Genomic DNA, 288,358 nt, shown 5'->3' on the forward strand with positions numbered 1-288,358 from the left:
ATTTATTAAAGCTTTCTTAACTCTTTTAGTTTTTGGCTCTTTTAAAATATCAAATCAAATCAAACTCCTTTATTGCCAGAATGTAGTACATAATCATGGTCTTATAATAAATAATGAAAGTTCCAGTACATTCTTGCCATTACAATGGCGTGCAATTCATTATATAAAATTAATTAAAATTATAAAATTACATAACTAAGTAATAAATAGAATATATTATAAAATCACTGTTAAAATTGATATAAAATGAAATGCTGTACACCAATAATATTTTATTTTTCAAATCAAACTATCTATCTATCTATCTATATATTTTTTTATAAATATAGATACTAAAAAAAATTGATTTTCTTTATTCCGTCGCGTCGGCGGGATTCGAACCCGCGACTCCCGGCTTGAGCTACCAATGCGCTCATCCATCTGTTTTTCCGACATTATGTATTTCTATTGCCGCTATAATACTAAATACTAAAAACAAAATAAATTAAATATTTAAGGCGGGCTATATGTAGCTTCACTCTGCATCCTCTATCAGTTGTATCACGGGGAGTGCTCTGAGAAATTGTTCGGAATCATACCTCCTGCAACTTTTAGCCATCGCCCCACGCGAAAAATATACTTACCATCCTCATCACCTTGATAAGTGGCAGACTTCCACCGTGCATTTTTCGCGTAACTTTCTGCCGCACCCTGTAAAGCTCTGGAACGAACTGTCACCATCAGTATTTCCGGACCTATACGACCTGCAAATCTTCAAGAAGAGAGCGTATTCCCTCTTAAAAGGCCGGCAACGCACCTGCACCTCTTCTGATGTTGCGAGTGTCCATGGGCGACGATTCATTGTATGATTCAACTAAGCGACCATTTTAGCCCTGCAGAAATTGCTAAAAAAATTACTGGATATGTAGAAAAATTACTGGTGGTAGATCTACCAATTTTTGGTTTTAACATCTACCTAATTCTACCAATTTTTGGCATGACGTCTACTGATTTTCTAAAATGTTTCCTTAAAGGGCCCATTCACGGCAGGACTGCACGGCAGTCCTGCATTGAATGGGACTCACTGATTGGTTCACACTCGGTGTTGCCGGCCGGAAACATGTGTGCCGTGCAGTCCTGCCGTGATGGGCCCTTTTATTCATTGGGCAGCACATAGACGGGTCTCAAATGTCAATTGAAATATTTTGTCGTTTGTCTTTGTCATCCTCTGTCACTCAATTTCCAACAGTAGGTAGCGCGGAATTGTACCTACTCAGGAAAAGAATAAAATCCTTCTTAATTCATTGTAAATTAAAACATTTATTGAATTCAGTGCAGTAATTTGTATTCTGTGATACAGTGTATCCTTGTCATGATGAAGTGAAAATTTAAATTGTAGCGTTATTGTGAAAAATCTGTGATAGTAACTTGACGTTCAATCCACGTGGTGTACGTCACATTGGGTATACGTGTAAAAGAATAACAAATTAAAGTTCTTTTTATAAATTTGTAATATATTTTTGCAATATGGAAACCATAAATATGTCCAGACTAAATTTATCAAGTATCAGAACCAATTTACCAAATGAAAATGCTCAAAAACCACTCGCTGACGTAAAATTCGACACAATTGTGAGTAACTACATATTATTGTTTAATGTTTTTACTTTTATACTTTATACAATTCGTTTTACATTACGTACTACTTCTATAGCGTTTCCATCACCCAAATTCCCTCCGGCGCACACTGGTCCCAAAGTAAAATAAGAATTTTTGGATCGAAGGTCAATGGATCAGGCTGATTTTTTTTTTGTAGACAGCTGATGCAATTACAAGTCACTTTTATAGATGTCGTTTTTTTCAAATATGCCGTATCTACAGAGATAAAAAATAATTAATGAAAGAAAATGACATAATTATGATTTTGTCTATACAAAAATAATTCATATTTTTTTTCTCTGTAGATAAGGCATATTTAAAAAAATCAACATCTATAAAAGTTGCTTGTAATGGCATCAGATGCTACAAAAAAAAATCAGCTTCATCTGCTGACAAAAAAAAATAAAGTGCCTGTAGCTCTAAAAGGCGCAAAAATCGCAGTTGAGTGTCTATGACAAAAATGTTCGACAAAAGTGCCTCTAAAACCTGTGCAATGATTTATTTTGAATATGTTTGAATCTTGGAAGAAAATGACAAAATTATGATTGTCTATACAAAAATAATTCATATTTTTTTTCTCTGTAGATAAAGCATATTTGAAAAACTCAACATCTATAAAAGTTGCTCGTAATTGCATCAGATGCTAAAAAAAAAATCAGCTTCATCCGCTGACCAAAAAAAAAATAAAGTGCCTGTAGCTCTTAAAGGCGCAAAAATCGCAGTTGAGTGTCTATGACAAAAATGTATGACAAGAGTCCCTCTATAACCAGTGCTATGATTTATTTTGAATACGTTTGAATCTTGGAATAAAATGACAAAATTATGATTTCGTCCATACAAAAAATAATTAATTATTTTTTATCTCTGTAGATACGGCATATTTGAAAAAAACGACATCTATAAAAGTGACTTGTAATTGCATCAGCTGTCTACAAAAAAAAATCAGCCTGATCCGTTGACCTTCGATCCAAAAATTCTTAATGTCCCATTTATTTTACTTTGGGACCAGTGTGCGCCGGTCAGGCACGACAAAATTCCCGGACATTTGCCCGAAATGTGGTTATTTCCCCGGACAACTCTTAAACAGTATTTACGATAACGTCTTGCCAATTTTTGCTTTTCCAACAAGAATTTGTAAAAATCCAACTCAAGTCCGTGCAAAAAGCCGCGTGTATGCTTAGCGAGTTTTTATCTTTCGTTTATTGCTGCATGATTTAAAAGTCAAATTTCTCTCATCAAAAGTGTCTGGATTTCAACTGGACACTTTTCAAAAACCCGGCCGGACCCACCCCGGACGCCCATCAAACTAGGACAAATCCGGGGAAATCCGGACGGATGGCAACCTTATACTTCTACGATTGTTGCTTTCGCATGTTGTAAATTATATAATATCAATAGCTTTTGTTTGAAGTCACTATTTTAAATGAATGTTCAATATTGCATGATGTTGCACCGTGTGTTATGTGTACTACGCCAACCTAAAAGAAGCCAAATAATATAATCTTGTTTCGCAATGTAATGTAATTATTTTGACAGTTTTTTTAATGAGTCACTATGTCTTTACTTATTAAGACTAAGTATATTAAATTTTATTTCAAATTTTATGCTGTACAGACCTCACTACAAACTGTTTTGGCTCTTTTAATTCCTGTATCTTTCTGCAGAAGAGATAATAATTACTAATAATACTATTACAGGCATTAATGGATCCGGATGATGATTACCACTGCGAGTACTGGGAAGACATCTGGGATAACCTGCTGAAGCAAGAGACTGAAAAACCCGTCATACACTTCCAGTCACCTCAAGTAAGATGAATATTAGTTTTAGAGACTTGTAGACCAATAAAGAGGTATAGACAGAGCTTTATTGTACAAACATTGAGTTTGTTTGTATGCATACATTGTGTAGCTAATACTATAATATACATAATAATAACTATAAATGACATCCTGCAACAACTTGTCTCACCAAGTGAGGCATAAACTCTCACTAATTAAAAAAAAATAGAAATAAGCTATATTATATTGTCTGTTACTGTCTCAAGCTACTTTTTCAATGCATCAGATAAGGTTAAGTCATTGTATGGCAAATCCAAGAATCTTATATTATCACTAAGATTCTTGGGCAAATCCAATGTGTTAATATTTTTATTATCAGTATATTTTATTTAGTGGTGCACAGACATTTTTTTCATATCGTCCCTTAGCTAACAACACCGCTCAAGTCGAAAATTGGCGGTTTTTACATTTTAATGCCATTCGATAGAGCTGCGCATTGCGCGTCGAACTATTGATATAGATTTCGGCCAATTAGAAGCCGTAATTCAAAAAATAGTAACAGCGCTCAAGTCGGTTGGCCTCGCAACACCGCACAAGTCGTTAATCTGTCATACATTTCGCGCGAAAATACTTCGTGATCCGTGTTTATTCAATTTTTATGTGAATTTTATCGTTGAAAGGACTATGCAAGAAGTTTTAATAGAAGATTAAGAGGTAAGCTATAGAATAAAGTAATGTTTATTGATTTACGCGTATTATAATATAGAAATAATTGATAATAGAATATCTTCACTTACTTATGCGGTGTTTACTGACTATTTTTTCTTTACTTAGGCGGTGTTTCAAAATGTATTTTATTTCTTTTAGGAAATTAAATAATTGAAATACACTATGTATTCTATTATCTTCGAGAAGACGGAGGTTATACCTTTTTTGAGGATCGGGTGCATCAAGGCTGTCTTCCAAGAAGCCGGGAAAACGATGCGTTAAGAGCGGAGCCAACACTATAGCACACTTTTTCAATATTCCGTCAGGCCCACTCGATTTTTGGATATCATGGGAACGGAGGGCTATATCCGACATGATGCTCGTGCATCGCGGTATGGTCGGTGATTTCTGTCATCTAGGGTCGTCTTTGTCTTTTGTGTCTTGGGCCAACAATCCTTTTCCTACTTGTAGGGATGGTAGGGTTGACTTGCATAAACTCCCTTCAATAGCTTTGGCCAGAGACCAGACTCCTGCTTCCAGCGAGAAGCTTTTTTGGAGGATGATCCAAACCAGGGACGAAATCTGCCGCTAGTCGGAACTACAGAGGACGGCCCCTATCCCTTGCATCGCCACATTGGCTACAGAGTCAGGAAATAGCAGTGTTGTCGGGATCATCCGCCGATCGCATCCCATCCTAGTCTGCTAACTTGCAGTGCCACACACGACGGTATTTGACAGCACGCTTCCGCAATACCGTCGTAAGTGGCAAAGAACTCCTAATAAGGCAATGATCCGATCAGGATTTGAAGTCAGCAGAAGGTCCAACAGGGAAGTATTCTGACCTCTCTGACATCTGGGGTTCACGTAGGCGCAGCTGTGTTAAGCCGTTCGCTAGGGCAATGTCACAGACAGATCTCCCCGCATGATCAGTTTTACTGGAATTGAGCCATTCAGCGTGGTGGGCGTTAAAGTCGCCAAGTATTATGATCTCTGCGGATGGGATCTGTTGCTGCACTAAATCTGAAGCAGCTTGGAGGTGTTCAAAGAGTCGATCCGTCTCGGAGTCACCACTATGGGATGCACGCATAGACGCGAGGGTGGTCGTCGCAATTAAATCGGAGCCACAACATTGAGAGGTCCCTGACTTCAAGATTGCTGAGGCGGCGAGAACTGATATCATCTCTGATATACACACACACTCCAGCTTTGGGCAGAAAGGAGTGCTCGAGATAATACCCTGGGTGGGAAAGGTATGATTTGTCACTTAGAGATGATATCTGCGTCTCGGTTAAAAAGAGCAAAGCCGGCTTTGCCGACTCAAGGTGGTAATGAACGTTAAGGTTGGAGTGTAATCCCCTGATGTTACAGATTAATATCGAGGGGGGGGAGTACCTTTGTGTGTTTGATCTTGCCCCGAGCAGATTGGAGCGCAGTTTTGCCCTCCCCAGAATACAACTATTGACAGTCGGCAAAACACAGCGCAAGCGCTGTTTTAAGCCCGTTTTCTGTGAGCCCGTGGTATTTCTCCGGTCGAGCCGGCCTATTTGTGCCAAAGGAAATGTTAATTATCTTGAAATTTAATAAAAGCTTTTCTTTGCAAATCTTCTTTAAATACCTTCATCCCTAACATTTCCGCAAACAACACCGCCTAAATCTAATAAAGTATCAGTCAACACAGCTCAAGTCACAAAATAAAAGTTTAAATAAAGTAAATCGACAAAATAAGTATAATTAATTATTTCTTAACCGCTAACTAGAGTATTTATTAAGTAATGACAAAAAAAAACACAGATTTTTTTAAATAGACAGTTTTTTTCTTTCCTGTAAAGTTGGTAAAAATGACTTAGGCGGCGTTGTAAGCTAAGGGACGATATTCATCTAAACAAATATTGCATTATGGCAATATATTTTATTGCTTCAATGCAAATTGGTAAGTACCTACATGTACTCATTTCACATAATCCAATGGTGGCTTGTCAGGAGCAAGTTAAACTGATCAACAGTAAGACCATAGAACAACAGTTAAATATATAATATGTTAACTTTGGCTAGTTTATGAATGAAAAAAATGTGAACAAGATCACATTCTAATTCTATTGAATACTGTAAACTATCCACAACATTATGCAATCTGATGCAAGATCAAATTACAAATATACTTTTGTAATAGTGTAGTGTATATTCAAGGTCATTTAGTTAGTAAATATGAAAGATTTTATAAATTAATTAGTCACGACAATAGAAGATGGTCAATAGATATAATATTAAAATATAATATTACTAGCTGTGGCCCGCGACTTGTACACGTGGACTTCAGTTTATAGCGCGCGATGTCAACAAAATTGGTGTCAAAAGCTTTTATAAAAAAAAACCCTGGTACCCTTTAAATCAAAACAGCTGTGCAGTGTGCACATATTTTTTTTTTAAATTAAACTTTATATTTTATGCCAAATTTTAAAGCTCATTTAGCCCCCCAATTACACAACTTTACCCATAAACTATTATCATGGATAGGTTTAAGGTTACGACACTGCATAGATAAAGTACTGAGTTATTTAATAACGTAAAATAGAAATAACAATCGAAACTCAAATGTAAGATGATACTTATAGAAAGACATTTGAGCAAGCGTCAGCGCGATGTAGGAGTATCTATTATGAATTTTTGGAACTACCTTAATTTGAACAAATTTACGCATTTTCACCCCTTTTTTTCCAGTAAAAATGTAGCCTATGTCCTTTCTCAGGCTTTAGACTATCTGTATACAAAATTTCATTACAATCGGTTCGGTAGTTTAGTTAGACAGAGATACTTTCGCATTTATAACATTAGTATAGATGACTTATGAGTTATGAGTGTATTTCGCAAAATAAATAGGCATTGGATGGGACACATTAAAAAATTTAAAATACCAAATGGCATTGCAAGTTAGGTTTTGATGAACAGATTCTTAATTACCAGACTCCATACATGTAAAAATATTCTCTTTTATTTTCAATATATTGAAAACAAAAGAGAATGTTTTTAAATGTATGGAGTCTGGTCCAAATTTCCACCACTAACGAGACCTATATATATAGTAAAAATGTCTACTGAATACTGAGTCATTATAACCAGACCGCAATCGAAAATACCCTGTCAGTGAAAAGTTATGGCTGAATGAAAAGTCGTGTTTTTACCATTTTGTATGAAAAATAATATAGATGTTATAAAAACGTATTGAGTTTGGAGCAAATGTCCACAACCAATAACACTTACGTAATGGTCTGCTAAATACGGAATCATTATTATTGAACCGCAACCAAAAATATCCTAAGTATAGAAAAAGTTTTCTAACATTTTATTACATAAAATAGTATTTATATGATCCATTGCACTTTTAACTACTCAATCCATGTTATGTGATGTCGCTTGGCATTTCCTATTAGGTTGTTACTGAAATAGATGAATATCAATATCAATATTTTCACTCAAAAAATAAATTTTCATATGGTCATAACTTTTTACTGACAGCTTATTTTAATTTGTCTCATAATGAAAGTTACTCTATATTTAATGGACAATAAGTCAATATGGGTCTCGTTGGTGGTGGAAATTTGGACCACTTTAATCATTCTCCTTTGCCTATCAGGAACTAGAATTAATTTATTTTGTAAAAAAAAAATACACCAGGGTGTGTACTGTGTAGGCTTTATTATACTTAAAGATAATGATTTTTGTTAACAGGAAATAAAAATAAATAATTAAATATATTCAATTTCATTAAACAAATGCATATTTCTAGTAGAACTTGGCCTAGGAAACCGTATTTCACCCTTATCATCAAATAAAAGCTTATGATTGATAAATAAAGTCGATTTAAAAATATGATTTTATATTTTTTAATTTGTACTGACGAAAACTCTTCTGCGGTACTTCCGATTTGGATGTGACGTCATCACACTCGTAATTTAGTATATATTACAAATAATTTTTAATAAGGCATTAATGACAAAGTTTTTTAAATAGAAAAGGTTGTTATTTCCAGTTGAAATTCCGCGGTGCTCTGGTTCAGCAGCTGCGGGAAGTGACGAGGAAGCTGGGGCTGACGCTGGGCACCCTGCACACCGCCGTCGCGCTGCTCGACCTATTCATGGACTGCCATATACTGCGAGACGATAGACTGACACACGTGGCGCTGGCCTGCTTGAGTCTAGCAGGTACTGTGTCTCTGTAATGATTGCTATATTTTTTTTAAGTATATCTTTTTGGTTCTTGGCCCAAACAAGTTTCTTTGCGGGCCCCATATGAGCAATTTTATGGCGCAATATCACGTATTGCGGAATATTTTGACATTCTAGGGTTGACGTTGAACATCGCGTGCCTTCAATCTAATTTTCAAATAATCTGTTCAATAAAGTTTAAGTGTGATATTGCACAATAATTAATTGTCTAGGGGCCGGCTCTCGATGGCTCTTGTCGCCGGCCTTCGAATCTTTTCTTGTAGTATGTATATAATACCAATGTTTTCTTATAGTATGTATATAATATGTATTTTGTAATAAAAAAATATAAATTCCAGCCAAAAGTGAAGAGAACCTGAGCAAGGCGCCGACTCTCAAGACATTGGCCAAAGTCAGCGGGGTGCAGCTGTGCGGGAAGACGTTCAGGCAGCTGGAGTGGATGGTCGGTCAGCACGTGCGGTGGAGGCTCCTGGCCCCGACCCCCGTCACCTTCGCAGCCCTTCTCGCTCAGTATGTGGTGACAGACTCCGATCTGGTCACTCGACATCCCAAGTTCGTGAGACGCTTCAAGAAGGATGGAGCTAAGCTGCTCGAGGCTTATCTGGATTTGACGTTGTCGAGTGAGTGGTATTTATATAGCTGTCTGTCATAAGCTAAGCAAAATTTAATTTTTTTTCCCGTGGTGCTTCCCCCTTTGTTCTGACATTACATTGACATTTGCCTGTATAAAAGACAGGAGTTGCAGTGGTGGTAATATATCGGAGGCCATTTGCCTGTTACAAAAAAAAACACAATTGACGTCCCACAAGCAATGCACCTTTGTGGTGAGAGTACCGACGCATCTTCTGTCGACTTTCGAGGCGCCGGAGTTCTGGCCGATGGATGTAGTCTATCGGAGGTTCCGGGGGAGACTCCGGAACGAAGCGAGTCACGTCGCCGGCAAAACGTGACAGTGTTAGTTTTTAAGAATATATATAAAATATGTATGTTAGTTTTAAGGTACCTATTTATTATATAATTGATATGTATGTTAGATTGAAGGTATTTGTTATATGGGTCTCTGATGCCCGAAATAAATGATTTCATTTGAATGCAATGTGTATACAGCACTTAAATTTTATCTGTTAACATAAGAATCATATCGTTTTCAAGACGTGCGTCTGAAGAGCTCAGCGGCGTGCGCGGTGGGGTGCGCGTGCGTGGCGGCGGCGCGCGCGGCGCTCGGCCTGCACGCCTGGCCGCGCTGGCTGGCCGAGCGCGCCCGGGCCGACGTGGACACCGTTGCCCCAGTAGCGCATCTGCTGCAGCGGTTAGTACATTTTTTTTCATACTGACAGGAAATATTCGTCGGAATATACACTTTGTTAATATTACGATAACAATCAGCGCCGTCTTTTTCTCGGAAAATGTCGGATCTCTCGGCTGTGCGATCAAAATGATGATAAAAAGGCCGAAAAGAGTGAGTCGATGTCCCGATACGGTCGATATCCTCCTATGTTTATGACAACGAAGCGAAATTACTGATCATAATTATATATCCTACGAGAACCGGTCCAATAAAACGTTCAATTAGCTAACATTGACATTGAATTTAATGTTTTTAGAATGATGAAGGTGCTCAAGTCTCGGGAGACGGAGGTGGAGGACCAGGGCTACGGCAGCGCGAGGACTTCCCCCAACATCACGCCTAGCGCCTCGCCCAAGTACACTTCAACACCCGGCTCCACTTGCCCCAACACCAGCGACAGGCGCGCGGGGACCACGCACCCGTACCTTGAGCTCGACGATTCCAAGATCGGCGTCTCTAACGTCGAGTACTACCTGCCCCAGGTGGAGGTTAAGTGTCACAAGGTGACCACGCAAGACGACTACAGGTTCTGCCGCAACGCCAGGCTCATAGAAGCCAGCTACGGCGTCGAACCCAACATGGCTGTGAAGCGCGGTTTGGATAGCGTAGACATAGATAGGAAGAGGTACAGGCTAACCGCGCAGATGTCACAGGTGGTCCTATGATCGATCGGTATCCAGATGTTTCGTGTGTCAGGTGGGGTAAGAGGATAAATTGTTCTCGCGACGGGCGAAGAATGATTGTGCATAGTATTATACATGTGAATGCTCTCTCTGGCATAAATGTCTCGCTGGGGCGAGAGACTGGTGTGGCCGGACTCTCCTTCCCCAGTTAACTATCTTACCCCATCTACATAGTCAAGATGACTGCATTTCTGATAGACATGTCATTATTATAGACTGCTAGCGAACAGTGACATGTTCATTTATGTAGCATATCGTGTGGACGTAAGCTGAGAGAATGTAAATTCAATATAATAATCTCGTATAATATTGTAAAAGTTATATATGCAGGAGAACGTAAGAGTGATGTAATGTATTATAAAAAAAACTAATATAACCTTTACTTATAAATTATTAATTTTAGTCATGATACATGGCTAGACTAGCAGTAGCACCTGCAAATGGTAATAAGACTGCAAATTACATCACTCTTTTCCATAATATCCTGAAAATAAAATTTATCGTAGCATATATTTTTATCGTTGAATAAGTTGCGTAGCAACCGATTTCTCGAAAACTTAAAGTTTATGGCTTAAAAAGCCATAATATTTGAGACTTTCATGATAATTTTGTATTTACAATAATTCTAATCATGCATAGGACTATGCAATATGCATATACTGGATGCATTAGGGGTATGCATGCAAATGAAATTGTTGAATTTGTTTTTGGATGCAAAATAATAAGTTCCTAAAAGTGCTCAGAAAGGTCTCTTGCAATACATATTATAAGATAATACAGAAAATTTCGTTACTCATTTTGTCAGTACTTTTTTTAACCGACTTTTTATTTTTAGTCGAATATCATATCATGGTTATGCATTTTTCCATGTTGTATGCATATTCCCTGTTGCAGACGGACAGACGAACGAAACATCCACACTGTGACATCGCACGGAGCCTTATGTACACAAAAGACTCGGTATATTGTTAACCTCTCATAATATATAATGTAGTATTAGTTAGTAACAAATTAGGGCAAATTCACAACCTTTACTGATTATAGACTTTATGGAGATGGCTCGGACTGCAATAGTGTTCAAATATATATTTAGAAATAGAATATTAATAACCATCTTACTAACAAAATTTTAGTGCAAAAGATGAATTGATTTCTGAATGCTGATTGCTGCAATTATTCAAGGTGCGATGTCTCTGTCTGCCATGTTTATTCCGATATGCCAGACAAAGAAATAAAAAAAAGCCATTTTTATAATTTTTTTAGTTGAAAATAGTTTTATTAATAGCAATGTGTTAAAGCCATCTTTTGTACTTAATGAGGGTTTAGTGAGTGTGAAGATGTGATGCATTTAAACTGGCGAGTTCGAGCCAGGCTCGTCGAATTTAGCGAAATGTGATAAAAAGGTTTTGGATTTGATCCGCCCGGTCGAGGCGGGGAGCGGACATTTATATTGTTGTACCATCGAAAAAATTAATTCATAGGCGTTCGACGGACCCACGTCATTTGGACGGATTATGTCAACGTAAGAAGACATAACTGCGAACATAATGTCCTTTTTATTATGAGTTTTGTCGCAGATATTTGCGGTGCGATTTCGCAGTTTTGTGTGGGAGCCCTAATGTAAGAATCGTCATTTGTCGGCTGTGTTTGACACAATGCGATCAAATTAAGTAGGTCTATCTGGCTACGAATCAACTTCGCTGATAGTACGTCGCCCGGCCTCGCCCAGTTTATACACCTGGCTATCTAGTTGGCTGTCTGTGATTCCAATATTCAGTACCCCTACTTCACAAAAAGGGATTCAATATTCGGCCCAAAGTTTAATCTAACCTTATAATATGTATGATGAATAGTATTACCAAGTGAAATGACTAGTGATTGGACAGAGCACAAAAACACTAAATTTATTAAGGATGCTTAAAAACTTTATTTTTTCTCTTTAAAATCAGGCGTTCTATTACTTTAAAAACAGGCAGTTTTTAAAGCAAACTTAATTTAATATTGTGTTTTTGTGCTTTTTCCAATTACTGGTACTGTCCAATCACTAGTCATTTACCCTACATGGTTTCGAATGTAAGCAAAACCGTACATTTTGCCACATTTAAACTCTCGTCCTCTGCCAGGACCTGAAGCATCGGAATCACATTAGACAGCATCTCGGATGGTAAGGTGTGTAAACGAAATTGCCAAAGCAATGCAAATTATAGAATATGTTTTAGTTGATTTTTATGTGAATATCATAGGTATATAACAAATTGCTGTAAGTATACAGGGTTGATTTAAAAATTATACTGATGTTTAAAACTGTCTTTTTGAAATATTAAAGTTAAAAATAAAACAATATATAGCTAGTATTAACCCTATATACTTAGCTGTGCTGGCGAGCACGAGGCATGCTTCTTGCATGCTTGTAGCCTGACAAATATAAAAAACTCGCCAACTTGCAAAAAATTCGCGCCAACTTGCAAAAAATTCGCGCCGACTTGCAAAAAAAAACTCGCCAACTTACAAAAAGAAATGGGCCATTGTAATACAGATTAAATTAATGTCATCACAGGTTCACAGGATTGATAAGTTTTGCTATAGTCAATAAACGTAGGTTTTTTATATTACTGGTCAGGTTTTATTATCTACTATATATATATATATATATATATATATATATATATATATATATATATATATATATAACTACATCATATGCCCGATACCATATAACAGTAAAATATATTTATAGACGGAGATTAACCACGGATTAAAATAAAACAGCCACAAAGTAACCTCAAACTGATTTCATTTGTACATGCAATGTACCATATTATTATACATGCTTAGATTTTGTAAAAAGTTGATAGCGATTTGATGTAGCTGGGTCCCCATTGATATATTTTACTGTGGCATAACTGTTTTGATGAACAATAGTTACCATATCTCGAAAACTTTGTTCCAAATACATTACTCAATTAAAAAAAAATACTTAATTAAAAAGCTCGAACAATCAGTGAAATAATAGTACTTAATATCTTTTTGGTATTTGTTGGTTATTTAAGAGTCGAGACAGCTTTTTTCTCTCTTACTATTAAAGAACTCGGCATGTAACTACTCAGGGTCTGTCGATGTCTGTCGGACGAATTACATATGTGTCAGACTGAGACAACTGGGCCTACATGGCCGCTGGTGTGTAAATATTTTTTTATTAGTAGGGGTTCTGTGAATTCATATCACGTACAGTAAGCTTAAAGGCAATAATATCCTTTATATTAACCACCAGGTTGTTTTTTTCACCAGCAGGCGTAGCATGGTAACTATAGAAACAGTTTCTTTCTACAGAAGAATAGAGAAAGGCACAGTTAGACAATGGAAATCCGCTATTTGTCGATAAAATCTGTCAGTATGGCTATTCTTTCCCATTTCAACTGTTGTCATGCTAGGTCAGCTGGTGCTAAGTAGATAAATTATTTCAGTAAAACCATGCAGCTTATATCCATGTTTTGTCTCTGTTACTCAATATGAAGTTGGTAGCAGCAAAACTTTGCAATAAGCTATTTGAAGCCATTTATAGATCGTCAAATATCCCTAAATTTCCGAAAACTGCTTGTTAATATTTGCCAGAAATATTATATTATGCTTAAAGCGACATGAATGTTGTATTAAAACATTCGCTTTAATAATTTTTAATTAGCCTAATTTTCTTGAACTTAAAATTAACTTTTGGATAAAGTCAAGGGAGAACCTAATATCGTGTCATCCTTTTAATGTTTTTAAAAAGATGGATGATATTTTGACAAACGATTGGCGATGACCAAATCTAGCGAAGCGGGCCTTCTGTTTCCATTAATTATCAATGAAGAAAATGATTAAGTATATCAAAAATGTATCTTGAACAGACAAAATATTTTATCAGTAACTGTTACCGTTATGTCGCACTCTACTCTATTTCAATTGCCCCCTTGCTAATACTTACACAGCGGTCAGCGAGTAGCTCCACGAGGTCTGTTTGTAATTGTCTGACACGTCAAACCGCATGACTCATGAACTCATGACAGATGAGGACAGCGGACATTGAGTTGTTTTATAAATGCTGTATAAATTTTATTTGTAAAAAGTTTAATTATTATTGTCTTCCGACTTGATCTCTGTCGAAGAAATGTAACTCTGCCTTATTATGTTCAATCTTTATTAGCACAATTTTCTTTGTTAATTTAATAGTTTAAATGTGATGTTGATATTAGTAAGGCCACTGCCCACTAAATCAAAGCAGGTTTGGGTTATGAGGGCTCCGACTTTTACTAATGATTATATTGTTTTGTTAATAGTGGACTGTATGGTTTTAAATTTTCCTATTGTAATTTTTAATTACAATACGAAAATCGCGTGAAAATTTTGTCAGAAATTATTCACCAATGTGGAATACTGTCAGAAATGTTTTTGTCAGATTAGGAAATTAAATGGGGTAAGAGGAGCTGTCTCGCTTCGGACAAAAATAATGCAAGTAATTGAATTTAGAATGTGTGAGCTTACAGCTTACTAAATAAAAAAATTAAAACTTACAAAAAAAAAGTATTTTTTTTCACCGAAGTCGTCTATCACTTTTGACATGTCGTCTTCTTCTCCTCCTGATCCTCTTACCCCATCGGCAAAATTATTTATTGTATCGGAAAAGTAATAATTTAAGTTTTGTTTAATCGTCAGCGAAGATTTTATTTTTCTGGTCAGATATTATAAGTTTATCGACGAATGTTGCGTTTTAAGTTATTTTGGAGTGGACGGAAGCTACCGTAATGTATTCCCTAAATCCCGTACTAGCTAAAATAACGATTCTAATGAAAATATTTCGAGGGACTCGGTGCGGTGGCTTCCAAAAGTGCCTTTACATACTCGAACGAGAAATTGATCCGAATCCGAAATGCCGGCCTTTGTGATTCAGTCGGGTCGTCTCAGCGATAGGACCGCGATGTGTGGCGGCTCGGCTACTGGCTAGACGTAATCTGACTAAATTATGTAGGGCCGCCATGTGAATCAAATATCAATTTCTCGAGTAGTATATTATCGATTAAATGGGTGTTCGTGGGATTGCTATGTCATATTATTTTAAGTTAAAGATTTTTCAATAAGGTTCAGAAGTGATGATCAAATCTACCGTCGACTACACCATTTGATCCGATAGGGAACGTGCACAACTAACACTTAAAATTAACTTGTCATGTGCTCCATCTGTAGTTCCTGCACTCTTAGTGTCTAAATACACCATGCCGAAGTTCCGCGGCGGAAGTGCTGCACGTTGCCTATGGCAAAATGTAAAGGCACCAGTGAGAATTATTGTTTGTTGGACCAGAGCCGGTCTGTGGACGGTTGTGATACATTATGTTTTGTATTTATTTTTTTATGAGAATAAAAAGTTTTATATATATTTATGCGTTTTTGTGAAACCTTTTTCAGTATCTCACAATCTGAGCATTTTTGTAGTACACTTTACGGAAAAACTATCACGCCTATTGATTTGTGCTTTAACATTGATTTTTATGATGATGATGAGATGTGCTATCATCATTCATCGGTCAATCCAGGTTTGGTTACTATAAAAATATTTAAAAAAAAACTGAATTAAGGGATGACTTGGGAAAGTCCGGCATACTTTATTTGATTTTTGGGCATACTTTATTTGGGCTTTGAGCTGCCCCTATTACTTTTGTAATGACTAGACGGTATTCACAGTCATAGTATATTATAAGTTTATGTTCACAGTAGATGACAAAGTAATTGTTTATAAACCTAATACAGACGTTAGATGTCCCCACGTATTAATTGTGTGGCAAATGTTGTTGATACTCTGATTGTGATGATTTTCAAAGAAACATCTTGTAACAAAATAGGGTAATGCAGACCCACAAATGTAGGTCACAGTAGCGTCGTGACCGTGACCTTGATTGTGTGTCAGTAGTTCAGTATTCACTAGCAGGGCTTAATATGCAAGTGAATACTCAACTCACACTGGGGCGCTGCTTAATTTGATTAAGGGTTAATCCGTCACTGTAGATGATGCCCGCAATTTCGTTTCGCCAAAATTCCGTACCGTACATTTTTCAGGAATAATTAAGTAATAGTAATCTATGGTCTTTAGCAGGAAAGTAACTCCATACCGAATTTCAGCAAAACCGGTTCAGCGGTTTGGACGTGAAGAGGTAACAGACACACATACAGATAAATACACTTTCGCATCTATACAGTGCTCCCAAAGTGATAATGCGCATTAGAAGTTTTGGGAATTTGGGGGGGGGGGGGAGTTCATGTTGACGTCCCTACTAAGTATATTATCTAGTACTTTCATCTTTAATAATTAAAAATAATAAAACGAATTTTTGCCATTTCTTTGCAATACAATATTTTTACAACTAAAAATTATTAATTTTTTATTCTTTATAAAACACCTAGCTTATAAAAAATCTGATTTGCCCTCCCCTGGCCCAGAACCTGGATACGGCCATTGGTTGAAGAGTTTGTTTGCTTCATGCTTTTTTGTTTGAACGCGCTAATCTCAGAAAATACTCTTTCGTCACTGTCCTAACTAAACTACGAAGTCAAGAAATGAAACAACAATTACTATTACATATTTATAACACATCTTTACTTCCTAGATCATAATAAAACCCTCGACTTCCGGGTCGCTACAAGAACCCAGGAGTAAATCTTTTATCTTAGACGGTAAAATTCTGTATCACCTTTGTAATTCACCAAGTCTGGGGAAACAGCGTATTCGACAGAGCACTGAATAATCCAATGCCACTCAAAGTAAGAGCACTTGGTCACAAACGACGGCCCCGGTGATTCAATCGGGGTCACACCGCGACGCCCGCCGCAGCGGGGGCCTACCTAGCTACTACAGTTCAATTTGGATCATACCCCTCGTCTCGGAGGCGCCGCTAGGATTCACACGAGCACTCATCGTCCTCCGAGGGGTTCACGGTCGCGTATCCGCCGCGGTCTCGGGGGTCGGCACTGCGCTACGCCAGGCGGTAGACCGCGGAGTCGTCGAGCACGGGCGCGGGCAGGCGCGGCGGGCGGCGCGGCGGGCGGCGGCGGCGCGGCCGGCACTCGCAGTGCAGCGCGCACAGCCCGATGCCCGCGCACCCCGAGATGAAAAGCGGGATCGCCAGAGTGCGCGTGACCGTCGCCACCTGCTCCCCGCGCGACCAGCTCGGCACCACCACGCCGCGCTCAGCCCGCGACCAGTAGCACGGGTAGCGCGCACCCACCGACCCGAAGTTGAGCGTGAAGTTGGCGCAGTCGACCGCCGGCGGGTAGCCGCACCCCTTGATGTTGACGAATAGCACCGCCGGCCGCCACTCGCCACCCGCCGGCCGGTACTTGACGTGCAGCTGCGTGCAGCGGTACGCGTCGCTCGTGCAGCCCTCGCGGCACGACGCCCACGTACAGTTGTCGAGGCCGAGGCGGTCGTCGCGGCGCTCGGTGACGCAGTCGGCGGGCGCGGGGTCGAAGTCGGCGGCGAGCGCGCTGAGCGCGGGGTCGGCGTACAACGGCACCAGGAACAGCAGCGCGGACCCGCCGCCCCCGAGCAGCGCCGCCAGCAGGACCGTGATGTAGCGAGTGAGACGCGCGCGCGCCTCCCCGCGCCGCCGCCCGCCGCGTCCCCCGCTTCGCCCCGCCCGCACTACCAGCCGCTCCGAGCTTCCGCCGCGCATCTCGCTGGTCCGTCCCGCTGCGAGGGTCCCGACCCGACTGGCCGCGGCCCGCGGACCGCGCATGCGCGCCTCGCCCGCATGCGCGCTGCGATATTATGCATGGATTTTATTTCGTCGACTAATATGTACCTACTATGTAGGCTGTTTAATTAGGTCTTCGTTACATCTTTTTAACATTATTTATTTTCATATAACAGCTCTTAGGAGTGACGATTCCTGTTTCGCTTATTTGTTCAAGTACGAATTACGGTGTCGGCACGTAGGTAGTAATCTATACCTTTATCTACCCTGCCTATATAGGTACTTACCTACGCTGTCAAATGTGGCTTAACTTCTGAAAGTCGCCAACAGGGCTGACATTGAAAATGTTCTAGAAGTAGCGAGTAAAGTGATCGATCTTGATGCATTGTCACTCGAGTTCCGAGTAGGTACCCCGTAGTCCGTACCAGCTACGGCACGGCGAGTGCTCTTGATCTAGATTCTACTAGGTATAACAAAAACTTATTGACCTTTTGATGACTATCTTGCGATGTTGAATGCGGAATCTCGATACCTACCAATCTTTAAGTTTAAACTTAGCAAAAAGGCTATGTAATATTTGGCTTATATCGCTTTCGACCATATTAAAGTCATGTAGCGGCGATTTACAACACAATATAAGAAATAGCGGCATATTACATACCCAACTATATATTTTCATTAAAATGTGCGTAAAATTGCGCTGTAGACGGTTATACATCGTTTTTACACAGCTGTCATACGAAAGCTCCCAATACAGCAATTTCTAGACGAGTTAATTCCATCTATACAGCTTTTCGTCGATTAGAAGCTATTTATACAGCCACTAATTTGCTGACCGCCATTTAAAAGCTAATTACATCACTTCATGAGTTCACATAGCGAATTACATCGCTATCAGCCTCGAATTAGCTTCCTACATAGTAATCGGCAATTTTTAACACTTTTTTGCACATGGATACTTAACAAATTCACTAAAAACAAGATACAACACAAAGAGCCATGGAACGAAGTACACTAAAAATAAAACTTAAACATAGAAGAACAAATAAAGTTATAGACGCTCTACAGCTGTGCAAAAGAATGAAATGGAAATGGCATAGTAAAAGGAGGGGAAGTAAGTTATCCTCATACAAAGGCACTGCGCGCGGCTTGTATGTGTGCGCCATAGTATCAATGCGTCGCCACGCACGGTACACAACAAAATCTCGGCGAGTTTTAGAGGCTGGTACCGCTGAGATTTTATTGTGTGCCGTACGTGGCGGTGCCTTTGTATGAAGATAACTTACTTCCGCTCCTTTTACTATGGAAATGGGCAGGCCATGATTCTCGTATGAGTGATGATAGATGGACAAAAAAGGTTACCACCTGGAAGGGCCCGCTGGGTAAACGGAGCAGAGGTAGACCAATGGAAAGATGGAACTGGAAAAAAAGGCGACAGATAGAGATATGTGGAGATCAATGGAGGAGGCCTTTTCTCTGTGGAGAGGTTATTAATTATTATTAATATAAATCTTTACGAATTGCATGCATTATTAATTAAAAAAAAATGTATTAAAATTTAAATATAATAAAATTATACTTTGATAATCTTATAACTTAACAAGCATCATTATTATTAGAGTGTTAAGATATAAGATATAAGTAAATATTAAATGTAAAATTAATTGTAAAAAATATTATCAATTATAAATTAAGTTTCCAAAAATTATAATTTTATATTATCAAATAAGAAGTTAAATGAAATTTATTTTATTTTATTGTAAAAATTTGCATGCATTTGAGTTTTATAACAAACTGGTTTATGGAAATTTGAATTTAAACATGTGAATTGTTATGATGTATAATCTATACATACATACATATAAATAAAATTGGAGTGTCTGTTTGTAATATTGAAAGAACCGTTTTTTTACTAAATGCATATTTTGCAATTTTTGTCTGTATGTCTGTCTGTCTGTCTGTTAGTTGCACGGAATATATAACACTATTTTACTTTTTTTATAAAGGAACCTTAAAAAGGGGATTTTTTTTCTTTTTTATTATCTTTGTTTTCACATTTTGCTGACTCGGACGAAGTCGCGGGCAACAGCTAGTATTAAGTATATAATTTAATACTAAATAGTATTTATTCAATTTATTTTAAATTGTTTCTTAAAAAATTATAATTGTTCAACTATTAAATAAAAAGTTTAATATTGATAATAATTATATTATGTATGCAGTATGTATTAACCCGGCGAGAATGTGGCGGGGTATTTTACACCCTGCCCATCACTTAAACGCGCGTAGTTTTTTTTATTTCGCGCTAAGTAACAACGGGTCTTTCAGTAGCTGCAGACAAGAGAGTGCGGAGGGTATTAGTGGCGATATCCTAGTGTTGCGCGTACCTGCTCGGGAGTTATAGGCTTCCTCACAGATTACTAGTATATATTTGGGCTTCCTAATCTACTTCGGGTAAATTTTACCCTGCCACATAGCTAGTGTATGCATTTTTAATTTTATTTTGTGTAATATATATGGCTTTAAAGTATTAATTTCACTTTGTTTTTTTTTTTTAATAAGTGACAAACGTATTGAATTTATGAGCAAATAAGTTTTAAACGTTTTTTTCGACGAGTCTGACTCTAAAGTTGGGTCTGAACCTTTGGGGGGTGACATGCACAATTAAACGAATCCGACGTTAATAGATTTGTTTATTGTCCACACATGTAGCACAAGTCCAATATATTAATCAATAGAAACTTTAACAAGTTTACAAATTACATTACAGGAACAGTTTTTAGTGAAGTAAATATGGCGTCTGAATTAAAAGTATTTGCGGAAGTGTATTTTGACAATGTTGCCAGTATTGACATTACAATTTCCTTAATAATTAATTAATAATGTTGCCTTGTAACAGAAAAATATTATGTAAAATAAAGACTAAATATAAATTATATTATTTGTGGTTCGCCACAAACCCTCAACTTCAGCATCAAGAAATATTCCTGGAAGAACTGTCAGATGTCGTAAAGTCGACACTGACGATTGACTCTGTTTCCTTATTCATTGACACTGCTCGGCTATATAACCAATGGCCATGGTTATATAGCCGAAGTACCATAACAAGAAAAAAAAGAAAGATAAGTAATAAGTCAACTGTCGGAGTTTTTGGGAGAATGTGAAAGAGTGATGTTGTGTTTTTATATTATTTTCCTAAAATTGTGTTATCTGGGTTTTTAATGTGTAATATTGGTAGGATATTAACCATTAAATATTCGTTATCGTGCACAAGTGTGGGAAAGTGATGAAGTAACCAGAAACGTGCTCTTTTGTGTTCCCTCCAAAACTCCATCAAAAGTTACAGTAAAGCGTCCTACCACTTTACTGAATCGACCGACTTGACTTCTTAACTGTATTGACTTTATACTTAGACTTTGACTAGACTTTGGACCTGACTGACCTGACGATAATATATAAAAAATTGTATTAAAGAATATTGTTTTCCCGCCATAATATTATACTCGACACTGGCCATGGTTATAGCCGAAGTGCCTGCTATGAATGCGGCGCTGCGGAGGACACGGCCCAGCATACCCTCGAGGTGTGCGATCGTTGGGCCGTGCAGCGCCACGATCTCGTGGCAGTGCTAGGCGGGGACCTCTCGCTCCCGAGCATGGTGCGCTGCATGCTCGAGAGCGATGAGGCCTGGCAGGCGGCGGTCTCTTTCTGCGAGTATGTCATCTCGCAGAAAGAGACCGCGGAGCGGGACAGAGAGGACGATCCCACCTCTCTGCCGCTCCGCCGGCGTAGGACGGGAGTGCGGAGGCGTCGCTATGCGAACCTCCAATAACTCTCGTCCCACGGGGCTCCGGGTCAGGATGGGTACCTGCCCGGCTAAGCTAGTCCCGGCGCCGAGGGGAACGCTTTAGTTTGCCTAAGCGTTCCCTTATTTTTGGTGGAAGTCCGGTCCCTTTTGAGGTAGACCGGCCGGTCGTGGAGGGAGTCCTGTGTTTGGTAGATCCGGGACATCCCTCCTTTATACGGCTGAAGGCGAACCGCAGGTGGTTTTAGTGAGTAGGAGTCTCACATACCCCCGGGGTGCTTCAGCTTAACTGAGGCACATACCCGACCCGGGGGACCCATGATGGGTTTCCCCTGCGCATCAAAAAAAAAAAAAAATGGTTATAGCCGAAGTGCCATTATATGAAAAAAAAAAAGTCAACTGTCAATCATCAATGTCATTTGAAAAAAGCCGCGCCATCAGCAATGGCATTACATAGTAATTGTGAATTATTGTGATTTTATTTATAGTTGTAAAAATATTTATTGTTCATAGTGAATATTTGAATTAGGTATGTCAGTTCGATTATTTAATATTCTTATCAAGTCGGTGCGGATTGTGTGTCTATCAAGACATATAAACTTACGAGCAGGTATACCCACGTGTTGTTTTGCCCTACTCAGTTGTTACTTGTTGTTTATTATAGCTTTTGAAAATGGGTCTAATTCAGTCTAATTTTATAGAATAACTATTATTAATTATCATTATCTTTAATATAAATTGGAAATTGTACAAACGGTCGGCTAACAATAACAAGATTAATAAAAAATTGCTGACTTATTCGTGTCCAAGTTTGTCCAAATCTTCCTTACTATTATTAATATTATAAATGCGAAAGTGTGTCTGTTTGTTACCTCTCCATGCCCAAACCGCTGAACCGAAATTTGGTATGGGGATACTTATTATTCCGGAAATATTTACCTACCGCTCCCGCGCTAAAAACGAACTTAGCCAAACGAGTTTAATTATCTTAATTTTTTTGATTAATGTACGGAAAATGATAACTATTTAACCAAACTTTTTTTATTCAGATTTAAGGCAGTTTTCCACAATGGCGGATGTTGCTTCGGAAAAAATTGCAAATATCACAGAAACTGACAAAGATGTGGAAAACAAAATTGAAGAAATAGTCGGTGACAAGAGCAGAACTAGGTACAACAGACGAAAGCAGAAGCGGAAATGGGAGGACCCTGATCCTAACAAAATTGATGGAGAAAGTGACGAGAAAAAATTGTGTGATAAACCATTCGAGAGAATCAAAAAGAAAAAGATGGCAATGTTGCTTGGCTACTGCGGAGTCAACTATTACGGCATGCAAAGGTTTGTACATTTCTTTAAAACAGTGTCAGAGTAAGCAGAACTTACGAGTAGGCCCACTCAGAAGAGATCTCGTGCATTTGACATAGTATGCCATATCGGCCGGCGCGCGCCGTATTAATGTGTTACTCAGCATAGTGAAACATGTTGAAAGTGACAGTCCCGCCCAACTCGCGTATATTCACCCGTTTGTTTGAAGTAGAGTTACTTTTTAGTTCTGACTTCTGTCTCCTTTGCCAGTGTGTATGGCATATTTAATTGATAAATTTGCAGTGTCCGACCGAAGCTTCGGCTTCAGCCACCTTCGGCCAAAAAACCCATCTTCCGCGAAACCGTTTTTAACAAAAAATAATAATAAAAAGGTTTTGCCGAAGGTCCAAGCAACCGTTGAAATTGAACGAACTATTACGAAAGACCGAGTGAGTCGATAGAGAGTGACGGACCGGTCGTATATGCAGAGGCCGCTGGGAATCACTGTCAAATACAATAAACAAACACTAACTTCTTAATAAATCATTCAATTATTTATTAAGAAGTTATATGGTGACACATAATTCTTGGTCATTTTTACCAGGCTGGCAGTTTTACAGGGGTATAATTACGTAAAGGCAAAAAGGAAAATGATGGTCATAGCGCTCGCGTGCCCAAACGCGTGGGCGTTAATCGAATATGTCGGATAAATTATTATTTTTACAAAAAATTAAATCGACTTCCAAGGTAAAAACAATAATAACATCCTTATAATATGAACTAAAAAGTATTAAATAATTTTTCTTATCTAATAGTGCCTTTTTCCGAATTCGGCTAAACGTCAACTATTTCTGTACTCAATCTTCATCATTTTGAAGTCGGTACTCGGTACCAGCTGAATCTTCAGTTCTCTGACAGAATATTTGAAATTTTTGAAACTGGCACCGACTTCAAAATTATGAAGATTAAGTACGGAAATAGTTGAGGTTAAGCCGAATTCGGAAAAAGGCACTATTAGGAAAATAAGTAGGTGGTAGCGTAATGCCATACTTCTCGGCTGTGGCTTACAGCCCGCCATCCGACGCGAGTACATTAATTTTAATAAAGAAATTGAACCATTTATACCAGGCTCATTTTTGCATAGCTGTAATTTTGAATGGTGTAATTTTTTTTTTCGCCAAACGATTTGTACAGACTTTGTACCAGTATTGCATTTGAATTTTTGGAAAGTATTTGACAAAATGTGACGGTTATTATTTTTCCCATACTTCTAGTAGGGGGAAAAGTGCTGCCATACTTGAAATACGCGAGAGATTAAGATTATAAACCTTGGTCTTCGGCCGAAGGTTGTGGTGATTGCCAATAGGGGAGTTGACAACTTTTTATAAATAGTTTTAAGTGCTTCATTTGTTTACAATAATACCTGTACAGTATGTACAATGTCTGGGCGAGTGAATGAAACACAGAAATAACGTATAACTGGACACTCGTACTCTGGTGACGGCTGGTGTAGAAGTGATCATCAGACCGAAGTCGAGCGACCACTCCAAGCACGCTTACTCCTTAAGTAGGCGTGTCCATCTTTAATATCAAAACACTACAATACCTGTAAATTAATATTTTATTCACTATTATGCCCTAGAATGAGTTAAAAATTATTGTAAATAAGTACTGAATTCAAAATATTATGTCACAAAAACGCGGCATTATGGTTCACGTCACACGTGATCATGTGTAAGTTGTGACGTCATTGTTCATGAAACGAAACATGCGACAGACAGAGCAAAAGTGAGTATCAAAGAGAATATAATCACTACGTTTTAAGAGACCGCACTACCATAGAAACAGTTGAGCTCACGCACACATCGACAGTTAGACTGCAAACTAGTACCAACCTAGAGATTTCTGATCAGTGATCACCGACAAACAGTACTGCCAACCTTCAGACAGATCATAATTTGACAGTTCTAGTGATGTGGACTAGTAATTATGATTTATTATCGAATATTGTACGAGCTAGCACGTACATTGCTGATCCTACATAATTTTCCCGTAGTCCCGGCAAGTGCATACTCTCGGGCAGTTCGCTACTAGCCGTCATCAATCGCGCACTCATTTACTAGCATTAGCATTCAATCAATATATTATCATTTTATATCAATGACTTTTAATTAAACAATCATATTCTATCATAGCACAAAAAGGGTGTAGTCGAGTAAGCAGCTCCTACATCCCTTTTTTGGTCCTTCGAGCTTTGTGACCTTCCGCGTTTTGGTCAAAGCAGGATCATACGCGTGTGAGGACTTTTATCAGTGACTATCAGAACTATCAGTGCCTATCATCAGTGAACATCAGCAGCCAGCAACAGCAGTCAGCACAGCAGCACAGCAGTGTAGCATCTAGCAGTAATCAAGCATTTCAAGTAAGATCTTTCTAATTTTACACCACATTTCTCGATTCAAACCATGTCGAGTGTGGAGGAACTATTGGCGAACCAGCAGCAGCTGGTGACGCGTGTAGAGCAATCATACACTAATTTCAAGAAGGATGGCGCCGACCGAAAGACGCCGGACTACATTCAGGCGAAATTAGACGCCTTAGATCAATACTGGGCAGAAATCGAAATTAACCATAAAAAATTGAGTACGTATGAGTATGCCCAGTCGTTTACTTATTTTAAGAACAATCAATTCGAGACGGCAAAAGAGAGATTTCAGCAGATTCGATCTGCCATAGCAAATTATCAGCCGCTGGCTCCGGCGAGGGCTGGGCCGTCCACCCCGCTAATTAGGCCTGCGACACCTCTGGCAGACGCAGCAGCGTCCCGCCAGCCATCACCGTTGCCCGGCACTCAGTCTCACGGTACCAACAGCAAAACAGACGAATTATTAAGACGTCAGAACAGTAATTTTAAGGCTTTTCGACACACTATAGCAAACATCGTTCTTGATTTAATCTCCGAAAAATGGGAATTTGATCATTTACTCCGGAATATTGAGTCTCGCTGGACAGCAATAGACACTCTACACTGGGAGTTAGACGGTGAGCTAGGGGGTAGGAATTCGGAATATGAGCAAACATATTATCAGACAGAAACAGAGTACAATGACGTAGTCAAGGCTATCAACCGGAAGTTATGGTCAACTTCTCATAGGGAGCAGGTTACCCCTCAAATAGAAATACCAGTTTTCAATGGCACTTATAATCAGTGGACTTCTTTTAAAGATTTATTTACAGAGACGATACATAGTAACCCGTCATTGTCTAGTGCGCAAAAAATGCAGTTCTTAAAAACTAAAGTTAGGGGGGAGGCAGCGAGCCTCATCCAGCATCTTAATATTTCCTCAGATAATTACACTACGTGTTGGAATATTTTAAATCAAAGGTACAATAACAAAAGAATGATTTTTAACTCTCACGTTGATATTTTACTTAATATGCCAGTAGCTCATCATTTATCAATAAATCATGTTAAACGTATTCACGATACCGCTTTAGAAACTTTAAACGCTATCAAAAACATAGAAATTGATATCGCATCCTGGGATCCTTTATTAGTATATCTTTTGTCGCAAAAATTAGATTCAGAGTTGCATAGCGAATATTTGACGTCGGTAAAAAATCCGCGTGAATTACCAAAACTTGAAGATTTTTTAAAATTTTTAGAGAGTAAGTTTACTACTTTAGAGTCCTCTAAACGTAAATATGATAATAGTCCATCAAAATCGTTTAATCGTTTTGTGACACCTACTAACAAGAATACATTTGTACATAATTCTAAATATAACATGCATAAAAACTTCAACATAAAACAATCTTTCCCAACGCAAAACAAGGTATCGCAATCTTTTTCCCAGGATAAAAGTGCTTCAACGGTGAAATTGTATAAATGTCCAGTATGTAACACGAGCGATCACGCTCTTTTTAGTTGCCAGCGCTTTATCGATATGCCACATTACCTAAAGCGCAAAATCGTCAAACAGCATGACATATGTCAAAACTGCCTTTATTCTCATAACAATAAGGCTTGCTTTTCTACTAAACGTTGCAGACAATGCAATGAAAAGCATAACACTCTTTTGCACGAAGCTTATGCGCAAGCGCAACCGACGGTTTCGAAATACGAGCCAGCGCAAGTAAACTCTCACAACTCTCACGTATCTTTACAGCGTGGGATTCCAGAAATCCTTTTGGCCACAGCCATCATCAACGTGCAAAAATTAGACGGTACATACGTTCAATTGCGTGCTCTAATAGATCAAGGTTCCCAAATATCTCTAATTACTGAGCATGCAGCTCAACTGCTGAACTTGCCTCGAAAGAGATGCAAGGGTGTTGTATCTGGTGTCGGAGCCAAGGAAAGCAGCTGTAAGGGTGTTATTTCTCTTAATTGTGCAGCAATAAATAACGATTTTAAATTTGAAACGGACGTGCTGATTATGCGGAGTCTGGTTAACAATTTACCTAGTTTTTCATTCGATAAGCCAACATGGCCATTTTTACAGAACATTTCGTTAGCCGATCCTAAATTTAACGTAAGCAGCCCAGTGGATCTGTTGCTAGGAGCCGACATATACGCTCTTATTTTATTAGACGGTATGCTTAAGGTAGATAATCTTACGCCTATTGCCCAAAACACATCATTAGGTTGGATTCTCACAGGGAACGTAAAAACTATTCAATGCAATGTAGTTTTAACCGATTTAAGTCAAATAGAAAAGTTTTGGGAAATTGAAGATATTTCCGAAACTTCAAAGTTATCAGTTAGCGATCAAAAATGTTTAGATTATTATAATGAGACTACGACGCGCCAAAAAGACGGTCGTTATGTCGTTAGGTTGCCCTTCGAGGACGATTTTGAAAACAAGCTAGGGTTGTCAAAACCCAAAGCCGTGGCTCAGTTTTTATCTTTGGAGAAAAAATTTAAGAAAAACTGTAACATGCATCAGGAATATAAAAAATTTATGGAGGAATATCGAGAATTAGGTCATATGGTACCGTCAACAGATAATTCTATTTCATCATATTTTAACACTCATCACGGTATTCAGCGTGACGACTCTACGAGCACACGCTTTAGGGTAGTTTTCAATGCATCGTGTAAAACTACTTCAGGCTTAAGTATTAATGATTTAATGCTGTCCGGGCCCAATCTACAGCAGGATCTCCAGTCTCTTATCATTAAATGGAGACAATTTCAATTCGGATTTACTGCTGACATCGAGAAAATGTTTAGAATGATACGGGTCCATGATGATGATCAAAAGTATCAAAAAATCGTGTGGAGAGACGCTCCACACGAACCTATCAAAGAGTATCAGTTACAAACGGTGACGTACGGTACCAAGGCCGCACCGTTCCTCGCGATGATGACGTTAAAAAGGCTAGCGTCAGACGAAAAATCAAACTACTTAAACAGCGCGACTCTGTCTGTTCTTATGGATTCCTTTTATATGGACGATTTAGTGCACGGTCATCATAATTTATCAGTAGCGAGGCAGCTGCAGCTGGACCTTATCAAATTGTTACAATCGGGAGGATTCCACCTTCGCAAATGGAAGTCAAATGTACCCGAATTATTAGTAGATGTCGATACAGAAACCACTCCTGGTTTCTTTTTTAAGCAAGAGCAGAGCAAAATTTTAGGGTTAGGTTGGAACCCAAATCATGATAATTTTTCTTTTCAATCAAAGATCGACTCTAACATTTCTAGAAAAACAACAAAACGGTTATTACTTTCAGAAGTTTCCAAATTATTTGACCCTCTAGGATGGCTCTCACCCGTATCGACAAAACTAAAAATCATTTTCCAAAAAACATGGCTAGCAGGCCTCAAATGGGATGACGAGCTACCTGCCGATATTTATGCGGAGTGGGTTAAAATCAAGGTCGATTTATGTAACATAAATAAAATAAATATACCGCGGTGGATAGGTACAACAGAAAACGAATGCATCGAGTTACACGGTTTCTGTGATGCGTCAACAAAGGCGTACGCAGGTGTAGTATATTGTCGTATCAACCGGGCCGAAGGGTCCCGTATAGCATTATTAGTAGGCAAGACGAGGCTCGTGCCGAGTAGCAAAACAGTATCATTACCTCGATTAGAGTTGTGCGGGGCACTTTTACTATCAAAATTAATAAATAAGGTTAAAAATTGTCTTAGAAGTTACGACATAAAAACATACGGTTGGGTCGACTCCATGATAGTTTTAGGCTGGTTAAATGGAAACCCTACTCGTTGGAATGTTTTCGTGGCTAATAGAGTTCACGAAATCACATCAATCATGCCACCGGAATGTTGGCGATATGTTAAGTCCGAAGAAAATCCAGCCGACTCAGCAAGTCGTGGCCTGAATGTGTCTCAGTTAATTGACCACCCTGTCTGGTGGCGGGGTCCAAACTGGCTTCCTAATTTTAAACATGATCATACAGATCAAACATATTTTACCGATCAAGAGCTTAAAGTTTCCGCATTAGTAAACTTGGTCACACAGGAATATCGTGACAATTGCATCATATTACAATTACTTATAAAACATAGTTCTCTAGCTAAGGTTGTTAGAATAGTAGCATATATGTTAAGATTTACATCAAGCAAAAAACAACAAACAAAAGCAAACCACCTATCATTATCAGAGCTAAGCAAAGCAAAAAACATTATCATAAGAAATATACAATATTTAAGTTTTAACAAAGAAATTGATAATTTAAGAAAGAAGTATTGGGTCATAGGTGGCAATAGGGCTACCAAAAAACGCCTTAGGCTATGTATCACGTGTAGGAGACACAGCCCTAGCAAGCATCAGCAATTAATGGGTGACTTGCCCGCAGCTAGAGTTAACCCTTGTAGACCTTTTCAATCGGTAGGGGTGGATTACACCGGACATATCATGATAAAGAGTAGCAAAGGCCGTGGAATTAAAAGCAGTAAAGGTTACGTTGCAGTCTTTGTATGTATGGCAACTAAGGCCGTACATCTCGAGGTCGTATCAGACCTTACCACCTCGACATTTTTAGCCGCTTTACGCCGAATGTCCGCTCGCAGAGGGACACCTAGCAAAATCTTTAGCGATAACGGTACAAATTTCTTAGGTGCCAGCAAGGTACTTCAGCAGGAATACGCGGAGTTGCAGAAAATATTTAATGATACATTTTATAGTGAAATTGCCGAAATGGGTATAAGCTGGCATTTCAATGCCCCATCATGGCCACAGGCCAGCGGTCTCTGCGAAGCGGCGGTCAAGAGCTTTAAGCACCACCTAAAACGAGTGATAGGTGACCAAAGGTTGACGTACGAGGAGTATTATACTCTCTGTACCCAGCTGGAGGCGTGTCTCAACTCCCGGCCTCTGTGTCCTATGACCGAGGACCCGGATGACCTAAATTATTTAACTCCGTCTCATTTTCTTTCATCCGGTCCGATCTTAACAATTTACGAAACTGAACAGGATTTAAGAACTCGGTGGTACTTTACACAAAAGATTTTTCACGACGTGTGGAAAAGGTGGCAGCACGAATATTTAGTTAATTTATCAGCGCGCAGTAAATGGCAGCAGTCCTTGCAAAATATTAAAATTGATGATGTGGTTATCATCCACGACAACAACCTGCCAGCAGGCAAATGGGCGTTAGGTAGAGTCGTGGAACTGCACCCAGGTAGCGACGGGTACGTTCGAGTCGTTACCTTAAAAACAAAGAACGGTTACATGAAACGTCCTGTAATAAAATTATCAATTCTACCTGTTAGAGAATCTCAAAGTGATCAATTGAATTCTATCAATCCATCAGAGCAACGAGCTCAAAAAATAGAGGAGAGACCAAAAAGGAGCACCAGAAAACGCTATAATTTGCCTACTATCATATCAGCTGTTTTGTTATTTTTTATGACCCTTATTGCTTCTTCCCAAGGCTCATTTTTTAATGATACTCCTTTAAACACTAAAGGTCTCTACTTTGATAAAATAAGTAACATGCATGTAATTAGAGACGATTGGCGCCTGGTCGTCTACTACGACATGAAGCCGTTCTGGGAAGGCATCGCGGCGTGCAAAAAGCATATTGTTTATCTCGAGAAAGCGTGCGCGGAGATAAGCTCTGTATCATATTGCGCCAGTATCTTGTTACAATTAAATCACTCCTTTAATGAGCTGCAGTACTATAATAGCTTATTAATTAATCAACATTTTGTAGCGCGCACCAGACAACGACGGGGACTTATTAACGGCGTAGGATACATCGCGAACAGTTTATTTGGCATTTTAGATCAAAATTTTGCGGATAAATACGAGCATGATATAAATATAATACATCAGAATCAAAATCATTTAGCTTCCTTATGGAAGAATCAGACCTCTTTAGTGGAGGCAGAATTTAATTATATCAAAAGAAGTGAGTCTGTAATGGAAAATCAACACAAGTCTATTTTTAAGAAAATAGGTGCCATCGATAGCTTTGTAAGCGTTTTAAAAGATAATATACAAAATGTGTCCTATATAACTGATTTCATCCTATCATCTATAACGACTAGTAACTTGATACATCATTTAACTTACATACAAAACAATTTACTGGATACAATCACTAATGTGTACGATGGAAAATTTAATATTCACATATTAACACCAGATCAGCTTAAATTAGAATTACAGAAAATATCATCCTTACTATCTAAAGATCTAGCTATTCCTTTTTATACCGATTTAACTCAATTATATCACTTGCTTAAAGTTAGAACGCGTATAAGCATTAATTATATGTTATTTGAAATAACTATCCCGTTGATAGCCAGCGACTCGTACGAGTTGTACGAACTGTATCCTATCCCCCGTAAAGCAAATAACGCGATGAAAAGCATCACTCCCATTGGGAAATATTTAGCAATTAATTTGAAGAAGGACACTTTCATTACCATGACAGAAACGGAGTTGCTCCTTTGTTTCAATCAACACTCAGAAAATATGTTATGTCGCGTCGGTAAAGCGGAATATCAACTTAAAGGTAACGAGAGTTTATGCAGAAGAAACAAAGTGACTAAAAGTTGTCTATACAGCATCGATGGGTGTGATAACATGTGGATCGACACTCACAGGATCAATACATATTTCTATTTCTGTTGTGACTACTGCTCCTTAAACATACTTTGCGACGATGAAATAAGCTCTGCACAATTATCACAGTCAGGATTGTTTAACGTCAAACAAGGATGCTTGATTAAGTCAAAGGACTTTTCTGTTCACTCGCATAAAGAAGACGCACAAAGTATGTTACACGTAAACCCTCAGGTTTCCTTCGGGGATATCGCTCCGATCAATCATCTTTTTAACATGTCGTTCTCTGAATCATCACCAGAAGTTAATTATAACGAGTCAGCTGAACAGAGAGAACAGTTACATGCCTTACAGAAGCAACTAGACGATTTAAAGCAGAACAATCCAACACTGGAAAGCTTTTCGTATCATGACATTCATCATTATACCGCTATTTATGTCATTGCAGCGTTAATATTGATTATTGGATCATTGTTACTATGGAAATGCAAAGCGTTTGTTGTAAGAGCACCACCTCCAATGCAAAGGAAGGCTGAAGGAATAGAGATGACTTCTCGCGGAAATATTATAGTGATGCCTCAGCAATCAAAAAGTGATCAGTGTCTTGAGAAAGTGCAAACTATTAGTGATAACAAAGTGTGTGGCCCTAGCAGGCAAAGTCGGGGCACTTCGCCCGTACTTCACTCTTTTGTGTCAATCGACGACAAATAATGTATTAGCATTAAGTTAGTTTAAGGACCTATTGTCTATCACCTTGTATCACCATCATCATCTTGTGGCCCGGGAGCATGTACGAGCTAGCACGTACATTGCTGATCCTACATAATTTTCCCGTAGTCCCGGCAAGTGCATACTCTCGGGCAGTTCGCTACTAGCCGTCATCAATCGCGCACTCATTTACTAGCATTAGCATTCAATCAATATATTATCATTTTATATCAAGGACTTTTAATTAAACAATCATATTCTATCATAGCACAAAAAGGGTGTAGTCGAGTAAGCAGCTCCTACAAATATCGATACTAGTGTTGGGCCTTTCTATTGATAATATCCTAAGGGTAGGTAGGGCCTCGGGGTTTTGTTTCTGGGTAAAAGTGAATGTTACACAGAAAGAAAATACTTAAACATGGATAATCAAACAAAAAAAATCAAAAATCCATGTTTAAATATTTAATATAATATACCCGTGTAACATATTTAAAAAATACACAAGATACAAATTTAGTGGTCTTTATTTTGTTGTTGAGCTCTTTTAATTTTGTCCGCGACATCAATTTCGGATTTTGAGAACTCAGTATTAAATATTTTACAAGATTTTCTTATAAATAATTTGCTCAAAAATGTCAATAAATATTCATGAACAGAGTTAAAGTGAACACTGCACTTAAACCATTCCATATTGCAGTGGACACTTAATTGCAAGGTACAATATTGGGCAATATAAAGCTGATGTAGCTCAGGCAAAATTGTACTTTCATAAACATTTTTTGCTTCACTCACTAAAATACAAAGTTCTTTTTTTGGATAAGTAAGAGAAATTTTATCTTGCCACCATTCTTTTAATGATATAAATTTGTATAATGGCTCATTTAGATCTGGATTTTCTTCTTTAAGGAAATATTTGCAACTTTCACAATCAAATTTTTTAAGAACTCTTGCAGCTAAGTATCCACTAACATATACAATTGGTTGTTCCTCAAAATTGCAAAAAGAAATTTCGACATGTTCAATCTCGGGTTCTTCGGGCAGCGACAGCATAGGATAACAAACATCTGCCTCTTCTTTATCAGAATTCTCATTCAGACACGTAGCTTCAAGCATTAATTCAGACTCAGATTTTTTAGTTAATTCTGCATGAGATATAAACAGTTTGTTATAGTCAATTTCACAATTTGAGCCACGACTATGCGGCCCTGTTAATCCAGAAATCACACTGGATTTTAAAGCAGCATTAAAATGACTGCATGTTGGATTTCTGTTTGTTATGCTGTGCTGTCTAATATTCCCAAACAAATTTTCCAAGGAATCTTGGTTAAGTTGGCGTAAATTTAAATACTTGAAACTAGCTTTTCTGTGTAAAAAATTCCAAATATCTTTTAATGACTTTAAAGAAGTTTCTAAACCCTGGATGCAACGCACATTTCTCAAACGTATTTGAGAGTCTGACTTTAGAAATTTAATGTGTTTTGTTTTTTTTTAAACATTTTCCCTGATCCCTTTTTTTACATCTTCTGGCGATTTTGGTCCATTTGTGCAATCAAAAAGTTTGTCCATTTCTTCAACAATGTAGGCAGTATCGTTGATCTCTTCTGAACGTGGGTCGCTCCATGCCATCATCTTCAAAACCGCGGCCATCGTGTTGCTTAATGCTTGAGCTGCAAATTTAACACGCATTTTAGTTTTATATGTAGGGTTCACAACTGTTGATGTAATTTTCTTGAAATTCAAAAAATTCCTATTCCTCTCTTCTGCTTCTTGCAAATGGCACCATTTCGCCCTTTTCCCTTTGTACTCCATAATACCAGCTTGGAAAAAATTGTTCCTTATCGATTTAAATAGATGTGGAATATCAAAAATTATGAATACTTTTTGTTCATCAATAAGAAAATAGTTGGCTTCAGTACTCAGGCCATTAAATTTTCTTAATAAATTAATAGCACCAATATTAGTGGGGCCTTGGTCACAAACAGTCGAAAGAACATTGAATCCAGCCTCTTGTATGGCTCTCACAATATTTTTTATCAATACTGCTAACTTTTCACTTTCTATTGTTCCTTCAACAAAATAATGCGCTACCGGTTGTTTCTGTTTCAGGCCTTGTATCATGAATACCAAGGCATGTCCTGCAATTTTGTTGTTTCTGCCCATACTTTCACCATTTCCCAGGTCAACAAATCCTTCAACCTTATCTAGTGATTCATTATAGATCAGTCGTTTCTTCAAGGCAATCTCATCAAACAATAAAACACAGTATTTTTCGTCATCTTCCATTTCTACAGATTTTTCTTTTAATATCTGTATAATCTTAGAATGAATGCCAGGTTCCATAGGGATTTCTTTTAAAAGCCTTTGAAGTGATCGTGTGCTTGGGAGTGGTAACATTTTTTGCAAATACCGGTATGCTTTAGGAGAACGCTTAAAAATAGACAGAGCGTAGGTTTTGTTTTGCGGTTGCCATCGTTTTCCGTGTGGGGCTTTTTTGTAATTTTTGACTGCATTTTCCACAATCGATTTAAGGATATCAGAGTCTAATTTATCCAAATTTAATAAGGACTTTGCCATTCTCCTTATCGTGATTTTTGATTCTTGTAGACGTTTTAATATTCTCCTTTCTCTTTTTGTTAAAGTTATTTCATCTGTAACAAAAAATACACATTCACAGATCAAGTACATGAAACTGTAGATGACGCCCGTTGCGCTCTCCGTTGCGCCAAAATTAGATTATCGCGCGGGAACCGTACATTTTTCCGGGATAAAAACTATAATATGTCCTTTCTCGGGACTCTAGAGTATATTCATGCCAAAAAGCAAAATCGGTTCAGCGGTTTGAGCGTGAAGAGGTAACAGACAGACAGACACACTTTCACATTTACAATATTAGTATGGATGGACAATGCATTTTCCTTTCCCCTAGATTTTCTAATGAAAAAGAGGTTTGTCCTGTGAGTAATAAGAATGTTAATTTTAATTTGATACATACCATTTGTTCGACTTGTCCTTGATGTTTTATAGCCTTGCACCAGAATTTCTTCACCCCCCCATCTGCATTGTGGTTCCTGGAATATATATGAATTTTCAAACAAAATCATTATAGTTATAATTTTTATAATAACAGTTATATGTTTTTTTAACAAAAGATTCAAAACTTACCAGTCTTGCATTTTTTTGGTGATACAATGTTCTGAACCGAAATTTCATCGTTCGCCGTAGGATACATTTCTACTGAAATTATAGGTTAAAGGTTAATATAGGAATATGTTTGTTAATTCTTCTATAAATCATTTTTCTGTTCCACAAAATAGAATTCTTCCAACAACTTTTGTTAGAAGAACTACTCTCTTTTTTTTTGGTGGCAACACCGAGTGATTTACATTACTTCTGCAACAAGTTGAGAATTAAAATTATTCTAAGTTGACAAATAAAGATTTACATATATAAAAATATAAAACAAAGTGAATAACTACTAATAAAACATAAATACCAAAGTTTTTACTCGTTCAACACATAATAAGTGACAAGAACCGGCAACGACTTCTTGCTTGGCGGCGTGACTCCCCGGCGCCATTTTTTTGGACCTGTATTTCAACTGCATTTTAAATAATTATTGTATGTATAACATTCAATATAACAATAAAGTTGCACCAAAGCACCAAGTAGGTATTTCAAGGGCGGCTGTGAACACCGATAGCGCACAATAAACAACATCAAGAATGGCCATGTCGTTACAACGGACTCCGCCACAACATTATCTGTCGGATTCTGACTTGGGAAGGGATCCTGATAGCGACTACATCCCCACAAGAAAACGCAAACATCAGCTAGACTACGACGATGTGCTTAGCGCACTAGAAAACAAGCTGGAACAACATCTTAGCACAATAAACGAAAAAATCACTATGAACATTAACAAGTGCGTGTCAACGGCGGTAAGTGCGACCCTAGCACAAGAGCTATCAAAATTAACTGAAACTATTGAGAAACTCAATGTAACTACACAAAATCTTTCAATGGACAATGTCAAAATAAACAAATCATTGGCAGAGGTGAATGAGCGGCTTCTTGAAACGGAGAAATCCCTACAATTTGCTCATGAGACAGATAAGGACATGGAGACACGACTTAAATCAATAGAAGAAAAAACTTTCCACCATAATGAGTCCCAAAGATGTTTGATCGAACTCGAGAACAAGATTTATGCAATGGAACAGCAGGCCAGGCAGTGCAATATTGAGGTTTCAAACCTCCCGGAACGTCGCAGTGAGGACCTACTTCACCTCTTCGAGTGCATATGTAAGGAGATCAAGTATCCAGTTAATCTATCTGATGTAGTGTCTATACACCGTGTCCCGCATGCTGACCAAAAGAATCCTCGCCCGAAGAATGTTATTGTCAAGCTTACAACAAGAGTTATCAGAGATAACATTATCAGTGCTTTTCGTGCCAACAGGGGCTTGAACTCAAACCAATTATCAATTGCTGGTACTCCTCATATTATCTATTTAAATGAACATTTAACTTTAAAAAATAAGCAGCTCTTTCGTCAATGCAGAGATGCATCAAAAAAACTTAATTACAAGTATGTGTGGATTAAGCACGGGGTCATACTGGCTCGTAAAAATGAGACCTCCCCTGCTATTGCTATTCGAACCCCGCATGAAATTTCTAAAATTAAGTGAGCCTTTGTTACTCATCTCTATTATGTGTTTGCAAATGAATACAGTCATAAGGTATTATTGTTATTACACTGGTCATCTTAAGATTCTTAATTATATAATTTATATAACTTCTGTATCAAAAATATTAGTTATGTGTGTAAAGATATCTCTTGCCCCTCAGGCTGTTTATCATTATTATATTATAACGGGTATAGTGTATTATTATGATACCTGCAGTGCAAAACTCATACAATCTTTATGTCATGTAAAATTGTTTAACAAAATTTCTCAGTTGACAATAAATTATTTAAAAAAGAGTAGTGGAAAGCATTTCAAAAATGAAGCAGGGATCTATTTAAATGTATGTTTTGTTTTTCTTTTTATTTTTTTTATTTTTGTTTTTGTTTTTTCTTTTTTTAGTGTCTGTTACTTTTCGGTTTTTATGCATTCTTATACTCATAGGATAGTTACCTCTAAATGGTCTTCTTGTCTACTTGGAAAGTTATACATACCTTTAACTTATATGTTTCAATAGGGGATAGCATTGACTATAATATAGTGCACACTATTACAATATTAATATTTCTTTACCAGGGAAGTGTTCTAAATAAGGGGCACCATATGCATTTTTATGTTACTAATATAATGTTCTTTATAAATACTTATTTAACTGTAATGTTAATACACTGTCTACTCAAAAAACCTGTTCTCTTAAAATATTTTCATAATGAAAACTATTCTGATAACAACTACGGTTACAAATATTTAGTAAATTGCTGTGCTATGCAATTTGTCAAACTTAGTTGTAACCAGCCAGATTATAATATACTTAACATTACTTGTGAAAAGATAAAAATGAAACTGAGTACACTCAGTCCTCATATTATTCTGTTCTTAGTCCTAACACACTCTAATGAGTTTATTGTCATTTGCAATCACAGGAAGTATTTTTGTGGAGGGATCTCAAATAGTAATAGCTCAAAACCAAATCATTGTAACTTCAGATTTTCTATGTATGCTAAACATGTAAAAGGTAACCTTCTTATTTTTATTAACTACCAAGGAAGTCTTACTGTGGGCTCTTTAAGAAATAATATAGCATGTCCTGAAATAAACTGTGTACAAACAAAGAAATTAACATGTGGGCAGTCAACTAGTTTATGTTGTGTAATACTGTTGCATGGTGTAATGTACTTTTCTGCTAACTATAAAAATTGGTATTTGTGCATAATCAATAACAAATTACACAAGTTAGCACAGCCTCCCAGTGTGAGTATCTCGTGTTGTAGACAATATAGCACCGGAAACATACGAGTAGTGGAAATCTCATACTTTCTCATAAGCTTTAAACTTTTTTTAATCATAAACAATTACAATTTTGGTAGTAACTGTCTTATGCACTTTACGTACATCACATGGCCATGGGCCATTCTAATACAATATAATAACCTAAAGCATTGTAAATACTTAGATTATAAATTTACAAAATTGAGCGTTTGCCTACTTTATCATGATATAGCATCATTTCTAAGAGTACATATTATAAAGAAAATTATAGCTCAGGCACTAATAAAATCTCCTGATTTACTTTGGTCCTGGTTTCCAGGAAGTAACAATATAGTAAAAGCACAGGTTGTAAAATACCAGGACAAAACTAATATACATTTCAGATTCTTGGTATGTTTTGGGTATGTTTATTGTGACTACTTAATTTCAGTTAGCCGCTACTGTCCTGTTGGTTGTTTAGGAATTATAGTAGTAGTATCTCCGGAGAGTCTAGCTCATGGCCCAGCTAGCCTGTTTTCTTTATTTTCTCTGTTCAATATAATGAATACACATTACGCAAATGAAAAGGATAGGACCTTGTACATAGCAAACCGCCACTTAAACTCAGCTGAGGCTTCCAGTGAGATTATTTTTTCTTGTAGACGATGCAACCTCAGGGACATGATCTGTAAATATCTCGACTCTCTTATAGCCAAATTCTTTTTGAGTAAAATGAATACATTTGTCATTTATTAATAAAAAAAAAAATAAACATATGAGTCATAACAATTCAAATAAAGTTCTATCCTTGTACTATCAAAACTGCCGCGGCCTAAGAACCAAATTAAATACCATTTTTGTTAACATTTTATCACATAATTATGATATAATTATTTTGACCGAAACATGGCTGCATAATGACGTAGCCGACAGCGAATTCGTAGACTCTCGTTATTGTGTTTTTAGATGCGACCGTGACCGTGTTGCCACAGGACGCCGGGACGGAGGGGGTGTACTTGTTGCGGTACTGCGCACATTATGCGCTACGCAATGCATGCCAGAGCCCCCTGTAGCCTCACTTGATATTCCTCCTATTTTAGATTACTTGCTAATAGAGTTACGTCTTGGTAAAACAATATACTTGCTAGGCGCCGTTTATATTCCACCAGCCGTTAACAATGACATATACTTTACACTTTTTAATGAATTAGTAAAAATTATACAAATAAAGTGTTATGAAAATATTTGCTTGTTGGGAGATTTTAACCTGCCTCACATAGATTGGTGCATAAACGGGAATCTCAATAACATGATACCTGTAAATAATCTATACACGCCACCAAACTCACATCTTTTTACTTTCATTGGGGCGACAAAATGTGTACAGGTAAACTCTCATAAGAATAGCATAAATAGATTGCTCGACTTATGTTTAACAAATATTCAAGAATGTAGAACATACTCCGCGCCAATCACTCTCGTCCCGCCAGATGCGTATCACCCCCCTTTCTATGCCTTAATACCTGTTGACGATCACTGCCTCAAACCTATAACTACGCCTTTAACTACAAGATTATGTTTTAAAAGTGCAAATTACGAACAAATAAATAAGGATATCCTAGAAATCAATTGGCGTGAACAATTCAAAAACAAATCTTCTGAAAATTGTGCTAGCGTTTTTTATGAAAACATATATAATATTATTCGAAAAAGAGTACCATCTAAACGTGTTTCCAACAATAATTTTCCTGCGTGGTTCACACCAGCCTTAATACACATTTATAAAGATAAGAATAAGGCATGGAATAGATGGAAGCTACATAGAAACATATCAGACTATTCAACTTTCTCTTTGCTTCGAAAAAGATTCAAGAAAGAATCTCAGATCTGTTACACTAAATATATGACCTCCGTAGAAGATAACATTCCCAAAAATCCGAAATACTTCTGGAATTACATAAATAACCGTAAAAACCAGTCAGTAATTCCTACTAACGTACATTACAATAATATAAAGGCCAAAACCCTCGAGGAAACTTGTAACCTATTCGCCACTTTTTTCAGTCGGTGTTCCAACCCTCTGAACTGACAGACTCTTTTAATGTAGATAATATAACGGGAGATGAGGGCGGACCCACTAACGGCACTATTATCAGTGACATAAAACTAGAAGAAGGTAACGTCCTTAAGGAACTTAAAGCTCTAGATAGCACAAAAGCAGCAGGTCTCGATAATGTACCTCCAATTTTCCTTAAATATACTGCAGAAGCTATACATGAGCCGTTGACAAATCTTTATAATAAATGCTTGGCAGAAGGCGTGTGCCCAACGGCATGGAAATCTGCCAGAATCACCCCAATTCATAAGGGAGGCTCCAAATCAGATATAACTAATTACCGACCAATCTCGATACTTCCAACATTGTCTAAATTACTCGAAAGGCTAGTACATAACTACATATACCCACTATTACACAGAAATATCCTTCAACAACAGCATGGTTTCGTCCGTAATCGCTCTACTGTAACAAACCTTATGGTTTATACCAATCAACTTTTTACAAATCTGGATTGTAATAAACAAACAGATAGTATATACACAGATTTTAGAAAGGCTTTCGATCGCGTCGACCATAAACTATTACTTGAAAAAATCGCTTTTAACGGTATCCGTGGTAATCTATGGAGATGGTTTAAATCTTATGTCACAAATAGGACGCAGAAAGTTGTCATTAATGGGTATGAATCTAACTTTGATACTAATTTTATAACGTCAGGAGTGCCTCAGGGGTCTATCCTTGGCCCCCTGCTGTTCATCATCTACATAAACGATATTCACAAATGTTTTAAAAATTGTAAATTTCTACTATATGCAGACGACTTAAAGATTTATCGCACCGTTGACAATGCTGATGACCAGAGGAGGCTTCAGGAGGATCTTAATAGATTTGCAAACTATTGTGATGCCAATAAATTACAGCTAAGTTTAAATAAATGTAAAACGATCTCTTTTACTAGAAAACGTCGACCCATAATACATAACTACTCCATAGATGGCCATAATTTAGAAAAAGTCTTCACTATTCGTGACCTTGGGGTTATATTGGATGCCAAGTTGACGCTGGACACTCATGTAGATACTATTTGCAGTAAAGCTTTTAAGATGTACGGTTTTGTATTAAGAGCTAGTAACGATTTCAAACGACCTAGTACATATCTATATTTATACAAAACCTTAATTCGCTCACAACTAGAATATGCTTCATGTATATGGGATCCGATGTACGCAGAATACTCACACTACCTAGAAAAAGTGCAGAAAAGTTTTTTACGTTGTGTGCAATATAAGTGTCGGTTATACTACCTATCGTACCCTAAGTTACTAGAAAAGTATAAATTACTAAGCTTAAAATGTAGAAGAATGCAACTTCAGATGATGTTATTGTATGACATTTGCCACAATAAATATGACTGTATCGATATTGTAAATGACCTTAGTTACAGAGTGCCTCTCAGAACACACAAAAGAGCTTGTCGTGCTGCTTCTGAAGTATTTGCGACAAGATTATCACGTACTAATGCAGGTCTCCGTGCACCAACTAATCATATGCTTGCCTTATACAACAGACACTTTAACCATATAGATATTAATGCCAATAAAGCCACTGCTTTTAAAAAACTGCTCTCAGAGGAACTCTCTAAAATAAATATCACTAGTGTCACTTAATGATAAAACTGTATTGTTAAGATATTTCGCGAAATGTTCGTGCGTAGTGTGTTAAACATATACAGAAACAGGATACGGCACCCTAGTGGTCATCGTCACCGATCCCAAGATCTCAATAATATGTCGTAGGGCTAGGGTGCCACACACTCAAAATACGATGATAAACACAATTAGCACACATATAAACTCAAACAAACTCTCACATGTCTTACCGCAGGTATTGTGCACTTACACGTGTTATCAATTTGTGCCTACATATTGTATATTTTTTAAAATTTATATAAAAATAACACATGTTAACTTATAGCCTTAGTTACTGATCCCATGACCTCGTGTCGCAGGGCTAGGGTGCCACACACTCATAAATGGCAAACCAAGGTACACATAACACAGACAAACGCATAGCTTTGATTGTTAACTCCTAGTAATTAGGTATTACTTTAAACTGTTAGATCCTGTAAATCTTTTCGTTTTATTTGATACTAGAATTTGTTTAGTTGTTTGGCTTTGATCTTGTAATAAGCTTGTAATAATCAAAAGCAGCCTTATACGTTATTACTTAAAGTAATTTTAATTAACTACATGATACTAAATAGGTACTGTTTGTAAACTAGATTGATCTCGCATACGGCACCCTAGTGGTACTTGTCACTGATCCCAAGACCTAATGTCGTAGGGCTAGGGTGCCGCCTGCTAATCAATCAAGGTTAAAATCTCAACTACTTATAATTAAACTTAAATACATTTTACATTTTATATATGTGGTAAATGATGTGGATATCACAATTACTTATATGTATAGAGTAAGACTGTGTGTAAACGTATATTATATTGTGATATTGTTTTTTTACCCTAAAAAAAAAAAAAAAAAAAAAAAAAAAAAAAAAAACTAATATTGTTGTGGTATTTCTGTTACTTTTTATTAATTAGGTACATAATTGCTTATTGTTTAAGCATTATGAGTCACACCCAGTAGGTAAGAATATAATTTAATTTTTCTGTTTGTGCATCTTTTTCTTTTTGGTTCCCTGGGTCCGGCTCATGACTGTTGCAGGCGTCGCCAGCATTATATTATAATGTCATTCGGTGTTTTATTATTTTACACCTCGTCGAGGTCAAATCCATAAGGATAGCGGATAAGGATAGGGATTAAAAATTCCCTTGCTGTACCTAGCAAAACAGACAGACCATTCCACAGGTACTTTTCTCACACATTTTCTTATATTATTAAAGTGTGGGGCAACAAAAAACAGAATTTTACCTTGAGTGGGTGTTAACCCATTCACCGCCAAGTGCTGCACATCTGAACAATACTAAGGTGCCACATACTTTCTTTTTTAAATTTTAATGTTACATTGCAAGGAAACACAAAAACAAACCAGCAGCAGCAAAGAAGCATTCGAAAAAAACGACAATGTTTTATCATTGACGGTGAACGGGCTGCAATGAAGTATAAATAGTAGTATTTCTTACCTCCTTTTTTTCTTTTATATGTCAAGTGTGTAGGAGTTTTCGAGGTTGAAGGTATTGGTACAAAATTATCAGTACCATATGTTTTATGGACATTAGTAAGCACTGGTCCACCTAAAAATTAAAATCATTTTTACTTAACTTTATGATAATTTCCACAGCTACTCCATAAAACAGAAAAATAAATTTAGCCAAGTGCGAGTCGGACTCGCGCACGAAGGGTTCCGTACCGTCGCGTCATAGATCAAAAATAGGCCAAAAATTGTTTTTTTTTGTATGGAAGTCCCCCTTAAATATTTATTTTATTTTTACTGTATTATTAATTGTTAAAGAACACATATAATTGAAGATTTTGTGAAAATTTCAAGTGTCTACATGTTACCATTACTGATATCGAGCAAGAAAGGCAAAAAAAAAACACGTTTGTTGTATGGGCGCCCCCGTTAAATATTTATTTTATTTTATATTTTTTAGTATTTGTTGTTATAGCGGCAATTAAAGAAAAACTTATCTGTGAAAATTTCAGAAGTTTAGCTAAAGCGGTTATTGAGATACAGCCTGGAGAGACAGACAGACATCGAAGTCTCAGTAGTAATAGGGTCACGTTTTTACCCTTTGGGTGCGGAACACTAAAAAAAGAAATGTCTACCTTGATAAATATGTGCCTCTGTCTCATTTATTTCAGTGCTTGCTTCAATTGCCATATTCATGTTTATCTTTTCGGTAGTAGACATAAGTTTATCTGGAAAAAATGCATAAGGTTTAAGATGTTTACTATCCTACTAGAAATTAGAAAAAATCAAAAGTAGAAAAGTTTTTCTAACATCTGCCTAGGTTGACTGACTTCATACATAATAATCCATCAAGTGCGAGTTGAGCTCACGCACCAAGGGTTCCGTACTGTTATAGAGCAAAATAGGCCAAATATTTAGTTTTTTTTATGGGAGCCTCCCTTAAATGTATATTTTATTTTAATGTTATTATTAATTAACGTACACATATAATTCAGGCCTTAGTAAAAATTTCAGGTGCCTAACTGTTGCCATTACTTATATAGAGCAAAATAGCCAAAAAATCATGTCTGTTGTATGGGAGCTCCTCTTACATATTTTTTTTTATGAAATAAGGGGGCAAACGAGCAAACGGGTCACCTGATGGAAATCAACTTCCATCGCCCATGGACACTCGCAGCATCAGAAAAGCTGCAGGTGCGTTCCCGGCCTTTTAAGAGGGAATAGGGTTAACATAGTAGTTGTTTCAATATTTCACTTAAAAGACTCTGAAATGAAAGAAATATAGACTTTCAAACTTAAAAATCAGTTTTTCTCTTCTGCTAAGTACTCACATACGGTCAATAGTTTTACTCCGAATCAAAGGAAATGACATATTTGACATATTTAAATCCATCGAGCCGGCTCGAAGCGAGCATTCGAGCTGTCAGTTTTGTGGTCCACACGGTGGTTATTGCTGGATTTGGAGTAAAACTATCGAGCAAAACCATATCGCTTGTTTGCGACTAGGTAGTCATTACTAAAAAAAGACGAATTTGCAGAAAATCCATTTAAAAGTTTCAGATGTACGTAACTTGGTTGCTATCAGCTATTGAAGAACATTAGTTTGCAAGAAATGTTGCCTCATTCGTAAATAAATGTTATTATCTAAGTTTTTTTAGCTACTATATACCTATAATAACTTATTGACAAGTAAATGTGACGAGGAATCACTTATGACGTTGTTGCTGTTAGAATTTAATATATTTTGGTACTATTCTGACTTATGTCGTTGTATGAGCAATTTTTTTCATAGTTTGAATAAATAAAACCAGAAATGTCATTACTGAAACAAAACTTTTATTAAAATAAAATAATATTCCTGTGTAAATATTCTGTAAAACAGAATTTAATTGCCAAAAGGATTTTGCTTTTGTTTGCTTTCAACATATTCTTTGTGTATGTCTGCGATGGTTTGCTCCCATCTATATAAACTTTGCTAGTATTAGCACGAGTGTAATGGGATTCTATCTTGGGAATAGATTCTATGTGCTCCCTTATTCCTTTTTTTATGGCTTCATCGACGTGTGCGTGGTTGTCATGTTTGCCGCGCTTATCCTCAGCTAACAAACAATTGGCAAGTTTATCTTGTTTCTCCAAAACAGTTCGAATTGGACGGTCATTGATGCATAGGGTGTTTTTAAAGAACATTTTGCACACCCTTATTGTTTGTTGGGTAATTTCAGATGGAATGCACTATTTTTTTGTCGAGGTTTTCTCGTTCCACCTTCACGGACGTATCGGTATTTTGGAGTAATAACAGTCATGCTCCTTGAAATATATTCCCATTGTTTTTTATTGTCATCCAATGCCCAAAAGTTTTCAATGTTTTTCTTTCTTCTTCCGTGAATTTAGACCCACATTTCAGTCTACATTTTTCTCCACAAGGTTCTTTAATTTTCTCTCCTCTCTGATCTTCTTTTTTGTAGTCTGATAAGCTTTTCCTGTGTTTCGTAATCTTTTGGCAATATTTTTCTTCCATTGTGCTTCATCACGCTTGCGTTTTCTTCCTCTCTTTTTTTCAGGACTCACAGCAGGGCTCGTTAGGATTCTCCCTTCTCTGGAAGTAGACGGCCTTGCAGAAGTATTAGTCGTATTTGGAGCCGAGGTCGAGGGCAAATTTTGTATAGAGCTATCAAAGACAGACAACATTTCGTTTTCTTCGTCGGCAGGTAACTCATCATAGTTGTTTTGACTTGGGTTTTCGGGCGGTATATACATTGGATCCTTATATAGATAGAGTCCTTTCAGATAGAGTCGTAGCTATCTGAAAAAAAAATTGGCATTTACCTAAGTTACATTACATTTAATTATTCAACAGGTAGGTAATAGGTAAATAAAGCTTACCTTCACAAAAGGATTCCGAATCAGATGATGATGAGTCTGAAGAATCAGTTGATGAGTTGCTAGAACTGCTACTGACATGAGTTTGAGTAGAATTACCATAGCCTGCAATAATAAAATTATAAATTAAGTTAAATCAACAAACAAGGTTAGCAAAACATTAATAATGGCACTGATATTATACCGGTTTCATTCAATGAAGGTCTTGTTACATCTATTTCTTCGCTGTTTTCTTTGGGTGTCTGGGTAACTCCTTTCGAACCTGAAAGATAAGACATAAAATTAAAACAACAATATTAAGCATCAGTAGTTAGGTATTCGCCGGTTCTGGCTCACTGCCTCAATGTAGGGAAAAATGGGTTTTTCGATGGCCATTCGCCTAAAAGAAAAAAAAAAAAGTTTGGTATCAAAATATAGGTTTTCGACCATGCCCGATCGATATATGCAATCCGTTTTTACGTATTTGCACTAGTTCCAAAGTTAGCTTTTGTGTTTACCCCTCGTTATCTACAATCTCTACGCTCCATTGTTCCGTATCGCTACTTATCACAATGTAAACCTCGCCCCCGGTGTCCCATTGTGACTACCTGCTTATTGTGACTACCTGCTTATCGCGTCTTACGTCACCTCACTTTCTTTATGAGATTTATACTTGTGTCTCGTGGTTCGACTTGCGGTGTGTTTCGCGACTCGCGTCGAAGCGCGAGTGTAAACACAAAACTCACGTTTCCCTCGAGCTCCTTTGAAAACCACCCCCGACGCGAACCGCGCCGCGAGACGGGTCGCGAGCTCGAGTTTACACTTTCGGCTCGTGGCACGTCTCGCGGCTCGACTCGTGGCTCACGCGCAAGTGTAAATCATGTATTACAAGATTTTAAATAAATAAAACTTGATAAATTTTTCATTACATGTATTTTATTTCATTAAAACATGTATTACGCGCGCGCGAGTGTAAATCATGTATTACAAGATTTTAAATAAATAAAACTTGATAAATTTTTCATTACATATATTTTATTTAATTAAAACATGTATTGAACATAGTGTACAATATTATATCATTACACAAAGTGTTGTTACTAAATAACTTTTGAAACTCTACTAAACTTTCCCCATTGAACTTAAAATACAAATACATTAAACTATACTCTCCACAAACTGATGTGAAATCATTTTGTAATCTCCACGTGTTAAAATCCCATCTTCTGCAGTTTCGTCTCATAAAAGCCTTGTGATATAACATTGGGGCGCACCCAAACGAATCAAAGTATTGACCTATGCCATTTTCATTTATGTGTATGGCTATCCAGTGGGATCCAGGTTTATTATCAGGGTCCAAGTTGCTAATAATGTATGTAGGGGTTTGAACATATATAGGTAGACGATTCGCAGCGTATACATTATCTTCTAAACCTTTACAAATTCTTCCCAAATAATTACGGATCTCTATTGTGTTCATACTGTATTATAACAGAACCGATCTGGTTTATGGATCTTGTATTTATGTAACATATCCGTATTATGCATGCTTTATGTATTTACTAAGAGAGGTATTACATATGAAAATAATGAACGAATAAATAAAAGAAACATAACTTTGGTACAATAATTTTATTTCTTAATATATATCCACATACTAATAATTATAGACACACACACACACACACACACACACACACACACACACACACGTTACACATTATTAATAACTCATTTGAGGTCATACATAATATTGTTACTTTTCTTAGCTACTATAGTCTACAGTTACATTACGGTTTTTATCTATTTCTATAACATTATCAAACTCTGCATATACAATACAGTTAATCGTTTGAGAGAGACTAGAATCAAATCGAACCTCTAACCTTACACTACCATGTCTTATTAGATTCCAATGACTGCTCGTGTTTGATGATAAATCAGGGGTTAAATCAAATGCTAATAGACAATAACCATTTGCATATTTTTCTCTTGATATCCCATTTCCTTCATTAAGGAAATGTATACCTGTACCGGAAAATAATGTATGATAGGCTGAAGTGAACATATTACCATCGAAGGATGGTTGTAGGGTTTTTGAAGGTACTTGTTGCCCGTCTATGTATAAACAAAATGAATTCATACCATAATTTTCAAAATTGAAAGGATTCTTACTAATGCTACCATTGAATGCTGCGTTATTTACAAATCCTATGATACATCTTTTGGGTACTTGCCCCAGGAATATATTATCAAGTGTTTTACCCTGTACCCCTGATGGTATTGTTAACACTTTAACTTCAGCTCTAGTGATCGGATATTTGGCTGTAGTAGAAGCCAACACTTTTTGATGTGCGAGTAACACTGAAGGATTAATTTTCGCTCTACGAACAATTAAAGTAGCGTCTGTAATGCATACTTTAAATTTTAAATCTGTAGAGCCTATCAAATTAAAAGATTCTCTAGAACGGACTAATTTAACAAACATCTCAACACCATTGATTAGAAATTTTTCTTGATTAAATATGTCACCATGTAAATGACCAATCATTTCTATTTCTTTACTCTCACTCGCTATTTCTCGACGCTTAATGAACCCCTCATTTTTCTCATCAGTGGAATTCATTTCCCCAGCAGTATCTTCGTACCAAAGCCCACACGTAAGATGAGACTTTTTAGCCGCTGAGGCGTAGTTCAACAGGTTTTCCACATATGCACGATAGGCATATGTATTATTCGGCGGTGACACTAATTTTTGATTTAAATAAACATCAAGCTGGTTGAACAGTGAATGCAGCCAATTATTAATCGGTGCCACTACTGTAGAAGTACTCAATTTTGCTGAATCTTCACCTAGTATTTTAGCTTTTACATGTATCAATGTATGTGATAGGTCTATGTAGTCATCACCTGTTCCTGACACTTGAAACTCAATGGGTCCATCATCAGCAAGGGATGAGATTGCTTTATAATGAATCCACATTCCATTTTCTATGCTTGTTTGTGTTGATGGTAAAGCAAATAAATCTAACTCCGACTTAATACACTCACAGGAATGACTATGTAGAAAAGACATTATATGTTTATGAAAAAATGTCTTTTATTTTATTCAGAGTGATTTTAGATTTTTTTAGTGTTCTCACTTTTGAAGTAACAGTTGGACTGAGTGTTGATTGAAGTTTGCGTTTTTTTATATATCCTGATCCAGACATATTAATTTTATCGATTTTAGAATCAGCTTTTCTTTTCAAGTTCGCACTTGCTTCTTTGAGACGGGTTTTGATGGAGTCCTCTAGGGGTCGTGAACTAACCATGTCCGATAGAAGACCGACACCTGCACTCAATGCTTCTTTACCAATAGTTCGAGCACCACTAGAGAGTTGCGGTAAGACTGATCTAAATAACCCACCCAAAAAGCTACCGATACCATGTCCACGTTGATATGGCACACCTTTATATATAACACCAATTCCTGATCCGCCCTGATGGGAATAATAATGTTCATAAGGACAAATCATTTTATGACTATTATGAGAGTTGATTATAATTTTTGGAAGTGAAGTTTAATACACACGGTACCAAACTGGAATGGTATTTTTTGCCCGGTGCTTGATCTTATATCTATCTCAATAGTATCAAACTCCCTACGCATTACAGGTAAGTAGTGAGGTGGTGAGAATGTGTGCATTCTATTAGCACCATAAATGTATTTAGACGGATCGAGTGGAATAATTCTTAATAATGATGTCATAACATCGCCAACTATCTGTGGTTCAACAATATCACAATAAACAAATAACTGAGATGGCAACCCCATGTGTAAGTTTGCAGGACATTTACCGATACCCTTTTCCACTAAATTTCTATTTGGTTCGAAACCCAGTTGAAGACATAACCTGGTTGATAATCTCACTGATATAATTGATTTGTCCAACACTGTAACTGTCACGAACTTTGATATTTCATCATAACGAAACTTTATATTTTCTCTAACACTATTCAGTGCTGTTAAGATTTGATTGATATCATCATAGCTTGTTGCTGGTATATATGTTTTATAATAAACCAAAGAAGGTTTCTCTTCGTTTGGCATTAATATATGTTTTGTAATGTAAATAACATTTTCATGTTCTTGTACTGTGAACATTGTACAAGGATACTGAAATTCAACCACCCCCACAGACCATTCTCCTTCCAGTTTGATTGATTTCGGTAACTTTGTTGAAAATAATGTTGTTAAATTATCAGGAAAATATTCAATGGAACTATTACTTAGTAATGTTAAATAAAAACTTTCTTTAGTCATATTTTTTTTAAATCAGAAAATAAAACCCAACTATTGAATTTATCTGGATAACCTTTCCACTTCACTAACACTTGCTTTCTGTTACCTGAATATCGAGTACCAATTATTTTATCTATCTTATGACTAGAAGAGGGATTATAAATTACTTTTTGCAACTCTTTTTCATAGAAAGTACCAGTTATATCTTCATTTTGTAAGTCTTTCAATGTATACACAACCCAGGGTGATCGATCTATAATTGAAGATATAACAAATATTTCATCACTCCAGTTCGATTCATAGCCTTTTTGAAATATGTGTTTGTATTTAGTTATTCTAACGTAATCACCCACATGAAATTTAGGTATTTGACAATTTGGTGATGATGTGACTTTATCACTACCATATAGGTTATTCCAAACAGTCATAATATTGTTGGAATTCACATCACATGGAGCCATCTTGATACTTGAGTGTTTACTATGGTTATAAGAGAAAATCAAATCTTGTAAAATATCTATATATCTGTAGCAATTGTTATGAGTAAAATAACGCCACATTTTCATTTTAAGTGTTCTCTGAAACCTTTCAACAATACTTGCTTTGATATCAGGGTTATTGGTTGTATAATAGTTAATATTTTTGCTTTTGAAAAACCGCTGCACATCTTTTGAGATGAACTCGGTTCCTTTGTCAGATTGTATATGTGTTGGGGTAACTTTAGCTTCACGAAATACACTTTCAAAACATAGTTTAGTGGTTTCAGAATTTTTAAGTTTCATGGGTCTTGCATATGCATATTTAGAAAAAACATCAATAACACACAATATATAATTAAAACCATCGTTATATTTAGAATAAGTTCTCATATCACTTAAATCTACCTGCCACAACTCATTGAAGTTTGATAGAATATACATATTTCTAGAAAACCTTCTTTGAACGGGTCTATGTAATGTATATGTTTCTTGTGACTGTAACCACTTTTTTACATCTTTTTTTTTAATTTTACCCTTCATTGCATTTGCAAGGCCATCAATGCCGCTATAACCAGCAGGATGTGATGGGTCATAATAAATGTTATGCATTTCTAATAAGGGGTCCATTTTTCCCAGTCTATCTTTTTTTTAACTTTCCTGATATACTTTTCCCCACCAGTTGTTGCTGGATAAACTTCTTCAGTTGATGCACACTCTCCGATATCTTTTATATGAAGGTTATTTATGTATTCACTTCTTTTTGGGTTTCCAATGTAAGTAAGAGGTATTTTAATTTATTTTAGTGCCTTTGCAAATGTTTCCCATCCTATAGGATCATTTCTTTTTAAAGGTCTCAGAGAATCGTTTATCAAGTCAATAATGTTACTCCCGGGGATTTGTTTATTATCTATAGTTACTGTACCGGAATCATTCCAATTAATTTTATTTTGACTCATGGAAATTAAGTTTAACAATAACTCACCTTTTTTTGAATATGACTTAGGGATTAAACTTAATATTTGCCTCGGTGTGTATAACGGATTATTATGAACGGTTAAATCTTGTTCACTTACACTAACTTAACTTAACTTTTCAATAAGACTTGGTTCAATTAATAACATTTTTTTAGCATTTTCCATCTTAAACAAGGTAAGTTATCAATCCACTCAAAATAGAACCAAGAATTATAGGTAGAAATGCGCCTCCCTTTTGAATTATATTTTTTTTTCTTAATTTGCTTGTCCCTTTTCTCACTAGTTTTCGGAGAATATCTCTATATTTGTTTAATTTTTTTTTCACCTTTTCTTCGAGTGGTACTTTACCTTGTAGAACGTTATGAATACACTCACAAATGCAATTTATTTCTTCATCATCACAAGATTTCAAAAGAGCTTTAATATATTTTGGTTTTAATGTATGTAGTGCACGTAGCAAATCCTTGTGCGTCTTTAAGCTTTGATACATTATTTATAAATGATTGGAATATGTTTATTCCTAGCATATTTATATTCTTTAGTTGGTACATAAACAACGCAATGACTATCTAGATGAAAAATTTTTGTTTTCATTCGACACATGTCATTGGTATCTTGTTTTAAATCTACCATAAGATATCCATGGGTTTCATTTGTTGCATCTCTGTAAGCATCTTCAATGAATTTTGGATTTTCAGGTGATACTTGTCGGGCTAAATACCGTATTTGAGTTTTATCCCGAGGATTTTTAAAATAGATTATATAACCCGTATTCAATGATATATCTCTTTGTCCTTTGCCTTGATGAAACAAATTTTGAGAAATATAAAACACACTCAGGTTTCTGTGGTGACTTCCTTTGGTGAATATATCAACAACACGTCCATCAGACTCTCTCATTAAATCATCAAGTATAAGGAGTTGTGGTTCTTTTCCATCAAACATACTAAGATCTGGTATACCTTGATAATAATTCACATTTGGCAAATTATATAATGGCTGCATTTCATCGAAACACCATGTTATTTGTGCAAAGTTTACACTACAAATTGATTTAATATGTTTTATAAAGTTTGTTACAAAAACGGATTTCCCACAACCACTTGGACCAGCAACAATGGCAGTAAAAGGATGAATAAAATGAAACATCTTCACGTGTATATCCGAAAAGGTTTTTGAAAATAATGAAACAAGCTTAAATAAATTTTAAATATACACACACTGGCAAAATTAGCGGAACCTAGGTAAAAAGGGCCAAAACTTGAACTCAAGTGGGTCGGGCTGTCTGAAAGCCTTTTTTATAGCTTCTAAGCTCATTCAAGAAATAAAATATTGAACAAAACTGGCAAGTTGACAGGTTTTTATAGCAATTATGCCCTAATAAGTGTTTTTCGATTATTGACGTTGTAAGTGTTCCTGATAAGAATGACGTTTTAGCGGGGTGCAAGGTATGCTCAGCTCATTTGATTGTTTGGTTTTTGGAAGAACACATTGCTTAGATACAAAATTAGTGATTTCCCAGCATCTGCGACAGCTAGAGCTGTAACCACGATAGAGAAAGGTCACACCTACCGTTCGATCAGTCAGGCCTTAGGTGTGTCGGCTTCCGTGGTTCATCGTAACTTTCAACGCTTCAGAGAGACTGGATCTTACGTTCGGAGACGAGAACAAGGCAGATATCGGGTGACAATGGTTCAGGATGACCATTTTGTAAGGAAACAAAACTTAAGAAATCGACCTCAAACTGCTATGCAGACACGAAACCTGTCGGAACAGGTCCAAGATGAACGTGTAAGTGATTGTACAGTAAGAAGAAGATTCAAAGAAGTTAAATTAAACTCAAAAGTGCCAGCAAGGGCACCAAAACTTGAGACAGGACACCGAAGAGCCAGGCTAAGATTTGCGCGTGAACATCAAAATTAGACAAGTGAGTGAAATCTTGTGATGTATAGTGATGGGAGCAAATTCTGTGTACATTGTATTGACAGGCGATAAAGAATGTGGATAAATCATAAGGAAAGCTACAGGCCATCAAACTTACCGGAAACAGTGGCCTATGATGCAGGCTTCGTAATGGTTTGGAGTTGCATATGATTTGGAGCCCGCATGGAGCTGATGATTATAGATGATGGTACTTTGACAGTACAGGGCTATAGCACCGACATCCTGGAACTGCATGGTGTGCCTTTTACACAGTTTTAGGTAGTAATTTCAATTTTATGTGCATCTATAGAGTAAGAAAATCGGGCATTATTACCTAAACGATGCTGGCGTAGCCCAGGTGGAGAGGCCAGCGTTGTCTACGGATGTGGATCCGATTGAAGACGTGTGGCACATCAATGGGTGAACGGTACGAGTTAAAACTCCAGCTCCAAAATGTGTCCAGGAGCTCGAGTTGGCGCTAGTGGAGGAGTCTCCTAATATCCCACAGGAAATGATTGACAATTAAAATGCAAGCATGGAATGGCGTATCCAGGCCCTCTTGAGATCCATAGAAGGCATTTCACGCTTTAACATGGCATTTCTTTAATAAAAATGGAGAATTTATCTTAAAAACTTACTACTGAAATTTCAAAGATTTTCTTAATTTTTTGATTTTTGCTGATTTTTTCTATTTTTCACGTTTTTATGCCCTAAATTTATATACAATTTATTTTTTAATAATCAATTAGTAAATAAATAAATAAATATATAAAAATCTGTGAACAATTTAAAAAAAAATGAAAATGTTGTTATGTTCCTCTAATTTTGCCGGTGTGTTTATATATTAAAATTTCGATTGAATATAACCAACATATTTAAAACTTGATGTTTTTAAGAAAAACTTGATTAATATGTTATATTTTACAATGTTATAATACAATGAAACTTTAAAAATTAAACATTTAGTACATTATTTTAGTACAATATTATACATAAAAGTATATAAAAGTATAGCTACTCGAAACAAAGTATTACAAACTAGTTTACAAAAGAAAAAAATGTTCATTAATATAAAATTACCACATACCAAAGTAAATCTTACAGTTAATAACAAGAAAACAAATTAATCTTATTGACTAAGTTAAAAAAATACAGTTTCACATTACAAAATGACATCACATACGAACATAATAATTTTAAGAAGGTTTTATTTCACATAACTTTTCTCAATTTATAATGACCCCAAGCTAAAGTATCTACATCATTAGACAAAATAAACCTTTTAGTATCACTGTATGATAAACATGTTTTATTTATTTTTTGAGTGAAAATTCTGTGTTTGATTGATTTGAATCTTAACATTGAACGTAATTGAATATTTTTATCAAACAAACACGATTTATAATTTTCTAAATTCATTGTTTTTGTGACACATTTATTAACTCCTTTTGCCTTGGCAGTTAAATGATTGTCTACATCAAACGCATACATTTTTGATCTCAACCCTACAAATTCTTTCATTATTTTTCCATTGTTTTCATCTTTGAAAAAACCTAATTTTTTCTTATTTATTTGAGGATACCCATACCTGTTATCAGAAGGATAATCAGATGTATCAAAATATTTATAAAGATCCTGCTTAATATCATAATAGAAATTGTGTGTGTATATTTGATATATTAAGCTATCAGTATCTGTATACAACAATTTTATATTATTTTTAAATTTATTCATCATATAATTGTAGTGGAAATCATACATTAAAGTTTTTGAAATATCTAAAATACAAAATCCTAAATAAATTGGTTTGTTGTGAAATATTTTGGTTTTATGTAACTGGACAGCCACTAAATTTTCAGAAAAAATTGATAAACTATGAAATTCCGGTTTTGCTATTAAATCTTGTGCACCTAGAACTTTACCATGATTATCCCAATGTGTTAATAATTTAACATTAACTCTTTTTTCAATATTTTCCATTGTTTTGCCAAACACTGAATTATTCATAAGTTTATAAAAATCTTTTTTGAAATCTGATTTGGCAATCGTTCTTAATTTAGTATTTAAATCTATATACTTTTGCAACCACGGTAGCTGTTTAAACTTTAATATTCTATGAACTTTAGTTAATTTCAACCCCATTTTTATGCATTGTTTAAGATTCCTGTAATGAATTTTGTATTTAGTTTTATTATTAAGATTTGTAACCAATTTATTCTCTTTAGTATTACCTAAGCATATATTTTCAGGGCATAACGGAAAGTCTGAATGTGAATCATGCAGTTCATCTGGATATTGTAAATCTACTTCTAAAATAAAACCGAATTCGTTATTATCTGGTACATCAAAGTTAGTTTCCGGATCTACCCACTTAAAATCACCTACAGGAAGATACTGCGACATGGCCCAACCATAAAGATTATTTGCATCAAAGTATGTTAAATAGGACTCGGGTAAATTTTTATTATATTCTTCCATGAATCTGTTATTTGCCTTTGCATAGCGGTTACTACATTGAGATATACCTCCCCTTACACCCGCTCTGATAAATGCAATCATGTCAATGTCCGTCAGTAATTCCAATTCGATTTTAGTATATTTCAACATGGCGTCCCAACTTAAACCGGGGGCGGTATAGTAATGTGCTGGATCTAAATCATATGTTTCAATACACAGATTTCTAAAGTTTTCAAATATATCAGTTAATAGTAAAACATCTGTTTTTAAATACAGGTTCGAGTAATCCGACATATTGTAACATTTAAATGACGCCAAACATCTTCGGCGTGAGTGTAATCTTCAGTGGAAACATTTGAATCGGTTAATGAACTATAAAATTGATCTTTACTAGGGAGCGATGTCAACTTTAAGCTATCGTAGGATGTCATATACTCATATGGATAAATACCCTTTCGCCTAAGTCGTTTAAAATCTTGATCACAAGGAAAGTTTCTTTTTAATGTATTAAATTGATCGTCATGTAAATTTTTTGCTAATTGATTAAGACTACATGGTAAAAATTTTAAAGAGTCCACAAAACGTAGACTTATTTGTTGATTATTTACAGATATATTTTTCGAAAATGAAATGTATCTCTCCTTATTCTGTGGAATAATTTCAATGGTCCCTTCAATAAAATTTAATGCGTGGACAATGAAATGTGCATCATAATGACTAAGATTATGTAAAAATATTGGTATATAACGTGGTGCACGAAATTTTTTCATGCAATTTTCATGAGCAACACCCCTGAAACTGCCGGTATGCCAATCGAAATCATGACTGCATACACCATTTAAGTCATTTTCACATATATGACAAGTTTTAGCATTTATTATTTTATTTTCATCGTCAAGTGAAAGAGGCAAAGGGGATCTTTGAAAGCAATTTTTTTTACAAATAATTTTTATATCTTCGTATAAACATTTCATAAATTGTTCAGCACAGTCAGGTCCACTGTAAGTAACATATTTGGACAATCTATCATCATAAGAACATTTTACATAATAACCGAAACTGTACACATCATGTTTATGTGTATTATTTGTATGAGATTTATCTGGATTATTTGAACAAGTATGGATCGGATTTAAAAATGCTTCAAAATCAGCATAAACCACAAACGGTACTTTTAATTTTTTTATGAACTTATCAAACTGAAGTTTATTGTTTGGTACTAACTGCCCCAACCAATTTCTTAATGTTGCATCCCCCGTCGGTAATTCCGTACTTATATGTGAACAATCATGTTTTTGGTGGTTATGTAATCTTTCTTTTGTTGAAAAGTGCAACAAACATCCATCACAAAACAGATCTTTCGTGATTTGAAAGTTGTTTACTTACTAACCGCGACATGTTTTTAATATAACAATAATGATTATTTGTTCCGTTTGAGTTCAATAATAAATTTACTTGAATAGGTTTACGGCATTTTGTTATGAACAATGGACCTATAACATCATGCAACTTTTTATTTGTGTTATATTCCAACCCAAACACATTTATGCTAATGTTGTTTAATTTTTCTATTTTATGTATATCAGTTAACTTTACGGGGAAAGTTAGATTATCAAATTTTAGTTTGTTTGAATGTTGACTGTAAGAACTAACACGATCGGAATTTTTGTTGGTTGGATACAAAGCAGAAAGTAATGACCATTTAAAACATAAATTATCTGCATTTTTCACATTGATTATAGCTTTTTTTGCTCTTATATCTTGTGGTAAATCGATATATGAAGTACCACGTAGGGGGTTAAATTTATTAATGTTCATATCTAAACATTTAATATTTTTAAGACTCCAACCACTATCTTTTTTTTCAAATGTGCTAATTTTGTTTGTTAATGTATCACAAAGCAATGAAAAGAAAATGTTCAAATCATCTGATCTGTTAATTATGTAATTGCAAGTTTGAAAATCAAAAGAATTAAAAATTTGTTTCGTTTGCTGAACAAAGTCAGCCTGCAAAACAAAATTTACTTTAAACACATTATGTTGTTTTATGGAATTTTCAATCAAAAATAAAAAATTACTTTTTATCGAATTAAAAAAAAGATCCGGTGTTTGAAATACTCCATCACAATTTGTACCATTAATTTTATAACTAATTATTCTCTGTCCGAACGCTGACTCAACAATTGACACGTTTTTTAAAGAACTATGTAATTTCAAATGGTTATTCTTATGTCTATTACTTTTTAAATGATTAGAGAAATACCGCTTTTTCATGAGAACTTGACATGTACTGCAATTAATCTGATCACCATCATTGTCTTCTGTTACTTGATCTACCTCCACAGTTCTTGATGTAGATGCAACAGAGTCTGTGTATTTTCTCCTCTTTGCAGGTTGGTCTTTGCCCTTGTTGACTCGCTTTAGAGCTCCTCCATATTGTTGTGCTGATTGACTGCGAAACAAAAGTCACATTAAGTTCACATTTTTCTTTCTTAACTTGTTTTAAAGTTTCTCCATAATATTATAGTTTTTCGATTATCTGTGAGACAAAAATGAAAATAAGTTGAGTAAAATCTATAATGTACATAGTCAAACAGTATAAAATTACCTATAATTTACATACAATATGATAAAAATAGACATATTTATTTCAGTGAACTTACTTGATTGATGTTTCGACCGCAGCACAAATACTGATGAGCTCCTCATCGTAGATCGGATCAAAATATAGTTCATATTTTTCAACTTCTTCACACAAGTTGTCCAACTCCACATCCATGTTATCGTTGAAGAAAGTGCTGACACATATTTCGTTGGAGTTCTCCATAATGTTTGTGGTATGAATTTGGAAATTCAATTGGTGGATTTGCTCAATGTCTTTGAACTATTTATACATAAACTATTCAGTAAAATTAAAATTAAAACATATCTAATTCATCTAATTTTCATAATTTATAATTTATTATTAATTATTATATTGATATTTCCTGCAAGAACTTTTTCCAGCAATTTCCTTTGTTATTTTATAAATTGACTCTTTAGCTAATTTATAGATATTATTATTTTCGTTTGTATAGTACTTTGTCCTAGAGTAAACATGTTTCCAATGTTCCGATTGAGGAATCTTTTCTAATTTTTTGAGATCATATATCTCGATTTTTATCAAATGGGATGCTGTCTTTCCATCATCCGTATTAGTAGATATGTAAGACATTCCACCATCCTCATTGGCTCTTGCAACATTTGATGATTGTTTCTTTTGTTGTTTTTTTGGTGTAGTGTCAAAAAATTCATCAAGACTTTCACCTCGTTTTCTTTTAGAGGTATGTTTTTCGTTAAGTACACAGTCATTACTTTCCACATCAGTCGGGGATTGTGGATAGTAATAGTGCTTAAAAGTATTTTCATCCTGGTCAATTAAATTGAATGAATTCTGCAACAATGGAAAACTAATCTATTATAACTGTTCATGGAAACTATCAGTTAAAATATTATATGAACACAAAATTAAACCAAACAAAGAAATAAAATAAAACTTAATATAAGTTATTAATATAAGTTATTACTTACATCCATTGAAATGTACTTAGAAATTACACACGAGTTTAACTAATTCAATCACAGCACTGACTTCACCCACTTGCCTACTCGCACAGTAATGATATCTACAGTGAGAAGATAGAGGGTTTATATAGTAAAATTTTGAATAGTTAGGAATGTCCCATCAATTAAGATACCCTGTTCTTTTAACGATTCACATAATCCATTAGTAAAGAATGTGAATGTGTATCTATTGTATGCTTTACCATAAAATGGATGTTAAGAGCATACCCAATCCAAAATCCAAGGTCAGGAGAAATGAAAAAACAAGAAAACATAGGGACATTGTATTAGCAACCATAGATATTCAGGGAAAAAATTATAACTCCACCAGCATTATCCAGGGAGGAAACAGGCGACAACGTTTGTATGTAAAAATGGTTCTAGTGTATCCTCTTAAGGATTACTCAATAATTGTGAACAATGCCTGTGATATTACAACATTCCACTGATAAGAAAAAAAAAAGCTTACCTGGCGGTTTGGGTATTTGCACCTGCAGGTACCTAAAATATACCTGACGCAGGTAAGGTTAGAGGTTCGATTTGATTCTAGTCTCTCTCAAACGATTAACTGTATTGTATATGCAGAGTTTGATAATGTTATAGAAATAGATAAAAACCGTAATGTAACTGTAGACTATAGTAGCTAAGAAAAGTAACAATATTATGTATGACCTCAAATGAGTTATTAATAATGTGTAACGTGTGTGTGTGTGTGTGTGTGTGTGTGTGTGTGTGTGTGTGTGCGTGCGTGCGTGCGTGCGTGCGTGCGTGCGTGCGTGCGTGTGTGTGTGTGTGTGTGTCTATAATTATTAGTATGTGGATATATATTAAGAAATAAAATTATTGTACCAAAGTTATGTTTCTTTTATTTATTCGTTCATTATTTTCATATGTAATACCTCTCTTAGTAAATACATAAAGCATGCATAATACGGATATGTTACATAAATACAAGATCCATAAACCAGATCGGTTCTGTTATAATACAGTATGAACACAATAGAGATCCGTAATTATTTGGAAAGAATTTGTAAAGGTTTAGAAGATAATGTATACGCTGCGAATCGTCTACCTATATATGTTCAAACCCCTACATACATTATTAGCAACTTGGACCCTGATAATAAACCTGGATCCCACTGGATAGCCATACACATAAATGAAAATGGCATAGGTCAATACTTTGATTCGTTTGGGTGCGACCCAATGTTATATCACAAGGCTTTTATAAGACGAAACTGCAGAAGATGGGATTTTAACACGTGGAGATTACAAAATGATTTCACATCAGTTTGTGGAGAGTATAGTTTAATGTATTTGTATTTTAAGTTCAATGGGGAAAGTTTAGTAGAGTTTCAAAAGTTATTTAGTAACAACACTTTGTGTAATGATATAATATTGTACACTATGTTCAATACATGTTTTAATTAAATAAAATATATGTAATGAAAAATTTATCAAGTTTTATTTATTTAAAATCTTGTAATACATGATTTACACTCGCGCGCGCGTAATACATGTTTTAATGAAATAAAATACATGTAATGAAAAATTTATCAAGTTTTATTTATTTAAAATCTTGTAATACATGATTTACACTTGCGCGTGAGCCACGAGTCGAGCCGCGAGACGTGCCACGAGCCGAAAGTGTAAACTCGAGCTCGCGACCCGTCTCGCGGCGCGGTTCGCGTCGGGGGTGGAAAAACCCATTTTTCCCTACATTGAGGCAGTGAGCCAGAACCGGCGAATACCTAACTACTAGCATCTTACACAAAAGGTAGGTAGGTCAGTACTACTAATACGTACTGCTATCAGCCGAAGTACATTGTTCCTCGCTGGTGCCCACAGTATCATTTTTATTCCGTTCTAATAAGGCTAGCATCTTCCTACCCCTGGACTCCATCATAACATGACCTGAAAATATAACAAATTAGTTAGTTGATTTTTATCATACATAACGTTCTAAAACAACTTGTTGAAAAATAAAGTAAATAATTATTGTCATTGTTTACTTTTAAAATGGCATAAGCAAAAATAAAATTTTAGGCAATCAAAGTTTGACACTTAGCTTAACATCAATATCGTCTTTATTCAAAGTTTGACTTCAATAAGATCAGCTTTTTTCTACGATATAGTAATAACTCGAAATATTTACATAGCTTAACTTCAACATTTTTTAAGCAACATCGTCACATTTTGCAATAAGACATTACCAGAAAAAAGTAAGAATGAAAATTCAACTTACCTTTATCATCAACAACGTTTCAATTCGAAATATTTCGGTCTTGACGAAAACACGCACAACCACCCACTGACACTGCCGCGGCGCAACTGAGTAGTGACGATGTCGTAGCAAAGGACCAAAACGAGCGAGATAGCGATATATCGTCACAACTTATGTCTCACTCTTACATGAACGATCGCGAGAAATGTCGTTTTTGAAGCAAATTATACTCTTTTCGCAGATTTTATCTGTATTATTAACTAAAAATTTCGGTTTTTTGAGTTATGACTACGTTGTCGCAAACAAGCGATTTGTGAGTAGTGAGTACTTAGCATTAATTGTACTTTTTTGACATTCCTTGTTTTTCCTGTGTGGTCTTCAAGTACAATACAAATAAAATGTAAAATTTTCGGACAGTAGAATTTATCACTTAATAGATGCAAAGCCAAAGACAGGCTATGAAAAAACATTGTCTGGCTTTTCTAGAGTCATGGCCCCTTTATAATCATTGTATATCTGAATAGTTCAGTTGATCTTATGGATCACTGATATAAAAATATGTAAAATAAGATTATGGTACAAGACAAAAACTCATTGTAAAGATTCAAAGGTGGTTATTTATGATATTAAGGATATTATATCTTTTAAAATATGTCAGTTTACTTACGTGTTTTACCGCATGTAGGCACACAGCAAGATCGATCTGAACCACCCATATTCCAGGTCAAAAAGTACCAAATTGTAAAGCAACTCTAAATCCAGGTAAACGAGCACAAGTTCAACGTATAGGCAATCTTCGGAGTCCAGGGAGCGTCCACAGGTTAAACGTTTAAGCAATCTTCAGAGTCCGGGGGGCAAGCGTAAGTCAGCGTATGGGCAATCTTCGAAGTCCGGGATGTAAGCAGTTGTTGAAAAAATAAAAATATCACCAGAAGAGCACATTCACAAACCACAACAGGAGATGGAATAACAACAAGATGGCGGATGGAATTTTAGAAAATAAACAATTTTGACATATTTCAGTTTGACATCTCGATTTGGCATCTGACAGATGAACGTAAAAACACCATCTACTGCTATGAGGAGGAAGCTTTTCGTCGCTTTAAATTCCCATACAAAAAATATTGTTCGAAGATTTACGCCCCTGCATAATTTCTAACAAAATATTATGGTTAATATTGTTTTTGTAAACTATGTCAGCAGTGTGGCGGTACCCACAATTCGCCTAACATTCCTGCATCGCGCTATCGAAGTTTCGGAGAACGGCAAGATATATAGAACGTCTGAAATGACGTCAGTGGGCTTCGGCCTGACCGAGTATGCTATCTCGCTCGGTCGGAAGATCTTCCTTTTCGGCCGCCACTAACAACGTTAAATTGGAGACCACCGACAAGAACACGCATCCTTCTGGACATCAATCATCATCAACACTCCCCGCCCCTCCGCACCACGTCAGCAGACATCAAGCATAACCGGGTCGCCTCGACCATAAGCCGCGTTAGGCTTCCGCGCCGGTCGAACCCGTGTCTGGCTTGAACGGGGCAGCCATAGGCTACAACGACCGGTCAACAAGCAGAGCACGGAGTTCCTCTCCTGGTCATTGCACGCGTAGCTTCGGCCCACACCTGACAACACAAGCGCATTGAAGAATACCACGAGTCTTCGGGGGGGAGTGATGTGGCGGTACCCACAATTCGCCTAACATTCCTGCATCGCGCTATCGAAGTTTCGGACAACGACAAGATATATAGAACGTCTGAAATGACGTCAGTGGGCTTCGGCCTGACTGAGTATGCTATCTCGCTCGGTCGGAAGATCTTCCTTTTCGACCGCCACTAACAACGTTAAAGCAGTAACCGCAAAAGATACCGAATTATATACTCCGACCTCTATCACATTTTTCCCATAACTTCCAGGGTCGCAAACTTCCACAGCTGATTTTTTTTAATTTTTCATTTATAAATAGTTAGGCTATCAAATAACACATAAAGTTGCGCGTGGGGAGACGTGGGTAAATGTGAAAAAGTGTGTATGTCAATTTTTAAGTACTTACTTAAAAATAAAAAGCATATTAAAAAAAGGTAATAGCTCATTATTAAGAACATAAAATATCCTTTTTAAAAATGTATAAAATCGCACACATGTGCTAAATACTTTTTCACAATATTCATTTGAATTGTGGTTATGCAAACATTTGAATTTTGAATGAGCCATCCGCTACTTCAACTTGCTTCAACCTATGAAAAAATATATTTATGCAGTTTTAGCACAAAAAAATGTCCGATTTGGATTATTTGGTTATTAGAGTATCGAATGCAATAAATATTTCATTCAAATTGTAATATTTTTAAAAACCATTTATGATATGCTCTAGTTCTACCATTTTCCATAGTGTGACACGGTGTGACGTGACGTCCATAGATATTATTATTATTATTAATCAGAATTAATTCATCGGACCACACCCGTTTCCACTGTCCCGTGGAGCTCAGTTGTCAGTGTTGTAAATCAAATATTTACAATCAATGCAATTTCATTATACAGACTTAAAATAAACATATATCTTTCATCGTAGACATTTCGCTACTTTGTTTCTACGCGGTACAGCGACATCTATGAGAAAAATATTCAACTAGATACTTAACGTAAATTCCTAGTTGTAATTTTTAAATAAACCTATAAAAGCTATTAGCCTAGGACTTTTATAAATTTTAAAATTATCATTTAAAAATATACAAAAGAAACAATTATAGGTCATGAAATCGAAATAAAAACATTAGATTTTGACGCGGCGCTCTTTACCACTACAACAGAATACATATTAGTACAAGCCACTACACCACCAAGCGCTTGCAAGATTCAACGAAATAAGGGAACAGGCCTATGATGTTAATAACGTATCCCTACTTTAGTGAACTTTTTCTTTTATTGATTTCGTTAGCAAGGTCTAAAAAGACGTACATTAGTTTTAATATAATCAAATAATGCACCCATGGTGGACACATACGAAATACATCAGAGTGTATTGACATATTATGGCTCTGATTTACTATGTTATTAGTCATATTAATGTGATCCACTGGAATCTTGAAAAATTCAAGTATTATAAACTAATATAGGGAAGATGAATAACGCTCTAATTTATTCATTTTATTCTATTTGATCCAAATCAAGCATCAGATCATTTAAAAAGGCAGCGGGTTCCTCTGTTGCTTCTTGATGTCTGGCCCAAGATAGATAATAAACTACGCTGGTGATATGGGCGCAGCTTCCGACAGTGCGGCGGTCCTACATGAGCAGTAGTATTCTTCTATTCTTTGTCTTCCGTGTTGTGTTGGGTTTGACAAAATAATATGTATATGTATAGTACTGTTTCATTCGAATGTGACGTGACTGGATTCGCACTCTGATCAATATCTTATTATTTTAATTGTTTCGTAGATAACATTTTAAACTTTCGCGTTGCATTATAATTAAACTTTTTAATCGGGACTTAACGCGACTTATTTAAGTAGTAAAGTGTTGCAGCGGCCGTGGTCACGAGCCTGGCACGAACTGGCACGAACCACGAACGTGGCACGAGTCACGAGAGGACTCAGTCCCCTCGTGACCACGGCCGTTGCAACACGGCCGAAACGTCGAGAAAAAGTATGTACTCGTAGTAGCATTACTACTTAAATAAGTCACGTTAAGTCCCGATTAAAAAATGTTTCGTAGATGTTGTCAGCTTCCATTTGGCTGTGACCGGGTTAAAAATATTATTGATAATTTATTGGTATATCGAAAGCTCCCACACAATACAACAACAATGATTAAATGTACATATTTCTACATTGGCTTGCACAAGTATCGGACATGAATGTGACTGGTTTACCGTCCGCTTTATTTTTTAAATATTTTAATAAACATGTACCAATTTCAATAGCTCCTTTTTTGCCAACACCCTCGTGCCAGCAGTAACAAAAAATATTCGTTTGTAAAATATCAGTTTAGATGAAGAAGATGGAAAACTGCAAGTGGCTTCGAAATCATATTTAACAAAATGTATTTCACCTGACCCTGCTAATGATTTTGCTTCATCACGGTGTTTTTGCAAAGCAATTAGCAACTTTTCTTTTCTCACTACTTTCGCTACTGTTCGAAACTTTTCTCCTGACAGACTTTTCTTTAATTTGTTTCTTTTCCTTATCTTTCTTCTCTGCAACTTTCTTTTCTTTTGCTATTGTAGGGATGAAGATGCAGATGTGTGTGAAGATGAGATGAATGATAGTCCAATGTACGAGATGACACACAGTTTATTTGCACGATCACACAATACAAGTTCTCAATCACAATTCACACATTTGTCGTTTTCGTTCTTTTTCCTCGAACTTCTTCTTTAATGGTGTTGATGTGAGAACAATAGATTGCAGTTTTTTTAACACGTCTCAGTATTTTTATTTTCATTTGTGGGCTCAAATAATCTAATACGTCGTGAAGTGCTCGGCTCAGAGATATCTTTTCTAATATCTTTACTTAATGCAGCGGAAGGCGTGTTTTAATTTCAATTGCTGTTAAATGGTAAGCCTGATGCTATTTCTACAGCAAACAACAGGATTCTGGTCGGTTTGTTTCTGGGGAGTAATGAAATCCAATTTCGTTGGACCGGTCTAAAATTGATAATGACGAAATGGTAGGAATGTCAGGTTCACAGTGAATGATTGAATCGTGTGATTTTAAAGCAACACATGTCCTTTCATAACAACTTTTCAGGAAGGGAAAAAAACAAATTTTTATTAGAATTATAATTTGTACAACAGTAAAATATTAGCAATGATTGTTGTTTTTGTATGAGTTAACAGGCTGCAAATTAGTTTTTCTGATTTAATTAATAGGTAGGTGTAAATGATGCAATAGAAAAAATTGGCCAAGTGCGAGCCGGACTCGCGCACGAAGGTTTTCGTACCGTTACCTATAGAGCAAAAATAGGCCAAAAATTGTGTTTTTTGTATTGAAGCCCCCCTTAAAATTTTATTTTATATTAATATTATAACGAAATATTAAAGTACACGTAGGACAAAGGACTTTGTGAAAAATTCAAGTGCCTACCTGTTTCCATTATTGACATAGAGCAAAAAAGGCCGAAAAAATCACGTTTGTTGTATGGGAGCCCCCCTTAAATTTATTTTGTTTTTAGTATTTGTTGTTATAGCAGCAACAGATATACATAATCTGTGAAAATTTTAACTCTCTAGCTATTACCGTTCTCGAGTTAGAGCCTGGAGACAGACGGACACACATCAGTAATAGGGTTCCGTTTTTACCCTTTGGGTACGGAACCCTAAAAATAGACTAGTGTGGTTTCAAAAACACACGTGACTTGTGTTGTTTTAAAACACTATAAGTAATAGTTAGGGAGGCGAGGTAGCTAAATGGCGTAATTCAACGGCGCCGTCGAGACCTATCAAAATCGAAAGATAAAATAATTTCGAAACAAAAACTCGTAAGTATGGTAAAAACCATTTTAGCGGTGGGTTTGACGTGTACGGTTTTTCAAAAATGTTAAAAATAACAGTTACTTGGGCATTCTCGAGCGCGTCAGATATTCATACTACGTATGCCCCAAGTGCCTCTGATAACATCGGTATACTAATCTGCCAGTTTGCGTGGTGGGGGTAGTAGGTGCATATCAAGTAGTCAAAAATGCAAAAAAAAAAAGTTTTTTTGAAATACTCGAGCGCGTCAGATTTTCATAGGGGAGGTTTATCTCGGTATCCTGAAAGCATATTTTCTTAATCTGACAAAAATGTTGGTGGGTTCTCTTAATCTGACCGGAAAGGTGAAATGTTATCCTTATCTTTCTTCATATTTGACGTGGTGTTTTTTTTACCACACTATTTAATGCTACATTGAATCATTTTGATATTTTTTCACAAAAAACCAAGCATAGAGAAATATACGAAACTGTACATGTTAATAATACTTTTGTATACAGATACGCGTAACTTTTTCCGAGTCCACGAAAATTATCGAGAAGCTTTAAAAAAAATTTTTTTTGGAGATATAACTAAAGTCACATAATTTAATCATCGTTATTTCATATAATTTTTTTTAACACCCTCAGTTTTCGAGATATATGTATACTCAAAAAACCGGGAGTTTGAGTTTTTATGATGCTTCAAGTCAAAAAGTTATAACTTTGGACAAAAATGTAAAGAGACCTTTTTCTGGGAACTCGTAGTGCAGCCAAAAGATTGAGACGTCGTCACGGTCGGCCAGTTGCATCGCATGCAGCCATACACACAGTTCTAAGGCGGAACAGAATGCGTCCCTACAAAGTCCACCGAGTGCAAGCGCTACTTCAGGTGGACCGTGTCCGACGCACGGATTATTGCAGATGGCTACTCCAACGGGAGGAAGCGTTCCCCGGGTTCATCCAAAATTTCCTTTGGACGGATGAGTCCACGTTCACGAGGAACGGAATGTGGAACAGGAGAAATGCTCACATTTGATGTGTCGAAAACCCTCGGGCATGCCAAGAAACTGGCCACCAAACACGTTGGTCAGTTAACGTATGGGGTGACATCTTTAAAAATTTGATATTGGGGCCAGTATTTTTGCCTGCACGGATGACTGGTGCGTCATATTTAGATTTTTTAAACTGCCAGTTAACTGACGAACTGGATGAGCACATTGCCGTCACTGACCTTCGGCGAATGTGGTTCCAGCACGATAGCGCACCTCCACACGTAACGCGGCCTGTCCGTCAATGGCTGAGGGAAAATTTTGGAGATCGTTGGAATGGACGTTTGGGTCCCCAAGCCTGGCCACCGAGATCCCCGGACTTAACTCCATTGGACTTTTTTTTCTGTGGTTACGTAAAGGAGCGAGTTTACAACCGGGCGTGCGACAGTGCCGAGGAAATGAAGCGGCGAATTAGGGAAGTGTTTAGTGACCTTAGGGAACTTTGTAGTGCCGACAGAACATTCAGTTTTCGTTTGCACGAAGACACGAAGAGGCGTGCAGAACTGTGTCTCGAGATGCAAGGGGCGCAGTTTGAACCGCATCTCGTAAGACCGCGAGTGCAAAGTAACTGATAAGGTCAGTGACAAACTTTCTATTCTACAAAATTGACGTACTAGATGTAAGTTTCTCATCACTGAATGCTACAAAAATTACTTGACTACGGTAGAAGACTCGTTAGAGAATAACCCGAAAATGTTTTGGCGTTATGTCAATGGTCGTAAGGGTAGTGTATCGATCCCGCACACAATGACATTCGGTGATAGAACTTCTTCTGACGGTCAAGGAATTTGCGAACTATTTTCAGAGTATTTTAGCTCCGTCTACGACACTCCCTCGACGTCACACGCTGATCTAAGTAATAATATGCCAGAGCTCCTGCCGTGCACTTTAAATAATATTAGAATTACTCGCGAAGACGTACTACGTAAGCTGAAGTTGCTGGACATACGTAAAGGAGCTGGCCCTGATGATATACCATCAAAATTCCTCAAGGAATGTGCTGAAGAGCTGTCGCAACCTCTCACAATTTTGTTTAATAAATCTATTTCTAGTGGTATGTTTCCTTCTTCTTGGAAGGTAGCTCACATAATTCCTATATTTAAATCAGGTCTTAGATCACAATGTTCGAACTATCGCCCTATAAGTATATTGTCCGGTATTGCAAAACTTTTTGAATCGGTGGTCTATGTTCATATGTATAATCACTTTCGTAATTACATCTCAACTAAGCAACATGGCTTTGTAAAAAATAGATCCACTCTCACTAACTTAATCGAGTACAAGAATTATCTCTGTCAGGTGTTTGCCTCCGGTGGACAGGGTCATAAAATGTTAGGGTTTGTCATACGCTCCACAAAAGACTTCAGAAAACCAAATAGTGTGCTTGCATTATTTTTCAGCTTAGTTAGAAGCGTAGTGGAATACTGCTGTCCAGTTTGGTCCCCCTTTTACAAAACACACATCGAGAGCATTGAGAGGGTACAGAAGATGTGTTTGAGATACCTGGCACGAAAACTTAATCTTGGTCGTATGGTAAAAGACTATGCCATTCAACTGTGCAAATTCAGCGTGTTACCATTAAGTGCTCGTCGTGAGAGGTACGATCTTCTTTACCTACATAAAATACTCCATTCTTCTATTGATGCTCCTAATCTTCTATCACAAATATCTATTAATACCCGCTATAGAACGCGTAAACCGAAAATGTTCTCTATACAAGTATTCAAAAACAATACGTCCTATTACAATCCACTAGTTAGAATGTGTCGTACTTATAATGACTTAGTAGTGGGTAGTTGGAGCGTAGACATTTTTCGTCAATTTTCACATTATAAGAAAATGATCAACAATATTATGAAAGCCAAGTATTTGCCATCTCTTGTTTCCACCTACAATGTTGATAACTCAGACAATAATGATTTTACACATCCTTTTCTTTTTTCTTAACCTAAGTTCATATTGTTTATTTAGCTTTTATTTTAACCTTATTTAATAATATAATAAGTTTAGCTAAATATTTAAAGTCAGTTAGTGTATACTGTATACTCAATTGTTTCGTAGTGGGTTTAAGGTATCAGTTTTCTTGTTAATATTAGTTTAATTTTAGTAGCAACCTTATGATAACTATGTTATGTATACTATTTTTGGGTTGCTGTCTAGCCTAGAACTTAGGATTATGTTTGTATTACCATGTAATGACTGTAACCTGTCTGTATACTAAATATAAATAAATAAATAAAAAATTATCATTTTGCTGTTTAGTTTAACTGTTATGTCTAGGTACATTTGAAAAAAGTGATATTGTAATTTTTTTAGTCGGGATAAAACATTAAACGTTGTTAACTGTATGAATTCAACAAATGTTAGTAGAAGTTCATAAAATGTAACTTTGTAATAGTCACACGGAAGGTGCGTACAGCCATTGATTTATAAGTACGTACGTATGTATAATGAATTGCGTACAGTTGAATCAATTCATTCATAAATGGCGCAGGCGAGGGGCGCGGAGCTCACCTGCCTGCCGAGTGCCGATGAATGTGCCACGAAATGTGTATGAACTTTTCATACGTTTACGACATTAAGAAAAGGGTGAAACAGTGCAGTAGAAAAAGTGTTAGAAGAATAGGAATGTCTGCCGTAATTATTTTTGTTTTCTGTGGGCATGAATAACTCTGCATCGAGTTAGATGGAGCTCAGTTCGATCTGCATTTCAAAAAACAGACAGCTGACAGGTCAGTGAACTGACAGTACAGTTTATCAAGTATTTTTTCCATAGGTCGGTGTAATTACTGTGTATGAATAATTTGTAAATTTCTACCAAATTGTAAAAAAAATACCACGATGCTGACAACCCTAATATTTGTTTTGATTATATTTATTTATTTAAAACTACCGACGTTAAGTACACCTGATGATGATTTTTATTGAAACCGGTCGTGTTTAAGTTAAATTTGTAGTAATTAATGAATATAGTGGAAAAAGTGTAAGTATAATCCCCGCAAGTTGCTAATGCGCTGGAACCTTGTCTAATTAACACCCACGTGACGTCACCCGCAACAAGTACAGCTAACAAAAAATTCTAATATGTAGTTAATTTTATATAAATAATATTTTTTTAATTATTTATGATCTTCAATAAGATCGGGTTAAATAAAGGCTGTCTCAGTAAGAATGCACTTTTAAATTTGGATATATTTTTTTGGTAACTTGGTGGCAGCTCTTATTCTGAATATTAAAAATGGAACGCTTTTCAAAAGAAAAATGCGTTATGATTGTGAAAACTCATTACAAAACTAGGGAAAGTTACGCTGAAACCGCTCGGAAACTTCGCCAAATGATCAGACCGACCGGTACCTACGTTAAAAAGTGCACTCTTACTGAGACACCCTATAATTATATAATAATTGTATGGAACTTTTAAAAATAAAACCAAATGTTTCAATAATTTTCAACGTTTATTGGCACATTTTTAAAATCTAACCTAACCTAACTCTTCAACTCCACTCATATAATCTAAATCAGATTCAGAATCGGTTTGTGAGTCTGTTGTCTCTGATTCACTATCATCTCCAGTGTTGATGATGAATAATTCGTCTACTAATCTATCTTTACGCCAGTATTCTTCTTCAAGCCTCTTCACATGATTTAACTCCTTTTTGATACACTCAGACGTATAAATTTTGAGGCATTTTTTAATCAATGTTCCTAATGTAGTTGCTACTGATGGTTCTTCGAACTTTCCTATGTCCGGGTTGTAGCTTGCACATGATTTTATACTTTCCCGTATAATACCGTGATAATACCGTGTCAAAATATTTCGGTTGAAAAACTGAAGATAGATCTGCAATATCTTTCTCTCGTTCCCTTATAGCAGTTAAAAAGCAGCCCAATACTCTAAGATTACTTCTTATCATGTCATGTTGGTGGTCCAAAGTGTACTTGTCACACAATTTATTACCGAAGAGAATTATCAATTCATCATATTTTATAAGTCTTGTTATTGGGTCATCCCGTAACACTGGAAATACTTTCCGCCGAAGAGTTATATTAGCTCAAGGATGTATGTAACCTGTCAGTTTTCTGCCCATAACCATCATGTTTTGTTTAAAACCTTTTGTGTATTCTTGTTACAAGCAATTGCTGGAATGTAGCCTTATCGTTCTTTTTGAAAAGAAACCTTTACAGTTTTTACAGCAGCAGTCTTCTGCAGAATTTTGAGTATTCCTTTGCTGTCTGCATGTAATGAGTATTCCTGTGTTATATTCAGGTTGAGTATTGGGAATGTAATTTCCGTTTTACGTATCGTTTCTTTGATTTTTATTCTTTCTGAATTTCCTTTCGGCGATTTTAGAAACTTGAATTTCTGCTTCGGAGGAGTGAATAAGTTCGAGATGTCTTGCGAATTTGTTTTGAAATTTTTTGCAAAATGGGCAAAAATATTTCTTTGTTATTCTTTTACCTGACTTCTTCGACGGTGAAACCGGAATTAATCTGACGTCTATAGGCGGACAATCGTTATTAATTTCAGATTTTTGGCCTGTTTGTGAAACCGTTTCTATGATTTTTATTTTTTCTGAATTCCCTTTCGGCAATTTTATAAACTTTTGAATTTCTGTGTTTTAGAAATCCCCAAAATCGGACATGACTAAGGTAATGCAATGAGTGATGGATGATGGATTAAAATTTTTAAGGCGCGAATAAAAATTAAAAAATCGTAAATCTCTGGTGTGAGACGCGATTCACAGAAAATAAGAATATTGTAGTGTAAAGACTATACCAAAGTATTTTTCAGTTTGGACAGAAGGTGCGGAAATCTTATAGGAAAGCAGAAAAAAATAAAGTCTAAATATTTAAAAACATTAAAATCTCAGGAACTACTTGAATTGTAGGAATGAAATAATGTACAAAATTTGTGTCTCTTAATGATCAATCTAATCAACTGGGTAGTAAGTTTACAAACCCTCGTAATTTAAATAAAATAATTTCGTTTTCAGAGGTCAAAAAAAGACTAATTTAAAAATTGATTTTCTCAAAAACGAAGTAAAATACGCACACGAGAGTTCTACTCTTGCATTTGAAATTTAAGACGCCATCGACTCATTGCATTAACTTAGTCATGTCCGATTTTGGGGATTTCTAAAACACTGTGGAGTGAATAAGTTCGAGATGTCTTGCGAATTTGTTTTGAAGTTTTTTGCAAAATGGGCAAAAATATTTCTTTGTTATTCTTTTACCTGACTTCTTCGACGGTGGAACCGGAATTAATCTGACGTCTACAGGCGGACAATCGTTATTAATTACAGATTTTTGGCCTGTTTGTGAAACATCATTAATATAAATTATTGTAGACTGATCTGGTACGTAAGTCGAATCATTTGCATTTGTTGATGTTGCGCTTGCATTTTCATCAGTTGAGTACTTAGTTACATTACATATTTCAAATTACATTTCAGAGTCAACGGGAGGCGCACTATCACCATAAGTATGTATCTTAGCTTCCATTTCAGGGACAACAGAAGGCACGCCATCGCCGCGAACACACATTTCAGCCCGTACATGTTTGAGGTTAAAATTCAAATTATTTTTTTCAATTAACTGAGCTATAGGCAAATCCTCAACATCATGAATCGGCTCACAGTCTGCAGGCAGTAGACCGGTGTTGAAATGTTCTTCGTTTTTCTTTTCCGAAAGGAGGCTCCCATACAACTAACGTGATTTTTTTGTTAATTTTTGCTCGATATTGATACTGGCAACCGTTAGACGCTTGAAATATTCATACAAGGTATTAATTGGTAGTAACCAGAGCCGAAATCCACGTATTCCATGCATCATACTGAACATGTTTTAAGAGCGGGCGACAAAAACTACAAAATACACAAGTAGTCAGTTGTGGTCGCAACAACTGACTAAGCTTATAGTCTATTTCATTTAACAAAAGACAGAAGGTGAAATAAAGGGAAAAAGGTATTTTACTGTGCACACTTCCGTGTCGTAAAATTACACAAACAAAACAAAATACAGAAAGTTAAATATAAAGCAAAAAAATTTTCACTGTGCATTCTTCCATAATTCTGTTGTAAAATTGTTATCCATTAATTTCTTTATCACTTATACATATTGAGATCGTCGGCCATAGTCAATCCTTTGAATAATGGAACAAAATGTCTTATTAAAATTCCATAACCACAAAATATTCACCTAATTCCCATGACATTAATGAAAAAAATCGTCCAAAGATTTTAATTTCCCGCTCTTTCCCTTTTATTTAACTCTATTACAAAACTCTCTAAACTTAGTCCCCTCTCATCAATTCCTTTTAAAAATTCGGCCCAGTTAGTCTCCTTTCTTTCAAGCAGAGTCTTCAAAACATTCTTTGAGGGAATTGGATGATTGGGGTGTTTTTTGACATGATTAATTACTGCTGACCTGTCCATAGAATGACTTTTGTGAGAATATATTATTGAAGGATCAATCATGTCGGGCACATCAAAACACTTCTTTTAAAGGGAAGAAGGTGCCATTTGTCTCCAAATCTTCAATTTGTTTAGGCGTTGGCCATGTGTTGTCCCTGATATGATCGAATAAAGGATGTTCTGAATCCATCTCTTCTTTATGAACATACCATTGTTTTGTATCATTAAATCTATCCTTCAATACAATGTATGCTAGATCACTTGCTAAGGCATCCGCATATTCTAAATCATTTTCCTTTTCTAAATTAAATTGAGTCTCTAAATTATTATTCAAACCTGTAAGATAATCTAAATAAGGATGTCCCCAATGTCTGTAGGACCCGAAAGCAGTTAATGCCACTTCTGGTGACTCTATATTTTGTATCAATCCGAAAAAATGTCTAATCCTAAAGGCACTTGACGCTCCGTATATTCTGACAAATAATTTAAGGTTATTGTTTAAAAGGTTGGTCGGAATGCAATTGTCGAGATCGCAACGAGAGGAGTCAACAATAGTATAGATATCCACAGACTCTATAATTTGGTTTACGGTATTTCGAGCTCGACGTAAGTTCCGGAAGTAGTGAATAAAAGAAAAATCTACACACTGATATTTTATCTCCCATCTCATTGTTAAGATAGTATGAAATGGATTTGGTCCCACTTTTCTTTTCTGTTCCGCTAAAGTCCTTTATTTTTTGTGGTTTTGAAGAAGATGTGTTAGCAATGATAAATATTTTCTGTTCCCTCCATGACATTAACCAATACATTACAGTGGCCAGGAAAGTGACGTCCAAAAAAAGCATGATAATAAATAATAATAATATCTATGGAGTATGGACACTTCACACCGAGTCAGTCTGGCCCCGTGCTAAGTACCTGAAGGACTTGTGTTACAGGTACCAGACAAAGGAAATATATTTAATACTATTTTACTTATACATGTATTTAAGATTTTTATTATATTCATACACATTTAATACACATCCAGACCCGGGAACGTTGAAAACTTTGTTCCGTCGGCGGGATCCGAACCCGCGACCCCCGGCTTGAGCTGCTACACACTCAACCAATTGAGCCACAGAGATCTTCGAATTATATTTTATATTTTGTGGACTGTACCAATTTGAACAAAATATGATAATTGTTTGTTTTAATTTTTTTTCGTTCTTTGTAGAAATCCAGGAGTGCCGACGATTGAGGAGGATTTGCTTAAAGCGTTACTGGACGCCAAATACATCACAGAAGAAGATTTTGCCAACCAACAGAACGCGCAGTTTCAGAGAAGCTCGCGGACGGATAAAGGTGTCTCAGCGGCGAGGCAGGTCGTCTCGCTCAAACTACGTGAGTATCTGTGTTTGTAATAGGGTAAGCATTAGCAGTTCATAAGTTTGTGTTTTTAACGTCACCTAAAGGTAATAAGCCTCGAAATAACCTTTTACATTTTTGTGGTACACTTTACGAAAAGTATCACGCCTCACATACTACCCCAGTCAAGTTAGGTTTAGTTTTCTTGCAAAGATCTTGTTGACTTTAGTATTCTTGAAACAGAAAGGCAAGAACTCTAGGCACATCTAGGCATTTCAAGTTTTCAGGCAATCTTTGCTGCAGTTGTGAAATTAACTTAATGACAAAATTAACACATTTTTCTTTAATACCATTCTTAACATCATTAGATTTAGGAGATCAGCTTCTTGTAGTTTAGTCTTAAAAATGTAACCTAGGTATATATAGATTCGGTAAAAGGTGTCTTGAGACAAAAAGGGAATTAAAATTAAGACAAGCCTGTGATATTATAACCTTGAGACATAGTTTCTTTATAAGATTTTGCAGGGTATTAAATGGTAATGTAGAGTCTGTCGATTTCTGTTCAAATATTTTAAGTGCTGACTCATGAGGTTCATCTAGAACACATCTCAAAAGTTGAAGGCAGAGTTCATTTTGCGAAGCTTTAAACATTTGATACAGCATCTCAGCTTTGTAAGAAATATTAAATAAACGAGCTTTTTGAAATGTAATGTTAATTTTCTCCATTGACTTAATATTCGAGTAATCGCAGGTTCAATAGAAAGGAATCGTGTGTCGCAAGTTTTTAATTTTTTTATGGTTTTTAATTTTGCCCCTGAGTTCAGAGATTCATACCCGATTGCCTTTTCGATGATATTTTGAACCAGTACCATAACTATGGGTTTCTCGAATCCAAAACTCAACTAAGACGTGGTATATTATCTACAGAAGCATGTGATACGGCGAGCTGTATGGATACACACATCTTACTAATATAAAATGCTTTAAATCATCTTTTTCCTTTAAAATTTTGTACACACTTGTATTGATCCCGGTCATCACAAAAGCGTTAGATCAGTGCCTATACCAATTAATTTTTTTATTTGCAATCCAGAATCTTTTATTAATACAACCAAATATGTAACGATTCTTTCAGCGTCAGAATTTTCTAATTCACTGAGTCCTAGAATTGTAGAAATAACGTCATTTTGAGTGCGACTGAAGTATTTTATCACCTCTCCCAATTTTTTTTTTTCACTGAAGTGTCTGAAGCTGTAGGGCTTATCTCCTATATCGTTAATCAACTCTGTTTTAAAGTGAGTTTCCTATACCATTTGGATGACAGCTGTACATATAGTACGATGAATTTTAAGATTTTAAGCCGCTTCAGAATTCAGATCCTTGAAATGCATTCGCATATAAACATCCTAAATGGTCTACAGTGGAGGTTGAACAATGTACTGCAATAAAAAGAGACAAAGATACCTCATTTTCACTCGTTTGGTTTACTCGCTGCTAAATTAATTTTGCTGAGATGTGTCCAACGATGGGTTTACCTTTTTTGATGAGATGCTGTTGATATCACTGATTTTAGCCGAAAACTCCCGTTTACAATAAGTACATTGAGCTATTGTTGAGTCACCAGGCACAGGTTTTAACCAATTTTTATATTATTAATAGTTATTTAAGTGGTTAAACCAATGTTTAAAATCAAAGTTACCAAAAAATAAACATAGAATCACAAAATTATCTTTTAACTTCACTAAAACACATTTTAAGTGTCCCTATCAATTAAATAATAATTATATTTCTAAAAAAATACCTAGTCTTATTACAATGATTCGTAAAATGGCATGCAGTATCTAGGAATGAGATTTTTAGTAACAAAATCCATGACTCATGAGGTCACCTTTTTTTCTTCTTTTGGTCCTTGAAAATTTGAGTCATTAATGCTAGTTTTCACCAACAACATCCAAAATTTAGGTGTCCTTTAAGCCAATAATTATAAGGGGAACTTAACGCAAGTTTTGTTTTCACCAACGTTTAAGTTATCCCCTATTCCCTTCCCTTCCCATCACTACCCTCCTCTATTACCCTATTCCTTCTTCAAAGGCCGGCAACGCACCTGCAGCTCTTCTGATGCTGCGAGTGTCCATGGGCGACGGAAGTTGCTTTCCATCAGGTGACCCGTTTGCTCGTTTGCCCCCTTATTTCATAAAAAAAAAAGGTTCGTAGACAAAAATAGCACGGATAAAAAAAAAACAAAACTAAGTATCTCTAATTTTGACGACAGACGCGAGAAAAAAAAAGTCATGTTAGGGTCAATAGAGATGAAGAGAAAAGCCATCAAACGTCGAGAAAACGTGTAGAGTGAGATATCACGTTGGCGTATGCTAGCTCGACAGAACAGTGAAATAGGATAAAAATGGATATTTATCACGATTTATCGGCCTCATATTTACACGAAACGATACGTCTTCCCTACAGTGCCGTCTTGTATGCCCAAATCAATGGCGACGAGAGCACTGTACTAGCGGACTACCTCTACCTTCCTCTCCTCTCCCTTAAAGCCCTCAAGGATGGTTGCGTTTTGATTGTAACAAGCGGTAATGAAGTCCTCTATGTCGTACTTCATTACATTCCTGACGGCTTCTTTAAACTTTACATCAACCTCCTCACATAAATCACATCTGTCTCTTTTAGGTTTTTGTAAGCTTATCTGGAAGCTTCTTCAATCCATACAGAGAATAAATTTTTTGATGGTCGAAAAGCGTTCTAAATACTCTCTAGAAGAGTCTTTCCTGCAATAATGTGATGGATCCCGGGGAAATTAATTATGAATTCCTTAACAAGCCTTCTTTCTTTTTGTATGTTCCCCTTGGTTACTGGGTACAGGAGTATTTGAGATATTATTCTTTGTTTTCTGAATATTATATATCGGTTTCTGGCTAATCACCAAAGTATCACAGAAAAAATTCTTACATACTTTTTATCTTCAGTTCAAAGTGAAAAAAAAAACTTATAGCTGATGATTCTTTGAATTTTCATCATTCTTTCCTTTGCGTTTTCTGTCAGGTTGTAAACAATTTGTATTATTCAACAAAACAAATAGTTAATCATAATTAGTAAAAATTGATAACCTTTCATCATCAGTAATGTTTTGGCTACATTTAAACACATATTTATGTAGACAATCCTTGTTTTTTATTATCTTCTTTGCCGGCATCAGCTTCTTGCGACTAGACACTTATTCTAAACCCTTATTTCTTGCATCTTTTCGTTCATTAACCTCCCATTCTTGCTAATTTCTCCGTCGCTTACGTGACCGTTTTTTAGGTTGTGCTTCACATACAACATTTCCTTCATCAGCGTTGAAAATTATCAATTGATTTTTTTTATCTGTTTGGTATGAAATTGAAATGAACTTATTTCCTATCTTCCTCAGAATCTGCGGAACTCATAGAACTTGAACAAGAAGTGTCACTGTGTCATCACTCGAACAGTCCATAATTGTACCCTGCGCTCATCAAGTTTACACAAAATTAAAAGGATAACCGTTAGAATGACACAATAAACCCGTCACATTAACCGTGAAATTGAGATGACTTTGACATTGACATCTGACACAGAACTTTGGTCATAGATACGTTGGTGTTTTTTCTCTAAGCAAAGTCCTATGTGTAATACAGAACTGTGTTTTCGTAAAAAATTATAATGTTACGTGCTAGGGCTTAGGGATTCGGAGAGAAAGACCTGCTGACTTTCTTGAAGACTAACAAACACTAAATCACACAAAGCACTAAGTCCAGAAACACTAAGCACTATCACTGTCCTAGGTCGTAGCCGAGTCGTAGGTTCACTGGTTCACTCACTATTGATCACTTGTTTTCACTTCGAAGTCGCCTCGAAGATCGCTTAGACGTATCTGAATTACCGACCTGTCTGCCTGCGACTATTTATATGGGCCGGATCGAATCTCAGAATATTCGAGAACATTCCTTTCCTGAATGATTAGCGTAAACAAGTGTTGGACTTTTCTAGAAAGTACGCGCAGGTACTGCGCACATACACCTAACGCCATCTAGTATTGAGTAGGGGATTTATGTTGTCTGTGTTCCCTCGATCAGTTTCGCTGGTTTGACGCTAGATGGCACTATATGTCATATAGGTCCGTGACAATAAAATCATAATTGGATGGTTCTATGTTTAACTTGGAACTTCGTTATTTCTTTGCGTACTAAAAATACAACATAGGACTATGGAAAATTGATATTTTGTAGTGTGGCTAGTGACACATAGAACCTTGAAGCACTCTTATCTCAATAAGTACTAAAATTGTTACAGAGAACCTTGTAATAGTGAGGCAACGAATTGCTTGCACTTTTAGTATTTCCGCTGCAGGTTCTAATTTATGCTCATTTTGGGTGCTAATGATTTTATCGAGTGTCTGTTCTTGTCCAACACTCATGTGCACCCTCGCCCAAGTATAGCACAAATATGTTCCAGTACAGGTCAATTTTTTAAATTAGTGGGCCACCCCTGTTTGAGTTGTATTGTTTTTTATTGAGCATAATATTTTTAGTAGAGATGTGCCAACTAGTCGGTAAAGCCGACTATCCGCCCACTTTCGTAGTCGGCGACTAGTCGGCAAAAAGCGCCTACTATCCGATTTTATATTATTTTACTATTATTGATATTACATTTAAGGAAAACCGTAACTATTTTCAAAATAAGTGAATTGTTTCTGAAATAACTTACTTGTAAAGAAATATCTATGACATTTATTAAATCTTAACTGCCGCGGTTAAGCTATACCTTTTTTTTTACGCCAAGTTACAGGACCAAAATAGAGCGCCGCGAGAAAGGACGTGAGAATGTGAGCCGCGCGATACAGATCACAAAGTAGCATTCCAAGAGAAGCCTTTTGCTATATCCCTCGCCATGCAAATGGAGAATACGGTATCACAGGAGATGATTTGTCTTAGATTGTCAGCAAAAGATTTTTCATTTATCAGTTTAAGAGCGGTTGGCTCAGGAGTTATGTCATGGAGTTGAGCTCTCATTACAGATCTTTCATAAGGATACACGTCAAACCATCTAGTGGCTGCAAGTCGCCTAATGTATTCAAGATTCAAAGTAGAATGCAAATTGAAATCTAAAACTGCTGAAACGTCAGCTATTATGCGTATTATATGACAGTCACTAGGTCCGTTGAATCTTAATCTTCGCTATCTAACCATTCATTCACTAGATGGCTGCGTGTTGCCATTAAATAATCATATATGGTTGAATTTCTATGCATGAGTGATAATGTAATGGAGAAGCGCATTTGATCATTTAATAATTTTACGTATGCTAGATATAATAGACATCTGATCTTAGGTCGAAACAACTGTATTTACACCTCTGAATCAAGAGCGATGGACATAGAACGAATGAATATTTCACGTCTTAATATCTCATCAAGACGTTAATTGACTACACATATATTCCACAGTGACCGTTGGACATGACTTTGGGCGAGGAGCCATAGTGCACTGTTGTCGTCTTCAATGTTTCATATATCTGAATTAACAAAGAGAGATTTGATTTTCTCTTCTTGAGATAATGTCGATGAGATTCCTGTTTTTCTCGAATCGTCACGGCTCACATAAAGCCGTGTGGTGACATCAATGCGTGCTCTATGTAAGAAAGTTTATATTTCACTTCCTCTTTTGCGCGTTTTTATACAGGTCAACAACTTCCTTTCATAAACTGGTACAAGCTAATTCAATTTCTCAATTCATTTTGTAAGCGCATTTGACTCCCAAAATCAATTCATCAACACTATGCCATACTATGCTATTCTTATCTTCTATATTCGAAGAAACAGTGCTGAATCTATTTAAATTTTGATATATAGGTTTACCAGCCTGAATAAGTGGATCGTCTTCTCTCCAATGACAGTGGTTTACAAAGGTTGGAGAGGCACTCTTAAAGTTCGCGATAATTTTTCTATACATCATGAATGGGCTCGCATGCCCGGAGGCGAGGCGACTGCAAGCACAATCCTAAGTACATGAAATATTCTTGGAAATTTGGGAAATACGCATCCATCATCAAGACACGTTGCGTATCGTATCTTGTTATAATCAGATATTTTGTTTATGCGTAGTATATTTTTCTCGCAAGTTTTAATCGAATATGTCTCAGAGGTGAAGTACTCATTGGTGTAAAGTTTCCAACTCATCCTTGGAACTATGAAATATAAAGCCTCAAGTTAGGCTTGAATAAAGCTTCTAGAATCGACTACAAAATAATGATCACTAGCTAAAACATAATCTTCAGGAAATTCATGCTCTTCTGGCGTTAATGTTCGATGAGTGAAGAAACTTCATATCAATTGAATGGAATTCTCGTGATTTCTATTTAGGTATTCAATTACCGCTCCGGGTGCATTCCAGTTGATACAGAAGAGAGCAATATCTAATTTTGCGCTATATAATGAATCTTTATGCAGAGAATTTTATTTGGTGAGACGAATTCCTAAACAATTGGTAGCCAAATCTAAATCATTATATACTTAATCCACTATTATATTAAAATTACCCTTGGTGCGAAAACCTATAAAAAAGATAGCAAAAAAAGGATATGGGCGAAAAGCCCATAGACAGCCACAAACTGGATTTAAAAAAAAAGCTATAGCTTTACCGCTTTATATGATAGCCAAAAAACGATCCGACACGTTCGCAGGTGGCGTATGCGACTTACCCGCGAATCAGCAGTAAACAAAGCGTTACGAAAACATCTGAAAAGATGATCGTTCGGCCGACTAGTCGGCCGATTAGTCGGCTTCTTTGCAACCGGCTAGTCGGCTAGCCGGCCAAAGTCATGATTGGAACATCTCTAATTTTTAGCTGTCACTTTAACTTCTCCCACATTTTCATCAATGATTCCTTGTTTCTAAGAGAAACAGAAATTTAAACATTTCAGTTTTATTATTTATATGGATTTTTAGGTTAGAATGGTAATTATATTATATTGAGTTAACTTCTATCAAATAATAGATTATTTTTTGATAGAAGTTAACTCAATATAATTTTTTTTATATTTTTTTATAATTTGAGATTTTAATTATAACTCATACCTGTATGTGTTTGAATTTGAATTAAAGAATTTTTTAATGCTTATCCATGCACTATTTGTGCTACTTCGCTTCATTTGTGGCCCCATCTGTTTTTTTATTCAGTATGGTTTCTTTATGTTGTAGTAATAATTTAATTAACGTGTCTTTGTCTTCCAGTGAAAAAATTTGAGTGTGTGAAAACTCGGTGTTCTCGTTCCATTTTACCTTCCTTACCTCTTAACGATAATAATAAATGGATATTATTGGTAACGTTGCCAAATTGGCGTGAAATTGATATTTTTTCCGATTCACTTAATTTTAAAAAGTTTATCAAGAAAGTTATCTTTAAATGTTTAAAAATTAGATGAGTTAATAGCCATTATACAGGATGTCCCATAAATCGACGTCAAGCCGTAAACCCGTGATAGGCCAAGTTACAATAGTTATCAGTAAAATTTAAAAAAACCCAAGTAATGTATCTCAAATCATGTATCTCAAAAATACAAAGCTTTTAAAAAAAGTAAAAAAAATCCACATCTTGTTATGTTATTTTAGTTCCCGGCACTACAAATTTCTACTTTTTTTTGTATGTTTTCCTGAATAATGCTTTAGTAAACTGATGCCTAAAATTTAAATCAAACGACACCGACTTGAAAGGAAATGAGGCTTGTTGCCCAAAACAATGATTCGAATTTAATAGTTAGCTCGACTTTAACTGACTGTACCGGAAAAAAATGTACTACGCTTGTTTGGCAGGTAATTTTAAAAGCTGGCGCAGCTATTCCAAAATGGATATTGATTTTTGTAAAGGAAGTCAGTTTTCGACAATTGAAGAGGTAAGCGGACAATGCTGCTATCTAGCAAATAGTTTAAAAGGACTAATGAGCGTTTGAAAATAATAAAGAATCAAATGAACTCAGCAATTTAAGCTTATACTTTTTAAAAGCTTTTATTTAACTTGCTCTGTATGTATGTAAGTATGTATGTTCGGGTGAAATCTTGGAACTCAATTTTGAAGTAGATATATTTAACCGATCGAGCTGAAATTTTGCAGGCACGTTTAGTTTGGATGACAATACATGATATCGTATGTGACATCACTCTAAATCCAATATGGACGACCATCCAAGATGACGAAATAGTTATTTTCTATGCAGTTTTACAATATGGATATTAAATGAAAGGGCTTTTTGAGAGTAAGTCGAAAACGAATGTCATGTCATACTACATCCAATATGGCGGCTCATCCAAGATAGAGGTATAGTTATTTTTAATGCACTTCTGCAATATGGGTATCAAATGAAAGGGCTCATTGAGAGTAACTTGGAAACGAGTGTTATGTCATTCTACATCCAATGTGGCGTCTCATTCGAGGTACTCGTAGGAGGATATAGTTAATTTTAATACACTTCTGCAATATGGGTATCAAACAAAAAGGCTTATTGAGAGTAAATTGAAAAGTTATGTCGTGTCCTGTCGTGCCGTGTCGTGTCGTGTCATGTCGTGTCGTATCGTGTCGTGTCGTATCGTAACATGACGTGACGTGACGTGTCGTGTCGTGTCGTGACGAGTCGTGTCGCGTCGCGTCGTGTCTTGTTATGTCAAGTCAAAACCACTTAATTTTCGTTAAGTGATATTTAATTTTTTAGTCGTAAAATTATGTACGATTTTTGAAAGACCTAAATTAAGTTAATCAGATTTTAACAAAGTCTTGAAACAAAACAAAGTACAATTAAGCAGACTAAGAAATCTAGTCAGAGATTTAACTAAAAAAAAACAAAAAATAAATTATAAGCAAAAAACTTTTTGAAAAAAAGCTTTTATTTGCTTTTACTTACTTTAAAAAGAAGAAAATAAATTTCCCCTTAAATATTCTAACTATTAAGTTATAACCTCAATATATTATACAATTTGCATTATTATAAAAGCTTGTCGCGAGACTTAACAATCTGTCAACATTTAATTACCTACTTTAATAAAATAAAAAATATAATAACAGTTTACTCAGTTAAGTTGGCACTCACTAGTTTATTATTAACAAATCACGCGACAAGCTTTTATTATCATGCAAATTTTATAATATATTGAGGTTATAACTTAATAGTTAGAATGTTTAAGGGGAAATTTATTTTCTTCTTTTTAAAGTAAGTAAAAGCAAATAAAAGCTTTTTTTCAAAAAGTTTTTTGCTTATAATTTATTGAACAAAGTATTAGTACTAATACTTAGATAAGATTTATTACTTCATAAATAATGTTAAAAATTTGGTTAATCTATGTAAATTTATTGAAAACCAATGAAAACGTCAACATAACACCTTTATTTATTATAAACCATAATCAGTTTAGTTATGAAGACTTACAAAGGCTCTAAGTGGTAAACAAATCAAAAGGCATGATTTTTATGAAATAGTTTTATTAATAAAACATTTGTATGCCACACAAATTGTACTTAACATACTATTGATTAATTATTGAGAATTATTATATTTATGTAAAACCTCTGAGACGCCTGATCAATATACTCAAGTTGTGCTTATATATCACCAATTTTTTATTTTGAAACTTTACCCTTGTGATTCATGTTCCGTCTAATGGACGCTGTTGGGATAACATCAAGTTTGTTTACGAGAGAGACTTCGAGAAATGGTGTGTCATTGTTTGTCTTATAAAAATGTCTGCCAAAGTCTTCAATGTGAATCCACTTGACATTAGTTTTAAGAAAGAAAATTAAATATACAGGGTGCAATTAAACCTTCCTGTCAAATTTTGATATATTGATCCTTGTTAAAACTAAAAATATACGTATTTTTTCTTTTATAATCACTAAGTACTAAAATGTGGAGAAATACTTTCCGAAAGTTATCCTAAAAAACACCACAATTAATGGACACGACGCGACGCATCGCCCGCGCGTGACGTCGCCCCGCCCTGCCCTGCCCCCGCGTCACTCCTGCTTATTCCCCCGCGCCGCGAGGGACCGTTCTGCTACAATTTTAAATGGGATAAAAGTCATTAAAAAATAATAACCCAAATTATTTTGGTTAACTGGACTCTCCTTATGATACCTAAGCCCTGGTAAAAAATTGGCAGGAAGGTTTAATTGCACCCTGTACTTATCACCCATAGTATAAGACGTCCTACAAGAACTTACCACCAGGCCAGATAACAATATTGTAAAGCATTCATAGATATTATAAAAGCAGGCAGTACATACCATTTGCAGTCTTGCATAATCAGAATCAGAATCATTTATTTCAGGAAATTGGTACATAAGGTGTTATTATTTATAGACATATTGATGTTGCTGTCAACATCGTGAAGAAGACTTCGTGCATGGCAAGCAATGCCTTGTATTAAGAGGCATATTTTTTGCCACAAAGTACTTAAATTAAATTCTTTTATCATCTCGTCTTGTTCTACGATTCCCGTTTTATCACAGAAATATGTTTTACATTTCACGTGGTTACCAAAGGCATGATTATGGGCTTGCGAAATATCATCAAACAAATTTTCTTCTTGCGGACAGGGATGGGATTTGTTGTTTTTAATCGATTTTATAATTGTTGATCTCATCATCATTATCCGTTTTGCTGTCAAAAGTTTTCTGTGCTTTACTAGATGTTTTGCGTCAGTCTGTAATAATCAGTGATCGGAGTAGGTAGATTTTTGCTACTTGCATCATAAATGATCATAGAAAGGATAACGTGGATAAGCCATTATTCCGGAAAGTCATTCCGGTATTTCCGGACTCAATCAAAGATGGTTTATATTGGTAATTTACCATAATCTGAATAAATAATGGATGAAATCAACTTAATTAAAATAGATTTTCGTTATGCTGTAAATAAAATACAATAAATAGAATTATATATTAATTTTTTTGTGTTCAATCGAAAGTTAGGTAGATAAGTAAATTTTTTTGCTTACTATAATATTTAATTTGTAACTTTTCAATACTGCCGTACATTAAAATCCGAAGCTCAGATAGATCTAGTTTTAGCTGGATTAAAATAGATGCAGCCTGTCACAGGTAGTCTGATAGTCTTAAGTCTTTGTAGCGTTAAAAGTAGTTATCACCGCTACTAGTCGTAATATATACAGGTTTTTATATTATTCCTTGACAGTAAGGGTAAATTAAAAACAATATAGATTAAAATCAACGACGTTTATTTTGAATATACAATACAGTTTTTATATTTACATTTTAATCATCTTCCGTCACTGTTTCAACGTCCTCATAATTTTCTACAGAATTAAAGTAAATCACCATTAGCTTTTCTATATTTTCTATTTTCATTCTATTCCTTTTTACATCTAACAACCATTTATATGTTGAAAATGATCGTTCCACATCAGAAGACGTCAAGGGAGCAAATTTAAAAAAAGATATTAAGTTACTAGCCTCATTTTTCTCAATGCTTTCGCTATATTCTATTATTGTATGTAAATCTGGGTTTCGTTCCATGACAGACTCTATTTTATTTTTAATTATTTGGGAATCGCACTCATTTATAGCAGCTCTAACCTGGTCAAAGGCTAAAAGACAATCGGCCAAAGATAAATTATGTTTTTGTAATTCTTTCAAAGAACATTGTATTATTGTGTAAGTATCTTTTATATACTTTAAATCATGTCTTAAATTTTCCTTTTCTAAAATATTTTTTGAATTTCTAATGGACACAGCATCAGAACTGCTTAAACAGGATATAACAACTTTAATTTTGTCAAAGTGCTGAGCAAAGTAAGCCGCCGCCTCCAACCAAGTGCCCCATCTTGTAATTATTGGTTGGGGAGGTAACGGCAAATCGGGATATTTTTCTTTTAAAATTTTAACTCTTGCTGGGGCTTTTAAAAATACTTTTTTGACATTAGCAATTAAAATATCCACATCATTATATTCTAACCTAATTTGCTCAGATACACGATGCAGAGAATGCGCCAAACATGTCACATGTTTCATGTTAGGTAAAAAATTTTTTAGATTTCGCCCTGCAGACAGCATGTATGCTACGCTATCAGTACAAAGCATAAGAACATTGTCCATTTTGATTTCAAATGAATCTTCCCAAAAATTTTCTAAGCACTCTAGCACAAATTGCGTAATTGTTTGCCCATTAATTCATCAAGCCCCATACGGTCACCGATGACCGAGACACAATAGAAATTCTATTGTGTCTCGTTTTTCCACGCTAATAAATTTTACAGGCTATTAAATAAGGCTTGCTCACATTGCTAGGATGCAATGGTTTTATTAAAAAATTTACTATATATCGACCTAAAAAGTCGGTCGTTTCATCTAGTGATATCCACAGCTTTTCGTTTTTATTACTTTGTTGAATAGTTGTGATTTTTTCCTTAAACAACTTGTCCAAATAAACTTTACGTAACTGTGATTCATCGGGCAGTTTACGATTAGTACAAGCACAACAACAGGTACCGCACATATATTTCCTGAAGAATTCTTGAAAGGAAGAATTTTTCATCTGTGACCAAGGAATATTGCACAAAATCAAAAATTTTATAATGTCAAAATAAAACTCCTCTTGCGGCCTTTTAAGCCTTCCTTGGTGTACTGCGTCTTCGATATGTCTTCTAACGTTGCCTTTGTTTATAGTTTTTAAATGACTCTCACACTTTGTACAATATATTGTACCACTAGCATGGTCGTAAAGTAGTTCAGGATGACCAGCTATCCATTTTTCTACAGTTTCAGCCTTGACGTTTGCCATGTCTACGCTGTTGAAAAGTTGAAGCCTCGTATCTCACCTAAAAGAAAAAAAAATGATGACATTAATTTTACAAGACTGCTAAATACTTAGTGTTTCTATTGTTTTATGTATTGTGATTTGATTGAAAAAGAGGTACCTATTGGTTTGCTTACGACGGTTCAGAATACTTAATAGTACTACGTACTTAACGGCCACTTCGCACCTAAACAAGCTACTTCACTCCCGCAGATGACTTAGATTTGTTTAAAAAAAATACAATTTTAGTTTGTTACAAGTTACATATATTTACGGTAATACTGTACTATAATGGGTATTTATAGTGCATTGTATGGTTATTTACACAAAAAAGGAAAAAATATAATAAGCTTGTAATGTTTTTTCATTCATTATCGGATCAATGCAATCAAATTTGTAATGTTTTCAAATTCTATTGTGTATTTACTATAGGATACCTATTTTTTTTGCTAGGTATGTGTCCACTTTCGAGTAATAAAACTAATTTAACATAGGATTGATTATTTTTTTAATGAAAGAAATCTTAAACAAATCATGCATTTTAAATTAAAAACGACATATTTCTTACTATGGTCGTTTCGTGCTTGAATGTTAACAATAAATCTAAACATTGAAATTTAACTAATATATCGTGTGCGTTCAAGCGCACGATATTTTAGTACAAATATAATACAATACATGGCTGTACAAATCAATGCCATCTATTGAAACTTTGCAAAAACACATTGTACACAATTCTCGTTATCAGCGGTAAGCTACACAGGCAGCCCTATTTCATTTATGCGTGTGCGTTGTATACTATGCGTAGATAAGATTTATGTATGTATTTGTTAAACATGTGTAAACTTGAGAATGTTGTACGCTCAACACAAGAACACAAGCGAGGTATGGTTACGATTAAATTAGTTAAATCTGATATCTCCATATTCTTGTATGGCTGAACATATTGTATAGTAAATGTTTTTTTACTTTAATTTGATTAAGTGATCCAAATTGTAGTACCAAAACACAAGTTTCAATAAAATATTGGGAGAAAATTAATCAAAACTAACAGTAAAATAATTAGTTTCCAAGAAAAAATCCACATAGTTTTCATACTCCACTAAAGATTTTTGAATTTAAGAACTTATGGTATAAAGCATTCTACTAATCATTCTATTCTAGTGCTTATGCTGTTGCATAAGCACTCGAATAGAATGCTTAAAATATTTGCATCCAAAAATAAGAAAAAATTGTGCTTACCAGCAGTGGTGATATAAAATTCCAATCCAAGAGTGATGTAAGTATCCAAGTCCATATATCAAAGCCAAGTCGTCGTTTAAGCAGATTCCATAAGTCCAGTATACAAGCCCGAGTCAAAAAACGATTTCACAACACAGTAACAAAGATGCGCACTCTACGAACCGAAGTAAACGAGTGTCGAGTGTTGCAATATCTCGCTCGCACACGGCGGCGGCGCAGGACACACGGCAAATCAGTGGAGAGCGGAGCGGGAGGGGGAGCGGGCCATAATTCCATTATTTAGAACAAAAGATAATTTCCTAGAATAGATAATAGGATGCCGGCGGCAGGTCTGCGCGGTGGCCTTTGAATTATTGTTAAATAACAAATACGAAATTACGGCAGGTCTGCGCGGTGGCCTTTGAATTATTGTTAAATATCAAACACGAAATTAGCATACCTATGTAAATAACTACCTAGTTATTTATTTACTACTTATTTTTTTAAATTATACAGCTACTAATTTAAATTTCGGTTTAAAACATTAACAAAGTCCGTGATTTCGGGGGAATGTCCATATTATTATGTACGTTTCAGATCGTTGACCTCATTTCAATCTACCTACTCCGATCACTGGTAATAATTGCATTTTGTTGCAAAAATTCCGAAGTAAATGGTTTTTACATTCAATCTTCTCTACTGTTACATCTTTGTAAGGCCTTGCTTGTAGAATTTTAGAATAGGTGCTCGAGTCACCGTCGGAGATCATTCTTCCATATATAAGCCCATGTGTGGATAAAGATTGTCTGAAACCTTCTACTATTATCTCACTTTCCATTCCTGTAGAAGGACCGGTATTATTTTTGCAACAAAAATGTTTAGGGATTGTTGATTTTCTTTTTTCAGCACGATCGCAGTGGTAGCAATATTTGTTGCGAACACCCATGTATAAAATTTTTCCTTTTTTTCTTCCTATGATTGCAGCAGCACCAGATAAAGCCGAATAGTTTTTTTTATACGATTTTTTGCTATAAACGCCATCTACTAATACATCGATGACTGGTGTACCATCCTTAGTCACGTTTCCTTCCGCTGTTGCAATATTTCTTTCTTCTTCAGCTGCTTGGTTCATGGATTGCTGCGCAAGTTGTTCCCAGTTTTCAGAAAGCAATTTGTGACTGTCTCTGTAAGTTTTTTGAGAAATGATGGGTAAATTTACTGCTGAAGAAAATTGCTGTAGTTGCGAATGGCCGCATCCAATAGAAATTGTAGCAGCCACAGCACATGCATTTACTGAGAGACAACCATCTTCATCATCAGTTTCGAGTACAAATCGAAGCTTACACATTTTACATGAAAAGGTAAGCTTGGACGACAGTCCATGAAGTTTTTCGCCAACTAGTTGTAGACAAGAAAAACCGCAGTCCAAGGGTCCGTGATTAGAAATATGGTATAATTTCTCCAAAAATTTCGATACGTTTATTATTCGTCGTCCTACTTTTATTACATTGTCAGTCGCATTTTCCATCTAAAAAATTAAAGAAACAACATAATTAATTTTTGATTTTATGTAGTGTCAACACAAACTTATAAGATACATATTGACGAAAACCTAAATTTACCTCAATATCATAACCAGTGTCTTCTTTCTCTAAAGATGCTTGTACAGTTTCATTTTCAGGAACAATTTCCACCTAAAAAAAACAAGATATTTAAAATTAAAAATAAAATTTCTCTCTTAAAAAAATACTCACAAACATTAGCTTGATAGTAATAAAAAAAAATGTTCTAGGGCTCCCGTACTATTAGTGGAAACTTTAAAATTTTACCTTAATAGTGTGTTTACTAGTTTCATCGTTTTTATTTGTGCTTGTATTTTCTCCTCTAATTCCAAGGGATTCTACAGTTGTCAACCTAAAAAATGCATGTAATACAAATTAATAAAATTAAAAAAACTTGAGAGGTGTCAAGGGACACCCGGGTGAAACGAAGTTATTTGTTATGTACAAAAAACCTGTAAATACTCAACAAAAAAATAAAGAAAAAAAAATAAAAAAAACAAAAGACGCAGAGAGAGAGAGAAAAAGAGACAAAAAGAACACACACGCGGCCTAAAACTATAGCAAAAAGCACATACATAGATCAATATGTTTGTCTGTGGTGTGTGTTTTTTCCGTCCAGCCTCACGAAGTTCCTAATATCGCGCACTGTGAAAGGAGTTTCGCAACGCGCGCTAAGGAACTTCGTTCCAAAAATACAGCCTGTATAGTATCATTAACCTCACACACATAACATATTTTTGTCAACATCTTTATAAGATTTGCAACTTGCGAAAAAAATTAAGATATATTTTTAATTTTGGACAAGTCTATAATATAATAGGTCTATGGTTCATAATTGATCCTCGAATTGATAAATTGCATGTTTCGAACTTTCGACTCACCTGTATTATGAACATATTATGGCGCTTTGCAGACGACGGGGCGGGGCGGACCGGTCAATTTCGCCGCGAACGATAGCACAAAGGGAATCCTATTCCTATAATATTATGATTTATTACCAACGCACACGGCGGGCCGGGCGGCACGGCATGTCCGCGGCTGACCAGCCCGCCCCACCCCGTCGTGTTGCAGAAAATAACTAATATTTATATATATTACCAATATTATAATAAGTATTTTTCGTTTATTTTAGGATAATATTATGATAGTATGGGTAGGTAATTATAACCAACTTACTCGTGATAGTCATCTTTTGATGAATTTATTTCTGTAGGGGCGAGGACCCCTACACTACAACGATGGGCAGAAAGGAAACTGGGGTTACCTGGTGGCTGAGACAGCTGGGCAGATGGGCTGATAGGGCTGATGTGCTGATGCTCGTAGTCACACGACACTGTCACCTTCTATTTCACTGAGCTGAGGATCTATGGCGAATCACGGGAACGGCTAGCCGATATTTTTCGTATGTAACGATCGCGCGCCGGTAATGGACTGTGTCGAACTTGCGTCAAACGTATGACAGCTGACAGCGCAGACTCATGCGCAGTGTTGCCAACTGCCACATTCGTCGCGCTAAAGTTTGGCGCGAACATCCTGGGGGGGCCCGGCAATGGGCGTGAGCTGATCCCCATCTTGAGCTGAATCCAGTGGGAGCCGGGCAATCTTGCCGACAGGTCTCCGCAGCTGGCCTTGTGAGGTGGCCAAGTCCACAACTCTGATGACTCCATCCTTCCCAGGTAGTAGGCGTGTGATTCTTCCCATCTTCCATTGGAGCGGAGGCAGATTGTCTTCTTTGAGCAGAACCAGTTCCCCAATTTTGGGTGGAGAGGAAGAGGAAAGCCATTTGGAGCGGATTTGAAGGGTATGGAGGTAGGACTTGGTCCAGAGAGCCCAAAAACGCTGAGAGAGAGATTGAATGAGCTGAAAGCACTTAAGCACTCTGTCATCTATTGTGTGCTCGGGAAGAGCTGTGAGCGGACGGCCTATGAGGAAATGGCCGGCTGTGAGGGGCTGATAGTCCGAAGGATCGGACGATAGTGGGCTGATAGGCCGAGAATTTAATACGGCCTCAATTCTAGCGAGCAGAGTTGAGAATTCCTCAAATGTGAGGCGTTGTTCACCGATTACACGGTAGAGGAGTTGCTTTGTTGATTTGACATTAATCTCGTGGATGCCTCCCATCCACGGGGCCTTGGGCGGATTAAGTAACCAAGTTATATTTTGAGCTGAGAGTTTATGGGAAATGGCGTCATTATTGTCATTGAGAAATTGTTGAACTTCTAGGAGCTGATTCCTAGCACCTACATAGTTTGTGCCGCAATCGGAACGTATTAAAACGGGAACACCGCGACGTGAGCAAAATCTTTGTAACGTGGCAATAAATGCATCTGTAGAAAGTGTGGATACGGGTTCCAAGTGAACCGCCTTTGTAGTGAGACAAACGAATATACAAAAGTAACCTTTTATTAACTTAGCATTTCGTAGTTGACTCGATTTAAGTAAAAATGGACCGGCGAAGTCTGTAGACACGTGACTAAATACGGGCTGAGGTATAACTCTGTCGGCTGGAAGGTCAGCCATGACAGGCATTTCGGGCTGAGCGCGGCAACGGAAACATCTTATACATTTATACGTTTTATGTCGAATGATGCGGCGTGCTGATAATATCCAGAATTGTTGACGTAATATAGCGTGTAATGTATCGGTGCCAGGGTGACAATGAATACGATGATAGTGATCGATGATAAGGTCTGTGAGCGGACTAGAACTAGGCAGTATGAATGGATGCTGTGCATCGTATGTGAGTTCCGAGCGAGTGAGTCTACCACCTACTCGAAGGAGACCGTCCTGCATAAAAGGTGATAATCGTTGTAACCTAACTGTGCAGAGTTTGTTAATTTGCAGGCGGTGAATGTCTTCTGCGAATGAGTTCTGTTGAACAGAGCGGATCCAGAAGAGCAGAGCTTGTCTACGTTCATTTACAGTTAGCGAACCTAGTTCTCGCGAGTGTGTAGGTAATTTACAGTTAGAAATAAATCGTCGCATGTACGCTGTGACGCCGATAAGTTTATCTAATGAGCTGAATCGTGTAAGAAGATCACTATCTATACCGGGGATTGTGAAATGACATGGAACTTGTTTAGGTTTGAGTCCAGGTAATTCCTGTCGAGTGTGAGCTGAAGGCATCTTGGGCCAGGTATCCTCTGGCAGTTTGAGCCAAGGAGGAGACCACCATAAGCTATGCGAAAGAAGAGAATGTGCTGAGATTCCTCTGCTGGCACAATCAGCAGAGTTTAAGTGTGTAGGTACATGACGCCAGATGAGTGAGAGAGAGTTATTAGTAATTTTGGTTACTCTGTTAGCTTCAAATGTTTGTAAACGATGAGTAGGAGTTTTAATCCACGCGAGTACAATGGTGCTGTCTGACCAACAGACGTGTTGAGATATTGTTAGATGAGCGGAGAGATGTTGAGAGACACGAGACATGAGTTGAGATAAAAGTGTAGCCGCGGATAATTCTAATTTTGGAATTGTGAGTTTATTTTTAATAGGGGCTACCTTAGATTTAGCAATTATGAGTTGAACGTTAGCCGATCCGTCGTGATTTAATTCGTGTAAATATACGACTGCAGCAAAACCATTTTCTGAGGCGTCTGCGAAGCCATGAAGTGAGTAGGTAGAAGTTAATTTGTGCGGAGCTACGTGTCTGGGAAAATGTATGTTTGAGATGTGCGGAAGATCATGAGAAATGCGCTGCCAGTCTTGTGTAATGTTATCTGGAGTGGGGTCGTCCCAATCCAATTTGAGCAACCACAATTTTTGTAGAAGTAACTTCGCGCGGAATATGACAGGAGTGATCCAACCGTTTGGATCATAAAGAGAAGCTACAGTGCTGAGTATGGATCGCTTTGTTATGTGAGTAATTGGCGGTAGTGAAATGTGATATGTAAATTCATCAGACTGCGGAATCCATCTAATACCTAAAACCTTAACAGATGGAGAGTCTGAGCTGATGTCAAAGTCCTTAGGCATTTCGCATTGATCATCTGGGAAACGTTGTAAGAGTCGAGGAGTGTTAGATTTCCATTTACTGAGCTGAAAACCACCAAGCGATAATAAATTAATGAGTTGAGTTTGAAGAGTTGAAGCTTCTTCTATGGAGTCATGACCACAGAGAATATCATCTACGAATATGGAGTTACGTAATACATGAGCAGCTTGGGGATAGCGATGACCTTCATCATCAGCTAGTTGTAATAATGTGCGGATAGCATGATAAGGACTTGAACGTAATCCGTATGTAACAGTATTGAGCGCATATGTGAGTAAAGGTCGATCAGGAGACGATCTCCAGAGTATGAGCTGAAAATGACGTTGATCTGGATTAATAATAATATTTCTAAACATCATTTTTATATCTGTGGTAAAGACTACACGATGTGTCCTGAATGTCAGAATTATATCGACAATATCACGCTGAAGGGCGGGGCCTGTATGTAGGCAATCATTAAGGCTGACACCATTGGATGACTTACAACTGCCATCGAATACTGTGCGGAGTTTATCAGTACCTGATTTAAATATACCATGATGAGGAATATAATAATGAGGTTTATGTGTAAAAGTAGAAGGATGACAAGGTGTCATGTGGCCTAAGTTTATGTATTCGTTCATAAATTCTATGTATTTTGAGCGGAATGAATGGTCGGATTGTAATCGCTTTTCTAAGTTGAGAAATCTACGGAGAGCAATAGCATGTGTACTACCTAATTGCGGAGCATTCGATAAAAATGGAAGAGTTACGATATAACGTCCCGATTGGTTACGAGTAGTAGTTGAGCGGAATAAGTCTTCACATTGTTCATGTAATGGGTTTGAGTGAGTTGGACGCGGCTGGGGTTCTTCTGACTCCCAGAATCGTTCTAGACTTTTATTTATATCTTGATGAGAATGAGAATGAGCAGAATGAGCGGATTGGGCGGAATGAGTCAAATGAGCGATATGAGCGGAGTTAACTTGAACTACTGAATTATCATATAATTGTTTAATGGGACCTATGAGTGCAAAATCAAAAATCGTGCCGAAGGCTATGGGCTTCCCCGGGCCCAAAGTCACCTTAGTACCATCTAACACATGGCCTAAAACATCTGAGCCTAAAATGAGATCGATGGGCGCAGGAGTATGATAATTGTGATCCGCTAAAGGAATAAGCTGACTTTCCGAGTCATGTACTACATCGGGAATTTTTTGCATAGGTAGGTAACCTGTGACATCCTTCAAAATATGAGCGGAAGTTGTGATAGAAGGCGTGTCACTACGTGAGGGCCGAAAAGTAATCGAAACATGACCTTTAGAATTTTGTATGTGCTGATCTCCAACGCCTGTAATTTTTAATGAGCAATGTTTCGGTTGTAAATTAAGTGTTTTTACTAAGCGTTGAGTAATTAAAGTTATCATACTACCACAATCAAGTAATGCGCGTGCTTTATGATAGTTACCATATTTATCTGAAATTTTCAAAACAACTGTAGGTAATAATATGGGAGTTTGTAATGAGTTATTATTATGCTGAGTAGTATTAACTTGAGCGGAATCATTATGAGCTGAATTATGAACGGATTTATGATGAGAAAAATTATTATTTAAATTATTGGGCTGATTTTCTAACTCTGAATGCTCCGTGATGGTAGGTAGTCATTGTTTGTTATTATTATTATTATGAGGCGAAGATGAATGCGACTGATGAGATGTAGATGGTTGATGATGAACGATCGTATGGTTAGTATTAGATGTGTAGGTATGAGCATTATTTTTATTATCACGACGACGGGGCTGCGCGCGCAGGTGAGCAGGAAGTAAATGAGCTGATGATGTTGGCGAGCGTGGTGCATCATGACGATGAAGAGAAGTGTGATGATTAGGACTACCACAATCCTTACAGACACCAGTCGACCTACATTCGTTTTCGTAGTGCGGACCTAAACATTTACGACATCTACCTTTTGACTCGATAAAGTCCCAACGTCCTTGAATGGGCTGATGGTTATACTTGGGACAAGCTATTAATTTGTGCTCTGTGGACCTACAATATGGGCAGTAAAACTTAGATTTAAAACTGGCTTGAGCTGAGTATACGTGCTGAACTTGTCGGGGGGGAGAGGGGGGTGCATAGTGTTGGCGAGAATGAGATGGAGCTGGGCTGACATGCGGGGTATGCATGGTATGTGCTGAAGGCGAGCGCTGATACGCGGGGCTGATGGGTCTAAAGCGGAGACTGCGCGGAGAGCGGGGGGAGGGGGGTTGTTGACGGCAAGGTCCCGCTTGACCTTGAGACTCAGTGCGCGCTGGCGTCGGACATTCTGTCTCGATGCAGCGCGCGTGCTCTTCTAAAAAAGAGATTAAATTATCTAATGTGGGCAGAACATCAGAGGCGCCGTATCTCCTCTCGAATAATGTGCGGAGCTCCCCCTGTAGTTTACGGACTACAATCGAGACAAAAACATAATTGCTGTCCATAGGCAAGTTTAAATTTTTTAATGCGCTTTGAGCCGAGATGAGCGGAGTGAGAAAAGTAGCTCGGATACTCGAGCGTATATGAATGTTGGGCAGACCGAGTATAATATCGACAAACCTGTCGATCAACACGCGACGGTTTTCATATCGACGTGTTAATATGTCGAGCGCAACACTATAATTCTCGTTAGTGATTTTTAGATGAGAAACCATGGATAATGCCTCCCCCGACAGGCATGAGAGCAGGTAATGTAATTTTACCGCGTCCGACAACGTTGCCATGTCGTCCATCAGACTACGGAAAATCGTAATAAAAGAAGGCCATTCTTCAACTAACGAATTAAACTTCGGAAGCTCAATTTTAGGCAAAACGGAAGAAGTGAGCTGAGGAGACTCCGAAGTACTTTGTGTGTTTTCGGCCGCTGTTAAAATAAAATAATAATCAGAAATCGCACTGTCGTAATTCGATGTGTAAAGTTTTTCGTTATCTTGGGATAAGTTTGGGTCGTCTAGAATCTCATGATAAATATTCTCGAGTCTTGTTTTTTGATAGGAAACTTCCTTGAATCGCGCATTAAATTCCTTTCTTAATGTTTGAGAAGACTCCTTGGAGTCGCCACTAGAAAGTGCTGTCGCAATTTCTTTGAGCCGACTGAAAGCTTTGACGGCCTCTCTGAAAACGGCAGCTTGCGATTTAGTAGGCATGCTAGTGTAAAGGAACCTTAACGAGCTGATAAAAATGTATATAAGTAGTTAAATAGTAAAGTGTTATAGTAATGTGCTGAGTTAGTATATCTGAATTCTAACGCAAGTATAACTCGGTAACAGCAATATTATGTAATGAGCGGAGACATAAAACGTTTAAATGCGATACCTAAGACGCTTGTTATTGTAATAGTTATTAAAAACAATTAACAGATGTTTCTTATCGGAGCGGAGGTGCTGAGGTATGCGCGCGCGGCGAAAGATCGATCGCGGTAAGGCGAGTAATTAAGTCGAAGTACCTAAGTGCTAAGTTAACAAAAACAACTGTAAATATTTCAATGAGCTGAACAATAATAACACTTAATGTAATGGGCACAAACTATGTGATGTATGAAAGTTTCTTTGTTCTTATAACCCGACGGAATTATGTTGAAGTTATTTTTATATTGGTATTTGGGCTGAAATATATTCGGGAATTTAATTTAAATGCAATATAGACGCAATATATGGGCTGAAAATAATGCGATTACAATTACACAATAAGATGATAGGGGATTAAATTACCTATGCAAATTATTACTTAATATGGCGGACGAACAAAATCGTATTTGGCAAACTTGCAAAAATATTGCCGTAAGGGGGTAAAAAATGGGCGGAGGTTACTTAATTCGATAGAATATTAATAATAAAATGGGATTCTAATAAGATAAGGCAGAAATATGAGCAGAATGAACTGTAGTTTTAATTTTCGCCGGGCGGGGCATTAAAGCGGGTGGGTGAAAAAAAAATATTCCTAGGCTCGCTATGGACCAGGGAGTGTGCTGGAAGGCTCGAAATGACCAGAAAGGTCACTGGACGGTTCGAAGGACCAGAAAATGTAGGGGCGAGGACCCCTACACTACAACGATGGGCAGAAAGGAAACTGGGGTTACCTGGTGGCTGAGACAGCTGGGCAGATGGGCTGATAGGGCTGATGTGCTGATGCTCGTAGTCACACGACACTGTCACCTTCTATTTCACTGAGCTGAGGATCTATGGCGAATCACGGGAACGGCTAGCCGATATTTTTCGTATGTAACGATCGCGCGCCGGTAATGGACTGTGTCGAACTTGCGTCAAACGTATGACAGCTGACAGCGCAGACTCATGCGCAGTGTTGCCAACTGCCACATTCGTCGCGCTAAAGTTTGGCGCGAACAATTTCATTTTTATCACCAAGTCTTGGTCGTTTTCTGAAAAATGTAATTGTGATAATAATAAATTGTATTACAAAATAAATAGGTATATAAACAATAAGTGACGTGCTTCAGGTTTTGTTTTGTGATACTTACACAATATGGGAAACTTCCGACTCATTAGAATTTTGAAGCTTCTTTTTCCTGTAAGATTTCTTGTGAATATTAGGTAAATGATAGGTACAGAAATTTAAAAAAGTTTGCCTTAGCGACTCAGCTCAGCTCGAGTGGAAATAGAGTAAGTAAACAAATATTTTTGTAACAAATTATATTTGTGTGAGTACATTTACAAAAAAATAAATTAAAATCGTTCAAAAACAGTAAAACGAGAAATTATGTGACACATAAAATTAATATCTCTACTAGGATTTGACCATGGCCTTTGTGAGCCGCGGACCATCGCTTACACCACTGGGCTATAACTGATAGTAACAAGTTGGCGAATTACAAGTACTCAACTATTTTTATTTATTGTCAGCCTCACATGAAAATATCAATCTAATATCCAAAACAATAAAATTGTGAATGCTAATTTGTTAGTGAAATTATCAATAGAAACTTACCGTATTACATCATTCATAAGCTTGGCATTTTCTTTATATGAATGTGATTTGGTTTTTCGCGAGAGTTTCTTTTTATTTCCCATTTTATCTAAAATAAACGAACAAATGCGTAAAAACATAAACGAACACAATAAAAATTCGTAATCATTGGAACATACTTACATTATTCTTATGTACAAAATATTATTTAGTATTTACAAATAAACACTCGATTGACTCGATTGGCTAGATTTATTGGTCGACGGAGCGCAAATACATCCTCCCCTCACGAGCTCGCCGGCGGCACTGTCGCTACAGGGCTCTCACGCACACACGCGTACGCGCGTCTAGTCTGGTAGTGAAAAATATTGAAAATACTTGATTACTTCAAATTATGGATATAATTTGAAAAAATAAAACACTATGGAAGTAGTACACTGGTAGCCAAATATTGTCCATAAATTAAATAATTATTGAGTGCAATTTACTACACATACCGATGATTTTAAGATTTTATTAGAGGTATGTTTGCGATTTTTTTCTATCGAGAAAAGTAAGTTGAATCGTGTTTTGAAAACACTATGGATATAGCATATATTCTGAATAATGTTATATATTTTTCTCAATACAACAACCGCATTCTATCATATAGATATTCTGTTTAGAAATCTCGCATTTAGGTGTTCTAAGCGCCTTAATACATAAACGAATCTTTCCAGTTTAAGGCATACATTATCTATGTGTTGCTTCCATGTGCAATGGCGATCTACAGTTATTCCCAAGAACCTAGTTGAGTAGACCTCTTCAATATTATTATTATCTATAGAAATATTTAGATCTTTGTGTTTATTGTTGTAAGGTTGAAACTAAATTATTTTAGTTTTCGAGGTGTTTACCATTAAGTTTTTAGTCTTTAGCCAGTTTATTATCTTTGTGAGAGTTTGGATTATTTCAGCTCTGTGGTTATCTTTATTGTCAATTATTATAGTACTGTCATCCGTGAAAAGAATCGACTTATATAATATTATGTAAGGGAAGTCATTGATATATAATAAAAATAGTAGTGGTCCCAGAATTGAGCCTTGGGGTACACCATAACCATTTAACATATACGTGGACTTACAAGTTCTTTTATGTTTATCTTTTATTTCACTCAACTCAACACATTGATATCTGTTTGTGAGGTAACTTCATAGACTTCCATTGTTGGATTTTCTATAATGGACATTCCAAATGAGCATCCAGCAGAACAAGTTAAACAACCATTCGCCCAACAGGACTCTGCTGCTGAGCAAGAAAAAGCTTTCAGTTTGCCATGAAAGAAAGGAAAAATATTGTTCCTAACATTTGAATCTTTAATGAAGTTTGGGTAGGCAGATTCTGGCCCATCAGGGCATTAATCCCTTTTGTTACAGTTATCTTGACTCATGGCTTTTGATCTTCCCATGAAAGTATGATACCTAGAAGCCTTTTCACATTTCAGTTTTATTTCTTTAACATCGATTTTGAAAGATCCAACTAACATGTCTCTTTCATTCTTCATGAGTAGGCATACTGTTTGGGCTTCCCCTGGAATTGATATATCTATAGTCTGCCTAATTTTACATGTGGTTTTCATCCCAGAGTCAACACAATTTTCATTCAGTATGTTGATCATGCTATGAGATGAACATGACTCAACAAAGTTGCTATTTTGAAGCAAGTTCAAACAAATACACAAAGTTAAGTTAAACATATAAAGATGAGATGGTATGTATGTTTTCCTCACAGCATGTGCTCTATGAGGTATTTCATTTGCTGAATCAACACTAGAGGTAACAGTTGGTATTAGATCATCATAAGGATGTCTCAAACCATGCTCTTTCTTCTTATTGGACTCTGGGTCTCTACTTAAAGAAAACTCTTCCTTTAGAATTCTATGATGCTTATTTACTTTTGTCTTAACTTTCCCTATCTTGTTCGAAACCATCTTAATACTTTTCAAGAGTAGTAGTATAACGAAATGGGCAGGACAAAGTAGATACCATATTATTCTGATGACTCTTTTCACATGATTCCTGCAGCTAGGAATCTTCCTGAGTATAACAGAACCACAATAAAACCAATAGAGTAAAGGGCAATATAGTGCTTATAACAATCCAGGTCTTGACAGACCAACATTGGGACGATAGGAGATACTCTTCACAATAAATACAAAAAATTTTGCTACAAACTTGGAAACTCTCACAATGGGAGTATGATTGTGATAATTTCATTGTAGGGTCCACAATTCCACATACATGCTGACGACATTGTATTCATTTTTAGATCTTATCAAATCCCTTGGAATTACCAATTCAATGGTATTAGAGCCAGCTCCTGTTTATCACACTCCACTCATGTGAAGGTACAGTGCTCTTCTTCACCATCACACTTCTTATTTTCAAAACAATCAGAACAATTCTTTAGGTTTACAGAAAAAGGAAACCTTTAAGTGACTAGATTTATGAGGATTTAAAGAAAATCTGTTGAGTTCTCCTATTATCTGACTTCCATTCATTAACATGTAATAAATTAGTTCGGAGACAACCACTCTTTTTATATTGACGATATGTCTTTAACTCTTTACACTGATCAGATTGGTTAGGTATTGATGAGGATAATGGAATTGAATTAGTAGAGCAGATTACATCTCATTTTAACATGGGAGTAGATAAGACATCCATCCCATTGTCCCAAATGTTGACATTAGAGTCCATTAGTCCCAAGTCTTCAATTTCAAAATTCATAGACACACTAGAATAAGAGCACTTGGATTTCTCACATCCAGATTGAGCAGTGCTGCCAACTCTAAAAATTATTTTCTGCCAAATCTACATTAAAAAAATGCTAAAAACATGCTAAAAGTTTCGAAAAATGCTAAAATAAAATGCTAATGCAGAAAGAAAAATATTTACTAAATAAATCTTAACAATCAAGCCAAGGAAACACCGAAAGGGCTAATTTTGTGACACAAATAAAAAATTAAGACCCTCCTCTGTATCCTCTTCAATAGATGCAGCCGGAGCGGAAGATGAAGATGCATAGGCCTCATTTGTCCCTATTTTTCGCAACACTGGGTCAGGGACCTCGTAAGAGTGACAACATTTGTTAACCCTTTTTAATCCGAATCTTACGTACAAAATTGCGTTTAGGGTTGAAGTTGATAAACTGTTCCTGAGTTTTGTTTTAACTAAGTTAACTTGGCTAAATACACGCTCTACGTCTGCATTTGAATGAGGTAATGTTAACAACATTATTGCAAATACAGCCAGTTCTTTGAAGGGATTATTTTCAGCAGCGTCCTTGTAGTCCAAAACTTCACACCAAAATTTAATAGTAGAGGAAGTACACTGCCATTGTATAAAAACAATGTTTCGCCATTGTAATATAAGTTTATCAATTTCTGTAGCATTTACATTGAATTCTTGCGCTATTTCAATGATAGATGGTTTGACAACTTTTAGCGTCTCCTGCACTGAAAACATTGAAATTTTCTGTAGAACTGCAAAGTTCGTGGGCAATCTCGATTGTAATTCTGTCACAAGTTTAAGAGTAAAATTTATGCATCTCTGTTTAAGATTTTGCGTCACTTCTTGTGCTAAATCATACTCCCTTAACTTTGTTTCGAAAACGTATCCCATATACACGGACGGATCTATATAACTGGCAATATTTTGTGTCAGTACGTCAACTCTGGCTGTAGGATTAAAAAAGTGGCGACTTATAGATTCCGTTAAGCCAATAAGGTCATTGTAAAGTTTTGTTATCTCAACATCATTACTTTCAAAAAGTTTATTTACCGTTTGGACTTCTCGAACGATTGGCTTAATATAAATTAAATATAAATGGTTTACCGGATCATTGTACATATTGTACAACATTTCTGCCATATAACATTGTTCGCTGCTTCTGGCAACTTGAAACAACAGTTTCAACTCGTCCCATTGTTCCAAAATACGAACCACAGCTGGCTCAATGGATATCCATCTAGTCAGAACTTTTCCAGTCAAGCACGGGTGTATCATGTAGTCGCGTGACTATCGAGTGTTGACTGATCACATCGATGGCTCGTCTGGCGATGTGATTACCTCAATTTTTCGGATATTTTTTTCAATATTCCGGAAAACTCGATCAGGAGGCATAAAAGAAAGGCCTGTGACGGGAAACACCAGTTCCATTTTTTTAATTAGACGTTTTTCCAAAATCCAACTCATATACACACATTGAATACGAGTACATACATACATTGAAATCATTATTAAATTTTTATTTTGGCCAGCACATCCGTCTGCCACTAAACGGACGTGGGTGACATCAGTCAGGTCAGTTTTGTTGAGCCTATCATATACTGCGAAAGCAATTTGGTTTGAACCATTAGCATATTCATTTTCCGTCCAGACATACGCAAATGTAGTGTTCTAATTTAAAAGATCTTTCGATGAACCTTTGACTGTTGTAAAATTATACAAATACAGCTGCCTGCTGTATTTGTATAATTTTACAACAGTATTTTTTTAATAACAGCTCTGATCGGGCACTTTTGGAAGTACTAGATTCTTTTGGCAGTCGAATGAGAACGTAATCATTTCTCCCTTTTTTTCTTTGAGTAGTTTAAAAAATGCTTGTGCTCTTAATTTTTGTATCCTTTTCTCTGTCATCAGTTGAATTTTCCTCGATGGATCATTTTCGTTCTTCAGCTTTTCTTGAAGTTCAATGGATTTCGAGCACACAACCGTCCTTGGACTCCCAAAACCAAGATTAAAATCCTGATTAAAGATAGATCTAAAGTAAGATGATTTGACTGGGCTGTCTGGGTGTGCTTGTTTAAAAGTTTAAATAGTTTTTTAATATTGAGCTCACTAGGTAGTTATTTGCGTTGTTGTGATGATCCTCTGCAATAATGTGCTTCTACGCAATTCAAGGACTTTAAAAACCTATGAGCTGATTGTCTTAGTGCTGCATACTTCTGTTTCTTATGGTCACCGACTCTTCTCTCTGTAGGAACCCGACCAGATTCAAAAAAGTTTTGCATGACGAACTGAACTTACATCTTACGTTACTTCGTTATCCCAAGTGTATTTAGAAACACTTTCTGGCAAACTGGAATTGCTTTCTTAAGTGATTTAGCGTAAATTGCATATTTAATTGAAAAATCTCTGCTTTTTCGTGTGTTTTTTACAGGCCGCTTTCTGGCTGTTTTCTTTACCGAACAGCACTTCAATAATCAATATTAACGCATCATGATGTTGTTTGATGGGTTTCGAGTAAAACGATCTGTGAAAATGCACAAGAGCTAGTATTTTCAATTGTTTAGATGCAAATGATATAATAAAAGACTATGAAAAGTACCAATAATAGGGTCAAAACGGGACGATACATGGTTCTTTAATGGTTTATGGTAGTGATGATGATGAATGTAATTTGCATGTTAGCATATGCTTTCCGTTCTTAAAACAACGTCGAAACTCACAAACTTGTATCTATAAAGAGTGTTCTCTCAGCACCTTCCGAACTATGGTGTACCTTGGTGCAAAATCTTACTTGTTGGAAGCATATGCTTATATTACTGCTCACGAAACCGAAGTCACCACATGTTTCCATATAAATTTTGATGAGTTCCCTCGATTTCTTATGGATCCCTTTATCAGGTCACCACTTTTATGAATATGGTACCAAATTAGGATGACAACCTATACACTAAAAGGATTTTTTTAAAATTGATTCACAAACGGCAGAGTAATCGTTGAACACAAAGAAACGAACACATCACCTCCTCCATTTTAAAAGTCGGTTAAAGTTGTATCCTATGTGTTATTCTGATGTATAAGCTGTATTATTGTTAAGTTTCATTAAAATCCGTTCAGTAGTTTTTGCGTGAAACGTTTACATACATACATCCAAACTTTCGCCTTTATAATATTAGTAGGATTGTTCATTAAACCTAGATCTGGCTGATAGACTTTTCTCCCATCGATTTTTAAAAATTGTATTTTATATTAAAGATTCTATCGAACTACATCGGATTAAGTACATCACTAGTCTTAGCTCACTTCTCAATTTTTGCTTTCTTCGCCTTCCAATTCTCCGGCTGTCTTTTGCGCTTTCTTCCATTCCCTGAAACTGCTTCTACTACAGACACTTCCATTGCACTTTTTTAGTCGTTTAACACGTTTTTAGTAAAAAACTGCAAAATCCTATTTATTATCGATGAAAATCACACTCACGAAAACACGGTTTAGTATGAAATCCGCCATCTTGTCCTTACAAAAATGAAGACCTGTGATTGGCCAAGAGCAATTTTAGCTGTGTTTGTTTCCAAACTGTGTGGATTTAGCTGACTTAGGTTCTTAATCAATCTTTTAAAATAGAATTTGGTAGGGATTTAGCTGTTTTAGGTACCAAACAATTTTGTAAACTTATAAAGAATCGTATGAAGAACAAAATGGCATTCACAGATTCATAACGGTTTGTTTTGGATATAGAACAAACCGTGGAAGGTGAGACTGGAAACGTCACCTGTCGTAGCTCGGATTTTCAACTGTATTTTGAAAATAAAAAAATTACCAATGACCCAGAAGTTGCGACGGCCTTTGAAAAATTATTTGCTGACATTCCGGTCTCAACTACGAAAAACTTAAACTCCTCACCTGCAGCCGCCGAAAAACTACTCAAAGATAATGTAAAGGAATGTAATGTCAATTTTAAGTTTAGAGAGATTGACCCCAAAGACATCATTGATACTTTTAAATTATTAAACATTAAGAATACCAACGATCTTTGGGGCTTGTCTACAAAACTTATTAAATAAATAATTGACATCATAGCTCCTCATCTAGCAATGACTTTTAATAACTGTAGAGAATGGTGTTTTTCCTGACTTAATGAAGCACAGCAAGGTTATACCTTTATTTAAAGCGGGAATTAAGTCTGATCCGACAAATTATAGACCTATATTGATTTTACCGACTCTTAGCAAAATATTTGAAAAAATAATTTTAAAACAGCTATTGGTACACTTTAATTCAAATAATTTATTACACGAAAATCAATACGGTTTTACTAAGGGTCGTTCCACAACGGATGCTGGTATAGGTCTTCTATGTAGTATATTTGAAGCTTGGGAGGGATCGCAGGATGCCTTAGGTGTCTTCTGTGACCTCTCTAAGGCCTTCGACTGTGTCGAGCATGCTACATTGATTAGGAAATTACACCACTATGGCATAAGGGACTCAGCACTCAACCTTTTGACATCTTACCTCAAAAATAGGACTCTAAGGGTTGAAATCAATAATTAGAGATCCAATGGAACCAAAATAGAATTAGGTGTCCCACAGGGATCTATTTTAGGCCCATTTCTTATTCTCGTCTACATAAATGACCTACCTTATCTAGTTAAGGATAATGATAATGAAATAGTACTTTTTGCTGATGACACTTCATTTATTTTTAAAGTGAAGAGACAACAGTCTAATTACGACGAGGTAAACAGTACTCTTTCAAAAATAGTACATTGGTTTAATGTTAATAATTTACTTTTGAATTCTACGAAAACTAAATGTTTAAAGTTTACTTTGCCCAATGTACGGCAAGTTCAAACCAATGTACTATTGAATGACGAGAAAATGAATTTGGTGGACACTACTGTCTTTTTAGGTATCACACTAGATAGTAAATTACAGTGGGGTCCTCATATTGCTAAACTCGCAGATAGACTCAGTTCTGCAGCATATGCAGTCAGAAAGATTAGGGAAATTTCTGACGAAGACACAGCACGATTAGTATACTTTAGCTATTTTCACAGTAGAATGTCATATGGTATCCTTTTATGGGGAAACGCTGCCGATATTAATACTATCTTTGTGCTGCAGAAGCGAGCTATACGTTCGATTTACAAAATGTCTACATTTGAATCTTTGAGAGAAAAGTTTAAAGAAATTAGTATTCTGACAGTAGCTTCTCAATACATTTTGGATAATGTAATACATGTTAGAAAAAATATATATAAATTTAAAGCTAAAGGTGACATTCATTGTAGAAACACCAGAAATAAGTACAAGCTAGATTTGCCAGTGATCAGACTTAGTAAAGTCAGTAAATCTTTTAAAGGTCAATGTATACGCCTTTTCAATAAAATCCCAGAAAACGTTCAAAATCTTTCCATTAATAAATTTAAGAAAGTAGTCAAAGAGCGTTTGTGTACCAAAGCCAATTATAAGGTCAATGATTTCATAAACGATGGCACATCTTGGGAGTAGGATGGCTGCTTACAAGGCTACTTCTACATTATTGTACATGACTTAGTATGTTTGTATGTTGACATTGTATAATTTTAAGTTACAGCATTGTTAATTTTATTTTAAAAGATTATTTTTTTTTACCTCACTTTTTTTTGGTAAAAAAAGTGGGCCCCGTGCGAGTTTAAATTCCTTTAATTTATTCATTTTTATTTTTTTTAAGTATCTCGAATAGTTGTTTGATGCATACAAAATAAATTTTTGTCAAATAGTAGTGTATTTTTTAAGAAAAAAATATTTTTGTGTTGCGTTTTAGCTCTCCCAAAATTTCGAACAAAATTTTGACAATCTGCCGTGAAAAAAAAATGTACTAAAGTAAACTGGAAAATTATTTTAAAAATTACTCAATTTATTGCAGATTTAGAAATGGTATAACACTTACATAAGAATTTTACAGAAACTTAGAAATTGCCATTTTTATCATTAAAGTCTGATTCAAGCCAGACTCTTATGTAGTAAAGAAGATGAAAAAGTACCAGGAATGTTCATCGCAATCTTATTATCTATCGACCTTTATTATCTTTTGTATCTGTAGACTTGTAAAACTGAATGTACTATTGCAACCCTAATTTGTTATTTCGTTCTTTCCTTCGCTGTTATGGGGCACTGTGATAATAAATAAAATTAGAAAAAAAACTTTAGAACTTAGATTTATTACAGTAAATGCTCGAACTGTCGACCTCCAACACGAATGCACAATCGACATCTTCTGATAAAATTATTCTTTAATCTTCTCAAACTTATCTGAGATATTTCTTGAGCCGCTGCGGTGACTCTGTCGCGTAGTTCCCTTTCGTTGCGTATTGGTTTACCATAAACTTTGTCTTTAAGACATCCCCAATAAAAAAAATCCAGGGGATTAAGATCCCCTGGATTTTTTTTATTGGGGTTTATAAGGGGTTTATAAGGGGATCGTGGTGGCCATAAGATTGGCCCCAGTCGCCCAATCCACCTTCTCGGGAACCTGCGGTCCAGGTGTGCTCGAACGTCTCGAGCGTAATGTGCTGGGCAGCCGTCGTCGTTTTGAAACCACATCGTTCGTAATGATTCCAGTGGCACATCCCCGAGGAGCGTTGGCAATTGGTTTTCTAAAAATTCCAAATAGGTGTGACCATTTAATATTGGAGGCAGCTCCACTGGTCCTACTATTGTACCGTTGTAGATTCCGGTCCATAAATTTATTTTAAACATGTGTTGCGACCGATCTTCTCTATTCTCGTGTGGGTTTTCTAGCTGCCAGCTATGAATATTATGAAGGTTTAAATAACCATCTCTTCTACATTGCGACTCGTCACTCCACAGTACTTTATGAAAAAAGTCGGGATCTTCCCTATTTTTTTCCAACATTCGTTGACAAAATTGTACCCGTCTGGCATAGTCACTCGTAAGGAGAGTTTGCACTCTTTGTATGTGGTACGGATGATACCTGTTCCTTTTTAAAACGCGATGAGCAGATGATTTCGGTATTCCAGTCCGACTTTGAATCAAACGAACCGATGTTGACGGATCTTCGGTAACTTGCTGTAACACGACATCTTCGTCGGTTGTTTGCGGTCTCCCTTCACCACCTCGAGTTCCTGGGACTCTACCCTCTCTCTCTCTAGGCAGAATCCAATCGTTCAATCACATGATACGATGGCGGTGTACGGTTTGGATAACGTTCCGCGTACAATCTTGCAGCTAATCGTAAGCTTAAAGTTACTACGCCTCGATTAGAAACACGCCTGGTTTCCCCATAAATTAAGTACATGTCGGCGTACTCACGATGAGTAAATTGAGTAGCAGCACCTCGTGGATTTTCCATTCTTAGCACAGTAAAACCAGCCAGCTGTCTGTAAGAGCGCAAACCGTCGTTGTTGTCACCAAATCAGTTCAACAATAGTCCAAATCGAAAGCAAATCAGAGTCCAAAAATAACGCCTAGTAATAAAAAAAATGAGAGAAACGAGAGCAGTACAAAATAGCACGTGTATCGCACAAAACGGAAGAGAACGTACTAAAGTCCACGAGATCGTTCGTGGAACACGGTGTTGTAAAATGTGGGAAGAGAGTAGCGCATATTGCGCGCTCCCTTGCACTTATTAGGCCTTTAACAAACATTACCGTTGATCATTGACAGCTATCTCACTCAGTTTTTAACCTAAGAACAGGATCACAAACGCCGAACACAAAGGACAACATGTGGCCTTTTCATTGTGTTTGAATATTGAATATTCACTTCATAGTTGAGCCCGGCTTGAATTAGACTTTAATGATAAAAATGGCAATTTCTAAGTTTCTGTAAAATTCTTATGTAAGTGTTATACCATTTCTAAATCTGCAATAAATTGAGTAATTTTTAAAATTATTTTCCAGTTTACTTTAGTACATTTTTTTTTCACGGCAGATTGTCAAAATTTTGTTCGAAATTTTGGGAGAGCTAAAACGCAACACAAAAATATTTTTTTCTTAAAAAATACACTACTATTTAACAAAAATTTATTTTGTATGCATCAAACAACTATTCGAGATACTTAAAAAAAATAAAAATGAATAAATTAAAGGAATTTCTACTAATGCGGAAATAAAAACTAACTAAAAATGGAGATTTTGAATAAAACCAAAAAAATCCAAATATCTCGAAAACTAAGCAACTTTTACTAAGGTCATTTTTATTTTATCCAAAAGATATAAGGCTAATCTATCTCCCATGTCACTATGAGACGGTATTTTTGGGACACCCAGTATATTCACAGATGTACGATTTTCACAGGAAATTGATTCCTAGGCAGTTGATGGGCCTAGTCACTTTTTCAGCTTATGTCATTCAATGTTAGCTGTGATCGGTCTGATAGGTTTGACATAATGCGACCAAATTACTTAGGTCCGCAATCTGCCTTTGAATCAACTTCTCTGATAGTACCTAATTGTAATAATTGGATATTTCTTTTAACATAAACTTTACTTACATCTGATGGGACAGGTGTCCTAAGAAGTTTTGTTTTAGAGGCATCAGTAAAATCCTCATCCTTGAAATGTTTTTAGCGCAACATTCTGTGTTCTATGTGTAACTTTGTTTGCAATTCTGTAGAACTATAGTCTTTTTCATGGAATATATGTAATACGTTTTTATTACAATTTGTTTTTGAAATTAGAATAAACGTTGTGTTGTTCTGAAATAAGAAGTTTTATTATTATTCTCTATTATACTACAACATAATACTATAATTCTATAACATAACATAATTTGACCATACCTGAAATAAGAAAAACGACAATTAAAGTTTATTCTAAACTATTTTTTACTATTAATCTTAAAATATGAAAACTCTTGAAAAATATGAAAACTTGCTCGGTAATGCTTGTCAGTTGTCACAGATAAAACTCCTTCGGCTTCTCCTCTTGATGTTTGTCAAATTGTGGCACAATTAATTTTTGCCACTATGAATGGGCGCCAATTTTAAATAAGGAAATATTATTTCCTTTATATCTCCCCCCCTCAGAAAAAAAAATCATAAAGATTTTTCAGCCAAATCCACTAGGCACTGCAGCTGTCGAATGTTTTCTCCAATTCAGGAACGGGGATCAGCTTTGTGATGTGAAAAATATTAGATTCTGTCTTTTTATGTCCAGTATCTACTCTAAATATAGTGCTAGATAGTTTTTCTATAATTTTATATGGTCCAATTCTTAGTTCGTCTAATTTCTTTCTGTTTAGCTTATTCCCATTTTCTATGTATACATATTCACCTACTTTATATTCATGAAATTTCCTGTTTTTGTCAAATATTTTCTTATTATAATCATGTGATTTAATAGTATTTTCCAATGCTCTATTTTTGTCTCGAATCCAATCATTTTCAGATATTTTATTTTGCTTCAACTCTTTCGGTAAAATAGCAACGTCTCTTCCAAATAATAGGTAGCTCGGTGTATAGCCAGTGACTGTATGTGGGGTATCATTGTATAGCTTGACACATTCTTGGGCTATGGTTGTCCAGGCTCTTGTATTTCCCTGTTCGTTAATTTTACATCTAATTTTATTCACTAGGGTTTGATTTAGCCTCTCATTTAAGCCATTGGAAAATGGAGCATTAACTGCTGTGAATACTAGAGGTATTTGTTTTTCATCTAAATATTTCTTGAAATCTTTTGAATTTATCCCTGGGTATTGGTCCGATAGTATCATACCAATATTGAAAGTTTCAGGTATTTTTGATACTAAACTGATGAAATCATTAGCACTCTGTGTTTTGGAGGTGAGAATAAATGCATGTCTTGTGAAATGGTCGACTAACAAATGAAGATATCTTTTTGTAGATCTCGAACCTCCAAAGCCTCCAATAGTGTCTATGGAGACAATGTCGAAAGGTTTCTTTGCTGGGCCCAATTGTGACATCATACCATATTTATATTGACCTCTTGATTTATTTTTTACACATGTATCACAGTTTTTGCAAATTTTCTTAATATTTTCAAATAAATTCTTTGTTATATAATATGGACTTACAGTATTTTGCATCTGTTTCATTCCAATATGACCCAGGTTATTGTGCAATTTCTTTAAAAACTTCATGCTAAATTCTTCTGATATAATAACTTTTTCCTTTTCTCTACTTTTCTTAAAGTAAATATTGCACTTTTCAATCAATTTACTTTTGTTATTTTGAATATGAACATTTTTATTTTGATCTAATATAATATCTTCCAATGTAATTAAGTTAACAGTTTTTAGTTTTTCTTCTATATTATTATCTGGTTCTAATACCGGATTCCTGCTTAGACAGTCAGCTTCTATGTTTTGTTTTCCAGGTGCATATTTTATTTTGAAATCGTACTGTGACAGATAGTAAGTTAAATCACCTAAGTCTTCATCTGGTCGAGCTTTTAAATTTAAGTTTTCTAGTGGCTTATGATCAGTGTAGACAGTGAATGATCTTCCTATCAGCCAAAATTGCCAATACCTAACTGCTTCTTTGATGGCTAGACATTCAAGGTATATTGCTTTTTTCTTCTTCTGTGCATTATTAAGTTTCTTTGAGAAATAGGCCACTGGCTTTTCTTCGCCATTTGGTTGTACCTGTTTCAAAATGGCACCAATGCCTTCCAATGAGGCATCTGTATATATATTTATGGGTAAATTCCTATCATAAATTTCTAGTATAGGTTTTGAACACAGTAACTTTTTTATAGTATTAAATGCTTCTTGACATTTTTCAGACCAAATGAATTTTTCATTTTTCCGAAGCAAATTATGCAAAGGGTCCAATATTTTAGCACTGTTTGGTATAAATCCATGGTAAAAATTTATTTTCCCTAAAAACTGTCGTACGTTTTTTTGAGTTTTAGGGACTGGAAATTCCATTATTGAAATTAAGTTATCATTGATTGGCCGAATAGAATTGTCTTGGATTATATGTCCCAAATATTTTACCGAGTCAGATGCGAATATGCATTTGGTAAATTTTAATCTGAAACCTTCCCTTGTAATTGCTTCCAGTAATTGTGTTAGATGGCTAATGTGTTCTTCAAATGTTTTTGAATATATCAATATATCATCGATATAATTAACAGCAAAGCCGTTTAGATGATATTTTCTTAAAATTGTACTCAATATCCTTTGGAAAATAGCTGGTGACGTTTTGAGTCCAAATGGCAAACACGTCCACTGGTAGTGCCCTTCTTGGGTAACAAAAGCTGTTTTCTTTCTGTCTTCGATACGTAGCGGGATTGCCCAAAACGCAGAATTTATATCTAGGGTTGAAAAAAATCGACAGTTTCTCGTTTTTATCATCAGATCTTCAATAAGAGGAAATGGTTGGGCCTGTGGTACCACTAATTTATTAAATTCCCTGAAATCTATACAGAGTCTTGACTTTTTGTTGTCTTCTTTTTTAAACGCTAGGGTAACGGGTGCAGCAAATGGGCTGTACGACTCTTCAATAAGTTTATTTTCCAGTAACTTAGCTACTTGTGCCTCTATTTCTTTCTTGTCCTCTACTGTGCATTTATATGGTCTCTTACTACAATATTTATCCATTATCAAATCTATCCTTGATTCATACCCATTAACTGTACCAATATCGTATTTGTCCTTTGCAAAAACATTTTTATATTTAGAAATTAATTTAATTATTTCATGCTGTTGTTCTTCCTTTAAATGCTTTATCTTTATATCAAAATCTTCTTTTATAATATGTTCATTAAAATTAATCATGTTCTGTATTTGTCTCTTATCATTTGTTGTTATTTTCTGGGATCTTTCACATGTAGGTATAGATTTATGGATGTTCAGATTTTGTGAAACTGTTAAATTTTCATTTTGAATCAGTTTATACTCTTTTATCAGGTCCAATCCAATTAAGAAATCATGATGCATTTTTTCCTCATCCATAACATAAATATCAACATTTTTTTCTAATGCAAACATTTTCATTTTCAATTTCACCAAGCCACTTGTTTCCGTAACACCACTAATTGTTTTTAAATTTGTTTCATTCTTGCCAATACCTTTTCCTTTTAATTTAAGGAATCTTGAATTTATTAATGAAACATTTGAACCAGAGTCATACACTCCATATAGTTCAAGTTTATCATCCAATTGTAGCTTGACGTATATTAATGGTGTTACAACTCGTTTTTTTGGTCAGTTATCAATTCAGCTTCAATCACAGAGTTGTTAACATGTTTATAGTCCCTTTTTTTAACTTGTCCATTTTCATTTGACCGAAACCAGCAAGTAGCTTCCGGATGGTAACGGGTACCTTTATTTAACTTGTCACATATTTTACATGGACTTTTCTCTTCATTTTTACTCACATACTTCTGGTTTTCATATTTCCTTGGAGTTATCCTACTTCTTCTGTTCATCAGGTGTTCATATTTACCGAGTTCGTTAAATAAATCTACTGTGTCTTTTAAGGATTCCCTGTCAATCTTGTTTAATATGAATTCTGGTAAATCAGCCGCAATGATATCAATTAAAGTATCTGTATCTATTGATTTTCTCATCTCCAATAATAGTTTCTCCTTTCTCATTGCATAATCCACTAGTAAACCCTCTTTATATTTAAAAGATAATGCATATATCACTGGATTCCAACCTTTATTGATAAATGAATGACAAAACTTATCTTTCCATTGCGACCAATCTGAATTCATTGATAATTTTATAATCATTGAATTGTACCAGTCTAAACAACTTTTGTCCAAAAATAATCGGAGTACTTCAATTTTACTTTCATCGGTTGTGACATCACATCGAATGCACTCTTTCTCAAACATCTCAATCCATTGACTTGCATTTGGATTTCTTGTTGTAAATTTTTCTATCACAAATTTTTCTGCTATATTTTTCAAATTCTGTTGCTTATTGCTGCTAGTTTGAGTATTTTCCAGGAACCTCACAAATATTTTTTCTAATCTTTCTGTTTCCGTTGGCAATGTATTACCAGTAAGGGATTTCTCTATACTTATTTCCTCCAAATACTGGTCATTAAATTGAATATTATTATCTGCATCTAGATAGGTTTCGGACAGTTCTTTTGACAAGGTTATCCATATTCTTCTTTTTTGGTATCGTTTCTTTAAGCTATTTTTTACTTTAGTAAAGGATGTAGTAGAACATAAGGTCTTATGATGACTAACTCCTTGTAATTCTTCTGGTATAGCATATACTTTGCTGTCCGGTGTGCCAATTGAGGTTATACATAAAATATTAGATTTTCCATCACTACTAGGCAACAAAGTAAATTCGAATTGAAGTTTTTCCATTGTTTTTTATAAACAAATTGTCGTTTTGTAATACGTTTTTATTACAATTTGTTTTTGAAATTAGAATAAACGTTGTGTTGTTCTGAAATAAGAAGTTTTATTATTATTCTCTATTATACTACAACATAATACTATAATTCTATAACATAACATAATTTGACCATACCTGAAATAAGAAAAACGACAATTAAAGTTTATTCTAAACTATTTTTTACTATTAATCTTAAAATATGAAAACTCTTGAAAAATATGAAAACTTGCTCGGTAATGCTTGTCAGTTGTCACAGATAAAACTCCTTCGGCTTCTCCTCTTGATGTTTGTCAAATTGTGGCACAATTAATTTTTGCCACTATGAATGGGCGCCAATTTTAAATAAGGAAATATTATTTCCTTTATATATATAAAAAAGCCAATCACACGGCTATACGACGTTTAGCCGACTTGTTGACTGCAACGATCAACACTACAGCTAGATGACGCTTAGCCAACTGGTTAAATGGTAAATTAACTAAGGAGACCATTTGTTTAGTGCTATTATTACACAAGCGTAATGAGAGCAAGCAGATTAATTGTATTCTAACTTATTTTGAAGACAATTGCAATAAATACCTTGGTGATGCATTTCATAATCCCGTAATTTCTCCTCGAATATTAGTTAAAATTTTGATTCGCTCGTATGTGCCCCCATAATTTCTGTCTCTTTAATAATATTTGTAACGTATATCTACGAAAAAAATCTTAGTACAACCACCGGTTGGTTGACGCCTTATTTGACAGATTCTCCATACTTGATCTGTCGAGTTAAGTGGTGAATAGCCTATTCGGCACTTATCAGAAAGTGGTGAAACAGGCCCTAAATCTCTTATGCTTTAACTCCTCCTCCTTCCTCTTCCGTCTTGACTCTCGAAGCGAACGGACGTGTTTCTGTGCCTGCCGATTTTGATATTGCGGTGCTGTTGATTTTTTGTTGGAGCCCTATCGGATTCGCGTCTTCCTGAGGACTTCGCCCCCTGAGCAGTGGTCTCCGAGGGCTTGGCGTGGAGCAAGTAAGTTGAAGTGGCGAAATTTTTACAAGTCGGGGTTCCGACAGGATACGAACCTAGTGTCGTTGTTGTTGCGCCTGCTTACTGCGCCACTCGACCACGAAAGCGTGAGCCGCCGACTCTAATTTATCATACGCTATCGTACTACCGACGCCGACACACCCGCCATCTACAGAGAGTTTTGTAAACTAATTTGCTGCTAGCAGAATGCCTCTTAAAAGAACTCCGACTAAAAACAAGAAGATCGACAAGCTATTTTCAAGTATAACATCGAGTGAACAAAAGCAACCGTCTTGTAGATTCGACTTACAATTGCATATTGACAATGTGTTAAATAAATCAGCTTCGGAATCGGACCTCGCTAGAACAAGTACTTTTGAAATAACTACTCCACCAGACTACAATTCCATGCGAAAAAAGCGATGTAGAGACAAAATGGAGGACTCAATTACAACACAACTCAACGACTTCAAAAATGAAATTAAATCTCTGTTAACATCTTTTACGACTCCGCAATCCAATGAACTAAAAAATCTAACTGCTCAATTAAAAGAAATACAACAAACTAACCAAAGTATAGAAGCGTCAGTTGCTTATCTTACATCACCAAACGATGAGTTCACAACGGATTACGGAGTGGAGACTCAGGCAAAGAAATACCATAATTACATTGTTCTCTTAGAAAATAAAATAGAAGAATTGCAATTAAATAGTCGTAAAACCTGCTTTGAAATAGAAATGTACCAAAGTTGTCCGCTGAAAACAAAAAAGATCTGATCAACATGGCTGTCAATCTCTCAAAATCGATTGAATGCGTTATTGAAAATTCGGACATTAAGGATACTTACAGACTGACACGAAAAATTGGGCAATCCAGTAATACTCCGATAATTGTAGAGCTACACTCAGCTATATTGAAAAACTAAATACTAAGAACAGCGAAAACTTTTAACGCTAAAAACAGAAACAGCAAACTAAGTACTAAGCACATTGGACTACACCTATATACAGGACACCCCCATATATATCTATGTGATCATTTAACCCCAAAAGCTGCCCGTCTTTACTTCTTAGCCCGAGATCTAGCGAAAACAAGAAATTTTTTTATTCTGTTGGACAGCCTATGGAAAGGTGTATGTAAGAGAGAATGAACAATCAAATGTAATACAGTTGCACAATGAAAACCAGGTCCACGAACTTTTATCAACCTCTACACAGGGCAAACAAAGTAAATGACTAGATAAGACTTATATTTATATGTATTATTATTGTTTTGGCAATGTCTTGCTTGTACTAGTATATAATTTTTTAGTTCGTTACATTCACGAAAACTTTAAGTCTTTACTCCTATCTTTACTAATATTACAACGAACTCTACAACAAAATCAAACATATTTCACATTCAATTCACTTTTTCAATCCAATATATCAATATATCAACTTTAATGATTCCTATATTAGCCTCGAAACAATTATTTTTAGTATTATATTAATTATGATCTTATTTACGGCCAACGTTGAACTACAGGACACATTACGTAATATTTTTAACATGCACAACATAAGATTATTACATTTTGTTACGCTTTTCTTTATATTACTTATCTCAATGCAATGCAACATTAAAAGTATAAATACTCTTATGAACTATACTATATTTGAAAAACTAAGTATAACGCTAAATAATAACATAAAATCTTCACATATAATTCATTTCTTTAAATAAATTTATATCTTAAAAAATAAACTGAATTATGGTAGATAAACTAAATACGCTGAATGATAGAGACAATCTTAATATTGCACGAACAATAGAATGCAGTTGTACTCCTAACGAGCTATCTCGTCACTTGACTGTTAATAAAAACGATTTGACAGTAATTTCTCAAAATATAAGGTCCATTTATCGTAATCTCGATGACTTTCTCATAACCATATCATCTCTATCTTTTGTTCCCGATATTTTGGTACTAACTGAATGTAGATTAAGCCCCAATAAACCGACACCGAATATAGACAACTACGATGCTTTCTCTACTATGTGTTACCTTGACCAAAATGATGGCGTGGTCGTTTACATAAAAAGTCCTTGTCAGCCGTAGTAAAGGAAATTAAATTGAAACAAGCATCCTGCTTACAGATTGATCTGCTTGACAACATAAGATTATGCATTTATCGGTCTCCATCACTTTAATACAGATAATTTTGTAGATGCATTATGTTCTCATTTGGAAACAATAAATAGTAGTAAGAATATTATAACAACGGGGGACATTAATATAAACATTGCACAGAAAATAACCGAATCGAACCAGAACTATAATAATAAAACCCACTACGTTAATTCTCTCTCAGCGTTTGGTATACTAGCGGGCCACACTCTGCCAACGAGGGAGAAGAGTTGTTTGGATCATGTGATGCTAAAAATTAGGAAAACATTTACAGCCTTAATTGCTATATTACAAACTACAGTGACAGACCACTATGCTACTTTTCTAGCCCTCTCAAAATCCACTTACACTTTTACTAGAACGAAAACTAAAGTAAATTTCGCGAAGGCTTTAAATGATTTGCGCCAAAAAAATTAACGATTTTCTTATGAAGTATTGGCACAGAATAGATAATAGTACAAGTAGTATTGGTCAGATTAGTATCATGAAGCCAGGGAATGTTCTTTTTTCAAAAGTTAAAGAAAAAAAAATTTGATAGCCAATTTGTCACTAGAATATGCCTGGATACATCATGACATTAAAGGTTCGGACACCTTTTTTTTATCTAAGTTATCTACTTTTTCTGGAATTTTATCGAAGAGTTCAATTTCAGCTCTGGAAGTAGACGTAGAGGAGATAAACGCGAGATTACCGCCGTGCATTAAGGTGTTCAGCGTGAAGCGAGCGACCAACAAGTTCAACTCCAAGTCGAAGTGTAACGCGCGCACGTACAGCTACACCCTGCCCACGTACGTGTTCGAGCCCGCCATCACGAGGGTGGAAGACAGGAAGGCGTACCGGATTACGGCCGAGAAACATTCCAAAGTGAACGAAGTACTGGCGGCCTACAAGGGAACTAAAAACTACCACAACTTCACTGAAAAAAAGTAAGTGCCGTTTTATTTACGTCTCTGTCTCGCAGACGCCGAAATTACACAACATTTAATGTCATGTAACTGTTATTACTGACGCTGACATAACACATACGTTTAATGTAATATTATATAGTTTGTGCGTTTTATTACCATCTCTATATCAACTTCTATATGAGACAGTCAAATTAAAGGTAAACCTTTCAACATTGAAATTTTGAAATAATTTTAATATTAATAATAATTGTAGCATGTAGTCAATATTGAACAAAATTAATTACCGAGAGTCAAGAGATTAAGATTATAAAACGTGCGTCACCCCCCCGTGCCCGCGAATATGTCCCGAAACGTGGTATTTTCCACTTAAATAAGAAACCGTACTCGATACGTATGTATGAACGAAATAAACCCTGACAAATTTACTACAAGCCTCTCATATAAACAAAAGCGATATCACTTATAATTTCAGCGCAATCAGTCACCAAAAACGAGTGTTTTTAATAATTTATTAATTTTTTGCTAATCGTTTAGTTTTTTACTTTAAGGTGTGTACGTGTTCCTCGTAGAGAGTTCACTGTGAAAGTAGCTGCGCTGAAAGACCAAAATTTTTTTTCACTTTTGTATGGGGAAACTCGTGACGCTCGGGCCCTTGCCCATACAAAAGTGAAAAAAAATTTTCGTCTTTCAGAGCTGCTACTTTCACAGTGAACTCTCTACAAGGAACACGTACACACCCTAAAGTATTATCACTTATTTTGGTTACACAATGTATAATATACATCTTGAATAATTTTATGGTTGACATATTAATTAATAATTTTAATATGGTTGACATTGGTTGTACACAAAAAATAGTAACCAACATAATCACTCATAGGAGGGGTCAGGACTTTTAGTATGTTTATCTCCTAACTAGTCGTAACAAAGTTCCGTAGTCATAATTTCTGCATTCGACTTTTTCAACCACACCCCCATTTTGAGCATTCGTTTATTAGGCTATAAGACAGAAAATCTTCCAGAACGAAAAGAGCCATAAAATTTCATGTGAATTTGTGGGGAACCATAGGCTTTAGCAGGCTTTAGCCTGAAATGCAGCTAAAGAAATTTTCTAAGCATATAGGTTCGTTTTGGTTTGTTCGTATCTCATCGGTCATTACTAAATAGGCATCTGCCTGACTCTGTATTAACCTTTTGGCTGTTTCTTATATTATATCAGGTGATATTCCTTCAGTTAAATGATTTCCTTGATTTCATGAAGTGACTTTTCTCATTATAATGTAACATTTCGCAGAAATATGTTTCTGTAATTCCTTTTTTAGATAATTCATATTTCTTTGTAATATTCTGTACTAAAAACAATAAGCTTGAAATTTCAACCTGAAGGCTGCATACATTGGCCTCATTTTTCAAATTCATTAGAACACTTCAGCAATTGATTGCTCAAAAACATTTTATCCTTAGTTGTCTGAGACTGTATGTTTGGTTAAACACTTATCAAAGGAAACATCTTATTTCACACATTATTGTAAAAATCTTACCTGAAAACAAAGAAACGACATTCAATGTTTATATTTCCACTAATTATTATAATCTCTAAACACAAAATGTATTCCCAACAAAAGTTTTAATTTGGGGATTTTTTCTGAACACCCCATAATGCCAGTCATCTTTACTTCTAAAATACTTGCTTCTTCTTCACTAAGCCGACTCAGTGAGTTGCCAATGAACCTCTTTATAAAAAAGAAGGACTAAAACTTTGACAGTTGCCATAACCGCGCGCGGACCGCGATAAACGAAAAAACTAACATCAAAGAAAACCTTTTATCTTTACATTATATATTTTTTCTACTTTTCACTTATTTTTTCATTTTTCTCTTATTGACTACTGTCCATGATACACACTGGTAGTGTATCATCTGCAGTTTAATTAATGGCGCTAAAATGTATTAAGTGCAAGTCACCTCTTACTTCTAAGGTGCCGGTTAGCAGCAATATGAAGCGCCGGCAGAGGACATATCGTCGGCCGTCGGCACACTACTGGTTGCTATGTATTTCTATGAAAAGTGTCGCTAGCTGCGGAGGGTATTTCATAGAAACACATAGAAACCAGTACTAGTAGACACGTCGTCTGCTGCCGCTTCATGTATCCGGCTTCCAACTTGTACCTTAAAGCAAAAGCCAGCCTCAATATAATATTAATATTATAATGATAAGTAACAAGTTACAGTGGGTAAATTAGCAAAGTGATACGAAAGAGATTAGAAAATAAAACTAAGATCATACAAATATGTAGGTATGTAAAGACGAATTATAAAAGTACCAGACAGTTTATAGACAACTAGAGGACGCGCGCAACGGAGCGCCAAAACTCGTTTATCGCGCGGGAACCGTACATTTTCGGGGATAAAAAGTATCCTATATACTTTCCCGGGACTCGAAAGTATCTCCATACCAAATTTTAGCAAAATCGGTTCAGCGGTTTGGGCGTGAAGAGTTAACAGACAGACAGACACACTTTCGCATTTATAATATTAGTATGGAAGTATGGATTTTTTCATTCGTGTTAGTGTTTAGACTTTTTTATTATTAACACCATTAATACGTTTACACATATTATATAATAGCGTTAGTTGTTAATTACTATAATAACCTGTATAATGTATATCACTGCACAATAAATGAATTAATTATACAGGGTTACATGGAAAGTCGTGCTGATTATTAAAGGACGTTATTACTCGGGTCATTTCTGATTGATTTGGTCATATAATTAGGTATCGGAAACTTAACTGTTATGGAGATATTGAATTTAGATTTTTTAAATTCTTAATTTTTTGGCTTTTGTGCCTATTTTTTTGGGACTACAGCACCTGAAGTCCATTTTTTAAATTAATCTAGTTAGAAAATAAGTAAATTAATAATAGCGACCAATAAAAACTAAACCTACTACTAACAGTTTAAAACAACTGCCCGAATATAGTTAGAATTGAAAAACGAACATTTAGGTGTTGTTAACTTTGAAGCACTTAAAAAAAAGTATTGAACTTTTTCTGCATATCATTTAAAAAAACTTTTACGTCTCTTTAGCTATTCAAAAAGGTATAACACTTATTATTTAAAAGGCGAAACATCGACCTACTAGAGTTAAGGTGTATGCAAAACAAATAATCTGTATTATTCAATTATGTAATTCGTTTTCAATAGCCGCCCCTATTTCTTATACACATTCTCATTATTTTTCTTAAATTGCTCTTTAAGACAAAAGTTCGCAGGTTCCTCCTCATTTCGTCAGCCGCATGAATATTTTTTTTTCAGAATATCGATATTTGCGGTGTCATTTTGTCGAATTACAAGGCTTTTCATGTGGCCCCATACATAAAAATCCATCGGCGTTAAGTCAGGGCTCCTCGCCGGCCATGCGGTTGGTCCGCCTCTTCGAATCTATCGATTTGGATAATTGTCGTCTAACCGTGCTCGCATACTTCTTTGGTAGTGCGCTGGGCAGCCATCATGTTGAAAGAACATGTTTCTTCTTAATGAAAGTAGCAAGTCCATCATCAAGAGGGGTAACTCCTCTCTGTGAAAATTTTCATAAGTTTCGCCATTCAAATGATCAGACAGGAAGTATGGCCATACCAAGTGATTTGATATTATACTCATCCATTTCTTGGTCTTCGTCTTCTATTCTGTTTTGTCTATAAGAATATTCTTGATCTGCGGTAGGCAAATTAACGTCACTGTCTTTGTCTCTGTCATTGTTTCCATCTTTGATTTCATTACTTATGTCTGGTTGTGAACATTCTGAAGTTATGTAAGGCTCCCGAATTTTCATGTTTCTGGAAATGTAACAAATTCTACATAGATTGCTTGCTCCCCGAGATTCTAGATCCACGATCAAGAATCTCGGGGAACAAGCAATCTATGTAGAATTTAATAAGTTCATCTTTCATTTGTTTATTCCAGAATTCATCGTCGCGCTGTATTACTTCGGTTTTCAGATTTTCTGTTTACCCATACAGTAAATAAGCAAATTTTTCTTTGTGTGATGTGTAACTAACTGCCCTTGGATTTAATTAAACCATGGATGTTTCTTATTAACGGTTTCACCGGATTTTGTTATTATCCAGAAGGTTAATTTTTTGTGTCGTATCTCTGCGTTTAAGCCTAATTTATTTACTGTCAAAGGAGATTTTATTTCGTTAACTTGTCGTCCCCAGTCAGACCATCTGGTGAAGCCCCCAAGAAACCAAAACTTTATCAATGAATAAACCACAAGGCTTAATAAATTTTTTCTTGGGCAGTCAGTTCTCAGGGTCGCGATACTAGTTCGTGGGTCTTGATCAACTTTGCTTTTAGCCATTTATTAATTTTATGAAATTTTTAACCTTTAAGTTAGACTGACTAATTTCAAATGAATATATTTACAAACAACACAACGAGTCCCTGTGCTTGATTAGTCATACATCTTTACAGTTGCGGCTCGGAGTGAAACCTCCTCATAACAGTCCGATCGTCCACTGGACAGATCCTATTCAGGAATCATGGTATTTTGTTTTGCGGACAGGAATCAATCTGACACTCTTTGGTTGATTAGAAAACAACTGTTACTCCAATTCTCTCTCTCCTGCTCTAGCATATGTCTACAAAAACTAATTAACGACGGGGCCAAAATCATGATAATCAGCCCAGAATCCGCGGATATGATGACATGCCTCATCCAATCACTTCACCAGGGGGTTGTTACATTAAGATCAGGATTAATAGGTGGTGGTAGAGATCTGTGATGCTACATTTGTGTGTGTACCTGAGAGATATTGTGCGACCTTCCTGGGGAGGTCAGGAGGTATCAGGGATATCCACTTTGTAAACATAGACTCACAAATTAGTAAATTACCTTCTGAAGCGATCCTAAATTCCTTTTCATCTGATCTACCACAAATCTTTGTTCATATCTCAATTGGGCGTAGCTTGTTGAAATTCTGATATCAGAAGCAAACTCCTAAAACTCCGTGCCTCTTTTGATCCTATGGTTAGGGTTATTCAAGAACATCTTTAACCTTCTTATTGTTTACTGACTAGTTCTATAGAGCTCCGTGATCTTTGTTGTGGTCCTCCAGATGCCCTCAATAAGTTGCTCCATTTGCTAAAGCCACTGTCAATTGAGAGTAAATACCCTCCCTTCTTTCTATCTCATATTTGGCAAATAGGAAATTGTAGGTAAAAGGTTTGGCCTCTGAGTCCAGTGAAAATTGTAAGTTGACAGAGGGAATCCTCATCAAGGTTATTTCGTTCATCTGATGATATTGCCCTTGCGGTGACACTATGAATTTTTAATGGACACGTGGCCGACTCCTCCAATTGAGCAAGGAATATCTGGATCCATCAAAATAGACATTGGGTTGGAGTTGATTGTACCGTCTGGATATCTTGCTACCTGAATATGAGACCCAAATGTCATTCTGTGTTCTCCAGGATATTCTTTCCCGCACCAATAGCAGTAATATCTAAGTTCAAATGGAACCTCATCCATCTCTTTAGATGTTCCTATCGGCCAGCTCTCAATACCGTCTCTGGTAAAAGTGGGAATGTCAATGAATTTATCCAGCATTCTGTTACAGCACAGCTGAAGAGAGTCTGTCATAAACAGATGCGTCCGAAAACGCTTTGGTCATGTCTTCCAAGGACACTGTATTCCTCGACATGATCGTAGTTAACGAGATCATGCCGATCTAATTTAGTGGACCAACCTGACGAGGTCCGGCACAACAGGATTAAAAACCCTCAGAATCGATTATTAAAAACTTCGAACAAAAATATGGATACGTGTAATGCCGAAAATATTTCGACTCTAAGGCTGCCTTCACAATACGTCGCAAGCACTGCGGCTGCAGCGCTGCTGCCGCACTGCTTGCGACGTAATGTTAACAGTAATATCTGAGTTCAAATGGAAAGAGATGGATATCTCTTTAAATGTTCCTACCGGCCAGCTAAATACCGTCTCTGTTAATTTTGGGGTGGGAATGTCAATTAATTTATCTAGCACTCTGTTATCTTCCGAGGATTTTTTCTCTCCAAAGAACCCAAATGAGCATCTTGTGAATACTCTTATCTGATATTGATGCCCGACAGAGAATTTTGAGGGTGATACTACTTGAGAGCAATCAGGAGCCAAAGGAAAACTATGAAATGTTGTACTGGTGTTCCCTCTAAATCTTCATTTTGATAATAGATAAACTTTAGTTTGTATGGCGGTGTTGTTAGTCCTAAACACAGTTTGGATTCCATTAGCATCTATTCTAATATTAAATGGGGCCTCTAACGGACGCCTGACAGTAAAGTTTAAAGTTGTAATTATATTAAGTACTAAGAATAATTATTATATATAGTACTAAGAATAATTTCCGACAGTGGAGTTTTTTGCTTAAAATTTTGTGCGCGTCTGTAGTTGCATATTAATATTATTAATGTATACAACATCATCAACACGAAGGAAATGCATATTCTCAGGATCTTCTATACAGGTGCAATTACACCTTCCTGCCAAATTTTGATATATTAAACCTTGTTAAAAATAAAAATACACGTAATTTTTCTTTTATGGTCACTCAGTACTATAATGTTGAGAAATATCTTCCGAAAGTTATCCTAAAAAACACTACAATTAATGGACACGATGCGTCGGCCGCGCGTGACGTGTCTCCGCGCGCGCACTCTCTCTCATTCCCCCGCGCTGCGAGTGACCGTTCTGCAACGATTTTAAATGGGATAAAATATGTCATTGAAAAAAAAATAACACCCAATTTTTTTGGTTAAATGGACTCTCCTAATGATTCTTAAGCCCTGGAAAAAATTTGGCAGGAAGGTTTAATTGCACCCTGTATATTTTGATGACTCGTCTTCTTCAACAATTGGTTCCGAAGTGACTAGCTGGTTGAGAGTCTTATTAATATTATTATAGTTATTAGTACTTCATAAACAATGTCTATTTTGGACAATTTGCTACCAGTACCATTATCCGTTTATGTTTTAGTATTTTAGGGGCAACAGATTTAAACAAAATGAAAATATCTTAATTCAGCTGTTGCGGTTCTTCAGATACAGCCTGGAGACAGGCACACAGACGGACAGTTATCGAAGTCTTTTTTTTATGAAATAAGGGGGCAAACGAGCAAACGGGTCGCCTGATGGAAAGCAACTACCGTCGCCCATGGACACTCGCAACATCAGAAGAGCTGCAGATGCGTTGCCGGTCTTTTAAGAGGGAATACGCTCTTTTCTTGAAGGTTTGCAGGTCGTATAGGTCCGAAAATACTGCTGGTGACAGTTTGTTCCAGAGTTTTACAGTGCGCGGCAGAAAGTTACGCGAGAAACGCACGGTGGAAGACTGCCACCCATCAAGGTGATGAGGATGGTATATTTTTTTGGGACGATGGCGAAAAGCTGCAGGTGGTATGATTCCGAACAATTCCTCAGAGCACTCCCCGTGATATAATATTTATGGAAGTTAATAATCGAAGTTTTACCCTTTGGGTACGAAACCTTAAAAATGAATATTGCCAAATTGGGCAATTTATCTGTATTCAAATACGACAGTTTTGCACAGAAATAAAATCGGCCCCGAAAAATATTCCTGGATCAAATCCTCTATCTGTTTGTATAGAAAGTTTCTTCATATAATAATAATAATAAGTCTTTTTTCACTGACCACTTAAATTTTACAGGATATAAGTTTAACATTAAAAATACAGTTGTTACTTGTTATGTAGTGTGCGTATTAATTAAAAAATGCACAATTTTTTTTCTTAAACTTTGGTTTTTTTATGTTTGATTCCACGAAATTTATAACATATTGCCTGTGTAAGCGTAGTCCACAAGTTTAGCTATCAAATGAGACCTTTTTTATCTTCATAGGATATTTACATGAGAAGTACTGGTCAGATTAGTGTGAAAGCCCAAGAAAAACTAAAATGGCTGCCATTTTACAACCGTGAGAGAGAGAAAAATTTTGAGAGCCAATTTGTCGATAAAATATGCCATAGATCATGACATTAAAGGATCGGACACCGGTGTCGGGACACATTGTATATAAAACTCAAAGGTGACTGACTGACATGGTGATCTATCAACGCACAGCCCTAACCACTGGACGGATCGGGCTGAAATTTTGCATGCAGGTAGATGTTATGACGGAGGCATCCGCTAAGAAAGGATTTTGATAAATTCCAACCCCAAGAAGTTAAAATAGGGGATGAAAGTTTTTATATAATAATACTTCTTAACGCGAGCGAAGCCGCGGGCAAAAGCTCGTTGTTAATATAAAATCAATCTCGTTTTTATCTTTACGATTAGGCGACATCCATGTCCATTTCCTAGATTATTTTTTCCTAAAAATGCTGTTAAATATTATAAAATTATTTGTATAAGAAAAATCTACGAATCTGCTTCCGTTGTCATTTCTCTCACCATTACTGTAATCTCCTATAATGAATTCATCAGTATACCGATCTTGGCATTGAAGTCTCCGATAATTAATATACATAATTTGTTTATTTGTATTTTGCACCAACTCATTTAGTTCTTTATAAAACTTATCTTTTGTTGCTTTGGTATCTTGTTCAGTTGGGGCATGTACTTGTATAATTGTGACCGGATATTTAAAATCAAGCTTCTTCAGTATGGCGATTCTGTCGGACTTGGCTTGAAAACTAATAATTATATCTTTTGATGAAATAAGGGAGCAAACGAGCAAACGGGTCACTTGATGGAAAGCAACTTCCGTCGCCCATGGACACTCGCAGCATCAGAAGAGCTGCAGGTGCGTTGCCAGCCTTTTAAGAGGGAATAGGGTAATAGGGGAGGGTAGAGATGGGAATGGAAGGGAATAGGGGAGAGTAGGGTAGGGGATTGGGCCCTCGGTAAACTCACTCACTCGGCGAAACACAGCGCAAGCGCTGTTTCACGCCGGTTTTCTGTGAGAACGTGGTATTTCTCCGATCGAGCCGGCCCATTCGTGCCGAAGCATGGCTCTCCCACGTATAAATCTTAAATATCTTTTTATTAAAAAGCCTACTCCGTAAATGCCTTGCTTTTCGCCATAAAAATAGAAAATGTATTTATCATTTCAAGGTGATGTTTACAGTTTGACAACCATAGACAGAAAAAGTCATATATTTATTATTGAATTAATTTTAAAAACTTCATATTCTTATTATTAAATAAATTTTGTAATCTTTTGTTTCAGGTATTTTCAAGATCCATCCGCTTTAAGATATATGATGAGTTTCACTTTGGAAAGAGTTTTCATGGAATCTGAAATGGAATTTGCAGAGTTGCTAGTAAAGGTATAACTGGTATATTATATAATACTAGCTGTTGCCCGCGACTTCGTCCGCGTGGACTTTAGTTTATAGTTTTTCCCGTACATCGATTGAGTCGTTTACGCGCAAATCAGAAAAGTGTATTGTGTGGGAACCATACATTTTTCCGGGACAAAAACATTCCTTGTCCCAGATTCAAATTAGTATCTCCAATCTCCATGCCAAATTTCATCAAAATAGATTAAATAGTTTAGGCGAAAATCATAAAAGTTATTGTGCGGGAACCGTACATTTTCCGGGACAAAATGTATTATATTTTTTTTTTCGGGACTCAAAGTATCTTTATACAGCAAAATGGATCCAGGCCGTTTAGGCGTGATGTCATGACCACGCGAAATATAACGTTCCGCGCAGTTTCACCCGCGTAAATTAGATATTTCACAGAAAAATTAGTCCACAAAAAATAGCCTATGATCCTTCACGTGGCCTACTTCTTATCTGTGCCAAATAATATAAAAATTGCTCCAGTAGTTCGTGAGATAAGCCCTTTCATATAATTTCCCCCTTTTTTCCACATTTTCCTCTATTTCTTCGCTCCTATCAGTCTTAGCGTAATAAAATATAGCTTATAGCTTTTCTCGATAAATGGGCTATCGAATACCGAAATAATTTTTCAAATCGGACCAGTAGTTCCTGAGATAAGCGCGTTCAAATAAGCCATTTCAAATAATTTCTCCCGTTCTTTCCACATTTTCCTCTATTTCTTCGCTCCTATTAGTCTTAGCGCGACAAAATATAGCTTGTAGCCTTTCTCGATAAATAGGCTATCTAACACTGAAATATTTTTTTCAATCGGACCAGTAGTTCCTGAGATTAGCGCGTTCAAATAAGCCCTCTCAAATAATTTCCCCCCGTTTTTTCCACACTTTCCTCTATTTCTTCGCTCGTATTAGTATTAGCGTGATAAAATATAGCCTATAGCCTTCCTCGATAAATGAGCTATCTAACACTGAAAGAATTTTTCAAATCGGACCAATAGTTTCTGAGATTAGCGCGTTCAAACAAACAAACTAACAAACTCTTCCGCTTTATAATATTAGTATAGACTAGCTGTCCCGGCAAATGTTGTTTTGCCCATATTATTTCATTGAAGTGACTAATATACAAGTTTGCCGTCATGGTCGTCCGACCTGGCTCTCTTAGGCATTTTCAAATATTTAGGAAAATGTTAATAGCGTATAATATTCTAGCTCTCAAAAGAACTAATTGATCTAAACTCTCGCACGCGCACCCCCTCCTTGATGACGCCCACTTTGCAACGGGCCGTCCAGTAAAAATCGTAATACATATTTTAATTTTGCCATAACTTCAAAACCAAACGTCCAATTTTAGTCATTCAAAGACCAAATATTATCTACATAAACTGTAACTTAGTGATTACATAATTTATTTTGATAAGGATTAGTAGCATGAGTAAAATAAACGCGTTTAAATGTAGTCCAAAAACATTCAAGATTTTTTAAATAAAAAAATTGTTGTTGTGCCTCACTCGACATAGATAAGTATAGTGTGTCGCGGACTTTTTTGTAGATATTTATAAGATCTACAATTAATTAAAATAAAATTTAGCCTATGTTACTCGTGGATAATAATGTAGCTTTCGAATGGCGAAAGAATTTTTAAAATCGGTCCAGTAGTTTTTGAGCCTATTCATTACAATTATACAAACAAAGTTTTCCTCTTTATAATATTAGTGTAGATGAATACACTTCTTTTGATTTTACACTGCAATGATTAAAGCAAGTTCTATCGCATCGATTAATTTGTGTTATTTTGCAGGGTCAGAGTTTTATGTTGCATCAAATTCGAAAAATGGTTGGGCTCATGATCGCAATTGTTAGAAACCACACCGATATTTCGATATTAGACAAAGTGTTTAGTAAAGAAAAGGTTATGATCCCTACTGCTCCAGGCTTAGGGCTGGTCCTAGATAAGGTAAAAATAATATTATTATGTAGCTTCGATCCTCATATTTTAAGAGAGCATAATTATTAATAAAATGTATATGCTCTGTTTTTTAGGTACATTACGAACGTTACGGCGCGCGTTATAAAGAGAGCCACGACACTCTGGATTGGGATGACCAGGACGAAGCAGTGCAGAGGTTTAAACATGAACAGATCTTTCCTAATATAATCAAAGGTGAAATCGAAGACAACTCAATGGGTTTGTGGCTCGAGAAAATGAAAGGACATTCTTATGAGCCGAGTGATGAAAGTGAAAAGAACGATGTAAGTGATACTAAAAATATAAATTCGTTTGATGACGATCGGGACGATGATATAGCGCAAAAAGATTCCGTGCAAGTTTGTGATGGTGTCGTGTCACTCGATGGCGATACACTTATTGAAAAACAGGAGTAGTATAAGGTAAATATAGTGCGGTCTGTCAGAAAGTAGAGAATAACTAGAAGCTGATGTACAATATTTTTAGTCCTTATAATGATGTTGTAATAAAGACTAATACATGTATTTTTTGTTTGTGTTTTAACCTGACTATGGCGGAGCCCAAGTTTCTTTTGTTAAATTGAAATTATATAAATTTAAGGCACAGTATCAAATTTCTTGGCATATTTTATCGACGAATTGGCTGTTAAATTTTCTCTATCTCTCTCTGTTGTAAAATGGCATCCATTTTATGTTTTTGGTATCAAAGACCCGGGCTTTCGTAGTAATTTTACTTCTTATGTAAATGTCCTATTAACAAGAAAAAGATCTCATTTCTCACACAGATTATGTTTTAATATTCGTAGAACAAATCTTAGAAAACAAAGGTAAAATGTTTTATTAATTATTGGTAAATGTTTTTAATTATTGGTTGTAAGTGAAAAACCTAGCCCATTAGACTGATTATTTTTTATATATTTTAAATATAGAGGAGGTAATTAGCTAACATTAATTCCTATTTCCTAACGGCCGTTCCCAATATTTGATCTATCTCTGGTTTTGCCCTACTAGAGATAGGAATAGCTCAGATTAGACATTACAGACATATATTTTATGTCAATTGTGAGCTATTCCTATCTCTAGTAGGGCAAAACCAGAGATAGATCAAATATTGGGAACGGCCGTAAATGTCTTTGCTCTAAGTCAGATATCTTAGGAATTATGACGATTTGAATACGACCTTTTTCCTTGCATATCAACCGGGGTAGTAGGGAAAAAATGCGTTATTCAGTTTTAAAGTTATTTAATAACTTAATAATAATAAAAGGAAACGATTGCCTATAGCCATTGCTCAAAAGTATCTCCTTAATTTTGAAGGCATGCTATATAGCTCTTATTGAGACATTATATTTTGTCAGTGGTCGGATCATTTGTTTCTTTTCTCTCGATTCATTTCCAACTGGCATAATTTTCTATTAATTATTCTTCTCGAGTATTCAGCATTGATGTACAATTTAATGTGCCCCACAAGAAAAAATCTAGTGGGGTAATCCGGTGACCGAGGTGGCCTGACCAAGCGTGCCCAATCACCAAGCGCCACGGAATATTAAGATAGCTCCGCACATTTACTGCAAAGTGCACAGGAGCACCGTCCAGGTGCAGTATCATACCCCTCCAATAACTTAACGGCAACTCCAGGAGTGCGTCTAAAAAATTTTTCTGCAAAAACTGCAAAAATTTTGAGCCATTCATTGTAGAAGGCAAAATTATTGGCCGAATTAGGATATCATTGATCATTCCTGATTCCTGCCCTAAATATTCACTGCAAACTGATGCTGGCTGCAAACTTTCTCTTATTGTGAATAATCAGGGCACAACAGATGTTCATTTCAGTGGTTAATGTAACGATCCAGTAAAAGTGGCTTCGTCAGTCCAATTTTACAAAAAAAAATTATCTAGTTGCAATCTTCTGTTTAACCACACCAAAACTGGTCAGTTTTCTCTTGCACTTTTCAAAAATGATAGGGATGTAATCCTTCCCTTTTCAGAACTCTCCACACAGACGATTTTGGCAAATGTAGTTGAATTGCGATTCGCCTGAGACTGGTATCTTCTGTTATTAAATTCAGTATTTCTTCTTCATCATGCGGCGACAAAAGACGAAAATTCATTAGCGGGTGTTCTTATCCCATTTTTGGCTAAGCGCAAATGAATTCTTGTGAATATCATAGCAGTCGGTGTAGGTCTGTTGGGTAATCTTCTCCCATACTCTCTAACTGCTTAAGAGGCATTTACGTTGCTGAGTCCATAGACGAAATGGATGTCGACATGCTTGGTCGAATAGATTTTCATTTTAATTAGCTATTATGCGTACATTGCAGAAAGTTATAACAACGATTGATTAGTAAACAAAATCTTTTATTGTTTAAAAAAAGGCTTATGTTTTTTTTGTAGTCTATGAGTTTGCCTATCAAATGCGACCTTTTTATCTTCGTATGATACTTAGATGAGAAGCATCGGTCAAGTGAAAATAACGGTCCAAGAAATAATTAAAATGGCTGCCATTTTAAAACCAGGGGAGAGAGGAAGTTTATGCATCTTTGCTCACTCTTGTTGCTGAATGATGTTTCACAGCTTTATACGGCGGTAATCAAAACATCTCACTGGACGGCTTGCTATACAAAAGATTTGCTAAGACCGTGACTAAAAATTCATTTAATTTATCTGTGAAACTGTGAAAACGAGCAGCACCTTGTTTTGGAGGCAGCGTTGATAAATTAAATGAAGTTTTAGTCACCGTCTTGGCAAATATTTAGTACCGCGCTATTCCTCACTCAGAAATAGCGCGGTACCACTAGTATCACCACCACCACTACTAGGATGTTTCTCCATAATTATTGATAATTTTATAAATTTTAATTTCCCCTTAACCCATAACCGCCAAAATGAAACCAGCAGTGATATTATTACAAAACTTATATTTCTCTGTACTTTATAAACTAAATAAAGTAAAAACAAAAGAAAAAAATTAGAAAAATCAAAATCCTCCCCTCCAGGTACGCCCCGTACTTGATTGGGTACAACGGCGTGTTATGGGTGCATTAGGTGTGGTAAAGTAATTATATTTCGCAGCAGTTCGACTTCCAAAAAAAACCAAAATTTCTTAAAATATTTTATTAATTAAATCTTACAATAATTAAACTATAATTAAATTGACTCGACTATTCGACGATCGAATAATAAGTGACGCGAAATAACTATTGCAAAAATGCTGTAAACTGAGGAATGCTGACTCCGCGCCTCGTGCCGCTGCCGCGTGACTGTGGTCGGGTGCTGCGTCGGCGTTCTTCATAGGGATCCGCAGCGTAACACCTCCCCCCGAAGATCAGCAACTATTTTCTTAAAATTGTTGCTGGGATGCTTGATGGATCAACCCTCACTTCTCCAGGATTCTGAGTCTCTTTGTGCTCCATTGATGGCTGCAACTTGCTAAAACGCTGATACAGGAACATAGTCATGCAGATAATGATAGCAATTATTAATATCAGATATACAGGAATAGTAGTGTGATAGATAGATAAATCTTGAGAGCTTCTTAAATCAATTTTCGGTTGCGCCATGATTTCTGAATTTATTTTATGAAGTTTTTCTAAGTTGATAGATTTCAAATTTAAAATATGTTCAGAGGGTTGATTTTCTTTTACAGGAACGATATCTGAGATTCTTAAGGGTTGTCCTTTAATAATATCATTTGAATTTGAAATAGTGAATTCTGGAGTCTGGATGGAACAGCCTTGAGGTATAATAGCGAGATAGCTTCCATTTAGAGTTTTATACTGCAATTTTCCACAGGATGTTTGAATTTTAGTTGATTTCGGAAAACTAAGAATGTAGTGCTTCTGGTCTAATTGCTCGAATGCTTCAGATTCTTGGGATATAGAGGTAAGTTTACAGGATGGCAAGAGCTGCTGCTTCGTAATAAGAGTGTGGATGCATTCATCATGATTATTGAAGGTATGAGCAGGATTCTCCTCGCAGATATAATATGCCGAATTAGCTTTTAAGCATTCTGTTTCTATGTACCTAGAATCTCTTTCCTGAATTGCTATATAAGGAGACATGGGAATAAGAATTTGATGATTTCGGTTAGGAACTGCAGAGAGTTTGAAAAGGTCAAAAGGTTTAGGAAGGACAATCGGCACTTTAAAAACTAAAACTATTTTATTATCTAGATAGTAATATCCATAACTCATAACTCTAAAATATTCTCTCAAATCTATATCTAAGGTAAATTCGCTTGAATATAAAACTTTAATTTTCGAAATCATACTTCTTAACATAGCTACACTAATAATTGAATGTGCTGTGCTCGATGCAAAGCTCAAGTTCAACATATTTCCTAAATTAACTAATTCAATCGTTAAACTATCTATATTATCACCTAAAATGAAAAGATATTGAGATAAATGAGCGTATTTAATTAATTCAGTTTCTCTCTTAAAATCTTTTTCCATTATATAATTTAAAGTCTTATTAATTTTATCTTGATTTTCTACAATAGTATTTAATATTTTAGTATGATGCTGTAACCATTCTCTAGTTAAACTAATATGATTATTATATTCAGATTCTAATTTAAATTGATTTTCTTTTAAAACTTTTAAAGCATTTTCATATTTAATTGCATCAGTATAATCAAGATTACCTGATATACTTTTTATAATAGATCCTAGTCCATTGATCAAACCTCTTTTAACACGCGAAACTTTAAACGTTTGCAATATTTCTGTAATTTTATATAATTTGCCTGAGAGATATTCTAAATGTGGTTCATATAAGGATAGGGTTTTATTGTTAAGTAAAGGACGAAAATCTTGAATTTGGGAATACACTAAATTAATTTTAGATTCTATGTCTTCTAGGTTAACATGCTGTAAAAAGGTGTGATATTGGTGAATGATCCTGGTCTGTCCAAGTTTGAAAGGTAAGAGTCCTGGTCCGTCGTCAAGTGTCTCAAGTTGAATTTCTTGCGTTCTGCTTAGATGTAGAGTCGTCAGTATTGTCAGTATTGTCCTGTAACAATTGAGCGCTTTTAGGCACTCTTTTCAGCCGGGATTTTGCTATGGGTAACTTTTTCTTTTTAGTATAAATATGAATTGGGAGATTTGCCATAACTTTATCGTGAGTATATCTAGAAGCTAATTTTTGTCTGGATGCTGAAGGATTTTTTATAAAAACTTGTTGTTCAGGTAAGTATTCTTTTTCAGGTTCTCTATTCTTATTTCTATTGTCCATTATATTATTACGAGTTTCAGTAGTCATGTCATTTATTAAGGAGTAAGCTAATTTCAAACGTTCTTTATGATCTACCATATACTGCTGTAACAGATGCGACGTAAGGTCTACATTAAAAGGATCTCTTGGATCAAAATGTCCTGTAATTAAATCTATTGGTTTGCATTTTGTAAAACTATGAATAGAGCTATTATAACCTAAAATTGCATAAGGCATTAAAAGTACTACGGAATCATGTTTCTTTTCTAATCTAAGTATACGTAAATGCTCTAATAGAGTTGAATGAAATCTTTCTACTAAACCATTTTCATTCGGTGTATTCGGTGCAACTTTATGATGTTGAATCTTATGTAACCTAATAAATTCGCTAAATAATTGGTTGGAAAATTCGGGACCATTATCTGTAATAATTGTTATGGGTAATCCATGGTGGGTACTAAATTGAAGTAAAGCTTGAACTACACTAATGGCTGTACCATCTTTTAAATAATAAGCTTGAGCATACTTTGAAAATGAATCGACTATTGTAAGGAACTTTTCACTTCGAGCTGTAAATAAATCTAAATGAACTAATTCAAAGGGCTTACTGGCTGGGGGAACTACTTTAAATTGCTGCTTTATAGGGTTTCTATCGTATTTGGCTTGTCCGCAAATTATACATTCATTAATAAATTTCGTAATTTCTTCTCTCATATGGGGCCAATAGTATCTACTAGAAAGGGCAAGATAACACTCATTAATACCACGATGATTTGTTTTACCATCATGATACTTATTAATTATTTCCTGTTGCTTTAAATATTCCTTTATATTCTCTAATTCTTTCTTTGTACAAACTAAATTCATAGCTGAACTTTTAAACATTCTTTGTAAAATAGGAATAACTGTATACATTGCCAAAGGGGGATTAAAAGGTAAAGCTGTTTTAATATTGGGATGCACATATTCTTTAACTGCATTAACTACGTCTTCTTCTAGATTTGACTCGGATAACTGTATTGAAATTCTAGTATGAGTGTCAAAGGGTTTTGTTAAAATGGGTTTTCTTTTAATATCGCCTACTATACTAAAAACTATCTGTCTCTTGAATTTATTCAAGGGTTCATCAGTAATTGGGATTTCTAAAATTGGATTTTCGTCGGAAGTGTGAACGGTAAGTGTTCTGGAGTCATCTAATAATTCTGCTATTTCAGGTGCTGTAACTGTACGACTATCGTGAGACATATTAGCTATAATAGATTCTAAACCTGGATCTTCATGAATATTTATTTCTATACGTGATAAGACTATTGTAAAATTATATTCACTAAGTTTAAAGCGCCACCTCGTTAAGCGAGAATTGGGCTCTTTCAAATTCATCATCCATTGGAGTGGTTTGTGATCGGTTATTATTTTAAATTTACGTCCGAAAAGATACGGTCTGAAATATTTCGTCGCCCACACTATTGCTAATAACTCTTTTTCTATTGTACTGTAGTTGGTTTCACTTGAATTCAAAGTCCTGGAAGCATATGCAATGGGTTTGTCTGAACCTATAACACCTTGTGATAACACTGCGCCTATTGCAACATTCGAAGCATCTGTTGTTAAAATGAATTCCTTGGTAAAATCTGGGTATTGAAGTACTGGGTCATTTAATAGTAAAGTTTTACAATGATTGAAGCATTTGATATAATTTTCATCTAAAGTTATTTTATTGTCTTTCTTTAAACATTGGGTCATGGGTTTAGTAATTCTGGCAAAGTCTGGAATAAATTTTCTATAGTAACCTAAAAATCCGAGAAAACGCTTAATTTCTGTAGGGGTTTTCGGTAAGGGATAATTTTCAATGGCTTTAATTTTATTTGGATTGGGTTTAACTCCTTCGTTACTAATTACGTGTCCTAAAAACTCTGTCTCTAATTTTAAGAATTCTGATTTATCCATCTGTATTTTAAAGTTCGATTCTCTAAGTCTCTGGAATACTTTTTCAAGGTTTACCATATGTTCCTGAAGGGAAGTACTGAAAACAACGATATCATCCAAATAAACTAAACAGATTTGATTTTGGAGTCCTCTTAAAACATTGTCCATAACTCTTTGAAAAGTAGCTGGAGAGTTCTTAAGTCCCATAGGCATTCTCAAAAATTCATAATGACCATTTTCTACGTTAAATGCTGTTTTTTGAATATCTGCTTCATCCATTTCTACCTGATAAAATCCGCTTGCTAAATCTAATGTGCTAAAATATTGACATCGGCCTAATTTATCTAGTACATCGGTAATGTTGGGGATGGGATACTTGTCATCGATAGTTTTTTCATTTAGTTTCCTAAAATCTACTACGAGACGCCATTTAGTTTTTCCAGACGCATCAGCCTTCTTTGGTACTATCCATATAGGAGAGCTCCATGCAGAGTCTGAAGGTCTTATTATATTCTGATCTAACATCTTATTAATTTGGTTCCTAACTTCTTCTCTATGGACATATGGATAACGGTAATTTTTAGCATGTACAGGGGATTCATCAGTAGTTCTAATTTTGTGTTTAATTTTATTTGTAAATGTAAGTGTTTCTCCATCTAGATAAAATACATCTGCATAACGGGCACATAAATTTTCTATATTTTTAGTTTCTTCGGGATTAAGATGAGAAGTACGAAGTTTAGATAAAACTGCTTTTGCTCTATCACTAACAATATTATAATTATGGCATTCTATATTATAAGATTCTGCACTAATTGGTTGGTTTAAAGAAAATATTACATCATTTGGACTTTCATTAATTACCTGTATATAAGCTCTATTATTTTTAACTTTAGTAATGCAATCTCTTATTTTACAGTGACATACAATATGCTCGTTAACTATTGCTTCTCCGTCATGAACATTTATAGGAACTCTAACTATTTTAGAACTTTGAGCGGGAATTATATCTTCATATAAATTACAACTTTTTGAATCGTACATTAAAATTGGATTACTGGCTAATGTAGTAATTAAATTTCTATTCTTTAAATCAATTTTAGCTTCCCATTTGTCAAGTAAGTCAAGTCCAATTAGTCCGTCAAAATAGTCATGGAAATTATAAATGAATAAAGTTATATTATTTCTATCGTTAAATTCTGAAAAACAAGGTATTGTAATAGAATAATCGTTACGGGTTGTAGCATGTACATTGGTCACTTCAAATGGTTCATAATTACAAGGAAAATTAGGAAAATATCTACTAACTGCATTAGGGCTTATAAAAGATTGATTGGCTCCTGTATCTATTAATAATTTAAGTGGAGGATTTTTAATTTGAATATACGGTAACTGTCTTTGAGTCTGTAAATTAATTTCTATCGTGGTTTGTCTGATTTCGGGGTTTTCTGAAAATTTTGATTTTGGCTTTCAGTGTCCTGAGAGTCAGAATTTTCATAGCTAATATTATTTTCAGTCATAGGTAAAGAAGGTTGGTCATAGTAATAGTCATAAGGATATTCAATGGGTTCTGTATAATATTCATTAGGGTCATAGTACATGTAAGGGTCACAGTAAGTCTGGTCATAGCACTCATTTAAATTTAACTGTCGGGATTTAAAATAATTTGATGGGGGCGGATTTCCCTGTTTAGTCCAGTCATGTCCTCTTAAGGGTAACGGCTTAGGGGTAAAATGACTAACACCACTCATAGGAACAGGTCTATTAGATTGATTACTATTATTAAAATTATTATTATTCTGATTATTCTGTCCAAAATTATTCTGTGCAAAATTATTCGATGAAAAATTATTTCTATTGGGGATTCTAAAGACATTACTCTGAGGGTTAAAATTTGGGGGTAAAGCACGGAAAATTTGTTGAGTACGAGAAGGTCCTTGATTTTGATTGAACATAGGCCTAGGTTGCCACATATTATTTTGAGGTCGTTGCTGCCAAAATTGAGGTGGTGGTTGTGGAGGGTTAAATGAACGAGATGTACCGGGCATATTAAAATTATTATTAATTTTATGATGATTACGTCGGTCAGTATGTGAGTCATTTCTGTCCTGCATATATATTATATTCATTTCGTCATGAACATATTCAAGGGCTTTTTCAATAGTTTCAGGGCGCATACAGCGTATCCTGGAACCTAGAGGATCTTTTAAACCACGTAGGAAGGCTTGCAGGGTTAACTTCTTATATAAATTACGTTTTGCCTCAATAGTAGTGGAAATCGTCTCATGCAAACTAATATAAGTTATTAAGGTACTAAAAATGTTCTGGCATTTTTCATAATATTCCTGAGGAGTTGAAGACCCCTGTGTCAAAAGTGCAAGATCATTATATAAAGAGGTTTCATCACGTTGGTCCGAAAAATTATTCACTAAAGCTGTCCTAATACCTTGCCAAGTATCGGGTATGCCATTCGAATTTATTAACCTGGCGGCAGGTCCAGTTACTTTATTTAATATACCGTTAATTAAAGCTAAATTAATTAAATCATTCCCTGGAACTACAAATTTTTCTACGAGCTGATCACATAATTTAATAAATCTAGTAAGGACATTCGAGTTTCCATCAAAATCTGGTACTAATCTTAATGCTTTAAAAATATCATCCATAGTTGCCATATTTAAATTTGAATTTTCTTCACTAATTTCTCTAATCGTATCTAAAAATTTAAATCTACTACTAATTCTAGAAGTCCTCGATTGTCGCGGATGGAAAATCTTGGAAATAAAATTAAGTACTTAAAGGATAAGAAAGGAGCAAATTCAGAGTGATTCTAAAAGTACTCACATAAGCTGCATTTCGGCTCTTTCTGGGCGTATCGATGGCTGGATACAGTCTTCTGCTGCGCGAAGGTTCTTCTTTCTTCGGTAAAGACTTTTGGAAGTCAAGTAGCGATCGCACGCGCACGATTGCGATATCCTTTACGAGGGCTACTTCCGAATCCTACCGACTGCGCCAATTATATTTCGCAGCAGTTCGACTTCCAAAAAAAACCAAAATTTCTTAAAATATTTTATTAATTAAATCTTACAATCATTAAACTATAATTAAATTGACTCGACTATTCGACGATCGAATAATAAGTGACGCGAAATAACTATTGCAAAAATGCTGTAAACTGAGGAATGCTGACTCCGCGCCTCGTGCCGCTGCCGCGTGACTGTGGTCGGGTGCTGCGTCGGCGTTCTTCATAGGGATCCGCAGCGTAACAAAGTTCAAAACAAACTTTGTCGACACACAGTGTTTTCTTACATTTTTTGCACTGCCAACGAACTCTTGTATGGCATTTTACATATCTCAATGTTTTTACTAATTTTTCAGGGTAGTGGCCTATACCATCTTGAGGTAACCCAGGAACTGATGAATAGGACGGCCTTGTTTTATTTTGTAGATTCTGGCGTAAATAAACTTGCTATGGATCTTCGAAACATGATTTGAGCCATGCTATCATCATGAGTCATAACATGCAAACGCCAAACATTCGCAATAGCCATATCAATCATATATGTGAACAGGACCCACCACCATTTTTTACCCCGTATAGCAACCCGATATAGTGATATGGATTGATCTAACTCATCTACTCCTCCCATATTTTTATTAAATGTTTGAAATAATTTCGGGATACTGACGTTGGTGTTTTGACGTTGTTCTGGAGACCATTGTTTCACAAGTCCTAAAGGTTTTTATTATTTTTTTATTATTTTTTATTATTTAGCGATTTTGCTAACGTCACTAAGTTCTTCCGTGACTACCAAGAAGGGTATGCGGGCGTATTTATCGCTGTACAGAAACGTGACGAGGTCAGTGGTGGCTGATGAATTGAGATCACACTTTGATATGTCCACAGCAACTTTGATGTCGTTCCTGAAATGTGTGAGGTACGACAGAGAAAGTATTTCTAACAAAGATCCATGGGGTAAACGGGTCCCGACAGACGAGGCCACATCCTTGAGTCTGATGAAGTGTGCTTTGGGTTTGTACCCGTCCAACAGTTCCCGCAACATATTTATGCGTGGGTAAAGAAAAGAGTAAGGGTCAACAGTCTTGATTAGATCCAGAATACTAGTCCCGGGTATTATCTTTAGAGTGTATGGATTCACATCAAATTTTTGAGACGCCACGTTGGTGTGGAGGTAATACCTAACGTTTCTGTAATAGTCAGCAGATGTGTTGTACACAGTTGAGGCGGCTAGATCATATTCGTAGACGGTGCGTGGGTGTGTTATTATGTTGGATACGGCCGTAGTATACTCCGGGGTTGGGGCGAATATTATGGGCCCGTATTCGCCGCGGGGAAGGCCAGATGCCCTTCTGGGTCTCTCTCTTTTAAAACGGGTGTCGTCGGTGTTGTCGTTCACTTCGGCCATATAGACCATAGGGCTAAATCGTGGTGCTATGTCGTTTAGATAAGCCGCCTTACTGCCCTCGAGAAAGGCGGGCATCCCAGAATAATAAAATACACCATTGATGATGGCACTAGCAGAAAAGATCATGGCCAGCGATCTGGTAAGGAGTGAAGATGACATCTCAAACACTGGCAACCGGAACATGGGTGAACAGGCATGAAGGACGGCGCCCGGCCGACGATTCTCAATGTCAAAAACTATATCTATAGCCAGGTATTTTTTACCGGACACCTCAACCATCTTGCGACTTAAACTTTTGTCTGCTTCGAGCAAGAGGTGGCGTAATGTGGAGTTCGTAAAACAACTGTTCAATATTATAGACAAAGATGCTGTGTAAAACCTTTCCAAGTTGGTTAGACGTGTTATTGGGTAAAAGGCCTTGACCTTGAGGTCCACTGTCTTGAGGTTGGCCACACCATGAGCGGCAACAATCACGCCAGACATGCCCGTTGGCCATATCCAAGAAGGTATCCCCCTGATGACGCGCACGGTTGCGGTAAACCAACCCCTCCGAACGCGCTTGTGGACACTTCTCTGCCACTTGGCCACGGGGATGGAATCATTTAGTTGTGTCAAATTGCGGTATCCGAAAATCCTGATGGTATTTCTAGCCGAGGTAGTTGGTGCCTGGGCGGTCGTGCTGTCCGGGGTTTTGGTCGTCTGAGGGTCTTTAATACTCCTGCCGAAGCGTAGTTTGGAGGCCCAAGAGGCCACCCGAGACAACCACAGGAAGCGGGTGGACTGTGCGGCAACCTGAGCGCCGCGTATTGACTCCATCGATACGGTTGCGCTTACGGCCCCGGCTGAGAGTGCCTCGATGGGTGTTGCCAAGTTGGGGGCAGAGCTCCAAGCTCTAAGGGCTCCCACCACAGATGTTCCTCTCTGGGCACTTTGAGTGATTATGCCGGTTGTGCCAGTCACAGAATGGGCAGCTAGGGGAGCAAGTTCAAAAATTGCCGAGTTTATACTGCTAGTGGAGGCGTGTACGGCAACAGCCGCGGCAGGTACAGAGTTAATAGTGGATAGAAGCCCGCCTATGTCTTGCCCCACAGTCAATGTTCCACGATATATGCGCCACATGTTGCGCATCCAGTTGAAGGCCACAGGTATACCATAGTGTAGTCCGTATGTTATCACTACATCTCTGACGCTGAGCCCCACGAATCTTTCCCAGTTCGGCTCCAGATTATAGGTTGATAGTATCAAAATATGTCGCCATAGTGCACACGCTGCTATCCTTCCACCTCACTAAAATAAGCTGGCTTTTATCAAATCTGTGATCATACGAAGCTCGATTTTCTTTTTTCATTTCCTTGGTACTTCTAAGAGTACTAGTAGCTCTGTAACCTTCGTTTTTAAGGTCAACTAAATGGTTGTAGTTGGTAAAAAAGTTGTCAAAATATACACAATTATTTTTGGGGTCGGTTTCCAATTTACGAAGTAGTGATTTGACTACTCTCGAGTCTAAGGGTTCAGTAGAATGTTCCAACGATTTTCCACAGTAAAAATCAAAAGTATAACAGTATCCTTTTGAACTTGCAGCGACCCAGTTTTTGTAACCAAATCGCACGGGCTTCCCACGGATAAATTGCTTAGCGGGATGATGACCAAAATATTTCACCATTGATTCATCAATGGAAATATTTTCGTGCATAACACCCCACTGCAAAAAAAATCCACCAAAATATCGCACAGAGGACGAACTTTGAACATCCTATCTCTACTGGTACTTGCTTCGTAGTTATTGACGAGATGGAGGTTCGTTTTTATATCTCTAAATCTTTGTCTTGACAAAAAGTTTGATACAATAGATACACCTACATCTTCATCATAAGACCAATATAAATCCTCCCTAGGTAAATAATGATATCCTAATGTTATCAAAACGCTTATAAACTTTTTCAAATCGATGGAGTCTAAGTGACATGTGTGCCTATTATTTTGATTGGCATACAAACTTTGCAATTCCCGGTACTCAGGAGTGTTACTGAATTCCCGGCAGCCAATACCGGGAAAACCGGGAAATTCGGGAATTTCGGTACCCAAAATGAAAGGTTATTAAAAAAAGAAAAACATTACCTTATTTGTGCACAGTTTTAATAAAAATGTGAATAGGTTAACAAAAAATAAACTTTTTCTCTTTATTTCAATTGTTCTTTCTTATTAATAAATCAACCAAAACAATAACAACACGACAAAACAAAAAATGTGAATAGGTTAACAAAAAATAAACGTTTTCTCTTTATTTCAACTGTTCTTTCTTAATAATAAATCAACCAAAACAATAACAACTCGACAAAATAAGTTATGAATTCGACTTACAAAAGATTGTGTAATAAAAAGTTGAATCGTAATAAAATTAAACAATAGCGGCCCATCCACTAACGTTCATTTCTTCCGACTTATCCCGTCGTGCAAACTGTACAGAAAAGCGACGGGATAAAATAAAACCGTTGAAGCCACTAATTGACCTCAATCCTACGGTCTTTCCCCTGACTTTATCACCACACGCCACCGCATGCGGAAAAACAATCCTTTAGTGACCATACACACGTTTTTCCTTCATTCCGGTCAGTTTGCATCTTGTCAGTCATACCGAGGGATTGCGTCTCTGTGGATGGTTATAATCCTAACATTTTATGAAGATTGTTGTAATTTAAAAGGAATGCGCGTCATTTTGAATTATATTTATGGATTTAATCATTTTGCAACAACATGTGTACCCGTAAGCAACAGATTGCTATTGCTTTGAGTTTTATTGCGAGTGAATATCTATTTAAACCTAAAAGAAGACATAGAATGTGGGTAAAAAAGTGGTTACTAGAAAAGGAGAAATATAGTGATATAAGACTTTTAAAAGATCTGGCATGCGATGAACCTGATGATTTTAGGAACTATTTAAGAATGGATGTCTCGACTTTTAACGAACTGCTCAAGATGGTAACACCGTATTTGCAGAAACAAAACACCAGAATGAGAAATTGTATAACAGCCGAGGAGCGCCTTACAGTAACATTGCGGTTTTTAGCTACGGGTAGAAGTTATGAGTGTCTTAAATTTAGCTATGGTATATCTCCGCAAAGCCTGGGTCGTATCATCCCAGAAACATGTGCAGTAATTTTTAACGTATTAAAGAATAACTTCTTCAAAGTAAGTACATTTTTGTATTTTTTTTTTTTTTAAATCTTTATTTATTAAGAGGTTTTTATACATAAGTACATGACAACCCCATCTTATCTTATACAATTGTAGATACATTAACTTAATACTAATTCTTAACTATTAATATTAATTGATAAGCTGATAGATGCAAATCTCACCAAAACCTTAAGTTCCTTTGAGTTATTAACTTGCGACAATAAATTATGAAACATTCCTACGTCAGTTCTGTTGAGACTTAGGTCTAGCAGTAGCTGCCGACGTCGCGGCTCGTGCCGGACACACTCCGCCAGCAGATGGTGTGCGTCCTCCACCACGCCGCACACTGAACAGTTCGGAGAATCACTCAATCTCATCATATGCTTGAATCTATTAAGCGGAATGTGTCCGGAACGCAGTCGATACAAAATAACGCAGTTTTGTCTGCTGAAATCGGTATTGTCGCATATACGAGGGGGTTCGGCTTGCAGTGTCTTATACCATATACCTTTCTCTTTAGAACTCCTATCGAAATATTCCTTCCATTCTATTCTACACTTATATTTATATGCATTTATATGATCTAAAAACGTAGCTTTATACGTTATTATTATACCGTCTATAGAACCCTCTTTCGCCAGCCTGTCGGCCTCCTCGTTACCCGTAAGTCCAATGTGCGACGGGACCCATTGCAATCTCACAGTTATGTTTTTTCTCATCAGTGTCATTATTGCTTCTATTATTTTATAAGCTATCGGTGAACCTCTATAGCTAGAGGTGCAACGAGCTATATGTTGTAGTGAACTTTTACTATCCGTGCAAATAAGAATGTATTTAGAAGGTATGTGCTGCGCATAACTGAGCGCCTGTGAGATTGCAATGAGCTCCAAAGACATAATAGAAGTAGTAGCCAGTATTTTAAATTTATTATTACTACATTCCCCTCTACACGAAGGATCATAAAATGCAGCTCCCTGATTACCACCCGACTTAGAGGCATCGGTATATAGAAAATGAAAATTTTGATATTTATTTCTTAACTCTATAATAACATTAAATTTAAGTTCATTGTAATCATACAATCTCTTCGGATCAGTCAAGCTCTCCAAAGTGGAGTGGATCACACTATTCGCATCAAAGTTACTGACCCATGTATTTAGCGAAAACATCTCTAGCGGGTAACACGATTCTATTATTTCATTACTTGTTTGATCCCACGTTTCTACAAGCAGGGGTAATTTTTTATTTCTCCAAAAAGTATTATTTTTACAAAACACTGAGAGTTCGGACAAAATATTTAGTGTCGGGTTATCTTTAAAAGACTGCGCCTTTAATAAATATTTGTAAGCTAAATATTTTCTACGTACATACAGTGGACACACACAAAGTTCAGTCTCCATGACATAAACTGGAGTGGTTCTGATGAAACCGCCTATGACACGCAAAGCCTGGTTTTGTATCCTGTCGAGTCTATCCAAATGAACTTTAGCACTATTATTATAAAGGTAGCTTCCATAATCTATCCTACTCCGAAGTAAGGAAATATAAATCCTGCGCAAGTGCTTGGGATGTACACCCCAGCTAGATCCTGTTAATATCTTCATAACATTTAATATTTTTTGTGTCTTTTCAGATATTTCTTTTATGTGTTTACCCCACCTTAAGCCCTTATCCAGCCAAAATCCTAAATATTTATAATTATCAACTACTTCTAACTCTTGTGAATCTAATTTTAATGAAAGTGTATAGTTTTTACGTCCCCTATTAAATAAACATATTTTAGATTTGTTAACTGATAAAGTTAATCCTATATCCCTTAATAATGATGAAAAAACGTTTAGGGCAAATTGCATTTTTTCAACACATTCCAATATACTGTTCCTGCAGCCACTAATATAAAAAACAAAATCGTCAGCATACTGACTTTGAAGAACCATCTTAATTTGTTTAACAATTTTTGCCGTACTGATATTAAATAATTGAGGGGACAAGGGGTCCCCCTGTGCTAATCCTCTAAAGGTCGATCTTATAATATTTAAAATATTTAAATTTCGTTGACTTAAAAAATTCCACAAATAAATACATATTCTTTTACCCATTTCCAGCCTATCTAATTCAGTAACGAGTTTTTCTATAAGTAAATTATTATATGCATTATCTACGTCTAAAAATAACACTAATGTAGGAACTTCCTTCGAAAACCCCAATTGAATATATGAAATCAGTCTAGCTAAACAATCCAAACAACTCTGACCTCTTCTGAAACCCGTCGTACTGCGAGACAGTAACTGATTCTTTTTTATGAACCATTCTATGCGTTTTTGTAGTAACAGGTGAAATGTTTTACATAAACAATTAATCAAAGATATTGGTCTTAATTTTGGTGGTAAATTTGGGTCATTACAAGCTTTTGGTATGGGCACTATTTTAATATCTCTCCACTGAGTCGGAATTACTCCGGTTTTTAGAATTAAATTAAATATTTTAAGAATATAACACTTACAGATGTAAGGAGAATAGTAAATCATGGAGTATGTAATTTCGTCAATGCCTGGTGCAGTATCCTTTTTCTTTAAGATATTGCATAACTCTGGGTAGGTGAATTCAGCCTCCATGACCGCATTGCTAGATGTAAGAGACGGACACTTCACCTGTACATAGTCCGGTGCCAAACTACAGAGTAATTCTTCATTTCTTTCCTGTGACACAATATAAGAACTTTTCTTTATTCCTTTAATCCAACGTAATTTATTCCACATTTCAGTGGCTGTTAATGAATTATCTATCGCAGAACAATGTAATTGCCAGTCATTAAATTTTGCCTTCCTGATTTCTGTCTTAAATTCGCGGATAGCCTTTTCAAATCTATTTAAATTCTCCGGAGTAGGATTTTTACGAAATTTACTTAAGGCCAACCTTCTACAAGCTACGAGGCGAGATAATTCTGAATTCCAGTACCTTTTCGGTGTAAAATTACTGGTTGGATTTTGACAAATTTTAATGTAAGGTATAAATTTATCAGCGGCCGTATTTATTTGAGTAATGAGGCTATTGTATATTTCTTCCACTTCAGATAATGAATCTGGCACCGACCAATTATTCTGTAAATAGTTTTTATATTCATCCCAATCAGCTAATTTAATATTTCTTTTTTTGACAAATTGTTTAGTTCCAGAGAATCGATACTTTAGTTTAATACACAAATGATCACTTCCTAAATTTTCATTTAAAATTTTAAAATCAAAATTCACTGCAATATCTGAAGAAACAAATGCGATATCGGGACTAGAAGTCTGTAAAATATTATTAACCAATTTAATTCTCGTTGCTTGACCACTATTAATACAAACAAAACCATATTCTAACGCTGCATCATTTACTAAGATACCTTTATTATCTGTTCGATTTGACCAAATTGAATGATGTGCGTTAAAATCGCCAGCTATTAAACAATTTTTGGGGAATTTACTAAATATGTCATCCCAGTCACTTTGCGCAGTGTTTATTGATGGTGGACAATAAATTAAAATAACGTTTCGTAATTTGTGACAATTGGATACAACAACATGGATGACCTCTATAGAACTATTTTTTAATTGCACAGGATTTTCGAAAATTTTAATGCTCTTATGTGACACTATAGCTACCCCTCCATAACCATCTGGGCGGTCTTTTCGGAATATATTGTACCCATTAATTCGAAAATCAGTGTCATACTTCAGCCATGATTCTGATATTAATGCAATATGTATTTTTTCTTGAGTTAAAAGTTGCTCTAATTCCTGACATTTTAATTTAACACTCTGTGCGTTCCACTGTAATATGTTACAATCAAATATTTTATTAGGATTTCCTGTCATTATTAGTTGTAAAAAGTTTGTCTATCACGTCAAAATTTTTAAAGAACTCACCAACAGAAGACAACAAATCTTTAACAAATAAAACTATAATGTCCTGAATCTTTTCTTGCATTGTCTTATCTTCAAAAAAAATTATCTTTGCTTCCGAAAAAAACTGCTTGAAATTGTTTTTATTCTGCCTAACATCATTAGTTTCTTCAGTATCTTTTTGTATTTGACTCTCCGTATTTTCATCGTCCTCTTTCTGAACGGGATCCTTCTTCTTTTTAAGAATCTTTCTATCATTTGTGTTCTTCTTTGCAGTATTTTCTTCTTTGTTTTGTTTATGAGCTCCTTCCTTTGTTATTCTATTTTTTGTTGTGTTTTCATATTTTTCTTTTTCAGCATCTAATTCTGGTACTTCCTCTCTGTGAATAATGGCATCTGTGACGAGTACTTCCCTGTATGATTTTCTAGTAGGATGACTTATTATGGGGCTCATTTCCCTTTCTGAACCGTCCTGTTGTTTCTAGAGGGACACTTTATGTATATAAGCACCTTCTCCTCTTCTCGTAGCTAAATATACTGTCAAAGCTCTGCGATACGTATAATTCTCTCGGGTCATAATTTCTCGAATTTCTTGTTCCTTCTTAAATATTGGGCACTCTTTACTTAACGAAATATGCGGACCTTTACAATTAACACACATAAAAATATCTGTGTCACAATTAGCATGCTTGCCTCCGCATTTCGGACAAATAATCCTCCTAGTCGGACACTGCCGACTCAAGTGCCCAAACTTCCAACACACCGAGCACTGGGAAACAGGAAATTTAAAAGCATTTACTCTGAATCGGCATCCATAACCATAGACATAAGATGGTACGGAATTACCCTTAAATCCCAAACGCACCGAATCACTGTCAATCCAGGCTCCATCATCGTCTTTCCGTTTTAATCTTTTCATAGAAATAATAGGATATTCGCATTCAAAATTTTCTAAAATCTCCTTTTCATCAACCTCTATTTCTACATTTTTAATAACTCCATAACATATCGATACTGAGTTGCTTCTTTGGCACCTATAGTCTAACTCTTCAAATTTTTTATTGTTTATCAACTTTTCGGCCATTTCTTCCGTTTCGAATTGAATACTAACTTTGTACGGCCCTTTGTATTTAATACGTAAAATATTTTGTATATTTTCTTCTCTTAACAACTTGGCAAAAGCTATTTGTTTCGGCAATACCTGTTTCGAAGACACCAAAACTTCGATATTTCTATCCTCATCTGATAAACTTCTAATTTCTTTCTTACGGCTACGGCATACAGTTGTGAACCCCTCATCATCCATCTCGGCGGTATCGGAACTGCGTCGCTTTTCTGCAGATTTATTCGAACTAAATTCCTCTTCCATAACTTGTTGCTCACACTCAATTACTATCTCCTCATTTAGACACTCCAAACCGATGCTATCCATTGTTATTCATAAATGGATCATTCACACTCATAATTATTTTGTTTAGATTAGGTAAGTTCAAGCCTACGGCGCTGAATAGCGCGGCGTAGATAACGATAAACACACAAACAACCTTAACTGTGACCGGCAAATTCTTGACACACGTGCACTTGCGTACGCCTATCGCACCGGACTGCGATTTTTGTATTTAAACCACTATTATTTTTTTAAAATAATTCACTACATACCTTTTTGATTGGAAGTGTTAGGGATATAGGTAAAATGAAAACACTGATAGTAGGTACAATTTTATTATTTGAAAATCAACTTGGAAAAACGAATTAATCATTTATCATTCGATGGTTTCATAAGATCCAACATTTTCATAATATTCACTCGCTGATGTGTTTACCAAAGTAGTTGTTGGCGGATAAGCTACTGAAACTGACGTAGAAGAAGAGTAGTTGCTCGAGCCAGTATTTGTATCACGTAAAAAAGAATAATTTGTAATGATATCCGTAAACTCGCTCAATTTATTGAGTATAGCATAATTCATTACTTTTGTTATTAATGATTCCGCATACATTTTTTGCTCCGCATTCTGTATTTTTTCTAATTTCTTACTAACGAATTTCCCAAACGCGTCAATATCTGTTTCATTATTTCCTAAAGCGGCTGTGCAAGCATTTAAGAATTTTTGTTTTTCTTCTTCTTCTAATTTCTTTTTTTTCTTTGCGGACACATGCTTATCACCATATATAATATCAGTAGCTTCTGCACTCTGAAAAAAATAACCTTTATTAGTTGTGATGAAAAGCAAAATATACTTAGATTATTTTTTTTTTTCAGTTCCCTACATCTGAGCGTGAATGGTTGGACATAGGCAAAATGTTCGATGAGAGATGGCAGTTCCCCAATTGCGGAGGTGCAATTGATGGGAAACACATAAGAATTACATGCCCCGCTGATACTGGAGCACTGTATTACAATTATAAAAATTTTTACTGCGTAGTTCTCATGGCTATAGTTAATGCCAATTATGAATTTATATTCGCAGATGTAGGAAAAAATGGAAGGAATTCAGATGGAGGAGTATTTGAATACACTTCATTTTGGCGGATGCTAACAAATGACGGGCTTCATATCCCTGAACGTGAAGATAATGTTGAAAAAATGAATTACGTTTTTTTGGCTGATGATGCTTTTCCCGCACATGAACACATCTTAAAACGTTTCAGTCAGGATGAAAGTGTTTCTAATGTTATGAATGAAAGATATAATTCTCGCCATTCTAGAGCGCGTAATGTCGTCGAAAATGCGTTCGGCATTATAAATTCTAGATTTCGAGTACTGAATTCACCAATGAATATTAAAGTGGAAAACGTAAACAAAGTTGTTTTAGCGATTTGTGCATTACACAATTATTTGTGTCGCCAAAGCAAATTTTACTTATCACCACAGACTGTCGATAGCATCGACAAGCGAACTGGCGAAATCCGACACACTGCCGAATGGAGGTACGAAGAAAACGTGCCTCAATTGGTCGAATTACAAAATGTTAATCGTGGTCGTCCGCCTTTACTTCCAAGAGAAAATAGAGATCGATATGTTTCTTATTTCAGTAATAAAGGAAGGAAGGTTACCTTGGCAAAATTAAAAAAATCGTCCATTTGAAAATTTAAAAAACATATACGGGGTGTTTGTGGGCCTTTGCTGACAAATTAAAGGCGTAAAACTATAATATTTTTTGGTAAACTTGGTTATTATATTTTTATTTTGCAGTTATCTAACCAGGAAGGACAACGGTGATTACACAACACCCTGTATAATAGTAGGTACTTAAGTAGATAATAACCTTTTGTGCATTAGCAGTCCCATTATCATTGTCTTGACGTGTTACTGCTTCTTGTGTCAATTCTTGTTCATCTAAATTATCTGAACTCTCCGTTGGCTGTTCATGATCGGTTAAAAAGGTCATCAATGAGAAGTACCTTAATGAAACTTATATGTCTCTTCTGTGCCACTTCCCGATTTCTGAGAGTTTTTGATCTAAAAATATAAACATAGATAAGTACCTATTATTGTAACACAATTTATATACCTACCTACCTAATTATAATAAGTATGATGCTATCAACCTAATGTACCTTCATACCTTTAAAACAATAAACTAATATTACTAGAATTAAGTAGGTTTTTTATTGATACAACATCCCTTTTTATCTGTAAAGCTATAATAATAGATACCTACGTAATATATAGGTACCTACTAAGGTTTTCATCAAAAAGTCAGTAAGGTTACTACACCACAGTACACTTACCTTTTTTAATTCCTTGCGAAAAGACCCCCGCAATGACTGAATTTTATTTTTTACCATTTTAATGTCAGCGTCTTTATCATATTTTTTCCATACATTGACCAAAGCTTGATGCCCTTTGTACTTTAAATTCCTGTTGCCGTACAAATCTTTATTTTTAATTTGCCATAAGGCAGGGTGAGATTTGTAGGTACATATTAGTTCTTTTACTATGTGCTTGGGCACATTTCTAATGTCAGCTTTATCGTCGATTTCTTGTTGGGAATCCATTTTCCTTCCGAGACGACAGACACAAACAAAATGATTACAAACGCGCGCTCAATCACGCCGGACAAATGAACAGGCACTAACTTGATCACAGAGCGCGTCGCGTCCTTCACGACGGGAGGGGTCGCGGGGTTATAATACCGTCATTCTTTCTCGCTCTTGCAAATCCACTGGCGTTCATTCGGCAGGAATGAGCGTTAGTGGATGGGCCGCTATTATCTTTGGCTAAACTTTTTACGATACTTTGTGCTTGTAAGGTATTGTCAAAAGAAGATATTTATTTACTTACCTAAAAATAAGTCTTTGAGTTAAAAAAACCCACATAAAATCAGTCTTAAAATAAAATAGGAACGTAATTATTAAAAAGGAGCATTATTATTTCTTCATTTGTTGGTAATACGTGCGCAAAAAGATGATGGCATCTAGACTTTGGTCGCTCAGTCTAGTTCTTAAACGGTTGCAAATATAACCAGCAGAGGAGAATATTCTCTCTGGTTCCACACTAGTGGGAGGAATAGTAGATAAGTGTTTATAAGCCAGAGACAAATATCGACCTCGTTCACCTCCATTTTCCCACAATGCTATTTCAACTCTTACAACTGTTGATAGATCATGATGATCTCTATTACTCGCAGTCGTATTAGAAGACCCGGGTTCAGACAACGCCTTTTTAATTGCCAAATTAAGCACATCTTTCGTACTCAATTGCTGGCCTTGAGACCCCTGTGTGAAGCACAACAAGGTTGAGTAAGAACTTCACAATCATGAATTTCCTCATCAGCAGAACAGTCGCTAGATGTACGATGTAACAGTTTTACAATTCTGTCATGCATTTCATTACCATCAGGTCGCCGAAAGATCCTCAAATATTCATCGCTCATGTTGTCAATGTTAAAAAAATATGTATTTGGATTTGCTAAATATTGCATAATAGATGATTCAAGTAGACGTCTTTCTTGGTATCTCTTTTACAAGGCTGTGGACATCTCTATACTCAAGTTAGACTTCAAGTTATCAAAAGTTTCAAGGGCAAATTTCATAGCTACGTCTGCAGTCAATAGCGTCGCATCTCTTTGACACAGTGATTCAACTATGGTTTTCATAGTATCCAATACTTCAAGGAGTTCGCTCAATAGTACCCATTCCTCTTGCGTGAACTCCGCATCGACCTTCAAGTCAATGAGAGCTTTTGTGATACAATCACGCAGCATTAAAAATCGGCTTAACATATTGGCGACGCTGCTCCATCTAGTTTGAACATCTAAATTCAATTGATACTCCTTTCCAAATTCAGATTAAACATATTTTTGAAGGTATTCTTCATTCTTTTTCGGAGAATTTTTAAAAATTTTAACAGTTTTTCTAACTTTTGACAAAATATCATGATATCTAAACTCAGACTGTTCAATTTGTTGCAATGCCGCCTCTGTTACAAATGCCACTCCGTCATCATCGTCTTCTCTGTCAGAGTTTTCAATACTCTCACCTACGTTTTCATTTAAAAGACGAGCTAAATCAGCTAAGGTCATGTCTTCATCTTCGCTTTCCTGCCCTTGTATTACATTAATGTCAACTGCAATCGGTATTCTCTTATAAAAGACGTCGACTACTGCCAGCTGAACTGCATGCGCAAGACATTTCTGATGATGCGAGTCGAGAAGTCTTCCAATTTTCGACATCAAACTGCATCCATCTGTGGTAATAGCTACGATGTCTTTCTCGAGCAACAGTCCATAGCTCTGCAATTTATTCCTGAGTTCTTTAATTGCTTTCTCGGCAGTCATTGAGCCGTGGATGCGCAAAAATCCTAAATTTCGGAATTTAAAATCTCCATGGAGCCGCTCTGAATGTAGATTTAGACTGAGGTATCTCCTGTTTCGGTTCGATGTCCACTCATCAAAGCTTATGGAGAATTTCTCACCATCCGATAAAATTTTCTTTATTTCTTCTACTAAAGCTTTTTTACCTTTTGCAGTTACCTCCAAAACCATGTTCCTTATAGAATTAGGAGACTTTGGTAAATGATGCCCCTCGTTTTTAAAAAGTCGTCTTAGATCTTCCGATGTACAGAATGTCCTGAAAGGTATGCCATCTAAAGATATCATGCGAGAGACAGTATCTTCTGTCGTAGGTCTAGATGTTGAGTCGAAGAAATCAGTCAGCTTAGTCTTTTTCTTTGGTATTAGAATAGTATCCTCTTCCGCCCTTGATGTACATGCACTAGTAGAACAATTATTCTGAGTAGATGAACCACTGTTATTGGATGAAATGTTTTTATGAACACCTTTTAAGTGCTTTTGCAAGCCAGTAGTGCAACCTCCAGCACATTTTAATACTTTGAGGCATATTTTGCACCGCGCGTGATTTTTACATTTGCTTCTCAAAAAATTATGCCAGACTGATAAAGTGTTCTCACTCTTAAATGGAACTTCCTCAAAATCCATCGCTGAAAGAAAATAAAATAATTTTAAATGTGTAAATAACTACTAGGAAATCGGTTCAGCTGTTTTAACGACATTGAGTAACAAGCAACAAATAAACAAAAACTGGACGTCTTTTTGTGAAGTTGTGTAACTTTTAGTACGGGAGACCTACTATAAGACCTAATTCTATGATAATCTAACCACGTACCAAATTTCATCAAAATCAATTATGCTGTTTTCATGTTGTCAACAAACATCCAAATAAGCAATTCATTTTTATCGATTATTTATTTTATGGCAACAAACAGTAATTTAAACAAAATATTAAGATAAAAGTATTTTCTAAAAACTACCAACAGTGCCAAAAAAGTATAAAGCAATCCAGCAAACATCCACACTTTCGCGTATAAAATATTAATAGGAAGCAGGATTATAATATAAATAACAATTACACACACAACCCAATCAGTGGCGGTACCTTCATTGTAACGAAAAAAGTCGGTTTGCCTTACTAAACAAAAGCAACATTGTTCTCATATTATTCTTAAATACATTGAGAATCGAAATTGATTACATCACGCTCACTAACATACTTATTTAGGCACTTATCAACTAAAAAGGTTCAAATAATTATAATTTCGTACTCACTTTTGCGTAATATAACTAACTCCTCTTCGAATTACTTTTTCGTAATTCCAAATATACCTAGGTACGCTTATCTTAAAACCTTTAAATCACTAAGCGGTTAAATAAAGGGAACAAGTGAACCGACGATGTCGAGCGGCATATGAACACCACGGCAACACAACGTTGAATGATGATGACGTGAGTCGTGACCGTAACGCCTGCGCCAATCGCCGTCGTCGATACATCTATCGGCGACGGCGATTGGCGAGACGACTGGCGGCCGGCGTGCGAATGGCGAAGTCAAGCTGAGTACTGTGGACTGCGGGAAAAATGAGTACCGGGAATTCCCGGGAGCAAACCCTACATACAACATTGTGTTTGAGATAATAAGGTTTCCTCACATCATCATCAAATATTTTCTAAATTTTTGAACCGGTGTAAAATCTTTCAGCTGCTCTTTTACCTGCATCTGTCTGTAACTGTCGTGTCAGAAGTAACAAGTGTATAGGCGGGTGCACATTTACGCCATGTCGGGTTAACTGGCTGTCAGTAGTCGACGACTTCTTTTTGCCCTGGACGACAAAGGTTCGTCGTCACTACTATCAAACTCTACGACATCTCTTGTATTTACAAATAACTCGATATATCCTGTGGTAATGAAGCAGTAGCCAAGTCTTCATCGAAACCTTTCTCTTCATCTGTTACAACACTAGGTTCTGGTGGTATAATCGCAAAGTTGTACTCTTCTGCGTCACTCCTCTAAAGCACCAAAAATTGCTTCCTCTAAGCCTTTATAGTGATTGGAGATGTTAACATTTTTAGAACTCATTTGAAAATTCTGAAAAAAAACAAGAACATTTTGTTACTTTTTTTTTTTACAAACACAATATTTATTTATGTAAAATAATCGTACATGGTATTATTATACAAAATTATAAAGATATTGTAATAATTGCTATAAATAAAGCTAAAATATAAAACAAAGACTATATATAAAAAAATAAACGGCCTCGGCCAACGTATTAGTCTTGCGATACAGCGAGGTAATGCTGCCAGCCTCTTGGATACATTGCCCGCAGCTACATTGCCCGCAGCCTCCGACTTGGATTTAGTTTTTTATATATAGTCTTTGTTTTATATTTTGTTATTTGATTCGGGCGTTGTACTCAACTAGGTACAGTAGTATTTCAAATACGATTTTTCCGTCAATATTGCTTACACATCACTAAATTGTTATTTATTCTATAGATAAGACTATATTCAATAAAAAAACATACACACAAAGTGGTCGAATATTATACAAGTAAATTTAAGTAAGAATTTATGAACTTACCTCTGGTAATTGAAAAAATGCAAATTTCAAACTTTCCTTGTGACAAAAAAACACGGTTTACTGGTGTAAAATTGCTAAAAATAACGACACCATATCTTCTATTAACGATGTAAAATAAGAAACTGACATGCACCTAGACAAAATTTTAAACTACCCCCAAATTTTTATATCTACTTACCTGATTAGGTACAGCGGCGCCAAATGGGTTAATATAAGCTGCTGACGTTGTTAAAATTTTCTTCACACACACTCGCACATGTTACAAATACAATGAGCTGACAGACACTTCAACTGAACAAAAAATACAATGTTGGCGTTGCGTTCTATGACACATTTAAATAATGAATGCGCCAATACGAAAGTTGAATGAAATAAGATGAGAAAAATTTAAGATCAAAGTGCACAGTGTGGACATAGCTAATCTACATCGTAATAGGAATAAGAAAGAAGTAAGAAAAATAACTAAAATAAACTAGTCTTGCCGTGTCTTCATCAGATCATCATATGCATTCCGAGATTTCCGAGATATTGCGAAAATAGTGTTGTCACTTTTTTTTTCAAGTTGGTGGCCGGGACATTTTTATATCTTATAATTTTAACTCTTTCATCATTCTGACTCTACCGCCGTGTCCAATACTAATATGATGGCCGTGGATTATTTATAAGTTTCGTCTATGATCGCTCATAGGGATCACCTAGGATTCACTGGTAATTTTTCTGATGCTCTAATTCAGGTGTTTTCTTAGTAATCTTGTTCTTACATTCTTTTACTTTTAGAATCAAAGACAAATATATATTTTTTTAATCGGGCTTTGGCCCACATTCCCACAACTATATCTCCTGTGTCGCCAGGATTGGCAGCGGTAACGAACCACCAAAACCCTTTGATATGATCTCAGGGAGTCCGAAGGGCATGCTAAAGGAACCGCAACGAAATTAATTAGAAAAATATAGGAGTAGGAATAATTCCAGACTCCCTCCTCATATAAAGCGGGAGACAGCACAAAGTTGCAGTGACCGAAAGTCAAAAAACTGAAGGGGAAGCAAATATTGGTCATTAGTAACGATTATTTTTTCCCTTTTTTGCAATAAGAATAGTTTTATTTTTCATCTGCCATCAGACACTCATACGAATGTAAAAACTCGCGGAAATTGCGGCACACACGGTGCGACCTCATAACGACAACGAACAATATTGCGCCAGCCACGAGATGGCGGCGATCACGATACGCAGCAGCGGAATGAAGAACGGGAGAATAAGTCGGTAATCGCTTTGATATTATTAGGTTGTTATTGTAATAGCTATTTAATTACTAATATCAAAGCGATTATCATTATTATGGTTCCAAAAGATAGAGTTGGAATCATAAACCATATGTACTTTAGAGAAGAAAGAGCTCAAATCAGTTGGTGTAGAATATCCACTGCTTATTTCTAAATAAGAATTTTCTACATTTTAAATGACTTACTCTGTTAAATGTAACTCAGCTTTTGGATCAGCTGTATTCCCACTATATTTAAGTCTAAAACCTCCATCTACACTTGCTCCACTCAGACAGGAATAACAGCCAGTTAGCACTAAAACCTTAGCAAATCAATTACTTTTTTCCTTCCTTATATTTAACTCCTTCTTTTTAAAACTAACCTGAAACTCATACGTCTCTGCAACAGTATTCTTCAAAGTCACTTCTCTTTCAATTACTGCAGTTGCATGAAGACTTGGGGAGTTTCCCCCTGGAAATGGCTTATTTTATATACATTTTTATGGTTGTAAACATTATTATCCCAATACACATTTCATATTTTCGAGAGATTGGGAGACATCAAGCATTTATTACTTACCATTCTAGCATCTTCTGCATAGCTAGCACAAGCACGTAGACAAACGAAAGAAACTAAATTTTGACAGTTTTACCGGAAAAACATTGGAGTAAAAGTTTCTTTCGTATCTCGATATCTTTCGCTTTTGAAAATCTATATGTCAAGCATGATGATCCGCTTTTGACATTTAGTTTCTTGATTCTGTTTTTATTTTTATTATGGCACTTGGCTATAAAACCATGGCCAGTGTCGAGTAAATGGCGGCAAATTAAAAAAATCGATGTATAGCAACCCTGTCTATAGCCGGAATTATAGTTTTGATCTACAAACTACGAATAATAAAGTTCCTTAGTTTTTATTATTCGTATTTCGTAGACCAAATGGTTTTATAGCCGAGGTGCCATAATTAAAAAAAAGAACCAAGAAACTAAATGTCAAAAAAAAATAATTGCCGTTGCTTTAATGGTTGCTATGGAAAGAGTTTCTTGTCTTTGTCCACTGAAACTCAAGTCGATGGGTGGTGCCATGCTCGGGAATAAGATATGTAGACATGGCAAAGAAACTGCCATTACTTTCTTTCGAAGAATCGACTGGGAAACCCCGTGCTAGCTACGCTGGAGTAGGAAATCTTCGCCAATAGATCTAGTTTGCAATTCTGAGGATTTTTGACAAGTAGTGTTGTATGTTGATCCTTAATTTCTGACCAAACAAAAATCATTATTTATCTTTTCCTCTTAATCTTCTGACTGTAGAGCAGTTTTTAAGCCATTCTTCTCCTCGCTTTTTTTAGTATTGAGTCAGTTAGTTCGCTTGTGTAACCGTTGCATTAAACTAACTTATATTTAAATTACAATATTTGATCCGCGATCAATGCTAGATCGGAATGCAATAACTTTATTAATACATGAATTATCACGAAAACGCGGTACTATGCTGAATCTGCAGATCCGCAGATGCAGGTTCACCGAGATGCACTATTTTGTTTTGCCCAAAATCGAAGAATTGGACATGCCTGTATTTTCCCTATCCCCTATCCTCGGATTCTAATATATTTCTTAGAAACTCCATTATCACAGTTATGTCTGGATGAGGGCTGCTTCTATGCCAGTCTCGTGAGACATCACTCGTTAGAGCTGACTCAACCATTGGGAAGAGCATTACGGCGTATTTGTCCCGGCTCACGCCCAACATCTATAATGCCTAGAGGGTCAGGGTGTAGGTATCTTTGAGGGTGTGCTATGGAAAAAAGACATAGAAAATTTTTCGACGGCGATGGCGGCGAAATCGGACAGCGTTTGATGGCAAGCTTTTTAATATGTTCTGACGGTACATGTACTCGCCCATATACCAATTAAGGCGTTGCTGCTGCAAGTGCGACAGTGCCGCTTAAGCTCTCTAACCACTGGGTATTCGTACGGATTTTTCACCGTACAAAATAGAATTCGCGGCTATGGTTCACTGTAAAGTGACCGCTCATTCCCAGGCGATGATCGGCATATGTAAATCGGACATTATATAGCTTTTCGCCTGGACGTTGCTATCGATGATGGGGTCTAATGACTCCCTCGTTTTATTTGGGATGGTTTCAATATGATTTTTTTAGTCTTACGGCTCATACAGCCGAATGCCCAAATTTGCCGCCGTAAAATTCGCCCGCGGTGGTATTTATTGGTATAGAGGTGGGTCTCATCCACCTCTACGATTTCGACGTCTCCTCCGATCATCAGCCTGTCGTGCGCCTCAGCGACATCGCAAACATCGCGCTTAAATGGTATATTTGTATCGCCGTCTTTTTGGTGACACCGACATCTCTGGCCGCCTGTACCACTTTATCGTGGCGGGAAAAATGGGAAATGAGGCGTAAGGTCTTCAGTACGGAAACATTGATACTTTTCAAAAAAGGTGCGCCTTAAGAGTAACCGAATTACGTCGCAGTTGCAGCCCCACGTTGCGCCTTCTGCAGCGCCATCTAAAATCCAGTTTATAAGTGGAGCTACGCTCCTGGTTCATAATATGGCGACACGACGGGCATCTCACCGCTGACCGCTGTAGCAAAAGCCACCAGGTTTTTGCCGCCCGCACTGCAGATTCCTCATCATAAATATTATTAGCAAAGTTTATAACTTATATATAATAAAATTTCTATCTAATATTAAGTTCGTGGCGTCTAGAGCCACAGCCATTATAAAAATAATAAATAAAACTACGCAATACAATAATAATATGAATACTGTTTAAATAATACATAATATTATAATAATATTATTATGTTTACACAAAATAATAATAATAATATGGATAATAACTAGAAAGCAAACAGAAAAAACATCGCAACTAACAACAAAGATCAAAGCAAAGCTAATCGAAATTTGAGTAAGTTAATTTTGTTTCCAATTGCATCGCGTAAAGTCGCGGGGGAGAAGGGCGCGAGGTTGTAAAATTCGGCAGCCGAGTTTGGGCGGTGCGGTATAGTATATCGATATCGTACGCGCGGACACAGACACAAATCGCGCGGCACGGGCACGATGGACGGACGTTTTCAGGAATTTTCATACAATTTTTTTTTGTCAGGGCATATACAATTTTGAAATAGAAATATGTTCCTCCTAATCTCTAATTCGTCTTGTTCCACATTCCGATTCTTGTAAACGTGGACTCATCCGTCCAAAGCACATTCTGGATGAACCCGGAGGATGCTTCTTCCCGTTGGAGCAGCTATCTGTAATAATCCGTGCGTCTGACACGGTCCACCGGAAGTAGCGCTTGCACACGATGGACTTTGGTAGGCACGCATTCTGCACCGCCTTATTTTATGATACGATGCAACTGACCGACCGTGACGACGTCTTAGTCTTTTGGGTGCATTGCGAGTTCCCTGCATGCAAAATCTCCAAACCTGCTCCTCGACACGCCCGTCCAACTGCCGCCCACCGCCAATAAGTAGAAGGCGCATTATACCTATATTCTAATACACGCTGGTATGCTTGTGTAATAATATGGGACTCGGAAGGGTGTCGGGCATTAGGTTATCATTTATCGCCTTCGGTAAATACTCAAGCCTCTGCGGCATTTCTAATGCTTCTCCCAAACACATAATCATTATGTCGTATTCGCGTGGGTTACGACTGGCCATGTTGCCATTTACATAAATAATTATATGCAATACCGTTCAATACACTCTAAATGCGTCATGCATTATATCATCGTAGTACATACGTAGAATATCCCAGGAGCGTTCGAGTATTACGTATTGGTGATTGCCGATAGCGACACCGTTTTTTCATTTGGCTTTGTTAAAAGCACCACCGGACCACACAGACTTTGTCACAAATCGTTTGATTTTCCGGATTCACAACTTGTGACTCTATGCTTTATAAGGCAGTGAATTGAATTAACTTCACTCGATCAGGCGTCAGCCAAACTGCGCGCTGTCTAGCGGTAACGTTGTAACTTGTCTAGTCGGACAAGTTTGAAATTCACTTATCTTCGCCACCGGTGAGGTGCAACGACACACGCTTTTCTAAAAATTATAATGTCACTATCTGATAGTAGTTCATCTTCGTAAGATGATATTCTTTGACTGTAAAGAACATGAGTTCTAAAGAGCTAACAAAACTTATACCTATTCTGGTAGGGTTGGCATAATTGAATAAATAAAAAAAAATATATATATATATATATATATTTTTGGTATTTAATAATTTCTTGTCTTTTAATTAACAGAAAAATAATTATTCAAATCTAATTAAATTCGATGAACTATATGTACATTCGAATAACCCTGTATATAATACATTTAACACTATGGTGCGTCAGCACTTTTGAACTTGTTCTGTTCTGTACATTAAAAAAATTTGGATAAAAAATAATATAATAAATGCATTTTTACTTACTGAAGCAAAACATTTGCTCTGATAAACACAATCTGTACCAATATCCGACTTTTTTGAGTCAGTCACTTTTTTTCTCTCTATAGTACTGACTGCTCAAGATTTTAATTTTTCTTTCTATTTCTGATACATTTGTATTAAAATGGTTTGCTATTTCATTCAACGAGTCGAAAAGCTTCCGTCGACTGATCTGGGTGTTTTGGATTCCACAATACCTCCTCATAATAAAGATTAGTTAATTAACGTAAGACATTTTTCGTCGTCCCACCACAGAATACATAATTAGTACCTTACGGTACAGAAGTTTCACGCCCGAGTTTAGGTATGATAAACGCAAGCGTCCGGTCACCGAACTAGTCTCAATAGGCTGGCACTTTTGTATTCTGTGGCTGAGCGACTCGCGCGCTCGCCGCTCGGCCGCCGCGCCGCCGCTCGCTTGACTGCCCTGGCAGATTGAAGCAAGACGGTAGACAGTTATTGTAGAACGCTAAACGCAATGCAAAAGGTTGAAATTAGGTTGTTTTCCAGAATAGTAGGCAAATATCTCGGCGATTTCGCGCCGTTTGTATGGAAGTGAGACAGGCCTGGTCCCACTCCATGTCCATGTCTTTAAAAAAATACAAGATTTTTGTTTATAGTTATTTAGTTAGTCCTGTGTAATATGTACTAAAATGAGAAGACTTAAAACTTTTTTAATTTGTGTTCTTAAGTTTCTTGCCTTTGAATTCGCTGGAAACTGCTGCATATTTCTATAAGAGCTCCCTTTATCTCTACCAAAGTATCTCCTATTCTCTCGAGACTTTGGGTACTGCTTACAGTGACAGTACAGCCTGAGCCCTTCTCTCTGATGAAAGAATTAGAGACCGGCTAATTGTCTGTGTATTCAGCGGAATCTCTCGTCTGCGACGTCGGTGCTGGTGGATCGGTGGGAGGAGTTAGGGTACGAGGTCGAGTTCTTGGTGGTTTGGAGGGATGAGGATGGTAAAATGGACTCTGAGGCTGGTGAATTTTCTTGATCCTGGATAATAGAGTCATGAAATGAGAAGCTTATAATAACCTCTATAGAATCCATCTCTATAGCTGGAGTGCTTTCAGCTGGCTGCAAGCAATTAATATAAAGCAAATATTACAAACTGTTGTTTATACTATAATATTATCACACCCTTTTCACTTTTGATAAAATAAATATAAATTAAAATATATTTTTAATAAAATAATGACATTTCCGATGATTGATTTCCGACTCGGATCTGTTGCTAATAAACATGTGTTTGTTTTAATCTTACAAAATAACCTGTTGTCGCCCTTAGCAAAGGTAAGAGATTCTGGACCTTGCTATACTGTCCCACTTGTGTCTCTCTGTGCATTCGCTGCTGAAGGCATTATGCGCGGTGTATAAAGGCGCTGATGGCTTAGAGACGATTTTGCAGTTATAGCAGGTCGGTGGCATTGTACTCTTCCGTGCCTCACATTTGTCCCAGTCGTGGGTAGTGTCGCCGCAGTAGCTACTGCGGCGACACAACAAAGATCTGCGAGGAGGAGCATCGCCGATGCAGCTGCATCGGCGATGCTCCTCCTCGCAGATCTTTGTTGTGTGCCCAAAGCCAAGGCACCTGGCACACTGGAGGAGGGGAGACTGGTCTTCGATGGGTCTCCTTTGTAGGTCGATGTATACCTTCCCCACTTCCAGGAAGTTCTTATGGAGCAACGGGGACACCTCCAATACCACATGGCATTCTTGTTGGTTCCGTGCCCTCTTCCTGTATTTTACCCTGATGCTTGATTCCTTTTCCGGGACGCCGTTGAACACCTGTTTATTTTGGGCCTTAAGGTGCTCGATGATTTCGGCGTCCGTATGGAATGACAACACATTTTTAATTATAAGGAGAGGGTTACTCTGTCTTGCCCTCTCCTGTTTAAGTTGCTCACTTTCTTTTAGCCGGGCTGCGATAAATTCCATGTCCTCCTTTTTGGTGCAGCTCAGGATAATCTTCTGGTTTTTTACTCTTTTTAGACTGTCCACTCTGGCTCCGGTCTTCTTGGGGTCCAGGACAGTTCTAATTATCTTGAGAGTCTTCTCGCTTGTCTCTTTAGCGTCCTTGGAAGACACTATTATGCTATGCTGCTCCTTGCGTTGTGGCGGCGGGGGAGGCTTCTTTGTAGCAGCCGCGTATGTTGTTGGTTGGTTGGCGCTGGGAGTGGTCGGTGGCGGCTGTCGCAAGGTTGATGTTACCTCCTCCAGCTTGGATGCTATGGAGTTCATTTGTTGTTGTATCCTGTCACTGCTGTCTTGCGGTGTGGTTGCTTTTGTGGTTAACTCTTGAAGTTGTCTGAGTTCCACTTTGCTCTCTTTATGTAGCGCAACGTTTTGCTCTTCTATTTTCCTTATTGATTTCCTTAGGTCTTCAATGGTGTTCCTCATTTCTGCTAATTCCGGTTTGATGTTTTCTTGGTGGAGAGTAGGTCTTATGGTCTCCTTAGTTTTAGTAAATTCCTTCGTTATTTTTGACGATAACGCCTGTATATTATTATTTATCATTGGGGCCACCAGATGAGTTTCCTTGATTTAGCGGTGTGGCTCTGCTGTCTCGAACTCCAGCCACTTCCGGACATTTTCGGTCCCTTTTAGGGTGGCCGCCATGTTTTCCTTAAGGGAGTTGATCTCGGCTGTGAGTTGGGCCATTTGTTTGTTGTGTGCCCTTTTGATGTTTACTAACTCGATGGCGTGGCGGCTGCGCTCTTTCTCCAGGTTGTATTTATGCCGCGACCTGGAGTCGGAAAGGGAAAGGACGATTTCATAGAGGCTTTGCAGGGACTCTATCGCGTCTAACTTACATTCGCGTTTCATGTTCCCTGCCTTCTCAAGTGCCTCCTCCCCTTTTTGTAGCGTGGTGTTGGCTACCTTTGTGGCCACGTCCATCTCTACTGCAATTCCCCGTGAGCTGGTAAAAATAATGCTCTTCCTGGAGGTGCGGCTTTTCCTCGAGAAGTCCGAGCAGACCGACGATTCTGACAGTTCCGATAGTTCCTCGTCTTCTTCCGCCGAGTTGATAGGGCGGGGTGGTAGCTCGGCTTGCTCCCATTCTTGTATCTTTGTTCACCTCCTCTGCTGTTGTTTGGGAAGGGCTACCCCGGTCTACTGGGTTTTGTGTGACTTCCTTTGTTGCTGTTGAGGTTTGGGGTGGCTTTTGCAGTAGCATCTTGGCCAAGGTCTTCTCCCGTAGTGATCGGCTGAACGTCTTCCCGGTCTTGGCATCTGAGCCACTCGCAGCTGACGTAGCCGTTTTGTATGAGTTGTTCGATTTAGATGACATCTTGTCTTGTCGGGTAGGGTGACGGGTACGTGAGATGAGCTAGGATAGCTTGGTTGTGTTGGCGGGGGTTCCCAGCGGTTTTCCCTTTGTTGTTGTTTTTTCGGGAAAAACTACCGCGGCAAGTTGTAGAGCTCCTTCTCCCGATTCTAACGAGCCCTTACTCGAGGGTGTAGGATGAAGGGTTCCAGAGATATGGCCGGAGGGGATTTTCACTTTGGCGGGGGAGGGGGGTTGAGGTTTCGTGGGAATGAGTTTGGGATAATAATTTTTTTATGGAAAAAGTTTTTTTTTGGGTGGGGGTGGTTTTGAGCCGTTACGTGGGTCCCTAGATGAAATTTGGGAAATGTGTTGGGGCCGATTTGTAGAGATTTCTCTCCTGGTTCTAATGAGCCCTCACTCGATGTTGTAGGTGCTCGTGCGGCCGAGTTATGGCTCGAAGGGTAATTTGGGGTGGGGGTGGGAGGGGGGGGAATTATTCCAACATCATATTTTTCGGCAAGACTTAACAGTGCATTGGCCATTATTACATTTCGGTTCTGTGCTGTACAACCATTAGAGTATATTATAATAGGGCGATTATCACCCTTTCCCAGAAAATTGGATTCCAAGTAATGAACCAAAAAAGTAGCAAAAGTTGATGCTGAGCCGACACTAACAATTAATGGAATCAGGCGTTACTTTGCGGAAATCCATAGCTTAAAATTATTTCGCGGAATATTGCTAAAAATAATAACAAACTAAAATTTAATCCGTCACTAACAGTTTCATCGAACCAGTTACATGTTGCATCACTTGTGGCAAGATTGTAGATTGTAAAATTGTGGTTACATAGCTTAGTCCGATAGTAAAGAGCATTGGCTTTCGTCATCGGAGACAATTAACAGCTTGGACATCCATGGTTAAGACATGGCATTCACCCTCTAAAGCCCTGATTTTATCTTTACTTTTTTCGTCTCTTGCTTTCTTCTTTTCAGCTTGATGAACCTCGTACTCATTTTCTGGTAAATGTCCGTTAGTATAGGCCAGACACACGTCACATTGGTCTTTAAGAGGCTTGGACAAAGAAACATTCATTTCTGAAAGTGCATCTTTCATTTTGTTAATGGTTAGGGCATCTATGCCTTCTTTTTCACAGACTTATAAACATTTTAAAGCGATAAGTAGTAAACGTGTGTTCCAACTTCCAAGTACAATTTTTTTGTTGATTTTCGACAGTAATGGCTGGGTAATTTATTGAGAAGATTAACGAATTTTTTTAGAAACTCAAGCTTATCAGTGTTCTTGTTTTCTCTAGGGGCTCTGGAGGCCACAGCTGTTGAATTTTGTTCTTTAACACCATGCTGGCTTCTTGCCGACCAATCTGCAACTGACCACTGACCCAGTTCAGTTGTATTTAAGTACATGGTTTTACAAACAACTAATAAATTATTCCTTATTTGCAAATGGTAAGCTAAAGAATGACTACGTCTGCTATTTCCTTCAGTAGTCTTACGTTTAGCTTCACGGTTGAAGACGGTGTTAGACACGAAAACTGTTCTTTGATCCCAGTTAATTTTAGACCATAGATTTGTAAATATTTCCTGTCGATCTGCTTCGGTTATCTCATAATATTTCTTCGTCGAATTTGTGATTTTAGTGTCTTTTTTGCTGCAATTACATCTGGGTAATAATTTTCTTTTGCTTCTTTCTGTATCATTTAATGTATTTTTTACCGCTACTGTCAAAGGCTGTCTTTGGCAGTTGCTGTTTATTATAATATCAATAAAAGAATCTGTTTTGACTTTTGAGTGTTTCCGCCACATCCTTATAAAATATTACTTATATTATTATTTTTCATGCGATGATTAATTATTTATGAGAAATGGGGCAAATGACATTTTATTAATGGTCGTTGAGCCACAATATGAAGATTTGTAAGTTGTATTTGGTCAAAATTTGACGACATTGGCGTTTCATTGGCCCAAAAAATGAAACGTCTAGGGGCTGTGTAAGGTGAGTTGCGTTTGTTTTTTGGAGAAAACGTGGAAGAGCCATGCTTCGGCACGATTGGGCCGACTACGCACCTGCCGCCCTTCTGATGTTATGAGTGTCCATGGGCAACTGAAGTTGCTTTCCATCAGGTGACCCGTTTGTTCGTTTGCCCGCTTATTTGAAAAAATATATATTTTCCTTCTGGCATAACTGTATAGTCTGTACACTAAGGTGCGAGCAGCGAGGCCAAGTTATCGCCAATTATAACTTTGACACCTTCTTTGGCATTGGCCCGTGGCCAAGCTGTTGTTTAAGCCAATCCTCATAGCGTGTCATATCGTATACAATGTCACTCTATCTCGATAGTAGTTCATCTTCGGAAAATGATGATGATGATACTGTGGAGCACATAATTGTCCGGGTTCCGTAGAACAAATAATTTTTCATTACTAGGAAGCTAATTTTTTGTGAGTAGCTTAATTTTAATGACACGAAAAACAATTTTAATTACGAAAAATCTTAAAAGTGGTAGCTAACAGAGATAGAGATGATTTAATACTTTGATTGGATGGTCCTAAAATATGGATCGTTCTATTTGTAGGACAATGTTACTCTTAAATTATGTGTAACTATTGACCTACCAATATACAAAAATCAACTGAGTTCTGTAATCAACAGAACTTGGTTGACTACAAAACCCTAAAACGGAACCTTTTAAGCAAACAATAGCTCAGGATGTAATCACTAATCAGATACAAAAGATGTAAAAGTACTAGCGGCTGCGCATGTTTCACCAAACCAGCAATGGGAGGCTTGCTGGGTAAACTTATCATACATCGTAAATTTATGACACTTAAGCTTTGTCTTGAAGTACACACTGGCTGTTAAATAAGGGCATACTTTTACAGACTCGAAATCCATACACAACAAAATGAATTCACCGGATGTAGCCTTCTTTTTGTCCATCTCCTTCTCTTGCCTTGCTCTATTTTTGCGTCTAATGTGTTGTTCATTATCGGAAGCAGTAATATTCCCTACTGCATGGCCACAGCAGGTATCGCACATGTCCTTTTTAAGGTATATGAGGATAGATATAAAAGCACATTCTCTTCGTTTCCTGTACAATTTTGTGTTCAGTTTATATAAATCACTTAAAGAACGATAGACAAGTTCTGAATACGTGTAGGAGTTTGTGCTAAAACATGCGAATAACGCTTCTAAAATCAAACCTATGAAACTGTGTATTTAAAAAAAAATGTCAGTTAGGGGGTATTCGCAATTCACCGTCGATATATACTCAGGAAAAAGAGTATCATTTAGAAGACTTGAAAACAATTCTTGATCTTCATCTTCATCGCTTTCGTCCAACTCATCTTTGCGGGCGGTTGGAGTATCCTCGTATATGCATTTGAGTGCCGAGGAGCACATCAAAAAGCTTATATTTTTCAAAGGAACACATTTCCCTGATTAGGCAGATTTCAGCTTCATGTAGCATAATAGTTTTCTATAAATGTCTTTGAACTGCAAAGCATCAGAGCTATCATTATATCCACCGTGCATTCTAACTGAACCAAAGAATTCAATATTAGTCTTGGCTCAGACGGTACGTCGACAAATATTTTATTTTTTTATCCGAGAAATCCAATAAAAGACGATGTCGAGAGAACTGGTGTGTATGTTTGATCGGTATTTTTTATCATTCAGATCTTTGTAGTTTCTTTTTCGAGATGCTTATAGGTGCAGTATACAACTGTGGGATAATGCATGGTGGCCACAAAGGAAGATCCTCCGACCGAGCGAGGTGTTATGCTCGGTCAGACGAGAGCCCACGTGATATATTTCAGCTGTCGTATATATTATACTGACGCGCTCAGATAATTTCGATAGCGCGATGCAGGAATGTTAGGCGAATTGTGGGTACCGCCACACAGCTATACAATCAATATCAAAGACATGAGTTTGCCTTTCTTGGACAGCACTCATAAACGTTATGGCTGGGTTCTAAATTGTAAACAACATCAACATTCGTTCTGCACTAATGTCAGTGCTGCTATTTACCATGTGCATCAGCAACGAATTGAAGACATTTTTTTTATTCTGCGCTGTGCAGCTGTCGAGCCAAATATGTTACATGTTTGTTATATGATAATTATATCTCTGTTTCCAAGCAGGAATAAAACGCGGTCATAATATCTTCTTGCTTCCGTGTCGCTAAAGCATTATGCTATAAGACGGCTTAGATTCCGATGTTATTTTATCTCTGGAGATCTGATTATAATTATATACGTTGCAAGACGGTGGTAAAAAATATATCTGCTTTACAGGACTCCAACCTAAATCACTAAATCAGCGCTATAATAGATTCTAATATTATCTAGCACTGGCATTTTCTTGTGTGCTGTGTGTAAAGCTAACTTGCATACAATATCATTGACGCGGAATGGGGTCTCGCGGCGAATTTTGGAGTTTGACCTTTATTGATGTCGTTTAGACCTTAATATATTATGTAAACCTCCAAGTATATTATGTAAACCTCAAATCAAGGTTTCTTAACTTTTTAATTCCTATGATATTCACAACTGGCATTTGTTATGTCATTCTATTAAAATTATATCTATTGAATAGACGGTCGATTTTTCTTTTGCTCTAAACCTATTCCCATTTTCCATCAGCATGGTATCGGCTAAGTCGTCGTAATTCAAAATTTAATTTCTCTCTTCTGGGATCAAATGCATTTTTTATTTTGCGAACTACTTCTTCATTTTCGTCTTGATCTTCTTTGATTTCCTCTTCAATTTTCATCATTACCTTCACTTTTTTTCTTCCAAATCTGTTAGTTTTATTTTATTATTAAGTATGTATAAGTACTCTTTGATTTTTCAGTATTTTAATTTTTAATACCTTAATTACGCCATTTTTCCTTCGTTTTACCGCTTCGATGTCACAAAGGTGAACGATTACTAATGAATCGTCTGCTTACTGCGAAAACCCAATTATATCTGCAGGTTGTAGCATTGTGAGCAAATTTATTTTAAATGTTGGTGTTCATATTAAAGTGATATAGTACTCTTTAACAGACTGATGCTTCATGAAAAAAATTACAATGAAAAAAAATTTAAAGAACTTTATTGGCTGTAACACACAAGAATAAAAGGAATGCTGAAAACAACACAATTCTTTTTTGCAGTTTCGATGCTACGTTGCATAATGTCCACCTCTTTGTAGCTATGCCCCTGACTAAAAAGTGCTCAATTTTTTTAATGACTATTATTTTGCACAGCAAATAAAAGCAAAGCAGCGACAAACTCATTTCGGTTTTGTCCACCACATGCGTCAGAATATACTGTGAAACTAACTCAGAAGGGAGTAAAATTAAACAAGTACGTATCACTTATCGCCATTTATTAATTTATGACATACTTACATTTAAATTATCATTTCACTATTAATATTATGTAAATAATTAAAAATATGTATTATAATTTGAGCTTTAATATTATCATCCTTATTAAACTAAAATAAGTAGATAGTACAATATTCACGTCTTACTAACCTGTCTTTTCTTGAAGGCGACTCGTTCTGCGTAGCTAGCACGGGGTTTCCCAGTCGATTCTTCGGAAGAAAGTAATGGCAGTTTCTTTCCCATGTCTACATATCTTATTCCCGAGCATGGCACCACCCATCGACTTGAGTTTCAGTGGACAAAGACAAGAAACTCTTTCCATAGCAACCATTAAAGCAACGGCAATTATTTTTTTTTTGATATTTAGTTTCTTGGTTCTTTTTTTTTAATTATGGCACCTCGGCTATAAAACCATGGCCAGTGTCGAGTAAATGGCGGCAAATTCAAAAAATCGACGTGTAGCAACCTTGTCTATAGCCGGAATTATAGTTTTGATCTACGAAATACGAATAATAAAAACTAAGGAACTTTATTATTCGTAGTTTGTAGATCAAAACTATAATTCCGGCTATAGACAGGGTTGCTATACATCGATTTTTTGAATTTGCCGCCATTTATTCGACACTGGCCATGGTTTTATAGCCAAGTGCCATAATAAAAATAATAACAAAATCAAGAAACTAAATGTCGTGTTGACATATAGATTTTTAAAAGCGAAAGATATCGAGATACGAAAGAAACTTTTACTCCAATGTTTTTCCGGTAAAACTGTCAAAATTTAGTTTCTTTTGTTTGTCTACGTGCTTGTGCTAGCTATGCTGAAGTAATGGTCGACGGTGTTAAACCACTTTTCATGACATGACGTCTGTCAAACGTCAAAATGACGTTTGACAGTCGCCGTAGACATCGATGACAGTTATGTGACTAATATGAATCTGTTTAGACTAATATTAATAAAAATGTAAACAAACGGTAAAATACTTTAAAATAATACGTGTATGTAACAGTCGGTCATCCTCTAGGAACGAGTCTCTTCGTTCTAAGTTCATCACAACAAAATAATTTATCTATTTTTCATGAATTTCATGACATTGAAATTTACACATTCTTGCACTTTTTTTTTTACATTTAGATTCCAGACTCTTTACATTTCACTTTTAGACATTAAACATTTCAATTACCTACATTTTACTTATACACATTTAAAATTCCTTTTTTTTTTAACTGTCACTTTAAAGTACAATGTATATTTTAATAATTATTTACTATAAATTATTAGTAAGTATCAATTTATATATATAATATTGCTATTTTGACTAACAAAACAATTCCGTTTGTTTTCAAACATAATTTATATTAATTAACTTTACTTAACAATGGTTAACTTTGTATTAGTTACTTCCTTCACCATTACAAAGCAACCGCGATGTCGTGAGCCACTCCTGGGCAGCGAGTTCATACTTCGTACGCCATTCAGGCCTGGCTCAAGACACCCCTCACTTTCTTTCTTAAATATAGCTGTATGAATTGGGAGTTACTTCCTTCACTCACAACTCACAACTGCGATGATTTAAGCCACTCCTGGGCGACAAGTTCATATGCCCATCATGCCCCGCTTAAACCACCCCTCACTCAATCACTCATCATTATATTATTCGCTCAATCACTAATTCTCTTCGCTTGTATGATCTCTAGACTTTCATTAAGATAATTAGAATATTACTGTAATAATTTAAGTATAATAATATATTAATGTACTCTTTAATCACTTTTATAATATAAATTCATAATCAGTCTAAGTATTATCATCCTTACTATAATTGTTATTACTATCGTCACTTGAAGAGCAAGCAGCAGTATTACCGAAACTGAGCCAAGGATTAACTTTGTCTATAGCTACTATTGCTTCGTATTTAGGTCCCTTCCTGGTTAGTGGTGTATCCTTGTAGAATATTACAATTTATTAATTCATCGTCAACTATATAAACTTCGACATTACGATCACTTACTCATTGTATGTATTTTAATGTTAGTTGTGCGACCTAAAGGCAAATGTTATGGTATGTTCCCTAGCCCTCTTAATCGTGGTCCATTTATTGGTTCCCATTTTAACCCTAATTCTAAAGCATCGCTTTCACGAAAAAAGTAACCTCACTTCCTTAATTCACTTGACACACAGTAGTAATAAAATTAATGATGATAGGGAGCTTATACTTTGTATTGTTATTTTCTGATTATCTGACCTCTAAAATGTTTTTGCCTTTAGGCGCAATGACACCATTAGTTTTAATGCAATTTGACGCTTCATGACCTAAATAGTTGCAAACTGTACATTTTATTAGAGGTTTAGGACATTTAAAACTAGGATGTCCGACACCTTGGCAATTAAAACATTGAACTTGGCTATTGTATATTATACTCGTACTGTTAGTATTACTTTTGGTAATATTGTTCGTTATCTTTGTATAACTATTATTGGGAGCTGCTAAATATTTTTGATGCCGTCTATCTCTATTATTACTGTACTAATTGACTATGATTTTGCGACATAATGGTTTTGCTACTTTTTCTTTGTTTATATATCGCGGTAGACATTTGGTCAGATTCATTATGCTCACTTAATCGCTTACGCAATCTACTGATCTCACTTTCAAGTACCTTAAGTCTCTTCTTCCTGTGAGACTTTCCTCCCATAGTGGTGTGCACGACGTGCGCGGTCAGGGCTCCTGCTCCGGTGGCCGTCACGCCGGTCTCTAGCTGCTGGACTGCTGCTTCGTGTCCGCGAGCTGTCCCGCCGGTCAACGTAGCGTGGAGTGGCCGACGTGCGTGCGCGGCTCGGATCATGTGTAAATATGTGTAATATACGTTTGATTAAATAAAAAAAAGGTGATAATCTCATAATATTGTTTATGTAATCTATATATCAATACGTGAGCCAAAAACTTTGTATCCCTTTTGACCAAAAATGGGGAAACGTAGGTGAATGAAAATTTGCACAGTTATAGCACAGTATAGCAATATGACATAGGGACTATACTGTGGTTATAGTTTATATGGTGAAGGAGTGCATCGAGCTAATATTATTTTGAAATTATGCTTTTATCATAAATTTTTTTAACAAATAAAACATTACACACACTACAACACACACACAAGGGAAAATGACAGATTTTTGAGTGACAAGCCTATACATACGAATTATTTTATTTGTTTTTATTTATTTATTTAATTCAGGCATCTTGGCCATAGATATTATAAATACCTTATAGACTAACAAACATACAATTATACTAAAAACTAACACTAACACTAAAACACTAAACACGTATTGTCTGCGACGTGGGACGCGACTTGTTCGGAAGTCGTCCTCGGAACCTCCTGTAGACGACTCCGATCGGCCAGAACTCCTCCTTCTCGAAGGTCGGTAGATGGTGCGTCGGGACTCTCACCACAAAGGAGCTAAAATTCACTTTGTGGCGGGACTCCAAGCGCTCGACCCTCAAGACGAAGTGGGTCTTGCTCCTGATGTAGTCCACGACCTGCTCGACCGTCGTGGACCAGTGCAGCCTGGACACGTACTGCGGCGTCGCGCATGGTTGCGGACAACAGGTTTCTTCTTCTTCCTCTCCACTCTTACAAACCAGTCATCATCGCACTTTCGATCCTTTTTGGAGGGAGGACACTCCTTTGCAGGGGCCTCCTTTTTCCCTTTGTTTTTGGAACACGGCCGGCACCTCATCAAGGATATAATATCCTGCACGCTTCTTTCAGTTCCATCCCTCCGTCGCGATGGCGTATTCGCGCTCTGGCCGAGCGTCTCGTAGAGCAAATGCTTCCCCTGGCAAATCTCCTCGCTGGTGAAGGAGGACTTGCAGATCTGCATTATGCTAACCTCGTCCATTGTGTCGATGGAAACGCCAGCAACTCATTCGCCACGAGCGCCATGGTGACGTGCAGCGGCAATCAGCCGCGCGATTCGCGAAAATAATATTAATTAATAATTAATAATATTTGCTGCGTGTGCATAACGTGGAGCGCGACCGTCCGCTGGCTCGACATAATATTACACACCGACGAATTATACTCCTTTATTTATGGTTGAAGTCTGTCGATGACAGTTATGTGACTAATATGAATCTGTTCAGACTAATATTAATAAAAATGTAAACAGACGGTAAAATACTTTAAAATAATACGTGTATGTAACAATAAACACACTTCAGTGATATGAGGCGAAATACACGTGGAAAGATAATTAAATAAAATAGGTACTTCCGAACTACCCCTTTTCCGTTTACGTCAGACCAGGCAAAGCAATATTAGCATAATTTGGCATCTTCAATTTGATGGTATCCATTAGGAGGTTATGGAAAATTGTTAAGGGACGTTTTCAATGTTTCTTATATGGATGCAAAATTAACAGGTGTCACTTTATTATTAACTATGTATTTGAATAATTGTATTAGCTAAACTATTAACAAACCTATCAGATTTCATGAGATTTTACTTGAGTATCTAAATTACTTTTAATTTAGATACTCAAGTTTTTTTTTAATTTTATTTTAATTTTATTTTATACGTGGGAGAGCCATGCTTCGGCACGAATGGTCCAGCTCGACCGGAGAAATGCCACGTTCTCACAGAAAACCGGCGTGAAACAGCGCTAGCGCTGTGTTTCGCCGAGTGAGTGAGTTTACCGGAGGCCCAATCCCCTACCCTATTCCCTTCCCTACCCTCCCCTATTCCCCTATGTTATTACCCTATTCCCTTCTTAAAAGGCCGGCAACGCACCTGCAGCTCTTCTGATGCTGCGAGTGTCCATGGGCGACGAAAGTTGCTTTCCATCAGGTGACCCGTTTGCTCGTTTGCCCCCTTATTTCATAAAAAAAAAAACGTGCTGTTGCTGGAAAGGCATTAGTATCAAATAAATCTGAATATGTGGCAATCCTAGCTTTTATTTTATTTTCCTCTACTTTTCCCTTTTTTATTGGGCATAATATAGAAGAAATAGCGGAAATAGCGATAATAGGATGAATACTAACATTAAAATTGTTGCACCTCTAATTTCAGCTAATTAATGCTTATTACTCGACGTAGTCGTAGCACATTACGTTTTGAACTTTTGGTAAGTTTCTCGAATCAGCTTTCACATAAATAAGAGAACTTGCATTTAACGAACCAGCCATTATTAATACCGTCCGTCGGCACAGGGTTCCCAAAGGGAGGGTTGCGCAAAGAGGTGGCTCTTAAGTCTTACATACATATGTAAGACTTAAGAGCCACCTCTTTGCGCAACCCTCCCTTTGGGAACCCTGTGCCGACGGATGGTATTAATAATGGCTGGTTCGTTAAATGAATGGAGATGAATATTGAACAAAAATTAAATTGAATTATCTTATATCTTTATAACCGTGGTTTTGCAATGATACACCGGCGAGCTTTACCGACGAGCCATAAAACTGCGGTCTTACTCGTCCGTCGATTTTTTTTTCTTTTTTTTTTTCATTTATTGAAGTTAACAAACAGTAACCATAGTGCATAATTATAATCATGTATATAAAAACAAAAACTTAGTTACTACGGAACCAACGGCGTTAACTTCAAATTACTTAACTATATTTCTAATCATCCAGTTGAGATTAAGTAATATTAAATATATAATAAGTACACTAATATTTAAAACATTAATGGTAAACTAAAACTAAAAGCTAAAAGTACATAATGAACTGATTGATGTTCTTATAATATATATGATTTACAATTTATAAGTATATTTTTGATGTTAAATCATTGTGACACGTTTTGTAGTGACGTCTAAATAATCTAATACAAGCATAATAAGATTTTATTGTTACAAATAGATTATACTTAATTACAGCTAACTAATTACTTTGTCAGTACTATTATTAAATAATTTTAGAATTTCTTCTTTATATTTGGTTATTTTATAGCTAAAGATATCAATGGGGACAAAATTCTTGTTGTAAGTACTGGCTAGTCTATTGAATGGGGAGCGTTTACCAACATTAGTTCGACTGACTACAGTAGCAAATATTTGGTGAGGTAGATTAGATTAGGGGCTTTAGTGTATATCAAGCCTAGAGCCTAAATATATCAAGCCTAGAGACTAAATATATTTAGCCTAGAGCCTTCACTTCACTAACCTGTTGGTTAAAGAACAGTTGTAAGAATGCTTGAATAAAACTTTATCTATTTTAATCTTAAAAAAAAAAACCACCAAAAAAATTACTTTCTCAATTTTTTGAGCGCGTGTCTTACTGAGATCTACATTGTAGCATGGTCTTTCAGATGACTTTCTTTCAATAAATATTTCATTGTCGACAATAATTTATTCATTTATTAATTGTCGAATGGAATGATTCCAAAACATTGTCGATGCGATGGCGAAGCCCAAAGACGCTGATGTTATCCTGGGGCATTTTAAGTAACTGTTAAATATAAGTATATGCCATACATTTTCGTATTTTCAAATTATTGCGTTCATATTCTGATTTAATGTATTTTGTCTTTACTATTTCTGATATAATGTATTTGTCTTTTGATGTTAATTCCTTTGGAAGAAGTGGTAAAGTTGCATAGAGTCCTACAATTCGTCTTTCATCATTGCGCTTTAAGCCACTGAGCATACAACCATTGGTTGTGTGGTCGGTGGCTAAATGTTACGATTCCAATGGTAATAGCAACCTTTTATGTTTGTGGCCAACCACAAACATAAAAGTTGCTATTACCATTGGAATATATATATCCAAATATACTCTTAGTATAGCGTTCCACAGGGAAATCTCGAAATCACAGTGGACTACATTAATTTCTATTTCTGGTAATTGTGATTTTATCATTTGAAAAACTATATCATACCTAATCTGTTTTTTATTCTGCATCAGAGCATAAATTAAAGTCCTTGTATTAACTGAAAGTTCAGTGCCGCCGAAATCGCCGTGTATGATCAAGCAACTGTAAAAAGTAGCATCAACGAAAAAATATTTTGTTTTTATAATTAAAGCAGACCTCCAGGCTACATCCGCTCTTAGTTCTAATTGGGTGCATGATTTAGTTTAGTGTTAAGTATTTATTTTAAGTTATGTTTTGTCTTTTTTAACTAACCCTAAAAAAATAATGTATATGTATTACTAACCAATGGACCATAGTAGTCTGCAATAAAGATATTAATATTATAATTGAGGTGATTATGCTGTAATCGAAACTTTTTATATACTGTATGTGCTGCTGCTGCCTCTAGCAATTATTATTGTTGCGACTTTTTTTTCAATCAGCAACACTTTGTTCTTTAATGACAACATTTTTAATGACAACTTAACACGTATTCTTTTAGCATAAAAGAATACGTGTAATACTCATACTCAAATACTCATAGTCAAAGCAAATACAAAGTACTTTTTTAGACGCTGAACTGAATTTTCTAATCGTAATATGGTTGTTTTTTCGCCTCGTATTCTCGCTGAAAACGTTTGCACACTTCAAATTTTATCATTCAGGCACATTATATATTTAGTTTAATAAAGTTTATCAATATTTTATGTAATTTAAAATTTGTCATCGGCGTCTACTCTTTTTTGACCAGCATAGCTTAGGCACCGTAGTGGGTTTTCCGATAACTTCGTATAGCGGTTTTGACACATCCAAGATAGTAATATACCAGCCATTAAAATTGTAACTGCATATTTACTTATGTTTGCTCTAAATATATAATATGGTTTCACTTCCTTTTCAAACACAGTTGTAGCCATATCTACTGTTTCACAGAGCCTTAATGTTGGATATGTGAGACTAGTTCTATCATGCCACCTCTACCGTAATGCTTTATAATTATAAATGAAATTTTGCGGTGGATCGTCAAGATCGACGATTTATTTAATTTAATATTTAATGCAACGATTTTAAATTAAAAGAAACCTAATACGTAGCTCCATTAGATTTTTGTATTAGAAAAGTACTTGAAATAAACTGATCAGTGACTGTTTCGACTTGTGTTATTGCACCCAGTTGGATTCAATTACCAATCGCGTATAACGTATCCAGGCGGTCGTTTTGCGACTGCTGGGGCAGGGGTACAAAAGTTTGAAAAGGCGTTTTCGTAAAGGGATCCCGGATCCAGTTAATGATGCTAACATTGTCCGTTACACGCTTCCAACATTCGACAAAAAACCGTACTCTGCCGGCACGGACACGTTTCTGTGTTACTGTCGAGCAGGGGTACGTGAGCGTGAAAATTTATAATTCCTGTGACTGGTGTGAATATAGGGCTATTTCTTCCGTTAACTAAAACGTTAACTAAAAGTTAAAACATCGTTATAAAAACATTATTATACTATTCATTGGAATATCATTGTGTCTTTTTCAAATTGAAATGTATCATGTTTTACATTCTTTTGCCCACTTTTGTAGCAATTATTGATGGTATTGTCTGGTATTACCGATAGTTTTACCCATACGCCATCTAGTTACTAAAATGGAAACTGTTTGACAATCAAATTGAAAAAATAAGAAAATGCCCCATTGCATTGCAATAAAAACACTCCTACTAAGAAGCTGGGTTGCTAATTTAACATTTATTATGGAATTTCTGAATTGAATGTATTTTTTGGCAATAAGCCAATATAAATAAGCCATATAATAATAAGGCAATTAGCAAGATGCAAACCTGTTTCTTCTTGTGATTGAGCTAGTTTTTTTACATATTCCCACTTAATTTCCTCATCTTTATATAAAAACACTTCCTTTGACTCAAAATGATTTCGGATTAGTTTTAACATATTATTATGGCATATTATGGCAAAAATCTAAAAATACTGCTATTTCATAATCGGCGCATGGATGCTTAAATGTAGTCTTCAGCTCATTAGAATTTTTGTATATTTGCAACTCAGCGCTTCCATGGCTGACAAATTCGACCTGTCCAACAAACGTCAGCGACACAAGTCACAACATCCACACCACACCTACTTATTGCATTTATATAATATTTTTTTAATAATATTGGCTTTTTGTTTACCCGTCATGCCATGTACTAACCAATAACCCAAAGGTAATTTCCCAAGCAGCAAAACAGTCGAATAAGGATTTTTTTACTCAGCCTTTAATCGTATAAGAGCCGGGTAACCGTTCATAAAACACCCATCTATCGTATAATAGCGGTTATCTCGACTATTTGGCAATATTTGCTAATGTGTGCTTTAAGGACGTCGAATAAACGTTTACAGCACTATGTATTAGCCCTTTTACTCCACCTTTTAGCAGATGCTGAATTAATATGGCTAAAATACTCGTTATTCGATCGTTTGATCTATAACAGTCGTATAATAGCTGTAGAATAGATGATTCGCTGAATTGGGTGCTTTTATACAGCCGTTACTCAGCTATCTTTTATGTATCTATAAAAGCTCTATAAACGCAATCGAATTGCTTATGGCAACATTGCTGCTGTTACTGCACGCTTATAGACTAACTCTTATAGTAGAATTAAAAACGTTCGTATAGGATCTGTAGTGTAATTAAGAGCTGTTATACGATATTTACTCAGCACAAAGTAGTATTGTAGGGTTCTGGGAAACAGTAACAGCACAACTCCGTCCATTTTGTCGATCGCGATAACATTGAAGACGTCGTTTTCCCGAGTATTTTGCTATCACAATGGATAAAAACAAATGGAAGAAATTGAAAAGAAGCGGCCATTTTCGTAAAAAAGTTAAAAAAACCTTGGAGCAGATGATATGCTCTGCAAAACTGATTCAGCAAAACTTAATTTCTGCAAGTAACGCTAGTGAATTTCCAAGCGCGAGTCCGATTATTTTAAGTGGTTCCATAGACTCAAGTAACACAATAAGTAATAATGTGAACGATGACGGACGACATTTGGAACCAGGGCCGAGTCATACAAGTGATGTTGTAATAAGTTCAGATATTGACAGTACTGAAATTAGTTCTGATTCAGAAAGCAGTGATGATATAATTGAAAAAGACAGTGACGACGATAGTAATTTTCTGATGAATTTAAGAGAATGGGCTCTTCAATTTAATATATCTCATGCTGCATTTAGACATCTGGTAACTATTTTAAATAAACGCCTGCCACATGTTCTCCCTAAAGATCCACGAACCTTGTTGAAGACTGATACGAAAAAAATAAATGTCACTCCTGTCGGCTCTGGTCATTACTGGCACAATGGATTAACAAAACATTTGGAAGAAATTTTGGAACGAGTAAATATTACGTTTCATACAATTTCTTTGCTTGTAAATATTGATGGACTCCCGGTCTACAAAAGTTCCAATCATCAGTTCTGGCCGATATTGTGTAAAATAATAGAAATCGACGTATCTCCATTAATTGTCGGAATATATGAAGGAAATGAAAAGCCCTCCGACTTAGACAGCTTCTTAGGACCTTTTGTAACCGAAATGCAAGAACTAGAAGAAATCGGTCTAACTATTGAAAAAAAACAAGAAAAACAGGTTCTTAAAATAAAAATAAAGGCCTTTGTTTGTGATTCCCCAGCTCGTGCTATGATAAAAGGTATGTTAATACTAATTATTAATCAATTTTGGAAAGTTGTTCAGTTTCATTGGCAGGTTCACCCCTTGTGAAGCGTCGGTGGCGTAGCGGCTCTACTGGTCGCGTCCTATCCGGAGGTTCCAGGTTCGAATCCTGGCCGTGTACCAATGAGTTTCTCGGAACTTAAGTACATTTATCTACCGACTGCTTTACGGTGAAGGAAAACTTTTATTAGTCTTCTTCATCGTATCCACAAGGATGAGGGTTGTGAAAAGTTACAAAACTATTAAATTTTCAGGTGTTACAAACTTCAATGGCAAACATGGATGCTTGAAATGCTGCACTGTCGGAGAGTACTCTCATGACTCCCACACCGTATTTTTTCCAAATACTGAGTGCCCGCCCAGAAACGACAAAGATTTTCGTGACAAGAAATATGGTGATCACCATAAGAAGGACTCGCCATTATTAAAACTTAATATAGACATGATAGAAGACTTTCCAGTTTCAGACTCACTCCACCTGATTGATTTGGGAGTTATGAAGCGCTTACTTATAGGATGGAGAGATGGTAAATTAGGTAAATATACTACCAAGTGGCGAGCACAAACTATTAAAAAAGTTTCAGATTTTTTAATCAGTTGTCGTAAACCTAAAGAAATACACCGGGCTATAAGATCAGTAGAAGTACTCGCTCACTGGAAAGCATCTGAATATCGAACTTTCTTGTACTATCTCAGCTTCATAATTTTGCAACATAATGACGTAATGTGTGCCGACGCCTATCATCATTTTCTTAACTTTTTTTGTGCAATAACTATATGTTCCAATGAAAAATATTTTCATTACATAGATGTTGCTTATAAAATGTTACATGCATTTATTGAAAATTTTTCCAAATATTATGGAAAAGATTATATTTCCAGCAATATTCACAATTTATGTCACATTGTGCCAGAAGTTAAAAAATTCGGAAAATTACAAGATTATAATGCATACCCTTTTGAAAATAAATTATATTCCATAAAAAAATTAATAAGGCATGGGCAAAACCCACTCGCACAAACCGCACGGCGCTTAAGTGAGAGACAGAACTTTGAACTTCAGAATTTAAATGAAGAAAAAGTGAAGTATCCTTGTGTAAAAATAAGCAATCGTAATCATTTGAAATTCGTACAGCTAAAGGATTTCATACTATCAACACAGCAAAATGACAAATGGTTTCTCAGTGTTGAAAATCATGTAGTTGAAATTGAGAATATCAATTATGACTGCAATGACCACTATAATTCAGATAAAATACAACTAGTTGGAAAGCGAATTTTGAATTTGGTTGATGTATTTGAAATTCCAATCAAATCTTCAGTTTTAAATATATATAAATGTTATGAAGACAATGTCAGTCAAACAGCTGGAGTATATAAATTAAGTGATATTAAATGTAAATTGTTTTCCATTACTTACGAATCTGTTGTATACTTTACACCTTTGTTACACTCATTGTAAAGTTAGAGGCGCCACTTTTAAAAACCCATTTTGACAGATACCACTATAGACCAGGAGACATGACAGCAAAGGAAAATGGATTTTATGCCACAGCATTAGCTAGAATTTGACAGAAGTCAAAATGGGCTTATAAAAGTGGCTTTGTAAAGGGAAAAGAACGAAAGAATGTTAAGAAGAATGAGTGTGTGAGCGGGAGGAGTATATGACAGAGAAACACATTGTGAACATTATCAATAAAACTATTATATAACGAAGAAAATATTTTTTATTGTCAAATATACCTCTTTGCTTTATCAACTTGCGATGCCACGAACGGAGTAATTATAAATCGTCCCTCGAGGTAGCATTATAAGAAAAAACTTAGAAAGATAATCAAAATATTAATATGAAATCTAAAATTAAATAGATGAGGTAGTTGAAGCATCCTTGATTAGTATACATTTTGTGCTTATTATAAAGGATGAAGTCAAAATCAACAAAAACTTAATATTCTAACAGTATCATAAAAACAAAATTATGACAAATATGTAGGTAATAATGCTTTCCATTAAGGTGCCGCCCTAACTATTAATTACCCAAAGGGTCACGATATTCAGTACTTGGATATTTAAACATAACTATCCACTAACCCTCTTTTCACATGGTCAATACCTAAGGTATTCTAAAAGTAAAAAATCAACAATCTCTAAAAGCCTCTGTAACAGTAACTTAACTCACAATATGATCAAAAATAAATCAACCATTCCAAAAAGCTTTTCTCGCAATATAGTAAAAACTAAATTTGTATTCCTTTAAAGTGTTTCAATAACTATTAAAGAGCAAATACTTAGATATTAAAAATAACATACATAAATAATAATAATCATCAATCTAACATAAGTCTAACTTCTCGTTTGAATGTGTATTGACTTCTTCTTCGTTGGCGTTATCATCAACAGCATCTACTTGAATAGTTTCATTTACATCGTCAAGTCTTGGTGACTGAATTGAATTGTTAAGCTGATTATCGTCTGTTGTTTTTTCTTTCATCATTTTTGCTCTTTTCTTTTGATGAGAAATTCTGACATTTTTCGAATTTTGCCTTTTTTTTGCGTTTCGGAGAACATTCTTAAGAAACGAATTACACTCTTGCATTGTGAAGTTTTCATCAGACATGTGGACTATTTTAAAGAAGAGATCTATCGTATTCTGGTAACTTTTAAAACATATTTTCGAGCCTTCACCACGTGTTCCACCAGCCCACGAACAACCGGTCAAAAATTCCCGGTCAAACATACCGTCCAATAATGCATATGCATTATTAATTGCTCTGCCTTTTCCTTTGCCGCAAATAACTGATAATTGTTTTTTTATTTCTTGTTTTTTATGCTCACTCTTAAGAGATTCTTCAAAATCGTCAAAACGTTTCTTATTTGTGATAGGTTTAAATATATTATCAACGTCCCGCTCACTTTTTCCTGTTAATGCCGCTACAGATATGCGTTGCATAAATTCATCTAATTGAGTAGATATATTTGCTAATTTCTCCAAAACTAATATCTGATTAGTATTCAGTACTACTTGATTATCCTGAATAGTAGCTAACTTAGAACTCAAGGCTTCAATCGACTCTGTCAGATTTGTGGAAATAAGCACACTAGCTTCTTCAGGTGGCGGAACTATAATTTCATAATTTTGCTCTCTTGGATGTTGTTCTGTAGTAAATTTTGGCAGTGATTTTTCGGTGTCAACACTAGCGGATTTATTTATCTGAAAATAAAGTAGGTATTTAAAAATAATGTAACGGGGACAACAGTTGGTTCGTTGATAAGTAGGTAAGTATTAAGACTTTAGCAGTTTAGAGATTTTTAGAGTTGTAATTCATAAATTCACTCACACACACTCACTTCTTCTCATTGGGTTTTGACGGTCTTAGTGCGGCCGGATTCACAGGGTCATCGCAGTCAAATTAAACTGTCAAACACAAGAAATTTCTGTGTCGCGTAAAAGAAAATGGTCTAAAAGAGACAATTTAGATTTTGTGGAGCTCTACGAATCAGAAAAAGTTCAGGAACTTGAATTTACCCCATAAAATGTGTGTAAACCACAATACAAGTTGTTTTAATTGACTGCGATAACCCTGTGAATCCGGCCGCACTAAGACCGTCAAAACCCGGCTTTACCCGCGTGAGATAACTCAGCCTACCCTCATACAAAAATGAAAGAATGTCTCGATCAGTTATAAAGGTCACTCGATTCTCACTTATAAAGGTCAAAAATTCTTAGGTTTTAAATTATATAGGTTTTTGATGGCAAAAATGAAGAGACCGCAGAAATTTTCCGTTTTAGTTTTCTCTCTTATCCAGTTCCTACTTATCTAGGTTCGACTGTATTATAAAATAATAATAATTAGATATATTACTGCCTAATATAAAAATACAATTAATTTTACCTGTGGTTGTTGTTGGTCGCAAATACGTATTAAATCATTGAAATCCTTGTCTTGACTTTCATGGCTGGTTGATTGTAGATGCTGCTGTGTTTGGTATGTTAAAGGTACGTTTTTTAAAGTTTCTGTTTCAGTATCACTCAGATTACTCATATTTTTATTAATATTTTCAGCGGCTTGAAATGTGGGGATGTCATTTCTTTTTACAATGCAATCGACAGATCTCCAGTTATAGTACGAGAGCCCACGACCAAAATTTTTGTCTCATAGCAATACGGCCAAAACTGCATCAAATCGATAGATACGATTATCCTGAACTCGAAAATACCAATATCAGACATTTTCCGCGTAGCGTTTGATCTGACCGAATTTTCAAAATTGTCAAAGAATTTTACCGAACTGCATCATAGCAATATGTCTGATTTGCAGACTGTAGTTGAATGATAGTTCTGAGATACCGAAAACATATTTTTCAGACGTTAGTGGTGTAGCGCAAACCCGTAAAATCACTTAAAAAAATTAAAAATGAGACAAAAAAAATGTCTCATAGCAATACGTCTGAAAATCTTTTTTATTAGTAAATTTTGGTTATTTGATGCGAACAAAAAAATTTTCAGACGGAAATGTGAACGCATTAAATTTTGAGACCGTTTTGAAAATGTTAACAAATTTTACCGATCGGTATCATAGCAATATGTCTGAAAATTGTTGGACATGATAAAATAAGTTGTCCACATGTGCAAAAAATTTATATCAGACAAATTAAGTGTAGCACCTTCTCTATCAGACAACTTTTCGATACTCAGATATCATTTAAAAATCGTATTGAGGCATCTTGAATTTTCTGTTACAAACCAATGAATACGTTGCGACCCTGAATTTATTAGATGATAATTAACAAAGAATTTACCCGAAACCTTAACATTGAAGTTGAAGGACTGAAATAAATCGCACAAAAGGAAACTGGGATGAAGTTGAAAAAAAAACGGTTTATTGAAAGTTACAAAATATTCTTGTATTCAATCGCTGTCGGATTCGGAATCGTCGTCTTCGAAATCACTCTCGACGTCGCTCGGGAGATCTTCAACGTCCTCTTCTGTAAAATAAACATCGTTAGTGAAAATCACGAACTTATTTATGAAATTAACAGCAAAAGCCATGTAAACTGTACCTGTTGTGGATGATGGTTTGTCGTCCAAAATAACGTCGCTCAACTCAGGTAGTTGGTTGCCAGAGAACCACGAAAACTGAAATCGTCCCTCGTCTTCATACCATCCGCAATCTGCAGGGTTCAGTTCGGTTGGCGTTTTGGTATGAGCGTTGCTCCAGACTTGTGCAATATATTTTGTTCGTAATAAATGTTTCTCCAATTCCGTTTTGCATGGTGGCAGATTGCAGGCGTCGTAATTGGATAACTGGAGATTCAGAGTTGTCGAAGCCTCGTCGTTTTTAATTTTATATGTCTTCGAAAAAATGTTGAGTCGAGCTAAATCGACGTTATTAATTTTTTTTTCGTTGTACAATCTGCACGTGAATTCTTCCAAAACGGGGAATATCTTGTCACTATCAGAAGTATAGCTGCCCAAATCACCGAAAGCTTCTTGATAGCGTTTCGAATTTTTCAGCATCGTCAATGGTCTTTTTTTACCCTTGTGATATAACGCGGGATTATAATCGCAGCCGGTCATTGCATGGAAAGCAGGTAAAGATTTTGCCAGAGTGGATCCCAATGTCTCGTATAAACGTGAAACATCAATGTAACGCCGGGAATTGCCAACACCAACATCCATAGAAATTTGGACGTCACTTTCTACAAATTCCATATTTCCGAGCATTATTATTAATATATCGGTGTCTGAACATCGAATCGTTACTTTACCCCGTTGTTTCATTTGGCAGACATGGTAAACGATCTTCGTATCTGCCTCTTCGTGTTCTTGGCAAGTTAAATCTTCGTTGATTGTTTGGATAACAAAACCATCTTTCACCGAATATTCATAACACATGTCGTGATTGATGTTGATGATTTTGTTTGCGATTATGTGCGCCATGTCTTGTTCTGACCAATTGTTGATAATAAATTTGACCAGAGCATCTTTGAATTTGATGTTTTTCAATTCTTTAGCGAAATCGGAAGGTCGAACTTGTTGCGGTCCTGAGATTCGAAAATCGGTCGATTTTACGTTTTTTCGCAATCCATGCTCCGTGTCCTTGATCGACGGGCAGAAATACCTGTCGAATATCAGATCGATCCTCTCAACATTATGTTTGCACAAAATGTGCAAAATTTTTTTCGAGATATCTCCAAATGTTCGTGGTATGTCTTTTAAGGTGTGCAGTAAAAAGAACCCATCGATAATCAAAACATCTGTAGACTCTGGCTCCGTGCTCTCGATTTTTTTTTCAAGGTCTCGCATCAATGCTGATTTGTCGGTTTTATTTATTGTACCGTCCATGTGACAAAGTGATAGCGGCATTGGGGTTATCGGGTAACACAACACTTTTTCGATACTTATTTTTTTTTCTAAGGACAAAGCTAAAAGCCGCCCAAATAAGTCTCTTTGTAGCCTCAATTCTTGAACCTTGCCACCGAGTACAACTTTTTTCTTTTTCTTTACCGTGCTGAATGTGAAGACTGGATTCTTTTTTATTGGTTCGTTAAAACGTGCATGTCTCTCTTCTACCTCGGTTATGAAATTATTGCGCAAAGTTTCTCCTCGAGATTCGACGTTGAGCAGAAAGTCAGTGATATTTTGTGCAGCAGCTTCTCCAGTTGTGATGTTGTACAACTTATCAGCGTCTAACGAATTGTCGAAAGGATTCATGTATTGTTGTAAAGTCCTTGTGAATTTCTCAACTTGTTGGTGACTCTTTCGAATGCGAGAACTCTTCAGTTCCGAGGTGATATCCTGATTCTTGGCGAGTCCAGCGGTTTTCAGCACATGTGATATTATTCGAGCTCGAGCACTGTGATTTATTGCCCAACGTTGCCTTGCAGCCACCGAATTTGTCATGTGAATTATTCCGATTAGCTTCCGAGCTGCTTCGCCGTTAATCGTTTGTTCCAAAGTCAGGTCAACAGGTATTCTGGAAAAAGATTTCTCCGTTCTTCGTACTCCGAATGATCCTTGTTCTAATGAGAAACGCAGTCCTGGATGGGTTTCATCGATCCTGCACAGCTTGCTGACATAATATACCAGCCAACGAGAATAATTTTGGTGATTGAACGCGAAGAAAAAGTTTGTGATTTTTGCAAGAATGTAAACATACATTTTCAGATCTCCGGTTCTGATACTCTTGTTCAGCATGTCATAATAGGACACTAATCGGATGTAAACGGTGTAAAACTGAGCAGTTAGTCCATGCTTTCCTCGCAATGTTTGTTCGGTAAAGTTGTCATACTTCTCGAGCAATTCGAGAGTTGCTTCGTGTTCTATTGTAGGCGTCGTTAAACGTTGCTTTTGTAATTGAAACAAATAATCTTCAATTGATTTCTCGATGACAATTTTTTCACGGTCGACGAAGGTATTGAAATGCAGTTTTTGAAACGCGAGCGATACAAGGGGATGTAGTCTTTTGCATCGATTGAAATTTGTACCTGAAATGAAACCCTTCAATGAACCATTCGCCAAAATTTCACTGTCCACCAGAATATGGGTAATACCGCAATCCTCAATGAAAGAGCCGATAACTTTGAAGTATGACATCATTATATGAAATCCGCCGAGATGTATGAAAACGTTGTCGAATTTCGGCGCTTCCTGGAACTGAATTCCGAATGCAATTCTTGCAATAGCTAAATCGTACGTTACTTGCATGTATTTCGAACTGCATTCTTCAGCTATTTGTTGAGCCATTTTCAAAGTGAGGTGTACTACGGAATTATTTGTAGGAGATGCATTGATAGGCGTCAAATACGATACTTTCTGCAAAGCAGAGGTGTCTTCAGTTATGAGGCTATTAAACCCAGTCCACATAGGGGTATCGGGAATGTCCAGTGTGTGTGAAAAAAGCCAAGCAAGATCAAGGTTCCTCCACGTCTGAAAAACTTCAGGTTTGATTGAGATTTGACCGATACTGGGAGTTGAGAAGTAGGAATCGATTTTTGGTTTTTTCGTGTAAGGCACGATATCGTTAACGATAGCGTCGAAACATCTTCTTCTTTTTCGACGTCGCGGCGTTTCATCTGTAGAAGCGGCTGCAGTATCATCACTTTGTACAGAAGCGTCGGTTGGAGCGGTAAAATTTGCGTCACTAGGTATATTTTGGTAAATTATCCCGACAGTGTCGTGGAGAGTGTCTTTACCAGTGAGAGTATCGACGAACCGATCGAAGTTATCGAACGCGACTCCAGTACACAAATTATCGGCGAGAATTATGTCTTCGGGACATAATTTGTTCTGTTGCGTTGATGTGAATGTCAGCTCAGTCTCTAGCTCTTCGATGACATTGTAGCTACAGCAGTGACCGTATTTGTTGACAAGGTCGACAATTTTCCTGCTGCTCGAGAGACTCTTTAACGCCATTCCCAGAGTGACATGTTTCGAGGTTTTAATATTGCCGTTCGTAGCTGCATAAATAATGTCCTGACCGAGGGAAAACATTTTTAAGTCGCGCGAGAATTTCTTTAATTCATGACGAGATTGACTTACGCCTTTACTATCACCGCAAATGATACACTGCAAGAGATACGATAGCAACGGTGGCACAGAATCGCATTCAGCTCGAATGAGATCTTGCACCGTTATATCCTCCGGTAATTTTGTCTTGTCCGCGTTAATTATCTCTCGTCTGATTATCTGCCCGATGTTGTATATCGCTTGTCTCGTTTCGATGTTTTTGAAAAATTCTTGATTGCTGACGATGTGACCAGCGTATGGAGCGATATACTTTTTGTTGTCCGAGAAAATGATTTTTATTTCACTGTTGAACGTTACCAATAACTTCTTTTCCAAATGACGCGACGAAAAAAAATCCGGTTTTTCGACGTTGGAGACGTTGTCAAACTGTTCGTGTAGGAACTCGATGTACTTTTCTGAGATGAAATTATAAAAGAGACATTCATTGTTCTCAACAACGCGTTCGCGAATAAGTATGCAAATTTTGTCGTACGCGTCAGTATGACATTGTCGTTTTTTGTGCCAAGTTTTTTCGTTTTTTTTCTCGAGATCATTCTTACAGTGCCATTCAAACTTTGTTTTGCAATGTTTGTGATAGAAGCAGTTGTCATCTTTGAGAGTTTCGATTTTACGCAGCATCTCGATGTTGTTGTACTCTGTGGACACGGCCTTAATAAATTCGATGAAAGTGTTGGTCGCTTTTATCAAACATACCGCGCGTCTTTTCACGTATATCCTGTTTTTTCCGCAAATAATACAGCTGTGTGTATTTTCATCGGCAGTCGAATCATCAATTGCCGTATTGTCAGCAACATCAGTTACCGCATTGTCATCAGGTACCGTACTGTCGTCCGCTACCGTACTGTCGTCCGCTAACGCACTGTCGTCCGCTGTCGTACTCTCGTCCGCTCCTCGATCACCTTCAGGTTCTTCACTGTAATGTGACAAATTCGAAATTGGGATGTTTAATTTAATTATCGGATTTCGTTCTTACAATTATATTTTAATTCCCATTTATTTAGACACGCAAGGAAAAAAAATTCTATAAAGAACAAGAAGAAATTATATACAAAAGTCCAGAAGTACAGAAAAATTTAGAAAATAAATATTGAGTGTACGTATACAATTTTTTGAATATCCATTCTGATAATTGGTTCGTTCGTTTGAATTTGTGAGCATTTGGATAAACAAAATTTAAGAAGGGGGAGGGGATAAGGGTAATGCACTATAAAAGAAGCATATTTTCAATACTTTTTGTTGACGACACAGTTCATATATATTTTTTTGAATGATTAGTATAAAATAAAAGGACATTTAAAGACTATTGTGTGAAATTTTCATTAACAATTGTGCAGAAATGATTCAATGACAGCCAATCTCTCAGACGCCGCAAAAAAAGTTACATTGCGGTGAACTGTGTCACTCATTACTGGATGATCTGGGAAAAAAAATTCTAAAAGTTTGTATTAGTCAATAAGTTTATTGAGATAACGCTGTCAAGTTTTTATTTTTTTTGAATTATTTAAACTTTTAGTCACAATTGTTAGTCTATTTTTATTCGCAGTTCAGTTCAAATTTTTTATTTCGAAAATTGGAACCTTCATTATTGTAAAATGAATTAAAATAATAAAAAATAATTTTAAAAAATCGACAGCATTACCTCGAGAAACTTATAAAGTAATAGAATCTTCTTGCAATTTTTTTTCGGATGATCCGGTGATAGTTATGCTGTACACCGCAATTTCTTTGAGGTGTCTGCAAAGATGTACAGTAAGTGGCTCATTTTCTGGATATTTCTTCATAAAAATATTATAAAATGTGATTAAAATGTCCTTTTACTACATACTTTTTACATAAATAAATATATATTAAACTGTGTCGTCAAAAAAATATCGTAAACATGCTTCTTTTCATAACGACATAGCCTTTACCCCCCCCCCCCCCCCCAGTTGTTATTACTACCAGAGAAAATGAGAATTGATAAAGTACTGTTACAGAATAGAAGCGGGAGACTTTTTCGAGTATACGGAATATTAAATATGCCCCAAAATAAATATTATCGTGAAAATAAAATCAACTTAATTTAAAATAACAAATAAGATGCAATTTCTTGGCGATTGTTGGCTTGTGTACGATGCGGGCACACAAATGTGCGAGGCTCACCGATACAGCGACCACGTGGTGTACGACGCACTTTATACCAACGCTCTTCAAAGATATATTGCATATATATTTCATTCTTACCTCGCTCTGGATGTCGATGCACTGTCATCAAAAACATTACTGACGACATTGTCGTGAGAAATATTTGAATCTTTCGGAATCCTCACAGCCGTGAAATTTTTGTAGCACGCCGAATGGTATCCTATGTCCGTGTCGATACCACGTGGCAACTCGATTTCCGAGTAAATCGATTTCCTGCTTACTCTCTGTTTTTTACTCCTATATTCGGAAACTTCTTTGCACTTTTTCAGCGTCTCTTCGGTAAATTTTTTCACTTTCTCAATCGTTGTTTCTTTACAAAATACACAACTCAGGTCCGACATTTTACACCACCACAACCGCACAACGTATGACAACTAAGTGAGCGTCGTTCCAACGTTCAGAGCAGCTGGCGAGTGAGCTGTATAATAGTAAGAAAGGGGCAGGAGCGTAACAAGCGCTGAGGCTGTTGAAATTAAATACTGATTGATTTGATAGTTTTGGTTTTATTTAAAGCACACTTGAGTAACTTTTACAAAAAAAATAAGTAATGACATCTGTCATCTGTCAAAGTACATATAATAGACAAGGGAGATTCTTGAATATCTATGAAGGCTGTAAATTTAAAAAAACATTTAACAGAGGCGTCGGCCAGGCGACTTCGAAACGTTATTTTCGTTTTTGGGAGTATATGCTACACTTAAAGTGTCTGAAAACAGGTTATTGGTAATCATGGCAACAATACGAAAAGTTGAAAAAAAAAATTATCCGTATTGCTATGATACAGGTCGGCTAAATTTGTTGACATTTTCAAAAATGCGCTCAGGCTATATGCTACGCGCAAAATGTCTGAAAACAAACTTTTTCGTAATACAATTATAAAATCTATGTACATTTTCACTATCAGACGTATTGCTATAATACCGACTGTCTTTTTTTTTTGACACAGCAGAAATTGCCTCCCACGCAGTTGCTACACTTTCGACCGTTACTACACACCTAGTCGGGTTCAGAATCATACAATCTAACGATTTTATAGGGTTTTTGCCGTATTGCTATGAGACATGGTTTTGGTCGTGGGCTCTCGTACTATTATCTTTTGGTGTTGATAATGGATCTCGCCGGAACTTCTCAACTTTGTGTAGAGGCCACTTTAATATACCATTACTTTCCCATACTGATGGCACAGTCCATAATAAAAGACGTCCATTTTCAATCGTCTGAACAATTTTAAATGACATAGCACTGAAATTAAAGTTTACTCTGTTGGCTAAAAAAATTACACGCACATCACAATATTCAAAATAAACAAAACTAATGTCACAACGCACGTCATGAAGCCATCATGTCATCATCATCACTTCACAAATGAATAAAACTGGCTTGTATAGGTATCGGCACGTATCTTTAGCGCTGACAGTTATTGCGCACTAAGTAAAAAATAAGGTCTCTCAGGGGGCTAGAGGGACGAAGGGTGCGCGTGCGAAGCGCTGATTGGCTAGCCAGTCGTACTCCGTCCCCCGCCCTCTTACGACGCTCCGCGGACTTCTGAGGACCAACGCTAAAGCTCGCGCGGGCGCACGCTCGCGTGTGTACAAACAAAAAATAGTATGGGCAGCGCAGGCGAGTGCGACGGAGCGCGGACGCGGGCGACGACGCTGCCCATACTATTTATTTATTTATCCACACGCGAGCGTGCGCCCGCGCGAGTTTTAGCGTTGGCCCTTAATGTACAATCGCGTTCGAAAGTTTATTGTTATTGCCATTCATTGTTATTATTTTTTGTTAAGTTTGAGTTCGTTTTTTATTGTTGGTTTTTTGTTAACTTTACTAGTGAGTGACTTTTAACAGTAAATATGAATGAGTGATTGAATGTATGAAAACTCTTTATTGCACAAATCAATAATATATTATACTAGCTGTTGCCCACGATTTCGTTTGCGTGAATTTTACATTGAACGAAAGTTCCTGGAACCCTACAACCCTAAAAATCCAAAAACCCTAAAAAACTTATTATTTGACATTTAAATAGGCCTAGACAATTCATCTTACCAAGTAAAAGTCCAAGCCCCAGTGTAATCGCCGCGGAGAGCGAGCTCGGGAGCGGGCGGTTGTTGGCGCGCGTAATTATAATATTGTATTGCGTGCGCGACTGTACCCATGCGCAGCTATCCCCTCCACATTTAGCTCAGCGCTAAAGGTACGTGCCGATACCTATAGATTACTACTTGCGAAGACATAGTATCAACAAAATGTCATTACTAAAAGAGCAGTATTTTTTAATTCCAGCCTTACTGTAAACTATTACGGTACCTCAAAGAAACAACTTTATATTAATACAATTTAAGTTCAAAATTACTTTTCTTATTTCGAGGTTTGGGACCCCGACAACAATTCGAGCATGCAAGCGAGAAGGGCAACTGCAGATAAGTTTTAGGGACTTTCCCGAGTATAAAAGTGCTCACAGACGAGGTATAATCTATTAACACATTTCGTAGTGTTGTGGTTGTGTCTATCTATTTAAGTAAATAGAACCCATATAAAAATAACCCGACTGCTAAAGCCAAAAAGAAAATCCAGTGTTCAACGTAACTTGACCTCTACTCAAAGCCCGAATTCCTCTTCGAAAACAGCATGACATGAGCCGAGCTGGCCACCATGATCACGCGAACGCCCTGAGTAAAGTTCGTACACTCACCTTAGGGTTGTAAAAATATTTAGTTACAATAATAACACTCATCATTCGTAAAATGATCATAAACAGCAAAGTAAGCACAACCTCGACACCAAAAGGAACAGGTATTTAGTAAATGCTTTATTTTATTGTCAGGTAAAACAAAGTGAAACCTTCTTCGGTTTGAGTCATCGTTTGTACTAAGGCCACATCCGTTACATTTATCTGATAATATAAAATGAGTTTTCTTCCAAGGCCATCTCAATTGGTCAAGTTGTTTTAAATCATCTTTGTTAAGAAAGGTATCAACATCCAAGAAGTCTGGCATTATTTTATAAAATAAGATGTTCCTTTAAAGAAAAATAATCATAATGAAATTGGGTTTTAAATTGGTCTCTTACGAAGCGAACCCTAAATCCTGTTATCATGGCGACACCTTGTGCTATAAATGTGGTGACGAGCACTCTTACTCGACTTTTAATGGAATAAGTTAGCTGTAACTGCAACTAGATTATCAATATGGACAAATGGCAGTAAAAAATATATTTTAAGTATATTTAATTATATAAATTAGTCTTCAAATTTAAGAAAATAGGCAGCGCATGAATGTTTATGTAAAAATTGCCTTTGGGTTTATCAATAAAGCTTGATGCGCATGATGTTTTGGAGTAGCTACACGAACTGCAGTAAAAATAATCACATATTGATTTCTCAAAAACATTATGAAAATTATAATAAGTATTAATTACCTTTGAGATGTACAAGTTTAAACTAGCGCTACTTACGTTTTACGTCACAATTCAAATTTATAGTATGTATAAGCACACAATCTCGCACTCTTTACAGCACTTATTCGTCGAGTAAAAGCATTCTATTCGCTGTTACAGAACTAAAAAGGAGAATAAAAGCAATTCGTCTGCTATTATAGCACAATTTATCTGTATAACAGCAAATCAATTGCGTTTATTGCACTAAATATCCTATATACGCATTTTGGTTGCTCTTAAAACACTCTTAGTGTTTTCTACCACCTTTACTCAAATCTTACAGCATCTTTTTGTTGCTTACTCAGCGCTTATTCCACTTTAATAGGACTTTAGTCTGAATAATTTGCGCCTTTTTCGCGTCGAGTAAACGTTTACAGCACTTTTACTCGACTGTTTTAAGAACTTTTATAGAATTTAAAGCGAAAACAAGAACGTGCTCTCGACCATTATAGCACGTCCATTTGCTGCTTGGGTTCTAAGGCTAGTTCAGCGAGACAAGTAAAAATACATATGCCTCTGATGCCTTGGTATTCATGTTAGAGTTCTATCCCTATATCAACGAGACCTTCATCTTGCCTCGTCTTTTTATTGAAACATGATTGCTGTCTTATTGCCATTTCATCGGCGATCAATGCGCAAATCATATTTTCTGATTCTCCATTTCTTTTAATCGCTAACATCTTGAAAGCTTCTTCTGTCAAACCTGTGGAGCCATCAATATTTGAGTATCATTTGCATAAAGTTTTTGGATGTGGAAGGCATGTTTCGAATTTACTTCTGACGTAGATATACCGCCTTTAGAGATAAAAAGTGCAACGTTAAACAGAATTTCCGAAATTTTGGAGCATTATTTTAACCGGTCTCTTGGATCCTTTTAGTTTCTTTTTCATACATGAATACAGTTCCGCTGCAAATACATTTTCACTTAAACTAGTATGAGTTTCATTATCAATATATCTCTCTTTTTTAAAGTCTAAAAAAGGGTCTAAAGGTGCTGGTTCCGGCGGTGGTTCCGAACTGCTAGCTGGAGGTGCGCCTTCATTGTTACGAGTATCAGTAAGAATTAGCTGTTCGTCCTCCATCTGCCTTTTTTCCACGCCCTTTTGCAGTGGGTCCACATTATCATCGTCTGAACATCTGAAAGTTACTGTGGCGGTACCCACAATTCGCCTAACATTCCTGCATCGCGCTATCAAAGTTTTCTGAGCGCGTCGGTATACGACAGCTGAAATGTATCACGTGGGCTCCGGCCTGACCGAGCATAACACCTCGCTCGGTCGGAAGATCTTCCTTTGTGGCCTCCACGCACATATTCCACATTGGTGACCCTCGACAGAACACGCCTCCTTCATCATAGAAATCATACAAAGACTGAAGAAAAGGTATTTTCCAAGAAGCGATCAGTTAGGTATGGCGTACCGCAAGGTAGTGTGTTGGGTCCTTTATTATTTATTATCTACATTAATGATTTGCCATTTGCTATAAAGAAAAATATGTCCCTTTTTGCGGATGATAGCACTGTTATAATAGAATGTAATGATAGAAACCAATATGAATATGATATAAATATGACATTAAAATTAATTATAGAATGGATGACTAACAATAATTTAAAAATTAATTTAAATAAAACTAATATAATACAATTCTGCCAAAAATTATCACCTTTAACATTAAGAATAAATTATAATAACATTGACATTAAAGAAGTGACTAATACAAAATTCTTAGGCTTATTTATTGACAGTAAAATTAATTGGAAAACACAAATAGATAATTTATGTAAAAAAATTAGTAAATCCGCGTACGCACTCTCTCGACTTTCATCAATTATAAACACAGATGCTTTGATTACAGCGTATCACGGTTTGGCCGAGTCACATCTACGTTACGGAATTATACACTGGGGCAATTCCGTACAACGTGATTTAGTATTTAAAGCTCAAAAGCGGTGCATCAGATCCATGTTCAAATTGAAAACGATAGATAGTTGCTTACCATGGTTTAAGAAATTTAAAATCCTTACAGTTCCATCCTTATATATTTACGAAATCGCGGTTTTTGTTAAAAATAATCCTGAATTATTTGAGACCTTTGCTTCTATTCCACGGAATCGAAGACACAATAATAGATTAAGAAGTATTAAGGCCAATACCGAATTAATGCACAGAAGTATATTCTGCATGGCAATTCAAATATTCAATAAAATACCGGAGCAAATAAAACTTTTACAAATTGGACAATTCAAAAAACTTTTAAAGGAATATTTGATAGTGTTAAGTAGTTTAATAGTTATTAGGAAAATAAGTAAGCGGTTAGGCAAGATGAAAAGCTTTAATCTGTGTACATACTAAATGTAATTACAATAGGAGGACAACCACAGACTAGATACTTGACAATCTAACTTTTTAAGTTTGACACTAGTTGTCTATACTTTACATCTCCCTTTCTATGCAGACAAAAATTATAATTAGTTTACTAACATAGTAACAGTAATAATAGAATAAATTGCACAGCCCAACTAGATACCATATGTATCTTACATAATGAACTAGTAATTATAAACTTATGTGCTAGTATTATAATAAAATAATATTATACTAACATAGTAATAATAATAATAGAATAACTTGCACAGCACAAGTTATGTTATCTTACATAGTGAAATAATAACATATGAATAGTAATTATAAACTTAGGTGCTATGATTATAATTAAATATTAAGTTTATTTATTGGCTTGATGATTCTACCAAATCTTGACGTTCTTGGTGCAGTCACTGGTTGAGGCAAATTTGAATTATTTGTATGATCAGGGTTATTCATTATAGAATTTGTTGATGCTGGGGGTGAGCTAGTAATTGGTGGTAATTGTTCTTGTGCTGGGGCCTGTTGTAAAGCTGGTTCATCAGCATGGACGGTTTCAGGTATTACTACTCTGTTGCTGGGTATGTCTGCTTGTGTCTTATGCAGGTGGCTTAAATTTCTTCTTAGTATTTGTCCTTTGTCTGTTTCAATGATTACAGATCTTGGTAGACCTTCAGGCTTACTCACCACAGTGGCCCCTTTCCAGTGACGATGAGAGACTTTATGTCGGACTTTGTCATTAACTTCTATAGTATCTGGCTGTTTGGTATGCTTATTACTGTATCGGGTTTGTTCCTCTCTTAGTCGTTTCAGTTCGGCTGTAACTCCTTGTATTATTTTTGGTTTTAAATTTTTGTCAAGGGTGGGTATTGGAGATCTAGTAATTCTGCTGTATAATCGTTGGTTTGGTGAACCTAAAATATCATTTCTTGGTGTATTTCTCCAGTTTAATAAAGCTAGTTGAACATCCGACTTGTCAATGCTGCATTTTCTTAGCATATTCTTGGCTGTTTGAACTGCCTTTTCAGCGAGCCCATTGCCTTGATGGTGATGTGGACTAGATGTGACATGATTAAATCTCCATTCTCTTTGAAAGATCTTGAACTCTTGAGACAAGTATTGTGTTCCATTATCAGTTTGTAGCTCTTCTGGCACTCCATGCACAGCAAACCATCTTTTTAGTTGTTCAATTACTTCATATGATGACTGACCTTTTAGCTGATGAAAATCTAAGAATCCAGAGTAACTGTCACAGATTACTAGGTAAGTTTTTCCTTTTAACTCAAATAAATCTGATGCAACTATTTGCCATGGAAGTGTAGGGATCTTTTTGATTAGTACTATATCTTTAATGTTATCTCTCTGAGTTTGTTCACAGACAGAGCAGGTTTTAACTAGTCTTATGACATCGTCATATTGTCCTTTCCAGTAAAGAAATTGCCGTGCTCTTCTTAAACAGCTATTTATACCTAGATGTCCTTGATGAATATTCTTTAACATTTTAGCAATCTGTGATTTTGGTACTATTATTTTATTTCCTTTGAAGATTATTCCGTTGAGATAGCTTAAGTCTTCTTTAAAGTTAAAATAATGTCGTAGTTCGGTAGGCAGATCATTGACTTTTTCTGGGAATCCTTGTATTATTGTTTTTAGAAGTAACTGTAAGTGTGGATCTTCCTTAGTAGCTGTAATTAACTCTTCTTTAGCGTTTAATGACATAGGTAGTATAACTGCAATTTTCAAATTGTCTTCTTGTTTATATTTCAGATTAGATGTATCGCAATCTCGACTGAGGAGATCTGCTAAGGGTATTTCTGTTCCTTTTTTAAATATAACCTTTGGCGAGTATGGTGCAAGATTGAATATTATGCGTTGCAGTCTCGCTGGAGCAGATTGTATATTTTTTTTAAAGATTGTCTCAAGTGGCTTATGGTCTGATTCCACTGTCAGTTCTTTGCCGTAAACATATTCATGAAACTTCTTACATCCGAACAGTATAGCAAGTGCTTCTTTCTCAATCTGTGGATAATTCTGTTCTGTTTTAGTCAGCGCTCTTGCACCATAGGCTATTGGTTGTCCTTCTTGAAGAAGTGCTGCTCCAAGGTTTCTTGAACTTGCATCTACAGTTAGTGTTACTGGTTTGTTAACATCATATAGTTTCAATACTGGAGGACTCTGTAAAACATGTTTTATTTTGTTCAGAGCTTCTTCTTGATGGGCTTCCCATGTGAAGATTGTATTCTTGTGTAGCAAATCTCTTAATGGATCCGTCAATTCTGACATATTTTGAATAAATTTGTTTAGATACGTAATCATCCCTAGTAGTCTCTGTAGCTCAGTTTTATTTGTTGGTGTTTTTATTTCTTGAATGGCTTTTACTTTTTCAGGGTCTGCTTCTAGTCCATTTTCTGAAACAATGTGCCCTAAAAATTTAATTCTTTGTGATTCAAAAATGCACTTATCTTTATTCAGTTTGAAACCTGCTGTTTTCAATGTTTTTATGACTTCACAAACAGTTTTGTTGAGTTCTTCTCTGGATTTTGAATGAATAAATATATCATCGATGGACACTCTGACATTTTTGAATTTACTGAGCAAATTAGTTAATATTTCTTGAAATATTTCAGGTGCTGAGGACACTCCAAAAGGGAGTCTTTTGTAAGAATATCTTCCCCATGGCGTAGCAAAAGTTAGTATTTTTTGTGTTCTTTCGGAAAGTTTTATTTGCCAGAATCCTTTTGTACAATCTAATAATGCAAAGAACTTAGAACCTTTAATATCAGCTGAAATTTCTTCTATAGTAGTAAGTGGGAAGTGACGTCTCAGAATGTTTTTGTTTATATCAGATGGGTCTATACAGATTCTTAATTTGCCTTTTTGTCTGACAATTACAATAGGACTCACCGCAGGAGTAGGCTCCTTCTGTGGCTTTATGACATCTAACTTCACCATTCTGTCGAGTTCTTGCTTCACCTCATCTCTTATGGCATGTGGAATACGTCTTGGTGGTATGATTGCGAGTTTTGGGTTCTCTATAAGATCAATATCATACTCATAATCTTTATAACAGCCTAAACCGTTGAACACATCATCTTCGCATTCACTTTCCTTCAATGTTTTGACTCTAGCGATTAATTCCAATTTTTCACAGGTATCTAGTCCTAGAATTGGTGTAACTTTTTCTTGTACTACTTTGAATGTAATGTTACTTTCTTCATTTTTGATTGTACACAATAGCTCCGCTTCACCCAAAACTGCCAGTCTATCTTCAGTGTAGCTTATTAAATTTTTTGTGCGGCTTGGTTTTAGCTTTGCCTTTATTTTGTCTATCAAGTGTCTCGGTAACACATTGCATTGTGCTCCTGTATCTAGTTTGGCTGTAAATTGCACATTACCAACTTGTATCTTTTCTGTCCAGTCTTTATTTCCGCCAGCATTTATAGCTGATATGTATACCTCATCTTCAGAACTAATTGAGCTTTCTTCTACTGCATTCACTCTATTTTTCTGTTTAATCTGATATTTTTTTTGTGTACGGCACATCTTGGCAAAATGTCCATTTTTATTGCATTTTGCACATGGTTTATTAAAAGCTGGGCATTCTCTGCTTTTATGGTTTGTACCGCATCTTTTGCAGTCAAAATATTCGTTTTGTTTATTTCTGAGACTTTTGTTTTTCAGTGATAAGACTTTATTTTTACCTTCGAACTCGTCCAGTTGTTTTGTTGCTTCTTCACAAGTTTTACATATTGCTATAGCTTTTGTCAAGTTTAGTTTGTCTTCTGTCAACAATTTCTCTCTTATCTGATTTGATCTAATTCCAAATACTATTTTGTCTTTTAGCATTTCGTCGAGTAAATTGTCAAACTCACATTTGCTTGCTTGAGTTTATATTCTGGTTAAAAATTCGTTAAAGTGTTCATCTTCGTTTTGTTCGATCTTGAAAAATATGTATCTCTCGAATGATATATTTGTTTTAGGTGTGAAATATTCCCCAAACCTTTCTTTTATAATTTTGAGGTTATTTTTATTTGCGTCGCTAAGATTGAAGCTGTTGTAGATTTCGATCGCGTCTGGGCCTATTACTGCCATAAATGTAGCTGCCTGGACTTCGGCTGGTTTTTTATCGAGTTGAATAGCAATTGCATACCATTCGAACTGTTGTAACCACTTTTTCCATGACGTCGATTTGTCTGAGTCAATTTGTAGGCTGGCAGGCGGCTTTATTCCGGATACGGTATCGTTCGTAGCCATTTTACAACTTTCTCACTTAAATTCCTTTTCTTTGTCACGTTATATACTTATTCTGACACCATGTTAAGTAGTTTAATAGTTATTAGGAAAATAAGTAAGCGGCTGGCAAGATGAAAAGCTTTAATCTGTGTACATACTAAATGTAATTACAATAGGAGGACAACCACAGACTAGAGACTTGACAATCTAACTTTTTAAGTTTGACACTAGTTGTCTATACTTTACAGATAGACAAATGTTATTACTCTGTTACAGACTTTTTAAATTCACAATAACTATATTGAGTACTTACTAAACATTTTATACATAAATTTATTGGATTTTTTAAATTTTTAATCTAAATTTAATATATTAACATAATATGATTATTTATTTTTAAGTAGGAATTTTAATAATTAAATTTTTTATTTTATGTTATTGACAATGAATTATATTTGCTATTTGGATTTATTTATTTTTTGACATTATTTAAAGTAAGTGCTGACAATAATAATTATCTATCATGTAATAAACCCAAAATGATTAATTATAAGAAGAAATAAAAATGTAATTTGTAACGCATATTAGACATTTAGTTAAACAAAAAATATAATTATTACGGTGACAATATTCACACACCAATGTAATGGTATGATGTGTAGGTACGTACCAATGATTAAACCATCTTTGTAAAACCACATCAAGTGAATAAATGATTATTATTATTATTATTATTATTATCATCATCACTCCCCACCCCTCCGCACCGCGCCAGCCAGCATCGCCTCATCTCGAGGCGATGCTGGCTGGCGCGTCAGGAGGTTATCTCCTCTACTAGCCGCAACGTACCGTGGCCTGGGCGACTCCGCATCGGCATCATCGGTCTTTCTCACTATACCGACCGATCAGCAAGCAGAGCACATCTGTCCTGGTCAGCACGTAGCATCGGCCCCGCACGGCAGCTATACGACTTACTGGATCCCGTGCAGCAGCTTACAGTTCCGACTCACTGGGACTCGCTGCAACAGTTCCGACTCATTGGAACTCACTGGCACTGGCGACTCAAGCGACAAGACTTCAAGATTCGACCTCCGGTCATCCCGGGGGGGGGGGGGGAGTGATGTGGCGGTAACCATAGTTCGCCTAATATTCCTGCATCGCGCTATCGAAGTTTTCTGAGCGCGTCGGTATATATGTCGCAGCCGACTGGTTTAAATAGCCGTTCAATCAAACAGCTAGCCCTTTGACTGAACAACGCCATTTAATCACACGTATAGCTTTTATATTGAATATTTTAGTCTCTTAAAACGTTCAACACTACAGCTGATTCAAAAGCCGCCGTCTAATTGAAGTAGTTCAGCGCGCACCGCTGCGGCGCTAGGTGCGTTTTATTTACAATATGGCGTCAACTAGCAGGTGTTTGTGGTTGTTTTTCGGAAAGAAAGTAGTTAATTAAAGTTAAAAGTGTTATTAAAGAGACAAAAATTGTAGAGGCACATACACAGAGCACATACGAGTGAATCAAAATTTCAACAAATCGTCGCCTTAGTAGTGAAGTGAGCTATTCCACACCTAAATGAATCAAAGATAAAGACAATTGAAATAATTAAGTACCTACTAAAAATTTGTTTTTGTTCTATCTCCTCCATTTATATGCCGATTCTCACAAAATTTTGAGAGAACGTAAACATGTATGTATTAAAATTATTGAACTTTGATTTATGTGAGCTCATACATTAATTTTCAAGTTATTGAGAATATTTTGGTTAGCTCTCTTCACCACATATTTACAAAAAATAAAGTATTACACACTTCAGAAAAGTGAACGAATCTAAGCTTCTTACTATGTATTCACAACGAAAAATATTTACAAATCTGGTATGAAAGTGCAATATTTGTGAAGAGAGATAGCAAATTTATTTCGTTGTTATTGTCTGATGAAACAATAATTTTTTCGTTTCGGTTTAAAGAATTTATTTCTCAAAGAACTACAGTTCACTTAGAAGAGAAAATTAAGGTAAGGTAAGGTAAGGTAAGTCAAGGTAAGGTAAGGTAAGGTAAAATAAGGTAAGGTAAGGTAAGACAAGATAAGGTAAGATAAGCTATGGTATGGGGGAGCACCCCCATACAGTATGTTTCTTTTACCGTATTCCGTTCACCACCACTTATTGAAATAATAATAAGTGGTGTACAATAGGTATAAAATATAAAGATCAGATATTTTGACAAATTTTTAATCTAAAAGCTCTTTTTAATCAATCAAATAAAAAAATTATTCTCTCAGTCTTCATCACCATCCTCAGTATTTAGACATATTATCTCAGAAGACTTTAAACTATTCATGTAAAAATCATGATACGCAGATGGAATTGTTCCATTCATGCAGAGCTGTTGTAGATCTTGAAGTTTTTTTTTCTCAATTAGTAACTGGTTATTGTAAAGGGGTAGGACTTCATCAGTCGCTGCATGAACTTTTCTAACAGTTCTTCGGATTGTTAGTTTTTTGAACTCAGGTTGGCTTAATTGCGTCTTATAATATATAGCTGTGTTGTCATTTTTACGATATTGCAGCCACTTCACATCCAGCCATCTCATTACTTCTCCATTGTCGGCTTTATTTTTATTTATTATTTGTTTTTGACTGTACGATTTGAAATCCAAAAACTGTGAATAATGCATCTCGTTGACTTCATATTTTGGTGGATCGATTTTGGCTGTTCTTGCGACTGTGTACCATCCTTCAGGTATAAAAATGCTTAAATGTTTAGCTCGGCCTTCTATCGTGGAATGGACACTATCACACTCCATATCGGAGTGCCCCGATTCCATGAATTTCTGGTTAATTGTGTGCAATGGTAATTCTCGAACAGCTCGCAAAAACATTGCTGATATTATGGAATTGCGGTTTTGTCCTGCTGCAGTATCTGAATAGAACGTAACTTCAATCACTGCAGGATCTAGTTTGGTAAGTAAATTCCAAAGACATGTTGCAACCTCGGATGCGCCTTTTGTGCCATTTGCTTCGTGCCACATATAGTTTATGGCTTGCTTGTCTGCTAGATTATATACTGTGAAATTATAAGTTTTTAGTTTTCTTTTATAATAAAGTTGCCCAACTTCTAAATGTGGTGTCAGTAGTATCTTTTCCATGTCCATTGTGTACGCATGGAATGTTACATCATTTTTGGCATGTTTCTTATCATTTTTTTTATGTTCACGGGCTTCTTGTTTGCGTGTTAGATGCAGATCATATTCAGCTTTAGCTTTTAGTTGCTCATTTTCAGGTTTATTTCCGTACTGGGTGCAATAGTCGCACATGTCTTTCTTTGGTCGATGGAATCCGTAATTAAACTCATTGTTAAAAATATGTATGTAATAGGAGGAGCTTACTGGTTGTATTTCATGTTCCTTGCAGAATTCAACATAGTCCTGGTATAATCGCATCTCACTTAAGCCAGAGGGTAGGTATTTTCGCTTGCTACTACTTCTACAATAATGTGAATCGGTTACAGGTATAGATTTGATATGGTTTCTAACTGCCTCTTTTCTGTCATCAGATATACGGTTTGGTGCTGGGTTTTTCCCCCTTTTATCTTCCTCCACAACACCACTTGAATCTGCCTTTCTCATCGCTGTTTGGACTTTTTTCCCTGAAATATCTAACGTGGCCAAAAAAAATTTTTTGCATACTTGATGCTTATTTCCAGACAATGTTAGTGTGTACACGCAAGTAATTTTTTTTCTTAAAATATTATTATCGCCATTGCTGTGTTCGTTAGTAACAGTTTGAGTCCGTATGTAACGCCTTTTTGGTTCATGTTTAGTAACACAACTGCTGATAAAGCTCCATCTAGATCTTTCATCGGGAAGGCTTAAATAATCATTAAATATTTTCTGCCTTTCAATCAAAGAAATCTTTTTACCACATTTATAATGGCAATTACACTGTACTTGCTGTACTGATTTTCCTCTGACTACATTTCCTTTTTGTGACAAATGCTCTTTCCCTTGAAGTCTTAACAGTTTTTGTTTATTTCTTTTCCAGGAACCCGGTCTCCGTTTACGTTTCCTTGTTAAACAAATTTCTTGCCCCTGTTCATCTACATTTACAGGCTCCTGGACCTCTACATTCTGAGGAAGGTGATTCTCTTCGATCTGCGAATGGTGAGCCTTATTATTCTCAGAGATGGGGTTCTCTGGACGACCAGCTCTATCGTTAACACTATGTTCATCACTGTCCGAATAATGCGAAGTAGAAGTGTCAGGTATGTAAACAGGGTCCGCAATAGAATCTGTACCTGAGAAGGGATCTTCATCACTGCCATTACTGTCATCTGAAGCAATAAAAATAAATAATTATCATCTCAGCCTGTAGACGTTCACTGCTGGACAAAGGCATACCCAAGGATCTACATCATAGGGGGATTTGCCGTAACCGCCACACTTAGCAGGCGAGTTGGCGATCACAGCGTGTTAATTATTATACAAAACTGATGGAACCTTTGTGGGTTTCTTACTGCTTCACCACAGAAATGTCCCTTACGGAGCGAAAGTAGAATCAGACTAACTTACTGACAGATCTTGGACTCTTAATGTATTTTACCTACACCTGATTATTTTTATTGATGTTCTAAAAGAGGTAGGTACAGTGTATCGAATTATGACTTGAGTCAGTCAAAAAATAATTAGGTAAACAAAGATAAGTCTCCAGTCGACTTACTTAAATTTCTTTAAATTTCTTTCAATTTATTTAAATTTCTTTCGGATTATAAAATACAGCACTTAAAGAGTTTTACTCTGGAATCCAGGCGCCATTTTTTTGTGAATGTGCCACATACGTAGTTATACATGGGAAAAACATTTACAAAAATAATAATTACTGCCTGATAGATGGTTATGCACTGTAACTTAACTCTAACCGTATTTTAGTAAGTGGCACATTATGGGTTATACTTGGGAATACATCAATAGAAAAACTAAATTATTTGTATTTTTTACCTTTAAGTGCTTACATTTACTACTAATAATATCAATAAAACAACTGAGTGGTATTGTACTTTATTTTCCAAAAGAAAACAAAACAAAAAAGTAATTCTAAAAATGTTATTACAAGCCTATAATATCTAATAACTTTGTTTTATTGTATCAAAAATCTTATGCCTAAAGTGTATAATTTCTATCTGACTTAGAGCTATTTGAACTTTGAAAAATTAATAGTACGGGAGCCATAGAACAAAATTTTTTGTGATTACTAACAAGCTATTTTTTTGTGAGTAGCTACATTTTGATAAGACGAACATTTTTATTTTCGAAAAATCTCGAGAGTGGTAGCTAACAGACATAGAAAGGATTTCATACTTTGACTTGATGGTCCTAAAATATGGATTGTTTTATTTGTAGGACAAGGTTACTCTTAAATTATATAGCTATTAACCTATCAATGTACAAAAAATCAGCTGGTTAGGGTTCCGTTTTAGGGTTCTGTAATCAACAAAACTTGGTTGACTCTGTACCCTAAAACGGAACCCTTACCAGCTGATTTTTTAAGCTACTCACAAAAAATTAGCTTGTTAGTAATCACAAAAAAAAATGTTCTAAGGCTCCCTCACTAAAAATAAGATATCATCTAAAGATATCAGATAATCACTACTGTATCACAGCATTTTAACTATTATTAATAAGGCTTTGATAAAACTAAATATCATACTATCAGTATCAGTCTTCATTTAATTCAGCTTCATCATCGCCTCCAGGAACCAAACTTTGATAGAAATTATGGTATTTAACGGGTATTATTTGATGATCACACAAATATTTCAAGTCCTGAAATTTATTCTTAGGTACTGAAAACTTGTGGAAATAAGCTTTAGATATTGAACACTGTTCACCGTCAGCAACGATTTCTTTTCGGCGACGTCTAGTGTTCAGTTGGCGATGGGTGTACAAAATAATACAATCATATTCATGGCTACAAAAATCAGTCTTATAATAAATCCTATCAGTCTCATTTGGTAAAACTTGAAGCTGTCGAATTTGTGACCACATCATTTTTTCACCTTTGGCATTAATGACCCAATTAGCGCCAGACAAAAACTGTTTAAAATCTAAAAAATCGGGATTCTGCATTTCAATAACATGATATGGTTTATCATCTTGTTTGGCCCATCGAATCATATTATACCAGTCATCTGGACTATATATCATTTTGTTCTTAGCAAATCTTTCGATGAGAGCGTGAACTGAGTCCCCTTCGTTTTGGGTATGTCCACGCTCCAAAAAAGTATGGGTGATGGTTACATTAAAATGTTTTGCTGCATACAAATAAGCTAAGAATACGATCCGGTTTCTATTCTGACCTCCGCAATTATCACTAAAAAAATTGAAATTTATAATCCCTTTTTGATTATGTTCTATAATGTAGTTATAAACACAACTTGACACTTCTGTTGCGCCTTTTTTTGCAGTCGTCTCATCCCAAACATAACATGTTCCCTCTTTTTTACCAAGGCTGTAAAAAGTAAGATTGTAAACTGACAATTTTCTCTTATAATATAAAATACTGGCTTGTCCATGTGGTATCCCATGAATTTTTTGAAAATCATAAGTAGTAGTAAGTGTTTTATCACTATCTCTAACGGATAACTCTTTATATTTATTTTTTAACTCTCGGGCTATTTCCTTATTTCTTATATGGTCAGTATACGTTTTGAATTCAGTTTCTGGAACAGGTTTTGGTAAATTTTTGTAGACGTGGCATACATCACACTGATCTTTGCGTGGGGCATGAAAACCTAAGTTGAAATTAGTATTCACGATGTCCCTATATTGACGTAAAGTTTTGGCTGGATTGCTATAGTATAAGCTGTTGTCAACAACCCACTCTTTGTATAAAAGAAACATACGGCTGTAAGACAGTGATTCATCCAAATACAGTTTGGAAGTACGGCTGCGAACGTAGTGCGATTCTACTGGTTGAAAATTGTTAACGTGATCACACACGCTCTTGATCATTTCAGCATCTATCACTAATTGGCGATTATTACGCCCACCTCTGGCATCAGCTGTTATAATACCACCACTATCTTCAATTTTTTTCAAAGCCGTTGTAACCATACCAGCGCCAATGCCTAACGTGTTCAAAAACATGACTTTGCACACAGGTACTGGATCGACAGGAGAACCTACAATGGGTAAACTATAAGTGATTGTGTACTGTCTCCGGGATGGAAGTTCTGTAGTTCTTCTATGCTTGTTAATTTTCTTACAATATTTGGAAATAAAATCCCACTGTCTCACATTATTACCGATGCTCCAAAAGCTATCAAATATTTTTTTCCTTAACTCATCAGTAAACTTTTGCGGACAGTGGAATTTACATTTATTACAAAACGCTTTTATAATTCTACCTGGTCTCTCAGTACCATCTCTACTGAAGTAACATTTACCAGTATTTCTATTCAGTTTTCTTTTGACATCTTTCCACTGATCCTTGTGGACTCTACGACCTCGTCCTTTATCTTTCTTGTTTTCGTTATTATTAATTCTTGATCTGGTAGTGCTTGCTACAGACGGAGGGCTTTGTATTGACAATAAAGAAGTACCGGGAGTACCGTTATCTAAAGGCGAAGGTGGAATAGAATTTATTCCATCTATATCTAGTAAAGATGCAATAGACGAAGTTGGGGGTCCTTTATCTTTCTTGTTTACGTTATTATTAATTCTTGATCTGGGAGTGCTTGTTATAGACGGAGGGCTTTGTATTGACAATAAAGAAGTACCGGGAGTACCGTTATCTAAAGGCGAAGGTGGAATAGAATTTATTCCATTTATATCTAGTAAAGATGCAATAGACGAAGTTGGGGCATTATTTGATGACATCACTGGTGATTGCAAGAAAGAGTCTAAATTATTTAAAGCGACAATACATGAATCTGGACCAGTATTTGAGGATAGTAATGGGTCGTAGTTAACAATTATTGTAGAATCATTTAGAATTAGATTCTGGTCTCTATTAGTAGCCAATTTAGTATGTATTTGTTGCTCGTTATAAGTATTTGTTATAGGATCTTCAGTCGAGATATTATCATTAAGAGCTTGGTTTTCATTTTCCTGTACTGTGTAATCCTCGGAATCACTACTTTCAAGAATATTATTATTGTTTTCCCAGTACGTCCTTTCTTCTTCGGTAAAATATGGTACAGGTGATTCTGAAAATAGAAAACGTAAAAAAGAATTAATTATAAAAATCATATTATACTTTTGTAAAAAAAAAAAATACTTTACAGCTGATAATTTATTATACATATAAAGCAATATAAGATAGAAGTAGTGGTACTTAAAGAGTTCAATGTAATTACGTATCCCTCAAAAAACTCTGCAATTGGCAGATATAAATAAATATTTTTGACTAATCCAACGCATATTTCATGTAGTGGTAGTTAGATTTAAGTTATGAACGGTCAACCCAACGCATATTTCGTATAGTGGTAGTTAGATTATAGTTTTAAATCGTCAATTCAACGCATAAATACATAAGTACCACATAGTTAAAATCCATTATTAAAAGTCCAAAGCAAAAGGATCTAACTGCGGAAGTTAAACACTTTTGCGCTGGGTTTTGACAACTAATTAAAATAATTATTAAAACACATTTTATTATTACCACAAAGAATTAACAAATCCTTCATTAAATGAATTAAGCTACGGACATGTAAATAAATAAATTAATCACTAACACAAACTAAAATATTTAAGTCAATAAAAACCTGCTTTCGTGGTTCCGTGGTGGTAACTTGCACTATGCGACATTTCTTTTCGTTCACAAGCCTTTTTTAAATTTTCTTTAAAGCGCATTCGTTCAGAGCTCATTTTAAATCAACTTATTACAACGTATTCGCTAACGAACACACGCTACGCCTGTGCACTACACTCGCCGCGGTATAACTGACTAACAGGTAGATCCCCTCCCGCCCGCACCTCTCTTCCTCGCTCTATCCCCGCGCATAAATACGGGTCTACCAAATAGCTAGATTTGCGGCTCTCACTATTATAAGATGCACATTTATGCTATTATAAATGCGGCTTAAAATGAAAAATAAATATTATTTTAATAGTCTATCCTATAAAACCGAGGCCACAGATTACGAAAATGAAACAATCGTATAACTCGTCAATTGGCACTTAGTGAGTTATGCATAGGACGTGTCGAGTCACACATTTAAACATTTGTATTTAAGTAGCAAAGTTCTAACAGTGGCAATCCATAGTCTCTGCCTACCTCTCCTGTGGCGTGAGCTGTATGTATGTAATTCTAACATTGTTCGTAAATATGACGATAAAAATGAATACAGCGAAAGTTTCACAAAGTAAACAAATTGAAGATGTCCTTACCTTCAGTTTTATTGTCATTATCCCAGTTTTTTCCCAAAGCACATGCCATAAGCTTTGCAGTACGAGAACTTATCTTTGGCATGTTTGATAAGTTATTTCACTTTGCAAAACACGTTTCAAAAGATAAACACAAACAATAATACACAAGCACGCGAAACATTTGGGAGCGAAAAACCATGAACAACTAGAATGTCACTTGTCAATGCTGTCAAAAAAGGCGCTATGTCTTTTTTTTTTTTTTTTATTTATTGGGAGCTGGAAACGAGTCCTTTGCTCCAAAAAAAATACAATAATAATACAAAATACAACAGATTAAAATTAAAAAAAAGGAATGTCTTTCTTCTATGTTGGTTCTCACCACAGGCTCTCACCAATGTTATTATTATTATTATTATTATTAATTATTATTATTATTAATAAATAACCAAAATATTATACCTAAGATGCTGTATACTGTACTTAGATAACTTTTATAATTATGTTAATGTCACCAATGCCTTCAAGAGTTGTTTTATTATAAACTTATATACATACTTATTTTTTAAAGTAGCTTTAAATACAATAATATTTTGTTACATTATGATTAGTAAGGATTTTTATAATTTTTATGTTTTTAAGTAAAAGTAAGGTGTCCATTGAAAATCAGCGTTGCGGATCCGTTCGCAACATTGCTGAATGGGAACCAATTTGGTATTACATAGGATAGTATTAGTAGTTAAGAATTATTTTTGTAAGATGCTAAATACCAAATAAATTTATTTTTCTTTCTTTCTTTCTTTCAATGTTCACACTAAGCACTATTTACAAAAAAAAAAAAAAAACAAAACACTACGGTACCTATTTACAATTATTTTTAAACTTTTTCCATCGTTGAGCATATATAACGGTATAAACATTTGAAGAAATTGTAATTAGACAGTAAATCTTCTGGGCGGCGGGGTACACTTATATCTTCATCTTTACAAATTTTATCTATTTCAGAGCAGAGTAAAATTCTGTCCAGACCTAGTGCTTTGCAATCAAAGATTATATGTTTGAGGTCAGCATCATTTTCTAAGCATTTGGGGCATTTTGCATCATCTAAAATTCTTAATTTATGGAGGTGGGAGGGGACCAAGCAATGTCCAAATCTCATCCTTGTTATTACTGATGTGAATTTTCTTGATTCAAACTGTACAGTGTAATACCATGGGATTGAAAAATCTTTCTTTGTGTTACTGTACCATTTACCCTTATTAACCTTTACTATATTCCAGATTCTTTTCCATAGCTCAAACATTTCATCTTTGACAGTCAAAAAGAGGTCTGTAAATGGCACTTTTATGATGTCCTTATGATCCTCATCTGGTGGTCCTCTAGAGGCTGTATCCGCCCTCTCATTTCCAGCAATTCCTCTGTGGGAGGGAACCCATAGAAATTCAATATTAATGTTATTACTGACTAATTCATGTAGAATGTTTTTGATCTTAAAAATTAAATAATTACTTTTGAAACTTAAATTACTATTATCTAGAGCTACTAACACACTTTTACTATCTGATATTATAAGAAAATTATTTACATATGACAAAGTTTTTATATATTGTAATGCCATATAAACAGCATAACATTTGGCTGTGTAGATAGAACACATATTACTGATTATAAAACATTTGGTAACATCCAGAAATTCATCATAATAAGCCGATTTAACCTCATCTATAGTTTTCGACCCATCTGTATAGATTTTGTAAAAGTCTGTTTTCTTTTCTATAAAACTGAGAAAGTCGGTCTTACCATAGATGTCTCCAGTTGTTACTTGTTACCAAATATTTTTTCTCTAGAGAACCTTCAAAGTTGTCATAAATTGGCCATAGATCACTAGAATAAATGTCATTTGTCATATTTAAAACCAACTGTAACAAAGTCGGCATCTGTGGCAAAATCCTTGTAGAAATAATTTGTGATGTTATTACAGAAGAATCTAATAAACTAGTTATTTCCTCAGATACTTTAAGTTTTCTTACAGGAAGTGAGGACTTAATTGCAATCATCTTAACAAAGTATTTCTTAGCTAACATGAGTCGTCTCAAGAATAAAGGAGGAATATAAGTTTCAACTTCCATTGAGTTTATAGGGGTGGATTTCATCGCACCAGTTATAATGCGCAGTGCTTGATTTTGAATGATATCTAACTTTTTTAGAAGACTAGCGCTAGCATTAATATATGCTAAGCAACTATAGTCAAAGTGGCTCCTAACTAAACTTTTATACAACATTGAGAGAATTTTTGGATCAGCACCCCAAAAAACTCCTGCTAAACATCTCAATATATTGAGTCGCTTGTAAGCTTTATTACATATATAATCTATATGTACATTAAATTGAATGGGTTTTATTTAAGATCAATTAACATAATATTATTGTCCATATATGATAGAAATGTAAACACTAAAATACTATCTAAAATATACAGATATATTATATATACAAACTTTAAATATAAAACTATAAAAAGAAAAACTTGCCCAAGTCGTCCCCATCTGGCAGAGTGCCCAGCAAGCTGACAGCATTGCCACGTTGGATGGCAATTGCTATCCGCTGTGCCAGGTAGCTCCCAGCTCTGGGGTCTCGGGTGGCTTCAACAAGCTTCTTAGATATTCCTCTAAAAAGCTTATGTGCCCCCGGACCCCATGCGCCTAGAGTTTCCACCCCAAACGGTTCAAATATAAGATCTCCGCTGAGGTTCTCATATTTGCGCCGCTTGAGGTTCTCTGCTTGGTTTGCGGCTGCGCCCGCACAGCTCGAGGTACACTGAATATGGGACGAGGCGAGTGTGTCGACACAAGTAGCGTCCCACACAAGGGCCCGACCCACATTCCAGGGCACCAGGGTCATACCATCGGGTCTCTTGCCATCGTCGCGCGCCAAACCGGAGGGCTCCAGTATCGCTGGCACGCCGGCAGTGACAAGAGCCCGACGAATGAGGTCATTCAGGTTGTGATGCCGTGAAAAGCGTCCGGCACTTCGCGAGCAGCACAACCCGTGGTGACCATAGCTGTCAACGCGCGCGCCGCAAACACACTGATGGGGGACGACATGGGGGACACCAAGACGCAGGGCAGTGGCAAGACGGAATGTATTACGGTCCAGCAATGTTCCTGTGTTTTTAGATGGCAGTGCCTGCAGCCAAGCTCCCGACTCCCACCTCTCCACGGCCAAAAGTCGAGCCCGTTCTACGGCGCTGGTAGACGTGTTAAACAGTTTATTACGCACCAGTTCGCAGATGGGCTCGTCCCAGAGCCTTTGGGAAGATGTGTTCTTGGGAACCTCGCTGCCGGCACTAGCAATGTCCCAGGCATCCTTGGCCTCGTCCGCAAAGGGAATGACGAATGGGCAAGATGAGGGCTCTAAGATTTTGGCTATTACTGCGCGATTTGCGTGGACCGAGGACAAGAACGCCGGTAAAGCTGTGTCCGATGTTTTTCGTATTCCCAGGCCACCGAACCTTACTGGTAGTGTAGCTTGGGTCCAGGAACGTTCATCAAATTTTATGTTTAAAATTGTGGAAAGCGTATGCTTTAGGGTGTCATCTAAGCTATGGAGAAGTTCTGGGAACTTCCAGAGCTGACAACACCGCAAAGCATACGTAAATTTTGGAACGAATAAACAATATCGAATCAGAGTAAATGCCATGTGACTGTTAATTTGGAGAAGACGATCTAAACTTTCACTAAAATTCCGTGTTTTTTCATTTATATAGTCCGGAAAAGAATCGGCTAGAACAGGTGAACCCAAGAGAAAAAGTGCACTCTTCTCAATCACTGATAATTCTGGGGCGACGGCCTTGAAACTGGATATTATCTCATCTCTATCCCCACAATCATCAGGGACAAAAAGTTCACACTTCCTCAGGTTCAAATCTAGGCCTATAATTTGAATTCGCGAATCAGAGTCTGAAAATCCGAAAGAACTGTAGATGCGTCGCTGGCAAGGGTGCCGTCATCTAGATACCACACGTTGAATTTGGAATTTAGGAGTTCGATGACCGGGTGAATAGCTAGACTGAAAATTGCTGGACCTAGAGGGTCGCCCTGTTGACAGCCAACTTCAGACTGGATTAAGTGGTTCTGGTAAATGAGTTTAGTGGGATCTCGGTAGCACTGTAACATGAAGGGTAAAATGGTGGGGGCTTTGGTTTTTATCTGTGTTAACATGGCGACCCTGTCTACAGAATTGAAAGCGTTTGAAACATCCACCTTTAAATATATACTATTTTTTGAATTTTGAACATGAGTGCGAAAAGAGTGAACGGCTGCCTCACAGCCACCTTTGCAGGCGAAACCAAGTTGCTTGGGTTGGAAATATGATGACAGAGATTTTATGGACCTGCAGGCTATCTTGGCAGTGAGGCGCCGGTATGTTGAGCCGACAGCGATCGGTCGAATGCCACCATCTCTCTTCCTCAGCGCGCAGAGGTTTGCTCCATACAGGATGTCTACGATATCTGAAGCAACCTCACCACGAAGCATGAGGTTGCACAAATTCGTGACCTCCTGCAGGAGTTTCTCTCCGGCATCCCCACAGCAACCGCTGGTGAGGTCCTTCAGATGCTGAGAGGTGATACCGTCGAGACCGCCTGCTGAACCCGGAGGAAAAGACATGATGGCTCCACGAACACTGTCGACTGTCGTTTGAAGAGGTGGTGTTCCGTCATGGGCGTCAGAAATGTGTTGAGAAGTCAGTTGATGGGGGTGTTTCTTTTGTAAGGCCGAAACGGTTTCTGGGGAGTTCGGAGCAATCGTGTCGCTGGAAAAGAGCAGCCGCGCAGCGCCCTTAATATCCCCCTCACTAATTTTATTTTCAACATTTTTAACAATATTATTTTTGCCTGAAGAACATAAAGGAAAATTTTGATTCAAAACAATATCAGAGGCGCAGTTCTTTTTAACACGGGAAGTGAGGGAGGTATTATTTTGGGGATCCCTAGTCACGTGAAGAGTGCGGTAGGGAAACGTCAAGAGGTTTTCCCAGGCTTGCCTCGAGTTTTCATTCACCGTTTTGTGGATAGTTTCGGCAAGCTTCTGGGCTACGGCTACTCTAGCACCCCTAGGGATCCGCCTAAGCACTGGGACAGATTGTTTTAATTTGGATATTGTTTGCCAAAAGGGTTCCCGTGCGGTAGAGTTCTGGGAAGGTGAAACTGAAGCATCCGAAGGAGAAGAGAGTAAAGGCTCCTTATGGCACTTACCTCTGTGAATACGTAGGCCCCTCTCACTTCTGAAATATCGGGGTTGGGGACATTGTGTACACTGCACTAAGATTTCAAGCGGCACGATCGCATCATCAGTGGACGTCCCTGCATCTTGGCTATTGCTTAACATTTACAACTTAAAAAGAAAAACGTTCTTAAAATAGCCTGAAATAAAGCTAAAAAGAATAAAACTATACGATAATAATAGTTAAAAAACAAAACTATAGAATAGAAATATAAACTAAGAAGATCAAAAGGAAACTTGAAACGGACGTCTCTTTAGGAGCGAATTTCACTTTCTGTGGCCGTACTATGAAGGGCTCCTCATGGTTTACTACTCCTGTCGAAGCAGCCAACGCGCTAATAAAGTCTTGTTGCTTGAGCGTATGCTTGTAAACATAATAGTTTTGTCGGTAGGTACATTTAATCTTAATACAGGTCCAAAATTTCGCTCTTCCACCTTTCACGGAATATCCTGTCAATAGGCTCGGATAACAGCAGACTTCTTCTCGGAGTATATTATAACTTCGCAAATCGCAGTCCTTGTGGTTGTATGGAGAAATTATATCGGTTCACAATGGGGTTCACATACTGACAATTTTCCCTCTTGGGGTTTGATCAATATTATCGGCGGTGGAGAGAACACTTGGGAAAGTATTTTCTCCCGCTTTTAGCTGAAACGTTTTGGATTTTATTAATTTATTTGAAAAGAAATTGTTGAGAAAATTTTAGTGACATGACAGGCATGACATATTACAACATTAAATTTAAGTTTGTTATCTAAAACTATACCTAGAAATTTATGTTCATTTACTAGTGAGATGATTTCATTATTACATTTAACTTGAACATTACATTGACTTTTACCAAAAGTCATAACTGAGCTTTTTGAAGAATTAATATTTAGTTTTAGTTTGTTATTATAATAATTTAACAGTTGCTTAAGAGCTAAATTAATATTACAATTGGCCGAGCGTAGTAGACGATTAATACAATAGATAACTATATCATCAGCATATTGTAGAACATTAACACCTAATACTTTTACATATTTACAAATTTGTGATGTATATAAATTATACAGGATTGGAGACAATATCGCTCCTTGCATTAAGCCTTTATGTGCAAATTTTGGACCATGTAGTAAGTATATCATTAAATTTCACATAGACAAGACGGTGATTTAAGAATCTATATATCCAATTTAAAAACCTACCAGGAATCCCCAATTCACTTAAAACCTTAATAAGTACAGACAAATTAACATTATCATATGCACCTTGCACATCTAAAAATACACAAATTGCATTTGAATGAGCCATTATAGAATTCTTAATATCATTTATAAATGAAACAAAGCCATCAACTGTACTTTTTCCTTTACGGAAACCTAACTGAAAATCTGGTAATATTGAATTAGTTTCTGTAAAATAGTCTAACCTAACTTTTATCATATTTTCAAAAACTTTTCCAATGCATGAAGTGAGTGATATTGGACGCTAAGAATTATGATCATGGATTGGCTTATCTTTTTTCAGAATGGGCAAAACACACTGAGTTTTCCACTCGTCGGGAATAACTTGTTTGGACCATAGGTGATTGTAGATATTAAGAAGAACTGCTTGTGCATTTTTGTGTAAGTTTTTAATCATTAAATATGGAAAACTATCCAGTCCAGGAGTAGAATCTCTTCTTGACATTAAGGAACTATAAAATTCATCCCAGCTAAAATCTTTCATAAAGAAGTTGAAATATTCACTATCATTATTACTTTTAAATATATCTTCTAATGAACTTTCACATTCTTCATCATTTGTAAATTTGTCTAAAAATTCTGGTACAAAACTATCACATTTACTATGTATGCTAGAACCTACACGCTTATATTTTTTGATAAAATTCCAAATATTCGTGACTGGGGTGTATCTATTAAATGTAGAGCATAAATTTTGCCAACTTTTTCTCTTTTCCTCTTTTATAATCCTTTTTTTGAGTGCATCTAATCTCTTATAATTTATATAATTTTCCATACTTAAATTACTTCTATATTTTTCCAAAGCTTCTCTACAATCCTTTACAGCCCTATCACAAATATCATTCCACCACGGAGCAGGTACCTTTTTTTTAAATTTTTTAGATGAATTAGTTATTATAATTTTTGGAACACATTCATCTCTTAAAGTGTTTAGTAGATCACAGAAATGATTATAACTTTCTAAAGGATTTTGTAAATTATATTCAAAATCTTGAAATAGATCTTTTGACATATTAAAGAACTTATCCCAGTTAGCTTTTTTGAATAAATACTTATTTACATTTTTATTTATGTCATATTGCATAGGAGAAGTATTAAGTTTTGTAAAAGTTGGAAAGTGATAACTTCCCAACGGATCATCACCGACATGCCATTCACAATAGGGAGCCAACTCTGGTCTCACTAGTGTAACATCAATTGCAGAAGTGTTATTGTTTGGTCTGCCTACTGTAGTAGCACAACCTGTATTTAAAATACATAAATTATATTCATCTATAACTTCATACAAGTCTCGTCCTCTTGTATTATTTATTGTACAACCAAAAGCTATGTGATGGGCGTTACAATCACCCGATATGATAATAGGTTTAGGAAGATTATTAATTATTCTTTTTAATTTTGTTTTATTAATTTTGTTTCTAGGTGGACTGTAAATGCAAAGGATTGTAATGGAACCTATACCTGTTTCTATGGTTATGGCAATAGTCTGTATATCTTGATAATTTGGAGTCGGATGCTGCACATACTTTATAGAATTCCTAATAATTATTGCCACTCCTCCGTGTTCATTTGTAGCATTTTTATAAATGAAATTATACCCAGGGAAATGAACCCGAGGACTTGAAGTTTTAAGCCATGTTTCATTTAATAAAGCTATATCTATTTCTTTATCTATTAAGAGTGATTGAAGTAAAGGTTTTTTATTATTTAAACTCTGGATGTTATGCTGTACAATATTAATACTATCCATTACTTATTAAAGTTTTTAATGAATGTTTCTTTAATATGTGTTGTAGTCTTAATCTCATTAGAATTTCCTATACTTACAATAGTGCTTATTATGGCTTCTAAAATTTTTTGATTATTAATAATGTCCTGGGCTGATATCTTTTCTGGAACAATTTTAACATTTTGAGGATTAGCTTTTGTAAGAGGTGGGAAAGATGTTAAATTATTTGTTATGTCTGCATAAGTAGAATTATTAACTCTCAAAGATATGTTTTTCTTAATTTTAGAAGCCTTAATTGGGCACTCCTTAGAAATAGCTAGGTGATTACCTCCACAGTTTTTACATTTTAAAACTTCTGATGTGCATTCTTTATAAGAATGATTCTCTGCACATTTAGAACATGCTTGTTCATTAAAACAATATTTTGCAGAGTGATTGAAAAGTAAGCATTTAAAACATTGTAAAACTGGAGGTATATAATTATGAACCTTATATCTCCATCCATCTAAGAAAATGCATTGTGGTAATACAGTGCCAGAAAAAGTAACAGTAATAGTATTTAACGGAACAAATGTATTATTTTCTTTTTTCATAAATCTACGTATACCAATTATGTCAATATCGCTACTTATTTTTTCAAACAAATCCCTATTACTAATTTCCTTAGGAATGTACCTAACTACCCCAACCCTTTCCACAGAGGCTGCTGGGATATATGCTCTTAGATTGTTTTCTTGAATAATTAATGATGCATTGAGGAAATCATTAGCTAATGCCGCTTGTTTGAAAGTTATTTTTATTTTGCGGGCGCTTATTCTAGCTCTTTCATAAACTCCTTTTGCGTTTTTGAAAATTTTCGAAAGGCTAAGGGGGTTCATGTTTCCTATTTTTGTATCCTTATTACAATGTTCGACAAATACAATAAAATCTCCGTTGTAATTATTGTCAGGATATTTTCTTGAATATGAAGGTTTAAGAAAGGGTTTGTACTTATCGCCTGAGTTTTCAATTATTTTCCTTTTCTTCGATGACGAAGATTTATAGTTAGGATCATCTCCGTCGCTCTCGTCCTGCATATTATCTACTTTTAACTTACTTTTAATGTATAAAAACTATAAATATAATTTTTTGCAAATTGTTATTCAAAAAAGGCGCCTTCCTCTTCCCGCCAAAAAGAGCAAGTCCAGGCGCTATGTCATATCTAGAGTGTTGCCAGAAATTGTACATTGGTAAGCGGTTAAAAATGGTATGTGGCATAACTCTTTTCACTACTAATTTCATGTACGAATTTTAAGATACGATTAAATAATGGTGAATAATTATAAGCTGCTAACATTCATTTACCACTTGAATTTTTGTTCCTTGTTTCAATTAACTCCTTTCACGTCTGAATGAAAAACGGACTTCTAACTGAGCTATCACTTAGATCTCTTCACCACAAGAATCTACGTTTAAAGCTAAGTATGATAGTGCTCTTAACTCAAATTCGTCAAAAGCGTGGCTTAGCTCTCTTCACCACTAAGGCGACGAAATATTCGAGGAGAAATTACGGGATTATGAAATGGATGGACGCAGCCCACCGGAAAGGGGGGTTCGGGAGGCACATCCCCCCGCCAAAACAAAAACAATCCAGAAAGTCCAAAAGTAGGTTAGGTTAGAACTGTTACTGTGCTGACTGCTGGGGCAGCAGCTGGCGACCGCCACAAAACACGCCTCAGAATTTTTTATTTTTACTTATTGCATTAAACTTTTGGTCACCCCTTAAACTTAATCCGAGAATAATCTTTCAATAAAATACAAAAAGTTTTCCTATTCTTAGAAATTACATATTAAGCTAATGGTCGCCCTAGTTAATTTGCCATTAAACCAGTTGGCTAAGCGTCGTCTAGCTGTAGTGTTGAACGTTGTAGTCAACAAGTCGGCTAAACGACGTATAGCCGTGTGATTGAATGGCGTTGTTCAGTCAAAGGGCTAGCTGTTTGATTGAACGGCTACTAAAACCAGTCGGCTGCGAAATATATACGACAGCTGAAATGTATCACGTGGGTTCCGGCCTGACCGAGCACAACACCTCGCTCGGTCGGAAGATCTTCCTTTGTGGTGGCCACGCATATCCCATATTACATTTAATATTTAAATAACATTAAAGTACACGCGGTTGACTCACGTACAACTCTGTACTTAAATAAGTATAAAAGTACCCAATGATTAACTCACGGCTAATTTCAGGGTAAAATTATTGCTTTTGGTTGCCCCACGGACAACTCTAAGCTAAGGATAGTCTTTTTAACAAGTTTTTTTCAATGAGGGTATTCTGAAGTTTTCCAATACTTGGTTTATTGAACTTCTTTTGGTTAAAATTAAAAAAAAAAAGTCGTATTTGCTTGAACAACTAAGTTTAAATAGTGAAACATATATACCTACTTAATTCAACCCCAAATTATTGATATTTCACTATGATTTCACTTGTTCCGTTGTAAAATTTTCTTACCGGTTGTTTGCTCGACCTCCGATTCACTGGTTGATAAAATTCTTTTGCGCCTCTTTGTTTTTTCTTCTAATCTTCTTATTTTCTTTAGATACCTACCTATCTATTTTATTTTCGGCACTCCGTTTCGGCATTGTTTTTTAAAAAGCGTGTTGCTGGCGCTGTGTGAAAAAACGGGAAAATTAACAAATAATTTTCTGTTTTTTTCACATTTTCCTCTGTTTCTTCGCTCCTATTAGTCTTAGACCTTACTGTATATTTAGCCTAAAGCCTTAATATAGTTATCCTACAGCCTTCCTCGATAAATGAGCTATCTAACGGACTCTGGACGGACGGAACTCGCTAATCTCAGTAGTTTCTGAGATTAGCGAGTTCAAACAAACAAACTCTTCAGCTTTATAATACTAAATACATTTTATATTATCTATACTAATATTATAATTGGGAAGAGTTTGTTTGTTTGTTTGTTTGAACGCGCTAATCTCAGGAACTACTGGTCCGATTTGAAACATTCTTTCAGTGTTAGATAGCCTGTTTATCGAGGAAGGCTATAGGCAATATTTTATTGCGCTAAGACTAATAGGAGGGAATAAATAGAGGAAAGTGTGGAAAAAACGGGAAAAATTATTTGAAATCGCTTATTTGAACGCGCTTATCTATAAAATATCTAAATAATGGAACTACTGGCCCGATTTGAAAAATTATTTCAGTGTTAGATATCCCATTTATCGAGGAAGGCTTTAGGCTATATTTTATTAAGCTAAGACTAATGACAGCGAAGAAATAGAGAAAAAAGGGGAAAAAATGGGGGAAATTATTTGAAAGGGCTTATTTGAACGCGCTAATCTCAGGAACTACTGAGATTAGCGCGTTCAAATAAGCCCTTTCTTCGATTTTTGCTTCGATTTCAAAAATTCTTTCAGTGTTAGGTAGCCCGTTTACCGAGAAAGGCTATATTTTATCGCGCTCAAACTAATAGGAACGAAGAAATAGAGGAAAATGTGGAAAAAACGGGGTAAATTATTTGAAAGGGCTTATCTCACGAACTACTGGAGTAATTTTTCTGTTATTTGGCACAGATAAGAAGTAGACCACGTGAAGGATCGTAGGCTATTTTTTGAGGACTTATTTGTCAGTGACCAGACAAGAGCCCAGGACCAGACTGTATAACCAATGAATGCATCAAACACGGTAAGAAACTTTTATTGACACCCCCTTACATTGCTATTTAACAAAGTATTAGAGGAAGATACTGTGCCACAGCAGTGGATAATTTTGTTGTATAAAAAGGGCGATCCCAAGGACATAGGAAATTACCGCCCTATTAGCCTCATGTCTAGCCTATATAAACTTTTCTCATCCTGTTTACTAAACAGAATATCCTCGCAAATAGACTCATGCCAACCCATGGAACAAGCTGGATTCAGAAATGGATTCAGCACTATAGATCATACTCGTATTCATACAGTAGAGCAAGTCATTGAAAAACATATAGAGTATGAAAACCCGCTCTACATAGCTTTTATAGATTATAAAAAAGCATTCGACTCTATTTCACATACTAACATCTGGACAGCGTTAAACAACCAAAATATAAACATAAAATATATAAATATCATCAAAAATATATATAGGAACTGCACTAGTAGAGTCAGGTTAGACAGAGTTGGCACCAAGATCAGTATTAATAGAGGCGTTCGACAAGGCGACTCCATCTCTGCGAAAATATTTATAGCGGTCCTGCAAAATGTAATGGAAAACTTACCATGGTCAAAACAAGGAATATATGTGAATAGAAAATATTTAGGCCTCCGTTTTGCGTACGACATCGTCTTGTTTTCCCAAAGTCCATATAAACTCAACGAAATGATTTAGGATCTCCAAGATGCTAGTGCTCGCGTGGGCCTAGAAATAAACCTAGAAAAAACAAAAGTCATGACTAACAGCGAGTTGACATCAGTACGGGTTAATGAGGTACCTCCCGAATACTTAGAGAACTATACGTACTTGGGAAAACAAATTTCATTTAATAAAGATCGAAATTTAGAGGAAATAAAGAGAAGAGTAGCTATTACATATCTATATCTTATATCTATATCTATGGACGCTTCACACCACGTCATTCTGGCCCCGTGCTAAGTACCTAAAGGACTTGTGTTACAGGTACCAGACAACGGAAATATATTTAATACTTTTATACTATACATATATTTAAGATTTTTATTTTATCATACACATATTTAATACACATCCAGACCCGGGAACATTGAAAACTTTTTGTTCCGTCGGCGGGATTCGAACCCGCGACCCCCGGCTTGAGCTACCAACGCGCTCACCACTGAGCCACAGAGGTCGTCATGGAAGAAATATTGGGCCCAAAAAGAAATTATGAAATCTAAACTTTCATTAAAATTCAAAAGCATTATCTTGGATACGACACTTCTACCCTGTCTCACGTGTGGATGCCAAACGTGGACTTACGACCAGAAGGCAAGGCAAAAAATCCAGACCACTCAAAGAGCAATGGAAAGAAGTTGTTTAAACATAAAATTAAAAGATAGAGTGAGGAACACAGAAATACGTAAAAGAACAAAAATAAAAGATGCTCTGCAGTTCGCTCAAAGACTCAAATGGAAGTGGGTTGGTCATCTCGCCAGATACGATAATAATCAATGGACTGTCAACACCACAAAATGGAAAGGACCGCATGGCGTGAGAAAGAGAGGCCGCCCGTGCGCCCGGTGGCAGGACGAGATTGTGGCCAGCGCAGGAAGAAATTGGCTTGTCACTTACCCTGAGGGGGTCCACATCTAGATAAGTAAATAATAATTACAAAACTGTTTCATAGTAAGTACTTAATTTACATTGTGGAATTAATAAAGCTTTATTTATTAATTTTTAAATTATTATTATATTATTATTATTATATTATTATTATTATATTATTATTATTATTAATTTGTCAGTGAAATATCTAATTTACGCGGGCGAAGCTGCGCTGATCGTTATATTTTCCCGTGGTCACGACATCACGCGTAAACGGCTGGACCCATTTTGCTGAAATTTATTATAAAGATACTTTGAGTCCCGAAAAACAACATAGGATACATTTTGTCCTGGAAAAATGTATGGTTACTGCACAATATACTTTTATGATTTGCGCGTAAACTATTCAATCTATTTTGATGGAATTTGGTATGGAGGATGGTATTTGGTTTTATACGTGGGAGAGCCATGCTTCGGCACGAATGGGCCGGCTCGACCGGAGAAATACCACGTTCTCACAGAAAACCGACGTGAAACAGCGCTTACGATGTGTTTCGCCGAGTGAGTGAGTTTACCGGAGGCCCAATCCCCTACTCTATTCCCTTCCCTACCCTCCCCTATTACCCTATTCCCTCTTAAAAGGCCGGCAACGTACCTGCAGCTCTTCTGATGCTGCGAGTGTCCATGGGCGACGGAAGTTGCTTTCCATCAGGTGACACGTTTGCTCGTTTGCCCCCTTATTTCATAAAAAAAAATGGAGATACTTTGAGTCTCGGGAAAGGACAAGAAAAACTAATTTTGTCCCGGAAAATGTACGGTTCCCGCACAATAAACTTTTATGATTATCGCCCAAACTATTTAATCTATTTTAATGGGCATGGAGATTGGAGATAGTAATTTGAATCTGGGACAAGGAATGTTTTTTGTCCCGGAAAAATATGCGGTTTCCACACAATGTACTTTTCTGATTTGCGCGTTAACGACTCAATACGATATACGGGAAAAACTATTAACTAAAGTCCACGCGGACGAAGTCGCGGACAACAGCTAGTAAATAATATTTGACATATTACAATATACGCTGAAATTTACACATACTTGATAACAGATGGCGCTAGCAAGTACATTTTTTCTTAATTTTGATACAACTATGACAAGAACACAATATGATAGAATCCCTTACATCGCATCATCAAATTCTGAGCTACATGGCTCCTGTCAGGTGGGAACGAGGTAAAAAAAAGGTGCACTTAAGTACCTAAGGCCCAAATAAAATACTTATTGTTTTAAACGTATAATTAGTTTATTGTCTTATTAGTTATTACATACAAATAATAAACCATAGTAACAATAATATTACAATCAAATATAATACTTAAAATAAAAATGTCTTTTATTTCGTCTTTTTGTACCTTGTTTGACTACGACTAGAAACTTACGGTACCTACTTTGTAATGTTTGAAAATCATTCGCAGACCTGTAATCCTTTTAACTAGATAGCTAAGACCCAGTTTCATCAAGCAATGTTAAATAAATAATGGCTTGTTAAATCAGTTAATGGCCTGTTAGAGCTATCGAGCGTTCCACCAGGCCCTAATGTCATGTTAAGTCACCTAACACGGTGTTAAATTTAATTCCTGCTGTGGAGGTCCGTTAAATATTAAACAGGCTGTTATATGAGTCAAAATAACAACTTTCAAAGATAATAATATGTAATATCAATACAAGAATCTGTTTTGACTTTTGAGTCTTTCCGCCATGTTTCTGCTACGTTCTTATTATTAATTATTTTCATAGTTATGCATAATTATTTATTTTCACTGTGTCAAAAATTCAGCCTTCGGATTTTCCTTGAAATTGCAAATATACTAACTTGTATCAAAATTACCAAACCGAAATATGTAAATAAAAGTTTGTATTATGATTCATGTTTTCAGCTTTGACAGATAATAATTATTGTCCTGGTAAATTAAGAAGAACTATTATAGCGTAACAAATGTATGCGATCAGTGATATTTCAATTTGGTCGCATTATCTACTATTATACTAATAAGGAAGAAAGTGACACATTGCAGCAAACATGTCGTATTAATCTTGTACATTGCAATTTCGTAGTCTTATAACAAGAATGAACGAATTGATAGTTGTTCACTCGTTGTTCACTTAACATTGCATTTACTAATCCACTGTTAAATTTTTACTGTGGGACATAAGTATTTTGACAGTCTGTTTAATTTTCTAAGGTCCGTTAAGTAATGCCTTGTTAGGATTTAACAAACAGAGGTTGATTAAACTTTTTAATCGGGACTTAACGCGACTTATTTAAGTAGTAATGCTACTACGAGTACATACTTTTTCTCGACGTTTCGGCCGTGTTGCAACGGCCGTGGTCACGAGGGGACTGTAGGAGCGCGACGTCTTCGTCTGCACCGGGCGGTCTGTTCTACGACTACCCTCGAGTTGTCCAATATTTGTGTTCCAATACACTGAAAGTCAGTAGGTTCACTACGACACACAACACTAACTGATACAGTAGGTTCACTGCGACACTGACAACTGATACAGATACAGTTAGTGTTGTGTGTCGCAGTGAACCTACTGACTTTCAGTGTATTGGAACACAAATATTGGACAACTCGAGGGTTGTCGTAGAACAGACCGCCCGGTGCAGACGAAGACGTCGCGCTCCTCGCGTCGATGCATCTCGGTCTCAAGACACGGTTCAGGCTCTGTGATTGGTTGGCTGTCAAAATTTGGACCAATCATAGAGACGAATCGCGTCTTGAGACCGGGTCGCATCTTAAGTACTGACTATTTATACCGGCCTAAGTGATGATACTTTATAGTTTGTGCGTTTTAAGATGATATGGGTGACAGTTTACATATTCCTTGCTACGGGTATTTTTTACAAGAAAACAAAAAAAAAAACAAAATGTAATAAATTATATTCCATCTACAAAAACAAATGTTTCCTATATTTGTAAATGAATAAAAAGGAAAAGTTGCTAAATGCTAACTTATTAATATAAAATTATAAATATTAACTGTGAAAAATTATTGTTACGAAAACATTTGAAAAATATGTAATGCATATAACGGAAATTATGTCAATAGAGATTGACTCTGTTGAATCGAAATCAAATCGATAAAAAAGGGCGGCCATCTTAAATCGCCGGCACCACTGAAATGTCAGTACGAAATCGATAATTTCGATTGCAATTCCTTTACGAAGTGATTCGATATTTTTAAATTATCGATTAATTTTTGTAAGGTAACTTCCCTACTATTGTCAATTATAATGTGTCACGCATATTATCATAAAACGCACAAACTATAGTATGTGTAATGTGTGTTATATGGAGTACACTGTGAAAGTAGCAGAGCTGAAAGAGTATATTTTGTGATTTGTATGGTGAAACGCTCCAGCGTCATGAGTTTCCCCATATAAAGGTAAAAAAGTTACTCTTTCAGCGCTAATACTTTAACAGTGAACTCTATACAAGGGACTATAATTACACACCCTAAAGTATTATCACTTTATTTTGTTACACCCTGTATAACACAGACGATGTTAACTAGTTAGATATGTTTTGAATATTTAGAAAAATAATTAAACAGTATCGTCTATCTTTAAAACTTCTAGGAGAGAAATGAGCATATTATATTCATAAAAATAATAATCCAGTTTTAGTATGCAGTCAACTTTGTAAGTTAACATCAGCTGTTCTACAATTAATACGAGTAGCCTCAGCACCGCCTCCACCAGCACTTTTGAGTAACACAGCAGATTTTTTTATGGAACTGTTTTCGTTATTTCCAATATGTACTTACTTTCTGTCTAGGTTGTTTTGTTTTTGAAAATACACAATTATTATTTTCCTAAAAGTAAATAAACATAATAAGTCCAGTCGCGTACAAAATGCGGCAACACGTGTGCCAAAATTGTATTTTAATGTCTGTGCGTTATGCTAGCTATAAAATCTATAGGTTTAATATTACGAGCGATCTCAACCAAAACAAAGGCATCGACGACGTAAACCACGATACCCTAGCCTGCCGTGGTCCGCCCGCCCCGTGTGGGGGGCCCGCGCTCAAATGTCGCTCCGATCGACCGAGAGCCTGCGACCGGAGCGATTCGAGTCGCGAGAATGGGTTCCCCCAGTGACCGCCCGTCACAAGAGCCTGTCTCGCGCTAGAGGAGTGGCGGTGGGTGCGGGCGCGCGCGCGTGGCGGTAGGCGACGTGCTTGCGCAGCGCGTCGCGCGAGCGGGAGACGTGTGGGCAGGCGCGGCACGCGTGCCGGCGGCCGGCGTGCGTGTCCATGTGCACGCGCAGGTTGTAGCGGTTGCTGAGCCGCTTGCCGCACACGCCGCACGTCGAGTCGCGCGCCTCCCCCGCATCTGAGGAACGTCATTATCTCGTTGAGGGCGAACGCCGGCTCGCTGGCGAGACGCGACAGTCTCCTACTATACGTTTGTCCGGCGATAGTCCTCGAGTGAGCGGGCGTCATAGAGATTCATAGATGAAATGAAATGCGCTAAAGTAAGGAAACGTACATTTCCCGCCACAAAGGGAGCCTCCGACCGCGAGCAACGTACATTCGACTGGTTTGCGGTATTTCGTGGAAATAGTTCCAGCTCTCAATGCTCCTTACTCGTTAGATACATGCTATCGAATCCCTTCTGGTGCTAGTGGTGCTACTCACCCAGGCCCGGCGAGGGCGTCAAGGCGAGCTTGTGCGTGGTGTACAGGTTCTGCACGATCTGGTCCAGCCTGCTCAGTCTGTCCCTGTCGCTCCCGGCGGCCGTCTCGCTCGGGCACTCCGGCCACCCCGCGCTCGGTCTGCCGCCCCCGCCCGCCGGCCCGCTCCCCCGCTCCGGCCCGCACAGTCTGTCCCGGTCGCTGCCGGCCGCCGTCTCGCCCGCGTACCCCCGCTCGGGCTCGCTCTCCGGCTTCCCGAGGTTTAGAGGTTCCGACTCCGGGTCGGCGAGGGTATTCTGGAAAAGACAAGTTTCGGATACAGAGCTCAACGTAATCGATGTCACAACTACCTACAGGCTTAGCATAGTAACATTAGAAACGGGAAAGAATCGACATACTGGACAGATTCTAGTGATAAAATGGCAGATTTCCTTTGTCTTACTGTCATTTTATCTACATATCAACTTCCTACTCCTATCTTCTTTTGATTAATTTCGTTGCGGGCAAGACAGCTTTAGCATGTCCCTCGGGCTCCCTGAGATCATATCAGACGGTTTTCGTGGTTGGATACCGCTGTCGATCCTGGCGACACAGGAGATACAGTGGTGGGAATGTGTGGTGGGCCAAAGCCCGTTAAAAAAAATGTCATTTTATCTATTATTCAGTAGAAAGAAACCGCTTCTATGGTGACCATTCTAAGCCTGCTGGATACATATTATTGAATACAAAATTCGTGGAACATGAATTATCCAAATAGGAGTAAACTAATATTCTATAGGTATCGGTTCGAATCACTAATCGGCACACGACCACATAGCCTACGAATCAGAACTAAAGGTAGGGGCAGTCTAGTCGAGCGATCTCCTCCCGATAGCTTGAAAGTGAGGAGCTGTCTATAAGCGTCACCTCTGTGTCAGTGAGGCCGGAGACCCGCAGCGTCCGCGCCAACGCCAGTAGCGCCGGCAGCCGCGCGCGCGCCGCCGTCACCTCGCCCGTGTACATGAACGTCAGCAGCAGGCGCAGCTCCGCCGCCCCGCACCCCGCCACCACCACCAGCACGCCGCCCGCGCCGCACCCCGCCCCGCATCCCCCGCACCCCGACCCGCACTCCACCTCCTGCGACACACCACCACTGCCGTGATGCCCTCTACCACTATCTTTAATTCCTTACCCGCACATTATCCGAAAAGAAATCGTACACCCGCCGGAACGCACTCTGTTCATACATTTTGTTGTACTAGACCCCCCCATAGTATCAGAATACTCACGTTTCAAAATGTATGAGCGGGGCGGGGCGTTCGAATTTTTTCTGATCAGAAATTCGGATAATGTGCGGCTGAGCTAATGTTATAACTTATATCTAAATGCGAAAGCACAGATTACTAAATAGTAAATAGTTACTACGTAAGCGAAAGTGTGTCTGTCTGTGTGTTACATCTTCACGCCCTAACTGCTCAACCGATTTCGCTGAAATTTTGTATTGTGTCTCCAGTCCTTTGAGTCCCTGGAAAAATATATAAATTATAATATGTCCTATATTATAATTTATATAGATACCCTATTCTGCTAGAACTGTCCAGGATACAAGGTAAAAAACTTGCAGCTCGTATAAAATGACGAAGGTTTGGCTGCCTCGGGCTCCCGGGAAGCGGGTGCAACACTCGCCTTGAGTATATCCGCGAAGTACTGACTGGCGGCGGCGAGCACGACGCGGTGCGCCCGCAGCGCCGCGCCGCCGTCCGCCGCGCACAGCGTCACGTCGCTCAGCGCGCCCGACGACAGCATCTCACCCAGCGCCCCCACCACGCTGCTCTGACACACCAGACAGGACCGTCAGTACCACGTGTAGCGAGCGAGGACCGTCATTGCGTGGTCACTGGTCGCGCACCAGGGAACACCGTCAGGCGTCAGTACCACGTGTAGCGGGATACAAGACCGGCATTACATGATCGCGGCCGTCCGATCGTTATTACCGCAGCGTTAACGTTACTACTTACTCGTATAGTGAGTGTGGCAAACCGCGCCACCCCCGCAAGTGCGCCATATAGCTATAATTCCACCCTGCTGATTGGAATTTACCATCAGCAGTATGGAGCAACAGGTCTCTCTGAAGTTATAGAGGTGGCGCGCTTTGCCACCCTCACTATATTCGTAAATCCTTGGCATTGAGCGTCAAGTTCGGTCGCATGCGCACACTCAATCGAATACAAAATGTTTTATTTTCATAGTTGGTTAGAAAAAGTAGTGTAGGTATCTAAGTCTAACACTCTCGGAATTGTCCTATGTAGCCTGTAGGACGATTCCGTATGTACAGGTGTAACTGTTAAGTAATAATACTTTAGCTTGGATGTGTAGGTGTGCCGTATGGGACATACGGCATATCTTATATTATATTAAACATAAAATTGTAGAGTTCACTGTGAAAGCAGCAGTGCTGAAAGACTTTCTTTTGACTTCTGTATCTAGATTTTAGGTATGAGAAATGCCCCAATGACCTGAATTTCATGAAAAAGCAACTCTTTTAGCGCTGCTACTTTCACAATAAGGGACATCGTACAAAGTATCATCACTTTTTTGTTATTTTATTTTTATTATTTTATGTAGAACAATCGAATATACTATTGTTAAGTGTGTGTAGGCGTGTAGCATTACTATTATAGTGCAGTTCTGTGTGTAATTAAAAAGGTCATTCTGTTTCGGGCATTGGTAACCACATGAAAATCATATCATGTAAATTAAGTATATATTTTTTTAGATGCAATAATATTATATTGTGTGGATCTTCTACATTCTATAGTATGTGGATTGTAGTCTGTATGTACTTAGTATACAAGGTATAACAAAACTAAGTGATAATACTTAAGGGTGTGTAATGTGTCCCCTATATTATGTGTAAGTAGAGTTCGCTGTGAAAGTAGCAGGACTGAAAGAGTTACTTTTTTTTTTACTTTTGTATTGGAACATTCATGACGCGGGGGCGGTTGCCCATACAAATGGGTAAAAAAAGTTTGCTCTTTCAGCGCTGCCACTTTCACAGCGAACTGTATGGAACAACAAGGAACACATAACACAATTCATGTAACACATATTCTAAAGTATTACTTATTAGTTTAGTAGTTTTATTACATTCTGTATATAGCGCGAGCGTGATGATTGAAGCAATTAAATTTTGAAATTAAATCTATAATTATATTGCATGTGTATATTGACGGTGTATATTGTTTAGTTGCACTTATACTTCAAATAATCCAGTATTTGTAACTCTTCTCTAAGTAAAATACACTTCAATTAAAGTCTTTTTATCAGAATCTACGGTATTAATTATTATTAAAATTAAACTAACTACGACAGAAAGCCACTAAGCTGTTAAGTTTTGCAAGAGGAAGCGAAAAATTTAGCAATCTGTAGACTGTATACCGTCTAGGTGTTGTCGTGTCCAGAGTGAGTGTAATGTGTCTTCAGATAACACGGTCCTCTGTGTATCTGGAATTATTAAGAAATAAATTAAACAGACAAACAGTTAATTTATATTACAACTTTCGTACATAACTATTTTTCATCAGCTACTATTATTTAAATATTATAAACAACGACAAAAGAATACATAATAAAAAAAGCAAAAGCGGGAATCGAGTTTAAAAATAGAATTTTAAATAAGTATATATTTTTTTTTGCAAATCCTTGCACGGGATTGTTATTGCACGGTTCCGTTTGATATTGAAATTAATTGACTCTCATCTAAAATTATTGAATTACTCACCTACCTGATGATTGTGCCAGCGAAGGGAAAACTGTTGGGTTTCGTCGTCGTCCATGGCTGCCATGGCGAATTAAACTGAAATATTTGATAACGGACTCACGATCGACCGCCCGCTCGGCGAGACAATATTATTGTTAACCGAATCCAGGCTACTTTATTTCGGTCGGTACGCCTGGAAAACCTGTAGCCGCCTATTTCTGGAGCTGTTCGTATTTATAAATCCAATGACATTCAGTCAGTGACGTGGCGACATACCAAAACCCATCCAAAAACAGATTTAGTCCGGCGGCGCGATGATTGGCACCATTGTTCCGATTATTTGGCCTGATTTATCGACGCAAAAGGATTAATTTGGCCTTCATCTGCGCCGCGACTACATTTAACTAATGAGCCACGACACGAATTGTCTATTGCAATGCGAAGCCATAAATATAATAAAAATAATAAAAATGAAAAACCTAGGTTTGTTCCTATTTTAAATTGTATTATCATTTATCGAAAAATTAGTAGGCATTTGTGTTTTGGCTAGTGTTTGAGTTCAATTAAATAATTAAAAATTCCTAGTAAGTAAGTACTTAGTATTATCAATTGAAAGTACGGTAAATGATGCATAAATAAATATTTAAGTACCTTACACTATGAAAAGAAAGTAAAAAACAAAAAAAATATAGAATTAGTTTGATCGCTATTGTTTATAAGTAGGTAGATACTTCATTTTCAATTTAAAAAGCAGGTAAGTATGCATGCATGCGAAAATTAAAATAATAGTTAAGTTTGGTACATATTTTAATGTGCAGGTATAACAATGAACATGCTTCCTATATTTCCTTTCTGTACCTAGGTAACTGGGTAACTTTTAAGGCGACTATGAAAAAAACTTTATTACTTATCTAAATTTAATATTACTATGACTTTTATAACAGACGTACTTTTTAATTACCTATTATTTATAGCTGTTAACAGTTGAAGCCATGAGCAGCATGCCGGAAGCGACGGGGGAGCCGGATGTTGTGGAGGCGGCCAAGTGCGAGATCGAGAGGCAGCTCGACAACCTCAAGAAGATTGAGGACAGCATCTCCCAGATGAGAGGTACCAGGCTACCAGCACTGTAGTCTGTACTTACATCGCACTGGCGCACTCACACGCGTCAAACCACTTTGCGCTAAGTATCTAAAAAATATATCTAATTAAGTAAGCAATTTTATAAGTATATTATCTAATTAGGGTTGTCTCGGTTGAATTGATTACAAAAATTTCGCAATGTGGAAAGTAAGTGATACGCGACAGCAATACGCGATACTACGCGGCAACGACGCGACGCGACACTTCACGTTCCTTATAAGACGCGATGCGTAGTTGCATTTCTAAATTAGTATGGATGTGACAGATTCGCAAATCGTCTGACGCAATTGAAATCTGTCAAATCCATACAAATTTAGAAATGCATCTACGCGTCGCGTTGCGGTCTGAATCAACCGGGTTGACTCAAATCGCAACGCGACGCGTACCTAGATGCATTTCTTTTATTTGACAGATTCGCAAGACGTCTCGCGCAATTGAAATCTGTCATCCATACAAATTTATGCCGCGCCGCCCCTCACCTCGTCGCGTTGCGGTCTGAATCAACCTTAAATACGTTTTAAATACAAAAGTTCTATGCGTGAAGTGGTACGTTGCGTCGCTGCCGCGTACGGCGTAGTTTCGCGTATTGCGGTCTCAGCTTTACACGTGAAATACTGACGCTACCCAAGGGCTAATGGCCGCACGTCTCCGAGACATATTATTTTAATGATGATTAATAATGAGGAGTTCGCCATAGTAAAAGTAGTTCGCTGTTCGACATAATTTATGTGGTTTATGTCAAAATCTTCATTTCATTTCAGTTAATATGTACTTAATTAATGTTTGTCTCTGAGTACGGCAGTTAGACCATGATAGCATATTATAGCTCCTTTTTCTGTGTAGTACAAGCGGCGTCCGTGCAGGCGGAGCTGATGCTGATGATGGACGTGGCCACGTGGCGGGACGTCGCGCGCCTCATCGGCCTCACCGACATACTTGATAGAGACCTATAAAATATCCTTGTATTTTCATTTAAATAACAAATTATATTATGAACTAGGTACCTATAATTCGTTTTTTTAGTGACAAGATAATAGTATAATTATTATGGGAGTGCCTCCGCTGCCGGCGCCTGACTTTTCAGTTTTTTATAATAATATAAATAATATATTATTATAGAAAACTGAAAAGTCAAGGATCATTAATAGGCCCGTTACACTGAAGCTGCGAAGGAAATTTCCCCCTAAGGACGTGCTCAAACCAAACCGACTGTGTGTGAGCCATCGAATGTGAGCAGGCTCACTGTGAACTTAACGACACTAATTTAAATAAACCCGCTAAAACTTTTTTTTTAATATTGTTTTTCCGCAATTTACTTGACACTGGCCATGGTTAAATAGCCGAACGCCGAAAAAAAATAGCTGTCAACTTGACTTGACACATCTTTTTTTTCTTATTACGGCACTTTGGCTGTAAAACCATGGCCAGTGTCGAGTAAATGGCGGGAAACAATGTTCTAGACTCGTCAAGGCTAAAGTCTTGGCAAAGTCTAAGTACAGTCTGTCAAAAAAGTCATTAAATCAAAAAGTAGCAACATCGTAGTATGACTTTTTAGACAGACTGTAAAAGTCAATACAGTCAAGGTCAAGTTAAGTTGGTCGATTCAGTAAAGTGTTGGACGCTTTACTGAAACTTTCGATGGAGTTTTGGAGGGAACATAAAATAGCACGTTTCTGGATGTTGTATGTAAAATCACTATTCACTTTCCTACACTTGTGCATGAAAACGAATATCTAATGGTTAATATCATACCAATATTACACATTAAAAACCCAGTTAACACAATTTTAGGAAAATAGTACAAACACACAACATCACTCTTTCACATTCCCGACAAAACTCCTTGACACAATATCTTGATTCTTGACATTTTGTTTCTAATGCTGCGGCCGCACATGCGTAGTGCTTCGTGCTTGAGACGATACCATTGAACGATCTGCGTGTATCTACGAATAATAAAAACTAAGGAAAAGTAACTCCGTCAAAAAACATGCTCCACAATACTTGTCAAAAAAGTATACCTTAGACCGTATACATTTCAATACATTTGCAATATTTAGGTGACCTTGACCGGTACTACGCTGACGTTACATAACAGATCAAAAGGAACCAAATTTAAAACGGTAATAGTATGGGAGTTACGATTCCTTAGTTTTTATTATTCGTAGGTATCGTCCTTGAATGGAATCGTCCCATAGCAGGGGCGTAGCTACCGCCGTATCAGCCGTATCAATTATACGGGGCCCCCGGCCTGCGGGGGCCCCTAAGGCGCGTTACAAGCAAAAATTAATAAAAACTTCACAATTTTTTTTAATTTCAGAAATGAGAAAAGTAAAAAAAATCAATTTCTTTTTCCCGAGTAAAGCGTGCGTTCAAATTTTAAGAACTATGGGACAGAAACGCCTGTCAGACCTGTCACTATTGTCCATAGAGGCAGAAACTTTAGAAAAACTAAAGTCATCATCAGCATCATAATGATTTAATTAATCAGTTTGCCGAAAATAAGGCAAGAAGAGTTTATATCTAAGTTGAATTGTTTTTAAAAATGTGACAGATAGATCTTAGATTATGATGAATAAATATTTCTTATAATTTTATATAAACATTTTTTTCATTTTAAAGAAATCTTTACTCTTCCTAAGGGCCTCCAAAGAAATTTTTAAACGGGGCCCCGCCAAGGTACGCTACGCCTCGGTCTCATAGTTTCGTGACGATAGACGCATATGCGGCCGCGGCATAATAAGGCCGGGCGCGCACTAGCGGCCAAGCCGCGGCGTCCAGGTCGCTGCGGCCATCGACCTTAGTATGAAACCGCCATAGACGACGCGCACCTGGCCGCAAGGCGCCCAATGGCCGCACCATACTTTCGATGGCTGCCGGGGCCTGGCCGCTAGTGCGCGCCCGGGCTAAGGACTAAGGACTGGAGTGGAGGAGTGGAGGGGGGGAGAGGTGGACCCCCCACCCCCCTTCCTAAAGTTAGGAAATCAGTAGTTACCACGAAAAATTTATTTTTTATTTTTTGAGATATGTTCAATAAAACAACCAAATTAGTGGACTTACGACAGAATTTATCTTTTTTTTGTGTGTTGGCAAACTCGGTTCTATGTCTTATAATATTGCAAATATACAGCTCCGACGCTGCGGGAATGCAAGCCCTATCGCCCTTGCGTAACAATTTATAGGCACTTATTTGCACCCTGGCAAACTAACTAAAGGTTTAATTGCACCCTCTATATTTTATAGATATATAACATTATAGCAACTGGCTTCGATAATGAGTCGACGGACTCCTATTTCTGGATGGTTCACAAAAAAATAACCACGATGGCTAAGGCGGGAGATTCGCTGCGCTACGCTCCCGCCTTAGCCATCTAACCTAACCTAACCCAACCAAGTCGTATTGGGTCGGCACGGAGTGATACATTGCTATAATTAATTACCTAAGAATTGTATACTGTTCTTATATTTTGTTAACAACGGGTACTAAATAAGCGCGAACACTGTTTAACAGATATTTATTTTACAAATAATCATTAAATGTCACAAATCTTAAATAGAATTTAACAATTAACGTCTTAAATTAAGGAACAATTACATAATATTAAAACTAAATAAACACAAGGAGAACGCGAACACTATTATTACTTTCAACGTCTATCTTGCAGTGATCTTGCAAAAAGCCCCTAAACCGCCAAGCACGTCCGTTTTATTCAATCCAGTGGCGCCCCCACTCGACATGGCGCCCCACCAGACAGCAAAAACGCGCCAATCAGCGGTCGCCGGATGTCGGCTTCTAGGTGTTGCCAACAATTTATGACACTTAAAAACATTTTACAACAAATTACGCGTAAAACAAAACGTGATTAAAGTGAAAAATTTATATTAAAGACACGTTTACAAAAAATAACGTTACGTCACACGTAACTTCAAACACGTATTAAAAAAACTATGCATCTCCTAGACACAAATCAGGTGTCATTTGACCTGATTTGTGTCACTAACCCCAATAAAATGCCACCGTTCCCTCCCCTATCCCTATAATGCGTGATTCAAATTCCAATCCCTTTTACTAGAGTTTCGACTTGACGACAATCTGGAAAAACGACTTTAAATGTGACTTATTACGAATTTTTTTTCCCGCCATATTTTACTTGACACTGGCCATGGTTAAAAAGCTGAGCGCCATATTAAGAAAAAAAAAAGAGACGGGCACGGGAGCATAGACATAATATATACTGTAGCATTATATTATGTCTATGCACGGGAGTGACGTAAAAAAAAATTCGCATTTCGCAGAACTTGTTACTGTTTGGTAGGTAGGTAGGTAGGTACTCGGACGTGTGTGTGATAAAATTAATCAACAAGAAATACAAATATTTACTAATGAATTTAGTGTATTGGAGTGTGTTTTATCCATGAACAAAACTCGTAGTGATATCAGAACTTTTCCATGTGTTAAAAAACGCGACAGAAGTAATTGAGTTGCGTGTGCGCCACCAGGGAGCATGTCACAATCACGGATGTAAAAACACAAGTTGTAAATGCCAGAATAACAAGAGATTTTGTACCATGCAGCTGTAAATGGTAAGATTAATTTTACTTTCTTTGAATATTACGTTTCTACTGTGAAAATAATAGGTATCGAAGTTGGGCTTTGAAGGTTTCATATTACGAAGTTTGATTCTTGAACTGAAACAAATATTGTCCACACACAGCAGTAATGTTAAAATGTAAATTTGTAATTTGTAGCACAATAATGATCCTATCAATGTCCAAGTGGCAGCCGGCTGCCGCATAACAATTGAAAATCTATTGTGTCTATGATACCCACAACGGAGGTGCTACAGATCTCATTCTTTATGCTGCATGTTCTTCTGTATTTTAAGAAAGGAAAATAAACATTTTTGGTAGGTACTCTGCAAAGCCCCCTTACTAGGTAATCTTTAACTATAAGAATAAGAATAATTTTATCAACAACTTTACATGTGTTCCATTAATTCGACAAGTCCAGTGCAAATTGTGTGTGGATTTTCAGTTAAGTAATTTTTTAGGTATTGCGTAACACGCCTGCTCTAGGCTGAGCTAAGCCTGTCCTGCAGATCACCGAAATTTAAAATGATAAAATGAAACTATGACAATATGACAATCACATGTGGTGACACTAGCCTCAGGCTATGTAACCAGCTTCTTTGCACCAGCGGGGCTAAAATGGTAACTTTTAGCAATTCCTCTCAATCAATTCACCGACGATATTACGAGCAATATCGTCGGTGATTCATCTAATTTTGTAAAATAACGTCTTAAGTCAATGGCAATTCAATTAATTGAAACTGTATTGCCATTTTGAAAAACATAAAAACGAACATGACCGGTTTTTTTCTATATTTATTTATGATTTTTTGAATGATCCACGAAATATTTGATATAATTGTTATATTTTATGTATTAAACTGTACATTTATTGTATATTTGTTCATTAAAATCATTTTATAACTAAAAACAAAATGTTGTTTAATAATTTCACCATTATCTTCAAAATTGTTATATTTTTGTAACATTACTGCCGCTGGCATCTATGCCCATATAACAATATGAAAGTTTAACCGATACTTGATATTATTAATTATATGCAAACATCATATGGTGATTTTGATTTAAAGAGAAGTATCCTAAGCATATGCTACCAAAAAGTAAGATTTTGCACCAAAGTATGCTATGGTTCCGAAGATACTAAGAGAACTCCGGATTCCTTATAGATAATAGTTTGGGGGTTCCGGCGTTGTTTTACGAAGAAAGCATATTATTATGCTACTATGTAAATTACATTCATCATCATCATCATCACTACCATCACACCACAGACCAATTATACATAAGACTCTTGAATCCCATAAAAAACAGCGTGTCTGCAGTTTTTACTTCTCATCTGAACGATAGATGGCGTTGAGTGTATCAAATTAGCCTAACAAATAAAAAATACAATAAACAAATGCACCATCTAGTAGACTAGTTTTAAAACACGTTCACAAACTGCAAAATTCTCCCAAAGATGTAGCTGATTAATTTTAATCGGAAATGACATTTATTAAAGCTTTCTTAACTCTTTTAGTTTTTGGCTCTTTTAAAATATCTATATTTTTTTATAAATATAGATACTAAAAAAAATTTTTTTTTATTCCGTCGGCAGAATTCGAACCCGCGACTCCCGGCTTGAGCTACCAATGCGCTCATCCAACTGTTTTTCTGTCATTTTGTATTTCTATTGCCGCTATATTAATAAATACTAAAAACAAAATAAATTAAATATTTAAGGCGGGCTATATGTAGCTTCACTCTGCATCCACTATCAGTTGTATCACGGGGAGTGCTCTCAGGAATTGTTCGGAATCATACCTCCTGCAACTTTTCGCCATCGCCCCACGCGAAAAATATACTTACCATCCTCATCACCTTGATGAGTGGCAGTCTTCCACCGTGCATTTTTCGCGTAACTTTCTGCCGCGGACTGTAAAACTCTGGAACGAACTTTCACCAGCAGTATTTCCGGACCTATACGACCTGCAAACCTTCAAGAAGAGAGCGTATTCCCTCTTGAAAGGCCGGCAACGCACCTGCAGCTCTTCTGATGTTGCGAGTGTCCATGGGCGTAGTAGTAGTCACCTGATGGAAAGCGACGGTAGTTGCTTTCCATCAGGTGACTCACGACTCACAAAATTACGCTCATTTGGCCTCACCCTAAGGGTTCCTTGTTGACTACGGAAACCTAAAATATGCGTCCTGTCGAATTTTTTTTTTTATGAAATAAGGGGGCCAACGAGCAAACGGGTCACGGGCCACGGCTCACGGTTCACTGAATAATTAAATTAATCAACAATCTTGCGCGTAAATAAATAGTACGAGCACACCCGCGTGCACTGTAAATAAGAACAAGTATGACATGTCCGTGTTCGCGTGGAATGGCGCGTAATTTCAAACGCGGTACAAGACGGTAAGTATAGGAGCATTTCTCAAAAACAGTGTACTTTCTATCTAAATCTTTGTCCCATATTTTAAAATATGTTTTTCTATAAATAAAATAGACCATTACCCGTTTCTATTAAATTGTATACGTAGTAAGTTAAATAAATTCAGAAAAAAACATTTACAAATTAGAATTATATTAATAAGTTATTAACTATAAAAATATTTTGAAAATCGGTCTAATCTAGTCGTATGAAAAGTGAAGTGTCCCAATTTCGTACCTTCCCAAACAATTGATTGTATTTGTAAGGCCTAGCGGAAATTTTTGAAACAACTTATGTAATTATTTAGGGCTGCAAGACCATAAATCATTTAAAAAGAATATTTGGTCGTATTAGAACAAATTTATTTAATAAATAATGTTTTTATTGTATCGCGGAAAAAGTTCCTCTTTGAAATTCCTTTTTTGTGACCATATTTTTTCAAATTTTGGAGTCTATTTTGGTATAAATATGTTTTAGTATAGTGGCAAAATTGTTAAGCTCGATATCCATCTTATTTTCGTTTTGATATTTCTTTTACGTTCCATGTGCGCGAACAGAAGGTTGTCTATTAGCGTAGTGGTCCAGAAAATTTCCAGCCTTTGTTACCCAAGAAACACAGGTAAGCTCTAATATTATTATTATTTCGCCTTAAGATCCATTAAAGCTCCCAATTTTGATTTCGTAAGTCAAATCATAAACGAGTATTAGTTTTAGTTGTACGCGTATACAAGTTGAAAAGTTTATTTAACTTCATTCGTTACTTCCTTTTTTGTTACTTTTGAGTGGTAACGTATCTAAGGAAAAGAAGGTAACAAAATAGGAAATTGTAAGGCAGAGTGTTGACTATGTGATTTTTATTACTTATAATAATTATGATTATTTTTCCGACCCAAATATCGACCAATAGAATTGCACCATTCGACGTCACGTGGTACAACCTACATGGTATTATACTGATAATTTTTTGAAAATTTTCTCTGGTAGTTGCTATATATAAAAAACAAATTCTAATTCTATTGCCCGACATTTGGGACGGAAAAATAATCCCCCGAATACCACACGAGCTTCAAAATTATCTGGCATTTCCCTCAAGGTTCCCTGCAAACAAATAAAGTATTTTGAAGCTCTTGTGGTATTATAATTGAAAATTACATGAGTCGTAGCCAAGCTTTTAAAGATTCTATTATTTGCTCATCTTGTTTTGGCATGTAATTTTAAGCAACATTGATATTTTTGATTATTATGTAATAAGATTAGACAAACAATATTTTGCTTTAGATACTGATTTATTAACCAAATTATCGTAAAGAAACAGAGAAATGATACTCTTGAATATAATTAGTCAAAAAATAACTCAACACGAAATCTTCACAAAAACTATTAACATAACTAGATGTCCCGCGCGGCTTCGCCCGCGTAATTTAGGAATTTTACGGAAACCGTACATTTTCTCATAAAAATAGCTCTTATGTCCCTACTCCCTTCATTTGGTTTACTCTATATCTGTGTCAAATATTGCCATAAAAATTGCTCCAGTAGTTCGTAATTTCTAATATTTCCCCCGTTTTTCGACCACGCTAAACCACTGGACGGAGACCACGATAGTTGCCGGCCGGAAACACCGAGTGTGAACCAATCAGTGAGGCCCATTCACTGCAGGACTGCATGCAGTCCTGCCGTGAATGGGCCCTTTAAATCAAAACAGCTGTGCAGTGTGCACATAATATTTCATTTTTTTTTAAATTAAACTTTATATTTTATGCCAAATAAAGTTTAGCCCCCCAATTACACAACTTTACCCATAAACTCATTGATAGGTTTAAGGTTAAATATAACGTTAAATAGAAATAACAATCGAAAAAAATCGAAACTTGAATACCAGATGATACCACCTCTTATAGAAAGAAGTCTGAGCAAGCGTCAGCGCGATGTAGGAGACGTACGGCGCCATCTATTATGAAATTTTGGAACTAACTTAATTTGAACTTTACGCATTTTCACCCCCTTAAAACCATTTTTTCCAGTAAAAAAGTAGCCTATGTCCTTTCTCAGGCTATATGTATATATTTATATATATTAGACTATCTGTATACAAAATTTCATTACGATCGGTTCGGTAGTTTTGGCGTGAAAGCGAGACAGACAGACAGACAGAGATACTTTCGCATTTATAATATTATAGTATTATAGTATAGATGGCAAAATATATTATTTGATTTATTTATTTTGCGCACATTAACAGTTTGTATGCCCCGTTCCAAGAAACGCATAATGTTTTTAAGTGTTCGGAAGCACCACCCTGGAACTGAGTTGTCCCATGACATGCCGATCGCGCGATGCAGCAGGCATTGATGCACATATTGCATGACGAAAAATTAAACAACTTGTCAATCAATGTACAGCACGTAGTTTGCATGTCATTCGCGTCATTCACTACAATAAACGATCATGCGTGCATTACAGCACGTTACGCATGTCGTGCTGAAAAATTAAAGAACTTGTAATTCAATGTACAGTACGTTGTACAGCACGTAGTTTGCATGTAATTCGCATCATTCACTACAAAACACGATAATTCATGCATTACAGCACGTAATGCATGTAATGCAGAATTACCGTTTAGCGAGCGCTTAGACTTAGATATTATTCGGACAAGACATTACAAGATGCAGCTCAGATGACAAGAGAGCATAGATCACGCATATACATATAATAAACTAGCTGTTGCCCGCGACGTCGTCCGCGTAGACTTCAGTTTATAGCGCGCGATGTCAACAAAACCTGTGTCAAATTTAAAAAAAATTTAAAACCCTGGTAAGTGGTACCCCTCTTAGGGCCCCGCTACACCGGAATGGCAGCGCTGAAAGTGCTCGCCTCGCCGCTGCCATTCCGGTGTAGCGCGGCCCTTAATTAATCAAAATACCCAAAAACAGCTGTGCAGTGTGCACATAATCTATACTAATATTACAAATGCGAAAGTATCTCTGTCTGTCAGTCTCGCTTTCACGCCAAACGCCAAAACTACCGAACCGATTGTAATGAAATTTTGTATACAGATAGTCTAAAGCCTGAGAAAGGACATAGGCTACTATTATATTGGAAAAAAGGGTTGTAAGGGGGTAAAAATGCGTAAATTTGTTCAAATTAAGTTAGTTCCAAAAATTCATAATAGATGGCGCCGTGCGTCTTCTACATCGCGCTGACGCTTGCTCAAAAGTCTTTCTATAAGAGGTGGTATCATCTTACATTTAAGTTTCGATTTTTTTCGATTGTTATATCTATTCTACGGTATTAAATAATTCAGCTTTATCTGTGCAGTGACGTAACCTTAAACCTATCAATGATAAATAGTTTATGGGTAAAGTTGTGTAATTGGGGGGCTAAATAAGCTTTAAAATTTGGCATAAAATATAAAGTTTAATATAAAAAAATTAAATACTTATTGTGTGCACACTGGACAGCTGATAGAGATACCAGGGTTTTTTTATAAAAGCTTTTGACACCAATTTTGTTGACATCGCGCGCTATAAACTGAAGTCCACGCGGACGAAGTTGCAGGCAACAGCTAGTATCATAATATTTATTGTAATACTAGATGTGGTCCCCAACTTTGTAATGCCGAAATTTATCACAAGTTATAAGGGAACCGAACATTTTGCCATTAAATTACCGTGGGTACTTTCCCTGAATAAGTATCTCTATGCCAAACAACAAAAACAGTCCCGGGGCTAAGAAATGAAGTAACAGACATACACACTTTTGCATTTTATTAAAATTTATAATTTACTAGTCGATACCCGCAACTCCGTTGCGTCATAAATCATAATACATTTATCTCTTGGGAACCGTATATTTTTCCAAGATAAAGAGTAAGTATCCTTTGGGGAGATCGCAGACGAAAGACTTTTTGTGCGATCGAGTCTGCGGCGCCCATACAGTCGGCATAGCGCTTCCTCTCTCCCTTTTCCTTGCATAGGACTCAAAGTATCACCATACCTCGAATGTACTCCAAATTTCAGCAAAATCGATACTGGGGTTTGGGCGTAAGAGGTAAGGTATGGATTGTATTTTTTACCGAATTTTTAGTTACGACTAGACGACCCGGCAACTTCGTAACACGATCCTTCTAATATAAACCTTTTCCAGATTTACACATGACTCAATCGAATATTTTAACTAAAATTAGCCAAATCGGTTCACCCGTTCTCGAGTTATATCGAGACTTGCAAAACTAAAATTAATTTCTGTTTATAATAATATGAAAAGATTTTAACAGCTTTAGGAATCACGATAATGGGGTTTTGACATTTGTTTTGGCGCGTGTCGTAATCGATAGCAGCGTTTACGTCGTTTGGGTCAGCCGTGGGCCTTCCCACTCCCACTCGTAAACTCGTTTGACCTGTCCATATCGCCCGCCACCGGTCGATATTTTGCATAATCATTGCTATTTCATTACGTCGACCCTCAATGTAAACAGAAAAATTGATGTAATAAATGTAGTCAATTTGTATGTACCTTATTAGTACATGATAATAATATAGATTTTTCCTGCGTCGCTCGCGTGATGTTCCTAGTGTGGCGGTACCCACAATTCGCCTAACATTCCTGCATCGCGCTATCGAAGTTTTTTAAGGGAGGTATTACATTATCATTTATATTGGATCATTTCTATGATCATATATAGGATCCAATATATATGATCATTTGATCATATCTGCATATTACATTATCATATTTCATTGATCCTATTTTACGTCATATGTGGTTTCAATAGCCAATGGAGAGCGCTAACGCTGACAGGTATTGACGTCAGGGTTACTAGATCTCAGAGAATTCGACTTGTCAAAAGACATCGTCATTTTTAATATGGCTTGTTTTTTGTTTCCAATCCAAGTATTTAATTAGAAAAATAATTACTTTACATTATTTGAAACATATTAACGAACAAGAAATTAAAAACTCTTTTTTATATTAAATAACTGGCAACACCTATGTCTATGACCGTATTGGATCTAATCTCTCAGCAAATGTCAAAAATCTGTGATCATGGAAGAAATGAATCATATGTCTATATTACATTATCCAATATCATTGACTCAATGATCTCGGATCCAATATATTATATGATAATCTAATATCCCCCTAAGTGTGTCGGTATATCTATACTTCTATACTAATATTATAAAGAGGTAAACTTTGTTCGTTTGTTTGTTTGTTTAATTGTAATGAATAGGCTCAAAAACTACTGGACCGATTTTAAAAATTCTTTTACCATTCGAAAGCTACATTATTTACGAGTAACATAGGCTACTTTTTATTTTGGAAAATATAGGGTTCCGTAAGATATTTCAGTTTTTCGGAAACAACCAGAAAATTAACTTATTTTGCGTACGCTGCCTAAACTATAAAAGATAGAACTATACAATGTTCTAAGTAAATGTAGATCTTATAAATATCTACAAAAATGCCCGCGACACAATATACCTATCTATGTCAAGTGAGGCAAAACAACCATTTTTTTATTTAAAAATCTTCATTTTTATTGGACTACATTTAAACGGATTACTCATGCTAATAATCCTTATCAAAATAAATTATTTCATCACTAAGTACATCGCCCGCGTAATTTAGGAATGTCACGGAAACCGTACATTTTTCTGCCAAAAAAGAAACCTATGTCCTTTCACGTGATCTATTCTTCATGTAAATAATGTACCAAGTATTGTACACATTGAAAAGGTCTACAGAAAACTCCGCGATGGTATATACGTATAAGAATATCCCACAATAACATTTTTTTGTCATTTACTTTTAACTTGAAATAATGGCTAATTTTCAAAGCGATTTTAACCAATACGGCAATAATCCTTATTAATAGAATAATAAATACTTTAAGTAATTACTAATTATACATTATTGATTATGGCCCTCTACAGCATTTTTTTTTATGAAATACAAACGAGCAAACGGGTCACCTGATGGAAAGCAACTTCCGTCGCCCATGGACACTCGCAGCATCAGAAGAGCTGCAGGTGCGTTGCCGGCCTTTTAAGAGGGAATAGGGTAATAGAGGAGGGTAGGGGAGGGAATAGGGGAGGGTAGGGAAGGGAATAGGGTAGGGAATTGGGCCTCCAGTAAGCTCACTCACTCGGCGAAACACAGCGCAAGCGCTGTTTCACGCCCGTTTCCTGTGAGAACGTGGTATTTCTCCGGTCGAACCGGCCCATTCGTGCCGAAGTATGGCTCTTCCACGTATGAAAGCGTATAAAGCATATAATATGCTTTATACGATTTAAATTTTAAATGAATATGTATTTTCGAAGATATTACAGATTTAAAAATTGCGGGACATAGCGTTTGCGGCAGTAGGTACCGACCAATGCGGGCCACGGGTAATAATGAATATAAATTATTTATCAAAACTACTGAATCGATTTTAATCATTTTTTTAGTGACGTAGGCTGTAATATATTTTATACCCGTGCGAAGCCGGGGCGGGTCGCTAGTTATATATACGACACCTGAAATGTATCACGTGGGCTTCGGCCTGACCGAGCATAACACCTCGCTCGGTCGGAAGATCTTCCTTTGTGGCGGCCACGCATATCCCACATTGGTGACCCTCGACAGAACACGCCTCCTTTATCATCATCACTCCCCGCCCCTCCGCACCGCGCCAGCCAGCATCGCCTCATCGGGTACCTTGTCCACTAGCCGCACTGTACCGCGGCCTGGGCGACTCCGCATCGGCATCAACAGGTTTACTCACTACACCACCGGTCAGCAAGCAGAGCATATGCATCTCTCCTGGTCAGCACGTAGCATCGGCCCCGCACGACAGCTATCCGACTCACTGGATCCCGTGCAGCAGCTTACAGTTTCGACTCACTGGGACTCACTGCAACAGTTCTGACTCACTGGAACTCACTGGCACTGGCGACTCAAGCGACAAGACTTCAAGATTCGACCTCCGGTCTTCGGGGGGGGGGGGGGGGGGGGGAGTGATGTGTCAATGTGTCATGTGGCGGTACCCACAATTCGCCTAACATTCCTGCATCGCGCTATCGAAGTTTTCTAAGTGTGTCGGTATATAAACGACAGCTGAAATGTATCACGTGGGCTTCGGCCTGACCGAGCAGTAACACCTCGCTCGGTCGGAAGATCTTCCTTTGGCCTCCACGCATATTCCCACACTAGACTAGAATACATTTTTTTTCCTTTTAAAACGTTCAAGAGGTAGTATTTTAAAAATGTCAACAGCCATCCCCATTGTAACTCCACAAGAGGATTGATTTCTGAGATACGTTGTTAGCGGACAAGTGACAACCCACATTTATAATGTCAAGTCTACTACTTGAAAACGGGACTTTAATGCTGACCTCCAACTTTTTTCCCTCTTTAATTGCGTGGAACTCGTTTTAGCGAGTGTTTACTTTCTACGAGGAATTGACTTGCCACTTGCCAGCCAGTCTCGCTAATGACGGTTTAGTGAGCGGTGCGCCTTACCTATATGACCTCAAATTAGAATCGGTGACTACACATTGCGACATTGTGTGCTACTTGTCAGCTCTCGCGGATGCATTGCCTCCAATCTCGAATCTACTCGACTCATGTCAGTCAATCAACAATCCATACTAATATTACAAATGCGAAAGTGTGTCTGTCTGTCTGGCACCTCTTCACGCCAAAACCGCTGAACCAATTTTGCTGACATTTGGTATAGAGATACTTTGACGTATGCAACGTGTCAGAATATGGGTCGGATTTACTGTATGTGCTAGTACCGACCTTTGTGTAATATTTCCTATTTCCTTGTGCTGTTACGATGTAACAGTCTTTCATGTTTGTCTCGATAAATAAACAGAAATTCCCAAAGGTTAAAGAGTGTGACATTGACGAGTGCTGGCTGATTAAATTATCTGTTTTAATATTTTCGGTAAAACCCGCGAGGTTTTCACTCGGCCATTTGCCAGTGGCCTCGCACGCCGGCTTTGGCGTTTCCTATCTGTCTCTCCTGACAAAATCTTGGTATCCAACATCAGGTAAGTAAACACTTCTTGATGCTCTAGCAATATTGAGATAGGCCGGTCTTGACTTCAAACTTCCTTTATTCCGTGTCTCGTGAGTAACATTGTAGAAATTGAACAATATAACATTGTACTGTTATACTTTTAATCTTAAATTAAGGCATTGTTTTAATTACCCCCGATTCACAACTCTCATAAGTGTCGCTTTTAAGAATCAGTCATTCACAAGTAGTTCAACCATTCATGAAATATGTACTTAAATCGAAATTTTCTTGCACTGAGCGGGCTGATGATGAAGCACATATTGTTAAAAATACTCTCGATCATGTCAGCTTTCAAACAAAAGAAAACTAGATTATATAATCGATCCGCCTGTTAAGATGCTACAAATTATGATGCCACGGACAGGACTAAAGACAGACATACACCTCAAACTTATATTACTCTTATATTTTTATCGCTGGTTAATAATCATAATACTACGTGTACTAAAATAATACAATGTTTGTTACAGATGTGGACGTATATGGTGTTGTTGACGGCGGCGATGGCGGCCGCGCGCGCCGGTGCCGGCGACGCCATCGAGTGAGTGCTATAAGCTACTGCGTTTGACAACGCTGCAATCTGCATGTCTAAGGGCTCCCACACAAAACTGCGAATTCGCATCGCAAATATCTGCGACAAAACTCACACGAAAATCTCACATGAATTCGCAGTAATGTGTGGGAGCCCTAAACTCGGATCATCCGGACCGACCCAGTACGTTTACTGCCTACCTATTGTTATTTTTAAATTGTAACGTTTGTTCATCGTGTCCCGTGCAGTTTACCGCTGTATTTATCGTCGGAGATGTCGTGGGGCGGGCCGGCGGCGGGGTGCGCGGGGGGCGCGGCGCCGGGGGGGCGGCAGGCGCAGTGCGCGCTGCGGGCGGGCCGCGTGACGCTGCTGGCGGGCGGCGCGGCGCTCTCGCTCACCTGCGAGGACGACGCGTTCGACTGCGCCGAGCTGCACGCCGCGACACACCTGCTGCCCGCGATGCCCGCCACGCTGAGGTACGTTCCTTCACCGTACTCGGTGTAGCTTGTCTAAATTGAAATGACGCGCCCCACCACTTTACTAGTTGATATAAATGAAAAATTTTGTACTGTGAATACGGGTAAGGGGCGCGTCATTTTAAGTTAGACGAGCCCTACTCGCTTCCCGTTGTCCTGTCTTAAGGCTCCCACTCATAACTGCGAATTCGCATCGCATCGAAATGTTATTTTTATTATGAGTTTTGTCACAGATATTTGCGATGCGATGCGATCTCGTAGTTTTGTGTGGGAGCCCTGAGGCCTTAGATCGCTTCACATTTTACACAGACATAGGGAATCGAGAGGTACAGTACAGATTATGTAAACAAAATAATAAGCGTGTATTGTTAGTACATTTGAGTTTGATTGTGTATAAAATGTGTATAATAAAGCATTGTAATATATCAGGTCGCTGTCGGTGCGCGGGTGCGACCTGGGGGAGGAGCGTCTGTCGTGCGTGCTGGCGCTCGTGAACGCGACGGGGGCGGAGCGCGTCGCGGTGACGGACGCGCGCACACCGCTCCGGCCGCACCACGTGCGCGGCCTGACCGCCGTGCGCACGTTGCGCGTCAGTGTCCGAGGTGGCTGTGATTTACTTAATGTCTTTATTACGATTCTTACGACTGTTGTTATTAAAGATTGCAGCGACTTTGCATTTTTAAAATTTTTAGTTCAATAATTATATTGCTTACAAAAACCATCCTAGGAAAACTACGTGGGTATACTACCGCGTCACTTTTGTATCTTTTCGGTGGCATAAATACGATCTATCCTTGCCGAAATACCAGTCATCACAAAAGTGAGATCGTGCGAGAGAGTTTCTGCAGAGAGAGAAGAAATTTCAGAGGGACGTAATCTTATTGCGTCTACAATTTCAGATAAAATCTCAATGGGCGTGCCGTACGACGCGCTCGCCGAGCTGCCCGACCTGGAGAGCTTCGCGCTGCTGATGGCCAACCTGACGCTGGAGGCGGGGGCGGGGACGGCGCTGCCCCGCATCGCGCGGCTCGAGCTGGCGGGCGGGGAGCTGCGTGCGCTGCCCGCGGCCGCGTTCGCGCGCACGCCGCACCTCGAGCACCTGCTGCTTTGGGGCAACAACATGGCGGCGATCCACGCCGACGCGCTGCGCGGCCTCGCCCGCCTGCGCACGCTCAGCCTCAACACCAACGCGCTGACGACGCTGCCGCCGACGTTGCTGCGCGCGACGCCGGCGCTGCGGACGCTGCACGCATACGGCAACAAGCTCGCCGACCTGCCGACAGACCTGCTCGCCGGACTACAACACCTCGAGGAGGTTAGTACGATGTATTTTTTAATTTTATATGGAAAACTTACAGCATACAAACATGAAACAATAACATTAATAATTATTTAAATAAGAATGTTCGTGTATACAGTATAACACAAGTTACGATTTTAACGATGTGCGTAGCGACCGAAAAGGAGGCTCGACAAAATTTATCTAAAAATTGAAAATCAGCCCTAAACCAACTAACTATTAAAGACTAATTAAATCGATAGTGTCGTTAACGCGAATTAGTAATACTACAACGTCATCGTCTCGCACCCGTCTCAACTACACTCTACATCCTCTTGATAGCGTACATGTTTGTAGGGAAAATATCGGAAATGGAATTGACGAAATTCTAATATTATAATCCGTTGTATCAGGTGAAGATATTCAACAACAACGCGTCGTTGTCTGTGGCCGCGGGCGCGCTCGCGGGGCTGCCGGCGCTGCGCCGCGTGACGCTCGAGTCGAGCGGCGTGACGCGCCTGCTCGCGAGCACGCTCGGCGCGTCGCCGCTCGCCGTGCTCTCGCTCGCCCGCAACCGGCTCGCCGCACTGCCCGCCGAGCTGTTCGCCGAGCAGCGCGCGCTACAAACGCTCGATCTGAGCTACAATGAGCTGTCGTCTCTGCCGCGCGGCTTGCTCGCGTCGCTCGCCAACCTCACGGACCTCTCCCTCCGGAACAACCGCCTCACAGCACTCGACAGGTATGTTGTAGTACTTATTAATATTACATAATAAACTACGAATAATAAAAACTAAGGAAGAGTAACTGTGTCAAAAAATTTGTCCACGAGTCTGAAATGTCCCGAATACGTGCATACTTTATGCATGTGTTCGGTACAAAATTCTGTGTAAATATAGAAGTGACAATATCAACGGCATTATTTCGTAGAGTGAGTGTTTCGTTGCTATTGCCATATGTTAGTGTGTGAAGTATGGGAGTTACGTGTCCTTAGTTTTTACCAGATATCGGAGTTGCGTCGAAGTTCTTTTATCGCTCGCGACCCGTACATTTTTCGCGACAAAAACTATTTTATTTTATTATGTCTGGAAGACCAACAGCTATCAATAAATATAACAGTAAGTAACTAGAAACTAGGAAGCCGATTACAGGTCCTCACAAATAAATACAAATAAATGGTAAAGGAGAACAGCTGTCAAACACAATATGTCAAAAATGACGTTTTTGTATGATAGAAGCGTTTAGTTCCTTCTCTCGCCAGGTTCATATAAAGCCTTGTCGAACCGTAATACCGGTGTTACTATATTTTCTTGTTCGTCTGTAATAATTAGGTCGTTTTCTGATAAAGATGGTGTGCTCGAGTTATTCGAATAGCAAATTTCCGGTTCTGCTAGTTGTTCGTCGTTATTTCGTTGAAGAGGTTGCCTACAATAAGTAGGTAAACACATTTTTAAATCTCCATCATGAACAAAAAGAAAACTGTTAGTATGTCAATTTTAAACCCCTGACGTAATAACACACGTGTGTTTTCCTATTCTACAAAATGTGACCCGAAAACATGCTTACTTTATGCAAAAAAAGACCCGAATAGATGCAAGAATTTTGTGTAATATGGAAGTGACAATTATAATTACAGCCTAACCTGGATAAGCTAGAGTTCAAGGGAACACGATTTCATTCTCTCATAGAGGTTTCTCACTAACCTGAGTTTCTCTCTTATTCAGGTACAAGGTTATATGTTTCTCTCTTATAGAGGTACGCATAGATGACAAGTCAAAAATTCATGTCACTATGTAATTTTATTTTATTTAGAACTTATTTACATTAAAAAAAATACGTCGATTTTTTTTTGATTTTATAATTTTATAATAGGTGGATTCTGGTAAATTAAACTCTGAATTTGATTTCGCGATTTTCCGGATTCAAACGCATTCACTGTTTTAAGTTTATCACTCAATGACATAGAATTAGAACGTTAGAAGGGCATTCCATACAATCGTCAGCGCGAAAATGTGTCACCCTCGAAATGAGTGAGCTCACTCATCTGAGAGCAGTGTGCCTTAGGACGCGGTGACAGCCGGACGTGTTTAAATCATTGATTACCGCGTTGTTTTTCGCTACATTTCGCTCCAGAATGCCGTCGTGTGCTTTCCGACAGTGCAGTAACAACATGAGGAATACAAATAAAGCCAAATGTGTAATATTTCACACGTAATTACTAAGATTTTATTAAATTTAAATAATTGTCTTCCATTTTAAGAGAAAAATCAAAGCGAAGCGTAAAATGAGCGATAGAGAAAGTAGTATATATGCTATTACTGTGAGACAAAAAGGACGACAATATTTTCTCGAGTCGATTAAAGCGTAAAATGAGCGAAAGAGAAAGTAGTATATGCTACTACTGTAAGACAAAAAAGGACGACAATATTTACTCGATACACATTTTGCATGCAAAAACATTGCTACAGTTTTCGACTAGCATCTAAGAACTGTGCTCAGTTCCATCACCACGTTTTTGGGTAAATTCTGCTGGCGGTCAGGGCCTTTTTTTCCCTTCGTATACAATTAAATCAAACGTATAGCCATCGTCTCCACATATTTTAAAAAGTTTGATACCGTATTTGTGTCTTTTGCCTGGTATATATTGCATAAAACTGATACGTCCACGGAACGCAACCATGGTCTCATCGACTGTCAGGTATTCGTCTGGAGTCTTAAAATGTTGGTATTTGGCTGTGATCAACTGAACCAAACGCCTTATTTTGATCAACTTATCTGTGCGTGATGTCCCGGCAAAAAAGGTATCATCAAAATGCCAGCAACGCAATAACAACTCGAAGCGATTTCGGCTCATAGTACATCGGGCCACTTTATTTTCATATAGCGGGTTACGACTCCAGTAATCTGCAATTTTAGGTAGCCTTTTCAGGCCCATCCACATCAATAAGCCAAGGATTTTTTTCATTTCTTGTTGATCACTGTCTTTTTAGTCTTTCAGTCTACTGGAACGTCGTAAAGCTGTAGTCAATTTAGTCTTTTGTGCGTAACAATTAGTCATTATCACCATAAGGTTAATAATCTCTTCGTCAACAAACAAAAGAAAATAATCCAATTCAGTCTCACACGATTGGGGAATGTTTTTCACTCCGGGAGTGCCAGTAAAAAGAAATTGCTGCTGACGGGTTCCAGTTGGCGGGTACCACGACACGACCCGACGACTGCGCACGTTGGTTTGAATGTTGAGACGAGACGACGCCGCTGGCGGCGCCCGCGCCGGCGCGCTGCATCGGCTTCGTACTGTCATCATCGGAGCTAGCAAAACTGTTACTCGTCGATTCATCGTCACTAGATGTTAAGTGACTACCGTCCGACTCGGGTATAAAGTCGGGATCTAAATCTGAGTCGTCGGACATTGTCAAAACAAGATTCGCGACACTAAAACAAGATTCACGACACGAGTTTCGCGGTTAACGCACGCGGCAGGCCGTGGGGGCGGCCGGCGGCTAACTGTCTTAATAACAGGGTGGCGTGCTAATTAAAACTATGCAATTTGTGTTTGGCGCGGTGAAAGAAAAATATTGGGGGCTACCGGCGGTCCCCATGGCCTCCTGACACAAAAGTTACAAAAGTGCATTGGCTTGCTGCACAAGAATTATTGGGGGCCGGCGGATCCCATGGCAGGGCAGTGTTAAAGTGACAGCTGTCAATCCATCTATTTTTTTTTTCATATCAATTGAGTATTAATTGAACCAAGACTCGTACAAAATTTTCTCTATGGGCTACATCCTTCAGCATCAGCCGGTTCTCTCCTCTTAGGGGTCTAAGATAAAAATTGTTTGGGTTCTGAAATCTTGGGATGGGGGGAGCTTCTCTTCTGTAGTCCAAATTAAGACTTCTAGCCGCAACTCGTTGTCTAAATTCAGTTCTTAGCAAAGCCCCTGCTTGAGAGGCTTTATTCGGAGTAATATCCATTTTGCCACAAAGAAATTACGTTTAAAATTAAGTTAAATGAACAATAAATCAATAAAAGTCAAGACAAAACGAAAACAATAAGATTTGACCGATTTTTCATACAGAACATAACCGTTCAATTAACGATTAAAAAACTGAGTGATGGGGGTGCTTAGTGATTTGTGTTGTTTGTAGTCAAGCATGTTAGTTTTAGAAAATGTAGAGTAAACGTACACATTCCCTATCATATTAACTTGCATTATTAATAAAAAGAAATAATAAATAACTATAACTTTTTAAGATATAGTGACTTCAACAGAAATGCGCGGGGTGGGTCGATTTCTTTGCACGCAAGTGTAGTCATATACCTTGTTTTCATTGTGTTTCATGTAACTGAGTGCAGTCTTCATGACATCATTTTTAATTTTCCCAGAGTTGTTTGTTAGGGTGCTTTTAATTTCCTCCTTGATTATGGTGTTTGGGTTAGCACTTCCTAACTTGATGGGTCCTCTAAGAGCTTTTTGAATGATATGGTGGATACAGAGGTTAATTTTGGAGACCCACACTGATTGCAAGTAGACGGGTCTGTTCATCGCCATGTGAATAAACTGTCTTCCAGGATGATAGGCTCTCTTTGACAGGATCGGGGAATCCTCTTATTAAAAAGCGGGTCAGAGGCATTCCACATGCGCCTCCTAAACAAGGATCTAAATACAATACCAACGACTTATAATCATCTGTATTCAGAAGATTGGTTTTTATACTTTAAAATATAATTGTGGTTTCAAAGCAGGATTGTGAATCTTCCAAAATTTCCAATAAAAATGTAATGAATCATGGCATTCACTGGACTATTAGAGAAGTGAGCAACAGTGAGTACATTAGAGCTTATTCTTGACATGGTCTTGGCTATGGTCGGAAGCTGATCGTTTGTTACGCAAGTCACCCTTGACCATCTCTTAGATTCTAATCCTCAAATGGACCCCCCATATGTATATTGGAACCTTGCCATATGCAAGGTAATCAGTAGATTGTAGGGTATCAATCTCTATCAATCTTTGTTGAGTATCAACCCTAATTTGGTGGTCCCTCTCTCAATGGCGGACATGATGATGTTATTTTCCTTTTATTTATGGCCTTTCGCATCTCTTGTATGTCCCTTGTTTTTTGGAGCTTGTATTTTCCACAAATAACTTGGTTATCGCCTTGGCCAAGAAGGGAGGTCCTCGTGTTGCGGTTCATTGATTCTCTTCTGATAATCAGTAGATTTACGATACTCCAACCCTTTTGTCTCAACCCTTCGAGTCCTCCCATCTGTCCATTCCAACACACCTTCCTATCTGTTTTGTTTTCTAAACCATCCACAATTTTCATCAAGTCAGGACGTCCATTTTAATAAATAGATAAGGCTATTTTCGAAAAACTCATGAGTTCTGGCGATTAAGTTTGTAAATCCTAAAAATCTGTCCATCACCTGGAATACACTATTGTTGAATGACCAAACTTGCTTGACTACGTCACCGCTTATTAATATGTTCGGGGGTACTGGTGAGGGTAGTGGGGGTAGTGACGATAGTAGTAGTAGCGGGGATCGATAGGAAATCCCTGCATGTGGAACTGTTCATTAAAAAGAACAATCTTTCGTAATACATTAACAGCATTGAGACCGTCAAACAAAGTTGGCACTGTAAATTGTTCTTCCGAGTCTTCCTGTTCGTTTTCATTTTCCTCTTGAACTTCATGATCATACATGCTGATGCATAGGCACATACAATAATATGTTATATGTATAGGTATGTACTTAAAAGGTTACTTATTATTTTATCTCTGATAGGCAAATTTCTAGGTAAACTGGCCTCTATTCACTCAGGTAATATGCACTTCAAATAAAATTCTTCTAATTTAAAAACAATGGAATTCCAGAATTCATCGTCTTTTTCTATTTTTCAATATGACAGTCCTTTAGGCGTCCATACAATAAAAATGCAGTATTTGCGGTCGGTTATATGGAGTTGTCCTTGCATTTGATAATAAAAATTATGATTTCGCTTTAATTTTATTTTATTTAACTCATTAATCCCCAAGCGGCGCCCGGCTGTCGCATAACAATTATATGGGGATCTTAGACCATAAGTATTTTCTATAGAAAGTGTAGGGGCGAGAACCCCTACACTACAACGATGGGCAGAAAGGAAACTGGGGTTACCTGGTGGCTGAGGTAGCTGGGCAGATGAGCTGAGATGGAATGAGCTGATGTGGTCACACGACACTGTCACCTTCTATTTCACTGAGCTGAGATCGCGATTCACGGGAACGGCTAGCCGATATTTTTCGTATGTAACGATCGCGCGCCGGTAATGGACTGTGTCGAACTGAATGTCAAACGTATGACAGCTGACAGCGCAGACTCATGCGCAGTGTTGCCAACTGCCACATTCGTCGCACTAAAGTTTGGCGCGAACAGTCAGGATGGTCCAGTACGAGTAAGTAATATGATTCTTTTAAGTCTATAGATGCTCAGTAACCATTTTGAGAGATTAATCGTGAAGCGGTTCGATAGTCTTCCATTTTAAAATGTGTTTTTTCAACAAAATATTTTTTTTAACTATGTAGCTGTCGTTAGGACACTTCTTGATCTGCAGTCCTTGTTTTTCGATCGCCTTGGCGGTCTTTATTTCCTCGCTCAAATCTTTACCGAAGAGAGTAAGATCTCTCTCCCTTCCTTCCACTATCTCGTGGAAAGATTTGTCGAGGCTCGGAGTTAGTAAACTAACCCGGTGGTCCCTGAATTCCGTCCGAATATGATGCAAATCGGAATACGACATGAGTCCGATAAAATGGCCTGAATTTTGTGATCGTCCGCCTTAAAAAAGCAATGCCCTTGTTGATTAACAAGGTAATTGCTTTTTTTTTAGGCTGAGATGCATAAGACCAGCTGGCATTGTGCTGTATTTAGCTTTTCCTGTCTCTGAATCATTGACCAATATGCCCCCATAAGCTACTTAACCCCAATATATTTTATCACTCCTTTTACACAGAAAAAACAGTATTCTCCGAATAAGAAAAATAATCTTGCATGAAAGCAATTTGCATTAAGTCAAGATTATGGTTGCCTCATATATAGTGAAACTAATATTTTCTTACGCTAAAAAAATAATAATCTTAAAGTGATATTTGAAGTAATCTTGAATTAAGACAATTTCCGATTGATTTAATATAATACGTTTTCTACCAAGAATTATTAGAATTCTTAATGTAAGTTGATAATTCTCTTGATGCAAGCTTAGGATGTATTTTCATTTTAAGAAAATATTGATTTCAATCAAATAAGAAATCACTTTATTAGAAATAATATATGCTTAATTTAAATACATATTTTTTTCTGTCAACAATAATAAATCTAGCTTGAACACTAACTTTACTTATTTAAAGTAGTGTTTATTTTAATATTAGAAAATTATATCCTTAGACCAATAACTAATATTTTAAATTTTAATTTATGCAACCTACGATAAAGAATAGCCTTTCTTGTTTCGGGAAAAATATTTCTTGGTCTAATATTATTACTTTCTTTCAATAAAAGTTTTAAATGCTTGTGTTAAGTGGTTTTAATGTCTTAAAGGTACTATTAATAAAGGCCTATTTAAACCGGAGCGGTATCCGCTACCGCCGTGGGTAGCGGTATCCCGATGGGTATGCGATTAACGCGCTAATAATAAACGCGATTAAGGCGATAATCACGTACCCATCGGGATACCGCTACCCACGGCGGTAGCGGATACCGCTCCGGTTTGAATAGGCCTTAATACGGCTCAGGAACTCCCAATAGTCCAATGGAAGTTCTGGAGGCGTTTCCTGAAAGGTAAATAAAAGACAACATACAAGGAACAACAGAAAAGCATATCAAATAGTGGTTTCTAAAACAAAATGAAGAGATGTTAATCGTATAAAAATTTATTTACTTACATAAAAGACAAAAATTTTGACAAAAAAATTGTTTGTGAGTTTCATAAAATTTCAAAATACTGTTTCCTCCAACTGTTGTTTGTAATAGGGTATGTAAGTCAAAGTCTGGAAAATATCTTGTAATCAGTACATTTGTTGTGGTAACTTCCTGAGATTCAGAACAGCTAGAGGACGTAGGTTTTGTAAAGTCTGTTTCACTCAATGACTCTGAACACTCATTAAATGACTCTGTAGGTGCCTGAAAACATAAAATATGTGTGTAATGCACAGTGGCTAAATCATGTACTTACATAAGTTTACCCTAAATAACTAGTACCTATAGATTGTCTTCATTGGCAAAGTTATTAAACAAATTATGAATGTATTTTTAAACATAGTGTGAATAAAGAGCTTTAATATTCATTATACATCCTGCTGCATACAAAAAAGAATAAACGCTGCCCAGTTGCAGATGCAGAAGTGCACAGCACAGTGCAAATGCCAATGGATTTCACTTACATGAGCTGTGATAATTTCAGCTAGCTTTATCCGGGTCCCAAGATGAGGGCAGAGTTCCTTGAGATGCTCTGGAATGAGTTTGTAGAATAACTCTGTTGTTATGCCATTTGCTGCAATGTAGAACCGAAATGATACATTTAAGTAAGTAATCTATGACTTAGCTTAACGTACTCAACATGGATATGATTTTTGATGAATTTTTGCATGGGTGGGTGGCACTTCAACAATACTATAATCAAAGGCTGGCCAGTAAAATCAATGCGTACTTACACACAAAAACTTCTATTACTTCTGGAGAAATATTATTTGCCTCGAGGAGAGTAACTACGTTGTTATTTTCGTTAGTTTCAAACTGCACAAACAGGTTTAAACTTGTTTAGCTTGCTTTAGCATGGCGCGCGCGCACTATCGTGGCGTCGCGTCGGTAGACTCGGTAGTCAATAGTCATAACTCATACCAAAAAAAAAAAAATAGGTAGACTAGAAGTAACTTGTCATTAAATTAAAATATTTTTAACTTTTTCTTAAACTATATGTATTTGAAACAAGGTAATAATAAAATTTTAAGGCAAAACAGGATTTTACTAAAAACAAGATTTTATGTCATTAGTTTGAGATATATTTTTTTTTAAATTGCTCTAGATATGATTCAAGGTAATAATTTCTTCATTGGATGAAATGTTTCATTGTGTTAAATAAACTTACAGTTTGAAATAAGTATTTCATTGTATTAGAGCAATAAAATTTGAACTTCTTAGGTTAATTTTACTTATTCTTCAATTAATTTTTTTTTCCTTGATTGTAAAATTGCAACAAGAAAATATTTTTTTCATTTCGAGACTGCCATTATTTAAAGATGAATAAACATTACTTGTATTAACACAATTTTCCTTAAAATAACTTAATATGTCAAGAAAACTATTTTTCTTGATTCGAGAAATCCTTTTTATCTGTGTATGTGTGTATTTTATTTCAGATCTAATTGATATTGCATCAACAATTAGTGCAATATTCTGTAGGTTGACATTTTCTTTTGCAGCATCTTTTAGATAATTCAAAACTTCCGATATGAACCCTACATTACAATCATAAGTAGCTAAAAGTCTTCTAAGATTAGAAGGTTGTGGAATGCTAACAAAACTGAATTAAAAGATAAATGCCAGAGCAAAAGATTTTAGGTCGTCACTGAATCTCGTGCCTTTGTTAGATTTTTTTTTCGTTCAATTGCTGATGAATATTTGGGAAACAGTTTGTTATGACAGATTGCACCTCTTCATAATTTTTATATTTTTCTTCATACACGACGAAAGTGTCATTAAAATATTAATGTTTACATCTCTTCTCTTGATTTTCTGTATTAAGATTTTTTAACTCACGCTTCAATTTTATTTTTCTTTGTGTTGCAAGCAAAGTTGATGTTTGTGTATTTACGTCAATTTTTATTTTTTCCTTTGAGAACTTAGAAGATCCAGATTCTTCAGTATTGAAGCGTATAACGCTTAACACTTTTATTTAATTGCTGGTCAGTAACTTTCTTATTAGGATACCATGTTGCTTATTTTAAATATTTTTAAATTACCACCGAATTCATAGACCATCTCGTCTATGAATTCGGGTTCGATATCATTGCAAAAAATATCCTTAAACTTAGAGCATGCATCTTATATCGTCATCGGGCCTTTTCAAAAAACCCGTAAGGAATCCAAACAGAGAATCAATTTCACTATATGCTTCCTGTCGTCGCGATAATTCTGTACAGAGCATATCGATAACGGGCAAATAAGTTCTAATTTTTAATTTATTTCTACCTCTATGAACAACTTCTTCTGTTGCTTCGTCGTCGTGATGTCTTTTTCTTCTTCGTACACGCTGACTTTCATCACTATATTGGAAGTCAGCATTTTCGTTTGCTTTCATCTCGTAATCGTCAAATAATTCTCGTTGAGCAAGTAAGAAATATAAAAGAGATTTTAAAATATCAACTGCTGTCCGGAGATCAATAGATGACTTTTGAAGCGATAAACTGACCGCTATTGATTCGCTCTAGTATGGTAGCCTAAAAGCCTAAAAGTCAAAACCGATTAGACTACATCGTCTAGTCATCCAGTGTCGTTTCGCTGATTCCATACCGATGCCCTGCACAAGTCCACATACTTCTGTAGGAAGCTTTGTCAAGACGAAAATGTTGTAGAAATAGAAGATCGGGCATGCCTTCTATTCCTTCTAATTGCCGTCTTAACAAACGTCTCCTCCTGCGCCTGTCCCATATGGTTTGATGGTGTGCGGTCTACAACAAGCGTAATGCACGCATATTTCATTTTAATGACTATAATTTTTAACAACATCCATAATAATTATTGGCCGGTAGCCACACAAGTCACGTCCGTTTATGCTCGTAATTTTGTTCGTCAAATAATACCACCTTTCTACCACGCGTTCTTTACTGATGTAAAAGATCGCCGTCTAAAAACGCTAGTCGGTATTTGTCAATTCGTCTAGCGCTTTGTATGGATAAAGATTGGGGCACTTAATTTTGACCATATTCTTTACAGTGTTACCAACTATTCAAAACGTTTTCCCCCTAAAGCAACTTCAAACCCCACTAAATTTCAACAAAAACTCCCCAAAAAATCAAAATATTTAAAATTTCTTGCGGTATGTTCTACTAAGCGCTCAAAACGCTGAAATACACCTTCAACAGGTCAAACAAACAAACAGGCCGGCAGTTTTTAAGTACTTCAATCTTTCTTTTTTTCATTACATACAATGACAACAAATATAATAATCTGTCAGCCTACTGTCAGCTGGTACGACTCAAAAGACTATAGCGACATGTGCTTTGTGCGGCAGTTCCATCTTAAGCCCGGCCGCACATTGTCCGAAATTTCTGGTCAGAAACAGTTCGCCCATGACTATTAACAATGTCGGATGTGAAAAACGACAACTTTACAGGAGAGCGATTCAAAGTCTAAATTGTGCATAACTTTTTACTTATTTCAAGTAGGATCATGAATTTCAGGGTAATACTATAAAAGTTATTTACGTTTGATATGTTATTATGAGTATCTCGTATTTTATGCCTAAATATGAGAAAAGTCACTTCTGATCTTTTTAACAGGGTACGAGTAATGCTGATTTGTCGGAAGTGCCAGAACCGACATTGTTGCTTGTAGAAAATCGATGATTGCTTGTCGGAAGTGGCATTTACGTCATTGTTAAGAGGATACAACAGCGGCTAGAGAAATGAAAAAAAAGTACGTGTAATATTTATAGCTGTCTCCCTTACCTCAAGCCTATACCGCAGAACGCGATAGAGACAACTGCAGAAAATCCAGAAAATCAACGATTCGTTGTCCCCTGATTCCTTCTCCAAAACTTAACCGATTTAAGTACTTTTTTCATTAAAGATTAAAAAAAGGCTTGAGCTGTGTTCCTATGTTTTGCTTTTTTTGTATAATCTATCCAAATCTGTTTTCTGGACGTTTGAACACAGTGGAAAATCTGGCCATTTTTTTGGGTTTTTGAACGTTCATATCTTATTTAATAATGAAATTATGAAAAAAAAAAAGAAAACATAGGGACATTGTATTAGTGGCCGTAGATATTCAGGAAAAAAATTATAACTCTACTAGCATTATCCAGAGAGGAAACAGGGGACAACGTTTGTATGGAAAAAATGGCGGTGTGGAATCCTCTTAAGTGATAACTATTAATTTAAAAATATGTCGCATGTAGAAATTACCAACAAAAACGACAACAATTTAAAGAAAAAAAATAGTTTTATGGACTTCTGTCAAATAAAACGTAAAAACAATGTACGTATGAAAATACAAAACATTTCTTATGATTTAAATAATAACATTTCTTATGATTTAAATAATTCGGAAAATCAAATTTTCATCCGAAATGAAAACTTACTTAAAACATTGAAATTAAAAATTATTACCAACACTATTTTGTTGACTTTTTGATAGCATAACTTAAATTAACTAAACAAAATGAAAAAATATATATATATATATATATATATATATATGTCGCAGATTCAAATGGATGAACATCCGCACGGTCGCCATCGGTGTCCGACATATTGAGGTTTGAACACTTTTAGCACAGTCAGTGCGCACACCCGGCGCAGGCGATGTTCTCAGAGCAAGTGAAATCTCGACTTATGAACAAACGCACCACTGACAGTTATAATGACGTTGACAAATGACAAGTTGTCAAGTTGACAGCTGACAGTTGAAGTCTGTACAGTACTTCCGGTACAATTACTTTTAAAATTATTTATTATCTCTTACACGGCCATTCTGCGCATAAACGCGCTCTCGCGTTTCCCATCGATGTCTGATATGCTGAGACAGCAAAGCGCATATAGCACACACTCACACACATACGCACACAAAGCAAAGCGTAAAAGCTTTCATCAAGTTTTAGTTTTAGCATCTAGCAAATCCTCGGAGCCTATAACATCACCTGCTCGTAAGTCGTAACACATAAGCAAAGCGTTGTAGCTTTCAGCATCAACTATGAGTATCAAATACTCTCAAACTCAATTTCACTGCAAAGCGTAGTAGCTTTCAGCAACTCAGAAGGACAAAGCGTCAAATAAGAGCTTTCAGTCCACTTTTCTGTAAAGCGTTGTAGCTTTCAACCCCAACTGTCAATTTCACTGCAAAGCGTGGTAGCTTTCAACACATCATCATACAGACAAGCAATCGAACTTTCAGTTCTTCCTTCAACAAAGCGTAGCAGCTTTCAGTTTTAAATAAAACATTTTATTAATCAGTAACGGAATAACGTCTTTTATTAAGGAATTACCTTACTTGTTACCATCCTTAATACAGAAAGGATCACAGAAAGGATAAGATACAATCATGAAACAAAAGTTCGCTACAATATAGAAAATAATTTCAACTAAAAATAAACACGAAATTCAAAACAATCTGTTCTGCAACAATAATTAAATAAAACTAATCTGCCATGAGTTCTACAGGGTCAAGACATTCTGACAATCCTGGAAGACTAGCTGGATATTTACGTAATCGTTCATGGCACACGTATTGTGCCCGTCCTCCAGATAATGGTTCAACCATGTAGCGCTCATTTGGACAAACCTTAGTAATTTTACACGGGCCGCAAAATTTTTCACTTAGCTTATTAATTATTCGGGGATTTCTTTGAACTAATACTAGATCACCAACAACAAAAGGGTGAATAACAGCTTTACGGGAGTCATAACGCTTTTTATCTTTTGACGCTTGCTCGTCCATCCTACACTTAGCCGTTTGTCTTATTTCAGATAAATCCTGTCCGTTTGTAGCCTCTACTGAGAGATAATTTAATTTTGGTGGGGATTTGTTATATCCAAATAATAACTCGAAAGGACTCTTGCCAGTACTTTTAGAAATAGTACAATTTAAAGCTAATTGAACTTCACCAATAACAGATTTCCAGGATTTGTTTTCGTGATTCTCAGCAACGGTAAAACAATTAGTTAAAACGGACATTAGGCGCTCTACTTGGCCGTTAGCACGGCTGACGCCGCTAGCAATTTCATGGAATTCAATACACCATTCCTTACAAAGATTTTGAAAATCTTGACCTGTGAAGGATGTCCCTTGATCCGAGATAATGCGTTGCGGTGTTCCGAATATGTGGACAAAACTTTTGAGGGCTTCGCAAGCAGATCGAGATGTTAAGTCTTTGACAGCTGTTAAGTGGCAGAACTTAGTGAAAGCATCGACTATTATTATCACATATTCCTTGGACATCCTACCACCAGTCAGTTTACCACTAGTATCAATGTGAATGGTATGAAAAGGTTCTGCAACTTTATCTATGGGATGTAACGCTGATTGTTTTTTACCAGAAGGATTTTTATTAATTTTGCACGGTAAACAGTGGTCTACATAAGCCCTTACCGATGAAGACATATTTGGGAACCAAAAATGCTCTCGAATTTTAAACAAAGTTTTTTCCCATCCTAGGTGCTTTAATTCATCATGAAATTTTTGGATTATTTGCCAACGAAAGTTTTTGGGAACGATAACGCGACTATAAGTTTTACCATCTAATTGAAAATTTTTATACAATAAATTGTTTTTGTAGGTGTAAGATGACCTAAGATTAGTTTCAATGGTATCGTTCTCAATGGACTCTATAATTCGGTTTATGTCAGAATCTAATCTTTGTTCAGCTTGCAGCCATTCATCACTCACACGCGTGACATTCACTTCCTTGCAGTTCGTGGGATTACGGCTCAAATAGTCTACGTGCGGAATTCTTTCACCCTTTCGATACTCAATCTCAAAATCGAAGGTTTGCATATACGCCCACCACCTATGGACACGCGGTAAAAGCTCTCGTTTGTGACGTGATGCCTTTAATGCATTGCAATCAGTCACGACTTTGAATTCTCTACCAAGTAGATAATGACGAAAATGTTTAAGTGCCCTGAACACCGCTAGCGTCTCCAGTTCATAACTATGATATCTACTTTCTGCGTTCGAAGTCCTGTGACTGAAATAACCTACAACTTTTAATTGATTATCAAACTTTTGAAATAAAATAGCACCATATCCGATCGAACTCGCATCAGTGTGTAGTTCAATTTGCTTACTAGGGTCGAAAATCGTTAACACAGGTTCGGAAGTCAAATAGCCTATCACAGTTGCATGAGCTTTTGTGTGTTCAGTAGTCCATATCCATTTAGCGTCCTTTTTTGTAAGGGAGTATAGAGGCGCCATAATAGAGGAGAAACTAGGTACAAACTTTCGGAAATACCCAGCGAGACCGTTAAATTGACGTAACTCCTTCACATTAGTTGGTAAGGATGCGTTAGCTAAAGCCTCTATCTTCTTAGGATTAGGTTTAATGCTATTGTTGCCGACAATGTAGCCTAGATATTCTACTGAGGACTTTAGAAAGGTGCATTTCTTCCAGTTAAAAGCAAAACCTGCCTTTGATAGTGCAGATAACACCAGATCAAGGTCACGAAACGCATCCTCCTTAGTTTTTGAAAAAATTAGGACATCGTCGATATAAACCAATGCTACCTTATCTTTTAACCCTTTAAGCGCCTTATTAATGGCTCTTTGGTAGACAGAAGGTGCGTTGCAAAGCCCAAACGGCATTTTCAAATACTCCCATACACCGTCCGGCGTAATAAACGCGGTTTTTTCAATGTCCGCCTGGGATGCCATCGAAATTTGATGGAACCCAGAGGCCATATCTAAGCTTGAAAAATGACATGCTTGCCCCAAAGCATCAATTTGTTCCGATATCAGCGGCAAAGGGTAATTATCACGTACAGTGTTGGAGTTAAGCTCCCTATAATCGACACAAAGGCGGTCAGACCCGTCCTTTTTCTTTACTAGCAATGCGGGGCTTGAAAAAGGAGAGGAACTTTCGCGGATTATACCTTTACTCTCTAAATCAGCAATAATATCTCGCATTATAGTGCGTTCGGAAGGGGCTAGTCGGTACGGATGTCGCTGTACGATTTTATCGGGATTCTTTAGTTTAATTTCCATGGTACCTGTATTGACGGTAGTTTGAGAATTTCCACTAGTAAAATTTTTCTTGTATACTGCCAATACAGACTTCAACCTATTAATATCGTTAGACTCGGTCAAGTCAGTGTTAATTTTATCTAACTCTGCATCCATGTTCAAATTTCGACAAATATTAACACTAGCATCACGTATAATTTTAGCGCCATCGCTATTGAGGGTGAATATTAATCCAGGGGTTTTAAAAACCTCCCTACCTAAGATTACGTCATATGGTAGCAAGTGTGAATCGACTATCACAAACGTGACCTCGGTATGTAACCCGTCAAACTCAGCAAATGTTGTCATTTTACGAAATGAAAAACATGGCACCGAACCAATACCTGAAAGACGAGTAAACGAAACCTCCTTCTTATCGGGTAAATAATCAGCTATTTCCTTTTTAATCAATGAACATTCTGAACCACTGTCAATGAGTGCTAGTAAAGTATAGCCACCAATACACGTTTTAATCAAAGAGTCACTGGAAGATGAACAAACGTTAACCGATTTCGTCTGTAATTTGGAATATTTAAAATTTTTTGATTTTTCATCGCGCTGTTTAGTAAAACAAGTAGATTCAGAATGTCCAGTCTTATGACAATAGGAACATTGAGTAACATTTTGCTTATTACTAGGTTTATCGACTGGCATGCAAGAATCGGGATCTTCACGCTTATTTTTATTACGCAACTGTAAACAATGTCGCTTCAAATGGCCGGTCTTATTACAATAATGACAGCGACGCTCAGTAAGTGGCTCGCTTAGTCTGGAACGCTTGGGAATTTCATTATCAATTCGCGTCATAACGGATTGACGTTTTAAATTCTTAATTCTAGGGTACGTATTTAAATGTCTATCAAATGCCACAAAATTGGTTGGCGTGTTTTTAAGTAAATCAGTGCGTACCTGAGCGTCTGTGATGCCGGAGATCACCACCTCAATTTTGTTAGACTCACCCCAACCGGTATCCAACCTGTCTATCAGCGCCATCTTGTTAGTTGAATACTCGATGTACGTCGCCGCCTGGTCGCTCGTGTACTCCACCATGTCGCGAAACAAGTCGTAGAATCTCCTTGTCGAAATGAACTGCTGTGTGAGCCGCTCCTTCAATTCTTCCCAAGTCTTGCACAGCGGATACGAACGTGCTGCCCATTTCTTGGCACGGCCCTGCAGGCGAATAAAAGCCGCATTCCTGGTTTCGTAGTCCGTCCACGAGTTGCGCTGTTTGTGGTTCTCGATCTCGTCGCACCATTGTGCCGCAGTAAATTGACACTCGTCCGGATCAAAAGAGGGTAGATAAATTTCGCTAGCTTTTAGTTTTCTATATTCTACGGCGCTTGTTGGAGACGACTTGGAGTTTTGGAAGCCCGCCATCATATTTTGGAAAAACACCGCCCAGTTTTCAGATGAAGGGACCGTATTTCCTTTGTTCTCCGATGTTGAGGGGCCCGCCATATTGTCACCTTGATTTTCGCGTTCCGGCCGAAAATATTCTTCATTTTGAGTAGTAGCCATTGCGGTAGGCACGTGGGATGAATTTGAGATCAATCCCACCGCTGCTGTCGCAGATTCAAATGGATGAACATCCGCACGGTCGCCATCGGTGTCCGACATATTGAGGCGCACACCCGGCGCAGGCGATGTTCTCAGAGCAAGTGAAATCTCGACTTATGAACAAACGCACCACTGACAGTTATAATGACGTTGACAAATGACAAGTTGTCAAGTTGACAGCTGACAGTTGAAGTCTGTACAGTACTTCCGGTACAATTACTTTTAAAATTATTTATTATCTCTTACATATATATATATATATATATATATATATATATATATATATATATATATATATATATATATATATATATATATATATATATATATATATATATATATATATATATTGTTACGTGCTAGGGTTCGAGGATTTGGAGAGAAAGACCTGGTGACTCTCTTGAAGACTTTATTAACACTGCACTAACACTAGGTCACAACACTTAGCACTAAGTCCAAACACAAATCACTAGGTCCAATCACTAAGCACTATCACTGTCCTAGGTCGTAGCCAAGTCGCAGGTTTCACTGGTTCACTCACTATTGATCACTTGTGTTCACTCCGAAATCGCCTTGATGAAAGCTCGAAACGAACTAACTTGCCGGGCCTGCCTGCGGCTCTTTTTATATGGCGAGACGAATTCCAGAAATTTCCCGATTCACGTAAACAAGTAAACAACCGTGGGAAATTTCTAGGAGGCTCGGGCATGTACTACAATAAAACTGCCGTCCTTGCGATAAGTGCAGTAAGTTGAATTTAATTTAGACCTTATGGACTCAGTCATAAGGTCTAAATTCAAACACGCTAACAAATAAAGGGTAAACACGTAAACAAACATTGGACCTTCCTAGAAGGCTCGAGTATGTACTTGCGCACCACGTGTCCGTATACCATGTACCGTAACACTACTCCCCTCTTAGAGATGCTCGTCCCGAGCATCATTGTTACTGCCATGGTAACGCGCCAGACGGTCTATGTGTACCACTTTGAATGTCCCTCTTGGTTGCTTTTGAATCCTGTAAGTCACATCATTCAATCGGGTAACCACTTTGTATGGGCCGTCCCACTTGGTCTGCAACTTTGGAGATTTGCCTTTTCGGCGAGTTGGGTTATGCAGCCACACCAGTGACCCTTCTTCGAAGCCGCTTGTATTCGATTTCCGGTCGTATCTGGTCTTCATGTTCTCACTTGACTGTAACCCATTTTCCCGAACCATGGCGTGTATATAGCGCATCTTTTCCCTTAAATGGCAGACATAATCTGGTACAGTCTTCGGTTCCTCCGGTGACCCTCCTGTCAAGAGGTCTACTGGTACTCGCAGTTCTCTACCGTAATTGACATACGCCGGGGTAGCTTTTATGCTCTCATGCTCGGCGGTACGGTACGACAGAAGGAAGAGCGGTATATATTTGTTCCAGTCCTTTTGTTTGTCATCTACCAATTTCGCCAAATGCCTCTCAAGGGTCTGGTTAAATCTCTCAACCATTCCATCAGACTGTGGATGGTACGCGGTGGTCCTCGTTTTATGCATTCCCAAAATTCTGCACACTTCCTGGAAGACCTGCGATTCGAAATTCCTGCCCTGATCAGAATGGATTTCCAGAGGCACACCAAACCGAGATATCACTTCTTCGACTAATTTAGAAGCGACTGTTGTAGCTTCTTGGTTTGGTATGGCGAACACTTCGGGCCATTTGGTGAAGTAATCCATGACGACCATAAAATACTTGTTTCCCGATTCCGTCACGGGAAATGGCCCAGCTACGTCAACTGCGATTCGTTCCCACGGTGCGCCAACGTTATACAAGCGCAGGCTCCCACGGCTCCTTGTCTGTGGTCCCTTCACTGCAGCGCAAGTAGTGCATTTGCGGCACCAATCCTGTACATCGTCTCGACAATGTAACCAGTAGAATCGTTCTCGCACTTTCGTTAACGTCCTCTTTACTCCTAGATGACCTCCTGATACGCCATCATGCATTTCACGGAGAACATCCGGTACTCTCGTTCTTGGGACAACTATCTGAAGATGGAACTCTCTGCCGTTGGTCTTCTCCCATTTCCGGTAAAGTATTCCGTTTTGAAGAATCAGACTGTCCCATTGCGCCCAGTACGCCTTAGTGACAGCGCCAGTGGGTGCAACCTCACTCCAGATTGGCTTTACGTCATCCCGTTTCTTCCATGTGATGATGTGTCGAAGGTCGTCATCTCTTTCTTGAGCCTCTCTCATACCATCATTCTCCCATGGACCCAAAGGACTTGTTTTCGTTAACTTTAATGTTACTTCATTAGATTCCTGCTTAACACAATGTTTGCAGTCTTCTGAACACGGCCTTCGTGAGAGTGCGTCGGCATTCCCATGCGACTTTCCGCTGCGGTGTTCCGTCTTGAAGTCATACTCCTGGAGTTGTTCTATCCATCGAGCTACTTGGCCTTCTGGGTTCTTGAATTGTAGTAGCCACTTCAAGGCTGCGTGATCAGTTCGCAGTAGAAACTGTCTGCCGATGAGATACTTGCTGAAATGTTGTAGCGTCTTTACGACAGCCAAGAGTTCTCTTCTTGTCACACAGTAGTTTCTCTCTGGCTTAGATAAAGATTTGCTGAAATATGCAATTACAACTTCTCTTTCACCCTGTTTTTGAGATAACACCCCTCCAATGGCCGTGTTGCTTGCGTCCGTGTCGACTATAAACTGACTTTCAGGTTGTGGATCGCTGCAGCTACCGCCATTGCTCTCCCGTTCCTTCCACTTCCCAGTATGATACGCCTGACTTCTTCAAACGTGTACTCCTGCTCTGTTCCTTCGCCTCCTCCCAGTACCGCCTCTTCCCCTGAGAAGTGTGCGGCCAAACAGACCAAACAAACCCGACAGTCAACGGCCCGGGAAGCCAAAGGCTTGTTACAGATTAAGGCCGTAACCGCCGACTCGAGTTTGCTAGTAGCCTGATCTCGCCTATCCACCTCTCTTAGGGCTTCAGCGACGGGAAGGCCCGATAAGGCCCGCAGCGTAGCTGCTTCCTCCCTTTTGTCTACCTCCACTTCGTGCTCCCCTTCCTCTGTCCGAGTCTGCACGGGGGAGTCACGTAAAGCCCAAAGTACAACAACAGCGTCTAGCGCTGTCGCCTCGTCTATACTGCCAAACTCTCTAGCTATTTTTGGCAGGTCTAGAGTCCCCCTCAGGGCCCTGGCCACCGCCACTGCGAATGTCGTGTTCATAGCGGCAGTGGCGAAGAACCCTCGTACACTTCTTCCTACGTCCGTTCGCCCCCGCATCCTAGCCGCCGTCCTGGCTGCCATTGCTACCAAAGTCCCCCTCGTAGTCGCCTGCTGCTTGGTTGCCGTAGGCACGAATGTTCTGCCCCCCTTCTCCCCCGAGCTCTGACTCTCTGCGATCGTGCGCCTCAAGTTGGTGGCTGCGTGGTCAGTGACTTCTCTGACGCTTGTTATGTCAGCCTTCCTAGGCGCGTTGCTGAGTATGGTAGCGGCCGAGGGGTCGAATTCCACTGCAGAGAGTCTGTTCAGCCTGCTCCCCCCCGACATTGCGCCAATTGCTCCTAGTCCCAAGCCCCGGGTCCCTGTACCCAAGGGGCTATCATTCTTCCCATTGTTGATTAGTGCGTCCACCAGCATATCGGCGCACCCTCCAACGTCGCCCTCGAAGAACATGCCCCGCGCTGGAATCGCCTGTGGGGCAGGTGCTTGGCCTACGCTCACTGTTCCTACCGCGGTAATATCCCTTGCCACCTCCTCATTGGCCTCAAGGCCGCCCGCGTAGGCGGCTTGCTTACTCGGCCCCGGCGTGTACAGGTTCTTCGAGCTGGCCCTCTCTGAAGCCTCCTCTGCCTCCTTCTCCGCTCGCCTGCGGGCCAGTTGTTCTGCCCTCTTCTGCTCCCTCAGCGCCGCGATGTTAGCATTCGCTTGCCTTTTCAATGTGATGAGGTCTGGCGGGGTTTGAGCACTAACCCTTTTCACCGTGCCCCCCTGGCTGTGCGATGACATTCCGCTGCCTGATGCGGCGCCACCTCCCCCTCCCCCTTCCCCCTCAGGGCCGTGAGACCCTGACATCGTCGCCCTCGTCCTGCCCCTCCAAGGGAAGCGGGCAACTTCCCCTTGGAGCCTCCTGCCTCTACCCCTACTTCTTCCCGCACCTTCCCCCCCTGAACTACCTCCTACCCTTTCTCCCTCCAACTTGCCCCTTGTTTACTCAAACAAGGAAAGAAAGGAGCCTGCTGGTATACTCGCCAAAGCTTTCACCAAGAACGCCACCTATTTTAAACAGAGAACAGTTTAAAAGACCGCTAGACAAACACTTGTATGAGAACACTTGTACGCCTTTCGGTCTTGTGCCTCTTGTAAAGCGCCGAACTTGCGGTCTTGTGATTCTTGCAGAGCCTGAATTAACTCAATTAGGCTTTGTAATTGGGGAGCCATTTGAGGGGCCGCAGAAGCTACGGGCGATGCTTGGTGGCTGGAGCCAGTAGGCAGGGGTTGAGCAGACGGAGCTCGGTGGGCGGAGCTAGTGGGCGTGGCCTGGTGGGCGGAGCTAGTGGGCGTGGTCATACCCAAAGTGGGCGGAGCCTGAGGGGCGTGGCCAGTGGGCGTGTACCGGTGGGCGGAGCCAGGGGGCGTGGCTTCAGCCAAAGTGGGCGGAGCCTGGTGGGCGTGGCCAGTGGGCGGAGCCATGTGGGCGGGGCCAGTGGGTGGGGCCTGTCCCTCAGTGGGCGGAGCTTGGTCCCCAGTGGGTGTGGCCTCCGCAACTCCTCTCTCGGAGTCAATGGCAGCAGCTCGCTGCGCCCTTGTCCTGACACTCCCCTTGAAGTCCTCTCTCGGAGTCAATGGCATCTCCAAATCGCACTTCTGACATCAGTTGTTACGTGCTAGGGTTCGAGGATTTGGAGAGAAAGACCTGGTGACTCTCTTGAAGACTTTATTAACACTGCACTAACACTAGGTCACAACACTTAGCACTAAGTCCAAACACAAATCACTAGGTCCAATCACTAAGCACTATCACTGTCCTAGGTCGTAGCCAAGTCGCAGGTTTCACTGGTTCACTCACTATTGATCACTTGTGTTCACTCCGAAATCGCCTTGATGAAAGCTCGAAACGAACTAACTTGCCGGGCCTGCCTGCGGCTCTTTTTATATGGCGAGACGAATTCCAGAAATTTCCCGATTCACGTAAACAAGTAAACAACCGTGGGAAATTTCTAGGAGGCTCGGGCATGTACTACAATAAAACTGCCGTCCTTGCGATAAGTGCAGTAAGTTGAATTTAATTTAGACCTTATGGTGTGTACGTGTTTGAATTTAGACCTTATGACTGAGTAGTCATAAGGTCTAAATTCAAACACGCTAACAAATAAAGGGTAAACACGTAAACAAACATTGGACCTTCCTAGAAGGCTCGAGTATGTACTTGCGCACCACGTGTCCGTATACCATGTACCGTAACAATATATATATATATATATATATATATATATATACAGGGTTACAGGAAAAGTCGATGCAGATCCGTTAAGGGCGTGTAGTTTGCATCGTTTCTAACTGATTTGATTATGAAACAACCCATCCTAAACATAACTGTTTTCGAGATATTCGACTTTTATTTTTTTTTCATAAATTTGCCGAATTTTTTTATATCTCATTGTATAATTTGAAAATTAGTAGTCAAAATCGCATTATTTTTTGCTTTTTACAACTAGGACAAGATGCCTTATGATTTCAATAACCAAAACTGTAAGTAAATTAACTTAACAGGTCGTACTAAGACAATGAAAGTTAAAAAAAATAATATTTATTTATTAAGTTTATTTTTCTTTAAAGGATATCCAAAAAAATTGTATGGAAGATGTTCTGCAAATCTACTTTAAAATATCTACGTTTCATCAGCTATCCAACAAGGTATAACAATCAAAGATTTTATTGAAATTGGTGCAACAATTTAGCTTCAACGGCAACTAAGGAGGTAAAAAATTACATTACATGATTACGTTTAATTTTATTTACCCCTTGACCCCAGAAAGAAAATAAAACAATAAATAAGTACACAATAACATTTATTACATAACAAGACATGTTTAAATTTCATGTTCAACATGACCACCCCTGTTTTGCACACATTTTCGCAGTCTTTTTCTGAGTCCACTTTTCACTACACCAGTTGTTAATTTGCCTCTTATTTGATTCGCCGCGTTAATAATTCTGGTTCTCAATTCTTGTACAGATGATACCGGGTTGGGCTCACTGTACACCAGACTCTTCATGTGCCCCCATACATAAAAATCCATGGGGGTTAGGTCCGGACTTCTCGGTGGCCAGGGTATAGGCCCACCTCGCCCAATCCATTTGTTCTGGTAATTTATATCCAACCATTCCCTGACACCTCTCCTGTAATGCGCAGGGCAGCCATCATGTTGGAACCACATGTCTCGGCGTAGAGTGAGTGCCAAATCTTCTAATAAAACATTGAGGTCTCCTCTCAGGAAATTTTCATAAAATTCCCCATTTAAATTATCTGGGAGAAAATATGGGCCAATCAAATGGTTGGAAATGATACCCATCCACACGTTCAAGCTGAATCGGCGTTGTGATCCCTTAACCCTCTTCTTGTTTGGATTTCCTTGTTCTTTCGGGGCCCAATAATGGACATTATGATAATTTGTGATTCCGTCTTTGTCAAACTTTGACTCATCCGTCAGTCGGGTCTTCTACATCTGCATTCAACATGAACCGGCAGAAACCTAATCGTCTTACGGGATCATCTTGTTCAATGTCCTGCACAGGCGTGTAGTGGTATGGGTATAAGCCCGCAGTGTGAACGTTATACCACACTCCATTGCGAGACTCCCAGTTGAGCGGCAACAATATTTGTTGAGGTTGTTGGATCCAATCGAAATCTTTGCACGATTTCGTTGTCCTCTTCTTCGTTATCATCAATAACACGTGGCCTTCCTAAATCTGTCCGGCGCCTCGATACGGACCCAGTTTCTCGAATCCTTCGAAAACTCTCACATTCGGTACTCGACGGCCAGGATAGCGTGTCATGTACTCGTTACGAGCTTGCGCGGACACACGATTGCAATATCCGTAGCAAACTAGCATATCTGCATATTCCTCGTTCGTGTAGGTCGTCATCGTTAACAGTTCCGTATCACAAGCAAAATCAAAGTCCAGTAAACAAGCACAATAGTCACAAATCGGAAGAAACAGTCCAGAAACACAGCCAAGTCGAACAGAAAACAGAAAGCACAACGATAACGCATCTACCATGGACGAATCACATAAGCAGACTAACAACCAAAGTCGTAACGGCAAACACAAACAATAGTGAATAGGGCATGTTGTATTCACATTCCCGATCTCCTTCGGCATCGGCACATTATCTTTCTCACTCATACCTGCATAAATCGTAAGTTGTCTCGCTTGCACACCCCGAACCAACTCAAAGGACAATAGGCAAGGGACCGAGAATTGCTACCTGGGTGCTTTTAACTAAGTGTTTTTTCTATGATTTTTGGCAAAACCCTTGATTGTGATACCTTGTTGGATAGCTGATGAAACGTAGATATTTTAAATTAGATCTGCAGATCATCTTCCATACTATTTTTTTTGGGTATCCTTTAAAGAAAAATAAACTTAATAAATAAATATTATTTTTTTTAACTTTCATTGTCTTAGTACGACCTGTTAAGTTAATTTAAAAATAAAAGTCGAATATCTCGAAAACGGTTATGTTTAGGATGGGTTGTTTCATAACCAAATCAGTTAGGAACGATGCAAACTACACGCCCTTAACGGATCTGCATCGACTTTTCCTGTAACCCTGTATATACTGGGTGTCCCAAAAATACCGTCTCATAGTGACATGGGAGATAGATTAGCCTTATATCTCTCGGATAAAATAAAAATGACCTTAGTAAAAGTTGCTTAGTTTTCGAGATATTTGGATTTTTTTGGTTTTATTCAAAATCTCCATTTTTAGTTAGTTTTTATTTCCGCATTAGTACAAATTCCTTTAATTTATTCATTTTTATTTTTTTTAAGTATCTCGAATAGTTGTTTGATGCATACAAAATAAATTTTTGTCAAATAGTAGTGTATTTTTTAAGAAAAAAATATTTTTGTGTTGCGTTTTAGCTCTCCCAAAATTTCGAACAAAATTTTGACAATCTGCCGTGAAAAAAAAATGTACTAAAGTAAACTGGAAAATTACTCAATTTATTGCAGATTTAGAAATGGTATAACACTTACATAAGAATTTTACAGAAACTTAGAAATTGCCATTTTTATCATTAAAGTCTGATTCAAGCCAGACTCTTATGTAGTAAAGAAGATGAAAAAGTACCAGGAATGTTCATCGCAATCTTATTATCTATCGACCTTTATTATCTTTTGTATCTGTAGACTTGTAAAACTGAATGTACTATTGCAACCCTAATTTGTTATTTCGTTCTTTCCTTCGCTGTTATGGGGCACTGTGATAATAAATAAAATTAGAAAAAAACTTTAGAACTTAGATTTATTACAGTAAATGCTCGAACTGTCGACCTCCAACACGAATGCACAATCGACATCTTCTGATAAAATTATTCTTTAATCTTCTCAAACTTATCTGAGATATTTCTTGAGCCGCTGCGGTGACTCTGTCGCGTAGTTCCCTTTCGTTGCGTATTGGTTTACCATAAACTTTGTCTTTAAGACATCCCCAATAAAAAAAATCCAGGGGATTAAGATCAGGGGATCGTGGTGGCCATAAGATTGGCCCCAGTCGCCCAATCCACCTTCTCGGGAACCTGCGGTCCAGGTGTGCTCGAACGTCTCGAGCGTAATGTGCTGGGCAGCCGTCGTTTTGAAACCACATCGTTCGTAATGATTCCAGTGGCACATCCCCGAGGAGCGTTGGCAATTGGTTTTCTAAAAATTCCAAATAGGTGTGACCATTTAATATTGGAGGCAGCTCCACTGGTCCTACTATTGTACCGTTGTAGATTCCGGTCCATAAATTTATTTTAAACATGTGTTGCGACCGATCTTCTCTATTCTCGTGTGGGTTTTCTAGCTGCCAGCTATGAATATTATGAAGGTTTAAATAACCATCTCTTCTACATTGCGACTCGTCACTCCACAGTACTTTATGAAAAAAGTCGGGATCTTCCCTATTTTTTTCCAACATTCGTTGACAAAATTGTACCCGTCTGGCATAGTCACTCGTAAGGAGAGTTTGCACTCTTTGTATGTGGTACGGATGATACCTGTTCCTTTTTAAAACCAGCTTTTTAACCAGTAGGCAGAATCCAATCGTTCAATCACATGATACGATGGCGGTGTACGGTTTGGATAACGTTCCGCGTACAATCTTGCAGCTAATCGTAAGCTTAAAGTTACTACGCCTCGATTAGAAACACGCCTGGTTTCCCCATAAATTAAGTACATGTCGGCGTACTCACGATGAGTAAATTGAGTAGCAGCACCTCGTGGATTTTCCATTCTTAGCACAGTAAAACCAGCCAGCTGTCTGTAAGAGCGCAAACCGTCGTTGTTGTCACCAAATCAGTTCAACAATAGTCCAAATCGAAAGCAAATCAGAGTCCAAAAATAACGCCTAGTAATAAAAAAAAATGAGAGAAACGAGAGCAGTACAAAATAGCACGTGTATCGCACAAAACGGAAGAGAACGTACTAAAGTCCACGAGATCGTTCGTGGAACACGGTGTTGTAAAATGTGGGAAGAGAGTAGCGCATATTGCGCGCTCCCTTGCACTTATTAGGCCTTTAACAAACATTACCGTTGATCATTGACAGCTATCTCACTCAGTTTTTAACCTAAGAACAGGATCACAAACGCCGAACACAAAGGACAACATGTGGCCTTTTCATTGTGTTTGAATATTGAATATTCACTTCATAGTTGAGCCCGGCTTGAATTAGACTTTAATGATAAAAATGGCAATTTCTAAGTTTCTGTAAAATTCTTATGTAAGTGTTATACCATTTCTAAATCTGCAATAAATTGAGTAATTTTTAAAATTATTTTCCAGTTTACTTTAGTACATTTTTTTTTCACGGCAGATTGTCAAAATTTTGTTCGAAATTTTGGGAGAGCTAAAACGCAACACAAAAATATTTTTTTCTTAAAAAATACACTACTATTTGACAAAAATTTATTTTGTATGCATCAAACAACTATTCGAGATACTTAAAAAAAATAAAAATGAATAAATTAAAGGAATTTGTACTAATGCGGAAATAAAAACTAACTAAAAATGGAGATTTTGAATAAAACCAAAAAAATTCAAATATCTCGAAAACTAAGCAACTTTTACTAAGGTCATTTTTATTTTATCCGAGAGATATAAGGCTAATCTATCTCCCATGTCACTATTAGACGGTATTTTTGGGACACCCAGTATATATATATATATATATATATATATATATATATATATATATATATATATATATATATATATATATATATATATATTTGGGAATTATGTCACTTTTACATAATTTGAGTAAATCTTTATGTTTGTTGCCTACCTGCTTAATAGCAAAATGCCAAGAAAGTCTGGCTTTATTGCGGCTACTAGTCACCAAATCGCAAAACCATGAAAAATACGATTATTAATAAATAATTATATCAATTCATTATGTATGACATGTGCCAACAGAAACCTAATTTTCGCACAAAAATTACCCATTTTAAAGCCTTCTGAAATTTCTTAAAAGTCGGTAAGCAACGACAGATATGGTACAAACTATAAGCGCCATTTCATCAATAAGAAAAGTAAATGAAATAATTATGATTTAGTACTACCGACATTTTACCAATTTATAAACCCACATAACAATGTCAGAAGTGGCACTACCGACAATTTAACCATTTATAAAACCGATTAAAAATGTCGTATGCGGTACTACCGACATTTTACACATTTGAAAAACCGGTTAAGAACGATGGATGTAGTTACCTACGATAAATTAATGTTGATGAAGTTAAGAATTTATCTCATAATCAAATCTAAAGCAATAAAACATAAGCTATACTGTTAAAAATATTTAATAAATATTATAAAGAATAGTAAATACCATTTTCCGCACTAGCGTTAGCTTTGGACATAATATTACCATCAGCATTTTTTGCCTTTTACTATAATTTTCTTCATTTCGTTAAGTACCAAGTTTTAATTGGCCGTGCTGATCTTGTAGACATTGAAAATGGCGTCGAAAAGTAAAACTACTGATAAGAAACTGCACGATGACTTTCAAATACATTTATTCTACGATATTATACAGTGGTACACTTTCGGGCAGAGATTCCTCTTACAATTGTTCTTCCGTCAAAATTCGCATCATACTGCGCTCTTGGGGTATTTATACACAATTTTTACCCGTCAACCCCCACTCCAAGTGAAGCGAACGTAGCCTTGGGATTGCACGTTGTCAGTGTGGCCAGATTTAAATATTAAAACTACCATCTAATTTAGTCAAAAATAGTTAAGTTACAATAATTTAGTATTCTGAAAATAATAAACTAAGTACTGAATTACGTAAATCATAACACTACTATAGCAAAAAAAAAAAGTGACAGCGCGACGTCCATTCCCTCCGTCAACATAGTCGGATGTGGCACATCGTGGGCTCTTACTCGCTTCCGCGTTCCGTTAATAACGTAGGTAGTGACTATCCGACATTGTTAGCGGGCTATCTTAGTAAAATACGACATTTTTAATGTGGATTTTCAGAAACTACGCATAATATAGATTTTTTCTTTTCAGCTCATGATAGCCTTGGTTATAAGGACATATTTTATGAAACAAAACAAAAATGACGATTTTGCACATCCGACATCGTTAATAGTCATGGGCGAGTTGAACGTCCGCGCTGTCTCTTACATTTTGTACTGAGTCGAGTGAGCTCGAACTGGCCGGAAGGATATTTCGGATAGTGTGCGGGGTGGCAGTCCGGCGAAATTCAACTGTTTCTGATCAGAATTCGGACAATGTGCGGCGGGGCTTAAGGTGGCTTTGGGATCTATGCCACGAGCGACCGCGACCGGTAAAAAATCAAATAAAATGCTACTTTATGACATAGAATATAGGTATCATTTTCTACTGACATTTACGTGGCGACCCATGCAGCCGCCGGCGCGGCGGCGGTGTAAAAGCTAGTGGTTGAGTAAAATGAAACCTATAGCCTATGTCATAAAGTGGTATTTCGTTTGAATTTTCGTCCGTCGCGGTCACTCGCGGCAAAGTTCCGAGCCACTTTAAGGTTGTTATTAAAAAAATATTCCATTCTTCAAAATTTTTATCCCCAAAATATTTTACCCCCTAAAAAACCCACTAAATTAATTTTTTCCCACTAAATTTAGTGGGAAATACCCATAGTTGGCAACACTGATTCTATATGGATTCGAAGCCAGCTGCAGTGGGATGTGTATCTCCAGCCATGGCTTCGAATAGTCCCGAAAAAAAAAATCGAGTCCTGATTATAGTGTCTCATCCACACTGATTTAATTTTATAGTCCAGACAGTAGTGCTTTTGTACTCGGCACTGTTACCTGCTTGTCTTTGTTTAATAGTTTCATTGATTTGAAGTGGGCTCCACGTTCCCGATTTTTTCTGGCACTGGCAGAAGATCTGGCTAGCTAGACCTTCTGAGGCTTCACGTCCAACGAAAGTTATGAGCGCCTCCTCCATCGCTGACAACGGAGCTGCAGGAGGGCCTCCACCAGTTTGGTCTCTGCTTTTTTTAAATTTGGTTGCTTTCGCCTTTGTGTCGTTGCGCCAGTCTTGCCAACACTACGGGTTTTACATACCTAAATTAATGTTTCATTAAGCACGAGCAGCACAAGTTATAATAATTATTATGATAAACATAACTGTGTCGAAAAAATGTTTCCACAAAAGAGCTACAATAATCAAGATGGTAATGTATGTGATAAGCTTATTTAAAAGATATTAAATATTAATAATATACATACCTTCCACCATTTGTCTGGTGATTTTGTAGCACCAGTGGCACAACTGTTTAGGATGCTGGCAAGCTCAGCAAGTAATCTCGTACGTCCGCGAGCAGCATCTGAGTCAGTAACCCTGTTTCGGGCTAAATCGGCATGCGCCAATATGTACTCGAATATTTTTTGCTTCTGTTCGTATGAGACTTTTGTCCTTTTATGCTAAAATGTTAAAACATTATTATACTTTTAAAATTTAGTCCTTCGATCGGGGATTCTTGGAAATCCTATTGTATTCTATTGTTGTCCGGTCACCGGTATCATTATGGGGCTTGAAGGATTAAAATTGTTATTTAAATATCATTATAATTCAAAGTTGATACTCACCACGCTGTGGACTTCCATATTAACTATTAAAAACTAATATGAAATTAAAAAACAATATATACTTAAGTAAAACAAAAAAACTTTAGTTAATAATAGTTATAATATTTATATAATAGTTAATAGTTAATTAATTTACAGCACTTAAACAACAACAAAAATTAAAATTTGTAACTGTTTGTTTCACATAAGTACATGACATATTACACAAAACTCGCAGATTTGACAAAATATTGTTACTGTCACTCGGCAGTCGGCACCAAGAAGGTCGGCACATAGACAATATTTTTTTGGTTTAATTATTTGAATAAGACACGTAGCAATTTTTGTAATATTCAAAAATATTATAAAATATATATTTCAGCTGCGTTTAATCATTAAGGACGCTATCACATTTTTTCACAAATATCAGCGATTTTCAGGTACCATTTTAAAGAATTAGGAGTCACACTGCAAGGATATTTTGGTTTCAAATGAAAGATAATATATTCATCTCCACGTCTACAGCATAAAAAATTTATAGCCGCATACAAAATTTTCACATAAATACGTTTTAACCATTACAATAATCGCAAAAGATTTAAAAAATGGGGTTTGATTAGGTACCATTATAGCTAAATATACTGAACTAAGGAAAATAAATATACAAAAAAGATGTTGCTTATTTAGTCCCCTATACGAATAGCTATATATTTTATATAAAAATTAATAACATTTACATTTATAAGAAAAATAAGAAACGCTCTCAAATTTCTTCATACATTTTCGCCCTATCAAGAAAGCGGCGAGCGTCGTAACCGCCACTGTACAAGTGGCGCTGATATTGAATGTTATTTTAATGTTTTTAACGTCGATATTCGTACTGACCTGCTAATTTTTGTCATAATTTTTGTGATAGCGACATTAAACGCAGGAAATATATTTTTTATAAGGTAAAACTAATCAGTCTTAAAAATTTAGTTCATTAAATTAAGAGGTGCAGGAAAATTTGGAGACAATTATAATTATTTTTCCGTCTTTTATCTTGATACTGACAGCGATGAATATCCAAGGCTATATAACCGTAGCACTTGTTGCCAAAAAAACTGTTATTCTCTTTGGTTTCATTTCCGCGACGGAAATTAGTTTGTAAATCGCTGTGATACTGACAGAAAGTGAAAAGATTCCGCGTGAGAACTTTCAGACGATCGTGCATCGGGGGTGTAGAATCCTAGAGACACTGGCTCACTAACACACCCAGTACCACTGTGGAGCGCACGTCTATCCACCGTTACTGTCACTATGCAACTCTAGACTACTTGACAATGACTTATATAGATCCACTGCTGGTGTTTATGAGACAATGTTAAGGATCTACTATGTAGACACTTAACATTGTCTCATAAACACCACACATACACTACAGGGGGCAGTTTGTGTGTTACTGTTTTTTATTTTAGAATAATACACCTCACTTTATAATTTCTCCCACAGTTTGACTAATGATTTTTTATTCCTGAAACAGTAAAAAGTTAATTCAAAGATGTTTTTCTTCAGTGATTTACACATCTACGAAGAAGGAATCTGTGAAGAAAGCTAAGACGCGGCTTCTATGTTTATACTTAATCACCTTTTTACAATCTCTTATTATTCCTATGAATGAATCTTTTTTGGCGATGTCTTGAAAAAGGAGATTGAATGTATGTGTAGCGCATCCAACGTAAGAT

The 288,358-nt window shown here is 36.9% G+C and overlaps 10 protein-coding genes and 6 long non-coding RNA genes across 20 annotated transcripts in view; 5 read left to right on the plus strand and 11 right to left on the minus strand.

Moving 5' to 3' along the window:
• The first annotated feature begins 1,229 nt into the window (after positions 1 to 1,229).
• On the plus strand, positions 1,230 to 10,943 carry LOC121736090 (cyclin-J-like). Its single transcript, XM_042127155.1, has 6 exons — positions 1,230 to 1,611; positions 3,336 to 3,446; positions 8,155 to 8,326; positions 8,689 to 8,970; positions 9,503 to 9,659; positions 9,955 to 10,943. The coding sequence occupies exons 1-6, from the start codon at positions 1,507 to 1,509 to the stop codon at positions 10,361 to 10,363; spliced, it is 1,236 nt and encodes a 411-aa protein (XP_041983089.1). The 5' UTR covers positions 1,230 to 1,506; the 3' UTR covers positions 10,364 to 10,943.
• On the plus strand, positions 7,221 to 133,767 carry LOC121736089 (tRNA pseudouridine synthase A). 3 transcript variants are annotated; one of them, XM_042127154.1, is made up of 9 exons: positions 7,221 to 7,230; positions 21,260 to 21,266; positions 22,383 to 22,436; positions 22,957 to 23,245; positions 77,051 to 77,217; positions 121,661 to 121,934; positions 131,161 to 131,260; positions 133,076 to 133,231; positions 133,318 to 133,767. In XM_042127154.1, exons 4-9 carry the CDS (start codon positions 22,977 to 22,979, stop codon positions 133,657 to 133,659), a joined length of 1,308 nt encoding a protein of 435 aa, XP_041983088.1. In that variant the 5' UTR covers positions 7,221 to 7,230; positions 21,260 to 21,266; positions 22,383 to 22,436; positions 22,957 to 22,976; the 3' UTR covers positions 133,660 to 133,767. The 3 variants fall into 3 exon arrangements, with proteins under 3 accessions (XP_041983088.1, XP_041983084.1, XP_041983087.1); XM_042127150.1 differs by lacking the exons at positions 7,221 to 7,230; positions 21,260 to 21,266 and having other exon boundaries at positions 22,339 to 22,517; XM_042127153.1 differs by lacking the exons at positions 7,221 to 7,230; positions 21,260 to 21,266 and having other exon boundaries at positions 22,339 to 22,436.
• LOC121736096 (protein tipE) lies at positions 16,979 to 18,327 on the minus strand. Its single transcript, XM_042127160.1, has one exon. The coding sequence runs from the start codon at positions 18,142 to 18,144 to the stop codon at positions 17,383 to 17,385; it is 762 nt and encodes a 253-aa protein (XP_041983094.1). The 5' UTR covers positions 18,145 to 18,327; the 3' UTR covers positions 16,979 to 17,382.
• Positions 36,017 to 43,944, minus strand: LOC121736106. The gene is made up of 3 exons (XR_006036975.1): positions 43,891 to 43,944; positions 36,133 to 36,204; positions 36,017 to 36,038 (listed from the first exon to the last, which is right to left on the minus strand). It is a non-coding gene; the product is annotated as an uncharacterized LOC121736106 (long non-coding RNA).
• On the minus strand, positions 44,154 to 45,022 carry LOC121736099. The gene is made up of 2 exons (XR_006036968.1): positions 44,749 to 45,022; positions 44,154 to 44,213 (listed from the first exon to the last, which is right to left on the minus strand). It is a non-coding gene; the product is annotated as an uncharacterized LOC121736099 (long non-coding RNA).
• A 13,936-nt stretch (positions 133,768 to 147,703) lies between the features above and the next one.
• LOC121736091 (putative nuclease HARBI1) lies at positions 147,704 to 155,146 on the plus strand. Its single transcript, XM_042127156.1, has 2 exons — positions 147,704 to 147,998; positions 154,134 to 155,146. The coding sequence occupies exons 1-2, from the start codon at positions 147,753 to 147,755 to the stop codon at positions 154,956 to 154,958; spliced, it is 1,071 nt and encodes a 356-aa protein (XP_041983090.1). The 5' UTR covers positions 147,704 to 147,752; the 3' UTR covers positions 154,959 to 155,146.
• Positions 155,147 to 173,535: 18,389 nt separating this feature from the next.
• On the minus strand, positions 173,536 to 180,126 carry LOC121736101. The gene is made up of 3 exons (XR_006036970.1): positions 180,062 to 180,126; positions 175,497 to 175,498; positions 173,536 to 173,561 (listed from the first exon to the last, which is right to left on the minus strand). It is a non-coding gene; the product is annotated as an uncharacterized LOC121736101 (long non-coding RNA).
• Positions 180,127 to 190,125: 9,999 nt separating this feature from the next.
• On the minus strand, positions 190,126 to 194,087 carry LOC121736084. Its single transcript, XM_042127142.1, has 2 exons — positions 190,291 to 194,087; positions 190,126 to 190,215 (listed from the first exon to the last, which is right to left on the minus strand). The coding sequence occupies exons 1-2, from the start codon at positions 193,721 to 193,723 to the stop codon at positions 190,139 to 190,141; spliced, it is 3,510 nt and encodes a 1,169-aa protein (XP_041983076.1). The 5' UTR covers positions 193,724 to 194,087; the 3' UTR covers positions 190,126 to 190,138.
• A 3,202-nt stretch (positions 194,088 to 197,289) lies between these two features.
• LOC121736103 lies at positions 197,290 to 219,203 on the minus strand. Its single transcript, XR_006036972.1, has 3 exons — positions 219,193 to 219,203; positions 213,030 to 213,041; positions 197,290 to 197,451 (listed from the first exon to the last, which is right to left on the minus strand). It is a non-coding gene; the product is annotated as an uncharacterized LOC121736103 (long non-coding RNA).
• Positions 202,456 to 205,628, minus strand: LOC121736085 (uncharacterized protein K02A2.6-like). 3 transcript variants are annotated; one of them, XM_042127145.1, is made up of 2 exons: positions 204,652 to 205,628; positions 202,456 to 204,155 (listed from the first exon to the last, which is right to left on the minus strand). In XM_042127145.1, the coding sequence occupies exons 1-2, from the start codon at positions 205,591 to 205,593 to the stop codon at positions 204,144 to 204,146; spliced, it is 954 nt and encodes a 317-aa protein (XP_041983079.1). In that variant the 5' UTR covers positions 205,594 to 205,628; the 3' UTR covers positions 202,456 to 204,143. The 3 variants fall into 3 exon arrangements, with proteins under 3 accessions (XP_041983079.1, XP_041983078.1, XP_041983077.1); XM_042127144.1 differs by having other exon boundaries at positions 202,456 to 204,170; XM_042127143.1 differs by having other exon boundaries at positions 202,456 to 202,546; positions 202,582 to 205,628.
• Positions 219,204 to 223,004: 3,801 nt separating the features above from the next.
• LOC121736092 lies at positions 223,005 to 224,765 on the minus strand. Its single transcript, XM_042127157.1, has one exon. The coding sequence runs from the start codon at positions 224,661 to 224,663 to the stop codon at positions 223,608 to 223,610; it is 1,056 nt and encodes a 351-aa protein (XP_041983091.1). The 5' UTR covers positions 224,664 to 224,765; the 3' UTR covers positions 223,005 to 223,607.
• Positions 224,766 to 232,546: 7,781 nt separating this feature from the next.
• On the minus strand, positions 232,547 to 237,724 carry LOC121736094 (broad-complex core protein isoforms 1/2/3/4/5-like). Its single transcript, XM_042127159.1, has 5 exons — positions 237,306 to 237,724; positions 235,207 to 235,353; positions 234,448 to 234,657; positions 233,546 to 233,837; positions 232,547 to 233,240 (listed from the first exon to the last, which is right to left on the minus strand). Exons 1-5 carry the CDS (start codon positions 237,363 to 237,365, stop codon positions 233,014 to 233,016), a joined length of 936 nt encoding a protein of 311 aa, XP_041983093.1. The 5' UTR covers positions 237,366 to 237,724; the 3' UTR covers positions 232,547 to 233,013.
• A 5,013-nt stretch (positions 237,725 to 242,737) lies between these two features.
• LOC121736098 lies at positions 242,738 to 254,360 on the plus strand. The gene is made up of 3 exons (XR_006036967.1): positions 242,738 to 243,007; positions 253,969 to 254,039; positions 254,279 to 254,360. It is a non-coding gene; the product is annotated as an uncharacterized LOC121736098 (long non-coding RNA).
• A 7-nt stretch (positions 254,361 to 254,367) lies between these two features.
• The window catches only part of LOC121736265 (insulin-like growth factor-binding protein complex acid labile subunit), a 76,422-nt gene continuing 42,431 nt past the window's right edge, over positions 254,368 to 288,358 (plus strand). The window contains exons 1-4 of the mRNA XM_042127349.1: positions 254,368 to 254,506; positions 254,936 to 255,108; positions 255,406 to 255,821; positions 256,199 to 256,524. Of these exons, the coding sequence (XP_041983283.1) occupies positions 254,490 to 254,506; positions 254,936 to 255,108; positions 255,406 to 255,821; positions 256,199 to 256,524 (932 nt within the window). The 5' untranslated portion in view covers positions 254,368 to 254,489. The remainder of the gene's footprint in view (positions 254,507 to 254,935; positions 255,109 to 255,405; positions 255,822 to 256,198; positions 256,525 to 288,358) is intronic.
• LOC121736100 lies at positions 263,794 to 264,535 on the minus strand. Its single transcript, XR_006036969.1, has 3 exons — positions 264,468 to 264,535; positions 264,198 to 264,307; positions 263,794 to 263,937 (listed from the first exon to the last, which is right to left on the minus strand). It is a non-coding gene; the product is annotated as an uncharacterized LOC121736100 (long non-coding RNA).
• Positions 271,432 to 273,358, minus strand: LOC121736097. Its single transcript, XM_042127161.1, has 2 exons — positions 272,659 to 273,358; positions 271,432 to 272,093 (listed from the first exon to the last, which is right to left on the minus strand). Exons 1-2 carry the CDS (start codon positions 273,265 to 273,267, stop codon positions 272,055 to 272,057), a joined length of 648 nt encoding a protein of 215 aa, XP_041983095.1. The 5' UTR covers positions 273,268 to 273,358; the 3' UTR covers positions 271,432 to 272,054.

This window comes from Aricia agestis, chromosome 18 (assembly GCF_905147365.1).
Source record: "Aricia agestis chromosome 18, ilAriAges1.1, whole genome shotgun sequence".
In the NCBI taxonomy this organism is placed as follows: Eukaryota; Metazoa; Arthropoda; class Insecta; order Lepidoptera; family Lycaenidae; genus Aricia; species Aricia agestis.

Excerpts from the sequence above, each read along its gene's own strand:
- LOC121736090 (XM_042127155.1), top strand. The coding sequence starts at position 1,507 with ATGGAAACCATAAATATGTCCAGACTAAATTTATCAAGTATCAGAACC. Across the intron at positions 3,447-8,154 it reads TACACTTCCAGTCACCTCAA|TTGAAATTCCGCGGTGCTCT; the intron begins GTAAGATGAATA and ends TGTTATTTCCAG. Across the intron at positions 8,327-8,688 it reads GGCCTGCTTGAGTCTAGCAG|CCAAAAGTGAAGAGAACCTG; the intron begins GTACTGTGTCTC and ends TATAAATTCCAG.
- LOC121736096 (XM_042127160.1), bottom strand. The coding sequence starts at position 18,144 with ATGCGCGGTCCGCGGGCCGCGGCCAGTCGGGTCGGGACCCTCGCAGCG.
- LOC121736089 (XM_042127150.1), top strand. The coding sequence starts at position 22,439 with ATGTCAGTTCGATTATTTAATATTCTTATCAAGTCGGTGCGGATTGTG. Across the intron at positions 23,246-77,050 it reads AACTATTACGGCATGCAAAG|AAATCCAGGAGTGCCGACGA; the intron begins GTTTGTACATTT and ends CGTTCTTTGTAG. Across the intron at positions 121,935-131,160 it reads CACAACTTCACTGAAAAAAA|GTATTTTCAAGATCCATCCG; the intron begins GTAAGTGCCGTT and ends CTTTTGTTTCAG.
- LOC121736091 (XM_042127156.1), top strand. The coding sequence starts at position 147,753 with ATGGATGTCTCGACTTTTAACGAACTGCTCAAGATGGTAACACCGTAT. Across the intron at positions 147,999-154,133 it reads TAAAGAATAACTTCTTCAAA|TTCCCTACATCTGAGCGTGA; the intron begins GTAAGTACATTT and ends TTTTTTTTTCAG.
- LOC121736084 (XM_042127142.1), bottom strand. The coding sequence starts at position 193,723 with ATGTTTTCCCTCGGTCAGGACATTATTTATGCAGCTACGAACGGCAAT. Across the intron at positions 190,216-190,290 it reads CAAACCATCATCCACAACAG|AAGAGGACGTTGAAGATCTC; the intron begins GTACAGTTTACA and ends TTTATTTTACAG.
- LOC121736085 (XM_042127143.1), bottom strand. The coding sequence starts at position 205,593 with ATGCTAAAAGACAAAATAGTATTTGGAATTAGATCAAATCAGATAAGA. Across the intron at positions 202,547-202,581 it reads AAAATTTAAAACCAAAAATA|AGAGGAACAAACCCGATACA; the intron begins ATACAAGGAGTT and ends GAAACGACTAAG.
- LOC121736092 (XM_042127157.1), bottom strand. The coding sequence starts at position 224,663 with ATGCAGGACGAGAGCGACGGAGATGATCCTAACTATAAATCTTCGTCA.
- LOC121736094 (XM_042127159.1), bottom strand. The coding sequence starts at position 237,365 with ATGGCAGCCATGGACGACGACGAAACCCAACAGTTTTCCCTTCGCTGG. Across the intron at positions 233,838-234,447 it reads CCGGCCTCACTGACACAGAG|AATACCCTCGCCGACCCGGA; the intron begins GTGACGCTTATA and ends TGTCTTTTCCAG. Across the intron at positions 233,241-233,545 it reads GACGCCCTCGCCGGGCCTGG|ATGCGGGGGAGGCGCGCGAC; the intron begins GTGAGTAGCACC and ends GACGTTCCTCAG.
- LOC121736097 (XM_042127161.1), bottom strand. The coding sequence starts at position 273,267 with ATGGCTACTACTCAAAATGAAGAATATTTTCGGCCGGAACGCGAAAAT. Across the intron at positions 272,094-272,658 it reads CCGGCATCACAGACGCTCAG|GTATTGGTTCGGTGCCATGT; the intron begins GTACGCACTGAT and ends CTCGTCTTTCAG.